Source organism: Anolis sagrei, chromosome 5, assembly GCF_037176765.1.
Source record: "Anolis sagrei isolate rAnoSag1 chromosome 5, rAnoSag1.mat, whole genome shotgun sequence".
NCBI lineage: Eukaryota > Metazoa > Chordata > Lepidosauria > Squamata > Dactyloidae > Anolis > Anolis sagrei.
Window position 1 is genome coordinate 56,117,335 of NC_090025.1, and position 288,358 is coordinate 56,405,692.

General features: G+C 39.2%; 2 protein-coding genes across 4 annotated transcripts; one reads left to right on the top strand and one right to left on the bottom strand.

Moving 5' to 3' along the window:
• Positions 1-31,969: 31,969 nt before the first annotated feature.
• Positions 31,970-67,718, top strand: TMA16 (translation machinery associated 16 homolog). The gene is made up of 7 exons (XM_060778753.2): positions 31,970-32,076; positions 42,626-42,735; positions 50,944-50,981; positions 54,215-54,299; positions 56,689-56,837; positions 62,436-62,478; positions 66,094-67,718. The coding sequence occupies exons 1-7, from the start codon at positions 32,074-32,076 to the stop codon at positions 66,230-66,232; spliced, it is 567 nt and encodes a 188-aa protein (XP_060634736.2). The 5' UTR covers positions 31,970-32,073; the 3' UTR covers positions 66,233-67,718.
• A 2,735-nt stretch (positions 67,719-70,453) lies between these two features.
• MARCHF1 (membrane associated ring-CH-type finger 1) lies at positions 70,454-204,748 on the bottom strand. Of its 3 annotated transcripts, XM_060778750.2 has the most exons (8): positions 203,841-203,923; positions 158,338-158,477; positions 115,485-115,535; positions 102,985-103,064; positions 101,966-102,727; positions 93,039-93,219; positions 76,149-76,296; positions 70,454-73,691 (listed from the first exon to the last, which is right to left on the bottom strand). In XM_060778750.2, exons 2-8 carry the CDS (start codon positions 158,437-158,439, stop codon positions 73,390-73,392), a joined length of 1,626 nt encoding a protein of 541 aa, XP_060634733.2. In that variant the 5' UTR covers positions 158,440-158,477; positions 203,841-203,923; the 3' UTR covers positions 70,454-73,389. The 3 variants fall into 3 exon arrangements, with proteins under 3 accessions (XP_060634733.2, XP_060634734.2, XP_060634735.2); XM_060778751.2 differs by lacking the exon at positions 158,338-158,477 and having other exon boundaries at positions 203,841-204,748; XM_060778752.2 differs by lacking the exon at positions 101,966-102,727.
• Between the last annotated feature and the right edge of the window lie 83,610 nt (positions 204,749-288,358).

Sequence of the window (288,358 nt, forward strand, 5' to 3'; positions counted from 1 at the left end):
ATGTTTTACCATCCTTGTGGGGGGCTTCTCTCATGTCCCCGCATGGGGAGCTGGAGCTGACAGAGGGAGCTCAACCTGCTCTCCCACTGGCCTGCCAGTCAGCAGTCCCGCCAGCACAAAGGTTTAACCTATTGCTCCACTGGGGACTCCACAAGCAAGAAATAATCTGTGCAATGTTTTCAACATATAGTGGTAATGTACATATTAAAAATGGAACCTTTGTGGTCCAAGAGGTGCTTGGAAACATGTAGAGTGGAAGCATATGTTTCACAAAACTTTGGATTGATGTACAGGACAATGCATTGTTTGCTCATTATAATCTATAAGAAGTGGCTCCAAATCTCGAACTGATATTTTTTTTCAGTGTTCTAATCTGCTGCTGCTCTTTAGCAAAGCACACCTAATTTCATGCTTAAACATTTCCTTTGGAATTTATATAGAGGAATCGTTAGGAAAGATGGTGTTTACCCTCAATACTTTCTGTATGGCAAACATATGTATATACTCAGCAGAAACTGAATCACTTTCCCCCTTAGATTGGATCCAGAGAAGACAACCTGTTCTTATTTCTGTATGGACTTGTTCTTTATTCCTGCTGCTAATATAAACTTGCAACCAAAGAAGTAACAACTATGAGTGGAAGTGTATTTTTAGAGGCATTAAACTATTTCAGTTCTGAAGTGTTTTCATTTGTGCCTAGTAACCATTTCTTCTGAACATGCTTTGCATGCTAAGAGCTAGTAACTGCTATGTCCTGGAAATGCATTTGCAGTCAAAAATCTCAGTGTTACTTTGAAAGAAAGGAAGAAACAAAACATCGGGAATGTATTCTCGAAGGCTTTCATGGCTGGAATAACTGAGTTGTTGTTGGTTTTTCGGGCTATATGGCCATGTTCTAGAAGCATTATCTCCTGACATTTCGCCTGCATCTATGGCAAGCGTCCTCAGAGGTTGTGAGGTCCTCACAACCTCTGAGGATTCTTGGCATAGATGCAGGTGAAACGTCAGGACAGAATGCTTCTAGAACATGGCCATATAGCCCGAAAACATTGAGAATATTCTATATGAAAAATTCCATAGGGTTATAATATTAGAAAGAGATTGGAAAGCAACCCTTTTTGGACCACAGCTCCAGAATTTCCTAACCAACGAGGATAGTGTCAACAAATATTTTTAGTAAGTCAACTCCCTTAGGCAATTACCAAGTTGTCATGATGGCTACAGGATTCTGGGAGTTGTAGTCCAAAAAATATTTTTCCTGACATCTGCAATTAAGCTGCTTCTTTAGCTCCAGTCAACTATATGAGTATTTCTCTTAGAACTTCATCAAACAGAGAGAGGGAAAACTGGGGGAAAGCAGAAAGACCTATCTTAACCAATTCCCTCCTGTCCCCCGTCCCCCCCCCCCCCCATCTTCAAGGATGGCAAGCCATCCCACGTCCTTATCCATCTTTTTCTCATCTTTTCCTCACTTTCTCCCATATGGAATCTGGAATTGGGTAACGCCGTAGGATTCTCATGGTGTTTCATTTCCAAAGTGCATGGAAATGCAGGCTGAAACCCATGGGATGGAGTCCTGGATTGACATATAATCCAGTTCAAAGCAGATAATCTGGATGAGAAACTGGATTGTATGGCAGTGTCGATGGGGCCTTATAAAGAACATATTGATTCCATTGAAAAGATTCATACAAATAGCCCTGCTTATTCGGCTTGTGCATGGATTTGTTATGGACATTTGCCTTTGGCTTGTTCGGTTGATTTGGTTGGTATGGAAGCCCATAACGGCATGAGTTCCACTGCCATTTTTTTACGGGCCATAACAATATAGAAAACTGACTGCTTTTGGTTACACATGGAGTGAAGGGAGGGGGCAATCACTAGAAAGAAAAGTGCGAGGGGGGGAGAGGCACCACTCCAGCACCTCCAAATCAAGAGAGAAGAGAGCGTTTTTCTAAGGAAGCTCAGGGTAGGGTAACTCCAAGTTGATCCCTCTTCCTTCCCTGGGAAATGGAAAGCCTCCTTAAAATACCTTAGAAAATTGCCTGCTGCAGGGAGAGAATTTGTGCACCTGCAACTCCTGTCTCCTCTAGAGTAGAAACAGTTGTAATGAAGCATTAAATACGGCCTCCTCTACGGACAGAAGATCAAGGATCACAGAAAGAGTGGTCTCTTAGCTTTCATGCTTTTAATCCAGGTCTTAATGAAGGATATGAGGACAAACACAATGCCTAAAATGATGGGAAAGTGAGTCTGTGGGAAGTCACCAATGGGTCGGATAAAAAACGAATATTTTGTCATCCCGGATCAAAAATGATTTTCCGTTCTCCTGAATTCAGGAGGCTCCCAAAAACTGGATCAGGACCCCTCCATCAAAATCCGGGACACCAAAACGGATTGCGGTATACCCGGATTGCACAAGCCTACTGCCTATATGACTCGTAATGCAAATTTCAGCTGATTGCATGAAGTATTTCTTAGTTCAAGATGACAGGAATGGATCTAACATCTCATTTAGAGAAGCAAGACTCATTAATCTGGTTTCTTTCTTCATATCTTCCTGAATACGGTTTGTGTGTATATGTGTATCAGGTTGCTCTCCCCTCTTGCTTCCTCCAGGATTATCACAATTTAAATAATTAGGTCAATAAAGTGGCCTTTATTTGACCCAAAATGTTGTGTGGCCTCATTATTCCATGGTAGATCATCAAAACCATTACATCATCTGTCTGTTCCTGTGCATAATAAAGTTGAGTGGAGCAGCAAAAAATAATTCCAGGAAAAACAGAGTCTTGGGACTTCTTGGGGATGAGAAGAAAACATTTCAATTATGGCATAGCCTTTCATGGATAAAATGAATAACATCCGAGTGTGTATGATGTTATCACACCAGGACTTTAAAGTGGGCAGTCCTGCATTTCTGCCACTTGCAGAATTCTGGGAAAAGTAGTTTAGGGTGGGGCTTTTTTGAATTCTTGCCTTCCCAAACTACATTTCCCAGAATTCTGCATGCAGCAGAAATGCCGGGCCGCCCACTTTAAAGCCCTGGTGTGATAATGTGGCAAGGCTTTAAGTGGCCACAAGACTTCATTGTTTTTGACTGCCCATAACATGTTGTCTTTCTGATAACAATTGAGGACTAGACACCAATCTCCAAAAAGAAAAGAAAAACTTTAACAGAAGCTTTCTAGCCAATCAATATTGTTCAAAGGAAAACATTTCAAACCTGATCTTTATTTCCAACTTTGAAGACCCAGTATAAAAACTGCCCTTTTAGTTAAAATACAACATCATTTTTCTCTTGTATAATATTGCTCCCTACTATCAACACCACCCTGCAATTTTGCACAGGTATGTTTTGGAAGAAAATTATATATTCCCCACCCATTATTTCCATTGTATTTGTCACCTGGAGATATTTACCAATAAGCAATTCAAAAAAACCAAATCTTGCTTTTACAGAATCTTATTGTATTTGTTCCTCCATAACTTGTGTGTGTGTGTCCACTCACCAGCTATAATTTGCTAAGAAGCCCATGATAACAAAGCAATCTTATTGTTAAACTCCCAATATCTAATCTCAAACCTATAGCACTTTTCAACAGTGTCTTTCTGTTACATTAAGAGTACATTAAGATGATTTGCTACAAAAGTACTCTGGATATCTTGGCTGCTATTTAATCATCACCAGCGTAAATTCTGGAGAAAATGTTAAATGCTTTTAATGGGAGGGTTACGTATGCACTTGAATTGCTCTTCTGTCACAATTAGTAGAAATTAAAAGTGTTTAAGACTGGATTGTGCCCTGTATCTGCAATCAGCTCCTAAGAACTAAACATAACTGAATTGCCAGCACCTGCTGTGCCTTTATTATCAGGACAGTTCCAGCTAAAATTACACATACAATTCAACCATCTTCCTTATTCACTTGTGTTGAATGATGTTGCTACCACAACAGTCCTCGACATCCAGGTAAGTAAAAAAAAAAAAAAGAAACAAGAAAAAAAATAGGATTTACTAAACTGAGTCTGTGGCTAATCTTAACATTTTTCTCCATCCGAGCATCCTTTAAAGCAGCATTTCTCAACCTGGGGGTCAGGACCCCTGGGGAGATTGCAAGGAGGGTTTCAGAGGGTTCTCCACGACCATCAGAAAACACATATTCTGATGGTCTTAGGAACCTTTTTGGTAGAGAAGGCTGAAGATCTCTCCACCTATCTCTTCCCTTCCTTTTTTGGAAGCAGATGGCAAATCTTCCCACCCAAAGCCTTCCTCCTGCTGCAATTGGCCAACCTCTAAGCCAAGGGGAGGACTGTTTCCGAGACTCTGAGCAGTGAGGGGAAAGTAGGCATGCCAATTCATCTCAATCCCTCCAGTATTTTCTGTTGGTCATGGGGGTTCTGTGTGGGAAGTTTGGTCCAATTCCATCATTGTTGAAGTTCAGAATGCTCTTTGATTGTAGCTGAACTATAAATCCCAGCAACTATAACTCCAAAATGTCAAGGTCTATTTTCCCCAAATTCTACCAGTGTTCACATTTGGGCATATTGAGTATTCATGGCAAGTTGACCCAGATCCATCATTGTTTAAGTCGACAGTGCTCTATGTATGTAGGTGAACTACAACTCCAAAACTCAAGGTCAATGCCCATCAAACCCTCCCAGTATTTTCTGTTGCTTGTGGGAACTCTGTGTGTCAAGTCTGGTTCAATTCCATCATTGGTGGAGTTCAGATTGCTCTTTGATTGTAGATAAACTATAAATCCCAGCAACTACAACAATGACAAAAACAATCCTCCCAACCCCACCAGTATTCAAATTTGGGTGTATCCGGTATTTGTGCCAAATTTGGTCCAGTTAGTGAAAATTCATCCTGTATATCAGATATTTACATTACGATTCATAACAGTAACAAAATTACACTTATGAAGTAGCAAAAAAAAATTCTGGTGGGAATCACCATAACACGAGGAACTGTATTAAGAGGTTGCGACATTAGAAAGATTGAGAACCATTGCTTTAAAGAAATAGTGGGTTACTATGGACTTCCAGATATTGTTGGGCTGCAGTTCCCATCATTCTGAGCCTGCCCTGCTTATGCAAAAACAGTGGAGAAGGCATATGTTTCTCCATTGTATTTCATGATCTCAGATAAGACATTTATCAGAAACCATTCTTGTGAGCAGATGAAACTTTAAATTGCGGAGTCCCAGATGTTGTTGCACTCCAATTCCCATTAACTCACCTTAGTGTAGGCTGGCCAGGGCTGATGGGAGCTGCAATATCACACACTCTCCATATGGGCTCTAAACTGTTGTCCTCTCCCACTGCACCATTACGGTATTTTCCATTCATAAAGCTGCCTGGTATATGAGATTGGGGATTTCAGAGGAATTACAGTGATGTAAATCTGAGCATTTCAGAATGTCAGTTTTGTGGATCAAGCTGTTACACTTTAATACCAAAGTGGAGCTCAGTGATAACATAAGTCTTTTATGAAAGAATTAAGTTGTATTACCGATCTTTCTTCACTTAAACTGACTGCACAACCTGGCCATTTTTCCTGCTGACATCTTGATTTCATTATCAGCATATACTTGCACTGCAACAGTTGCTATAATCTTATGAGATTAAAGTTCTGTCTTATTGCTTATATTAAGCCTCTAGTACAGTTCTTTCCAAACTTTTGATGTTGGTGACACGTTTTTTAGATGTGCTTCCTTTTGCGACATGGTAATTCAGTTTTACTCACAAACCAGAGATCAAACCAACTCTTTATAAGAGTTACGGACACATACAGGAACTGTGGTAATGAAATGTATGGGACACAACGTATCCCATGTACATTTTTCATTTATCACTTTAAAATATATCTTATTTCTCATTTCACATAGACTCAGGGGTTTCTTGTTATGTTAATATGGCACACTACTGCCAAAACATAAATATGAGCCAACACAGAATTTGGAAAACTCTGATCTAGCTGCTATCCATCATTTTGAGTGCTGACTGAAAGATTGGCAGTTCAAATCCAGGGAGCAGCATGAGCTCCCACTGTTAAACCCATCTTCTGCCAAGCTAGGAGTTCACAATCATGGAAATGTGAATAGATCAATAGGTACTGCTTCTGCAGGAAGGTAATGGTGCTCCATGCAGTCATTCTGGCCACATGACCTTGGAGCTATCTACAGACAACACTGGCTCTTTGGTTTAGAAAAGGAGATGACCACCACCCTCCAGAGTTGGACATGACTAGACTTAATGCCATGGGAAACTTTTACCTTGACTTTATATTAGGTTATTGTAATGTCCTACAAATGGAGATGCCCTTCAAGGTTGCATTGAAATACCTGCCAATGTGGATCCCATTCACAGACATTTTGATGTGTAAGCTTCACCTCCACTGAGATATCTTCAATAGTTGATAATGTATTACTAGGCTCAATTCAGGGTGCTAACTTTGACCTACAGACTTTTGTCTTGTTTTATGTTGGGTTTCATCCCTGGTCTGCACAATGAGTAAGCTAGACTAGAGACAGGGGTAAGTTCAGGGATTCCTTTTCCCACATTCCTATTCATGTTTCCCAAAGGACTTTGTCTTTGCTTTGTCTTTACTACTAACCACTGTCTCCTCATCCTTTGATAACGTAGCAATGAGATTCTTTGAGGGAACTTCCTTTTAAGTTTGAACTGCCTTGGGAAGGCCATGCGGTTTTCACCATTCTTGTTCTACTTTTTTTTCCCCAGTGAGGAAGCATTTTGCCTCTCAATAGGCAAAATATAGCTGCATGGACTTTTTTTTTACCTTCTTTAGAAGATGAGACTTAGTAAGTTAGTTAGCTCCAAGACTTTTCTATCAGGAATGTATTTCTTTTTTACTTTAATAAATATTTTTAAACTCAAAGTTCTGACTCTGCAGTTCTAAGCCATCCTAAAAAATTGAAGGCTATCCCTTCTCACCACACGTACGGTTCTGCTAGTTATGGAGTTTACTCCTGATACTCTGCTATATTTGGGTGAAATTATCCTAACTGAGGGTTACATTTTATCCTAACAGCTCAGATTCCCTAACATTTTGAACTCTCAAGATGGAAAGTGAGGAAACCCCCTAGACTCCCAAGGAAGAGGCAACAAGGCCAAGCCCCCCTCTTCTCTCCCTTCTACTGCCGGGCTTGGTCTCCCATAGATCTGGGTCCCTTTTCAGCACAGAAGGTTACTCAAATGAGACTAATGTGATGGGGCTCTGGAAGGAGAGAGCAGCACAATGGCTAGCAGGATGGCGAGAGCCACCTACCTACACAGTAAGGCACAGCACAGCCACCCCAAGAAACAGGTCTTGCTTGAGGCAACAACCTGTGGACTACAGACAACTCAGTACTGTGTCGTAACACATAGTTTGGAAACCTCTGCTCTAATATGGCATTGTTGCATTTACATGCTAGTATAAGGTTGTATCAAAAATGTAAAAACGATATAGGACCTGATCCATAGCTCTTAGGATGCCATGCAGCCTGTTTGTGCATTTTCTGTAACAATTTGAATGAAGTGCAATATGAGCTTATTCATTGTACCCAGATTTATTAAACAAATGGTTGACATGTCCCAACATCTCATATTTCTTTGAAGTACAGATTGCAAAAAATAAAGATGATGTATTTTTAATACTATTTTCAAATAAATTCAAATATATATTTTGACATTTTATTAAAGTGCATTGCTTGAATAATACAGTATTCTAAAGGACTTAAACATCCTAAAGGCGCCAAGTTACATCTGATCTTGGATGTTAAGCAGGGTCAGCTCTGGTAGGTACTTAGATAGAAGACCACCAATAAATACCAGATGTTGTAAGCTATATTTCATAGGAAGAAACTGCCAAAATGATTTCTGAGTATTCCTTGACTCAAAAAAAATCTATGAAATTAATGGGGTTGGTGTAAGTTGTCATGTGACTTGGAGGCACAGTCTCTCACACACTTGTCTTTTAACAACATGTCCTTCCCTTATTTTCTTAGTTCTAAAGAGAGAGAAAACACTTAAACCTTTTGCCACACTAATTTTAGCACTTGTCCATTCATCTACTTCCATTATAGTTTAATGCTTCCTCTAAGATCTTTCAAATACCTCAAGTTTCACTATCCGTTCTTACAGTGTCACTTGACCTTCAGATTGAGGCACTTCTGTTTCATAGCTATGTGAATGATGCTCCCTTGTGTTAAACGATTCTCTGTCTGTAGGCAAGAGAATCATAACAGAATCCACCTTTTTCAGTTAAGTGTCCTTACTAAATAACTTTAATGAAACTTTTTATCTGTGGATAAGTAGCGCCGGAACTATTTCCATTTTCCTCTCCCACTTCATGACTGTATCATGAAAATGCTGTTACTATTCTTTACCACAGATAGGCTTTTCCATGTCACCAATAGCAGTAAATTATTGGTGACCTATCATGAGATCCATTCCTTAAATTTGCATATGCTGTATGCAATATGTTTTCCCTTCACATCAATGCCAAAAACAGAATCTGAAGACACTAGTTTTTGGTCTAGAAATCCCAGAATCTTTGAGCTTAAAGTGTCACCAGTTGGGTTGTATTCCAAAAGAATAAAAGGTTAAGGTAAAGGTTCCCCTTGATATTAAGTCTAGTCGTGTCCAACTCTGGTGGGTAGTGCTTATCTCCATTTCTAAGCTGAAGAGCCGGCATTTTCCGTAGACACCTCAAAGGTCATGTGGCTGGCATGACTGCATGGAATGCCATTAACTTCCAACTGAAGCAGTACCTATTGATCTATTCACATTTGCATGTTTAAGAAGTGCCAAGTTGGCAGAAGATGGGGCTAATTGCGGGAGCTCGCCCCATTCCATGGATTCGAACTGCTGACCTTTTGGTCAGCAAGTTAATCAGTTTAACCTGCTGCGCCACTGCAGAGTTTCTGAAAACTCTGGCTAGAAGTCCCAGATAAACAGTTCTGTCATCTACTCTGACTGCAATGTAGAGATTTCAATGAGGTTCCCAATCAGATTTTTGCAGTCCTTGTCTAGATGCAATATCTACCTAGTTAGCTAATATACAAAATGATCAATATAGCAGCCCGTTCAATGTCTGGTAGCAGCTATCTGTACGCATGCAATCTAATATGAAGTTAATCTCACCAATAAGAAATACCGACACAAAAATGCCAGTTGAGCCAAGATCTTATTAAAAAACCAAACTGACCTTTGAAAATGGAACAGCCAGACCTAGCAATAATAGGCAGAGTTAAAAATTCATTAAATTTAAGACATTTTTGTAAATCCTGACTCATAAAAAATCAATGAAGATTTCAGCTGAGTTTCCATTTCTTTTTTTTTTTTTTTAAATAGTGTTTATTCAGGATTTTTTTTTTTTTTGAAAACATATAGTTAAGACATACATTTATACCTTTACACAATTACACATTCACACAATTATACAATTATTCAGTTGTGGTCCGCTAGGCATTGAATAATGAGCGTTAGACATAACACATTCCACAATCAACCCTGGGGTTAGGGGTGGGTAGAGGGTGTAGGGAGGGAAGGTGGGGGCGGGAGGGGGGGGAGAGGTTAGTGAGGAGGGGGGTGCCTGGGTATTGGTGCTACCTAGCACCTACACACATAAATTACACACACAACTTGCAAAGATCTCATTCTATCGACAAATTACAATCAACAGGTGGACTTCCTCAGAGAATCAGCAGAGATATTCAAATAACAATAGCATATAGAGTCTCTTGGTCATCTACGCCGCTTCCCAAATCTCAAAAAATTATTCAATTATAAAGTTATACTCTTCTTTTCTTTCAAATATTGCCTGAATGGTAGCCAATCAATCGTACATCTCTCGCTAATATCATAAGCCATAGTCGCTAGAGTATCCATCTCCATTAAGTCTCTAATTTTTAGTAGCCAGGTATCAATATTTGGAGACTCCTTACTCTTCCACTTGCTGGCGAGCACAATTCTGGCGGCTGCTGAAAAATGAAACAACAACATATCTTTGTTAGGATCTAACTGAAAATCTAGCAGGTGCAAGAGAAAATATTCTGCTTTGAACTCCATTTTTATCTGCAAGATCTTCTGCACTTCCCTATGCACCTCCCGCCAGAAGCTTCTAACTTTTTTGCACTGCCACCATGCATGATAGTGGGTACCCAGCTCTCCCCCGCACTTCCAACAATCACTGTTCATTCCTTTATGGTATTTTGCCATCTTCTGAGGAGTTAGGTACCACCGGTGAAAAATTTTTTGCCAGTTTTCTAGTATATTGGTGGATTTTGCAAATTTCAGTTTTTTCCTCCATATTGTCTCCCACTCGCTGAGGAGAATAGAGTGCCCGAGGTCGGCTGCCCATCTGGTCATGTTCTCCTTTACAACCTCCAGTTCAGTTTCCCACTCCAGGAGTTTCCCGTATAAGGCTCTGACCACTTTTTTATCTTTTCCCATTATTTTGTCCCACAATGACTCTTGTGAGGAGAAGTCTTTCTTTTTATCTTCTTTGAAGCAGTCAGTAATCTGCATGTAATGGAACCAGGAAAGCTTCTCATCCGTTTCCCTCAAGGCTTCCAGGGATTTCAGTTTCCATAGACCCTCACTTCTCTCCAGGAGTGTTTTGTAGGTGTGCCATCTTTCGCTTGGTAATTCCCTTTTCTGTGTGGCTTCTAAGGGGGACAGCCAGAGAGGAGTTTTCCTGTATAGTTTTCCTTTGTGTTTCTCCCACACCTTTAGCAGAGCAGCCCTTATAAAATGGTTTGTAAAATTTTTTTCAATTTTGGCCTTGCCATGCCACAGATACCCGTGCCACCCTCTTCTAATGTCAAAGCCTTCAAGATTTAGGAGCTTCTTCTTCTTTAAGGTTGACCATTCCTTGACCCAGGATAGGGCACAGGCTTCATAGTAAGATTGCAGACTAGGCAGGCCAAAGCCCCCTCTTTCCCGAGCGTCTATCATTATCTTGTATTTGATTCTTGCCTTGCTTCCGCACCAGATGAATTTCATCATGTCTCTTTTCCATCTAATGAAAAGGTGGTTAGTTCTAATCACAGGGATCATCTGGAATAGGAACATCATTCTGGGAAGGAGGTTCATCTTGATAAGGGCAATTCTACCCAAGAGGCTTAGATTTAACTGCCTCCAGCCTTCCATCTTTCTACAAATTTCTCTCCACGTTGGCTCGAAGTTGTTCTTAATTAGTTGTGAATTACTGGAAGTTATGTAGATCCCCAAGTATCTTACCTTGTTCGTCACACTTAGATTTGTGGTGTTCTCTAATCTCAACTTCTTAGCAGTGTCCATGTTTTTAGTTAGGATTTTTGTCTTTGTCCTATTAATTTTGAGCCCCGATACCTTCCCGTATGTTTCTATCTTGCTCATCCATTTTTGAGTTGTTTCAATCGGATTTTCTATGATGCATACTATGTCATCGGCATAGGCTTTAATCTTGAACTCATCCTTCCTGACCTTAGTTCCTCTAAGGTCTTTGTCCCTCCTGATGTCATCTAGTAGGATCTCCAAAGTCATGATGAATAACAACGGTGACAGGGGGCAGCCCTGTCTGGTGCCTTTTTCTACTGTAATCTTCTCTGTTAGTGTGCCATTAATCCGTATCCTGGCACTCTGTTTTGAATAGATCGCTTTTAGTGTGTTGATGAACTGGAAGCCCATATCCTTCTCTCTTGCCAGATGTAACATAAAGTCCCAATTGACCCGATCGAACGCTTTTTCTGCGTCTAAGAACAGCAGTCCGAGCTCTTTTTGGGGGTTGGCCTCGTAGTACTCTATGATATTGAGTACCGTTCTGATGTTTTCACACATTTGTCTTCTAGGAAGGAATCCTGTTTGGTCTTCATGAATCGTATCATTGAGGTATATTTTTACCCTGTTGGCTATAATTCTTGTGAAGATTTTATAATCGTTATTTAGGAGGGAGATAGGCCTGTAATTTTTGACGTTGTCTTCCTCTGTGCCTTCTTTATGGATTAGAGTGATCGTTGCCTCCTGCCAGGACTCCGGCATCTTTGCATGTGTTAGAATGTTGTTATAAATTTCTTTAAGAGGAGATATTAGCAATTCTTGGAATCTTTTGTAATAAACGGCCGTTATCCCGTCCGGTCCCGGGGCTTTGTTGTTGGGTAGGTCTTGGATTGCCTTCCTGATCTCTGACTCCTCTATAGGCTTGTTGAGGTGTAGTCTCTGGTCATCCGATAGTTTCTCTGGTTTATGGGTTCCCAGGTAATCAGTTATCTCTTCTAGAGTGATATCGTCTTTTTTATACAGCTCTCTGTAGAACTCTCTGAATTGGGTTCTAATCTTTTCTTCTGTGTAATAGCTGATACCATCCTTTGTGATCTTGGCGACGTGTTGTTGTTGCTTTCTTCTCTGTAGTCTTCTGGCTAGCAATTTCCCAGGTTTGTTGGCAAATAGGTAGTATCTTGCCTTGATGTTTTTTAGATTTTTGGCTAGCAGCTCCAGTTGGGTCGTATTTAGCTGTTTTTTTAAGAATTCCAGCTCCAATCTGGCTTTCTTATTACTTGGTTTCTTCTTCAGCAGAGTTTCTTTTTCTGCTATTCTCTTTTGTAAAAGTAGCATTTCTTCATTTCTTCTTCTATTCCTGATTGCCCCTTGTTGTATGAACTGCCCACGCATGTAGGCTTTACTGGCATCCCACACCACCTCGGAGTTTGTTTCGCGGTTTGCATTTAGTTCAAAGAATTCTTGGAGTAATTTCTTGTTAGAGTCCAGGTCCTTTTCTGACTTTAGTAGGTAGTCGTTCAGCTTCCACGTTCTCTGATATCTCTCTCCAAAGAGTTCTATTACCAGAGGGCAATGGTCCGTGATAGATCTGGGCAGTATTTTGATTCTTTTGGTCTTGGTAGATATCGATTTTGTTGCCCAGCACATATCGATCCTGGACCAGGTGGTGTGTCGGTTGGAGTAGAATGTATAGTCCTTCCCGTTAGGGTTTCTTTCTCTCCAGATGTCCTGGAGGAAGAATTCTTTCTTCATCTGAAGAAAACTACTTGGAAGCCTACCCCCATTTATATCTCTTCTGTTTTTTCTTGATTTATCTAACCCGCAATCAATCACACCGTTAAAATCACCCACAATAATCAAGTTCCTGAAGGTCTGATCTGACACTTTACTCCTTAGAGTCCTAATAAATTTCGTTTTGGGTCCTGTGGGGGCGTAAATGTTACATATAAGGGTATCTTGGTCATTTATCTTTGTCTTAATTCCCACCATCCTACCCTCTTCATCCTTGAAGGCTAGTGACGTCTCCCTGGGGTCCCTAACATAGATTACCACCCCTCTTTTCTTTTGGGGCGCTAGGGAGCAGAATTCTTTGCCCAGATGCGGTTGTACTAAGAAGTTGCTGTGTTTAGCGATTATATGAACTTCTTGCAGGGCAATGAAATCATACTTCTCTTTTTTCAGTAAACTAAATATTAGGTTCCTCTTATTGGGAACATTCATACCGTTCACATTATTGGAGTAGATCTTCGTCTCCTTCATCTTTTGTATTCTGTGAATTCTGCTCAGAAGGTCCCACTCCTTTCTCTGCGTCTTCATCCTCTGTCGATTCCGGTCTAGGTCTTTTCTTTTCCTGTCTCCTCCATGTTTTCCCTTTCTGTTTCTCTTTTCCTGGGTTTTCAGCGGATGTGGTTGGTTGATCTGTGGTCCCGGCTTCAGAGGGCGTCGCCCGTTCTAGGTCTTTTAGGAATCTTTTATGGAATTCCTTCGCCTTTTCCTCCGTAGTCAGCCAATGTTTGGCATCTTTGTATGTAACTAGAATCCCCTCCATCCGTTCCCATCTGAATTTGATTTTGTGTTTCTTTAATTCGTCCGTTAGGAAATAATATTTTTTCCTCTTGTTTAGCGAAATTGTTGAGAACTCCTTGAGAATTATAACCTTCTGACCGTTGTAAGTTGTTAATTCTCTGTGTTTGGCTTTTAGCACCTCATCCCGGACGCTCTTCCTTGTGAATTTGGCCACAATGTCTCTAGGGGTATTGTTCTTCCTTGCGAAGCTCGAGTTAATCCTATGGATGGTGTCAATTTCTTTACTCACTTCGTTAGAGGGGACTTTCAGGATTCCGGCAAATATCTCACTTGCGATTAATCTTAGATTTTCTTCCTCTTTTTCTTCGATATTTCTTAGTCTAAGTTGAGTGTCCGTTTCTTTACTGGCCCATATTTCGTTTTGTCTCAACAGTCTTTCATTTACTTCTTCCATTTTCTTCAATCTGGCTTCTACTCTCCCTTGTGTCTTTTTTGTGCTTGCGCTTTCCTTCTTTAGTGCTTTTATCTCTTCTTTGGTCTCATCCACCTCTTTCTTGATATTCTCAACATCATCTTTCATTTCTTGTCTTAATTTCCCCAACTCTTTCTGGAATAGCCTTTCGATATTTTTCTGCGTCTTCTCTTGATTGTCTTCTATTTTCTTTTCTATTTTTTCTTGTATTTTAAGCATTTCTGCCATTATATCTTTTAAGGAGATTTCTCCATGCGTGGAGAGTCTTCTGGCTGGGATGGGGGTTGTCACTGTCGTTGTTAGGGCTGTTGTCGTTGTTGTCGTCGCCATAGAGATCTTACCCTGCTTCAAATTCTGTTTTTCCATTCCTGTGTCCGCCTTCTTGCCTCGCCTGCTCCTCTTTTATTCTGTTCCGCGTTGTTATTTCTCTCTGCAGCCACTGCTGCTCCTACTTTCCCTGAAGAAGATTTCTTCGTTCCTTCGTTCCTTCAGCTTTGACTTTCTGTCTGTCCTCTCTCTTGTTTAACTAGCTGTTCCTGAGTTCCTCCTCACTCCCTCCTTGTGGCCCACTTTTCCTTCTGAGTCTCTCCCTTGTAAGTGTCTCTTGTTTTGGTGTCTATGTTTGTATATATATTTGTTTTTAGTTCTTTTAGGTTTTTGTGGCTGTTTTTGCTTCCCCCTTTCCACTCACCCCTTCCTTGCTGTTTCGTCCTCGGCTTTTCCTCTCCTTTCTGCCCTCCTCGTCCTTGTCCTCTGCCTCCCGCCGCCGCTTCTGGACGCCGCCACCTGGCTGCTGCAATATATTTGCGGCCTTGTGGCTTTGGAGGGGGCTTGGGGCTTCTGCTTCCCTGCCAGCCGCCCCGGCTCACTGGCGTTTGCAGGGCTTGAGGCTTGAGAGGCCCTTCCGGGTTTGCGCGCTCTCGCGCAGGTTGGAGACGCCTCTCGCGAGCTTTCTATCTTCGCGTTTTTTCGGGGCTCACTTCCTTGTAGACGCCGCACGGTCCAATGTTCTGTGCGGTATGTTCCGCGCCTCCGCGCCGTGCCTCGTTCCCACTTGCTGAGAGAGGGGAGACGCTCCTTATTTTTAAAGGTAACGCTCCCTTTTTGGTTGAGGGTGAGGGGGGGAGGGAGGGAGAGTGGTAGAGTGGTAGCGTCTGTAGGGAGGGAATGGGAGTATGAGAGAGCGGAAATGTGTGAGAGAGTGAAGGAGCAGGAGGGACAGGGGGGAGAGGGACTTGGTTACCCTCTCAAAGCCTTCTCTTCGATTCCCCTCCTGGGGGCTTACCGTGTTATTCCGAGTTGGCTGGTTGGCTAGTCTTAGAAATTAGATGTTAGGCCCATTCTGGCTCTCTTCCAGCTTTGTATCTTCGACCTCTTATTTCCTTCTGGTGGTTCAGGGAGGTTGCGCTAGTTCCCCTGCTGCCTCTTTGTTCTCTTTAGTCCTTTTTTTTTTTCCTCTTTTGGGTTTTATTCTCGTAGTGCGAAGTGGAGGCCGACGGCCTCTACGGCTCTTCCAAGCCGTGCTTTCCCCCCGGGCGCCAGCCCTCGAACCCGCCAGGTGGGGTTTGCAGTCGTCCTTGAGGGACAACTGCTCTTGCCCACCCCCGCGGGACCTCCAACGGGCTTCGCTAAGGAGGCTGACCTCTATTCCATCAGCCTATGGGGCTTCTCTGCCCCTTGCCCTTCTGGGGGATGCACAGGCCCTAGAAGCTGCATGAGCTTCGCCGACCTGCTGCAGCCGCCATCACGCCTCCACCGGAAGCTGAGTTTCCATTTCAACACACTATTTTCTGAAAACATTTAGATGATAATAAGACTCACTTTCTCTGCATTCACATTTTAGGGAGTGTCCTTGTGTGTGCTTAAAACAGTAAAAGTTTTATGCATACAGTAAAAAAAAATATCTCATGCCTATGTTAGAAATTCTGTTTGCAATACTAACAATACTGCTGTAGGACTAACAATTTGGAGTTGTTTTGTGCCTTCAAGTTGTTTTAGACTTATGTTGAAACTATTTCAGGGGGTTTCTGAGGCTACACCCAGTGGACTAGGGACCACTTGACCAGGGACCACTTGACCAGGGACCACTTTGACCAAGGACCACTTGACCAGGGACCACTTGACGAAGGACAACTTGGCAACAGTACATGTTTTCTGAAGTTCACCTAGTTGCTTTTTTAGACATTTACACAAATCTGTTGTGTAGTGTTTACAGAAGACCCTGCAGTAGATGTTTCAGTTGTACTTCATAAAAAAAGAAAACCAGTCTGTTTAGCAAGTCTTGTGAATGCTGATTTGTTATCAGTAAATATTTAGGTTTTATTCCTCTTTTATATACCTACCTATATACCTGGGCCATATAAAAATTTCTCATGCTAAAAGGGTCCTGAGTGGAAAAGTTTAAGAAGCCCTGCCTACAGTTATAGTCCAAAGCTCCAACCATTACTTTTCAGAAATACTGACAATGCATTTTTTGCACAGTTCCACTTGATTAAATACTTATTAAAGGATTAACATTTTAGTCATTCGTTTTAGATATCTGCTAATAAAAATCAAAACTATTCCGCAAGAAACAAGGTACTGATCAATACATCTTTTCTGTGGTAGTCCTCATGAGGTGTACAGTTACTCATCCATGAATGTGTGATAAGTGTCTTGGACCTCCTGAAACATGTCAAGAAAGTGACAGATGAGTGAGCGCAGCTGGAATGTCCTTTTGCTTTCTAGAATCAAAGAACTAAAAAGCAGCAAGAGAAATGCAGCAGGAGTTTGTTCTTAAGCCTTGCCCAGCCCACCAGACTGGTGAATGATAAATAAAATATTGTCTTTTTTATTCTCACTTGGTTGGTTTTCCCATGAAAGCTGTGAAATAATATCCATGCAACAAAAAGGACTCCGTATAATAAACATTTTATACACAATCATATGTATGGTAAGTAACTATCATAACATGATATGCTTATGATGTGATAAAAAGCATACTCTTCGGCAACCTTCCCCATGCTTCTAAATACTGCACTTTAATCAGCCTGCTTTCTCTTCATCCATCTCAGCGGTAGATTATTGAGCAGCAAGATCCTGTCTCGACTAGGATTTTCCCCACTGTGCATAATGCTGCTCCATCTCACTATGGGTTTATCTGAAGCAGGACAGAACTAGACCACTCAGTGGGAACACTACATATGAATTACATAAACAGATACATTCACTGTGTGAGTTCAAATGCAACAGGAAATAGAAATGAGAAAGACAAGAAAGCAGTAATAATAGGATCACTTCCATGGGATTCCAGTGGGTTTCCTCTTTCAGCTGTTTCTCATCTTTTCTATCCCAAATTGTTGAGATGTGAAATGAAGAAATAATAGCTAGCTTAACAACAAAAACATACTTTGCTGTAATTGCATTGACGTGTTACATTTACACACAAAGGTTATGTATCCCCCAATGTTTACTTTAAATAGCAAATAAGGGAGATTTGGGATCATAAATCAATCGTGTAGGTTAGAGGACAACTTTTATTTCCACTGTAATATTTCATGTTTTCCTACAGCATGATTAATTTTTGATATGTCTATTGGCATTTCCAGGCAAAAGGAAGAGGTGGCAAATTTATTCAGACAAACTTTCCTTTGAAACTCAATAAAATATAAAACCAATGTGAGGCAAAGGGATATTGCAAATACTATTTACTTGGAACTGAGGCTGATTATGTCACTGAAGTTAGAATATATCACACAGAATTTAATGAAAACAGCATGGAGGGTATAAACATTTATTCTTCCTTATTTGTCAAGGAGATTGGGTCATTAGCTTGAAGCCTCAGGTGAGAGCCCATCCAGACAGGTCCAAAATGCGGGACCTTTCTCGGTTTTTACTGGAAGCGTCCAAACAAATTAATTCGGAATCTGAATTAATTAAATTAAATACCTCATTAGATTTGGGCCTTCCTGAAAAGCCCGGGTCTAATGAGGTATTGGGTCTGTGGAGACTGACTTCCAGGGTCGCTTTCCACAACACCAGGGGTGAGTCCCCACAGCCATCCCATTCCTGGATCCAACGGGTGATGGGGGATGCTACAGTTGTATATTCCTGCACCACAGGAGGTTTGACTGAATAGCCTTTGCAGCCCCTTCCAATGATAAGATTCTATCATTATTGAAACACCAGGACCCCAAACAGACCCTAAAACCTGTGACTCTGAGGATGCCCAGGATTGAAAACCACAAAGGAGTCCCCCCCCCCCCCCCCCCCCATTTTCAGGTGACTTCCAAATTAATTCACCAAAGTTGCACAAGTACTTATACATACCCCCGGGAAAATCTCATCAGGAAGAAACACAATCACTTCGCAAATCCCCAGGAATGCCACAATGGTCTTAAGAAGAGCCACAGATAACATCAAGCCTTAACCCTGGGAATGCTTTCCGATCTCAATCACCCAATCAGACCCCCTCCCTGGGAATTCATAGAGGTTGTGGCAACAGCCTGGTCATCCATTGTTTGGCCAGCCGAAACCAATTTTCCAATTCCAGGTAGATAAGAACAGAGCCATCAGTCCCATTAACACAGACTCTGCCTGCATTCCTTTCCTCCTGCCCGCCTCCATGAGCAGAACAAGAAAATAGCCACAAGACTTCGAATTGAGCAACGACAGTTTATTAAATTTCCCACCAGATCTGCAAGCAAATCAACAGCAGCAACAGATGGCACATCTCGGCCTGTTAACAAGTAGATCCTAGCTGGCCTCACTCTGGACCAATCAGCATCTAGGGGACAATCCTTTGTTTTGAACTGTTGTCAAACTGCTATAACTAAATCTTTATGTTCACAATTACGCTAGTGTCAGTCTTTGGTGCCCAGACTCTGCCTGACATCAGCTTTTTTGGTGAATAAATCCCTCCTATCTTTGCCTTCAAGCCATACGTGCCTTATTTAGTCTTTGGAGCTTGGTATGCTAGGCCCTGAACCCACAGTTGCAGATGCTTGAATCACTTAACATTAAGATTCTCTGGACCTTTTCACACTCAAAGTGGGATACGGCTTCTCATAGGCAATCAGTAGCTTTTGAGGACTGAATACATATTGAATACAGATGAATCAGATTACATTCCTTCTTGCAGAAATTAAAATAATGTGCTTTGACTATTGGCACAGCAGGTGGATCACTCCTCCCAATTTGTACGATGGGCACCTCTATCACTGCCTTCCCATCGCCTGCTTTTTTTTCCTAATCTTGTGGAACTCCATAGCTTCTGAGTCAAATTTAAACACTCACCATAGGTGCGAGCACTAAAATGGCACAGTTCCAGTTTCCCCCTCATTCAGCTTCCCCCATGCGATATTTCATCTCCCCACCATCAACTCTCAACCAGCTTCCTCCTACCACACAATCTCCTCTATCCAGATTGATGCTAATATAATGAACACACACACACACACACACAAAGTGTAATGTGTGGATACCGGTGAAATGTTACCTCCACAGCATGTTTAACCTTTTTTTATTCTTAAGGAGCTGCCTGAGTAAATTCTGATGAGGATTTTGATTTTTTTTTTTCTGAAAGAGGCAATTCTGAGGGAGAATGAAAGATCTTTGAGAGAGGAAAGAGGAAGAGTGAGTCAATAAAGAGCAACAAGTAGAGAAGACAATGAAGGACAAGAATGTAATAGCATCTATAAGTCAATCATCCAGCAACAGCTTGGAGACCTGAGCTTGAACGATGGCATTCTGTCTGCACTCCAACTCAAGGCTACATAGCAGCAGACAGTCCTGAGATACAACATGGATATTTGATTTATTGGACTCCATTTTGTCCTATTTATTATCATAATTGCTGCTGCTAAGAAAATTAAATTGCAAAATCATCTGAATTGTTACTGTGGCTTTCCCTTCATATTTCCTCCTTTTTATCAAATGTCTTCTGGACAGCAAATAAATACATTTGACTTTCATTAGCATTTGTTTTCTATTTTCCACATTTCATGATAATATGTTGGTGAGATGATTTTTTAAAAAAGTTTTCAAAATTGAACAACTTATTATGGTTTATGTAGAATTGCAAGCTCATCACATTATCAAAATTCCCCATCATAGGACACTTCCTTGATGCAGCCGGCACAGAGCCCGACAGATCTCATCCTATGACGTACAATTACTTCTAGTAGGGCTCTGTGCCGGCTGCGTCAAGGAAGCATGGTAGGAGGAAAAAACCTGAACATGGGAAAGTCCCCATGTTCAGGCTAGGAATCGGGAGGGTAATGTGGGTGCATGCCAAAAAGGCATGATTCCTATTGTGTGATGGGCAAGTGGGTGGTGCAGGCAATACAGGGTGCTGGGCAACAGACTCACCCTGCTGTCCTATGATTTTCCCCACTGTGCCCCCACATCGAGGACCTCAATTTGATGATATTCTTAGTAACTTTTCCATGTAGCCATATTGAATCCCATCCCAGAAGAAAGGTGGGTTATAGATAAAACAAAATAAAAAGGCTGCCTGCTGAACAGATTAAGATTTATTTCTGGGGAGGACTGTACTTTTATAGTAATCATTTTTTAAAAATCATAATGTACACAATACCCCCTAAAACTCCCTATTTTTAGTACAATAAAACTCGATTAGCCAGCAGAACTCCCTTCCCCCATTCTTGGAAGTGTTTCTGAGCCTCTGTAGGTCTTCCAGTGGGATTCTATGGTATGCTTCCAGTCCAAGTATAGTCTAAAATATAGGGGGCACTGTGATCCATAGTTTCATTCATCTGCAAATAATCTTGGAACATATTCCCATGGATGCAGGAGTTGTACTGTTTTTGTTACTCAAGAAGCTTGAATACGGGATCAACAGTATCAATGCAGAAGTCTCTGTATAGATCTGTGTTGAATGTTACATGTGAAAAAACATTATCACTGTTCAGATTTACAATCTGAGAATATATGTATTTAAGTAGTAAAAGTCTTCTCAGCTATATCCCACCCACAAATACTTTTTATCTCAGACTGTAATGCTAATTATGTGATTTAGCAATGCACTGGGAATATAAGCAAAAAATTTAACTTTGCTTGGTCTACTATTCATCAGAGGTATGTGACTAGTAAGTAAAGGTAAAGGTTTTCCCCTGACATTAAGTCCAGTCGTGTCCGACTCCGGGGGTTGGTGCTCATCTCCATTTCTAAGCGAAAGATCCAGCGTTGTCCGTAGACACCTCCAAAGTCATATGGCCGGTACCTATTGATCTACTCAAATTTGCATGTTTTTGAACTGCTAGGTTGACAAAAGCTGGGGCTGACAGCGGAAGCTCACGCCGCTCCCCAGATTCGAACCTGTGACTTTTCGGTCAACAAGCTCAGCAGCTCAGCGCTTTAACCCACTGCGCCACCGGGAGCTCCTTATGTGACTAGTAGCAATGTATAAATAAATTATAATCTGCTGAACATTTCATCAAGGAAGCTTCTATTACTTATTTCATTACCCACAGAGTGATGCTTTGTGTGCCACCATACACACTAGCAGATCTAGGACCGAAAAGACATATTTTTCTACAAGGCATACTATTACAAGACCAATTAGATGCATCTTTTATATGTGAAAATGCTCTTCTCCCTCCCTTTCTTTGTACCTTTCCCATCACCATCTGTCACTTTCTGATGTACTACAATATTTTCCATAAACATATCTATAAATATGTCTATTAATTTCACAAGTGGTGGATCTGGTCACAGCTTCTCCTGAGACAAGACAGTCCAGCACAATATAGGTGCCATCCCTTTAAAAGGATAGGAGATCCTATGGCCAAGAAGCTTATTGCTAATGACGTATCAGTTGGGAGTTGGTGAGGGCAATAGTCTTTCTAACTTGACTTCATAGCAGATAGCTACCTCTAAAACAGTGGTTCCCAACCTTTCTTTCTTTCTTTCTTTCTTTCTTTCTTTTTTTACCAGGAGCCACTAGCCCAGGGACCACTCTCCAACTTTAGTACCAAAAACATTATGAAGCAGTTTTTGGTCAAATTTAGGTTTGGTTTGATATTTGGGGTGCTGATTCAGAAAACTGCACTGGATAGACCACCTCAGCTTTAATTTCTGATACAGAACATATGGCATCCAGTAGTCGCCATCTGCTCGCCCACAGAAAACCATATTTAATAATCTAGAGCTGATATGGTAGTAGTAATCTTTCGTAGGTAGTCAGCCTGCCCCATACTGACATCCCAATTGCTTTGCCACTATAAGAGGGTTTTGTGAGACCAGTTGCTCTTGTTGATGCGTAGTTTCGAGGCAACTGTGTAGTAATGGTGAGACCGCATACCATATTTTTTATTTTTGTGGACCACTGGTGGTCCACAGACCACAGGTTGAGAACCATTGCTTTAAAAGTATGCAGAGGTTTATTTTAAACCTCATATCCTGGGCCTCTTCAACTAGCCTCCTACATCAGTTGCAGTGAAGGGCACTGCTCTCTCATCAGAACTGAAATAAGATTCAATTATCCACCAAGTCAGCTTCTTTGTTGAGTTAAGAAAGGGATGCATTCTTATATTTTACCTAAGGCAGCAAAATGTCCTGGGTCACAGCAACCCTTGGGCTCACAATTATCCTGTGATATCTAATGAGAGACAACAACTTTTCTAAAGCAATTCAGTGAGCTTTCTAGCTGAGGCAGAAATTGCAGTATCTGCTGTGGTTTGGCTCTAGGACCTACCTGTGGATACTAAAGACCGTGGATGACCAACCTCCATTATATACAATGGCATAGTAAAATGGTGTCCCTTATATAAAATGGCAATAGTTGAAAAGAGCCTGAGATCTGTGAAATGCTCACCCATCAGCATGCTGCTCAGCACATGGAAAAATTGAGGTTTAGTTTTTGAATGTTTTTTTTTTCCTGACATTTTTGAGCTGTGGTTGATTGAAGCTGTGGATGCAGCACCTGTGGATATGGATGACAGGCTGTAGACATAATTGGGAGATGTGTAGATCATGCCAATCTGTTTCTCTTTGTCATTTCAAAAAAGTGATGTGATATAATCATATTGACTCTTGGACCAACCATATTTTGGTTAGCTGGCTGCTGCTTTAGGAGGAAGGGAGGGAAATGCTGACACCATAATCTTCTCACAAACAAACTAGTTAAATGTGCGCTAGGCAAAACTACAGTTGGTGGATCTGTAATTGGTTAAGTGAATGAACCCAAAGGGCGCCCACCAATGTTTCCTCTTCATCCTGGAAAGAAGTGACGACTGGATGCTGTAGGGTTCCGTATTGGCCTGGTCCTGTTCAACAGCTTTATTAATGGCTTAGATGAAGGGTTAGAAGGCATGATCATCAAGTTTGGAGATGGCACCAAATTGGGAGGGATAGCTAATATTCTAGAAGAAAGGAGCAGAATTCAAAATGATCTTAACAGATTAGAGAGATGAGCCAAAATTAACAAAATGAAATGCAAAGATACAGAATGTGTGACGCCTGGCTCAACAGGAGTATGTGTGAAAAAGAGATTGGAGTCGTCATGGACTAGGATGTGGAACAATGGCTTCAAACTACAAGAAAGGAGATTCCATCTGAACATTAGGAAGAACTTCCTGACTATGAGAGCTGTTCAGCAGTGGATTTCTCTGCCCTGGAGTGTGGTGGAGGCTCCTTCTTTGCAAGTTTTTAAGCAGAGGCTGGGTGACCATCTGTTGGGGGTGCTTTGAATGCGATTTTCTTGCTTCTGGGCAGGGGGTTGGACTGGATGGCCCACAAGGTCTCTTCCAACTCTATGATTTTATGATTCTATGTTTCTATAATGCTCTATGTCATGTTTTTGCTTTCACACATATGATACATTATTGGAAAATGTTAGGTTAATGTCTCTTGTGCATATCTTTTTAACAGGACTGAACCCGAATTTCCCATCTTAAAATCCAGCAATCCAAACATTTTGTAAGACTGGTACATAATATCCCTTGTTTCAGCACCAGTTTCAAAAAAAGAAGGGGGGGGTACCAATCACATCTGTGTCCATATCAAGCAAAGCATTCTATAAAGTGACTACTAGGCATTTGCCCAAAGAGAAAAATTGCATTTGGCAGAATGTCATGTCTGGCATCAGCAGTTACTGTAATCATGAGTAAATCAAAAGCAATCTCCCCTAGAAGCTGTAACACCTTATTCATTATTCTCATCTTGATGGTGCCACTTAGAGAAAAAAATGCAGCTTCTCAAAAACCTTGACACTGGAGAAAGTATTATATAATGCAGCTAATACTTATCCTCACACAAATCCGGCTGCTCAACATTTTGTAGCTAGAGAACAAGAGGCGTAGTAATCACTTGGTAATCAGAGGCGTTGAGAAGAATATGAGACTGGAAAAGGCAAGATTAGGCACCTTTGACTCATTATTACTACCACCCACTAGACTAAAAGCTGGAGAACACTCATATCTGTACATACCTTTAAAAGTGTAATCTATGCCTATTCAGAAAGGAGCCCTACTGAGTTCAATGGGATTGACTCTCAGGTGAGGAGGCACAGAACAGCAGCTTTAATCTCCATTTGGTGCAGGAGATAAGGCAGTTAAAACCAGCTCATTTCTTCCCTGGCCTACCACAGAACTGACCCCAGCATTAAGAATGAATTGGATATCTGGAGTGACATGAAAGGGCAGCAAATCATTAGTCATTTAATGTAATTTGATATTATATTTTAACTGACAGGGAGGGAAAAAATGTTTGTGGGATTTCATGCCTCAGGTGCCATAATAACTTGGCTGACTGAGAATTTTGAAATGACTTAGAGTCGTTTAGGAAAGTTAGCTCTTCATTAAATGCCCCACATGTCTCCTGGGATATGGCCCAAAACAGCTCATGTCAAGTTAAAAACAAATTACATAAAAAACCTATCCCATAGAAAACTTTAAAAAATGAAATAGATAATTCTGTTAAAAACACTTTGTTACAACCATTAACATACAGCAAAAATTAAATAAAGGCACATTACTGCCTCAGAGGTTCTGGGGGTCATCATCGGGGGAAAATAACTTAGTATTTTCAACCTTTAGTTAACTCAATAACTGTGGACCCTTCCACACAGCCACATATCAAGTCAGAATAACCCACAATATTTGTTTTGAACTGGTTTATCTGAGTCCACACTGCCATATATCCCAGTTCAAAGCAGAAAATGTGGGATTTTATTCAGCTGTGTGGAAGATGCCTCATGCTGTGCCTCATGCAGCCAAATATCATCAGCCGGTCTTGTTCGTCATCATGATGTATTCAAATGAGCAAGTTGAGGATCACAGGCTGTATTTAAAAACAGAAGAGATCTGATTACAAGGCCTCTATGGAGAGTAGGAGTTGGAGAGAACAGATGTGTTTTTTGAACTCAGTTTTTCTCTGTGTGGGCATGACAGACATGACAGAAATGCACACCAAAGTGGGTTTTTCTGTTCCCAGAACTCCCCCAAAATAATGGGAGGGCATAGGGCCACAAGCCTCCTAAAAGAAAGCCCTTAAAAGAAAAATAAAACTTGCTGGGTGCCATGAAGCTTCTCCAGCAGGCCTCCTGGCACATAGAAATGAGGTGTCAAGAGGTGTGTGTGTGGGGGGGGGGGGGGGTATGAGCAATTTTTCTCCCCCCACCTCCTGGCACATCATTTCTATGTGCTAGGAGACCTGACAGAGAGGAGGCATGGCAGGCCAATAAATTTTTGTTTTCTTTTAAGGGCTCGGTGATGGAAGGGGGCTCACCTTCCTTGCTTCTCCGGCCTTTTGGAAGCCTGAAGAAGTGAGATGGGTATAGGCACTGACCCCCGGGACTACCTGGGAGTTAGTCCCCACAGGGCCTATACCCATTTACACCTGAGCCTTTCAGTGTTTTCCTGCTTTGTCACGAATTAATCCTCTTTTACCCAAGACATCGTTTGAACATCACAGGTAAAAATCCGACAGGTCCTGCATTTTGGGCCCTGTCTAAAAGAGCCCTGGGCTAACTTTTGAATATTGATTCTGTGACTTATATTTAATTTTAAAAAAATCAATATGTGTGTAGGATATCATAATACATTACCGAAAAGTCAGAAGAAATAAACAGGCAATAATTTTCTCGTTCATTTTGGTATATAATATTCCCTTTACCTTTCAGTTTCCATACATATCTTATCTACTACTTATATCTATTAGTTTTACCCCTTCCCTCCCTCCTTCGCTCACCCCCACCCTCTGGGAACAGTTGTATCTCTATTTCTAATATTATTTTCATTGATTGATCATGAAGATAGTCTGTTGTAGTTCCTTATAGTTTCTTTTTCCTTTGACTCTGGCTATCATAGTTTTCCATTTCAAATGCCGGTTCTCATTGAGATGACTATTTGTGTATTTGTTTCTCCTTTTAGAAATATTGTTCTGAAGCATATAATCCACTAAGTATTCTACCATTTTTAATTTCCCATTTTCTTTGGCCTTTTCAGCCCAGGGTCTGGTTGATACTGACACGATAAATATAAATAAGCCCAGGGTGACTGTTGCCTGGCCAGCTTCTATAGATTTATTTTCCCATGTATTTGCATAACTAAAGGGTGGTAATAAAAATGAAGCATTCCAATATGAATGCATTTATTGACGTAAGAGTGCTTGTTTCTTTTCCTTCTACCACAATTTGCAAAATCTTTGAAACATGTCAACAGTGTTTGGAAGTAACAAGATACAATTAACAATGTGACACATTATTTTTCAGGGCAGCCATGGAGACAAACAGCGCTATTTGTCAAAAATAGTGTAATAACTGAGAATACGAAAATTTAAAATGTAGCAAATAATGTTTACTCATTGCTTTCAAACTCTGACCTTTAGTAAGAAGCCATTGGAGGCGCATGGGATCATTTTTTGAAATTGCTAAATGTCCTAATACAGCACTCTTCAGACAAAAAAAGTTTTTTTAAAAAAAATAAGTAAAGAATTACATTTTAAAATATGCTTGAAGCTTTGCACTTTCGCAAAGTGGTATTACCTATTGATGGCCTGTGTGAGATAATCTAACCAAAAATCAGCCTGTGTTTAGATTACAGAAAGCATTTGATTGTGTAGAGCATAAAAAACTTGCTCATAAAAATGGGTGCGTCACAACATTAGATTGTCTTCATGCATTACTTATACTCAGGATAAGAGGCTATCATAAGGACAGAATACAGAGAAACTAAATGGTTTTTAGTTGGCAAGGGATCAGGCAAGTCTGCATTTTATCACTCTATGTGTTTGACTTGTACGCTGAACATGTCACATAAAGCAGGATTAGACTAAGAGGAAAAAGGTGTAAAAATAGGAAGAAGGATCATCAAGAATATAAAATATGCAGATAGCGTCATACCACCAGCTGAAAATAGCAAAGCCTTGGAATAAATACTGAAGAAAGTCGTGGATGAAAAGTGGGTGTATAGTTAAGAAAATAAAAATAATGACCACAGATGGTTAACATTAGGTCAAAGCAGACAATGAAGATATTGAAATAGGTTAAGATTTTCCATACTTTGTCTCAGTCATTCATCAGAAGGGAGACTGCAGTCAAGAAACCAGAAGAAGACTAGGTTATGGAAGGACAGCTATGATAGAACTAGACATGGTTCTGAAGTGAAAAGACACATAACTGAATACCAAATGTAGGGTGATCTATGCCATTGTATTCCCAATTTAGATATATGCATGTGAAAGTGATAGGGAAAAAAAATAAACTCATATCAAATGTGATGCTGATGAAGAGTTCTACAAATACTGTGACTTTCTAAAAAGACAAATCAGGTCCAAATTCTCCCTGGATGATAACTATACTGAGGCTGTGGTACTTTGGAGAAGGCATTAGACAAGGTAGAAGTAAAGTTAAAGGCAATAGGAAAAAAGGAAGACCATGTTACAGATGAATAGACTCATATAAGGAAGCCATGGCCCTGAGTCTGTAAGACATGAGCAAGATTGTTGATGATAGGCTGGAGGTTTCTCATTCATGGAGTTATGATAAGTTGAAGTCAACTTGTCAAATGATAGGGGCGGACCTGGACAAATCCATGAAAGATGCAGTTTGTATGTATTCTTGCCTTCATTGCGCTGACAGTAATAGTTAAAAGATGACATGAGTTTATACTTTTATTAGAAAAGATACACCCAGTTTATGCTGAAATGGGCATAACTAGATCAGGAGTCTGATAGATTGTTGCCAATATCATACTGCTCTTACACAAATTCAGGTTTGTAATCACATATGGGATATTATAAGCAGTTCTGGTCACTGCCTGTCATGTAACTGGGCTAAGCCTCACCGCACCTAGGTGCACCTACACTGCAGAATTATGTTCCATTGAACTAATGCAATTTGACACCATGTTACCTAATGCCATGGTATCTGGGAGTTGTATTCTGTAGCCTTTTCTATCAAACAATGTGGGTGTCTCATCTATCTATAGCTCTCATGATTCCACAGCACTGGGCCATGGCAGTTAAAGCAGTATCAAACTCATTAATTCTACAGTGCAGATGCACCCCCTAACCATGTGGGAACCCTTTATTCCTGGGTCCATCACAACACAATTCTAATAAAGATGCCTAGAACTGGGATGTCTGCTGTATATCTGCATCATAGATAGAGTGAAGTCAAAAATCATATGAACTTTAGTTAAGAAATGGCAACACAAATGCAAAGAATCCAAACCAAATGCAGCCAGAGATTTGTTAACACCCATCGACTTCGTTCTTATTCCTTATTATAGTTTGTTGTCTTCAAAAATAGTGGTTCAAAGGGCCCTTCCATACAGGGCCCTTTCACACAGCCATATAACCCAGAATATCAAGGCAGATAATCCACAATATCTGCTTTGAACCGGATTATCTGAGTCCACACTCCAATATGATCCAATGTGGATGTTATACAGCTGTGTGGAAGGGACATTAGTGATGCTGTGATGGGGGAAATCAATGAACTGTGAAATTTTACGAACTTCTTTTTAAAAGCCTTTGAAGCTCAACTAGTTATTTCGACTTTTTAAAAAAAGTAAATTACTGGGCTTTTTGTAGGGTTGGTCTAATTGTTGCTTGAGGCATATAAAGTACCATTATTTGGTGCAATGTTAACAAAAAATTTCTATTCTTTTTTTAAATGATTATATCATTTGATTATTTCTCAAAACAAGTACTATAGTCTGCCTCCTTTCAAAAGTTTGTACTCTTTTAGTCGTCTGCAATACTCTAAAGCAGTGTTTCTCAAACTGTGGTCTTTCAGGTGTTTTGGACTTCAGCTTCCAGAAATCCAAGCCATCTTACCAGCTGTTAAGAACTGTGGGAGCTGAAGTCCAACATATCTGAAGGAGCTTTGTTTGAGAAACTCTGCTTTAAACCATAACTGAAAACTTGGGCCCCATCTATACTGCTGTATAATCAACTTTCTGAATCCAAATTAGCTCCTTGTGGAGAGAAAAAGCAGGGTAAACATAATCATAATCATCATCATCATCATCATCTGCCTCAAAGTGGATTATATGACAGTGCAGTCCAGGCATGTCAGGAATTGTGGAAGTTGAAGTCCAAAACACTTGGAGAGCTGAAGTTTGCCCAGGCCTGGTATAAACTCATATACTCCATTTCACAGCAGATAATCTGGATAAAGGAAGTGGATTATATGGAAGAACAGATCCAGCCTCCCTGAGCAGAAACTTCCAACTTGGGGAACATCTGCTCTGTAGAATTACTGACATGGCTCAAGGTCTTTATTTATTTATTTAAAACATTTATATTCTGCCCTTCTCACTCCAGAGGGGACTCAGGACGGAGCACAGCATATAAACGGCAAACATTCAATGCCGGACATAAATAGACTTTGTACATACATAAACATTCATCTTCCTCAGCCAAGGAATACTGGTGTCTCAACAAACAATAACATTTAGGAAATGTTATGTGAATACCAAGCACAAAGTAGCTGCATGCAATAATGTCTTGTAGAAGCTTACTAATAGAACACGGGGTGCATATCCAAAATTAACAAGAACATCAGCCCTGGTCTTGTCTTACTCAACCACTGAGTATGCCTATCCCATCTGGCATAAATCTGCCCACTCGAAGCAGGTGAGTATAACACTGAATGAAAAATGTAGAATTATCACAGGATGTTTTAAACCTACATCTGCTGATAGACTTTATAAGCTGGCTTTGTCATCATCCCCCCCCCCCCTCCCGGATGTGCGATGGGAATTTGCTATCAATTACGAGAGAAATAAGGTTGAACACTCTGAAAGCCACCCTCTGTATGGCTATCAGTCTCCTCTGAGTAGACTCAAATCAATGAAAAGTTTCATGAGAACTATTGCTCTTTTTCATGTTCCTTCTGCAACAGCAAGAATATTTCTCTGCGCAAAAAAATCAGGTAATTCCATCTGAATGGCCCCCTACGAAGGTCTATCTCCAAGAATGGGCAACTTGGAAGTCCCTAAACAGACAACCTGGCAAAATGGCACTACCTAGAAGACTCCTCCACCTTGTGTGACTGTGGAGCAGAGCAAACAACTCCACATCTGTATGCTTGTCCACAATGCCCTGCCTCATGCACAGAGGAAGAATTGCTTAAAGCTACAGACAATGCGGTCGCTATTGCCCATTTCTGGTATAAAATCATTTAGCTGCTCGTGCTCCCTATATTAGTTTTATACTTATTTATTTATGCAATGCTTTTGATACGAATTAAATTAATGAACAAACAGTACATCTCAGGATCCCACAGTATTGAGCCATGGCAGTTCAAGTAGTGTCGAGCTACATTCATTTTATAGCAGTGGTTCTCAACCTGTGGGTCCCCAGGTGTTTTGGCTTACAACTCCCAGAAATCCCAGCCAGCTTGCCAGCCATTAGGATTTCTGGGAGATGAAGGCCAAAACACCTGGGGACCCACAGGTTGAGAACCATTGTTCTACAGTGTAGGACAGGCATGGGCAAACATTGGCCCTCCAGGTGTTTTGGACTTCAACTCCTACAATTCCTAACAGCCTGTAGAAGTTGAAGTCCAAAACACCTGGAGGGCCAATGTTTGCCCACGCCTGTTCTACAGTGTAGAATCATAGAATCAAAGAGTTGGAAGAGACCTCATGGGCCATCCAGTCCAACCCCCTGCCAAGAAACAGGAAAATTGCATTCAAAGCACCTCCGACAGATGGCCATCCAGCCTCTGTTTAAAAGCTTCCAAAGAAGGAGCCTCCACCACACTCCAGGGCAGAGAGTTCCACTGCTGAATGGCTCTCACAGTCAGGAAGTTCTTCCTCATGTTCAGATGGAATCTCCTCCCTTGTAGTTTGAAGCCATTGTTTCGCGTCCTAGTCTTCAGGGAAGCAGAAAACAAGCTTGCTCCCTCCTCCCTGTGGCTTCCTCTCACATATTTATACATGGCTATCATATCTCCTCTCAGCCTTCTTTTCTTCAGGCTAAACATGCCCAGCTCCTTAAGCCACTCCTCATAGGGCTTGTTCTCCAGACCTTTTATCATTTTAGTCGCCCTCCTCTGGACACAGTCCAGCTTGTCAATATCTCTCTTGAATTGTGGTGCCCAGAATTGTACACAATATTCCAGGTGCGTAGTTGCACTCTGAATCTTCGTAAATAATTGAGTGCTATACACACAGAAAAATCAAACAGCCATTAAGAGAAAAACAGGGTGGAACTGAGTGCTCGCGAGTCGTGTTGCCGACCGAGCCGATTTAGGGGACGGACGTGGTCCGGCCTTGAATATGGTCCGACAGAGAAATTTGCCAAACCTCGTGTTAGACAGCCGGTTTAGCGCTTCCCAACAACACAAGGAATATGGTGAGTTCAGGGGCGTGAAATCAACGGTGAATAAGATGGGCAGACCTCATAGGGATTACTCAGGGGTAGTTTTATCTGTTCCTTTCTCTGAAATACAGCTTATTGTACCCTTTGATTCTTTTGTGGTCTCCCATACAAGCACTGGCCAGGGCTGATCGTTTCCTAGATCTGGACCTTCTAGCGCTTTTAGGCTTTAGCTCTGTGTAATACATAATATTTTTGTTATTCCTTATTTTGTTGTTCAGCTTGAGACTGGGCACAACATAGTTAAAACACCTCACAATAAATATAAAATACATACCATAAGATACATGTATTAGAACAACCAACCTTTAAACCAGGGGTCCTCAAACTTTTTAAACAGAGGGCCAGGTCACAGTCCCTCAAACTGTTGGAGGGCTGGATTATAATTTGAAAAAAGCATGAATGAATCCTATGCACACTGCACATATCTTATTTGTAGTTTTTTTTTTCTCGTGTCAGGAGCTCCTTGAGAAACTGCAAGTCGCTTCTGGTGTGAGAGAATTGGCCGCCTGCAAGGACGTTGCCCAGGGGACGCCCGGATGAATTGATGTTTTTATCATCCTTGTGGGAGGCTTCTCTCATGTCCCCGCATGAGGAGCTGGAGCTGATAGAGGGAGCTCATCCGCTTCTCCCCGGATTATTTTTAAAAACACTTAAAAACAATACAATAATGAAGAACAACTTTAACAAATATAAATTGATTAGTATTTCAATGGGAAGTGTGGGCCTGATTTTGGTTGATGAAATAGGATTGTTGTTGTTGTTGTTGTTGTTGTGTGCTTTCAGATCATTTCAGAGTTAGGTTGACCCTGAGCAAGGGCCACATAAATGACCTTGGGGGGCCGTATTTGGCCCTTGGGCCTTAGTTTGAGGACCCCTGCTTTAAACAAACCAGACTTCTATATGGAGCAGAATTGGGCGCACTTCCACATAGCCATATAAGCCAGAATAACAAGGCAGAAAATCCAACAATATCTGCTTTGAACTGGGTTGTCGGAGCCACACTGTCATATATTCCGGTTCAATGCAGATAATGTGGGATTTCATTCATCTGTGTGGAAGGGGCCTGTAATGCAAGGAATACTCAGATATGTTGTTGTTGTTATTATTATATTTATTTATATCCTGCTGTATCTTTCCTGCAGGAGTCTCAGAGTGACTTACCATAAAAACATCTGCATACAATTTAAAATATACAAATATTAAAACAGCATCAAACATTATTAGTGTTAAAACAATTCAGATTGAATCCATAAAAAAATATAAAAAAACACAGCATCCCTAGACATTTATTTATTTATTTAAAACATTTATATTCCACCCATCTCATCCCGAAGGGGACTCAGAGCAGAGCACAGCAAATATACGGCAAACATTCAATGCCGGGACACAAATTCTTATATACATACATAAACATTAAAAACATTTACCAAAATATTAAAATACACCATTTAAAACCATCCTAGTCATCCACATCAAATCTAATTGGCCTGGTAATCTTTCCTATTGCTGCTTTATTGGCCTGTCCTGAAAGCTTGGTTCCACAGCCAAGTTTTTACCATCTTTCTAAAGGACAGGAGAGAGGGGGCCGACCTGATCTCACCAGGAAGGGAGTTCCATAGCCGGGGAGCAATCACCGAGGAAGTATCTCATCCCCACCAATCATGCCTGTGACAATGGCAGGACGGAAAGCAGGGCCTCCCTGGAGGATCTTAATCTCCGTGATGGTTCATAGGGAGAGATGCATAATTTGGGCCAGGGCCATTTAGGGCTTTATAGGCCAAAGCCAGCACTTTGAATAGTGCCCGGTAGCAAACTGGCAGCCAGTGGAGCTGGGAGTTGTATGCTCCCTGTATGCCGCCCCAATTATTAACCTTTGCTGCCTCTCGTTGGACTATTTGAGGCTTCCGAGCAGTCTTCAAAGGCAACCCCACATAGAGTGCGTTGCAGTAGTCTATTCTAGATGTAATGAGAGAGAGAGATGTAAAGAGACACGATCTTTAAAATCTAGCACAGACATTATGGAATGGAAATGGCTTTGTTGGCTTTTAAATTGTATACCTTTATTAGTCTTAATGCTAACTTTTGTCCCCTTAATGTTTAGATGTGTTATGTTATTTGTGGTGATGCTTTTATTATCACTTTGATGTGGATGTTGGATATTTTAAAAATGTTTTTTTAATTGGTTTGGCATTGGTTGTTTCAGTTTTGTTATCACCTTACGACATTGAAAGTTTGTCACTGCTTGTAAACCGCCCTGAATCCCCACGGGGAGATAGGGTGGGATATAAATAAAGATTATTATTATTATTATTTTACTGACACGAAAACACAGTATGTTACAGCAAACGAGATCTATATGCTAGATTTCCTATCACAAAGTCACAAGTTGAACACTTCCCAAGCATCTAGGATTGTGTGATGTATTTTTGAATGATGCGCACAGATCCAAGTTAGGTGGCCTTTTGCAGTTGACAGGTCGTGATTTTGTCAATGTTTATTGTTTCCAAATGCCAGCTGTATTATTATTATTATTTGACCCCTTCCACACAGCGGAATAAAATCCCACATTTTCCGCTTTGAATTGGAATATATGGCAGTGTGGACTCAGGACCCTGTCACACAGTCATATAACCCAGAATATCAAGGCAAAATAACCCACAATCTCTGCTTGGAACTGGGTTATCTGAGTCCACACTGCCATATATTTCAGTTCAAAGCAAATTATGTGGGATTTTATTCAGCTGGGTGGAAGGAGCCTCAAATAACCCAGTTCAAATCAGATATTGTGGGATTTTCTGCCTTGATTATCTGGTTTATATGGCTGTGTAGGCCCTTCAATACAGCCCTATACCCCAGAATATCAAGGCAGAAAATCCCACAATATCTGCTTTTAACTGGGTTATCTGAGACCACACTCAGATAATGTGGGATTTTCTGCCTTGATATTCTGGGATATAGGGCTGTGTGGAAGGGCCCTCAGTCCTGCCACCCCTTTGTTGTTTCCCAAAGGGATGAGTTCATTCAGGCCTCCTCCCTCCTTCAAGGCTCCCTCTATTTTTTCCTCCTAGATTAAAGTGGAACACTCATTAAGATCTAGGGTTCATCTATCCTAGTATTAATGCACGTGTTTTTGAAGGTTTTCATTGCCAGAATCACTGGGTTGCTGTGAATTTTCTGGTCTGTATGGCCATGCTTCTGGAACATGGCCATACAGCCTGGAAAACTCACAACAACCCTGCATTTACATTTTTTATTGAGAGTTGTAACTATCTGAAGTAATCTGAGAGGCCTATTAATGGTTGCCCGCTCCCTTTAAAAGATATATGAAATACTATGAAAGACAAAAACCACAACATTTTTTGACAGTAATAACAATAATTATGTGCTTCTGGTAGTCAGACACACTCACATGTCTCTGCACCATGTCCCATCCAACTCTTGAATGTGTGTGAGTACAGTTGGAAGCTTGTGTGGCTCAAAAAGCTGTCTGAAACAAGGACAGCTGCCTATGATGTCCCCAGTACTACAGGTTAGAGAGACTAAAATAAGCTACATCAACTCCTCCTGATTTCAGAGGAAAGATAGCAGTCAGGTTATCCAAAAGAAATCCAGTTGATGTTAGATTATATAGAAACTGTGCTACATGTTTGAAAGAAAAATCCTCGTGGAGTTGTAACTATTTGCAAATAACGAATTGCTTGTGTGCTGTTCTTGTTCCCCTGGTATCAAAGATCTAACTACGCCACCTTGCAATTGTTTCTTGCTGCACGATAAAATTAGGTGTTTATGGTATTTTCAGTTACTTTTATAATTGCAACAGAATGACCTTAGTAAATCATAGAGAAATATTTTAATTTGTCAACATACTATATTGAAGACATTTAAAATATTATCACCAATACAAGATATCTTAAGAACAGAAATGGATCTTAAAATATTTTAAGTGTAGCTCACATGAGTGAATAAAAATGTAGTGATAGGGAGCAAGGAATAGGACAGATTTAGCAAATGCATGAAAGGCTACGTTGATGCCCTGTGAAGCCAGACTCTCTCACACAGTTAATTGTTGTTGTTGTTCATTCGTTCAGTCACCTAAACATTTTTTTCAGGAATTAGCAGCCTCTGTTTTTGTGTGCCTGCAAGTTGATTCCAACCCATGACAACCTTAAGACAAGCCTATCATGGGGTTTTCTTGGGTGAAAGAGTGTGACTGACCCAATGTCACCCAGTGGGTTTCCATGGCTGAGTTCAAAGCTTGTTCTCCAGAGTCCAATGCTCAAATCACCAAACTGCTCACTTTACTTGCAAAAATTGAATAACGTAGTACTTTGTTCCTTGTAATAAGGGACTTGATTTTTCATTCATTTTCCTGTGACTTTTTTCTTTAGTGTGAGTGCTAAATACTGTTTTTCAATGTCAGAGCAAAGATGATATTTAAGGACTTGGGCAGATTCTCCTACGCTGTAACTCTTCATATAGATAATTTTATCTTGGTGCTGGAACACTCAGAAATCTGACCTTTTCAACTACCAACTCCATTTGTTCAAAATGGAGACAGATGAAAGGCTTCCAGAGTTTGCTTTTATAGGAAATGGGATGTTTTTCACACATTTTGCCCTTGCCAGATACTTAAAAGTGTTACAGCTGTTGATGAAAGAGGAGCTGCTGTATCAATTTGCGCTCCTATATCAGATTAATATTTTTTTAAGATCCAGTTCTTAAGAAGTAGAGTTACTTCACTGAAAAATGATGCTATAGTGTTAAGTTTGAATATTTCTAAAACCTAGTGCTCTGGAGCTGGTGCTGACCACTCCCAAATGCAGACTTTTGTAGTCTATCCTCACCTGTTTCATTTTTTTTTCTAAATCAAAAGTTATATATCTTATGTATTTGAATACACATTGCCTGTTTATACTGTTGTAGCATAAGCAAGAGAAGATTGTAGCATCCCTTTGACCATACCTTGAAAATGGTGGTGTAGCCTTTCATTTCATAAGTGTGCAAAACCTCATATTTCTGATCTGAAAACTAGCTTAGGAATCAACTTTGCTTTGAAAACTTGTAGGATTAGACATATTGTCTGGCCAACTAAGATTTATTCAAAGCTCGTGTACAAGTAAGTAATTTTAGTTACTAAATACTAAATACTAAAAGAGAAGGGAGTTTATGATGAATGGGAGTTTCTTAAAAGTGAGATACTGAAGACACAATTGCAAACAGTGCCATCAAGGAGAACAAATAGGAGAAATGTAAATGGATGTCCAAAGAATTTTTAATTGACCTAAGATTTAAAAGAGACATGCACAAGAAATGGGAAAAGGGGGAAATCACCAAAGAGGAATTCCAACAAAAAACCAACATATGTAGGGAAAAGGTTTGTAAAGTTAAGGCACAAAATGAACTCGGGTTTGTCAGAGAGATTAAACCAATAAAAAGGGGTTCTTTGGTTATGTCAGTAGAAAAAGGAAGAAAAAGGAAATGGTAGGGCGAGGAGAAGGTGGTGAAATGCTAACAGGAGATAGGGAAAAGGCAGAGCTGCTCAACCCTTTCTTTGTCTCAGTCTTCTTCAAAAAGGAGATTGGAGTTCAACCTGAGTAATACAGAGCAGACGAGGTAATGGACGAAATGCAATCCAAAATAAATAAGAAAGTAGTCAAGGAATACCTGACAATTCAAGTCTCCAGGGCCAGGTGAACTACCTCCAAGAGTATTAAAGGAACTAGCAGAAGTCATTTCAGAACCACTGGCAATAACCTTTGAGAATTCTTGGAGAACAGGATAAGTCTCGGCATACTGGAGAAGGCCAAATGTTGTCCCTCTCTTCAAAAAGAGAAAAAAGATAACCCACACAATTACTGCCCAGTCAGCTTGACACCAGTACTAGAAAAGATTCTGCAGCAATTCATTAAGGGGGCAGTTAGCAATCACTTAGAAAGAAATGCTGTAATTACTAAAAGTCAACATGGATTTCTCAAAAACAAGTCATTCCAGACTAGTCTTATTTCTTTTTTTGATAGAGTTGTAAGCTTGATAGATGCAGGGAATGCTGTGGATGTAGCATATCTTTATTTCAGTAAGACCTTTGACAAAGTCCCCCATGAACTTCTTATAAGCAAACTAGTCAAATGTGGGCTAGGCAATACTACTATTAGATGGAGCTGTAATTGTTAAGCAACTGAACCCAAAGGGTGTTCACAAATGTTTCCACTTCATCCTGGAAAGAAGTGATTAGTGGAGTGCTGCTGAGTTCGATCCTGGGCCCAGTTCTATTTAACATCATTATTAATGACTTGGATGAAGGTTTAGAGGGCGTGCTTATGAGGTTTGCAGATGACACCAAATTAGGAGGGATAGCTAATACCCCAGAAGGCAGAAGCAGAATTCAAAATGACCTTAAAAGATTAGAGAGCTGGGCCAAAAACTAACAAAATGAATTTCAACAAGAACAAATGTAAGATACTAGACTTAAGAAAAAAATAATAATAATGAAATACAAAGATACAAAATGGGTGATGCTTGGCTCGGAACAGTCCATGTGAGAAAGATTTTGGAGTCTTTGTGGACAACAAGTTGACATGAGCCAACAGTGTGATGCAGCAGCTAAAAAAGCCAATGGGAGTGTAGTGTCTAGATTGAGGGAAGTCTTTGTATTCTGCTTTGGTTACACCTCACCTGGAATTCTGTGTCCAATTCTGGGCACCACAATTCAAAACAGTTATTGACAACCTGAAATGTGTGCAGAGGAAGGTGACAAAAATGATCAAGGATCTGGAGACCAAGCCTTATGAGGAGCATCTGAAAGAATTGGGTATGTTTAGCCTGCAGAAAAGAAGGTTGATAGACATGATAGCCATGTATAAATATTTGAAAGGGTGTCATATGAAAGAGGGAGCAGACTTGTTTTCTGTTGCCCTTGAAACTAGGACTAGGGGCAATGGGTTCAAATTACATGAAAGGAGATTCCATCTGAACATTAGGAAGAACTTCCTGATTGTGCTTTTCCTGCATGGCTGGGGGTTGGACTAGATGGCCCATGTGGCCTCTTACAATTCTATGATTCTATGATTTCATTTTTCTTTATTTGTGGAGCCCAGGAATAAAAACTGCTCCAACCATATTTTGTTTTGCTAAAAAACTAATGTGCTCTTAATAACCATTTTTGTTCAAATAGTACTAAATTACTTTAGTAATCTCATGCCCAGTTGAGATGTTGAAAATGAAGTAGTATCTTCAAGAAGTGTATATTTACAAACCTTTGCCCCATTTTGGGCATTTGAGTCAACACAGTGATGCAGTGGCCAAAAAAGCCAATGTAATTCTGGTGCAGACTGAGGGGTGTAGTAGCGCCACTCTGTTCTACTTTGGTTAGCCCTCACCTGGAATATTGTGTCCACTTCTGATTACTGCAGTTCAACAATGGCATTGACAAACTAGAACATTTCAAGAAAAGGGTCAGCAATATGATTAGAGGTCTAGAAACCAGGCCTTATGAGAGAGCTGGGTATATTTAGCTTGCAGAGGAGAAGTGATGTGACAGCTGTCTTTAAATATCTGAAGAAATGTCATGTAGAAGATAAATCAAGTTGTTTTCTGCTGCTCCAGAGGCTGAACATGAACCAATAGATTCAAATTATAAGAAAGGGGATTCCACGTAAACATTAAGAAGAATTTATTTATTGTTAGGAGCTGTTTGACAGTGGAATAAATTGCAAATAGATGTTGGGATCTCCTTCTTGGAGGTCTTTAACCAGAAATTGGATGGGCATCTTTCAGGAGTTGTGCATTGCTGTATGGCAGGAGATTGATTAGATGTCTCTTGTCCCATCCAACTCTTAAGATTCTGTTTGAAAACTTTGTCCATTCAGGATGAATTCATATATCTAAAAATTAAAGTGGTGAGAGCTGAAATAAAGTCACATTGATTTTCTTTTTATGTAGCCGCCATCATTTTGAAGTGCAAGCTTATGTTCTGCCTTGTGCTGTGTATACTCCGTTGGAAGGAAATCAACCTGCAAAAAGGAATGTCATATGTCAAGAGCAAGATGTTGCTACAGGCATTTTTGTCTGTTTTGAATCTGCTCCCAATCGATTTCATTGATTGGCTCCAAAGTTCTAGCAGAGAGGGAGAAACCTATTGTCTATGCCATTCTTATTCATCAGCTATAAGCCTGTGTAGTGCATCTCATTTTCTCTCACTGACCTCTAAACTAAAAAAAAAAAATCAAATACTATGGGCCTTCTTTGTGTTGAAGGCACTCAGATCCCTTTGTTGCCCTTGTCTGTGCCTCTTCGATTTTCTTCTTGAGATGGGTGTCATAGACACATCAGGCTCTCTGTGGAGGTTGTTGACTAAAGCCACAAATGTATCTCATTACTATCTTCAGTCTTGACAGCTAGAGGAGCTGAAGTCTAGAAGGCTGATGTTATCTTACCTGTGCTGAGAATGAGAGAAGGAGAGCAGCATAAAAGTAGCCCATGGAAATTGGAAATAATCTTCAGTGTTTAAATAACAATACTGATTATCTTTTATCTGAAATGATTGGGACCAGAAATGATTTCAGATTTTTTAATTAATATTTTGGCATCCTTATATTTGCATATTGAGATACCTTGGGGATAGGATCCAAGTCTAAACATAAAATTCATTTCTGGTTCATGTGCACCTTATATACCTAGCCTGAACATCATGACTTACACATTTAAAATATTTTGGGGCATCAAACCCAAGTTCTAAAGCATCAGAAAGCAAAGGTGTCACTATCACCACAACATGTGGATTTTTTTTCAAATTTTGAAATATTCTGGATTTTTAAATTCTGGATAAGGGTTGATCAGCTTGTACTGAATGTTCTCAAACTTTTGTACATAGATCATTTAAATAATTTTAGCTTTCTGGTTCTGAGTTTTCATGTACTATTTTTGTTGCACATATCATTATAAAGTACCCTGGGGATTTTGAAGTGAAATATTACAAATGGTTTAATATTCACATTCAAGTTGTTTTTTTAAAGGAGTCACTCAAAATATTAATTGCTATCTGTCATGTTTTCAAGAATTATTAGGCATGTGCAAAAAATTAGGAAGTTTCGGAAATCATAGGAAAATCAAAAGTTTTGTAAGTCGGAGCTGTATTCAAAGTGTTTACATGGCTCATACCAAGTATTTTAGAATCCAAACTTACCCCATGCATTTTCATTTTGGTTTGATAAATTTCGGAAGGCTCCCAAAGTCAGTTTCATATGCAAGACAAGGATGCAAAGCCAAAGGCTGCCTTAGTGCCTTGTCATTCTTCTATTAAATCAATGCAGTCTAGGCATTAGCAGCAGGCAAAAGAGGGAGTAGTGCATTTTGGGGACAGCACAGAACTCTGGGATCTGTAGTTTGGGAAGGGAGGAGCCCTATACCAGAGAATACAAAAGGTCTTGCCCTAAACTACATTTTTCAGACTGCATCAGCATCAGAAAGCACCAGTCAGTTTTTACTTTGAACTACTTTCAGAATAAAGACCACACAATTAAACAGGAAATTACACTTTCAAAGTGGGAACATATTTCCTTTATTATTAAAAATGTTTTTTTTAAAAAAAATACTTTGAAAATCTGCCAAAATCTGTGGATAAGTGAAACGATCTAAAATTTGGTGGGCTAGCAGTGGTCAATGTGTTCTACCATTGTAGAAAGTTTCACCCCAATAGCTTCAAAAGTGAGGGAGATGGGAGCCCCTGAAGTTTCCCCAGTTATAGTCATTTAATTATGCACATTGTCGTAACAAAATAGTAATGAAATTTCTTGAATTTCGTTATAATAATGAAATTTTCACTAAGTATACTTTAGAAACACTTTCGAAATTAAGCATCAGCTCCCCTATTTTGCAATGACTTTTGAACCATTTTTATGGATTGCACATCCCTAGTAATTATGTTTATTATCATACTTAGGCCAAAGAGTGTTGGAGATAATTAAAATATGGGTTTTTTCTGAAATACCCACTCAATCTCACCCCACCCCCTTTAAAGAGAAAGACAAGGTTCAAATTTAATTAACAGAAAGGCACTCTCTTGTACGTCTTTTGGAAGCATTTCACAGCTGTATTTCAGTCACAGAATATTTATTGAGGAGCAACCTGTTAGCTTCCAAGCTGTGTTGTACAAACAGAAATTAATATTAGTTTGAAAATGTTAGACCAATTTGTTTATATAACTGTGCTGATGTGGCTACATGTAAGTTGTCAGTTGGATCCAGTTCAACAATTCAGGAAGCCTTGAATACCCAGAGCTATTTTAATCTCTCATTTTGAGCTTTAAGATTAGTGACAGCAATGCTATTCCTATTATCTCAGTTCCATAATATCATGGAGGCTTTTTGAAGGCTTGCTAACCTATTATTTCTCCCCTCTGTGTCTTTCAGCAGGGGCTCCTACTTGCTTCTTCGGAGCTGGCTGAGTCTTTCGCCTTATAGGAAGACTTTGAAGGAAAGTGCTCTAAAATGTCTTACTGTGTCTTTCTTCTGACTCATTGTTTCAGCCCAAAGCAGTGAAGAGCAAAGGAGGGCAGGAGAAGAAAGTCATCCATCCTTACAGTAGGAAAGCTGCCCAACTTACAAAAGAAGCAAACAAACAAGAGAAAAAAGAAAAGTGAGTCCTTTCATGCTTCTTTTTGTCAATGGTAGAGAAGAGGAAATACATATCTGCTCCATGCTTATGGGAATTGTCTGAAAAAATTTAATTGGCATATTCTGAATTAGATAACTTTGAGGGTACATGTCTAAATGACAACCATTTCCTGTTAAATTCCTAAACTTGTGCAACTGTGATCTGACAGTTGCTAACCTACAAAAGGTCATGCTGTAAAATATGAAACTAATGGAAGGTGTTCCTTCACACCTATTTTTATTTGACAGTTTAATGGCTGCCTATATTCTACACCTACATTAGTGGAAGCTACTTTGAGGAGATACTTATATTTTATGTTATTTTTCACATATTGGGTAGCCCCCACCCTGATTTGTCTGGTAATACAAAGATATTTTATCAATGACTTGCATTTCTATTATTTTGTGATAAATGTCTGTTACGTGACCTTGATGATCTTTATGCAGTGTGCTACAGAATGATTGTGCTGTAATATGAGCCCTTGGTTGGCATTCATTTGCTAACAAATAGGATTAAAGTGAGACAGATGTAAATCCTGCTTTCATGCACCCAGTTGGATTTTAGAATCAGGTCTTGCAGACTCAGAATCAGGTCTTGCAGACACACTCCCTTGACTGAGTCTGTCCATCTCTAATTGCAGTCTTCCTCTTTTCATCATTGTTTTTTCTTGCAAGTCATATCTTCTCATGGTGCAAACACCAAGCACAAAGCATCTGCACACAATAACATCCTGTGGAAACTTACTAATAGTGCATGGGGTGCAGACCCAAAATGGATAAGAACATCAGCTTTGTCCTTGTCTTACGCAGTTGCTGAATATGCCTGCCCCATTTATATAAATAAAAATATAATGTTCGTTTGTGGGGTTAACAGAACACAAAAACCACTGGATGAATTGACACCAATTTTGGCAGCAAAACACATTCTAATCCGATCTGTGTCTTTCAAAAAAAAAAACCCGTAAAAAATGAAGAGGAAACAACTTAAAACTTCCCATAAAGAAAAATGCCTTACAGAGCATGCACAAAAGCCCCTCTCCCCATTGCGCAAGAAGAATGAAGCACCAGCCATTGTGAGGGAAGAGAAGCCTCACCATGGAGTCCCTTTCCATACAGGAAGGCAGAGTCCTTTTTCTTTTGGGGAGGGGAGGGATTGAGGAAAGGAAAGAGGAAAGTAAGGAGAAGGCCTGCCCAACGAAGGGGTGGGAGCTTGACGAGGCAAGCCTTAGCAGCAGCTGGAGCCACCGCAGTGGCTCCATGAGGCCCACGTGGCTACCAGGCAACTCTTCCCAAGACCGGAGGATTGCAAGGCAAGCCTGACTGCAGGAGCGGCTGCACACTGCCCCCCCCCCACTCCCCGTTGGGTGAAGGGAGGATGCGAACCATGAGAAGGCCAGCAACACTCCCACTTGGGCTCCACATCCCCCCTTTCATCCCCCCCCCCCAAAAAAAAAGGAAGAGAAGAGGCGGGGAAGGAAAACCCTTACGAACTGTCCCGGAGGAAGGAGGGGAAAGAAAGGGAAAGGAGAGAAGAAAGGAAGAAAAGGATTGGTGAAGAGAAGATTATGAATGGAAGGGAAGGTAGAAGGAAAGAAAGAGGAAGGAAGGAAGGAAGGAAGGAAGGAAGGAAGGAAGGAAGGAAGGAAGGAAGGAAGGAAGGAAGGAAGGAAGGGAGGAAGGAAGGAAGGAAGGGAAAGGAGGCAGGTATGGGAGAGGAAAGGAAGGGAAGAGGCAGGGAAGGAACAAAGAAAGAAAGGGGGAAACTGGTGAATGGAAGAGAAGAATATAGAATCGGAGAGTCCTAGAGTTGGGAGACACCTGGTGGGCCATCCAGGCCAACCCCATTCTGTGAAGAAGAAGGAAAATCACATTCAAAGCACCCCCAACAGATGGCTACTCAGCCTCTGTTTCAAAGAGGCTTTTTTGAGTGTTTTGAGTGAATATAACTGAAAAGCCTTGCAGCTTCAGTGGCTGCTTCTCATTACTTTATTTTCCATACCACCTTGCACCTTAACAGCCTGGCTTCTACTAGCCAGCAGGAAACCTTTGGTGGGAGGAGTTCCCTAGTCCAGATTGCAATGCGTGGCTGGGTACACTGTGAAAGCCACACACTATATGGCTATCAGCCTTCTCCCAGTAGAATTAAATCAAGAAAAAGTTTAATAAGAACCATCACTCCTCTAAATGTTCATCCACCATTAGCAGGAATATTACTGTGAGCAGAAAAATCAGGCAATTCCAACCGGATGACCCCCCACGAGAGTCTTCGTCCAGGGGCAAATCAAGAATGGGCAAGTTGGAAGAACAGACTCAGAAGTGGAGTGGGCAGATCAAGAGACAACCTGACAAAATGGCACTACCTAGAAGTATCTTCCACCTTGTGTGACTGTGGAGCAGAACAAACAACTCCGCATCTGTATGCTTGTCCACAATGCCCTGCCTCATGCACAGAGGAAGAATTGTTTAAAGCTACAGATAATGCAGTCACTGTTGCCCGTTTTTGGTCTAAAGCTATCTAGCAGCTTGTGATCCCTTTGTCTTATTGGTTTTAGATAAACTATGTCATTCAATGCTTTTTACACGAAATGAAAAAAAATGACATGTCCAAACTATGACAGTATTTAGTTATCTCTGCTTCTGGGAAGATTTCCGACTTCTGTTTGCTTTTGAACCTATTTACTTGTCTTTTTGGTAGTCCAGGGATATTTGGAATTTTGTCTAGTTCTTTCATTGTTGCCCTCCCAAGACTAGTCTTCTGATTTCTTGCCTGTACAAATGCACCACTAGAGACAAAGTTGAAGTACTTTGGCCACATCATGAGGAGACAAGAAAGCCTAGAGAAGACAATTATGCTGGGGAAAGTGGAAGGCAAAAGGAAAAGGGGCCGACCAAGGGCAAGATGGATGGATGGCATCCTTGAAGTGACTGGACTGACCTTGAGGGAGCTGGGGGTGGTAACGGCCGACAGGGAGCTCTGGCGTGGGCTGGTCCATGAGGTCACGAAGAGTCGGAGACGACTGAACGAATGAACAACAACAACACAAATGCACCATGATTAATTATAGCAGGAGTATTCAGTCTTGATTTTTCAACACTTTTTTTGTTACAATTCAGAATTGGAATGGATATAATTGACACTGTTACTACTTAAACCCATATAAAAGATACTCAACACTGAAGGTGCAAAATATTTTTATTGTGGTATCAAAGACAAACAAACAATTTGACACTGGTTGGGTGCATAATTATCTATTTCCTTTGCTGCACCTGAATGTGCTTTGATGCAGCCCACTCTTCTTGAAGTAGCTGAATGGTATGCATCTGAAACAGCAATAATTAAATCAAATTCAGTTCCCAACAGCACAGCAAAAACAACGAAAACATATGGGTGTGTGTGTGTGTTTGAATAGTTCCACAATACAGTTTACATATATCAAAAGGTAGGTGGGAGTGTAGTCACATACAGAGAGGTCGGTCAGAAAGCAGTGTAGATGGAGAGAGAAGACAGAAGTTTGAGAAGCAGGAGGAAGGAACACATATCTGTGTTTGGTCTCCTTTTGAATACTAAAGTTTATGTAAAAGATTTTGACCTTGAAACCAGTGTCATTCCATTAAATCATGTTAATTTATAGGCTGGCTCTTAAAGTACTATCTTTATTGCCAGTGAATCACTTGTATTGTACATACTCCAAGGAGCTAGAACATTGTTGTAATTCATAAGCATCAGTGTGATAATTGAACTCCCAACTAGATTGATACCCTAGAAATGTGTGCCTTTGTTTTCACTCATATAGGAAGTTGTTCTAAAGCTTACATCTTCTTATTCTAAGTAATTACATTTCTGCTTCTGTGTGCTAGTATGCAAATAAATATCCATGGCATTTCTAAGTTAATAATGCTGTTTCTATCACACAACTTCCTGCTCTAAGTTTGTTGTATTTGTCATCTTCCTATAGTTATTTCTTTTCTTTAGAAGTTTCATAAACTCCAGAAGTTCCTTTCTGACTGAATATATAGTGGGTTGCTGTGAGTTTTCCGGGCTGCATGGCATTCTCTCCTGACGTTTCGCCCACATCTATGGCAGGCATCCTTAGGTTGTGAGGTCTGTTGGAAATTAGGCAAGCGAGGTTTATATATCTGTGGAATGCCCAGTGTGGAAGAAAGAACTCTTGTCTGAGGCAAGTTGAATGTTGCAAATGGCCACCTTGATTAGCATATATTTACCTTGCAGCTTGGCTGTTTGCTGTCTGAGGGATCCTTTGTTCGGAGGTGTCAGCTGACCCTGATTTATTCTTGTCTGGAATTTCCCTGCTTTTTTAATGTTGTTCTTTATTTATTGTCCTGATGTTGAGTTTTTTTTAATATTGGTAGCCAGATTTTGTTCATTTCATTGTTTCCTCCTTTCTGTTGAAATTGTCCACATGCTTGTGTATTTCAATGGCTTCTCTGTGTAGCCTGATATGGTAGTTGTGAGAGTGGTCCAGCATTTCTGTGTTCTCAAATAATATGCTGTGCCCAGGTTGGTTCAAGTGCTCTGCTATAGCTGACTTCTCTTGTTGAAGTAGTCTGCAGTGCCTTTCATGTTCCTTGATTCGTGTTTGGGCTGTGTTTGGTGGTCCCTATGTAGACTGGTCCATAGTTGCATGGTATCCAGTAGACTCCTGCAGAGGTGAAATGATCCCTCTTGTCCTTTGCTGAATGTAGCATTTGTTGGATTTTCTTATGTCAGGAGAGAATGCATCTGGAACATGGCCATACAACTCACAGAAACAGAAAACTCACAGCATCCCAGTGATTCCAGCCATGAAAGCCGTCAACAACACTCTAAATATATCGTTTTCTCATTATTAGTTTATACAAGCAAAATACTGCGATAACTTGATCAAAGTGCGGGTGACTAGAGTATTCTTTCTTTTTTTAAAGAATAATGTGGTTTTATGAGAGGAAAATACATAACACCATGGTAACTCTTTGAAATCTGTTTTATTGTATTGTTTTAAATAGACGCAGTGAAATTAAAGGGGGTGGGCTTGTTGTTAGATCTTGAAAGCAGTGAGAAAAATGCTTTGTTCAGCATCTGCATGGGAGTAAAATAATTGGGATGAACCCTAGGGGAGAAGCAGAAAGTTGCTGGGAACTTTCTGCTAGGAGGGAACAAGTCACTTAATTAGATTTCCTTTCTTGCATGTGGTGAATTCATCAAGGGAAGAGAGGAAGGCAGACAGCTAGGCCCCTTCCACACGTTTTTATTCACCTTCAGATAATGTGAATAAAATCCTACATTGTCTGCTTTGAACTGGAATATATGGCAGTGTGGACTCAGAAAACCCAGTTCAAAGCAGATATTGTGAGATTTCCTGACTTGATATTCTGGGTTATGTGGTTGTGTGGAAGGGTCCATAGATGGTGTAGCTGACCATAAAGGGCAGTCAGTTGCTGAAGGCTTGCCAGGAAAGCAAACTCTTTGCCTATTGATAGAAGGACAAGAGGAAGGGAGTATCCTAATCTGAAAGTGGGCCCTGAGAAGACTCTCTTGGATGTCTGCACCAGACACACCTCTGAAGGTGGTGGGACTGAGATAAGGACCTCTTCTGTCAAGTCACTTAATTGCAGATGAGCTTTTATGGGAGAATATGGTTTTCTCAGTAAGCTTGAACCCAAATGGTATAGGGTTTTTATAGATCACTGCTTCTTAAACTGTAGGCCCTTACTCCAGCCTTGGATATTTATTCAAAATTACAATATAAAATATTTATGCTTTCTGATTTTTTATTTATATGATATAAATGCTTCATCAATTTAAGAAGAAGCCTGTAAATCAACATTCTCCTTCTAAGAGTCAATTTTGCCTATAGTGCATTTTCTGTGTTTGCCCTTTCACTCTCTGGGATGGCTTTGTGTTCCATTTTAATTTCAGGGTTTTTTTTTCTGATGACTGTTCCATGAATGACAGGGGAACTCTCTTCGAGTCAGTTTATATTCCAAAGAAATTAGGATAGGTTGATAGAGTATTGGGGGGTGGGGGCAAGGGGGCTTTGGACACTATTTATTTATTGTGTCAGAAGCAAATTGGGTACAGTTACAATGTACAGAGGATGTCAATGCCTTGGTCCTTTCATTACAGGCTGCTACTTCCTGATGGATGTTAGGTGGTGCAGTACTGGCTTTGGTTACTTCCAATAACTGCTGTTCTCTTTTAAGATACGTTTAACTGCTAATTATTGCTGTGTTTCCTACAGGAGGTCAGTTTGTGTTTTATAACATAGCTGTTGTCCCAGTCATGTGGCTTTTAGTGTATTCTAGTTTATGGTGATCCTATCATGGGGTTTTCTTGGCAGGATTTAGCCTCTCTCTGGGAGAGTATGACTTGCCAATGCCACCCTGTAGGTTTCCATTGCTTCTTAAACCTTTCCAATTGGGATCCCTTTTGGCTCGAGAAATTTTTACGTGTGTCCGGGTATATGTGTATATAAAATAGGTGTAAAACTCAGACATTTATTGATAACAAATCAGCATTTGAAAGGCTTCCTAAACTGGCCGAGTTTCCTTTTTATGAAATACAGCAGCAGCATCTTCTGCAGAGTCCACTAGAACAGGCACTAGGTGATGTTCAGAAAACTTTCAGTGTTGCCATTTTTTGGAACCTCAACATTTATTGATTTATTTACTGTAGTTTTACCCTGCTCTATGTCAATCCTTGATAAAACAGTGAAGAGTAGAGACATCACACTGGCAATGAAGATCTGCATAGTCAAAGCAATGGTATTCCCCATAGTAACCTACGGATGTGAGAGCTGGACCATAAGGAAGACTGAGCGAAAGAAGATAGATGCTTTTGAACTGTGGTGTTGGAGGAAAATTCTGAGAGTGCCCTGGACTGCAAGAAGATCTAACCAGTCCATACGCCAGGAAATAAAGCCCGACTGCTTATTGAAGGGAAGGATATTAGAGGCAAAGATGAAGTACTTTGGCCACATCATGAGAAGAGAGGAAAGCTTGGAGAAGACAATGATGTTGGGGAAAATGGAAAGAAAAAGGAAGAGGGGCCGACCAAGGGCAAGATGGGTGGATGGGATTCTTGAAGTGACTGGCTTGACTCTGAAGGAGCTGGGGGTGGTGACGGCCGGCAGGGAGCTCTGGTGTGGGATGGTCCATGAGGTCACGAAGAGTCGGAAGCGACTGAACGAATAAACAACAACAATGTCAACCCTGAAGGGGACTCAGAGCAGCTTCCAAATTGGCAACATTCAGTGCCACACTAAACATAAACATACAATACAGTATACATTATACATTAAAATCAATAAAAATCATAAAATTGTAACATATCAAAACATTAAAATAGAGTATTAAAACAACATAAGACTCAAAATCATGATCCAGGAGCCATTCCAATTGCGGTATAATCACTTAATAGCTGCCTACTGCGCTGTGGTACTCTCCAAACACTTGCTTCCGCAGCCAGATTTTTAGTTTCTTTCAGGAGAGAAGGAGCTGATCTAATTTCACTGGGAAGGGAGTTCCATAGCCGAGAGGCCACTATTGAGAAGGCCCTGTCCCTCGTTCCTACCAACTGCACCTGCAAAGGAGGTGGGACTGAGAGCAGGACCTCCACAGAAGATTTTAATGTCCAGGGAGGTTCATAGGGGAATAAATGTTTGGACAAGTATGCTGGCCCAGAACTGTTTAGGGCTTTATAGGCTAAAGGCATCACTTTGAATTGTGCTCGGTAGCAGATTGGCAGCAAGTGGAGCTGACGCAGTGGGGGTGGGATGGGGGGGGGGGTCGTATGCTCCAGTGAGCTAAGGGGACCTCATCTTGGTTCAGGGCACACAGTTTAAGAAGCAGTGACCGGAGTATGTTGGAGGTTGGCAAGAAATGTGAACATGAGCATTCCGATTTAAGAGGCAATTTTGGCTGCTAGTTCTACCTTTTAGCTGTACAATTTGTGCTGACTGTAGAGCAAGTACCACAATAAATGTATGTTGTACTAACTTTGCTGTTAAAAGCACTATTTCCTTTTAAGCACTTACTTTTTTGCTTCTTTTTTATGTAACTGGTTAATAAACAACTTGAGATTCTAGAAAAGGTGTTTATGTGTCCATCACCGTGAACATTTTCATTTTAGCTTTATGTTTGTTTTTTGCCTTTAATCTCAGAAATTAAAACTGTTTTTTTTTCTTTTTGGCAGGCTGAAAAATGAAAAGGCTGTTCGTCTCAGCGTTGTAGGTAAGGGTGAAAAATTACTTCCAAGCTTTGCAGAATGAACTTTTCATAACAAATCGGAGCTCTTTTAAGTTTCTGGGAGATGGTGGCCTATATAATGTAACATCAGCCTGACTTTATGAATGGTACTGAATTCAGTGCTACTGCTATCTTCTAGTCCCTTTTGATGTCTGTCCTTTGAAATACTTGACGACATCTGCGTGTCTGCAGTACCATGGGCAACTTGTTGTAATTTCTCATACAAAGAGTATTCAGTCACACTTGGATAGTTAAAGATATTAGGTTTTCAACATCAAATCTAATGCATATATAGTGGAAATGTGATAGAGAGAGAGAAAGATGAAAGAAGGGGGAGATAAAAAGGGAGCGGGGATTTGAGGACAAAGAGACAGAAGTTTTAAGAAGCATAAGCATTCAATGCTTATAAAGATCTGGCCTAGCAATTTCCACATCATACATCATCATATGATTCTGGATTCATTTCATAGAGAACTGAGCTACTTTTATTATTTGCAGTCCATTCTGTGGTTCGCAACTAACAAATATGGGGAGCTAGAGCTGACAGATGGGAGCTCACCCCGCTCCCTGGATTTGAACCTCTTACCTTTCGGTCAGCACTCCTGCCAGCAAAAGGGTTTAACCCATCGTGCCACTGGGGGCTCCTTCACTCTTGGTAGTAAATCCCACTGAATTCAACAAGATTTATTTCTCAATAAGCATGAACAGCATACAGTCCTCTCTTTGCTTCCAGCCAATAGCATCTTGGCTCCGAGTTGAAATCCTATGAGTATATGCCTGGAAGCTATACACACTGAACTTGATCGAATTTACTCCCAAGTAGACATGTATAGGAAAGAGAGTAATTATGCAGAGTGTCCTGCTGTGTTGATACATCAGGAAAGCAGCCATACTGCCTTAGGGGGATGGTATGAGCATATGACTTAGAAGGTTACATCAAAGGACCAGAACCAGCTGCTTAAAACACCATTTCTGCTTAAGAATTTCAAACAAGCATCTACTGGAGAAAGATCATTTTGATACTCAGATCTTTTCCCCCAATTATGCAAAAAACTTCGGATGTAAATAAAATTACACATAGTTAGGAGAGGGGAAAATCCAACATTTTCCTTCACTATTATATTGCATTGTCTTTTAGTGAGTTGGGATATGTGAAGGCATAATTTTGTTTGAGAAGCCTGCCACACACAGCTGAATTGAGGTAGCCACAGATGTTCTTGTAAAATATATGCATTTATGAAAAAAAAACTGAGTGAACTCAGAGAAAATAACAGAAAGCTGTTGTTTTGTATTACTTCAAACCTTTTCAGACCATGCCATAATTCAGAAATTGGCTGCCTAGCAAATCAAGCTATTATTGTTGCTTCCAATTGTTCTTTTCTAGCTGGAGTTACTATCCCCCTCCTCCTCCTCCTCCTCCACCACCACCACCACCACCACCAGTACAACCAGCAGTTGCTCCAAGTGGACTGGCTGTTGTGGAACTGAGCCTCATCTTTCCATAGAAAACAAGAAAATGTACGAGCGAGGAGGAATAAATTGGTGTAAATTGGTTCTTTCTAAAATCAAATTAAATTTGACTATAACTTGAAAAGCACACTGCTATCAGAAAACAAAGGTTAACTATTTTTCAGGCAATCCAAGAAAAACATTTCTGAGGAATCAAAAAAACTATTTTCTACGGTCACGAAACAGAATGGATGATTGCAACGTTTTGTCAATTGCTTCATTATCCATCAAGAAAAAGCCTTCAATACAAAGCAGCACGAAGCTATTTAGAACAAATCTCCAAATGAGGCACATGCATCTTAGATCACAGGAAAAGAGACAGGTGAATTATTGGTTTGCAAATCCGTTCTGTTGGATAATTTAAAGCTTTCAGAACCAGACCCAAGGAGATTTTATGACACTTTTAAGCAAGATATTTTGATTCTGTATTTTTCCAAAGTGGGAGTATCAACAGTCACTATTCTCCATGACAATATTTTTAATGCTCAGTCGTAAGGGAAAGGAAGCACTAGCGTAGTGGAGCCTCTGGTGGTGCGATGGGTTAAACCCTGACAGGTTGGAGATTTGAATCTGGGAGCAGGATGAGCTCCCACCTCAGCTCTAGCTTCCCATGTGGAGACATTAGAGAAATCTCCCACAGGATGGTAAAACATCAAACATCCAGATGTCCCCTGGACAGCGTCTTTGCAGATGGCCAATTCTCTCATTCCAGAAGTGACTTGCAGTTTCTCAAGTGGTTCCTCTTGACACGAAAAAAAAAATTCCCAATAAAAGCTAAATAACAGTGTGCTCTTAATCTCACTTCATAGAATTCATTTCACAAACGTATCGACCTTGGTAATGAATTCTAGCATCTGTGACCAGTATAGCAGCATATTGAAATGTGTGTTCTGTGATGTTGAGCAGATGAAACATTTAGCTGTTACCTGTCTATCATGCATATATTATCAAGTTTGTAATAGTATGGTGATGATCGCTGGTCTTTCAGAATTATACAATAAGCAAAGCTTCTATCCTTGATTCATCAATGCTGTCTGTACAAACAAAACCCATTCTAGATTCTGTTGTTTGTCTTGAAAAAGGATGAAGAAAACAGTATCTTTGCTGCATTTCTTTCGTTCCAAATATCAGGAATTTGTTTACATTTAAGGTCCAGGTTACATTTTCTAAGAGATTTTAGAAAATCTTGTTGATTTTCATTAGCACAGTCACACCAAGTTTCCTAGACCAAGAATCCCCTGTTTGTTTTGCTGAGCAAAATCAAAAGTGGCTGTATGGTTTGGTTTCCAAGGTCTAGTCCAAGAATTAAACTTCATTCTGACATTCAAGATGTTTCTGGACCATTTCTCATGTGTTAAACTGTTCTTTCCCCCAAATAATTCTATGTACTGTGCAGCTGAAATAATGGACACAACTTTACATTCACCTGTGTGACATTTCAGATTTATTAAGCATCTGGGGCTTAAATTAGGAATGCGCAGATGTTCATAGCTGCCTTAGCCAACAGAATCAATAATGAGGAATGCTGGGAGGTGTAATTTAACACTGTCTGTTGGGTCCCACAATTTCTGTCCTTGACCTATATTGCCAAATGTGGACTTATACAGGCCCTGATTAAAATTGGTCAATTCTATTTGAGACTAGCAATTGGGTTTCGCTTCAGGCAAGTTCTGTGGCTTTTATATGCCTGTTTATGTTCACTTTTGTAGGTGAGAAATTGCTTTGGTTTCAAAGTCACCTTGATCCCAACAGAATGGAATATACTAAACAAGACGCCTGTGAACTATTAGAAAGGTAAGTTTGCTACAGATGGGTAAATTGGAAGTAAGAACAATTGACTAATATTCTCTCTTGAAAATGTTGTGGTTGGGATGCCTTAAGTGTACACATGTTTATGTGTTTTGTGTACAAAAACTGTATTTTTATATTGTTGTGGTGTTTATTGACTTAGCTGTATTTTAAAATCCCATGGCTGCAATCAGGGCTGTAGCCAAGTGGGGAGGGGTTAGGGGTTCAACCCCCCCCCCCTCCCAAATTTTTCAGCTTCAAAAAAAATCTGGTTTACTCATGAATTTGAACTGGTTAACCAAATCCCCATGCTAAGTCTATGAGAAGCAAAAATTAAACGAGTCCCTCCAGAACTGCAAGCACTATCTCAAGCAAACTTTTGACAATTTGTTCACATTGTTATGACTTGCAACAATAGCCAAGATAGTGGAAGCAACTAAGTTGGCCCACCCATAACTGGCAGGTAAAGCCTAAGGCATGTGGGGGGATTTGCAGGCCCTCATGAAGGAGACCAGATTTGGTGGGGGCGGTTGACAGGGGCGGAGTTGGAGGCTATTTAAGGCTGATCTACCCCTCTACTGTGCTCTTTGCTTCAGCATGAGGTAGGAGGAACGTTTTTAATGGGGAATTAGGCCTTTCCCTCCTTGCTCCCCCCAACTTTTCCAGATAGTAGGGTTCCCATTGCTATGCCCATATAAGAAACACAATGGGTCAAGAAAGATTGACTGAATTTGCACTCTCGAGTATTCACTGAAGTTTATCAGTGGAGCCTGGTTTCTGTCAAAGTGTATTGACACAGTTTTCAAGTGTTTCCAACAGACGTTGTGGTACTCAATAACAACAACAACAATCATCATCTTTATTTATAACCACCAAAGGGGACTCGGGGCCAAGGCCAGAATTACAATACAGCAAAATAAAACACAACAAAGCAAAAATAACATCAAAATAAGATACATAAAATAGCAAAATAAAATAAACAGTTACAAAATAACGAGATAAGAAATTGAACACGATGGGCGTGCCAAATGCACAGGATAAAAATTGATAAAACCCTACATGAGATAGTAGTGGGAGAATATCTTTCTGAGGGAGGAGCTCAAAAGAGGTGAACAGTGGTGTTAGGCCTTCATTAAGGACGGGGGAAAGTGCATCATGAGGACAGAACTGTAGTTGGAACAGACAAGATATGGGATATATGTTCACTCGCCAATTATCAGTCATTTTAAGTTATTTTAAGACTTGAAACTTTGTAACTAAAACAGAAAATTTTAGAACGGTCTTTTATATGTATTTTATAACTTATTTATTATGTATGTTGTTTTTAAAATGTTATTTATTGTGTAGCATTGACTTTTTGCTGTTGTTAGCCGTTCTGAGTCCCTCCACGGAGGTAGAGAAGAATGTGGAAGTTCCAAATAAATAAATAAATAAATAAAATTGATTTAATTAAGTCAATATAAAAATATAGATTGAATGATACTGTTTAAATTATTTTGTGTTATGGAAATACTCTTCATGATTTGCTAAAAAAAATTCCACCCCCTCCATCCCCATTTTTTTCTGGCTATGGCCCTGGTTGCAATACTACATAGTGCAGAAGTACCACACTCAAAAGTTTGCTACTCCCGATCTGTCTTAGAGCAGCTCAAGCTTCCCCCATTTGTATCTGGAGGAAATTGGTGTTTGTGTGAGCGTCTATGTAGCCAGATGAAAAGCATTTAGGAGATGAAGTCCTAGTAATCATTTTGTATTCTACAATAGGGGTATAGCAAGATGCCTATGTGATACACCCCACTGCCTTTTAGTGACAAATGGCTGTGGTTGTGGGACTTCAGGTTGTCTATGATAGGTGGAGGAGGGAACTTCATAGCTGTGAAGGGAGAAATACCAACCAAAAATAGATGTGTACAGGTATAGGGTTAAAATAATAATAATAATAATAATAATAATAATAATAATAATATACTTTATTTATATAGTTAGCTTTGACCTGCTTATTCCACTTATATATGGTTAATTTCATAATGCATTAGCTAAGTGTTACATTAAAGGCATAAGGCAACAAAATAAGTAAAGCACATTTATATATTATTTTTTCACTAACAACTCTAATTAGAAAATGTTTGGAGGCGCATCACATTTTCCTGTAATTAGTTTGTATATGAGTTTCTTAGCATATGATCTGTAGAAATTAAAAGGATTAATGTTGCTACGATGCCATTATGCTGTACTCAGCCTCTCCAAATAGACCTCAGCTTTGGAGATAATTGTTATTAGCATCTACTGTTAGGGATGTTTCTATGTTGACTCCAGAGGCTGTGTAAAAGAAAACGCAAGGCTGTAAAATTTGAACAAATCAGTTTCCAGCAATGCAGTTTTATTTGTGTTTCAGTTATTTGCAACGATTCTGTGATGAACTGGAACAGATTGAACTGCGGAATAGCATTAAAGGAAGGAAAGCAAGACAACACAGTGCTAGAGAAACATTCATCAGACAGACTATGGAACGTGAAAGGCAGCTATACGAAGGATACGGACTAGGTATGACTATTACTTGCTCACCGTACTAAATAAGAATATCTCTACATCCGTTAGGAATAATTTCTTGTTGGTAAATCAGACCTCTGTACCGGACAACTGGGAATTGGTTTTCTGCTTTAAGAGCTTATTTTTCAGTCTATAATAGTTTTTCTTGCTTTCATTTCTCCTTTCCTAAGGGCTTCTTTTTTCCTACAGATGTTCATTACATGAGTATGACCTTTGCATGGATCAGAGATTGGAAAATTGTGTGTGTGTGTGAGTGTGTATATATATTGCAGTTACAACTCCTAGAAAACTCTCGGCCATATGGTCAATGGCTATTCTGACTTACTGTATATAGAGTATAAGCTGACCATAATATAAGCCGAAGCACTTAATTTTACCACAAAAAACAGAAAACATATCGACTCGTGTATAAGCTGAGGGTGGGAAATGCAGCAGCTACTGGCAAATTTCAAAATAGAAGGAAAAATTACATTAATTGAGGCATCAGTAGGTTAAATGTTTTTGAATTTAAGATAAGACTGTCCAACTCTGATTAAACCGTTATTCTAACTTACTTCAATGTAAATGTGTTTACATATCATTCCAATAATAATGAGAGTAAAATAATAAATGTAATAATAATAATAATAAAATAAAATAATGGAAATGTAATAATAACAGTAATAATAAATAATAAATGTAACAATAATAGAAAAATAATGTAATAATAACATTGAGAAAAATAATAAATGTAATAGTAATAAAGTAAAATAATATAAATGTAATAATAATAATAATAATAATAATAATACAACAGTGTAAAATAATAAATAACATTGACTTGAGTATAAGTCGGGGGGGGGGGGGGATTTTTCAGGCTAAAAAAGGGCTGAAAAACTTGGCTTATACTTGAGTGTATACGGTATACATATATCCCCACCTTTTTGCAAGTATGATATCCAAGGCAGCTAGGACCTTCTTGGGAGCTACGTAGAAAAATAACTATTCTAAGCTAATACTACTTCCACTAACCATGCCATAAAAATGGTTTTGAGGTTTTGTTGGAGGAACCCGGTGAATAAAAATTGAGCTATATAGACTCCTTTAATTTTTTGACAACTGTGGTATAGCAGAAGTTGTCCCAACCTGATGCCTTCCATATAACTTTGAAGGTGCATGTTGAACTTTCTTTATTAACAGTTTTAGGGTTAGCTTTCCCATGCAGTCTAGGCCTTTAATGGACATAATTGCAGATAGAATCATAGAGTTGGAAGAAACCACATGTGCCATCTAATCCAATCCCTGATATCCAGGAAAAGTGCAATAAAAGCACCTCCGACAGATGACCAACTTCTGTTGCAAAGCCTCCAAAGAAGGAGCTTCCACAACACTCTGAGGCAGAGAGTTCCATTGCTGAACAGTTTATATGGTCAGGAAGTTATTCATAATGTTGAGGTGGAATTTCCTTTTCTGTAATTTGAACCAATTGCTTCAAGTCCTATTCTCCAGGGCAGCAGAAAACAAGCCTGCTCATTCTACCTTATGACAGCTCTTCAAATATTTAAATATGGTGATCATGTCTCCTCTTAACCTTCTCTTCTGCAGGCTAAACAGACCCAGCTCTAGCTGCTCCCTGTTTGCAAAAAGAATTTGTATGTGAGATTACCCTCAAATTGGTTGTTGACAGTGCCTGTGTTTTCCCATTAAGCTATGGGTTCTTGAACCTGAATCTCCCAAGTCCAGTCCAACACATGAGGAAACACTGACCTCACTGGCTCTCTGGTCATTGCTTGAAATGGCATGTTTAAAAGTCAACAATACATTACCATATTAGAGGGCCCTGTTGTGTTTCTGTTATATTTTTGTGTTACTTACTTCCAGCCTCTATATTTTTTATTGTGAAAGGTTCCAGCACAAAAATCAGGGATTTCAGCAAAACAAAATCAAAACTTGCCTTGATGTTTACAAAGTTGAATTTTGTATAGAAAACCTTGCTTGGCTTCCCTTTGTTGAAAGGTGACCTAATCATTCATGCCTTGTTAGAGCCACTGCTATGGATGCATGTAGAATCTGTAAACTAAGATTTCAATTGCAGTGAGATGCTGTAATTAGGGATGTCGATTTAAGACCCGCTAGTCCCCTGGAATGTGTATCTAATAGCATTCAAAGCCCTCTGTGGCACTAGGAAGCACTTCTCCCTTTTCCTTAATGAAAGACAATCTCTGTAGACTTGATTTAACTAGGCTTTTTCTTGGTGATGGTAAAGTTTTGCTTCTGTTTTGTAAGGGGGAAAACAGACTATGTGGATTTGTAAAAGCAAGGAAGTAGTTGAGCTTGTGTGTGTTGTTGAGCAGTGAGCAGAGCATCACTATAGGAACCATTCACTCAGTTCTGTTTGTTCATAAATGAAGTTCAGCTTAAATAGAGTAACCAAGTCAATTAGTAAGCGGTAAAAACAGTATCTTTAAGATCAGAAAGGCGACAGGGGCTTGAAGCTTGTTAAAAAGTAATGAAGTTTCTTTTCAAGTTTTTCAAAAGGGAATAGAGTTAATGCTTCCCTGGGTTTCTCTGTTTGTTCTGTGATGCAGCTATACAACATTTGTCCTGTTTTTGGCAATGGTGGCAGCTTTTTGCTATCCATACTAACCTTCACTTGAGGTTTCTTTTACTTCAGTTTGTTCATGACAAAAATGGATAGAATCATAGAAGAAAGTAGAAAGTTAAAAAATGGTATGGTTACCTAGCAGATTTTATGCTTCAGGACATCTCTGAAAGAAGAGCCAAATATACATCATGCCAAATCAAGAAGACCTGGCTTCAGAAATTGGGAAAATTGATAGAAATAGTCAAAGGAAAAGAAAGATATAAAGAACTGAACCATTCTCTTTCCATGATTGCTCAATTAAAATAATATTTGAATGAAGATGAGTACTGTTCCCAGAGGGTGGGGTGAGGGGAGGGGAGGGGAAGAGGGGTGTAAAATTGATAGACACAAGTCGGAGATAAAGGTGGAATAGATAAGAACACGGTGAAAACAATATTTGATATGTATTTGAAAATGTTGATGGATTGTGATGTCATTCTACCTGTGTCTGCAATAAAAACATATATGAAAAAATAATAGAATCATAGAGTTGGAAGAGACCTTGTGGGCCCTCCAGTCCAACCTCCTGCCAAGAAGCAGGAAAATTGCATTCAAAGCCCTCCTGACAGATGGCCATCCAGCCTCTGCTTAAAAGCTAAACATGCCCAACTCTTTAAGCCATTCCTCATAGGGCTTTTTCTCCAGACCCTTGATCGTTTTAGAAGTCCTCCTCTGGACACATTACAGCTTGTCAACATCTCCCTTCAATTGCGGTGCCCAGAACTGGACACAGAATTCCAGGTGAGGTGTAACCAAAGCAGAATACAAAGACTTCCCTCAATCTAGAGACTATACTCCTTTTGATGTAGCCCAAAATCCCATTGGCTTTTTTAGCTGCTGCATCACACTGTTGGCTCATGTTTAACTTGTTGTCCACAAGGATTCCAAGGACTTTTTCACATGTACTGCTCTCGAGCCAGGCATCTCCCATTCTGTATCTTTGCATTTCATTTTTTTCTGCTTAAGTAGAGTATCTTGCATTTGTCCCCACTGAACTTCATTTTGTTAGTTTTGGCCCATCTCTTTAATCTAATTTTCACCCAACTCTCTAATTAAGATTGTTTTGAATTCTGCTCCTGTTTTCTGGGGTATTGGCTATCCCTCCCAATTTCGTTTCTGCAAACTTGATGATCATGCCTTCTAACCCTTCATCTAAGTCTTTAATAAAGATGTTGAACATGACCGGGCCCAGAATGGAACCCTGTGGCACTCCACTCATCACTTCTTTCCAGGATAAAGAGGAAGAATTGGTGAGCACCCTCTTGGTTCATTCGCTTAACCAATTACAGATCTACCTAACTCTAGTTTTGCCTAGCCCACAATTCACTAGTTTGTTTGCCAGAAGGTCATGGGGGACTTTGTCAAAGGCCTTACTGAAATCCAGATACACTACATCAACGGCATTCCCTGCATCTGCCTAATGTGTAACTCTCTCTCAATAAGAGATCAGATTAGCCTGGCATGATTTGTTTTTGATAAATCTGTGTTGACTATTAGCAATGACCGCATTCATTTCTAAGTGTTTGCAGACCACTTCCTTAATGATCTTTTCCAGAACTTGCTGGGTATCAACGTGAGGTAATTGTTTGGGTTGTCCTTTTTTCCCTACTTGAAGATAGGGACCACATTTGCCGCCCTCCAATCTGCTGGGACTTGCCCCGTTCTCCAAGAACTCTCAAGCTTCCACTAGTGTAGACTTTCATATTGCTCTCTTGGTAAAATATAGCCCTCCTCCAGCAAATGTGACACATCAGACCCAGAACTATTCCAGTTGAGCTTACTTGGTTCAGATACTCTGATCCCAACTATTGCTATTCTCAGTTTTCTTTGAATGTTGAAAGTGTTCCCCATCTTGCTTCACTACAGATTTCCCGGCTTCCCTTAAACTAAAACTAAAACCAGATCTAAATATAAGGCATTATATTTATGGGGTGTTGTGTGATTTCCAGGCCGTTTGGCTATGTCCTGGTAGCATCTTTTCCTGATATTTTGCCTGCATCTGTGGCTGGCATCTTCAGATGCAGGTGAAACTTCAGGAGAAAATGCTGCTAGAGCACAGCCATACAGCTGGGGAAACCACACAACACCCCAGTGATTCTGGCCGTGAAAGCCTTCAACATGATACTTATATTTATCGTCAAATTAACGTTCTGCATATTGTTATAACATCCTACCGATGTTCAAAAATGAAGGTCAAAGAGAGTATTCTTTTTCCAGTGTTGCTTTATTTCCACATTTTTAGCTCAAGAACAGTACATGAGCTATTTCAGGGCCAATTTTCTCTTCAAAGAAGTAGTAAATTAGATTTAATGGTGCTATAAGTGGTATTGAAAGTTGCTGAATTTTTAAATTGTGAGCCTGCAGCCAAAGACAATCTAGTTATTACTAATCCTATGGAAGTAGTTTTGGATGGGAAGTTTGTTATGATTTATTTAAGTAGACAAGGTCAAAAAACGGGAACATATGAAAAATGTTGTCTGTAACACCATGACATCTGTAACATCTGTAAAAAATAGGAAATTGGCAATAATATCATCACTGCTAGAAATGATTAGACATGGAAGCTGTAGGATATACCATCGTTTTTATTGCTACACACCTGTTTGAAGATGTGATAGACATATAGAGAAATAAAGAATTAAGCCAGTTGTATGAAGTTTTAAAAGCTCTCAAAATGCCAGTCCTCACCTAGCAGCATATATTCATTTTCTAATTTATAGATTCTGGTGTTTCCTTAGTAATTTTCATATGTTCACAAAGTGCAGATAATTTTTCCTTTTAGAATTCCTTCCTCCAGAAAAGTAACATCCAAAGATCTGTACATTCTTCACGGAAACCATTTGGGTTGTGCTTTCTTCTAGGCCACAAACGTTTGGAGTGTATGGTTCATTCTTGTTTATACTGTTGACGCCAGAAGCCACTAACCTCTAAGTGTCTAATCTAACACCTAGGATTTTTGTTTCCAACAGAGATTCCTGACATTGTGAACTGCAAGCACCTTAAGATGTTCAGGTGAGTTATTACCTCATCCTTCATCCAGCAACTATTTTAATAACAATCAGCTACATAGTATTTTTCTAAGATATGTCTGAAAAAAGAAATCAAGTAGGACTTGATTTCTTTTTTCAAAGATCAGTTTAGAAGTGCTAAACTGTATTTTGGAATTGGAAATTGTTGTTATTTGGGGTATTTTGCGATGTGCTTGGTCATGTGTAGCACCACAATAGCCTTCATCCATGTCCTTTAGATGTGTTGTGTTATGAGAACTGGACCTATGGTCGTCCTAGCTCAGCCTTTCTCACCCTGAGGGTCGGGACTCGCAAGGGGGTTTCAGAGGGGTTGCCAAAGACTATATTTTTGATGGTCTTAGGGAACCCCTTTTGTAGAGAAGGCTGAAGATCTCTCCGCCTGTCCGTCTCGGCCTCCTCCTGGTGTGATTGGCTGGCCTCTCAGCCAATGGGAGGGCTGTTTCTGAGATTCCAAGCAGGGAGGGGAGAGCAGGCGTGCTTGGCACATGGCAGCATGGTGTGCATGTGCGGGCAAAGTAGACCTTGCAGGGCTACAGGGAGATTCACACCTGTGAGTTCCTTCAATGCATGGGGGTTCTGTGTGGGAAGTTTGGCCTAATATAACTTAGTTCTGTTGACACTTTTGTGTTTTTTCCTCCTCCCTCCCTCCCAAACCCATGCCACAATTTCCATTAGAACTCCATCCATGAGCTCAACTTTTCCCATCTATGTACAATATTTACATTGGCTTCACCTCTTTTTATCAATTCCAAATGTATCGACCATTTCTCTTTAATTTTCCTCATATTATCTTCCTTCTTATACTCGCAGGTTACACTGCTCATTTTGCTTTAGTAGAATTATAGTATTTAAAACAGTTTTCTTGGATACTTTTTATCATGGGCAAATTTCTCTTTAACACTATTTTTGTGTTTTGTTTACAACTGACAGATTCCCATAGGAATTTGATTGCATGCCAAAGCTTTAAATAAATCTTTCTCCATCCAGGCACCCCCCCCCCCCCCCACACACACACCCCCCCCACACTTTTCGAAGACTTGCTTTGAACATGTAGCTGTTTGGGCAGATCTAAATTGTAGCCATGTTCTGCATTTTCAACATATAGTCAGCTTTTTCAACTGCTCCTGCTGCTTTTTGTGGCACAGTATTCTTAGTTGTCTTGCACCATCTAGTGTTTAGTCTTGCATTTGCAAGTTCAAAAACTCTGGCTTCCACTTTTTAGCTGATTCCATTTTTGGGCAGTCCTTAATCTGTTGCGGCTTCCTCGCAGTGGTTCTCATCCTGTGGGTCGCCAGATGTTTACGCTTCAGCTCCAACCTATCTTCGAGACCGCATCTTTTTCTATGAACCAGCGCAGGCTCTGAAATCAACACAGGAGGCACCTTTCTCGGTCCCACCACCGTCTCAAGCACAATTAGAGGGGATGAGAGAGAGGGCCTTCTCTGTGGTGGCTCCCCGGCTCTGGAATACCCTCCCAAAAGAGATTAGATTAGCCCCCACCCTTCAAACCTTCCATTTCAACCTGAAAACATGGATGTTCAGGCATGCCTTTGACCTTGAGTAGGCTGCATGGACCCATATGAAGCTGACACTTGGCACCTTGTGAATTGACAGCAGTTAGTTTACCTATCATTGTTTTAAAATTGTATTATTTTGATTATATGCTACATGTGTTACAGGGGTTGTTACAATTTTATATGACTTGTTTTATACTTTTGTACTGTTTTTACCTGTGGTATGTTATATATGCACCTTGGAGTGCCTTGTAAACCGCCCCGAGTCCCTTCAGGGAGATGGTGGTGCAATATAAATAGAGTTTATTTATTCTTATTATTCAACTCCCAGAAATCCTAACAGCTGGTAAGCTGACTGGAATTTTTGGGAGTTGTAGGCCAAAACATCTGGGAACCCGCAGTTTGAGAACCACTGCTCTAAAGTCACTTCCCATACCTTACAAACAAAGCTGTTCCAAGACAGCTTTCCTTCAAACTTAATAGGCCATTTCAGAAAAAAGGGGGTTTTGAACCTGTTTTGCAGGTACCCGTGATAGAAAATTACAAATTAGAATCAAAGTAGATGGATAGAGCCCAAAACAAGGATTGTATTACAAACTTTCCCCCCTTAAGGCCCTTGCTGTACGACTTCTGCTGTCATGTCATACTGCTAAATTTGCCAGAGGGAAAATTGGCATCAAGTAGTCTGAGCTTCACTGTGAACCTTCTACACCTTTGTGCACTACCATTTAAACTCAAGCTCGTGTCCTTTTAGGAGAAACTGATCCTGTTTCAAAGTTTGTAATCAAGTAATAAGATTCCTCATTTGTTGCCTTGCCTGTAGGTAGGCGAAAAAAGTTGAGCATTGCCTTCAAGAATGTCTAGATTGGCAGAATGCCTAGAAAAGTTTTCTAGTAGCAAGTTATTTTTGCATTTTTATTTTACACATCAGAATACAGAGCAATGTTGGTTTGTCTTCAGGTAAGAGTTCAGTCAGTGGAAGACCTTCCCAATCTATACATATGCTGTCGCACCCAAGTTGCTTTAAATGTCTTTAGCATTAACATATCCTAACTTTCTATCAGCTTGGGGGATGCTGGATTACCTTCCTGTTTGAGCAAGGAACCGCACAGAATCAATGCCCATGCTATTGCTTTCAAGTAATGTTAATAGTTTATTGATTGATCTTGGGTCTGTCTCCACTCAGGCCCTAACTTGATCGCCCTACAACAAAGTCCATACTTAAAATTTGAAGGTAACTGGTTGTTCCTGAAGCTGCTAGTCATGGTGATTCCTGAGAAGAATAGATGAAAGTTTTCCTTGCTCCCTTTCTCTGGTGTAGGGGTCCCAGGGGTGCCCAATGCACAAGGTGTTAATTATTGGTTAATTGATTATTGGTTAATGGATTGGTTAATTGACTTGAAATGGCTTGTCCTAGGTCCCCCTGGTGGTGCAGCAGGTTAAAGCACTGAGCTGCTGAACTTCCTGACCGAAAGGTCGGCAGTTCGAATATGGGGAACGGGGTGATCTCCCACCGTTAGGCCCAGCTTCTGCCAAGCTAGCAGTTCGAAAACATGCAAATGGGAGATCAGTAGGTACCGCTCCGGCAGGAAGGTAATGGCACTCCATGCAGTCATGCCCAGCCATATGACCTTGAAGGGGTCTATGGATAACGCTAGTTCATCGGCTTAGAAACGGAGATGAGCACCACCTCCCAGAGTTGGACATGGCTAAACTTAATGTTAGGGGAAAACCTTTACCTTTATCTTGTCCATCCTTGGATCTCACTGTGACCAACTGCAGACACGTCTTGCTTCCAAGATTCACTGGTGGTAATAACTCTAATCTAAAATGCCTCCCTTTTCACAGGCCAAAAGGTGGGCAAACTTACTGATAGAAACCAGGAAGGGTTTTCTTAAACTCCACCCTCATAAAACTATAAGAAAAGTGACAACTCTGAAACTGTTGGTGAGGCAGCCTGACAAAAGGAGCTCGGACTTATACAGTTCCAGCACAATGCATATTTAGTAATGAATATTAATAAAAATCATTGTTAAAAAAAGACATTGTCTAAATCACTTGTCATTTTATTCCTTCCTTCAAAGAGACTGGGATGGTGACCTAAAGAAACTGCCAAATATTAAAATGAGAAAGATTACAAATCAAGATGCCTTATGCAGTACGATGGAGAAGACAAGCGAGGAAGCTGAAATAGACCTGAATGCAACCAAAACCACAGACTGAGGCATTCGCCTATACTCTAGATAAATGCCAGCTTCATCAAATTGCAAATATGCTTTTTAATATATGGAAATGAGGTCAAACCTCGTGGTAAGACATGACAAGTCTCATCATGTCCAAAGTGAAGCCCAGCACTGCACTTTGGTATTCAGGTAATGAATGATGTGAGATTCTGGACATGGTATACTATATTGTATTTTGAAGCATAATGTAAAGTTTATAAAGGTAAAAGAAATACTATTAAAATTCAAATTTGATGTTCCAGTGGCATAACCCTCCTCGGATTTTGGTCAAGTCATTTACAATCAGTGAAGGAAACAATGCAAATTGACCAGAGAAGAGACCTGAACTCCATAAGCAGGAACAGAAAACTTTGCTACTCTTTCATGTTTTGTAGTGTTCTGTCAAAGACTATTTTAATATTTCTTCAAGGAAATTAATTAAAATCAGAAGCACTGTGAAAATATATGCTTCACATTTAATTATGCCACAGTTCATTTTGTTCTTGAGAGGAATAAATTGATAATAATAATAAAAAAAACAAGAATGCCTTAATTCATACGGTTATTTTCTGCAAATACATGGGTCCTTGAGTGGTCTTGGGACTCACAAGTTGATTTACTTGTTGGCAACCTTCTGTGAAGTACAATCCCAGGATGTATCACTTCAGCCGCATGATTCTACCCATCTGTTTTAAATGAAGGCTTGTGCTGCCAAGCTTTTCTTGTTATTTTAATTAATCTTTCTTATTAGGCAGTGTATTCAACTTACAGTAGAGTCTCGCTTATCCAACCTTCATCCAGCATTCTGTATTATCCAATGCAGTCTGCCTTCTGCCTGGATGCACAGCTGTTTCAATACATTGCAATGTTTTGGTGCTAAATTCGTAAATACAGCAATTACTACATGTATTGAACTGCTTTTTCTGTTGATTTGTTGTAAAACATATTTTGGTGCTTAATTTGTAAAATCATAACGTAATTTGATGTTTAATTGGTTTTTCCTTAATCCCTCCTTATTTATTATCCAACATTTTCGCTTACCCAACGTTCTGCCAGCCCGTTTATGTTAGATAAGTGAGATTCTACTGTACTTCTATTTGCGGGAAGTGACTGAAGGGCAGCTGTCAGTCAAGTCCCTTCTAGAGAAAATCAAGTGATGCTACTTTTAACTTCAAATAGGGAATACAGATTCCTCCTGGCTTCTGCATATCTTTCACTACCAATGTTTAACATTTCTTGTAATGAAAGAAACATGTATATGTGCAATCTAGCTTCAGAGAATACATCAGTTGGCCATAGATTTCTGGTTTAAAAATAATATTTAAGTTGGGAATAAATGTTGGACCTGTATGTTTGCTCCTCCCTTCATGCACAAGCATCAGTACTTTGTTACTGTCTTCATTATGTCCCAAACTTTGGCTTTCTGTCAGTTCCACAAGGATGGGTTAAAAAATTTGTTGCAAGAATAAAGCCATTGCCAAAATCTCTATCACTGGTTTGTAGTTTGCAAAAAAGCATGTGGGAGACAGCAAAAATCTAGTTGAGGCCGAGCTTCACTTTTCATCAGTAGAGACCTTAAACTCACAACCAAAGTAACAACGGTGTAGTTTAAAAAGAAAAACCTGAATGTTTTAGGATAGCCCCATTAATCCGATTGATAATCTGTGGCAAGACTTGAACTTTACTGTTCCCAAGCGGTACCTATCCACTCTGACTGATCTGGAGCACTTTTGCCATTACAAATGGGCAAAAATTGCAGGATCCAAATGTGAAAACGGATAAGAGACTTTTACCCAGGAATACGCACAACTATAATTGCTGCTGAAGGTGCTTCTACCAATTATTGCCCACTTATATGCCAGTTTGTGTTTCCTTAACTATGCCACAGTAAAAGTAATTCACACTTTCACAGTGTTGAGTATACATCAAGGGGTAGCAATGCCACTTACTGTAAATCCATTTCAATTCAAGGCTGCAATATAACAGCATTGTAAAAAAAAAAAGCGTATATATGTGTCTGAAGGCACTGTTTATATGTGGATAAACAGTAGATATGAGTAGATAAATAGATATCGCTTCTGTGGGAAGTTAACGGCACTCCATTCACTGTCCACATGACCTTGGAGGTGTCTATTAGGCCTGTCGGTTTCGTTTCGTTAATTCGTTAATTCGTATTAAAATCGTTATTTTTTGCATATCCGAAGCGATATCAAAACATATTTTTAAACCCGGAAGGGTTTAAAAATATCGAAGCAGCAGCCCCATGTATTTTACGAGCTGAAGCTCCGCTCGTTAATTGCATGGAGGCTGCTGCTGAGCGCGCCATCCGGCTCTGGCTCCTCCTCTTCCTCCGGAGCCCATTGGATGGCGCGCGCGCGCTCACAAGCGGCCTCCGCGCGCCATCCGGCTCTGGCTCCTGCGCCCCCCCCTCCTCCTCCTCCTCCTCCTCTTCCTCCCAGCTGGGAGGAAGAGGAGGAGGAGGAGGAGGGGGGCGCTGGAGCCCATTGGATGGCGCGCGCGGGCTCACAAGCGGCCTCCGCGCGCCATCCGGCTCTGGCTCCTGCGCCCCCCTCCTCCTCCTCCTCCTCCTCCTCTTCCTCCCAGCTGGGAGGAAGAGGAGGAGGAGGAGGAGGAGGAGGGGGGCGCCGGAGCCCATTGGATGGCGCGCGCGGGCTCACAAGCGGCCTCCGCGCGCCATCCGGCTCTGGCTCCTGCGCCCCCCCCTCCTCCTCCTCCTCCTCCTCTTCCTCCCAGCTGGGAGGAAGAGGAGGAGGAGGAGGAGGAGGAGGGGGGCGCCGGAGCCCATTGGATGGCGCGCGCGGGCTCACAAGCGGCCTCCGCGCGCCATCCGGCTCTGGCTCCTGCGCCCCCCTCCTCCTCCTCCTCCTCCTCCTCTTCCTCCCAGCTGGGAGGAAGAGGAGGAGGAGGAGGAGGAGGAGGGGGGCGCCGGAGCCCATTGGATGGCGCGCGCGGGCTCACAAGCGGCCTCCGCGCGCCATCCGGCTCTGGCTCCTGCGCCCCCCCCTCCTCCTCCTCCTCCTCCTCTTCCTCCCAGCTGGGAGGAAGAGGAGGAGGAGGAGGAGGAGGAGGGGGGCGCCGGAGCCCATTGGATGGCGCGCGCGGGCTCACAAGCGGCCTCCGCGCGCCATCCGGCTCTGGCTCCTGCGCCCCCCCCTCCTCCTCCTCCTCCTCCTCTTCCTCCCAGCTGGGAGGAAGAGGAGGAGGAGGAGGAGGAGGAGGGGGGCGCCGGAGCCCATTGGATGGCGCGCGCGGGCTCACAAGCGGCCTCCGCGCGCCATCCGGCTCTGGCTCCTGCGCCCCCCCCCTCCTCCTCCTCCTCCTCCTCTTCCTCCCAGCTGGGAGGAAGAGGAGGAGGAGGAGGAGGAGGAGGGGGGCGCCGGAGCCCATTGGATGGCGCGCGCGGGCTCACAAGCGGCCTCCGCGCGCCATCCGGCTCTGGCTCCTGCGCCCCCCTCCTCCTCCTCCTCCTCCTCCTCTTCCTCCCAGCTGGGAGGAAGAGGAGGAGGAGGAGGAGGAGGGGGGGGGCGCCGGAGCCCATTGGATGGCGCGCGCGGGCTCACAAGCGGCCTCCGCGCGCCATCCGGCTTGTGTGACTTTTCAGGGCTGTATGACCATGTTCCAGAAGCATTCTCTCCTGACATTTTGCCCACATCTATGGCAGGCATCCTCAGAGGTCTGTTGGAAACTAGGCAAATGGTGAGTTATATCATCTAATATTATCTATGGAATGTCCAGGGTGGGAGAAAGCCATTCAATGCTAATCAAGGTGACCATTACTGCAACATTCACACTTAGCCTGTTTGATCAAGAAAAATTTTTTTTCAAAAATGTTTTGTAAATAATAACGAAAATTCGTAAATAACAAAACATTTTTTTTGAAAGTTTTGTAAATATTTTTAATATCGAAACAAAAAAACACCCCAATTAAGAATCGAATTTAGAAACAAATTTTTTCTTGATCAAACAGGCCTAGTGTCTATGGACAATGCTGGCTCTTCGGCTTAGAAATGGAGATGAGCACCACCCCCCAGAGTCGGACACAAGTAGACTTAATGTCAGGGGAAACCTTTACCTTTATATACACATAGTTAAGACAAAATTCTTCTGCAGCAGGGTCTCCATGTACTGATGGCATGTAACTTCCCAAAGGAAATCTAAATACAAGATGATTCCTCTTTGAAAAGAAATAATTAGAGCTACCTTTGAGGCATCTGTTTAATACAAATACAAATTTGTTTCACAACAGTTAGCAATTATATTAAGTTTTCCCCCTTTCCCAAATACCTTTTTTAATACACAAGTCATCCACAAAAGCATCTAAGGTCTGTTGCAAAAGAGAATTGGGTCAAACAAGTAAGAAACCTGTCGGTCCAACAATTGTACAGAAAGAAAATATTTGCATCATCAATTGCATTGCAGTGCAAGATTCAGAATGTGACAGCTAATTTTGTAATGGATGTGTGTACCGATGTACACGTTTCAGAGCCATAGATAGTATCAATTGCTTTCCAACTGTAGCAATAGCACCAATAGACTGCTTAGGTATCCTCAGAAAGCTAACAGAATAATCCAGAGGGGATCGTCTCTGAGAGCCCCACAGTTATTGAAGAAAATTGTTTTGGCATTCAACAAACTTCATCATATTTGTAGGAATCTTAGTTCACTATATAAAACACTTTCCTTTGATGTATCTTCTGATTTCACTGTCAGGTGAAACTAAAAAAAATAACACTGCAATATCTGTGCGACAAGTGCCATTTTAATGGCGTTTTCTTTAAAAACGGATAATGATTCCTACAATGGCTGCTTTTCAACTATGTGCATTGAGATTCAGAAGAAGAATATCAGATACTTTTTTCCTTTCTTAGCTTTTCAGTAATAAAGTCACTATCACCATTTGTCTTGAAAATGTGGGCTGGCATACATTTATTCTATAAGCTCCCTTTACCTCTTAAACTGTAAGGTCATTTCCTTCAATGCGTATAGTCATGCCCAAATTTCTATGTATTCGGACCATTACTGGCTTTGGGCTAAGTAACTGGACCTTTTCATATGCATAGGAATCTGCAGGTCAAAACATACTTATACAATGGAGTTTGCTTTGGACTGCACTGTATAGACACTTCAAAATTATAATTTGGAAAACTAGTTGTCTGACTTCAATATTAGGCAATTTATATGTTATTAGTTTTTCCTCATGCAACTTGTTGCCTTTTATACTTTCTGCCTTCTGTGTCATTTTTTTAATGCAAAGCACTGCATTATGCTAAAAGTCTATAGCTGGGCAGAAAGAAGAAAAACAATATTTTACCCCAAACTATTATTGTACTGTTTCCACATCTGAGCAGGAAAACCATCCAGTTTGAAATTTATTTTCAAACTGTGACCTTACTGTGACCCATCAACTCAGTCAACATGCATCATAATCTAAATCTCACAAAAAGTTGTGGAAGGAATTTCAACCAAATATTTAAATGTTAAAATGGCCACTTTTCTCTTTTGTTTGAAACATGACAGGTTAGTTGAGTTATACCTCTTGTATTTAAGATGTTTTGGTAATATATCACCTTATAGAAATATTATTTGCTTTGTTAGTATATGTTTAACCAGGCCCTGGTTCCAGTATGATAATAAATGATGCTACTTAAACTGATACTAATAGGCAATCTCCTTTTCTGCAGTTACCTGGATCAACTTTTCATCCTCTGCAATTTTCTTAAAAGTCTGAGATGTGAAATGTAGTCTTTTTTTAAAATGACAAACCACTGTGGTTTGCCCTCCAAGTCTCCCTTATTACTAATAACACTGTTCTTGTATAATTCACATTACTTGGGCACAACTCACAATACATTCAACAAGTGTAACAGTGGCATAAGACAGTGGAATCAAGTTTCTCTTGTATCAGATTGTTTGCCTTTTGAAATGGGATGCTAACATCCTTTTGTCCTATACATGTTATCGCTGCCGACTACACCATTATACTGATGTGTATCTCCAGTGTTTATTTAATCACACTTCAGTTTTACATCACTATGCTAGAACTGCAGTATTAACAACTGAACTATTGAACCTTTAATCATTGTCTTTTCCATGTGTACATGAGAGAGATACTGGCATCATGCCCATAAAGACTATCCTAGCAGCTTCAGAGTTATTCCTATCCTGATCTCTTAAAATAAATGAATAATTTCCATTTTCCTTCCCTTTTTTTTTGCATATTTCACACACTAATAAAATAAGTACTGAAAGTGTTTCAAAGTCATCTGCTTTAAGCTAATGCACTTCTCTGGACTACAGCACTTTTGTTCGTTGAACATGTTACCCTTTAAACAGAATCATTTTAGAGGTGGCAGGAATATTCTTCCCATCATTGTACTTAACTTTATCCTGCTTTTAAAAACAAGCAGTACACTTAGTAAGTTGTTTCTCCAGGTAATACAATTTGGAAAACAACCTTGGATGTGATTACCATCTACTGGGGACCATGGAAAATATTTACCTAATTAACAGTCACTCGATTTAAACTTAAATGTTTACTGTTTTGAGAAAGTTTTCTTTTACATAGCTTCTAAATCCTAGATGCTATACAGATTCAGGAAGCCACCTTAGTGTTTAAATTCTCGCATTATAAAATTTAGATAATTTGTGCTTTGATGTATGTCTATTATATGGTTTTAAAGGTTAATATGAATCTTTAAAAATTTGCTTTAAAGTATTTTCCCCTCAAAGATTACAATTATTAGCAAAAAGACCAGAGTAGCAAATACATGTAAGGGTCCCCAACCTCCCCCCACCCGCTCCTGCCCCGCCTTGTAAACAGAACATCAGTAGTACAACTGTAAGTGCAGGGCTTTTCCGCTATTGAAAGTGGTGTTGCTATGTTTGTTTGCCCCTTAGAAGCTGTCTCTGCGGTCTCTTCTTTTTTGCCACTTTTGACTACACTTATCAAGAAAGGTGAAAAGCGGCGTCGCAATTACATTCCAGTGGTAATGTGCACCTTCACTTGATCAGCTTTCCTGTTTGTTCTCCTGTTGCTCTTCGATCAAAAATATGTAGCATTTCTGCCATTTTACTGTGGCGGAACAGTAGAAAGCACATTACTTTACTCTCCAGTGAAGAAGAACAGATGCCGCTTCATCAAACTGGCATGCCGTCAGAAGCCGTTTCTTCTCCTGATGGTTGAGAGTTTGTACTTGTTTGTGATACTGGCACCACTACAGTGTCTTTGATTTCAGTGTTCTGAATGGAGGAAGAAATTTTCTCCTCTAGTTTTTTGGCCGTATCTGGGCAGTTCTGAACAAATATCACTCGGTTGTAAGCCTTCAGTCTTCGCCACAATTGAATGTAGACTTTACATTGTACGTACATAAAGACGAGACCACCGGTGAATCCAATGGCTACTACAACCAACTTTGTCCAAAATGGCCACTCCAGGACTCCTTTTGGAAAGATTAAAAAATAATTAAAAGGTAGAGTTAGTATCAGTGCACCCTGAACCATTGCTCTTTCTTCAAAATGTTTAGGGGTAGATTACAATGATTAAAATGACATTCACAGCTTAATCTATTAGCTTGCTGCTACCTTGGTGTGAAGCTAGCAGTTACCATGTAGTAGAGCAGTCATTTCCAACCTTTTTTTTTTTTTTGACCAGGGACCACATGACCAGGGACCACTCTCCAACATTAGTTCCAAAACGGTTATGAATCCATTTTTGGTCAACTTTAGATTCAGTTCGGTTAATTGGGGTGCTGGTTCAGAAAACGACATTGGATAGGCCACATCAGTTCTAGTTTTTGATACAAAACGTATGCCATCCAGAAGTCGCCATCTGCTCACCCACAAAAAACTATATTTAATAATCTAGAGCTGATGTGGTCTATCCAATGTAATTTTCTGAATCAGTGCCCCAAATAACCCCAGGAACAGGACTAAAAATGAAGATACCAAGATTTTTTTTTTTTTGGCTAACGCTCAGCACTATAAGAGGGTTTTTGTAAGACCAGTCACTCTCTTTGCAACGGTGAGGCCGTGGACCATATTTTAGTTCTTGCAGACCACTGGTGATCCATGGACCACAAGTTGGGAACCACTGTAGTAGAGCTATGAGCAAAATCAGGTTGGCACAGCAGACTTTGGTAGAACCAAATGCTGAGTATTATTATTTTATTTATACCTTATTTTTTTCTCCACAAGGAGACTGCTTAAGGAGCCCTCCAAATAAACAATACTGCACTGATTAGAGGCAAGGGGGCTGTTAAAAATGGTTAGCACTCTGGTTCTCACAGTTGGGAAGAAGCTGCATGCATCATCCTTCAATGCCCCGTACACCAGTGCTACAAAATCCAATCTCCTAGTGTGAATAGCTGGATTTTAAAGCCCCTTTTTACAAAGTTTGTTTGTGCTCCCCATCTATCCTTTTCCTCCTTGTTCTCTCTCAAAAGAGATTTTAGCAACAGCAACATTGGGGCAATAGTGAAGGAGGATTGGAGAAAAATTTGTTGTTGGCTTGCAGAGTATGTCTTCAGTAAATGTTGCAATAAAACAAAATGGAAAAAAACAGAATTCTACTCTAGCTGATCTTACCTGGGATCTGATCATGGGATATAGGGCCTATCTGAAACGGCTCTCCGGCTACCCGATATACAGGATTACCACTTTCCCCCCACTAATTGGATACTACATTTTTCTTTCATGGAAAATATCCAAAAACTGGCCAACATTTCACAGGCTGTCACCAATTCTGGGGCCTCACTTTGAAAAGTGCTATCCCTTGTTTGGATATAATCCAGCATGCCAATGCCTTAAATCAAGAAATAGTTTTCTAAGATCTACAGAGATACTTGCAGGAACACCTCAGCAAACAAGAGTCCAAAAGTGGCAGGCTAAAACTCGGCATCTCAATCCATGGCTGATACCAAATGAGAGACTCCCTCCTGGGCACACAGAAGACTGGGCAATTTGGAAAGTGCTGAACAGGCTGCGCTCCGGCACCACGAGATGCAGAGCCAACCTTAATGGGGCCACAAAGTGAAGTCCATGACTTGTGAGCGTGGAGAAGAGCAAACCACATACCACCTATTACAATGCAGCCTGAGCCCTGCCACATGCACAATGGAGGACCTCTTTATAGCAACACCAGAGGCACTCCAAGTGGCCAGCTACTGGTCAAAGGACATTTAATATAATGCCAAGTTTTAAAACTTGGTGTTTTCTCAAATACATCTCAACTGTACCCTTGGTTCGCTCCTGACACGATAAATAAATAACTATGAAAAATGCAGGCAATGTTGACTGTCTTTTAAATGTTAAGAGAAACACAGATGCTAACTTTCTCTGGGCACATAATGCAATCAAATTCTGAGAGAGTCTAGATTGTATGAATTGCACATATTAATGAAGTGAAGTGTCCCTTATTTGACATGATCATCTCCCGTCCCATCCCGTCCCGTCGTCGTCCCCCCCCCCCCCCCCCAGTTCTGGAGAGCAAAATATGAGTAATCAAACCCTATCCTCTGAAAAGCCCACTTTCTGTACCTTCTGCATTGTCAGTAGTCATTGCTCATGTTGGATTGGGGATTCAATCCAAAAGTTTGGATTCTATAGAAAGACTGTGTCATTTTTACATAGCACAAATGTGGACATCCTGCATCACATATCTCACTGACATACTGGAGGTGTATGTGCATATCTCAATTGCTCAGAATTATTATATTGTTATCAAAGAATAGGTACTATCTTTATGATTTAAAGAAATCAAGATGAAGCCTCCCACTTAAATATGTGTAAAATACTTAGTACTTGCTATCTCCTTTCCTCTGGTGGTACAAAGCTTGCTTTAGATCAGTTTCTAAAGATGTATCATAACAGTAAAGAAGAAAATGAAAAAAGGCACTCACCATTGTCATTGCCTTGCTTAATTTCCTCAGCAGTCCGATCTATTAATACATATAATGACCAAACTACGCAGGTAATAGCAATAATGTGGAATGTGACTGAGCAGATTATCTTTCTCCTTTCGCTTGTCGTCATCTGTAGTTTTTCCCACTGCAAATGGGAAGAAAACAATTGAGTTCGCAAGCCTTCAATAACAGCATTTACACACACAGCATTTGGTGAGGCATACATTTCCCACCTTTGTTTTCAGTCACTGATTTCTGTCGGGAACCTTTTGAGTCCTCAGTTTAGATCCATTGTGGGACATTCTGGAATGGGCATAATGCCAACCAATGCTTTCCAAGTCTTTTTTTCCTGACAAAAAGGATAATTCATCAGCTTCCACAGCTGAATTGCACATCAAATTGGAAAGTTGTTTTCACTAAATAATTAAACACAGCCCTGCTGTATTTTAAAAATAAGTCCTTCTTAATCTCTGGGCCAAAGAGGCCATTAAAATGCAGATACAACAATATAACAAGAGTCACGTGCTTGCTCTCTAGAGGAAGCACAACCCTCCCACTCTCATTGGATTATGTCCATTACACCTGCACTTTACAATCCCTTCTCCCCTCCTGCTACCTTCTGTCATTATTAAATAACAGAAGTGAGAGGAAAGTTGGACTATGTATTAAGACCATGAGGGCTGCACTTTAACCTGTTCTTGCCACAGCTTCTGTGTGGTCTTCCTGCTACTTGCAGAGGTTAGTTAATAGTGAAAAAATAAGTATGCAAAAGTAGTCATATTATTATTATTATCATATCTAGTTTAGCCCATAGTGTCATATTAGGGGCGCTGAATTCATCCAGCATTTGACCAGAATAATAGAAAAGCCTTCCTTCTGTAGATCAGATCAGATCAGATCAGATGAATAATTTTATCCTTATGTAATCATATTTCTGTCTTTTTCTGTAAGCAGATTAAAAAGCTGAGCTGTTGAAAACCCTGAAGTTTTGAATATTAGTTTTGTGTCTCATTAAAAAAGCTGAGCTGTTGAAAAAAGTAATGCCACACTGCCACCTTTCAGATATTTTTTGAAGTGCATGGCAAAAATGACAGTTTTCAAGCAACACTGAATTTGTGCCATTTCTTCTTATGTAATATCAAAAAGATGATGATACCATGTCAAAAACATCAGGTTGTAGGTATAATATAACAAGTATGGAATAAGATGAATATATAAGTTTTGTTTTGCATTCCAATGAAACTGCTTGGTAAGACATTTCTACAAAATTGGCATAAGCCTATTCATCTTTATTTTTTCAAAGATAGTGTTGTGAAGTTTTTAATTTTAGTATGCTACACACATTGTAAAGACTATTTATGTTTTCTCTACCATATTGTGAGCACGCACATACATACACACATACATAGTGTTTTTCAACAGTGGCTAAAATAATGACTGAAACCCTAGACGGCAAGAACTGGGTTTGGGAATGCATCTACGCTGCTGAATTAATACAGCTTGATACTGCTATAACTGCCATGGCTCAATGTTATGAAACTGTGGAAGTTGTAGTTTTACAAGGTCTTTAGCCTTCTTAGCCAAATAGTACTGGTGCTCACCAAGCTACAATTCCCAGGATTCCATAGCCAGTTTGGCACCACTTACACCCAAACTGCATAAATTCTACAGTATAGACACATTCTAAGCGCCCCGTGTTTAGCTTCATATATATCCACCCTCCAAGGCAGCAGCCAAAGCTTACAAGGACACTCCTCTGACTATTCAGCTGCTGTGAAGGGTGAAGGAGGAAAGGAAACAACTGGGTATCTGTGACTGTTCCTTGTCCCCCTGCAATATGGACATGTGTGGGAGAGAGGATGGGTAATGATTACATTGATGTGCCTCTCTCCTGAAAGCTGCAAGAAGACAATAGGCCATCAGCTCTGCCAAGTCTATCCTCTCATAGTAACATCTTCATGGAGGATGTGGGGAGGAGGTTGACGGGATGGAAGAGGCTAGAAAATAGCTTCTTGATTCCATTCAGAAAAGCACACATCATTCAGTAATAGCATTGCTAGCCATTATTTAAAATGACACTGTCATTCAACATCCTTTTAAAAGAGGTAATCTGCTGCAACTTCAATAAAAGAACGAGGATGATAAGAGTTTTGGAGAAAAGAAGTATGAGGAAAGCTGGGCAAAGAGAAAAAGTGGTGACAAAGAATCAAAGTTTTGGAAGGGACCACAAGGGCCATCCAGTCCACACCCCCCCCCCCATGCCATACAGGAAAATATATTCGAAGCATTCTCAACAGATGGCCATCCAGTTTCTGTAGAAGTCAAGGGGGTATTGTACTCATTAAACATCACAAAGGCTACAATAGAGAGAAGGCTGTACTTTCCTGTCCCACAGAACCAAAATAATGGTTTTATGTTTTTGGAGGGTAGATTTTAATTAAATAGTAGAAGGGATTTCTTGAGAGAGAGGTTAGGGAATGGGATCAATTGCCTAGATAAGTGGTGGAATCTCCTCATCTGGATGTCTTTTTAAAAAAAGGCTGGACAACTACCTCCAGCTGGGATTATTTTTGATGGCGAACCTGCACTGATCAGGTGATTACATTTGATGGACCATGAAACCCTTTCCAATTCCAATAATTTTTCTAATTTTAACAAAGAATAGTACAGAAATGCTGATATTGAAAATACAGATATTAAACACTAGAGGGTAGTAGAGGACTACGTACCGAAGTCATTCTTAGATTTATTCCCAATACCCTGTGAGATTAAAAACAGAATCATTCATGCCTAGAATGACATTAAAGTGCATTTCTTAGTAGATCTGAATCTAGGCCATATGCCCCTCCAAAGGTTGTTGAACTGCTGCTCGAAGCACTCATCACCACTAGGAATGCTGGGACTTGTCCAGCAAAATCTGAGGTCTGTGTCATTTTTTAATCCTGACCAAGAACCTTCTGCTTTATTTAAATCAAAACAAGTTACTGAATATAAAATAAAGGATAATAATTCCAATACAGAATGACAACAAAAACAAATGAAATGAGACAAAGATTTCTCCCACAATCAAGTATAGAGTCATAATGTATACAGTAATAGGAATCTAATGTCTTCAAATGTCCATACATATCTGGCCAAAAATGACTTGCATACAAAACAGAAATATCAGCACCTGCCATTTGAGAAAGTATTATACAAGACATTCACAGAAGACTTTAAAAGGCCGGTTTTAGTCCAAGCAAGTTACTGAACATGTTCAATTGACTAAATCGGTACATGGAACTGGGAGAATCAGAAAGTAAAGCAGAAAGGAGGACCATGAAGGAGAATGTTGCTAACTTCCTGGAACACAGAATCATAGAGTTGGAAGAGGCCTTGTGGGCCATCCAGTCCAACCCCCTGCCAAGAAGGAAGAGGCCTTGTGGGCCATCCAGTCCAACCCCCCACATTCAAAGCACCCCTGGCAGATGGCCATCCAGCCTGTGCTTAAAAGCTTCCAAAGAAGGAGCCTCCACCACACTTCAGGAGAGAAAGTTCCAGGGAACAGCTCTCAGAGTCAGGAAGTTTTTCCTAATATTCAGGTGGAATTTCCTTTCCTGTACTTTGAAGCCATTGTTTCATGTCCTAGTCTCCAAGGAAGCAGAAAACAAGAGTTGTTCCCTCCTCCCTATGACTTCCCCTCCTATATATATATATATATATATATATATATATATATATACATACACACACACACACACACACACACACACACACACACATACACATGGCCATCATCATGTCTCCTCTCAGCCTTCTCTTCTGCAGGCTAAACATGTCCAGCTCTTTCAGCTTATTAACATGCACACTGCAAACTGCAATATTTTGACAAAGGTTCGACTTATCACAGCACAACTTTTAAGAATACTTAACAAGAATGAATATTTTTTTTCTCAAACTGGGATTTAATTTTTTCCAGAAATATCTCCAACAGTATATAATATTTGTGAAAGGTGGACAGTGATGAGGATTGAGAAAATGCCCTATAAAGTTAACCCAATATATTCCGAAAGAGAGATGTTTCTACTCCTTTCACACTCACATGCTCTCAAAAAAGGGACATAAGCTCATAACACTACAAAAGAAATTTTCATTTTTTGGCTGCAACATAAGCTTCTTCAGCATAAAACTAAGGTTTCCAACATATATTTTCTCCTTATCTATGAATTCACTTGGTTGGCCATAGATAAAATATTTTTGATTTCTGTTTAGGAATTCAGAATCCTAAAAACAAAGGTACAAGGAGGAGAAATGCACTGCATAACTTTCTGCACGAGATTGCCTCCTCTAGCCATTGTGGTTCTCTACAGATTTCCAAGCCCTGGAGTCCTTCCATATGAGAAGAGCTGCTTCTTTTGCTGTTGTATACGTTTTATTTCGATTGTAACAACCTGAATAGAGTTCCTATCTCTCAGTCATCATTTTCTAATAGCATGCAGATGACAGTACTAGCAAAAGTGTTGTGTAAGAATTAGAGACTGAGGATTTTAAGATGAGCACTAGAAAGGAGCTGTAGAATGTATCCTTTCATGGCAAATATTGAAGACACTTAATAAATACTGGCTAGTCAATACACTGTAATGTGTCATTAAGTAACCTGTAGAAAGATGGACTTTGCCTTATGTCAGGCAATCCTGTTTTATAAGTAGAAGGTGGGGGCAATTCTCCAAGGGCTTAGAGAAAGGTATTTCCCAGCATTGCAATCCAGAGCCTTTGATGACACGCCAGGGATCAAATCTATGACCCTCTGCATGGGGAGCATTTACTCAATAGTTAAGCTATCTAAAATAGCCAGATCTCAATGTCTCAAGCAAGTTTTCCGTGGAAAACAGAAGCATCCCTCATTCGAGATATGTTTTAAGTTAATGAAAGGATAGGAGAGTTTCAAAACCAGCATTTTTATACAGATGTTTTTCCCCTTGGCATTTCAAAGCTTTTGTTTAACTTACATTTTCCATCAAGGCCTCCCATAACCTCTAGCTAAACTAAAAGTTTTGTCTCAGTAATTTACTCCTATAATTTTGTATATAATTACAAGCCTCCAAACCATATGCTAGTTACATAGGCAATTTTATCACGGAAGAATTTCTGTGTATATGTTTGTGAGAGAGTGGGAGTGAGAGGAAGGAATGGGGAGTGTATATAACTGAGAGTACAAATTTAGAAGCTTTTTGGATCCATGTCCTGAAAAAAACTTGTATCAAGGGGAAACTCACTTTTATAGTTACCTTCAACAAGAATGAAGATGATAAAGATTAAAAGGCTCCTCAAAGTCCTAGAAATGCAGCAATCTGCTAGCAGAGGAGAAAATGGCAGCTAAAAGTCCAGGTCAGTTACTGGCATAGATGTTAGTCCCCTTTAGGCTCAATTGGTACCATTGGTTTCAAAAAGAATGTAACATGTACAGTAGAGTCTCGCTTATCCAACATAAATGGGCTGACAGAACATTGGATAAGCGAAAATGTTGGATAATAAGGAGGGATTAAGGAAAATCCTATTAAACGTCATGTTACATTATGATTTTACAAATTACGCACCAAAACATCATGTTTTACAACAAATCGACAGAAAAAGCAGATCAATACATTATGTAGTAATTACTTTATTTATGAATTTAGCACCAAAACATCGCAATATATTGAAACAGCTGTGGGTCCGAGTGGGAGGCAGACTGTGTTGGATAATACAGAATGTTGGATGAGCGAAGGTTGGATAAGCGAGACTCTACTGTAATTGCAGAGAAAGGGAAAAATTATGAAAATGGAACCTATTCCAATATTTTGAAATGCCACTGCATTCTATCACTCCTTCAAAAAGTGTTCATTAGGAAAGATCTAAGGGTGATCAGTTACCAAATGTTGCCTGCACCATAAAATAAATGGCATTAAAAGCTATTTGTCTCAATATATACTGTAAATAGTTAAACATGCGGAAGTAAATCAAGAGTATTTTTGTAACAAAGATGAACCTCTGCTGTGGAGATGAGGAGGATTCTTTCTTCAAAGATGTAATCATCTCTGAGAGCCATATGGTCAAAAATGCAGAAAGTGACACCTGAACGAACAGCTATAATAAGCCTCCAAGCCTCATACCTGCCAAGATTTTACATGAGAAAATAGGAGCATACTTCCATGTGAGTGGGATGGACTGCTATATGATGAGAGATGTGCATAATCCAGACTCAAAGGCACCCCAAGTATGGATGCTGGTGAATTTTGTTTAGTTTACATTTTAAAGCAAACCAATCTAATTTATACATTGTACATATTTTGGTACAGATCAGAGTGTAATAATTATATATTATTGTAGTGCTTTTTTTTTTTTTTTTTTTTTGCTCAAATGTATGTATTTGGGGGAAAGTAGATATACAATTAGCATTTTAGGGCAAACACATTCAAGGATGTATACTTTTTACACGGAATTTTCATGTGATTCAAGAAAAAAAAACGCAGATAGGGAACAGATTTATGATAGAACACATGCAAGACTGATAAAGACTGGGAACAGATGGCTAATTCAACCCAAGCCAAACATGGAACGTAGGATCAAAAAGAGCACATAGGATCAAAAAAGAGCATATGATTCTACTTTCCATGACAAGGAAAACCCCCACAAAATATAAATATAGGAAGTGCATTTCTACCATTTAGAGGATACCGGTCTCATTTTACAACTGAGGAACATTGAGGATTGACTTTTAAAATCTAGCTTAGGGTAGGATATTTGTAAGTAAAACACAAAAATTAAGTAGATTTTTCCACACTTAGTGAGCTTGTTATAGCATTTCCTCAAGCATTTTACAGATGAAAACTGTGATATGTGTGGCCAGGCAACATAAGAATAGATTCAAGATGGAAAAATGTATTAATGAGGAAGAACATACAAGAACAAACAAATTACAAGAAGCTGCAGCGGTTTACATTTCCCTTCTAGCCTATTAGGAAGCCTTGGATCCTATGGAGAAATTTGGCTGAGAATTCTAAATGCCTTCCCCTAAACTACCAAACCTAAGATTCCATAGAATGGAACCATGGTGGTTAAAGTGGAATAATAACGCTACAATTCTATAGTGTGGATGAGCCCCAACTACAATGATAGAGTTATATTAAATCTATAGATATTTAAGCTCAACTACCCAGTTATGGGAGTAGGGCTGAATGAATGGGATGGAGAACAACCTGTGAGCCTTGCCATAAATCTTCTGAACCAAGTAACATGATATAGATATTTCAGATAGCTGTCCTGTTAGTATTTATGTGTGAAAACAGTAATCCTTTTTGACAAAAGTGAGTTTCCTTGCAGACAAAATCTGCTCTGAGATTTCTTTTGCTATATATGAAGCTGTGAGGACATGTGTACTGTACCGATTATCTCTTTTCTTCTTCTTCATCATCATAATATAATATAATATTAACTCTCTGCTTATTACATGCTTCCACAAGACATTGCGACTGGGACTAATGTGATAAAATTAGTTTAACGCTGAAAGCTTTAATATAGACAATGTCCCCTGAGCACCAGACTGTCTCTGCAATGACATGATGGCCAATAAAGGCAGAAGAATAGCTCTGTGCCTTTGAGCATACTGGCAAAGTATTTGACCTTACATATTACTAAGGAATGACAGTGATTTAAGGTGGGCCAGGACTGAGGCGCACAGTTTACTATTGGAAAGACTATACTAAAGCTGGTTGCTGTGGCAACATGCCTTAGCAGCACTGAAAATTAAAGGGAACGCATGCCTTGGTGTCATGGCAAAGAATTGCAAAGCATCCACTAAGTCAGGTTAAAAGAAAACTAATCCTGTAGCAAATCAGTGTTACTTCTCCAAGACAATATTAGCTATTGCTTTTCTTTATTTATCACGGTCCTTGTTGAAATACAGAATGATTTTAAATATCTCAAAGTAAAATGCAGAACAATAGTCGCAGCAGCAAATTATGATAACGGTTGCTCAAAGGTTTGCCATTGCTCCCATAAAATCTGGCAGGTGGCTAGAGGTTTTGCAAGGAGCCTAACATACTAGGGGGAAAAGAATGGGTTGGAACAAATTTGATTTCTCAGCAGCAGTTCTCCCTGCAGGGAATACTGCTGTCAAGATTCACCATTGCGCAGCATGCTTTCAAATAATGAGAGTAAATAAGAATGATCAAAGTGAAGCTATGTTTCTAAACAAGACTTCAATACCATTCAAAAGGCTTGTTACTTAAGAGTTCCCAATAACCAAGGCCTAATTTCCTTCAAAAACACTCCATTCTGAACCTGAGCCATCAATAAATTCTTGCATTTCTTATTCATTTGCTGCATTACTGTTAGTAGCTTCAAGGAATCAACAGAACAACTTCAAATGTAGAATATTGATTTACGTTATCTTGGCATTCTGTTTGCAGCAATAAGGATAGTGGTGGTTGCTGCTACTGCACACCTTTCAACAAGAAAAACAAAAATCTGATTTATTTACAAAATTTAAACTTGCTTTGCTATGTAATAGACAGCAGCTTTTATATCAAAAATAGTTTCCACTTTGACACTAGGGGTCATTATAGACATAATGTTCTTCACCTAAAATATTAAAACCTTTCCTCCCAAAGAAGTAAGCAGAAAACAGTTGCGCAATGCACTCACTTCCCCAAAATACCATATCTTAGTGTACCTGTTTCTTACACACCAACACTGATCACAGCCATGGCTGGCAGCCTCCAACTAGCAAGTATTACTATGTCAACACAGCCTTGAATTTCATAGCTTTTTGGATATTTAAGAGTCATCCTATGTTATGCAGTAGGTGGGAAATGAAGAAAAGAACTGTATTATTGACGGACACTATAATAATGTCACTGTGGCACTTCCTTTCTATAGTGGTGGGGTTGTGTGCTCTTGTGAGGCCAAGGGGTATGATGCTAATTGTGTCTTCTATGTCACACAGGTTTTTGCTGAGGTGACAAACTATACTGAAAATTACGGCAGTGGCACTATAGTAGCAGTGGTAGAGGATGACATGGCAGAGGATCTTTCAGAGGCAACGGCAGTGGCACTATAATTAACATTTGTTAGTACTGCACAGAAGGAAGCATGGTAAACCCCTTTTGAATGTCTCTCTTCATGAAAATCCTATGTTGAGACAATCCAGCATGAAACAAGTGATAGTGCCAGATGATGACACTCCCAGGTCAGAAAGTGCTTAACAAGCTAGTGGGGTACAGCAAAGGACAACTACAAGTAGGGCTGTGACTAACGACATAACTGGACTCAAGCCAAAAGAACGTCAAGCTGTTAATGTGCTTAGAGTTGAAAGGAAAGACTGAAGCAGCACAACACATATTATAAGAATATAGAATCATGGGAAGTGAGACCTAGGACCTCATCACACTAGAGAATGAATCCACTTAAAATCCGATAGCTGCCTCTTGCAAAATTCTGGGGTTTGTAGTTTAGGGAGGGGCCTTTAACAGCCTCACTAAACTACAAACCCCAGAATTCTGCAGGAGGTAGAAACAGGATTTAAAGTGGATTCATTCTCTAGTGTGATGATGTTCATATATAGTAAAATAAGAAAGGGAACATTACAATACTTGGGGTGAATGAGCTAAAGTGGTAAAACATACTGTTTTATTCAGGAAATGACAAGCTAATTACAAAAGGGAGTGTAATTAATAATGAAGAGAGACGCAGCAAAAGTAGTCAAAGGATATAATGCAAAGTCTGACTGAATCTTATCAACAAGACTTCAAGGAAAATTCCTAAATATAACTATAATCCAAGTTTATGCTCCAACTACACTGACAGAAGAAGAAGCAGAAATGGAATGATTCTATGCTGGAGAAAATTGATAATACAGGCAGTCCTTGAGTTACAAACATCAGATTTACAAATGACTCATGGTTAAGAACAAAGGTTAGACAACACAAAGTGAGAAAAATCTACCGCTAGGAAGGGACATTCACTCCTGTAATATTTATCATGCAGAAAAGGGGTCTCCGCTGAAGTTATCAACAATCCTGATTTCCACAAGTCAGGTTTTTTAAAATCCAATTATCACAGGGACAGAAAGTGAGGTGAAATCTTCTGAACAAGAGCACAGACAGCAAAACAAATACCATAGAGTTGTTCACCCTTCCTCTATTTGATTATTTGATATTTGCAATATTATCTTTCTGGTCTTCTGGCACTTGCCTTTTTTATATTGTTGTTAACCCTACTGTACACCTATTCGCTAATTTATTTGTTGGGTGCAGTGTTCCCAAGGAACCAAAATCAAAATGCCCTACTGCTATATCTATCAACTTCAGCACAGAACCTGTGGCATGCTCTGATATTCACTTGGTGCTTCTGGACATGTTCCAATAAAATAAAGATATTGGAATATATTTTAGAGAGAAAACACAGAGCCAAATGTCTTTAAATAAGCATCACCAAAGAATTAAATATGAAAAGTGGTTTGAAAGCAGCCACAGCAAGAGGCTTTAGGGAAATCTTTGTTTGAAGATATCCTGTTGCATTTATGCACATTTTAATTCTTTCATCCATTCCATATGGATCACAGGAACGTGTTGATTGTCTGTGTTTCCACACTTCTTCATGCTTCAGATACTGGATTAAATATAAATGAAATGCAGCTTTTAAGAGTATCAAAATCCAGTCCTTTAAAGTGATAAAAGAAGAAAAAAGATTTCCCTCTGTGGTGTTAAGATATGCTGTGATGGATGGAGGTCAACAGGAAAACACTGAAAGAAGTTAATTGTACAATTTCAATTTTCTGCAGAGCATTGCAAAGGAATTTTCTAAGCAGTCAAATATTCTAACATGGAAAAAGAAAGCACATGAAAATATTATTGTAAAGCCTTTAATACGGATTGGAGAAGGGAAGATGATACAAAAAGAAAATTCCATTCTGCAAATAATCTTGCCCATCCACTGCTGTCATCTGTTCTGTTGCTGAAAGCATGAAAAAGCTCTATCTGAACCACATCTTCAAAAATCCTATATATTTTGAGAAATGGTCAAAAAGTATTTTTTTTCCAATTTCTACCACTTCTTTCTGGAACAGGATTGCCAGATTAAAATAGTCACGGGGTTCACAGCTGCTGAAATTATTTCTTCTGTGGAACTGTTAAAGGGACAGGCTTTAATTCACCTGGTATGGAGCATATGGTTGGCTGAACCATGGAGCTGGTCCCTTTCAGACTGTGGAGCACATTATCACTGAAGGCTCCAAGAGCAATTTTATTTTTTGTGGTATTTGGTATGTCTCAATATCTTTTTATTTTGTTGTATTTTTGGGATCATTTTTTTTCTCTATTCTATTATTATGGTTTCTGAATCTATATTTTTGCAGTGTTTTCACTGATTTTTATTTGTTTGTGTTGCTGTTTTCCCATATATTTTGTAAAGACACTGTAGGCCTCTTGAGGAATCAAATAAAATATGTTAATAAATAAGAAAGAAGGCCTTTTATCACATACAGTTCCTTAAAAAGAAACCCTTATTGGCATAACAGATTCAATATGATGCAATCAAGGTGAAAGGGCCCCACTTGGTGCAATGGGTTAAACTACTGTACTGCTGAATCTGGTGACCTGAAGGTTGGCAGTTCGAAGCCGTGGATCAGGATGAACTCCTGCGAATGTGATTAGATCAATAGGTACCTCTTTGACAGGAAGGTAATCAAGGCACCCATGCAGCCATACCGGCAACGTGAACAGAAGGTGTCTATGGACTCTACGGTGTGTTCTAACTCTATTATTCTATGATTCAATACATATTGATAGGTTCAGTATCTATTGTCCAAAATGCTTGGGGTTAGAAGCTTTTTGGAGTTTGGATTATTTTTGTATTGTGAAATACCTGTGATTGCATATACATACATTATGTGCGCATATGCACACATAATGCAAATCTTGAAGATGTGACCCAAGTCACATTATGTACAGTATGTGGCATAACGGGTTAAACCGTCGAATTGTTGAATCTGCTAACTTAAAAGTTAGCAGTTCGAAACCGCGGATCAGAGTGAGCGCCCGTGGTTAGCCCAAGCTCCTGCAACCTAGCAATTCGAAAACATGCAAATGTGAGTAGATTGATAGGTACCACTTCGACAGGAAGGTAATACAGCCATGTCGGCAAAATGATCAGAAGATGTCTATGGACAACAAGCTTCTTGACTTGGAAATGGAGTAAGAGCACCTCCTCATGGGCAAAGTTGAGCACCATCTCCAGAAAGCTGGAGATGAAAGGGGAAGCCTTTACCTTTTTTTTTTTTTTTTTTTTTTGGTATTTGTGTGTCATTGTTTTTCACTGTATTAAAGGCACTGAATGTTGCCTATCTGTGTATGTTGTAATCCACTCTGAGTCCCCTTGGGGAGATAGAGCGTAATATAATAATAATAATAATAATAATAATAATAATAATTGCAATTGTGCTGGATTTCATCATAGAATCAGTGATTGCAGAACACTTTATATACACACAGTGCAAAAGAAAACTGAACTGGCTCCCTCCCTTGCACTAACTCTAGAAAATTCTTTCTACTAGTACAACAAAACTTCTGCTTGTGCAATGAAATCAGTGCTTATAGAATATAGTGCATTTCATTCAATGGATGAAAGAGATGGGTTGGGTTGGCAAAGTTTTTTTAAAAAAAAAATAACAGCTGAACCGCTTCAAACTCTGACCTAGACACAACTCTTGCTTAACGGTTATTACAGTATGTAGAGATCTACCTGATAATGGCCTAATGTCCTCAGCTTTGTTGAAGCTAAATGAGATAGGCATGTGTTTCATGTCTGAGACATGACCACATTGAGACATTTTTTCATCCATCAATCATGTTAAAATAATTTCCTTTTAATGGAAAGCCTGTTTTCTGTGATAACTATGAAGGCAGACAGTTTGATAACAATCTGAGCTTAGGTTCAATGTAATTACTGGATAGAAGAGAGAAGCACTGGGAATGTTACGAAGATGTCATGATAAAGTCAATTACAGTATAAACAAACTTCAATCATCTGGCCTAGGTACTGCCTACCGCAGGCCACAGGCAAAAGCATATGCAGCATTTCCTCTTTCATACTCTACTGGAAAAACAGGGCTGGTGATTACCAGAATCTCTACTCTGTATTCCAGAAATGGGACTTCAATGAGAAATTTATCTTTTGGGAGATTTTAACAGATTGATAGGTCTCAGGTCTTTAAAACATTACATTGTTTAGCACCAGTGGAGTGTAACCCTTGCAAAGTTTTACTGAAATAAATAGCAACCATGCAGAATCCAGACCTAGGGGTTTATTGCATTCAGCAACCCTGAACCAACAACCCTAATCACAGAGTTCTTTGAGCTGTTAAAATCACTTGCAGGAATCCTATATGACCTTTCACTTAATGTGAATGTATGTACAGTTAACAAAGCAGAGGGACTAAGAAACCCTGTTAGTGAATTGCAAAGATGCAGAACAAGACATGATCAAGACACATTGGGCATCAATGCTCATTGATGCCTGATGTGATGAGCATTGATTCCCTTTCTCCCTCTGACAGCTCTTCTATACAGCTAGGTTACAGCAGCCTTCTATTAGACATGGACATTGTGCACTTTCACAATTCTAATTCCTCCAAACATAAGTTGACTTATGAAGATGCAACTCTCATACAGGATTCTGGCCATTACTGTGTACGTTGATTTCAACCAAATTAGGCCTAACTTATTTCAAAAGTCTCTGCTTCTGACCATTGCAGATCTTCCAGTAGGAAAGAAGCTTTTGTGGTACGCATTCCACTTTGACTATCATAGTTAAAGCACAGAGCACTTAATGCAAACCTGCAAAAAGCTATTTATTGTGCTTAAATGGCACTTTTAAGGCAAGAGAAGGTCCCAAAGGAGCTTAATTTTGAATTCCAAAGAGTACAATACAACTGGGGATGTGTTACTGTGCAAGTTTCAAGCTCTTCCCACCAAACGGGAAGGAAGAAAGAACCTACAGTCATTGGCTTATGTTTGTCTAGTGTCTCATTATAAAATGCACCCAATTGGGGGAAAAACAAGTGAAGCAATGCTGAATTATCTGGTCATTCTCCTCATGACAAATGATGCAGGGTTTTCACACTGTATGGTTTCACAATGGGGAGAGGGACAAGTAAAATATTTTTTCATACTCATCTTCCCATTCTTCTCAATTAAAAAACAATCACATGATCACTGTGCATCAGAGCAATAATAAAACAGCACTTTTGGACTGAAATGGTAATTCACTATTTCACTGATGCACTAAAATGAAAAGAAGAAAAAAAGAAACACTGCCAAAACAAAAGAAACTACATGAAACCTCAGGAAATCATGCCCTCAGTTTGTTTGGTTTTAAAAAAACAAACAAACAGTAAGGATTCAATAAACCAATGCATCCAACAACACAAACTGCCCAAAAGGTAACAGAAAAGAGACTACTGATGGAATAAGCAAACACAGAGGTGGCAACCAGAAATACCTGGCAAAAACAAAGGAACAATGCTCTTTACCGCTGACAGGTCTATAGTTCACTATCTGGCAAAGAGAGATGGCAGTTTCAGTGGAAACTGTTGTCAGTTGCATGAAGCGTTTCAGTGAGTGAATTACATAGCTGAACTGATCAGAATAGTAAGGAAAATGCTCCAAACAGAAATAGTACTCTGCTTGTGGTTTTATGAAGTAAACACAGAAGTTTCACATCTTATTTTAAAAAGTATACTAGGATCTTCCCTAGAAGATAGGTTCTTATAGGCTGCACTTGAAAGCAAAATCATTCCTAAATTAGCTTTGTGTAACTCTTTTGGTGTCAGTGACCTAAATCCAACTGCTACTCCTAACTGAAGAAGAGCCACTGAATCATGTGCCAAATGGTAAACTAACATTTATGTTACTAATTCAATCCATCTACTTGGGTAAAGACTAGCCATTCTATTTGGGCCAGCATAAACATTATTTGTGCCTATTTTAAAATGTTTTGGAAATGTTTGTGCTTATATACAATATGAGGGCATGCTAAAAAGGTGCAGGGCAGTTTATATATCTGATATGCTCAAAAGGCTGAGTGGGATTAGTGAACAGTTTAGAAAGATTACTGAGATAAATCGGGGACATCTGAAGTTCATGTAGGTTCAGATTTCAGCTTGTGTAACTGTCACAGTTATTAATTAATATGTAGTTATACATGCAAAATATGTTAATAGCTGATAAAAATATTAGTCCATCACATTCTGCTTTTACCAACCACTCTTTACAAAAAAAGCTTCCACAATTTTTATTATATGCTCTGTTGAGGGAAAAGAAATTTTATATAAGACAGACATTGGCATGAAGATATAATCAGAACTGATTGAACCCTGTAGCAATACATGGTCATTGGTCCTAATTTAACTGTGGTTTTAAATTATTTTTAGTTTGCTTTTTAATCTGTTTTACAAGATTTTAATTTGTGCATTTTAGAAAAAAAAATGCTTCTACACTGCCTGAAGGCTCAGGCATACTATGAGGCAAAACATAAATGCTTTAAATAAAGCATAAACAAGACCAGCAAGGGGGGTGGCTCAACTCCAGAGACAATTTGGAACAACCTCTAGTCCAGCTCCCACCAACTAGCAGTCAGACATTAAGGCCAATCTGGGTCCCCAGCATTTCCTGGGAGCCATGTGATCAATCAACTGACTAAAAGTCTCAGGATGGCACCCCCTGCTGCCATCCTCCCACAGCCTGCAAGATACAAACTAGGGAGATGAAATGGGGAGCCAGAGCTATTTTTTTAAAATAAGGCAATAATCTTAAGAAATAAGATTTGAATCTAATTCTTCCATTTGGCTAAAAGCACATTCAAAGAGGGGGTGCATTTCTACAGAATGGCATTCTAGACAGAACACATGGCACTCTAGACAGAACATTTGAAAAAGTATTATTCAAGTATATTTATACTTTGCAATGTGCACTCTGTTTTCCTTTCCCAAAAAATATTAAACAGAACAAATTATCTTGAACATGACATCTGTAAAACTTGAATGTGGGAGGACGGAGACTTGGTGATTATTCAGAAATTGCAGAAGAAACATTCATTCTGTTTCTTGAATGTTGTGGAAGTGTTCATGAAACAGAAAGTCATGTATATATTCTGAAAGTTAAGTTATCTCTTTGCTGTGACCTCTCTTACTAACAAGTGGACATGATAGCACAGCAATGGGCAATATTTGTATAATATTCAAATGATAAGGTAATACGTTCAAGAACTGTACTGTATGGTGTAAACAGCCGTATCTCATGTGGGACAAAACTCAAGGAGGCAAGTGGAAGTCGCAAAAGAATAAGGAAAAAGTCAGAAACTTAGAGAAAGGAAATAATCTGATTCAATGTGAAGGTGAGTCCAGGAAAACTTGATAAATGATGTGGCAAAGGAGAGTAGACAAAAAGCTTGTAAAAAGACCAAGGAATCTCAAAAACATTGCTTTGATGAGAGACATTAAGAGGAGGGTGACTTTCACATTCTGATTTTCAATTCAGCAATAAAAGCTTTGACTGTAATACATTTTTATCTGTCTATGATTACTTTACTCCATATGATTATTGATCTTAGGTAAAAAGCACACCACTATGAATACTATAATATTACACCTCATATTTTAAACATTGTGCAAACATACTCATGCCAATAATATTCCAGTTGAATATCCATGTGAAAAAAGATTGAACCATTCAAGTCATACAGATATAAACATACCAATTCAGAACTCCATATATGAAACAATAGTAATTCAAATAGGACAGATTGAAAACTTACACACATTTTCAGCTATGGTATCCCACAGCTGCATGGATTTAATCCCTAGCACCATACCTTTCGAAGAGGTTTGAGTTTGGTCTCCATTATAAAGTCATATTTGCAGAGTTCACAGCAACGTGTGTCTGAGCTCTTAATCCACTGATGCAGGCAGGCTTGATGAACAAAACGTAGGGTCCCGGTACAGCGACATGGTGTGATGAGGGGGTTTTCGTCATCTCCCTCACAGTGACAGATCCTGACAGGAAGGACAGCAACAGTGAGTGAGCAAAATGAAAGCTTATTTGCACTGCCTTTCCTGCTAAGAGTTGGCATTCAAAACATTCAGAATGCATAACCTTTGAGATTTGATCACAGGAATTCTTTCCCCAGTTCTCTGCTTCAGATAATCATGCATTCCATTTTTAGCATTACCCAGAGATGTTTCATCCAATAACACATTTCACTCACCTCAATAACCCTATCTAGGCACAAATATGATGAAACCAAACATGAAAAAGGTGGAAAGTACCTCTGTTCTTTCTCTCCTTCTATGACAGCAACATGGGTACCCTAGAGGCAACTTCCATTGTATGTTAAGGATTGCCATACAATGTTCATGAAACCATGCTTAGTTATTACAAAGTAGCCACCACCTAAACTCAATAATCTTCTTATGGTTTCTAATATGATTTATATATCCCTGCCAGATTAAGTAGCAATCTTTCTCTATCAAGGAAATAAGGGCTAGAATTTACTGATGTGTACATTTGCCAAACACTGCAGATACTGCACCACTCAGACAGGGATGGTGAATGTACAAGCCACCCACTACCCCCAGGCTGTCCAATCCTGGGGAAATTGTATGTCTATGTAAACAATGCTGGCTGGTTCTAAATTACAACTGGCCTAAATTTACATGTTGCCGGAGTGCAGGGAAGCTCTGGAGCTTTGGTGAACCTCTAGGGCAGACCTGTAAAATGTGGCAGTAGGCAAGGGCCAAAATAAAAATACATCAAACTTCTTTGGGGCACAGATAGGTTGTATAACACTGAGTCATGGCTGTTAAAAATTGTGCCAAACTGCATGAATACTATGGTGTAGATCAGTGGTTCCCAACCTTTCGCCTCTAGATGTTTTTGGATTTCCCACAGTTCCTAATAGCTGGGATTTCTGGGAGTTGAAGTCCAAAGACACCTAGAGGCCCAAGGTTGGGAACCACTGTTGTAGATGCACCCAATGTCTTTGAACTGTACTAAAAGGGTTAGCCTTCCAGGCGTCACAAGATTTATGGCAGATTAAACAGCAGATTTTTATTTTATTTTACACCCTCCACTTTCGTCCCCTCTTTCTCCTTGCTCTGACAGTGGATGTCTTCATGCTTCGCCTGAGTCTCTGCAACTTCCTGTGCCAAATATGCCTCTTGGAGCAGGAAGAGGAAGAAGCTGGTAGTGGCTCCACCTACTAGGCACCTTGCACCCCCCGTGGTTTGTCCTGGCAGGTGAATAAGGTGCCCAGGCCCATGGAGGCAGTGGGGTTGAGGCGGCCTTGGCTCAAGCTGAGCATGCTGGCTTGCCACTTCCTTGTTGCCACCAGTGCCCCCCTCTACAGAGCCTCCTGCTCCCCAAAGGGTACTCCAGTCTCTGCATGGACGTCTCCTGGGCCAAGAAAGGACGCCTACAGCCGGAGCAGCAACAGAAAGGAGAAAAGGTGTTGTGTGTGAGTAAGTCATGGTGGGTATATTTTGCAGTACAACCAGTGAGACCTGTAGCCAGGTCCCACAGATGACAGACAATAAAGCCAAAGGCGGCAGCCCCCTAAGTATGATGTGCCTATGTGCATGCAATCATACAGCTAGCGAGGAAAAGACTGAACTGTAGCTCTCAAACAATGAGCCTTCAACCTGCATAGTGACATAAAAAAGGGAAAAAACCCTCTGTATTCAAAGAAGAACAAAACATTTCAGAAACAGCCAAGGCTGGGTTTCAGGGCAGAATGAGTCCTAAATACTGAAATATTTGCTGTGATTGTGTTCCTGTGCACAGAATCAACTGAAATCTGTGGGATTTACAAGTAGCCATTAGCCAATCATTCTTTGTAACAACTCTACACTACATTAGATAGTGAAAAACAGCACTAATGGTGAAAAGAGATGACAATGCACAACTTCTTATAACACCCAAGAAAATTAGTCACAACATCCTTTTAAAAAAGTCAGTTCCCCTTGAGCACTTATGTCTTTTCCCACAGATCCACCCTTTAAGGGAAACATTATTCTTCATGGATTCCCTGCATGGAAATAGTTTCCTTCTATGAAGGAAACTGCATGAAAGCTATTTAAGATCACACATATTAATTTACATTTCCTTCTTACATAGAAAAGCAGGAACACTGTTAGCAAGTTGGTAATCCTTGTGAACACCCTTACATGTCTGGAGCTCCAACAGCACTTTTTAAGTCTTACCAATTTAGATAAAACTTTTTATCTCAGCATAAAGTGTCACATGAATAGACCAACATCATTTTCTTTTCAAATTAAACTCATTTCCCATAGGGCAATGCAGGGTTTTGTTCATGTTAATTCTAGCGATATATAATTTATTTGGAATACTTCTGTGTTTAAGCCATTTAGAATTTAGACAAATAAATTGGGTACCCAGGAGTCCTTTTCAGCCACTGTCAGAATTGGTTTAAATTAGTTTAAAAGCTAAAATATCATTCTAAAACTCCACTGGGATAACAAATAAAATGACAGAGCCACTCTGAGCGGAACACAAATGATTCTTCAGAAGAAACACTTAACCTAAAACACTGAATGAATTATAAATTAAAAACATATAATGAGAATACCGAATTCTGTGGCAATAGAAATAATGACTAGAGGAAATGATTATGGAAACAACTTGAAATGTATTAAATGCTCTTGTCGTCTGTTTATTTTTGCTCTGCTTGTAATTTATTTAACCATAAAAAGATTGGTTGATAATGATCATTTGCCTAAGGACATTGAGAATTAATGTGTGTATCCTTGGTGCACACAGGGAGTATGAAAGGGCAGAGCGTCAACTGTGTTGTGCTTTCATTACTTACTCCTTCCACACCTATTTTGAAAACTTGAGAAAATTTGAGCCGCAGAATCTCATAGTTTCTCCAATCATAAATGCCCCTTTCAATGTTTTCTATGCTGGCTGTAGTGCACAGCTGGAGAATCTACATAGCTTTTCAAAAGGCCGATTAAAGAGTGAGGAATGGGCCATGCCATGTAAAGCCTTGTGTGAACATCCACTTTACCCTGAAAACCTTGCTTAGGTACATGCCAATGGAAAGCAGGACAATATTTTTTATTAGAATATAAATACCTAATGACTCCTCTGCCATACTCCTCACCCCATAGCATGGGAGGGCAGCTAGAAGATTTAAAAAAATGAAAACAAAATGGAAATATATAATGGAGATTGACAAAATTCCCTTAACCACAAAAATGTTAGTAGGCTTTTTGAGGCACATAAAATGGGCAGGAAAACTAGTATGGCTATATCCCAGAACATAGCAGAAAAAAACATAAATAATATTTGTATCTATTCAAAAAGAAATTCTACTGAGTTTGACAATGTTTACTCATATATAGATAAGTACAGGATTGCAGTCTAAACTATCAATTTATAGTAAAGGTAAACGTTTACCCTTGACATTAAATTAGTCGAGTCTGACTCTGGGAGTTGACGTTCATCTTCATTTCTAAGCTGAAGAGACAGATTGTCTGTAGATGCCTCCTAGGTCATGTGGCCAGCATGACTGCATGGAGCACTGTTACCTTCCCACCAAAGCGGTGCCTACTGATCTACTTACATTTGTATGTTTTCAAACTGCTAGGTTGGCAGAAGCTGGGCCTAACAATGTGAGCTCACCCTGTTCTGCGCATTCAAACCACCGACCTTCTGGTCAGCAAGTTCTGAAGCTTAACGGTTTAACCTGCTGTGCCACTGCAACCCCTCTCAATCCTATAGGATGACATAAATAGAAAAGTGGAAATCATCTACATTCTCAATTTTGTGGTTGTTCATACCTGCTTTCAAATTAATTCTGACCTATGGTGATCCTAAGACAAACTGATGATGGTGTTTCCTTGGCAGAGTTTATACAGAAAAGTTTTGCTAGTGCCTTCCTCTTAAGCTAAGAGAGTAGTTCTTACTCCAGGTCACCTATTAAGTTTCCATGACTGAGCAGGATTCAAACTCTGCTCTACCAGAGTCCGAGTTAAAACCCAAACCATTATACTATGCTAGCTTCAGAACATTCTTTATTGCTAACCTGAATATAGTTCAATTCTGAACATCAAGAGAAGGCAGAAACTGAAATTACTTGCTACAACATTTTGTGCTTAATTTGAAGCTGGCACAATCTCATCGTCATACAGTAGTACTAAGGATAGAACTTGAGCTTCCGAAATCCTCACATTTATCTGGTGTGACTTCAACAATATTAAATGTATTGTATTAGTGAACACCCTTGAGACTTCATGGTTGACTGTTCATGTCCACTGAGGTCAACAAGGACATTGTTTTCAGAAGCTATTTGTTTGGGGGATGGGGAGGAGAACTAAGACAGTCATGTTATTTCTTTGCATTCCCAACCCGGTTAATTGGAATATCACTTAGGAAAGACAAATATTCTGGGTAGATGTTCTGAAATGTATGTATGTGTGTGTAATCTTCATTTTGCACAGCTTTTTGGGAAAAAAGAAAATTCAAATAAGATTCAAAAATATGACAGACTGTAGTCTCCCCCCATGTCATCACAACTGTCTGGAAATGACACAGCACTGAACACACACTAATGTATTACTGAAAGCTGATAACATTAAAATCTGAATCATCTGCAGTAACTTGACATTCACTTCCATTTAATTCAGCCACTTCCTTCTCAGCTGCAACAAAATTTGCATTCACAGAATATATTTTTCTGAATCTACTACATTAGTAAAACATACAAAGAAGATACCTGAGTAGAAGATACCTGTCTCTGATCTGGTGCCTAGATAACGGTGTTTGCATTATATCAGACAAACGGAGCAAATCCAGCCTTCATTCCATATTTAACTAGCCTCTGCTTTGCTTTGCTTTGCTTTGCTTTGCAAATATCTTGAAAGGTATGTTCACATTTATGGCTATCAGTCTGAAAACTGGAGGTGGCTTCTGTATCTTTAATTTTGCTTGTCATGCAACTAGATAACAGACAACACTCACTGAAATTTCCTCATCTACACAACCTATGGGATACTAGATCAGGGTTTCTCAAACTTAGCTCCTCCAGGTGTTTTGGACTTCAGCTCCCAGAAATCTCAGCCAGCTTCCTGCTGTTAAGAATTGTGGGAGCTGAAGTCCAAAACATCTGAAGGAGAAACTGTACTGGAGTAATCTCCAGTTTTCACTCTGGCAGCCAATGACACACAGGATGAATCATCTCAAGAAATCACAGCCTAAATTCTTCTCAAATCTAGTTCTGACACATCTAAATGAAAGTGGAATGCCCAAGTGGTCAATGGTCCTAAATTACCATACTCTGGCCTATAGAAGGAAGAGCTAAAATAGTACTGTGTGAAGGTAAATAGTTTGAAATGATGTTGCCCTTCCCCATAAAACCCTTACCAGCATGTTGCTAATAAAGTATAATAATTGTGTATTTTTTAAAAAAATCTGCATAAGTTACTTTAGGGATTCTACTGGAAGTTAGCAGCATCAGAAAGCAGATGCAATTGCAATGTTAATCACAACTCTGTTTTATCAATACTCATGCCTGAACTCTTGACTTCTTGCAGACTTTTAAAAAAGTATGTACTCTTTGTTGATTGGTATATAAGTTAAATCAGCTGGTGTTCAAATCAGGATAACAGTATACATTCCTGTCTCTTTTCCTAATAAATATTTTATTTCATTTTTTAATATTGAGGCGTCTTTTTTCATTTGATGCATGAACGTAGCTTTTGCTGCAGTGAAGCAGGTATGCCTTTTTTAGCTGTATCAGAATTACGGGATCATAAATCATTTTCTTATTTGTTCCACTGATGGCTTAGCAGGTAAGATAACTTGCTGGTGATAAAAATTAGCATGCAGCCAATTTAGAGTATTTCCTGATACATGCATTTATTGCCTAATGAGATAATCCATCTAAAAATAAATAAAGAAAAAAATACAATTGTCCTGGAAATTTCCGCTTGTGTGTTATCACTGAAAAAATATTACTTGAGGTTTTGGGCTTCATTTGGACTGAAGGGCTGATGTGCATCACTAATAGCCTTGTTTTCCAATGTCCACTAAGTTATACAGCTATGTCACTTAGTAGCTGAGAACAATGAAACAAAGGGTTAACTAAACAGATACGGAAACATCTATGATGGTGGCAAAATACTCTCCCAATATTATGTCTGTGGTGGAGGGAGAAAAATAATTAAAAGCCACCATGTTGTAGGCTCTTGAAGGCCTAATATGACTAATTTGCTAGACATTTTGTAGATAAAGTTGCTAATTTATCTATTAGTATTATTTTGGCAGTGTATGAGATGCAATGCATCATTTAATTATGCTGTTTTATTATGAATACTTTTTGGTTGGTGCAACTTGTGGATATGGATGATCAACATGGAGGATTGAGGCCTACCATGTCCTGATTAGATAACTTCCCATTATATCTTGTGAAAACTGACAGGAGTTGATGATGAACTTAGAGGACTCTGAGGGATGATAAGTCTCTACAGATTTAAAAGAACCAGATGTGAGGCCTCTATTAAAAATAATCCAATAGTTCAATTACTATCCAATGATTAATTTACTATCTTGAATAAAGCAAATGAAATGAGCATGTGGCCACTTCTTAATTCCAGCCCATTGTTTTCCAATGTCCACTAGTTAGGGATAGCTTTTTTTTGTTGTAGTTCCATGAACTAGTTTTCATGCTGCTGGATTTCTAGTGTGTCTGAATTCTTTCACCTCTTCATGAAACTTGTGGCTAACATGCAATGGGGATTACATTTATTTCTTGAAACATGAAAAAGAGTTGAGGAACATAAATTTTTAAAAGCTGCCAAATGCCAGCTGCAGAATTTGGAGAAAACTCAAACGAAATTCCTGGATGGTCTTATTTTATCTTTTCTGCCATACATCTGGGACCTTGGAAGACATAGTAACCTACGTAACCACTGCCAGGACACCAAACTTGGAGGACAATCTTACTCAGACAACGAAGGATCATCTAAGTAAGTAACATCTGGGACCAATAAACATAGCTGCATGTATATGGGGCCTAATGCACATGGCTAGAAGCTCGTGCTGGATTGTGGGCTTCGGTTGGTGCCCAGTGATGTCAACTCTTGGTATCAGCTCTTGCTTTAGTATTTAAATCCTATTAAAATTAATGTTTACACATAGTTTCCATCATCTCAACAATTGTTACTGATTTCATATTTTTATTTGTATGCACTGCTTCTACTCCACTCCATAGATTCACTATGTATGAAGACAACGCATATTATTTAGTTTGCTCTAGTTTTTGGAGGCGAAATTGATATATAATTAGAATTCGAAAGCAGCCAAACAAAGAAACCTGCCTAGAAATTTGATATTACCTTTGTAAGATCCTACATATGAGATAAGACTTTAAAACAGCACCACTTGAATATCCCAATAATTGATGGCCAAGAGGTAATATTACATTTATTCAACAAGCCAACTCCAGCCTTCCCCCAAATCACAAAACCCTATGCTGCTTAGAAAGCAGACTAATGTGTTTAAGTCATGTTCTACTTTGTAGAGTTTGTCCTTGTTTTCATCTTTGGCTGGGAGAATGCCAAAGACACCCAGTAGGTTTCTCCATGCAGAGTGGAGATTCTCGAAGTCCTAATCCAAAACTGAGACCATTATATCATATAAACAAATCTTGTAAATATTTAATTTATGTCACACATTTATATGCACTCAGTTTCAGAAAGAAACCAGAATTAAATATTAGAAAATAAATTAGCGCATATCTGTGACATACAGAAGTATACACTCAAATACAGAACACACGGCTGTCATTATTTTTAGGGATCTGAAACTACTTATTTCTCAATAGTTATTATTCCTGACTGACTGAATTAATTAATTAATTAATGCAAAGGAACAAGTGTGGGGCCTATTAGAAACTTATTTGACTCTCATTGGCTGTATGCTTATAGAAAGTGAAAATTATCTATTATAAATTTGCACAATTTATACTTCAGAAAGTGGAACAGATTACCACCTAAATGGGGCAGCCTAAATGCTCAAAAATGCTTCTCTTTTTTCTATTTTTGTTTGTAGTTCCAGTCCTTTTGCAAAACCAACTGTTCATTAGTTTCTTTCGTTTTTTCTTTCTTTTTGGCCTGAGCCACCAAGTTGTAGAGGCCTGATTTATTCCAAAAGAGCACAAATTTTAAAACATTCTTAACAAATGAGAGATCAAGTTATAGAGTCTATATTTTATCTTACAGAGTGAACTGTACAATAATACTTAGCAGAAAACATGACATACTGTACTTTGACAATTGTTATAGGGCAAAGAACACATTTATTAAAACATACTACAAAAATGTGAAATATTCTGCAAATTAAAAAGGAAGTCTTTACTTGAATTGTTAGAATTTTAAGTGGAAATTATTAATGAAAACACAGACTAATGGTGGAAGTGGGGTGGAGAGAGAAGAAGAGAGACAGACAGAGACAGAGACAGAGAATCTGAATTTCCCCATGGGGGATATCCTGTACATACTTATTTCAAGTTTATTATGTTAAAATAGTTCAGTACTTTGTCTCAGATACTTGTTCTGATTTTATGATTAAGGTCTGTACCAAATGAAGCTGTTGTTTAGTTGCCAAGCATGATCTAGACTCTAAATAGCAGCATGAATCAAGGAGGCAAGTGGGGACCCAAATAACCTCCTCTTTGTAATTCATGGCACTTAGCAATTATTTTTGTATTAGGAGACAAACCTGCACACTTCGAAATCATCAGACAAGTCATCATAAATCACAGGAGGTTTCTGAACTGCAGCTGTCACACCGGGCCCTGTCTCAGCAGGTGCTCCATTTTCTGGATGGGTCAAAATATCACTGCCTGAGCCTTTCTCTGAACCGCTTTCCTCTTTTCTTGCTTTGCCTCGCCTAAGGTAAGATGATGGCTTTGACTCCTTGTGGTTGCACTTGGTCTGGTGATTTTCCCATTGTCTCAAGGAATTTCTTGCCTCTAGAGAGGATAAAGAAGATAATGAGGGATGTGTTTCTTTACACTTTGAAGACTTTCTCCTACGGTGATTTAGAATTTGGCCTTTGGGATCCATCTCCTTTTCTAGATTCTTTTCTGCATTTGTCCCCATTGTGGCAAGTTCAATGGTATTTTTAATAGATTGCCCATCAGGCCGAGTGTTTGAAGTACTTCGTCTTCTCATTCTTCTAGGCATGTTGGCTCTTTCTTTCTTTCTAATCAGGGCCCAGTGATTTTCATCTGAAGATGTGGAATCAAATGATGCCTTGCGCAAATCATTCCATCTCGGATTTGAAACCTTGAGGTGTAATTTGCCATCCTTGTCTTTCCTTGGCTTTTCTGAATGTTCATCATGTTCCCCAGCCTCCTTCCTCCGCCTAACCCTTCGCTTCACTTGTTTCTTAACAGATTCTTTACTGGCAGGATTCAGCACCATGACAGGGGGTGATTTTTCAAACTTATCTTCTGATATATCATGCAAGGTGGGAGATCTAAACAAAGCAGTAAGTAAAGATGGATGGAAAATGAGAAAACAAACAGAGAGAGAGAGAGAAATAAAGCAATACAATGAATAAAGGGACACTGAAATGATATAAAACTATGACTAAAATAGGAAAAAATGGAAAGGACATAAACACAACAACAACACCGACAAACAAAAGCTACATCAGAGCATAACTCCACAAAGGAATTAGGCAAAAGGAAGACTATGCATTAATCAGACTAGAAACATTCATATAGCACATACCTACAGATGTCCTGAGTAGAAGGGCAGACAGATAACCGTGACTGGCTTCTGGGAGCTGTTCCTGTGGTAGGGCTGCTTGCCTGTTGAAAGAAGTTGGATAACTTGGAATCTTTATCCATGAAATAAAACATTGATATTTTATTGCTTTCCCACATGATTAAAACAAAAGTTAGCCTTTGCAGCTCTTCACGGAGCTTTCAGATAGGCACAATTTGTAATGCAGGAAGTTGCTGCAAAAACAAAACTCATTTGAGGAACTAAGTGTGCTTAAGGGCTATAGTTGCATGTCACACACACACATACATTGTTTTGAGGAACAAACTTTCAGAGGCAAAGTTTTTACACTGCGGAAGAGCTTAGCTGCACTGGGGAGTGAGAGTGAGGGAGAGGGAGAGAATAGGAAACAACAGCTGTTAAAAATAAAAAATAAGGTTTCTTATCAGAACAAACCGAAATGCACTGTTATTGGGTGGCTGTGTGTCAGATCTGGGGCAGAACTATTACAGTATCACTTTTCAGTGTAGGAGGGCAGAAGCTATGTGAATAGAAAAGCTTATTTTTAAATATACCAGCAAAGCAATCCAGTTCACTTACAGAAATTGGATGAATGTGAAACTGATGAGGCTAAGACAATCCTAGGTTTATAAAGAAAATCTACAACACATGAGTATATTAAACACCTGAAGCAAAATATTTTCACTATGTGAGTCCTACTAGGATTTCAGAGACATTTTCATGCTAGCTAAATGCAAAAGGTGCTTTAATGGAAAATAACATATTTACTCTATTAGAAGCCTTCTGACAATATAATTTTCAACACAAGCTATGTAGTTACCTGTTTTGTTATGGCCTGGGTGCCTATAGTATACATAAAATTAATCTGTCTCAAAACTCAAACTTTCAAAGTAATGAGTGTGAGGATTTCATATGTAACATTGAACATCATGGGCGACCTCCAATAACACACATCAGCTAGCCCCTGCTGTTTCTATCAGAAGAGTTGAACTTTCTCCTTATTACAGTCTCCTGTACATCCTAAATACCTGACCCGAAGTACTGGTAAAACTTCTTTTTAAGGGGCATAGTAGCAGTGAGAGAAGAGACAGAAAAGTCACAATTTATTTATATCTCATCTTCTTCCCAGCACAGCTGAGGTCTTGAGTTTGAAACCATTTAAACATGACCAGATTCTTTATCACGAATGTGTAGGAAATCATGTGTGTTGACTGGGACAACTATATACACATCTTTTTCACTGACACATATTACTAGAATCTATAAATGCTGCAAGCTATAGCAATGGATGCACTTTTTAGAATTCTGTCATCTTGAAAAAACCTTAAACAGAAAATAGTTGCATCTATAAATGATCTCAAAGACCACACTAGAAGTAGTCTATCACTCCTACCCCACTTTTACAACAATAGATTAGGAAAGATCTATTCCAATGAGATTTTAATTTTTAATAGAAAAAAGTGCATGTTTAAACCAAAATGGAGATTATTTCATCCAGATTCTGCATTATTACCTTTCCATGACATGTGGCCAAAGAAAAGAAATTTGTCTTGAAAACGAAGGAGGAAACACGCAAGATCTCTAGCTTCCTATGAAAACTCAATTTTTCATATTCGTAAAGATAATCCATTTGTTTTAGGAGAAAATACACTATGAACTCATTAAAAATAAAATGGAATTCTGGTGTCAGATTTGCACACCATATATAACTTTTAAGACAAGTGAATTCAACTATAATAAGTAAAACTGGAATAGCAAACTCTTAGTCATCGTTGGGCTGCAACCTCCCATCATTCCACTCCACAGCCTAAAATGGCTATAGCAGTTGGGATGTGCAATCCACCAGTATCCAGAGGGCTGTATGATTTTCATCCTGGAGCTGGGTGGATTGTTTTAGATATTGCTCATATAGGTCTAAATGCATACACATATACATCCATCTTTACAACACAATGATAACTTGGCTTTCACACATTAGCCATATGCAGCTTTTGAAATGTATAGAGATGCACTTCTACATCTGAGGATGCTGATACACACACACACACACACACATCTGTACTACAATCCTACTACATTCCTTGGAGGTAAGGAATGTTGTAGATACTGGGAACAGCTGTTGGGTACATGGTACAGAAACCATTATAATTTTTTTTCTCAGCATCTGTGATCAGTTTCAGTAATTCATGTGGGAGTTAGACATGTGTATCAGGAGACAAACATGGACCTTTTTATTTTGTATGAGTATTTCTACACTACAGGTCAAACTCTTCCATCTTGAAGGCATTCACTGTAAAGTTGGATTTTAAATGACCACTTCCTGAATGACTTCCCTGTGCCTTGTAAACTTTTCTTGAAGCTGACTGCAGAAAAAGTCCATACAAAAAAAGGTTCTGCAGTTTATTACTTGTTTTTTTTCTTTGAAAGGGCTACTGTTTCACTAAAAAGAGTATATGCATACTGTTTTAAGGACTAGTTACCATTTCATTTAAAGGAAATATAAGTTAAGAAATCACTTCTCAATCTAATAACAAAGAGGGTGTTAGACAATGCTTGGTGATGCAATTACAAGATATACATCCTTGTAAATAATGAAACCCGTTGCATGCTTTCACTATTCCTATGTTCGTTGGCATAGATACTTTAGAAAAGGGGTGTCAAACCCATTTTCCTTGAGGGCCTTAAGGTAGTCTTCAAAGGGCCATTGAATCCATGAGTGGAGAATCTGTGGATACAGGGGGTCTACTATACTTTTTGTACAGAGTAGTTGGTGCTTGTAATGAATCGCTTACCTTGGCAAGCTAGCTTAGGCCTAGGAGAGTGGGCCTGGCGAAGCCACGACATCCATTTTAGAGAAGGGAGACAGGGAGATGCCATCTTAGGTTAGGTTTGCCTTAAGGGGGCATGTTCTAGTCTTGGAGGGAAAGTTAGACCACTAGGATTGGTTAGAATGATGGGGGCGGAGCCTAAGTGATCTGAAGGAAAAAAGTGACTTTTAAACTGAGGCTTGAGTTCTCAGATTGCCAGTTTGGAGTTAAGAGTTGGAGCTTGGAAAGGGTGTTAGTGAGAGCAGTTTGGGGTTTTGAAGAAGGACTTTGGGTCAGTCTTTTGTTTAGTATTCAGGGCAGCTATAGAGAAATATAGCCAGAATACTGTGGGGAGCAGCACCTCGTTAGTGGTCTGTTCTTTTCCTTAAGGAAGGCTAGTTCAGGTTTTGGCTAGTTTCCTAAGGGGGATTTTTGTGGGAATTACTTTCAGAGATTCATTTCCTGAAGTAATTTTCTGTGTTGTAACTTTTAAGACTTGAAACCCAGAAGTTTTTAAGATCTCTTCTCAAACGTAAACACAAGCTTTGTATGCCAGATTTTTACTGAAACCATCAAGCATTTGTACCTGTAATATCCAAGTCTATTCAAATAAAGTTCTTGTTATTTTTACCAACTCATACCAGCCTCAGCGTGAATACCTTTGTTGTAAAAGTGTTATTCAAGTCAGCTTTTTACCAGCCTCTAAGAAAACTAGAGTAACATAGGGTGTGTTACTGAACAACCTCTCAATAATACCTCAGCCTGTTCAGTAGTAATATGGTGGCAGCGGAAATCTTTTAAAGAATCATTTTTAAGTCTCTCAGTTCCAGTGGTTCCCAGTTCCTAACTTCTAAATATACCGTTGGTTTCAACAATCATTACTCCCTCTTTACTTTGATGAGCTAATCTGGAGTGGTGTCATCATTATAATTTTAATGAAGCAGCGTTGGGACTTTTATTATCTAATAGAGTTCCCTACTTTTCCTCACAGATCGTTATAATTTGGTAGGCTGCTGTGTAATCATTATTTGGTGGTACAGTGGGTGCGATTTGTTATAGTGCTCTTTAGTTTTTATTCCATTTGGGTCCCTAGACGATATTTGAACAACATCAAATGATATGGCAACGAAACCCCCTTCACTCCCCCATTTTTCTTCCTCTCACTCCCTCAGACCTTCCTTATTCATCTACTCCCTCCCCATAAAAGCACAGTACCCAGTACCTAATAATTATCTATATCCCAATCTAATCTCTGTACCTAAGCCTTACCCTTTCTTGCCCTAAAACAGAAATGCATTTAATAAAAAAATATTTTAAAAAATGATATAGCAGGCTAGATATAGCCCACAGAACTGGGATTTGACACATCTGCTGTATAAAGTCAATAATTTAGTATCCCCAGTCTTCATTAAGCTGGGCCCTGAGTCTGCAGCTTATAGGTTGCAGGAATGGAAACCTATGCCACTATCCATGTGGAGGGGGGCATTGACGCAGCTAATTCTAGTGTTACTACTGGGGAAAATCTTTGCCAGTTGAGAGGCGTGGTGCTAGTTTTCAGAATGACAGATTTTAGTGACAAACCTGTAGCATACATCTTTAACTCAGGCTGCCTCCAGTTTCGTTTTAAGCCGAGGAGCACATTTGTTTTCCCTTCTGTGTAGCACTCGCAAAAGGCTGTTGGGAACTAAAGGGGGACAGGGTAGTATTTTCCCAGATAAAACATCAATGTAATCATGTATTTTATCACATTTTGAAAATCTAAGTCACTCTGGGCAAGCAAGTATGTAGCCCTTCCCACCCTGCTAATTGTTACACAATTTAATACACCCAATTCTAACTCAAATTGCTGTAAGTTATATTAAGTAAAAGAAAGAAAATTGAGAAAATGATGTTTTGGATTGCATTATTCTAATACAATTATATCATGAAAAATATATGGAAAACATGTGCAGCAAATACAGTAAACGACTGCAAGCTTATTAGAAAATATTTTGTCACAATCTCTCATTTAGTGCCTTCATGTTTTCTTGATTGGCTATATAAAAGAGTTCTGTTTCACAATGTAATGAACTTCAAATGGCACATTCCTTTATTTGTCAATTACTCAAAATATTTTAATTTTATGAAGTGCTGTTTTAATAAAAGAAAGTTACACCAGAGACCAGCTGCAGAAAATTAATCAAAGGAGATGATATCAGTGGAATAATTGAAGACACTAATACAAGACATGTTTTATGGCAACCCACTTATAAACAAGTCAGCTCACAGCTTTATGGGAGCAGTGCTCCACCTCAGGGATGTCAACGACTTCGAAAGGATTAGTTTTGGCATTTTGAAAGTTGCCAGAAATACTATTTTCCTTCTTTCTCTCACACTTTGTATATGCCATTGAATCCTTAGGTCTCCATACTTCATAGATTATATATAATATATAATACATATGGTCAAACCCTGAATGATTGTTTACAAACAAAATTTGAAATTAGATTGGTTCTACATGACAAATTGGAATGAAAGATGAGTCCCACCCCTATAAATGTTGAAAGCTACAACTTTTGATTATTAAAATCCTTAGAGTACAAGTACTTGGACTAACTTCTTGAAATCTTGCAAACCTTATAACAAAAAACAAACAAACAAAAAACTGAAATTTAATCCAATAATGTCATATTACAATATTGCAGAAAGACAGCAAAGGTTGTGAGAATATGGTTGCCTCAAAGAAAAGTCTATATTCAGCTCACTGACTTCTTCATTTGTTTGATTACAACCAAAATAGAAAGACAGCTTGAACAAATGAAGCCACTTTGTGCCATGTGTAAGCCACCATCTCTCTTTGGAGAGATGGTGGCAGGACACAAGAATAAAGTTGTTGTTGTTATTATTATGAAGTACATGCAAGATGGCTTACAGAGATGGTGGGTAAAAAAACCTGATAATAATTATCAGTAATTTACTCATGACTACTTATTATTCATAAGCCTGAATTGCATTGTGGGTCCAAATGAGAACAGACTTTAGCAATCATTAGTCAGGAGGACTTGGAAAGTTTACCCTAAAAGATTAGCCTCTTTAGAGCTGCACAGATTTCAAATGTGATGTGGAGAATATAGAGGCTTTAAAGTTTTTTTTGTTTCTGACAAGAGGTGTTTTGCAAGGATAGAATCAGTTTTGCATAATCCAGTCCTTACTTCTTCTCCCATGGTTAATTATTTTTGGATATATGGGCAAAAAATGCCATTGTCATCTTGGCTGGGGTTTTTGGGCATTGAAGTTTTTAAAAATTTGCGATTTATGGTCCATTTGCCTGCCCCCACACACATTTTTACTACTATTCAGATAAAAAGTGCATTTATGACACCAAGACACATTTTTCTGACAGCCTTCTCTGGCAGATTATTAACACACCATTGTCATATAGGTCATAAGTTCAAAAGTACATCACATATGAAGATATTCTGTCTGTTCAGTTATAGATATATATCTGTTTCAAAGGACACAGAAAATTAGGAAGGTGATTAATATGACTTGCAAGAATTAACACTGGATGATAAAAATAACTGAATAAATAAAGAAATTTATTTTCTGAGTTTAAAAGAAGAAAATGAAGAAATAGGTCTGTTTTAGTGTCACAAAACATCCCTCACCAAGCTGCTGAGCAAGATACAAGGATGCAAACACTACATCACAAGATGTTATTATAATAACTTATTTCACCTAGAGTCGTGACAGTTGACACGTGTTTATGAAAGCAGCAGCATTTTGAGTTAACTGTCAACATAGGGATGTAAATATAAATCTGTCTTTCTCACACACACATATGCACACACATATACCAAGTTTCCTGCTGTTCTATTACTCATTTATATTTAAATTTTATACAAAAGAAGCAAAACTCAAGAGAAAGCACAATCTTGTACTTCCCTTTTCACTAATGTTCCGGTGCTGTATTCACACACACACACAAAATCCACATCTTGCACTGTCAATCTGCAGGCCAAGTGACAGAAGATAGGGGAGATGTCCAATTGCTCTTCTTTATCATTTAAATTGCTCTTTGTTATTACAATACTTGGATCACTTTTTTCTCCCCCTCCTCCTTTGGTGGCTAAGAGAAGGGTAGGGAGGAGGATCGCAACTCTTTTATTCTGTGATCATATGTACACTGATCAATTCAGTCAGTTCCAAAGCAGTATTGAAGAAAGTGATTTCACTATGCACAAGATTACATAGGAAATCCTGGAACTGGTTTGAGGCCCATATGGTGATTACATAAATCACAGAGACTAGCCTTGAACTGGTTCCAGGAAATGCAATTTTCTACCATAACCTCTACCAGAATGCGCATGTGCACATCAGTGCAGCACTTTAGGTATTTGCTCAGAGATTTGCATTCTGCAGTGCCAACTTCACCCTGCAATGTGGTTTACATTGGAGTGTGATGTGCAGCAAAAAGAAATACATGTCTTTACATAGTAGCCATGTCCACAAGCAGAACTTGTGCTAAAATGTGCCTTTTCTAAACAAGAAAGAGAAAATATGGCAGCGTATTAAATTCTGACTGGAACTCTTGATTATGTGCGAACAACAAAAACACTTAAGGCTTAGCATGAAGCAAATATCTATGTATTTGTGAAGAATAAAACATTTTCTACTTTAATATGGAAGATACTACACGTAGTCCCCAGGTTATGATCGGGTTGGGTTGAATTTGTACTAAATTGGGATATATACACTTTTAAGTGTAACTCCAGCCAATTTTTTTAAGCTTTGGGTTACATCGGAAAGGATTAACACCTGTGTAATGTTTGTTTTGCTTCCTGTGCCCCCATCAGAGGATTTCACCCCACTTTCGGTCCCTGTGACAATTGGATTTTGAACATTTCGGATTGTCATGGAAGCAAAGCTTGGCAATGAAGCTTCAGTTGAGAGATCTTTTTCCAATGAGAACTCTTACAGGAGTGATTTTCGCTTCCTAGGAGTAGATTTCCTCTCATTTCCCATTATCTCAGGGACAGGAAGTGAGATTAAATCTTTCCAATGGGGATACAGACAGCAGTAAAAATCTCACAGTGGCTCTAGCTGAACAGACATACTTGCCAACACTAAAAAAAAATGCATGGAGTTCTACTTTAAATGCAACTTGGGCAGATGTTTGTCTTAATAAATCATTTTTACCTGTGCATGTAAATGCTTTAACATTTTCAAATACAGGAAAAGGCCCAATGCAATTTGGTAGGTGGTGTGTCTGCTCCCAGGTCCACCTAGCCCCACCACTCCTCATATTTGTAACTAGGAGTCATATGTTTGCCAGAGGTTTGGAACTCAGAGACCAACTATACTACACAAAAGCTGGATTTAAGAGCTCTGCTTTAACTGTCCAGATTATCCCCCCCCCCCCCCCCCTCAGCCAGGAAATCACTTCCCAGGCTGGAATCCTCTTACCTCAGAAGTGACAAAGTCACTGCAGTTTATAGCAAGTTAGCAGTGTTTTCAGTAGTTCACAACGTCACAGGTTAACTAAAACTAGAACAGAGCATGCACATTTGACTTGTTGAAAGAGATGCTCTGGTTAAATTTGTATGATTGTTCAGTAGAGTCTTAATAAAACAAAAGATATTGCAAATATTTTTCCTTCCATGTCCACTGGGAACTGATGCCCAGCTGTTTGCTATCTGGCATTTTAATCAGCAGAAGGATGTAGTTATTGAATTATTGTATTCCCGCATTCTTTTTAGTATTCATTCAAACTCCGGTGCCTTTCTACTTGAGTGCCCTGCATATTGATACTAATACATGGCCTCAACCCTTTTTGTTAGTTGTAACAAGAGTCTAAGGCAGTGGTTCTCAACCTGTGGGTCCCCAGGTGTTTTGGCCTACAACTCCCAGAAATCCCAGCCAATTTACCAGCTGTTAGGATTTCTGGGAGTTGAAGGCCAAAATATCTGGGGACCCACAGGTTGAGAACCATTGATCTAAGGGAAGCATTTTAGATATGAACTCAAACTGAGTGCAGGAGACAGGAGAACTACTATCCAAGGTTCTGTCCTACTCTATGTTAGCTCATCATGCAATGTACCATATATACTCAACTATAAGTCAATTTAGTTGATGAGTGAAAGGTAGGTTTTGAGCCATGTAATATGGAATTTACAATGACCCACGGATAGGTCACAAGGGTAAAATGTAATTGTAAGACAAAGCAAAGGAAAACAATGTCAATGAAATATAAAAATTCCATTAGAAGTAATTTTGTGTTCATGCTAAAAGCTGAATGGATGAGGAGGAAAATAAACTGTGGCTGTGTGGAAGGCTTGCTTTGGATTGCTGGCACGCATGTGCACACACTTCTTGCAAAACAAGATATAGTCCTGATCAAGCTACAAAGGGAGTGGGGGGGGGGGGGGTTCAAGTTATGCAAAACTGGCTCAAACGGCTCAGGAGAGAAGGAAGGTGGAAGCCAATGCTGCCAAAAATGTCCTGGAACCTGTGCTGGGCCTGTGCATAAGACTGTAGACAGGACATAAATTCTGTGTGCCCAACGGGACGCCGAGGCTGCCTCAGATTGAAGGCCCTTGGACCTCCCCACAACAAAGTTCTGTAGAGGCTTAAAGTAAGACCAACAAATTTCTTTATTGATGAAAACAAACAGGTACTTTAAAGCTTTCTTAACAGTCTATTGGCTCTTGCAATCTTGTTCACTGGGAACAGGCACTATCTTCATAACTGTATACTAACTAGTGGGGAAATCCTTAGCTTCTAATCTGGGCAGTCTGTACTTGCCTCTGTTGGCATGGAGCCTCTGCACCCAGTACCAACTGCGTCTGGCTTCCGTGAGCGACCCTTACCAAGCAGAGCTTTGTAGACTTCCAGGGAAAAGGGAGTTCAGGTTTCAGTGCTGGCTGGCTGAGGTCCCTCAGAAAGGAGCTGTAAGGCTGTAAAATCTTCAGCCAAGCTGTGGGGCCTTTTCTCCCCGGCCAAGCTGTAGGCTGTATATCTCCCCGGCCAAGCCGTAAAGCTGTATGTCTCCCGGCCAAGCCGTAGAAGACGAAGCTTTCTACAGGAGCTCTTCGTTTTATGTCCTGTGCGAAAGGCTTCTCAGTGAGAACTGACCCCAAAAGGCTCCTATTCCCTCCAAAACTCATAAAGGGGCGGGACCAGGGAACCTAACTATAATTGACAGGTGGCTTGCCCTATGATTGCAAACTATAACAGGAACCCTGCTGCAAAATCCCAAGCCTGGGATTGCAAACAAACATTTAATGCAAAGCAAACAAAATTGGAGCTCCTGGAACAGCTGTTCCAGAACAGAACCCTCTTCTGTGAGCCTCAAGTCAAAAAATTCACAGGGTTGTTTTTGATGATGTGTTCCCATGACAAATCTTCCTCCCGACTAGTATGCACTCCCAGAGATCCCTGAAAAACTATCCAGAATGATTGCTGTTAACTTTACTTTCATAGAAACCAGCACTAACCTGTGAATTAAACTTACTCAGGTTTTCAGGACAAAAGACTGTGTAAGCTTGTTTTCTGCTACTCTGTAACTGAAAATATGAATGAATTGATTCAAATTACAGGAAAAGAGATTCCATCTAAACACTAGAATGAACCTATTTAGAGAAAAGAATAGACAGGGAGGCTCTTCTTTGGAGATCTTTAAACAGAGATTGGATGGCCATATTTCAGAAATGCTTTAATTGTGCAGATCTGGGGGTTGGACTAGATAGCCCTTGTGGTCTCTGCCAACTCTAAGCGTCCGTGATTCTATTTCTTAATTTTGTCGATAATAAGTCTAATTTTTGTGCAAACACTCAAAACAAAGTAAAAAATGGAGTGATACTTTACACCAGCAGTCACAGAAGATAATACAATTTTCTTGCTGCATTAAATAACACTGCAGAGAGATAATCATATTAAAGTGTAGAAGTCAGCCCATTGCTACTGACATATTATAGTTTACATTCAATTGTGTGTCTCACAAAGGTGAATACAGTACTTTTACTGGAAAGACAGGTTACAGATTCAGTTAAATAAACTATAGCATACTGTCTGTATCACTTCCAGCAATGGCTTTGTTGCTCATAAAGGACGAAAGATGTGGATATCTACTAAAGATAATAAAAAGACCCCAAATTTGACAACAATTAGAAAGTAAACATTTTTTTAAAAAAATCTGATGAAACTCTGCTGATGATTTAACACTATTATTGTATTTACTCAAATATAATGCAGATCTTTTTTTACTAAATTATGTTGCTAAAATCAGCATGCGCATTACATAACATGGTAAAGCAAGGGCTAAGCTAGGAGAAGCTTGGGAGACAGGCAGAAAGCAAAGGGGTGAATGGAAGAGAGAAGCCAGGAGAGAGCTCAGGAGGGGAGAAAGCCGTGGGTTGCATGCGCTTGGGGAGAAGCCAGGAAGAAAGTTTGAAAGCAAAGAGGAAGCCAGATAGAAAATGCAAAAAAGAAAAGCCAGGAGAAGACTTGGGAGGTGGTCAGAAAGCCAAGGGATAAGAGAAAAACCAGTAGAGGACTTGTGACATGGAGAACAAGCCAAGGGGCAAGTGGGTAAGAAAGAAAAGTTGCAGCAGGTGCCAAGCCCAGTTTCACAAGGGTAGACAACACTTACATGGCTGCCTGCTTTTGGGCTGCCTCCACCTCAGGAAGGGAAAGCACAAGGCAGTAATTAATGGGCAACCCCCCCCCCCCAAATAAATGTACCACACACAACAACTGAGCTTTCAGACGGGTGTCCTATTAATCACCACGAAATGATCTTACAGGATTTCTTTTTGTTTGTGTCTTGTTGACCTATAATTTAGAATAAGCTTTTAAATAAGATGAACAAACTAAGGCACAGTGTTTTGGGATAAGTACAAAGTGCAGTAACTTTTTTTATTTGTATCTCTTTTATTTTAACAGTTCAAATTCTGGTTTTGACTTTTGTAGATTTCATTATAAATGGATTTGATTAAAATGTTCTCTTTATAATCAGTCAACCTGGAAATAAACTGATAGCTAGTGAAAATTTAGAGGAGTTCTCTCTATCTTGTAGCCAGCTATAGGCAGCTATCTGGTCATAGTACTTTGGCTTTACTAAATTTTCCTGTTTCCAAATGCAGAACTCATTACAGTAAATCAAACAAGATATGTGTTCCCATAACTAGTCTGACACCTCAAAGAATGAGTTGAACTGTGTAAATATGCTGCTGGCTACTGCCAAAAGCTGGGCTTCCAAGCTCAGGGTTGAATCCAAGCCATAGATCTGACATTCCACAAAGTCACAATTGGAATAGGAATCTCTATTAACTGATCTGTCTTTTCAGGGCTCAGAAGTACCTCTGTCTTGCCAGGATTAAAGTTTGATTTGTTTCTCTCATCCATTTCAAAAGTAATGGGACTTCAAAAGTAAATACTGATTAATTATCACATCCTAAAGACATAAATCTTGTTGAATCTGCACATTACCTGAGAATAATGTGCTCAACAAATAAAAAAAATATTGATATGTTTGTCATTAAGAGACAATCACAATAATGGCAAAATAAACAAGTGGCTTTGCCCTTCAGATATTTAAGCACATCCCATCATTTTTCGGCGGAATCACTGCAAAGGAAATGTGCCTCAAATTACAGTCAAAATAATCTGTCACAGTAGATTTTTCTGAGAGTAACTTACCTTTGAAATGTTACTTGATCGACTTGTAGAGCGGCCTGGAGATTTCTCATTCTGAAAAGATAATTGTAAAGATTGCTTAGATGGTGGCATACATATACATTTAACATACACAACCTTCATTTTTCACAGCTACAGAGGTTGTACAAATTAGGATTAGCAGCCAGAATCTTAAAAAAAATGCTTTAAACAAGCTCAAGAACTTCGATTAATCAAAAAATGTTTTTATTTTTGTGTTAAGCTTCTTGACATTGTCCCAAAAGTTCTTGTTTTTTAAATCCCTGCACTTTCAAAAGTGGCTTTAATTGATATGGATAATAGGAACATTGTCTGGGTATGTAAAATAGAGGTGTAATCGCCATGCATGATGACGATGACATGAGCCTTCAGGGACTCAATAAGGCATCCAATGTACAGTGACGGCATTGGCTGCCAGAACATCCAAAAGACACCCGGCATATGATACCTTTATATCGCAAGACCTCCTGTGGCATTATCCTTGACATTAGAGGAAAATCGTTGATGGACAACGTGGGAATGCTGGGAGGCAGCAGAACAAGAGGCTGCCAAGGATTGCTTCTGCTTATATTCTTGCTCTGGTTACGTTCTTGGCAGCCAGTGTACAATGATGTATGTATCTTCCAGATTACACATAATCATGCACCAGTTATCAGAAGATGGTCAAAATGATACTTCCTCACTACATGACTATGTTGGGGAATAACAATGAAAAGGTGATTTGAAGACTTGAGGAAGACAAAAAAGAGGAAACCTTTTTCATTGGATTTTCCCAACATGTGACAAGTTTCTTTTTTCATCCTCCCCACAAGTCTTTGAATATTCTTTTCATCCCTAATGTGGATATGATAATGCACATTTCTTTTTGTGAATCCCAGTCATTATCCCAAGTGTATTGTGTGAAATGTGTGCACATGTGTCCTGTGTATTGTCTGCTTCTCTGTAATAGACATCATCAATCAGGGCATCATGTTAGATACATTGAATGTTTTGATTCTCATTCAGGATGTAGTGCCAGTTTCAAGTTCAGGATGTCACATACAGGGAGGGGGGCTTTGTTCTAACAAGGAGAGCCAGTTTTGTATAGTATTTGAAGTACTGAACTAGGCACTGGGAGTCTAGGGTACAAATGACTGTTCAGCTACAGAAACCCACTGAGTGATCTTGGTCAGGACACACCCAGCTTAGAAGGTGACAGTGACAAATATCATCAGAATAAATCTGACCACGAAAACCCTAAGATAGGATCAAAATAAGTCAAAGCCAACTTGAACGCATATAAGGATAACAACAAAGTCTTTATATTTCAGGTAATCAGAGCAGATGCTTCCAAATATGAAAGTATTATTGTCATACCATGAGTAGGACCTAGTTTCAAGTCAAAAAGTTAATATTCCAAAGGGAGATTAATATTCCTAGAAGGAAGGATAGCTAACATAACCTCCCAGTTATTGGATGGTTGCTAACATAAATCCTTTTAACTGGGAATGCCATAGGTTGAAGCTTGCAATTTAGTTGGTCACTCACTGAATGATGACAACCAACCATCCTGCTATGCAAGGTGGTGGTCAAAAGTTGCCTGCACTGTTGATGCAAATTGTCAGCTATGCCAATTACAATACACCTGAAGCTGAAACTTGAACATACATTATTAGTAATAAATCCTACTGAACTCAATAATGCTTACTTCTGAGTTAACATATATAAATTCATATAGTTAATCACCAATTTGTTTGTATAGAAAGCAAAACAAAACAAATATTCTAAGCCCTGATAAGATGACAGTGATGCTACGATAATTGTGATAATCTCTTCAAACAGAATACGTTGCATGTTTCTCAAACAGATCCTTTCAAGTCCACCTGTAGAATTATGCTTTAATCTATTAAAATTAAATCAAGAGAATCTGATCTAATATAATCTTCATTTTAAAGCACTAATTAGATGTAAATAAGGTAAAAGAATCAATAGAGTACTGTCCATTGTGGTAAAAACAGCAGTGCTTTGTCTTCAATAAAGAGGACGATTTCCTTGTTTACAAAAAACACAGTTCTTATTTCTTAATTAAACTAAATAACAAGGTTATGAACTGCTTCAACACAGATTATAGCTAATTAAATTTAAAATGCACCTCAGTCAATTTCTTTACATAGTACAATCAAGATGGAAAACCCCACATGCTATACTTCTTTAATATGAATGCAGTCTGCAAACACACACGCAATAATAACATGATTCATTACTTATGTCACAGCTTTATACAAATCAGAAACAGAAATGCTATCTAAATGAAATGTTCTTTTTACAACTGGCAGGAAACCAGACAATGAAGACTATCGAAGTTATTACTTTAAAGATGTAGAAAGGAGCTACACATCTTTTTTCTCTTTTATTCTAAGGCAGTTTTGGGGTTCAGCCTGATCCTGATCTGTGTGAACAGGATTCTCTGATAGTTTTTCCAACTGAGCAAGCTCTCCCTGACTCTGACAGTGTGGAATCTGTTGTTGATACAGAGGTCAGTGGGGATGAAAACGAAACCCAACAGCTGGAAGAGAATGTTTTAGAAGTTGGCCGTGATATCTCTCTACCTGGGGTTTCTAATGAGGACAGAAGAGAACAGATAGTCAGAGATAGAAATGTTTCCCAGTCTCTACGAAGGTCACAGCGCTTACAGCAGAAAGAGGCCTAGACAGAAAAGTCAAGGGGTGTTTCTAAGAATAGCTTCTTTGGTTTAAGAGGGTTCCTGCCGGGTGCTTCTTTAGGTCAAGCAACGTTCGGGACTATGGCTGTGCCTTGGCAGAATTCCTGTGTTCCATGGCCAGTAATCCCAGAGGCTTCTAGTTTCCAAGTTCATGGTTAGTAAAAGGCTAACAGACTCCTGGTTATTGTTTTGTGGCTTTTGAAGTTTTGCTCACGTTCAGAGATCCTATTGACTACTGTGTTTTTCTGTGGCTTTTTGACTCTGCATTTACCTTTCTTTTGTAACCAATTTTTCATCAATAAACAAGGATTGCTTTTCCTACAGTCCAGAGTGGTGGATTTAATCTTATGGTCTTATTTCTTGAACTGGGATGCAACAGGCAGTGGTTCTCAACCTGTGGATCCCCAGACGTTTTGGCCTTCAACTCTCAGAAATCCTAACAGCTGGTAAACTGGCTGGGCTTTCTAGGAGTTGTAAGCCAAAACACCTGGGGACCCACTGTTCTAAGGGAAGTGCAGGAACCTTGTTATAGACTGGAATGCAAAATCAGGGTGATGGTGGTGGTTGGGTACTCGACTAGTAGTCTTGTGTATTTGTATAGAATCGCTATCCATTTTGGTTTGTTTCATTTATATGGCCCTGTTTTTGTTTTTGAGCACTGCTTCTGAAAATGGGGCCTTTCCAAATAAGCTGTTTTATTATTTCGCCCAAATGAAAAACATTTTTGGACCATTGGTCAACCTTCCCAAGCTCCCCTTCCCCTCAGTTTTAGGACTAGAGGGCTGAAAATTACTGCACACGGAGGGCACATTGACCACTTTTAGTCCACCAAGTTTTCTAACATTTGGGTCGTGGGGCCCTGAGGTTAAAGGCAGGTATTAAGACACTACTGATTCTGAGAGGTTTCCCTCTGGATATGCACAGGGGCCGTGAAGTTAAAGGCAGGGCTTAAGATCCCACTGATTCTGAGACGTTTTCCTCTGAAGCTGCAGAGGAGACCTATAGCTTGGCAACGGCACTGTTTTCTTGGGCGGCTCTGATTGGCCCAAACACCACCACCACCTCCTCCTCCTCCTCCTCCTCCTCCTCTAACACGTGTGGAAGAACTCTGTGGGTCATGTGAGGAAAGCCATGCGGGCTGAAAACCAAACAAAAAAACTGAAACTGTGTAACTTTCTCTTTCATTTCGCTTTTTGTTTCATCTGAAAACGGCTCTTTCATTTCACGCCATCTGAATGGATGGTACGAAATGAATACCTGAATGAAACAAATTGAACAAATACTGTGCCCACCTCTATCAACTAGGATCTTGATTTGAATTGGGTTCACTCTACCTGCAATCTATATACTGAGAAACAGTGATTTATTTTCTTTTTAAAAACCCAATATTTATTGTAGATTAAACAGAAAATGTAACTTTCAGCTAGTCTTTAAATTAAGATCTGCCATGACCCTCTGTGAGAAAAACATTAGAACTATATGGTATCATCTTTTGATATGATATTCATTCCTTTTGACATCTACTTCACCATGATTACTGAAAATAAGTCAACTTCAATCCACAGTTTTTAAAGCTTACCAGTTTCGACTAGAGATAATAAAAATTTACAACAATATAGTTGTTGGATATGCTAAACTGTAGTTATTCTAAATGAAAAGAAAAGTTGTCACTAAATTTGTGATCGTGAGAAAGGGCAATTGTTTGCATATCTACTTGTTCTTTCTCAAAACTTGCCATTATATCAGAACATAGATATTATGCAGACCTTGGAAAAGTTACTTTCTTTTTACTAAACTCCCAAAATCCCCAGCCAGCAAGCCCAGAGGAAATCCTGGTTATTCCAAAATAAAAATTATTTCCAAAGATTTGCTATTATGTTTGATATACGGAGAAATGCCTTATGAAGTGAGCTAGTGTTGAACTTATAAAAATTACTATTATGTGAAAGAACAAAAGGAAAAACAAAATAGACCCCCTGAAATGCATAATGTATGCATACATCTTTAGGGAAAGGAGTTATCTGAATATAGGGGATGAAGACAAATGAAGAAAATATTTATGAAGGAAAAAAAAGATTTCATTTGTTTTTATCATATATATTGCATATGTAAACGTAGCTATCAAATATCTACATCTTTATATATGTTAGCAAATAATGAACTTGAATGTCATATGCATTTTTCTATTATTATTACTAATATTTCTATTTTGATTAGTAATAGACATTTCTATTACTCTTATTTTTTTAATAAGTAGTAGTGATTGCATCAAAAGGTTTCAATTTATTTGGGTTGTATCTATGTGTGTCATGGTCACCCTCTGCTGCTTCTCTGCTAATGTCTAAATTACCAGGCAATTATAAATGACCTGCAAGACTGCACCCAATCCTTAATTTACATTTTATGCCATCCTAGGTAAGAGAGCTTGAATATTTGTATGCTGTTTATTTAAATATTTTGCATGAAATTACAATATAGTGTACCATATATTTTGACACCCTCCCAGCCTAGGGAGAGGAGCACAAAATAATTAATTTGCTTTAAAACACAGTAGACTATCAGTTTAAGTCATTTTTTCTAATAAAAATATTTTCATCATGCTGCTCTGTGCAATATAAAATCTATACACTGGAGCCACTGTACTTTATGACAGGAAATAAAATGTAAGAAGGTAGACTACACAAAAGAAAAAAAGAGAATATAAAAGATCTAGTTGTTTTGTTCGTAAGTCAATTTTGCTAGGTTTTTAACCCTTGTTCCTGACTGGACAGATATATTACACAGTTTATTTTAAGAACAGTGTTCTCAACCATGAAACCTTTACTCATCTTCTGTTTACTAGCAGCATTATACTGCAAACCTCTGTGTACACGCTTTTATTTTAAATGCTTAGCAGATAATGCCACAGTTGGCTAATGTAAACAAGCCTAAAGGCACCCGAGACTCATTGATGGGATATTGTGTTTCGATGAACCAAAACTCCTTCCCATTGGTAAACCTCTTTTCCATTGATAAATCCGCTTACTTGTGTTGGGAAACTCCTTGGCTTCCAATGATGAGATTGGAGTTGTTGGCTGATATGCACTGGCAGACCCCTGCTGCGGGCAAGACCAATCCATTATTCTATCAAGTAATCTCAATCACCCTTTTGTGTTCCAGACTACCTTTGTGATTACCTGGACTGGAAATTAAGTTCATCATGGGACTATTTGCATTTGACATCAACACATTCCTGGTTTCGTGCCCCTCACAGGGAGGACCTTTAAAAATACTTGGACTTTAAACTATCCAACTACAGCTGTTCCTTTTTCCTGCCACAAAGGGAACTCCTACAGCCAGTGATGTCAGGAGGAATCCCTAAGCAACAGGAGTCCAGATCCAAACCAAGTCAGCTTTTCAAGAGTGTGGGTGTTTTGAATGGTTATCAAAGTGGATAAAATGCTCTGTATCTCCATGCATGCTTTATGTCGGTTCTTTTTGCCTTCAAACCCAATTTGTGTCTTGATCTTGCCTTCAGAGTAATGAAGAATGGCAGGCACAGAATTCTCAGTTTAGCACTTAGCTGAAATCACTCGACATGTATATACAAAGCACCATTTGTACTAGGAATTTCAACTTTAAAAAGAAAAAAGAAAATACAAGAAATGTTAAACACAGAAAACCAGGTTTCCCAACCAAAGGAACAATTGGCAATTGTTTCCATCAAGATGATAAAGAACAGAAGGGAATTTTTGCCATTCTGAAATGTAGATAGACAAACTTCCACAAGCCCTCACTCTCTATGAAATTTAGTTATTGTAGTCCAAAATATGTGGAGGACAATATTTTGCTACTCCTTGATTATAGGGAATTAGAGAATGATATTTATCCCTGCAACCATCATCCTTTGTCCTCATCTTTCCCTCCAATTCCAAATCAATCTCTTACAAAAAAAGAAAAAGAAAACCAATAGACTTCTGTCATAGATATCCTGATCAAAATACATTTGGATGAAGAATGTACAAATATGACATATAAAGAAAAATAAAAGACATTTGCTCTCAAGTGTTCTTTATTTGGTATTCAGGACTACATCTAGCTCTTTTGTCTCTCTGGGACAGCTATTTATCCACTCTTTACAAAATATCAATGTTTAGATTCTTTAATATAGAAGACAAATTAAATTAGTTTGGGAGATAGAGTAACTTACACTGCAATCCATCAGGTCATACTAATTGGCAGACAGCAGTCCATTAACATCCAAGACGAAATACTGGCCAAGTATTTGACTAACAGCCAAAAGAAAATAATGGTAATTAAAAACAAGGAGTAGAAGACCCTAATTTAGTACAGAGCCAGAAAACAAACCTGTTTGATTATTTTATTTTCAGTACTTCTTTATCATCCTCTCTCATATACTAACCATAGCACGGAGAAGCAATAAGGTCATGGTACATTTGACAGATTTACAATATTCAAAAAGTGAAGCCTGGAGAGTGTGCACCTATTATGAATCAGAATATTGAAAACAAATGTTTTCTACTTCTCTGTCTTGTGTGGTTTGACAAGGCATAACATTTAAAATGTATGTAATAGGAAGATTTCTATGTAAGCTGCTTTCTCAATTTTTCAAATACGTTCCTTCACTGAACAAAGAACCAAAGAAAAAGGATTTCTACGTACAGTATCTAGGGATACTGATTGTTTTATTATGTCACTATGTTAATAAAGAAACACACACACACACAAGTCTTGATTAGCCATTCATCTGACTGGATGAAGGGGTAACATTAGGATCAGTGCAAGCAAGCTATGTCTCCATGTTCCTAAAACCACAGTAAACTGATTGAAATTACACCACACTATTTCATGTTCAATACACATGTGAACATGCTGGGTGCATGGGATTAATTTGGAGTGGGCTTTTACATACTTGTTCATATTTTAACCATCCATTAACCCTCAAGGCATTCAAGTGCCTGAATATGTACTGTTCCCTTACCCACTTTGCTTTCAGCTTCTGTGATACATAACCTGGTAAACATAATATATACATAACCAATTAAATAAATTTTTAATTTGCCTGGGATTTTATTTGTTTTGTTCTTTAGGTCTTGATATTAAATTGTCTATTTTCTTTGTTACAGTGATGGGAAGTATGAGGCCCTAAGAAACAAGACTAGCTTCAACTGAAAGCTCAAATCTAGTTACAAATATTACAGTAATTCAGAGGCCTCAACAAAGACTGGAATCTTCTTAGTGACTTACACTTGCATAACTGGTCTTATGCAAGCATAAAACCTTTTATGATGTTATACAAGGAGTATCTTGTAACTTTTTATGCAATAGTTTCTATCAAGCTGCACAAGAGCAGCTGGACAGCAGTCATGTTAACCAATTGGCAACAGAAAAGTTCCCTTAGAAAAGTTCCCATTCACAGTATGTTGGTGTAACTTTATGCTAGACCAGAGTCAAAGAATATCGTGAACAGACACATCGGTGCCTCAGGCAATGACAGTGAAATCTCTCTTATAGCCCTTCCAGACAGGCCCTATATCCCAGGATCTGATCCCAGATTATCTGGCAGTGGAGACTCACATAATCCAGTTTAAAGCAGGAAACCTGGGATCAGATCCTAGGATATAGGGTCTGTCTGGAATGGCCCTTAGTGAAGTAAACCATATACCGAATGAACTGACACTGAGTAAACTGGATCAGGGAATGGGGGAGATGGCATTCCATGTCTGAGGACTGATTTCCATTTCCATTAATAAACTCATCATAAAAAACAAACCACAACTCAGGTTCACGTATCCTGTGCTGGAAAGCACCACTCACTCCATAAAAGAGTTTCCTCACTTTTGCTACCTTCCTATTTCTTATCAATACTTGAAGATGACAGCAGAAGATGGAGAACCTACCACAGGTTGCATCTGCACCTTAGGTCTATGGCACATACTGATAAACTTTCACAAATTTTGGGGTCTCTTTACCCTGCTTGAAATAACGGCCCTAACCATAGGTCCAAAGAAATTTAAAAGGTTATTTTTTACCCAAATAACTAAAGAGTTGAAGTGCAGCTAGCTTTTCTGCTCATTCAATTCCCCTCTCTTGCTTTAATTGGTTAGCTCCTTAGTCTCTGTCTATCCAACCATTTTGTGCAATTGAATATTTTTATCCTACTAAATATGTCAAAAACTTCAGACAAAAGAAATCAAAAGTCACAACTGGAAGAACTCAAGTCAGGGTACATCAACACTGCAGAATTAATGCAGTTTGACATCACTCTAACCTGCCATGGCTCAATGCTATGGAATCCTGGGAGTTCTAGTTGGTGATGCAACAGCACTATTTGACAGGCAAGAGAAAAGATCTTATATAACTATAACTCCCAAGAGTTCATAACACTAAACCAAAGCAGTCAAAGTGATGTCAAACTACATCAATTATATGGTGTACATACATCCTAAGTCATTTCTCATTGTTTGTTTGATTGCATGCTTTTTCAGGTCTAGTGTGGCCCATTGAGGACCTGCTTGAAGCAATGTTTAAAGGCATTTCATAGTTTGCCACCCCACTAATTTTTTTTTGGCAGATGATTGAGTCCATTTGCATGGTAGGTTTTTTATAACACATTACTTGTCTTTAGGGACTCAAGAGCACAAAAAAGGGTGGATGTGAAGATTTAACCTTTATCCCTGGATTACTAGGCAATTTGAGAGAAAGTAAACTGTTGCAAAAAGAAGCTTGTTGATCAGTCAAACTACATGGAAATATTTTAAATCATTATCTATGGGATGAATTTCTCTCCACTGTTTCAGAAAGGCTTTTCATTGGCAACTGCTAGAACAGTGACATTTTCCCACTAGCAACTTCTCTAGCAAACAAACAAGCCATTACTGTCTTTTTATATACTAGAAACATGCTACTACAATAACCCAAACAGAATCATTTTCAAAACAGTAGTTCAAATGAATGAACATATGTGAATTAGCAAACAGTGCATCTCTGAACACAAATAATTCAGAGCAAGTAGCAGAATGCTTACACTGTTTTTCAGTTTCTGGGTTTTCCCCAAAGTATTATTCTTCAGAAACTTAATTTAGCTCAGGAAAACCTTTTTGTCATAACAACTGTAAGAAAATCGGAAATCAGAAACTCTTGCTAATCTTCTGCAATTCAATTATGAATCAAGTAAGTTCTCCTAATCCCTTATAATTCGAGATCTATAGCAGTTCTGTCCATTCCGGCCTGTACCAGTGTTTGGCAAACCCATCATAGAGGCTAGTTAGAGTAATTAGACAATTTTCTAACTCTTTTAAAATTCGGTCTATCAGAAAAGCCACAAATAACCACGATTTTCTAAAAATGTAGGGTATGGTGTTCAATCATCATGTCTCCTTTACACATACACATACATTCACATTTCTAAAGGGAATGCCTCAAGGGTAAATGCAAATAATAATCCTCAATTTCTGTCGCTATTTGTTATGATCAAAACACTGACCCGACTATTCATTAAGATGCTGTTTTAACAAAGTTATTGAAGTAAGGAAGTCACCTAAGTGAGCAGCATTCTGATTGCTATGGCAACAGGGTTACACTACCAAAAAAAGTAAAAGGTTTTTCTTCTGATTTCATCTTTCTGTGCAATTGGCATAAAGTAAAGAAAGATTTAAACTGTAGCGGCATGATCTTTTCCCAGGATCAATTTAGAGCACAATCAAGCTGGAAATGAAGAAACGGAGACCACAATTTGATTCCAGGCATATTTACTATCAAGTTGATAGGACACAAGTTGATAGGACGCTCAGAAGCAAGCTTCTGAAAGCGTGCTTTACAGTCAGTTTTGGTTCAATATTTATAGCAGATCCACTGATCTAGACATACGTACGACTTGTCCTTGACATTTACATAGATCTAATCAGTTACAGAGACATTACGCATGACCTTTTCCCATACATCACAATGACGCATTACAATGACGTTACAATAACGTATTCCCAATTGTTTCCAACCTTAATTATTCCCATATTCGAAATACCTTTTAGAATATATCTGAAGTTGCCTGCTATTTACCTCACTGACCCACCAGAGGCCGCTCTCTTCCTATCTGACTTTTTAGGTGTTCCACTTTGTTTACGCAAGTCTCCTTGACTGACTGCCAACAGCACTTGTCTTTCTGCCAACAAGACTTGTCTTTCTGCCAAGACTTGTCTTTGATGATGCTTATAACGTCAAACCCCATTGTTTCTCAAATGTCATGTTCCATTAATATTTAACTTTTCTTGAGCCTAACCTGTGAAGCTTGTTTTAAGTCAATCATTTACTTTCGTCCATGGAACGCTCTCTCTATTGAATTTCCTATGCTGCCGAATTCTCCCTTTTGAAGGTAAGTCTTCCTATATTCATTTTTAAAATATATTTTTCTTTTCCTCTGCTCGCTGCCACATTCCCCCCTTTTTGCGAACGGATGTTTACAGTAGTCTCGCAAAATCACGCAATTACATTTTTAGCAAAAATAACATTTAACACAATCATTTTTCACAGTTATTGAAGAATGTTCCTCACACGTTGGCATCTTCACAGTGCTCCTCAATCTTCTGTCTGATGTATTTAATCAGCTTTCGAATATGTGGTCAAAACCAGAGCCGTAATCCTCGTTCTGGATCTCATGGCACTGCTGGTTTGATGATACAAAGTCTCAAAGAATCCTTTTGGATTAAGAGTCGCAGTTCACTCAGGTGATGCTTTCTTCATTCCAGTATAATGTATCCAGTCTCTTATCTGCAAAGGGGCTATGACCAGCTCTTTTCCTCGTCCCTTTCGGGTCGCGGCCTTTGCTGTGGTGTCAGCATACCAGTTTCCATAGGTCACACGCTCCTCGTCACATTGATGTATTCTGCAGTGCATTATTGCTACTGATGCAGGAACCCAAACAGCATCTAACAATCTCAAAATGGTCTCACTATGTTATATTTATCTCCCAGCAGAATTTAGTAGTCTCTTTACCTTATATAATGCTCCATATGCATATTTAGAATCTGTATACATGTTGACTATATTTTTCCTCTGATAACTCCAGAGCTCCAATTAGTGCTATCAGTTCTGCCTTCTGAGCTGAGGTGTTTAAAAGAAGTGGTTCTGCTTCCCACACAGTAGTTGTACTTAGTATTGCATATCCAACATATCTTTTTCCCATTTTCCATCAAACTGCTTCCATCTGTAAAAAGAGTGTCATCTACCTCAGGCCATGGCTAATCTTTTATATCAAGTCTATTGGAATATATCTCATTCACAATTTCTAAACAATCATGTTAAAGCATTTCCCTTTCAACAGGCGGGAGTGAACCAGGATTTAACGCACTGCAACTCCGTAACTTGATTTAAGAGTTTTCACATAACAAAATCTGATATATTTTTACATACGGCTATTTATGAACCATTGATATCCTCTATAGTCCATGATAGCCATTACTGAATAAGGGGTTTTTTTAACTATCAACTCTTGTCCCAAAGTCAATTTATCAGCTTCCTGAGTCAGCAGGCCCCTAGTAGCTACAGCACATAGACAAGTTGGTCATCCTTTTGCTACAGGGTCAATTTTGCTTAGACAAGTAGGCTACTGGTCTCGGCCATGTTCCTAATAGCTGGGTAATTAGCTGGGTAAGCACCCCCACTGCTAATCCATCTCGTTCACCAACATAAAGTGTGAATGGCATCTTCAATTCAAACAAGCCCCAGGCTGATGCTTGCATCAAAGCTTGCTTTCTAACTATGCAAATGTTTGGGCACATTTGGAGTCCAATTAAATGGTTCCCTTTCACCCCCCTTTGTAACTTCATAAAGAGATCTTATCATTATAGTTGCAAAGTCCTTATTCCAGCCACAGTTTTTCAACCTTTCAACTTGAACTGAGAGTTTTTCTCCAAATCTGTCTTATATTCAAAGCTAAACCCATAGCAGGGAACAAAATGGCTCCCAACCTTTCTCCTTCACTTAAACAAGTTCTTTCTAGACCATATCCAACCTCTTCATCATAAACTCTTTCTAAACGCTGTTCTTTTTCCCAAGTCATCTAGGATGGTTGTTCTATACATATATTGTCACATCTGCTAACATGAGGGTACCTATCATACGTATTTCAACCCAAAAAGGCGGCAAAATCTTTCCTGCCCACTGCCCACAAATCCGTTACAGCCCAGGGTGGGTAACCTTCCCCTTTGTTACCAGAGACTTGTGGCACAGCCTGATGGGTTTCCACCTCCTTTACCATTCTGGCAGGATTTGGTTCCCCTCGACTCTGCTGTGATCTTTCATTTGGCGGTCTCTCAAAGGGGGTTCCCCTTGACCCTGCGGTACCTCCCAGCTGGGGGTCCTTTGGCTGGTCACGGTTTTTTTGCTGGCAGCTTTTGCTTGGGCCTGTTTAATGTGTGTACTCAGTTCCAATGAAACAACACCATCAAATCCCTTTTCATCCTTTTTAGAATGTTCCAACCGGGCTAGGAGGCTGATGTCCTCAGTAGCCTCTGTTCTAAATACATGGAGGAGATTGCAATTTTGATAATGACCAAGTTCTATTTGGTGAGTAGGGAGAGGGTTTCCCTGATCTTCGTGTCCCTCTTATTTCTTTCCTAGGTGATACATGCTGGGCCTCCAGTGAGATCCCTTCATGTGTCACTTTAGCTTTGTTCTGGATCAAGTAAGATTTCAATCACTTCATAATTTCTAGGTTGTAAAATGCTCCATCCTTTTTTAACTTAATAACGTTCCCACCATTTTTGGCCATCCCTCACGCTGGGAAGTAGGCTCATGACTACAAATCCAACACTCAAGTAACTTCTGTCTCTTTCGCTCTATCCTGACTCATCTGATGGAATATGTTTTGCTCCCATCCCCCTTGTACTACCTTCAGGATGAGTACACTCAACTTAATCAGGTATTAAATATACCACATGCCTGCGTGAATATGCTTTCCCCCCCAAAAAACATGTCTATAATTGTAACACAACCACACTAGTCCTAAAACAATAAGTAATCCCACAATAGCCCACTCCCAACTTTAAAAGGTCCATCCAATCTTCTTTCTTCTTTCTTCTTACAGCTTCCAGATGTTGGCTCTCTCTCTCATTCAGAGTAACTTTTATCCTCTTATATTTTTAAGTCTTTGAAATATCTTCTTATTGATGTACGATGCAATTAGCTCTTTTTACCATTGATCAACTCCTAAATTGTAGGTCAGGGTCAGTCACTGTATGATTTCCTTTTTAACAGGCTTAATTCATCCGTAATCTGGCACTTCCTCATAGCATTAGGACATTCATCAAGCAGTAGACCCTTTCCACCTTTTTCCACAAGAATCACATTTCCAAAAATTTTCCAAAATTTTTCCAGCCACTCTGGGTCTTCTAACAAAACAGAGGGTTCTATAACAGGCCAATGTAAAATCATTTAACATTTCCAAAATTTGTACTTCTTAATGCTCAATTCTCCTTTTTACTTCCACATCATATCGCTCTCATCTATCTTCATTCACTTATCAATTCAATTGCCGACATTTTGGACTTTTTAAGAAGGGGTGTACACATCAATTAATAAAATATATTAAACAAATATCTTCATAACATCCAATTTTTCCTTTTCACCGCTCTTCCCACAAAATCTTCTAAATGTAAATGTATCTCAAATTGTCACCACTTTTCTCCTGTATGGTACAGTTTCCAATTTTTCTTTCAAAAAGTTTCCAATTTTTCCCTAGTGAGGACATTCAAGTTGGCCATTCTTGAATATTCTCACCATATCATAATTCCAATTTTTCTCTCTTTTAACCCATCAAATGTTTAAGCATATAATAATTTAACATACATTTACTTATTCCAAACTGCAATATTGCCACACATTTATCTGAACTTTCAAAAAGGGAATCTATTCTTTCACATCTCAACATTTCAGGTTTCTATTATTAAGCAAATGCTAGATCTTTGCATTTCTCTTTCTATCATTTCATCACCACTTCCTCTATATTCTCTCTCTGCATTTCTCACTTCAATTCTACCCTGTTCTAGGCAATCACATATGGTTTTTCCCTTGTGATTGGCCCTATACTTTTACTTTTTCCTTTCTTCCCTACACATACTTTCTTCACATACCTTTTCTTCTTCTCAATTTTGCTTACCCACATGAAAACATATAAACTTGACATTTCCCATATCATGTGTATTTTTTCCCAGATTTTTCTCTGAATTATCCTCTTTTTCCTCTTATTGGAAACCTGTAAAGATTATTTCTTCTTTCCCAACACAAACAATTTCCACACATTCTTTTTCCTTTTTCTAGTCATCCACATACATTTATGTTATCCAGAAAATGTAAACGAACATTTTCTCCTTGTCCCAACAGACAGGCACCATTTCATCATATTGCACGTAGCATTTCCTTTTTCTTCTCCTTTTTCTCATTTTTCATTTTTCTTTTTCTTTTCCATTTTGGCTTTTTCCCGGAAGCCTGAAACCATTTGTCTTTTTTCATTATACACATTTCCACACAAAAAAAGACATTGATACACAAATGTGTACATGGGGTTGCAAAGCAGCAAGAAAGGGTAAAACATATGGACACAAACCAAGACAATCACATATGGACACATTAACCAAGACAATCACAAAAACACAAAACAGACTTATTACTTTCCCCCTGAAAGGGTATTCCTCTAACCTGTGAGTGTGATTTCTGTGGCGAAAACAATCACTCAAGGGGTTTTTCACTCGATTTCTGCAGTAATCCCACAGTGAAATATTCCCCAATGTACTTCCAAAGTACCCCTTTTTCTTTTTAGGCCTTTTCCCTTTACCTGTGCCATGGAATCAAAGCTCTCAATGTACCCCATGTCTGGAGGCAGGGAAGGCGAGGACCAGCCGGGTCATTTCTTTCAATGGGTACCCGTATTGCCCCTTCTGATCATCGTCTTACCCAACCCGCTGAGTGGGGGCCATCAAGCCCTCAAATGAGGCTTCATTTCTATTCCTCTCCTTATTGGCTCAAATCCCGGACGAGCCCCCATTTGTAGCGGCATGATCTTTTCCCAGGATCAATTTAGAGCACAATCAAGCTGGAAATGAAGAAACGGAGACCACAATTTGATTCCAGGCATATTTACTATCAAGTTGATAGGACACAAGTTGATAGGACGCTCAGAAGCAAGCTTCTGAAAGCGTGCTTTACAGTCAGTTTTGGTTCAATATTTATAGCAGATCCACTGATCTAGACATACGTACGACTTGTCCTTGACATTTACATAGATCTAATCAGTTACAGAGACATTACGCATGACCTTTTCCCATACATCACAATGACGCATTACAATGACGTTACAATAACGTATTCCCAATTGTTTCCAACCTTAATTATTCCCATATTCGAAATACCTTTTAGAATATATCTGAAGTTGCCTGCTATTTACCTCACTGACCCACCAGAGGCCGCTCTCTTCCTATCTGACTTTTTAGGTGTTCCACTTTGTTTACGCAAGTCTCCTTGACTGACTGCCAACAGCACTTGTCTTTCTGCCAACAAGACTTGTCTTTCTGCCAAGACTTGTCTTTGATGATGCTTATAACGTCAAACCCCATTGTTTCTCAAATGTCATGTTCCATTAATATTTAACTTTTCTTGAGCCTAACCTGTGAAGCTTGTTTTAAGTCAATCATTTACTTTCGTCCATGGAACGCTCTCTCTATTGAATTTCCTATGCTGCCGAATTCTCCCTTTTGAAGGTAAGTCTTCCTATATTCATTTTTAAAATATATTTTTCTTTTCCTCTGCTCGCTGCCACAAAACCTGCAATGATTGCCTTTTTCATTTTGTTATAGTCCCACTGACAAAATGTTTACAATCCCCAAAGCAATGAAATAAAACATGATTATGTTTTCTATTAATTTTTTATGTACAGTCAGCCCTCCACATTAGTTGGGGTTAAGGGCACACGTTTTCCTTGGAAGGGAAGAACTGTGAACAAAGAAATTACTATTTTTTACCTGAGAGAACACCTCTCTAAGAATTTCTTGCATCTTCCAGCATGACTCTATGGTCAGCTTCCACTGAAAGCTTAACACAGAATTGCACTGGACGATCTAGTGATTCCTAGATTAGTGTTCTTTCTAGAAATGCTTCCAACATAACTGGAGGAAGATGAATTTAGAATCATAATGTCAGACTTAAAGATTCCTAAAGATAACATTTTAAATCAAATTTTTGAATAATCAAATCGCAAAATTCAAACCCATAAGTATGGAGGGTTGACTGCAGTTAAATGAATTATTATGGTCTTTCTCTGTTCAGTTATGTGGATCCATTCTTTCACAAGAATCCACCACACTTACTTATTCAGTTGGTGGATCTGAAGCATTTTGGATTTTGATATCATCCATGGATAAGTCAAAGGAAAAACTTAAGAGGCAAATAACGAGGGATGTTAATGAAGCAAAAGATACTAAAGAACTGGCTGCCCCCACAATTTTCTCACTCAGGAATTCAGAAAGGCCAGAAGTGGTGCAAAGGAAAAGAGAGTAGAGGGGGTTAGTGCTTCTTTTAGGTTCTCCTGGGACAAAGTAGCCTCTCACAATTTGTCCCTCTACACCAGTGGTTGTCAACCTGTAGGTCCCCAGATGTTTTGGCCTTCAAATCCCAGAATTCCTAACAGCTGGTAAACTGGCCAAAACACCTGGGGACCTACAGGTTGGGAAACACTGCTCTACACTGAGGTGGGAAAGGGTTGGCTACTTTTTTGATGAATTAAGGTACAGTACTTACAGTAATTTGAGGATAACTCAACCCAGAGTTTTTTGGATTGATTTTTTAACCAAAAATTCTAGACTTATACATGAGTATATGCAGCAGGTAGTTCCCTGGCTAAAGAGATCTAGAAGATGCCTAGCTGGGAAATTAGCAAGAACTCTCTTCTACTGTGAAGAGAGACTTGTGGAGGTTAAGGGAGATCCAAAATACATGAAGCTGTTGAGAAAGGTCAATAGCAGTTCCTCTTATCCACATTGGGCTGTATGCAGTCCACAGTTCACGCTTTGCTTACTATGATGTGGAAACCTGAGGCATGATCAATCAGTCTACGGCAGGCATCCTCAAACGGTGGCCCTGTTTGGGCCTTCAATTCCCAGACTTCCTGACAATTGAACAAGCTCATTAGGGCTTCTGGGAGTTGAAGGCCCAAACAGCTGGAGGGACACAGTTTGAGGATGCCTGGTCTAGGGAATGCCACAAATGCATTTGTTGATTTTCTGTGCTCATCGAGAAATAATGTATTAGACAGATCATAAACTGAAGGCATAATGGCATATATATAATACATATGTGTTAAAGAATATTATCTATCGTTTCCCATTTTTTTTATTTAGAAGCAGGAGAGTTAATTTGTGAAGAGAAAAAGAGTTCTCTCCTATCTCTGCCCAATTACAGCAAGGAGAAACCTTGAAAGCATTTCTTCAGATTCATGGAAAACTAAGATTACTCTTTAAAAAACCGGACACATATTACACACAAAGACATAACTTTTGATTCCTGATGTCCATCAAAATGTGTGGCATTTCTACATATTAATTCACAGTGTCAGATATATTCATTTGTTCATTGAATAACCTGTGACAAAAGGACTTAAGTGTTGCTGAACTTACAGACAAATATTTCCAAGCTGGGGAAATGTTGCAGTTATGCATATATCTTTTCTGAATTAAGGGCATGGAGTTAAATTAAAAATTCTGGCTTTCAAACTTGTATTATATAGATGAATGCTATGTTTTGGGAAAACAAATATATATACTAGAGTAGGGATTCTCAAACTTTTTAGCTGTAGAGCCCTTTTTGAGGGAAAGATTTCTCGTGGAGTCCCAAGCAATGTTTATATATTACATTATATATATTACATTAGATATATATATATATATATATATATATATATATATACACATACACACACACACACACACACACACATATGTTTATGTGAACTAATTAAATGAACATATTCCTACACACACTGCACATATCTTGCTTGTAATACAAAAAACAAAAGGAAAGAAAGAATACAATATTTAAAATGAAGAACAATTTTAACCAGCATAAACTTAACAGTATTTCAGTGGAAGACCACAGGAGCCATCCCGTTCATCTCCCTTCTGCTATACAGAAAAAGTACAATCATAGTACCTGCAACAAATGACCACCCTGCCTTTGCAAGAAGGAGGAGGAGGAGGAGGAGGAGGAGGAGAACCACCACCACTACCACCCCAGGGGTCATCCAGTTCAACTCCCTTCTGCTATGCAGGAAAAGCACAAAGTACCTTCTGAAAAAAGGCTTTTGGCAGAAAGGTAGGCTGGGGAGGAGAAGGAAAGAGAAGAAAAAGCTTGGAAGGGGAGAGGACAGAGAGGAGGAGGGGGAACTGCAGGGCCCCTCAATATATTTCATTGATCCCCAAGGGCTCCCCTGAGCACACTTTAAGAATATTCTGTTTAACAACGGTTATGAGTGATGCTAAATTGTTGCTAACAAGGACACACTAACCAAATTATGCAAATTAGAAATTTTTCTAACTGAAATAAAGTTTAATTATTATATAATTATGTAAAGAAAAAAGACACAAAATTGTGTGTTACTGAAATGAAACAGCGCCTATGATATTGTCTTTTAGGAAGTCTGGATCTATACAGAGTCTGGTGTAGTAGTTTGAGTACATGAACTGGACTCTTGAAAGTCCAAGACTCAAACCTTCTTTTAAGCCATACAAACTCACTGCATGGCCCTGGGTAAGACACACTCTGTCAGCCTAAAAAGAAAGGAAATTCAAACCTTTTCCAAACAAATCTTTTCAAGAAAATTCTTAAATCCATGTTAGGGCTGTCATATATCAGAAATGATTTAAAACCATATAACAACAATGTAAAGAATGCAAGGAAGAATAATAAGCAGTAAAATGTCAAATTTAAGACCTAAGTAGAATTTTATTGTCATTCAAATGACGTTTTCCCATTTATTCTAGGTCTACACACACAAAAGCTTTTAGAAAGCTATTATCTGAGTTGTCTTTGCCATTAATCATGTAATACATGGATCTGAACAGACAATATTTATCTTTTGCCACTTGAGTACTTTTCAAAGTGCCTGATTACAAAATTAACTGCAGTTACTAAACTAACAGGAAATCATAACCACACTCAATTTGTACAATTAAATATTTGTATAACTATTTATTACTTATATTGCTGTAATACATAGATCAACTTAAATAATTATCACGCCACATGTACTTGTTTCTTCTAATTTACAATGCTTGGAAGCAGAAAGGGATGTGCAGCTTTCAAACTTGCAGTATTTGGAGGTGGGGGGTGGAGGGGAATATTGGAAGACTGATGCCTCCCAGTCTTAGGGAGACACAAAATCAGTTTTAGGATTCAAAGTCAATTGTCTACTGTGCCCTATGAACTAAATACTGGAATAATATAAATCTAAATGTGAGTTAGCAGAGAGCAGAAATTCTAAAACTGTCTAGGAGGCCTGATTTAAAAAAAAAACCTATTAACACCCCTGTTTTAAAAATGAGTACTAGTAAAGTTGTGGAACACACTATCAGCAGAAGGACAGACATAAACCAGCACTTTTGTTTGCCTCTCTCATTACAAGACCTCTGCATCTCTCATTGCCACCTCATCAAGAATTTCAGTATTGTGTATTCAAGACTTCAATTTGAGAGAAATTTTTGCTGAAAGATCTGAGAGCAGAAAAAGATCAAGTAAAGAATAGGGAGTGCCTAAATATTCTTTGGGGAATGAGACCAGATGCTGAATAGTATTATAGGAATATAATTTTGCAGACTGCTACCACAGAAGCAAATTAAAGATGTGATTTATTCAGTATACGTGCAGACACTGTGCACTATGATTTCTGAGAATAATTACTCTCTATGCTCCAAAGGGCAAACTACTGCTTTAAAAAGGTCATTGGGCAATATTAGAACTTTATGATAAAACTTTGAAAGAACAAGAAAAAGAATGCAAAGTAAACTGCAAAATGATGTGTTACAATATTTTGTGCTGCATTATACAAGCAACATTCCTGAACATTAGTGATAGTATGTCTGAGTCTTGTTTGGTACCATCAGGTCAGCTTTGATTTATGGTGACCTCATGACCTCCAAGAGTCATCAGGAGCCTTGCACATCTTGCAATTCAAGGCTCTGGCTTCATTTACTCAATCTGTTATGTGGGCTTGGATTGACATCAAACCACTAGCTGCGGTAGCAGCCAGATTGAATCCAACAAAGTACAACAAGCATGACATGCTATCTACATACTTCTTGGCACAAAAGCATTCATTTTGAGTGCTTGATACTTATCAAGGCATTCTTACAATCAAACTAGGCAAGATCATAAACTCATTCTTGCTCTCACATTTTTATAAAGATGCATAATAGTCTTAGAAAATCTGAAACGGCTTGAAAACTTTTGCTGTAAAAGTCACCAATGTCACTGTTAGCAAGAATGTCATGGAATTCATCAGAAGATATAAAGTCACCATTTATGATACTGATGTGAACTGAGATGAACAAAAGTGATAATGGGAGTAAAATATTTCATTTTGCTACATAATAGTATCCTGAATAAGGTTAAATACTAAATACATAATGGTGACTCACTCATGATTATTCAGAAATAGGAAATATTGATCATGGGGAAAATTCCTCAGATAACATTTTTATTATTACAGGGAATAGAAAAAAGCAGTTATTTGCACTGTTGTAATGGGACGGAGAAAAAAAGCTATTTGTTGATTCAACATATGGTACTGCTGTCAGTGAGAAGACTATAGTACTACTCAGCTCTGAAAACAGAAGTTATTTTTCATTTCTAGAAATGTGTGTAACTATTCTCTGGACTACTTTAAGAAAACATCATGAATAAATAATTTGGTACAATAATGCAGAAACCTGCACTACTGCGACTCCAGCCAAGAAACTTCCCAGATATTTGATGCTATAAACAATACTCAATATACTGTACAATACAGGGCACACTGCATAAGCTATTTATAAGAAAGCAAGTACAAACAAATCTCTGTGTGAGTAATTTATTTTGTACATAGAAATTTTAATCTGATTTAGGATTATTTAATCTGGTGAATATTTTGGGAAATAAGTGAGAGCAAGAAAATGGTGCAATTTAGGGGGATCTTTGAGAAATCAGTAATACTGGCTGAAATATTATTAGAAAAGAATGTTTTTGCAAAGCCAAATTCTTGTTAACTCGGGAAGCAGATCTGACTAAAAACATGGGTAACTACAAAGTGTGGTTTGGCAAAAAAGACAGACATTAAGTTCCACTATTTCTCTGCAAAGAAGAAGGTATCTGCTTTGTAGATATGTAGGCAGATATGTAGACAGATATAGCTATTATGATGACAATAATTATTTTATTGCTGTGGTTATACACTTTCAAGTTGTTTCTGATTCATCAAGACCTTAAGGTGATCTATCATAGGGTTCTCTTGGCCTTCCTCTGAGGTTGGGGGTATATGACTTCCCCTAACTCACCCAGTGAGTTTCCACAACTGAGTAGAAATTAAAACCCTGGTCTCTAGGATTCCACTCCAACACTATACCATGTTGGCTTTTTCTAAGTTTTCCCCAAAACTGGCAGTGAAAGTAACATGCAATGTACAATTTTTAAAATATGCGCCAAAAGAATGAAAACAGTTCAGTAAAAATAACACAGTAGCCTCTAAATAGTTAAATAAAAACAACAAAGCCTGAAGCAGCTTGGGTGAATGTTAGCTGAAAAATACTATTTCCTATATGAGTCTACCTATCGAGTTTCCAGTGTTCGTCATCCACAAAGCTGACCAAGGCCTTCTCTGTTCACTAATCATGTCAACATAAACTATTTGCTCAAGAAATCCTTGGGTCTGGGGGGAGGGGGCACCACACACTCTAATACCTTCCTCCAAAATGGAAAGTTGGACACTGGTCAACTGTTATCCATTACAGAGGGATTCAGGGAAGGCTTTTTCTTCAGAAACCTTATAACTTCTTCCTTTTGGCAGTTTGGAACTCCACCTTGTAAGGAGGATTGCCTCCGTTAACCAGTCAATCCTGTTTAATGCTCCAGGAAAGGCAAAAACTAGCATATAGGCGGTGTCTCTCACATCTTCAAGGATCTTACTCACATCCTCATGCTGTACAAATGGAAAAAAATCCATTATTATTGGAGAATCAGGGATAAAAATAACTTTGGAAGTGTATCAACAGTAGCATCCAAATCAAAATAGATCTCAGCGATTTCATATGCAAAGTGCTGTGCAATTCTTCACAGCAGGAAGAATTAGTCTACATTTAATTCTTGTGGGCCAGAATGTAATATCCTGGATCATCCCAAACTGCCCTCTTTTAAACTCTTAACCCCCCCCCTCCCCCCGGTTTTACCTCCAGCTCACCTTAAAGAGCTGACGTCCCATTTGTCAAAAACAGCATATAATTTTATCTCTAATTATCCCTTTCATACCTTTCTCCACTTTCTAATTTAAACAAGAAAAAAAAAACACAAACACTTTAGCTATAATCCAATCTCCTTCTAAAACTTAATGAAAAGTTAATTACTATTCAAAACCTGATGATATCAGTTCCCCTTCTCTTAGTATCAAATAAGTGGGTTCCAGTCTTGTGAAATTGTTTGTTGGATTTATTCTTCGAGATTACTATGAAGAATTGTAGATGATGCTACGTGTCTGTATGCAGCAGCATTCAATTATGTCAGTCTACCAGGTGTCTGAAATGGTTCAGATCAGACAAAAGTTTACTGCCTCAATAGGAGTTTTGCTGAAACTCTGCAGAGAATTTTGCCACTCCATAAGATATGTTTATGGGACAGCTATCTCATGACAAAACAAAATTTATTAGCTCAAATGGCCTTTTAGTTATGGATGGAGTTCAAGTATGATGCTTAACAAAGTTTAGTCTAATATCAATATAGCTGTAGGCATATGTCTCAGTCTCCATTATTTCTGAATGTCTACCCTTGAGCAATGAGACATACTGTTTTTATCTTTGCTTCCTAGCTGAAGTGCAACTATCTAGTGAAGCAACTCTTGTTCAAGTTTAGTGTCCTATATGCTAATAGTGAATTAACTTCCTCAGTGTATCTTCACATAACCAAAACATCAATATCGATGCATCACAGGGAGGTAAGATTGTGCCCATGGCCACAGATGCTTATTTAGTTTTTTATACGAGTTCTCTCCAGTATAATACTGCTTTTAAAATCAAAAGAGCCAATCTGTAGAGAGATAGCACACGTTATTTGATTAATACTTAACAAGTAGCTCAGGAAGCTGGACTTTGAAGAATATCATGTTTTGAGGAGTTTGTGTCTACATTCCCCCATGCAGACTTCACTACTTATGCTGATTCTACATTTCTCCAGGTTTCCCATCTTGGTTACTACATCAGCATACTTTGTGCACAGGTACTGCATAGTTTGACTGAATAAGCAGCACTAAACCTTTCAGAGCTTTGAAATAAGTCTTCTGCAGACATGTGCTGAAAGTACTCCCCTGTTCCCTCTTACTGTGATGTATGGCAATGAGAAAGATGACAATAAAGTATTTAGAACTGCAGAGTAGGTTTTTCAGAAAGTAATGAATAACCTTGTGTTGCAGAGAGGTATAAGAATGTTCATTTTTGCTGTTCATAGATTATTCTATAGCCAGGCCACAATTAAATGTGTAATTGTTTGTATGGGATACAACCAATTATTGAGAAGAAATATCATATGAGTTGGACAACCCAAAAGGCCCATCCAGTCCAACCCCTACCATGCATAAACACTCAATCAAAGCACTCCCAACAGATAACCACCTAGACTGCGGAGCCCCCGGTGGCGCAGTGGGTTAAAGCACTGTGCCGGCAGGACTGAAGACTGACAGGTCGCAGGTTCGAATCCAGGGAGAGGCGGATGAGCTCCCTCTATTAGCTCCAGCTCCTCATGCGGGGACATGAGAGAGAGAAGCCTCCCACAAGGATGATAAAACATCAAAAAATCACCCTGGGCAACGACCTTGCAGACGGCCAATTCTCTCACAACAGGAGCAGTTGCTCCTGACACAATAAAAAACAAAACAAAAAAACAAACAACCACCTAGACTTTGTTCAAAAACCTTTAGAGATGGAAACTCCACTGCACTCCTAGACAGCATATTCCACTGATTATCAGGAATTTCTTCCTAATATTTAGGTGGAATCTCTTTTACTGCAATTTGAATCCACTGCTGTGTCCTAGTCTCTAGAGCAGCATAAAACAAACTTATTCCCTCCTTAGTGTGACATCCTTTCGAAATTTCAACATAGTCATCATGTCCCCTTTCAAACTTCTCTTCTGCAAGCAAAATATACCCAGTTTCCTAAGATGCTTCTCATAGGTCTTTGCTTCTAGACCTTTGCCATTTTGGGCATCCTTCTCTGGACACATTCCAACTTGTCAAAATTCTTCTTGAACTGTGGTGCCCACAACTAGACACAGATCAGGTGAGGACTTCGTTCTTTGTCACTTCACACATTTTCTAAATGACAATCAGGCCTAAAGAAATTGTCCACAGATGATACAGGGTGACAGCCATGTTACGTTTCTTTAATCAACAAAAAGGACGTGGGAAGAGAACGACCACTAAAATACATAATCAACAACCTACAATCAAAAGAATACTGCCCTCTCACAAGCTCTGGGCAGCAAGCCTTTAATTGCCTATGAACACACTCCTAATCTTAAATATTTCAATTACAACAAGAGATATAAAATGGATGAAAATATAAGCACAAGACAGTGCCACAAATCCAACTCTGTTCCCACAGCAAAATTTATTTATTTACCATTTATTTATTTACTATGTTTATACCCCACCCTCTCTCACCTCGAAGGGGACTCAGAATGGCTTCAAAATTGGCAACAATTCAATGCCACACAAACAAACATATAAATAAAATAAACATATACTTAAGAACCATAAAAGTCATATTCAAGTCCTAATACCATGACAAACCATATTACAGGTGCTTTTACTTGCTCATCCTCCAATGTGATTATATACCAATTCCTCTCTGCACTGAACAAACAGACTCTATGTATGATAAGATCTTTTGGGGAGGCCCAGCTCTCATTCCCACCTCCTTTGCAAGTGTGATTGGTGGGGACGAGACAGGGCCTTCTTAATGGTGACTCCTTGGCTGGAACTCTCTTCCCAGCGTGATTAGATCAGTGTACTTCCTCTTGGCCTTCAGAAAGAAAACAAAGACATGGTTGTAGGACCAAACCTTTGGCCAGTAAAGTAATGCAGTGTAAGGAATAAATAGGGGATATGTGTAATTGGCAATTGGAATGGCCTTGGTTTACAATTTTGGATCATATGATTTTAATGTTTATACTAGGATGTTTTAATGCTATGTCTTAATGTTTAAGTGTTGCTTATGTCTTTGTTTAATGGTTTTAATGATTTTAATTCATAGTTGTATGTGATTGTTTAGATATTATGATCTGGTTTTTACATGTATGTTTTGGCATTGAATTTTGCCATTAGTATGTTGTAAACCACTTTGAGTCCCCCCAGTGGTGAGATAAGCAGTGTATAAATACAGTAAATAAATAATAAATATAAAGTAGGGCTTGATTGAGGGAGGACATAACAGCCACTAGCTCTGTATAGCTGTACCCTCAGTCCTTGGACTTCAGTGGACAAGAGCTCAGCTAACATCTATGAACCTGCTTAAATACTTGTAAGAGTAATATTACACTCCATCTGAAGAAATGGATTGAAATCCATTAAGGTCATGGCCATATAAACCACATACTCTCAAAGGTACTGCCAGATTTCTTCTCCTCCGCCTTTTTATGTTTAGCCAGATATAAATGTGTTACAGAAAAAATATAAGTGTATTCATTTTTATTGCTGTTATTCTTAGTTCACTCTATAGCCAGGCTACAATTAAATGTGCAAAAATGTGTATGAGATGCAACCTATCATTCAGAAGATAACATAGAAACTGATTCTGCTTCTTTAATCAATATCCCCTCACAGATTTTCTAAATGGAAACCAAGAGTTAAGACATTGTCTACATGTGAATAGAGATGCCAGACATACACGATACTGGTGAGATTTCCTTTGTTTCATTGCTAAAATTATTTTTTCTTCATCAGTCCAAAACTAAATTGCACAGTACAAACACCTACTTACAACACAATATAACAAGCAGGTTAAAAACCCATAGCAAAAATATTTTTAAAGATTGAACAAATGACAATTTGGCAGATCTGAATGTCAATACTTCATCCTACTAAGCAACTGAAAGACAAACCCTCACAGATTTGCCAGGTTCATACTCATTGATTACAACAGTATGTGGATGAACTGATGTCATGATTTCTATCTATATCTTATTTAGTCAATTATATTCCAGTGATTAAAAGACAAAAATAATAGCAAATTGTATTGAATTTTCTCATGTATAAAAACTGTTTAGCTTTTATCTCATTAGACTATTGAATAGGCATGGGCAATCCATGGTCCTAAATGGTTCTAAAGTACTTACAAAACTAGAGGGCGCAGGTGCTTTGCTTCTAAAGTGTTGCTAAAGTTCTGGTGGTGAAAATTTCAGAGCTCTAACAAAACTTTCAAAGTTTCGTTATAAATGGCAGCTCCTAATTGGTTCTGTCATAAAAATCGCCAATAACAAAATAATAATGAAATTTTGAAAGATTTGTTAGAGTTCTGAAATTTTCACCACCCAAACTTTAGCAACACTTTAGAAGCAAAGCATCAGCGCCCTCTAGTTTTGTAAGTACTTTAGAACCATTTAGGACCATGGATTGCCCATGCCCAGTTGAATAGTTGAAACCAACTGACAGAACTAATTGTAAACCATCAACATTAAGAGCTTATAAGCAACAGGTTTCCAAAGAAAGCCCCAGGAGGACCAACAGGACAAGTTATCTCTGGAGATGTGAACCATTTAAGGAATGGTTCCAAATCTAGTAAATCCTATAAATGTCTTTGTAACCAACCAAATGGGCCAAATTACTACCCAATCAGCAATATCTGAAGAAATTAACCCCGTGTAATCTAGGGAAAAAACTAACACTTTCCTCTGTAGCTTTAAAAAAATAACAAAATGAGAAACTGTGGTTTCAAAAGATTAAAGAATCATATAGTTGGAAAAGACCACATGGGCCATCTAGTCCAACCCTCTGCCATGTAGGAAAAGTACAGTCAAAGCACCCCTGACAAATGGCCATCCACACTCCAAGGAGAAAGTTCCACTGCTGAGCAGTTTTTAAGAGTCAGGAAAGTCTTCCTAATGTTCAGATGGAATCTCCTCTCCTGTAATTTGAATCCATTACTCCGAGTTCTAGTTTCCAGGGCAGCAAATAATAATAATAATAATAATAATAATAATAATAATAATAATAATAAACTTTATTTGTATTCCACCCCATCTCCCTGAGAGGCCTTACAGAGGCTCACAACAATGTAATTATACAAATCATCTTGACAACAACACACATAAATATATCCAATTTAAATTAAATCAACAGTTAATAACAAGGCAAACAACATAAAAATAAAGCAGCATTTTAAAATTACATAAAACATCATTCATTAAAAATCCCAGCCACAGTTCAAGTGAACAACCCTACTCCCTCTTCCTTATGACATCCTTTGACATATTTATACATGGCTATCATGTCTCCTCTTAACCTTCTTTTCTGCAAACTAAACATACCCAGTTCTTTAAGATGCTCCTCATAGGGTATGATCTCCAGACCTTTGATCATGGTGATAAAGAAATGAGAAACTGCTGTATTTATACTATGTGTAGGCACATTAAGATCTCAATTTAAGTACACACACACATCACCATAGGATAAGTCTTTGATTTCAGCAGGAAATCCTACAGCCCTGGAAACAGAACCTGTGTAGCCACTACTTCCCAGTGGAAAAGTTGATACTGTCACACAATCTATTTAGCCTCTTTCAAATTTGAACAGGCCCTGATAGAAAACCATAATGCATTCTGAAATATGACTGGCAAAGAGCTAGGGAAAGCTGTTCTTTGCATTCCAGTCTACTTGTCTACTGGATGACTAGAAATCTGATAGAAAAGACAATTTCTGTGTTAATGTTGTGAACTTGTATCTTTTTATTTATATTTATAAACCCATTATTAAATGGGCAAGTGATTTCAAGGATTCTTCTCATTGAAACTCTGGAAAATTGGAGCAGATGTTTGCTATCAATATTTGCAGTTCCAAAATCATTTTAATTCAACTTAAGGATGCCACTGGGATAACTATCCTGTTTCTCAGAGTCAATTAATCTACATCATCATTTTGAAGCAAAATTTGAGTGCTCTGCCTGAATATTTACACTTCCCAGTATGCCTCCTCAATTTCTCATTACTACGGTATTTCTTATAATTTTCTGGCTACTCTGTCAATATAGTTTGCATAAATATTTATCTCGCATAAATATTTATCTCCTCTGAAATTGTAAGACATATCAATGGTGAATTCATGGTGGAACTACTCACATGCTGAATATTGGGGGGGGGGGGGCACATGTGCTATATTGCATTAGTAAAGCTATTAAGGATACATAAAATAGCATTTATTTGCACTCTGTGTGTGAACTAATTTTCTTTGTTTTTCATAGAATTATTTCACCCACAGAGAGCAAATAAATAAATAAACATCACTAAGAAGTAATGAATAGCAACAACCTCATAAAATTGTAGAATTGCAACCCTTACATTGGTGAAAAAAATCCAGGGCAACAGTGTTGCCAAAGTATGATTTTCAGCCTCTGATAAACAGCCTTTACTGAAACAGAGCTAACCATGCTTCTAGGTAATTACTGACCTGCTGTTATCATTTAAAAATCTCTTTATACATAACTTCCATTAGACTTAGTTCTGTCTCCTGGGCAGCAAAGAATACTAGACTCAGTTCTGTCTTCAGGGCACCAAATAATTTATTGATGTCCCAGTCTATCTTACAATTCAAAGGATATTGTTGTATTTGTCTCTCCCCCATCAGTAGTTTCTTTTTGAAGACCTAAACATATCCCAGTCATTTACACTTTCCACGTAAGGATTTGTTTTCCATACTAAAAATCAATTTCATCATTAGACACTGAACTTCTGTCCTTCTGAAAATGGAGCATCCAAAATAGTATTTCAGAGATGGGTTGGTTATAATGCCATGTTAGTCTGCTGAACCAAAACAAAGAGTTCCATGGCATCTTCAAGACTACCAAGTTTAAGTCAGCATAATTAAATATTCATGCTATTATGCAAGTATTTAAGATTTCACAGGGCTCTTTCACCATTTTGGACTATCATTTCAACCTCTAAAGGACATTTTAAGCACTGAGATTTGAACACAGCCTCAAGTAGACCGATGACTATCTTTAAATCTACCACCTAAAACAAATCTAGGTCCCTTAATATTTTCTTCCTCAAATGTATGTACTTTCTACATTCCACAAGCATGATTCTCAGAAAGCCGTGATGACAGCTATGATTTTCCTGCTTCTTGGCAGGGGGTTGGACTGAGTGGCCCATGAGTTCTCTTCCAACTCTATGATTCTAGGATTCTTTGATTCTACCATACTGCAATCCTTGAGAAACATGATGCTGATTAAAGGAATCAGATGAATATTTGAAAAGGCGATTATTTCTTTTACAATATGTATTTTGAAAGAAATATGCAGGCAGCATCTTTTTCAAAAGACTTTTCCTTTGTCCCCAGAAGTTTTAATGTAAGTTCTCCCCAAATCCCCAAATAATTATGAAGTTGTGACAATATCCTCACAATGCTCATTTTGCCTGCAGGCTGTTGGCAGGTACCTTTTGTTCTCAGGTAGGAAACTGTGTTCAGGTTTGTCTCATCACTGCTAAGTGAGCAATAAAAGTCAAGTTCTAAACAAAATGTCTGGAACTTGAGTGATAACCATGTAAATTATTATTCCCTGCCTAAGAAACCTTTGTGGGTTTAATGTGGGAAAAAGGAAGTGTGCACATGTTTCCCCTAGAATATTCCATAGTTGGGAATCACTTTTAAAAATCAGTCAATGACATTAATATATGGGCAGGTTCAAAGGACAGGAGGTGCTTCTTAAAGTACCAGATGTATTCATGTATAAGTCGATTTAACTAAAATTTCTAGACTTTTACATGAATGTATAGCAGTGGTTCTCAACCTGTGGGTCCCCAGACTTTTTGGCCTTCAACTCCCAGAAATCCTAACAGCTGGTAAACTGGCTGGGATTTCTGGGAGTTGTAGGCCAAAACACCTGGGACCCACAGGTTGAGAACCACTGATATATAGAGTACTTAGATTTTCATTTATTCATGACTTTGACATATCTGCTCTTTGAACTGGATTTTGGAGGAGGGCAAAAAAAGGATCTGAAAATTAACACTTATAATGAATAGCTGATAGCAGTGGGCTTGTTTAATTGCAAACCGAGAAGACGGAATAATAAGGAGAGTCATTTTAAATATCTAACTAGCTATCATATAGAAGACAAAGATAGTATATTTCTGTTGCTTCAGTGGAGAGGAACAAATCAATACATTGAAATCACAAGAAAGGGGATCAGGAACTACAAATATTTTTTAAATGTCCTCACAGAAATAACTCACTGTCATGCGGTCCTGGGAAGAACAGTTTAGGGAGGGATATTTAAAATTGTCATCCACAGGTTTAGTGCCTCATGAAATGAATAAACTATAAGACTCCACAGGATGAAGCTATGGCAGTAAAAGTGTAGTGGTAGTGCTGTGATTGTACAGTGTAAAAAAGCTTCTGTTTAACAATGGAACAGACTGGGCAAGAGCATCATGTATTCTCTTCTTTGCAGATTTTTCAAATATAAGTTGAATGACCATGCCTCAAGGACATCTAACTGTGGGTATTTGCACTGGCAAGGGATCGGACTAGATGACCTTTGGGTCATGTTCTAATTCTATGATTTTATGACAACTGGGCAGACAGAGGAACATCACAGTAGATTTAAATGACAATTGTTCAAGTATAAAATTAAAACTGTACTTCACTGTGGGAACAGATAACAGTGTAGTTGCTAAAATTAATTTCATGTACAAAGAGAAATAATGTACAGTGAGCAAGGATATGAATAACCCTGTTCACCTTTTCTAACAGGCAGGTTAATTGCTTGGTCCTGTCTGACTTACCAATTTTCTAGAACAGATTCTTGCAAATAAAAGAAGATTGTGATCTCTTACCCTTCTACACAGAAACATTCAGATATGATTGGTTCACTCCCTCCATACCAATCCATCGATTATTTTACCAGCACATTAAATGAAACTATTATGAAAAACTAATGCACATCAACCTGCACACACCCACAGAAATCTGGCAGTGTCTCAATGCACATAGACCACTTTTATGTATGGATATCTGCTGAAATGATTCCTCCAAAACTAACTATCGTTCTATCTGTCAATCAAAGTCCACACCTCCTACACATTCTGGGATCTGAGTATAAAACATAGATATTACCTGAGTATGGAGGGCAGAAAAAGCTGAACACTAACAGATTTTTTTCTCTCTCCCAGATACATGTGCATGTCAGATAATGTTTATGTTACTGTACTTGTAGGACTGTCTGACCACTTTACTAAAGTAAAGTAAAGCACACTGTGACCACTGCATCAATACAGTCAATTTGTTCAGTTTATTTCTTTATTTATTCCACCCTTCTCATTATGAGGTGGACTCAGGGCAGATCACAGAACACATATACACAGCAAACATTCAATTCTGTTAAACAGACAGGATAGACAACAGATAGAGGTATTATGTCGGCATTTCCCCCAACTTCAGTGTCCTGGAGGTTTTGCTCAATTCCAGCCACAGGGGGTTGCTGTCACTCCATCCTCTATGATGAAGAGCCTGACTTCCTCCTTTCTATGATCACCGGCATTTTCTGGTATTTCTTTTATGATTCCATAAACTACCTTCCTGCTTATGTGGTACCTAATTTCTCTACTCACAGCTCACTGCTTAGGTGGAAAGTAAGCTTGGGTGAAGGTCAGGTGTTCACTCCAATCCAGGCTTGGAACTGCCAATATTTTGACTGGTAAGATGTATTGCTTCTGGTGATTAACCAGCTGTGCTAAAGCCCAAAGATCCTAGTTGTTAGGATCTTATGGGCAGGATCAAGATACTTACTACTTTTCCTCCCCAATGGTCATAATAAAAAATCTACCTGGCCACACACACAGAGCCACCATTAGTTTCAGAAGAGAAGTTTCACTGGCAGTAATAGCCTTTAGTATGTACAGTAAGATCAGAATTCAAGAGGATCTTTAAACTTTTCATACTAACAGAAAGAACTTGGTAGCATAAGCTTTCATAGACTTAAGTCTTTTCCATCAGATGCAATCAATAGTACAACAAATCATACTTAAGAAGGAAACATGCCTCTCAGGAGGAATCAACAAAAAATACTTAAAAAGGAAACATACTGAAGGAAACATGCCTCTCAGAAATGTGTAAGCTACAGAGTACAGCCAGTTTTGGTCACAAAGCACTGAAACAAATAAACCATTGATGTCTAGAATTAAAGGATCGGTAAGCAGCATTATGCTCCCAGTGACATGTCACTCATTCAATTCTAAGTACAATTAAAATCTGCTGAAAGTAAATCAAGGCTGCAGTGCTACACTTACCGCCCAATGAGCATGCCCCATGTAATTCAGTGAGGTAGAATTGCCAGCTTGGATACAGCCCTATTCTGAAGAGGTGTGTTAAATTGCATGTAAAGTAATGTACACGTACATGTAAAACTATATGCAAGGAAAGTCTCTGCAGCAACATAGGGAGAACAGATCCCTTTCATCTTAACGAATCATTTATTTTTGCAGGAGCCTATATATCTGGTATACTAGAGACATGACAGAATGAAAGGCATAAATGTGTCCTGACAGATACTGCTAATCATGGTTTTTTAAAACTGTAATGCCACCAAGTTGCTGTCTTAAAATAATGTGATTCCCAAGGCAACCGAATGCATTTTTATATTCCTAACTACAGATGCATGCAGTTTTTTAAAAAGGGCAAATAGTGTACCATTTTATTATGATTATTAAATAGCAATGTTTAGATGTTGCCAAATAACATCCATTCCGGAACACAAAACATGCATAGTCCTATTTTCCTATCTAACATAACTGGGGAAACATGATTCAGAAAGAATGGCAAGCTGTAAATGCCTAAGCTAAGGTTAAAAGAAACATTTAACCTATTTTTCTTCAGAGATTACTTACTTGTTAAATGTAGCTGCATAAATATATAGCTAAGTACCAACATAATTGTGGAAAAAATTGAAAAAAGGTGTCAAGAGATTTTGTATACATTAATTATGCAGGTCTTCACTAGTGGTGGAGCTTAGTAGGTTATGCCTGCAGAAGAATAGCAAGGAGTTTAGCTCCTGAGCTCCTCATTCACTATACATTGTTTTTATAGATAGTCATACTTAGGTGTTTTAGCCGACAGTGTTGCCAACTACTGTACCTTGTTTGACCTCTGTATCATTCCTTGAGATGCAAAAGTGCTAGTTTAAGGCAATGCCAGCATCAATGTTTATAAAAACACTGTCTCCAAAGTAGGAATCACTTCCCTCTCACAGATCTAAAAGAGGAAGAGGAGAATACACCATCTTCTCTCCTGCATATGCCATCAGCTGGAGACCGCTCCCCCCAGCACCAACTGTCGCTCTGGGCCAGAGCGAAGAGAGGGGAGGCCAGGGGACAGCACCATCTTCTCTCCTGCATATGCCATCAGCTGGAGACCCCTCCCCCCAGCACCAACTGCCGCTCTGGGCTGGAGTGAAGAGAGCGGGGGCCACGGGACAGTTCCACCTTGTCTCCTGTGCTATTCTAATAATTTAATATAATATAATATAATTGTATTATATTAACAGGAGCAGGGCGCAGGGAGCATACAACTCCTCTGCTGTACCAGCTCCACTGGCTACCGATTAGCTACCGAGCCCAATTCAAAGTGCTGGCTTTGACCTTTAAAGCCCTAAACGGTTCTGGCCCTACATACCTATCCGAACGTATCTCGGCCTATCAGCCCACCAGGACCCTAAGATCTTCAGGAGAAGCCCTTCTCTCCATCCCGCCTGCTTCACAAGTGCGGCTTGCGGGAACAAGAGATAGGGCCTTTTCTGTGGTGGCCCCCCGGCTTTGGAATGCCCTCCCTACTGAAATAAGATCAGCCACCTCGCTAATGGCATTTCGGAAAAAACTGAAAACTTGGATGTTCGAGCAAGTTTTCAACTAATTCCGATGTGATGATGTTTTGATCATGGACTAGCAATCAAGGATAACGAATTGGATTACGACTTTAACTATGAGATGTTCCGGTTCTGTATTGGTGGCCCAATACTATGTATGTATATGTATGTATTTTTATATTTTATTTTATATTTTTTAAGTGAATATTGTATTTTTAAATATATTGTAAACCGCAATGAGTCGCCGCACAGGCTGAGATATTAGCGGTATACAAGTGTACTAAATAAAAAATAAATAAAATAAATATTGTATAAACATATAATATTTATAATATTATAATGCAATGTAATATAATACTAATAATAACATGATATTATAATTATATATTTATATTACATGTAATATTACTAATAATATTACAATATAATTGGTATAATACAATATAGCAATATTTAAAACTTATATTGTACTATGCTAATAATATAATATATTGTATGTATATATACCTTGTAAGCCGCTCTGAGTCCTTGTAAGCCGCTCTGGGGTGAGAAGGGCGGCATATAAATGTCGTAAATAAAATAAATAAATAAATAAATTCTCCTAACCTGCAAATGTCACAATTTGGGGGAGGGGCATTTTGTTGCCCCTATTATAGAAAAGGGAACACTAGCATCTTGTCTGAACCTGAAAGCCTTACTAGAGCTAACTGGAACATACTTACAATGATCGACCTGCATTTGATGCTATGTCAGCAATTGGTTGACGGCTTTTATTTCTGTTACTGTCACTTATTTGGAACAAATAAATCAATAAGTCCTATGAATAGCAAATTTGTTAAACTTCAGTGTATTTTTGGAAGTGAATCTGTGTGGTCCAGGCATATACCACAGGGCCTCTATACTTTCTGAATAGTCTACAGGGCAACGGTAGGAAAAAACATATAACCAAATAACACATGCTTAATTCACTTCTCATGTATCCCTTTTTACCAGTCTCCCTAATTTTCAGACAGCTTGGAATTCACAAATGAAAGAGAATAGCATATACACAAAAATCAACTGTCTGGGGAAAGCATGCTTGAGATGGAGGCAAGAAGGTAAGACGATTAAGTGACCTTCATCATTTACCTTCCTTCCATCCTCACAAATCCTTCTCATTTTTCCAGCCCAGTGTATGTTTTCTTAACAGCTTCCAAGATGTTTAAAGGCTAGGAATATATGCATTTAAGCAGATGCTGGGCATCACACATTTTTTCCTAATATTTCTACTCCTGTGTATGGGCAAAGAGTATAAATATTGGATGGGAAACTTCTAACAGTCTTTTTCTGCAAAAGGAGGACTTGCTTAAACATCCTTTTCAAAACACTTGATGGCAAAATTATTAGTTGAACAGGGATGTAGCAAACCTCCTGATAGAGTTTGCCTCTTGCCTCTTCAATATTTTGCCCAGAGTGTCACACGATTACCTCCCTCGATGAAAGGAATCTTATGTTAAACAATTATTCACTGTTTGATATCAAGGCCATGCCTGAAACACTGAAGGGCTGTTCCTTTTTTCCTATTCCTTTTTCCAATGTTTCTTCTAGACAGCTCTTTAGTAATGCTTGACTTGAAATGCCTGCCTCATGTAAAACATTGCAAATGTTAAAACATTCCTGAAGGTAAAGAAAAGTGAAGTGTGAAAACTGAACCGTTTGTTTTGACTGAAGGAGTAATTCTCTACCAGCAGTTTAATATAGAGCTTGGGTAGGCATTTCATTTAGAATAAATGTCTCTCTTCACAAAATGTCCTAGATAAAAATACTGGGAAAATTGCTAAATAAATATGTATATATGTATATACACTCAAGTATCATGTACCTCAGGCACATATTATATGATAAAGAAATACAGAACAGCCCACCTGTTAAATCCTTTAAAATGTTCATTATAATATAATATTTTGATACAGTAAATAAGTCTAGGATATATTACATATATGTATATCATAATATATTTATTCGTGGCTTTGTGCATGAATCTTTAGAATGAAAAAACGATTTGCTATAAATGGTCTTTTGCCATTTATCTCTAAGATTTAGTCATCTGTTCTGGTATTAATGCAGGTGATCAATGTTTTCAAGGATCTGGAATCATAGAGATGGAAGAGACAACAAGGAACAACCTCCTGTGGTGCAAGAACACAATCAAAGCATCCCCTACAGAGAGACATCCTGCCTCTGCTTAAACACCTCAAGAAAAGGAGACTCCACAGCATATTCCACTGCTGAACAGTTATCACCATCAGAAAGTTCTTCATAATGTTTAAGTGGAATCTTTTCCTACAATTTCAATCCATTATTCTGTGACTTAGGGCACTTCCACACAGCCATATAACCCAGAAGATCAAGGCTGATAATCCACAATATTTGATTTGAACTGGATTATCTGGGTCCACACTGCCATATAATCGAGTGAAATGTGGATTTTATACAGCTGTGTAGACGCGTCCTTAGTCTCCAGAGCAAACTTACCCCCTCCTCAATTTGACATTCTTTCAAGTATTTAAACATGGCTATCAGGTTCCCTCTCAGCCTTTTTTTCTCCAAGCTAAATATGCTGAGCTCTCTAAAACACTCCTCACCAGGCTTGGTTTCCAGACCTTTGATCATTTTCGTCATCCTTCAGCTTGGCCCTTCCACACAGCCATATAACCTATAATATAAAGGCAGAAAATTTCACAAGATGTGCATTGTACTGGGTTACCTGAGTCCACACTGTCATATGTGGCAGTTCAAAGCAGAAAATATGGGATTTTACTCAGCTGTGTGGAAGGGGCCTTAGACTCCTAGATCCCTTTCACATGTACTGTTTTCAAGCCAGGTGCCATCTATCCTATATGAGCACACTTTATTTCTATTGCAAAATGAGGTACTGTATATTTCTCCATGTTGAAATTCATTTTGTTAGTTTTGGCCCAGTTGTATAATCTGATAATATTATCTATTTAGGAGTATTAATTCCCAGGAATATTTCTTGTATAAATAAAAATTGATCGCTGAGACATTTATGCATTTGGCCACAGGCATCTTTACTTTTGACCGTTTGGGTAAAATTAATACCCGAGATAATATATGTTTTGTAAGTGAATCATATCCATACACCGTCTCCATTTTTTTTTAATTTTAAAAAATGCTTAATTTGAAAATCCATGTCAGGTTCCTCACCATCACAGATTTCCATAAGGAGAAGTGGGGAGGAAAAAAATCATTTAAGAAATGTGGATTTGCTATTCCAGTTCTATAACATTAAGATTATTTGCTGATATGCAGATGTAAAAGATATATTTATGCCGAAATGTTCACCTTGGGAAGAGCTGACATTTTGTTTTCCGATTCCTTTTTCTAAGATATTAACTTCAGGTTCTATCTATATTAGAAAAGGTGTTACTCCCAAAGGTTTTTTAACATAGGGAAAGATGGCATATGATATAAAATTGTATTTTGATCCCTTTCACAATGTATAAGTAAAATTATGGAGTATTCTAATCTTGAAAATTGGGAAGAAACATTCACACAGGAGCTTATACAGCAATTCTTGCCTTGAATCAACTGAATGGTTTTAATGACAAGCCTCTTCCATTTTCTAAACCGAAGGTTAGATGTCAACCTGTTACTGCTAAATGGAAACATTTTCAGTAGCAGCATTTCTTGGTATCTAGAAATAGCTGTAAAGAAGACTGGAATGCTTCGCTGTCTTCTCCGCTGTTGAAAATGCAACCTCAACCTCAAAACCTATCCCTTTATAAACATGTATTGTCATGTAGCAAAAATGTTATGCATACAGGAATAAATGCATAACGTATGCATTCATTCCTCTATGCGTAACAGGAATGAATATAGTACAGAAATACATTTACCGAACTAATGGGTAATGGCTTTGGCCTCCATTCTTGTTTTATCTTTTAACTTTAAACTATGCCCTCTGCAGTTTAACAAAACAAAGCAAAGCAAAATAAAACACCTTGTTTAATAATATCTATCTATCTATCTATCCATCCATCCATCTATCTAATATTCCCCCCAATGGCTGCCACCTTGTCATAGTGGGGGGCTTAACTGCTCCAAGGATGCTGAGAGCTGTGCTAGCAGTAGTGTAACTACCAGCAGGTACAAACAAGTCAGAGAGGTCTCAGCTGAGAAGGGGAACTAAGAGCACCTAACCCATTAGCACTATGGAGAAACAAACCAAAACTAAGTCTATACTGGCTCAGTCAATGCCCAGAATAAAAAGGACTGCAGTGGATGCTGCTAATTCTGGACGTCCATCGACAAGTGGGCTACAGAATCAAAATACAAATGAACAATCACAGAAGCTGCAGAAATATACAATGCCAGAAGACCGCACAATAATAATAATAATAATAATAATAATAATAATAATAATTGCAAATCTATTCAGTACAATGCTTTTCTAATGCTTTCAACCTTGAGATCAGTAGAGTCTGGTAGATTTTGTTTACACAGTGCCTTAGAGCCAAACCATAGCTTCAATGCTTTCTTCAAAAGACTTTTCAAATATAGGATCAATGAAGGTGATCTTGCACTTAGCAACATCTTCATGGCCTAAAGAAACAGAGATTCTAGGATTTTTAGCGTATTTTTTTTCTGGACAACCTCAGTCGCCTGAGGCCCAGGAAATTTTAGTGGTACATGTTGTATTTATTAAGCTTGTCGTATATGGTTTATGTAACGTGGTATTTGTTTATATAGTTTTTTGTTTTGGGTTTTTTTTTTTTTTTTTGCTTTCATGTCATGTAATTTCTGCTGTTTTAGCCATTGTTCACCGCTTTGAATCCCCTCATGGAAGAAAAGCGGGATAAAAATAAATGAATAAATAAATAATCTGGAACAAGACTGGATTCTTTCTATGTCAGGGAAAGGAAAGTGAAATATCCAATGAATTGCTACAATTGTATACATGAATATACAACATAACCTTTGCCTCTGTACTAACATGGCTGCCTTTTGAGAAGCAGTCTGGTAAACCAAGAAATTTCATCTGCAATTGCATACACATATATCTCAGACTAAGCCCCACTGAATTCATTAGGATATTCTTCTCAGTAGATCTTAATATATCAAAGATACCAGAACTTATCAAATCTTGGAAGCCAAACTGGTTAGTATTTGAAGCGGAGATTACCAAGGAATACCAACTGTTGCAGGAAAGTGATGATGAATTCTTCTGAGTATTCCTTGCCTAACAAACATCAAGAAATTCATATGGTCACCATGAATTGACACGCAAGTTGAAAGCACACACATATACACACACATACAGAATATGCCAGGAAGTATCCAGGTGTTTTGGAGAAGTACAGATCTTTAAATAAGAGTGTGACCTTCTGTGAAATCTTTGGCTTCCTAGTAATACGATAGATAGATAGATAGATAGATAGATAGATAGATAAAGTAAAGGTTTCCCCTGACATTAAGTCTAGTCATGTCTGACTTTGGGAGGTGTTAATTATCTCCATTTATAAGCCGAAGGGCCAGCATTGTCCATAGACACCTCCTAGGCCATGTGGCCAGCATCACTGCATGCCGTTACCTTCCCGCAGAAGCAACACCTATTGATCTACTCACATTTGCATGTTTTCGAACTGCTAAGTTGGTAGAAGCTGGGTCTAACAGCAGGAGTCACCCCACTCCCCGGATTTGAACCACCAACCTTCTGGCCAGCAAGTTCAGCAGCTCAACGGTTTAACCCCTGCACCACCAGGAAGCCGTGTGTGTGTGTGTGTGTGTGTGTGTGTTGTATGAACTTCAATGGAATTCAGGATTTGAAACTAGCATGAAGTAGAATGATCTCACAGTATATTTCATTAAAAAAAACAGGCCTACCTTTCGTTCTTAATCCTAGCTAGAGTAGATCCAGTGAATCACACACAAAGCCTTTATCGTCATGCAACAACAACATTGGCATGCAACAGAGATATATACAACAAGAGGAAATCACAGATAAAAAGAAAGCATACTTGGAAGTTACTAATCTGAAGGATAACATTTACAACAGTCTTACCAAAGAATGGACTTTTATAATGCCCTTGTCATTAAGAACACTGTGAAAAAACAGAATTCCTGTATTTCATCCATATATAATCATATTTGGGGCAAACAAACAAAGAATGATGAAGTATTTCAACAGAGACCAAGTCACAAGAACCCTTTTGGAACATATCTTCCATCTAAAAAAGCTGATGGCAACATATTACATCTTGCAGTCGCCACTGAGTCAATGATAGCTGCTAAAGGAACTCCTATAAATTCCACTTATTCAATGAGTCTACAGTAGTTGAGCATGAGCATGTATAAAAGGAGCAAGAACTCTACGCTAATGTGTAAAAAACTATCAGTAAAGGATATCTGACTTTGATAATGAATGCTCTGACAGCAGCAGAGAATGAGTATTTAAAAGAAATATTCTCTAAAAATATTAATGTCTATTGACAGCCTGGAAATATCAATATTTTTTCAGGTAAAAAGGAAATCAGAGAGATAACATTTTAGGAGGGGGAACCTGCACTCAGAATAGTAAAATAAAAGACAGTCTATTATGTTCCACATGTATTAGTATGTTTTCTTAACAAGTTAACACTGTTTTGAAATTTTGGAGTGTTGTGTGGTTTCAGGGCTGTATGGTCGTGTTCTAACAAGATTTTCTCCTGACATTTCACTTGCATTTATAGCTGGAATCTTCAGAGGATCCGCTGGTGGTAAAGCAAGTGGATAACCGAGAAGATTGCATAGTCAATAGTGAGGACACCCAAAGGATATCTCCAGGCAATAAACACTCCCAGGGAACAAAGGCCTGGCTACTTCCAGGCAGATGTCCTCACTATTGACTATGCAATCTTCTCAGTTACTCACATGCTAATGGATGGATCTCACTCAAACACTTGCAAACCATGCTTACTAAATTACACACTTCACATTTGGTTAATAGACATTGGCTCTTTATCCCACACTACACATTCCACAGGTATATATACTCCACTTGCTTTACCACCATTAGATCCTCTGAAGATGCCAGCCACAAATGCAGGTGAAATGTGAGGAGAAAATGCTGCTAGAACACAGCCATACAGTCCAGAAACCACACAACACCCCAGTGATTTCAGCGGTGAAAGCCTTTGACAATAAATTAAGCATATTTTGGTTTCACCAATAACAGGAATGGAAGATAACTTACCCCATATATAATTAAGTTTGCAAATCCAGCTATCATGCACCATATGGAAGATGTAAAAAAAGCATATTTCCAGAATGTTCCCCCCCCCCTTTTTTTTGTTGTTGTTGATATCATAAAAACATTTCAAAATCAAGTAAAATAAGATTTCGGAATAGAGCTCTGCTGTTCTTGTAATGCATGAAGTGTTAGTAAAAGTGTTCCCAACATTCCATATGCTTTCAAGGGATAACATTTGTACCTTAACAATATTCCTGAAACTATTGAAAAAGAAATTCTCCATGCAGCATTTTTTCCTTCATAAAATAGGAAAAAATCTAACAGCCATCTCATGCAGTATGTGGGGGAAAGTGGATGCAACAAAGGCGAAAAAACTGGAAAACGTGAAGACAGTACAGTAGTGGAGCATACAAAGAATCACAGAAAGCCAAAGATGTGAGATAAAGTAAAAGGCGCAAGCACTGCTAGGGGTAGATTGATTTTAGCAACTTTCAACATGTGTTGGTTTTGGTTTGGTTTACATGCCATCATCATGAAGCGTAACTTCCAACTCACCAAAGCAGAGATCTGTGTTGCATCACTTGTGACTTCAGGGGTCCTTGTGCTGTTTGGGAGTCTGTGAGGATTGCGAGCTATCGCTTGGCACCAGCCCAACATTTTCTCCTTCCACTTATCCCTTTTCAATTTCTGAAATTCTGAAAATAATTTACATTCCCTGAAACAATGGTATTTGTAATTTCTTGAATGGGCATGTGAACAGTGAAACTGTATTCATGGAGTGGTGACATGAATTCATGCACATTAGTCTTAAATACATTACTATCCAGAAACAAATAAATTAGGTGGGCTTCTCAGCATTATTTTAACTTTAAGATAACTGAACTGTATTCTAACTATAAAAATATGCACTGAAACCTTAATTGAAATACATTAAAAGTGCACAGAATTCATTAAGTGAGAGAGTTTGGTTTAAAAGATCACAACAAATCCTTTTGATGGCTTACAGGCCAAGGGCCAGCAGAGCAAAGAATCTACAATAGATTTTAGATGAAAGGAGGTGACTAAGGTATTGAAACCATGTTGAACATAAAGTTCAACACCTTGGACAATGGAGCCCCCGGTGGCGCAGTGGGTTAAAGCCCCGTGCCAACAGGACTGAAGACCGACAGGTCGCAGGTTCGAATCCGGAGAGAGGCGGATGAGCTCCATCTATCAGCTCCAGCTCCTCATGCGGGGACATGAGAGAAGCCTCCCACAAGAATGATAAAACATCAAAAAATCATCTGGGTGTCCCCTGGGCAACGTCCTTCCAGACGGCCAATTCTCTCACAACAGGAGCGGTCGCTCCTGACACGACAAAAAAAAAACAAAAACCTTGGACAATACCTTTAACTACAATATTCTCCTTGGAGTCACAAGTAACCACTGACATATACACTAATAATACATAAATGCAAGCTTTTCTTCAAATTTAAAATGTTATATACAAACATGTAACTAATGGATCAAAATCTAGCTTTATTTATATTCACCATAACTGTTAAGCGTATTATATTTCACAATCTGACAGTACTATCTATCAGACATTCCACTGGGTTCAGTGGAACTTGTTCCCAAGAAAGTCAGTCCAAGACTGCAGTCTAATTTTAATGTCTTTGGATTCCAAAGAGACAAAACATGTCCTCGTAGTTTTATGTATTATTCTGGAATAATTCTGATCCTGATGAACCAACTTCAGGATCTTAACTTATTTTTAAAACACCAGGAAGAAAAAAGTATAACTTCGATCCTAAATGTTCGGAACTGAAAGCAAGCTCTCCTGAAAAACTTAATCTTACTTCCAGATTAGAGTAGGTACAAATAAATCCTGAACAATTTCAGATGGTTTCCTTAGTTGTATTCTCATACTACATTCACCTTGTTCTCAGCTTTTCTTTTGACATAAAATAACGTAATTTATATTGATATTTAGCCATCCACCCAGGAACATCCCAGTGTTAAACCATAAGATCTGCCACCAGTTTGAATTGACAAGCTTTCAACTAGAGTTAAAACAGGCATTTGTCTAATATGGAAAGTAGAGTTCTTGTTCATGTTATCATATATCACAATTCTTACTTAAGCTTTCAGGAGGCCATACAGCAAGATGTAAATAGTTAAGGAAGCTTGGAACCAATACATTTTGAGTTACAAATCCCAAACAGAATGGCGAATAGCCATGCTGGTTGCAAAATTCAGTGAGCTGTTGCTGAACTTCATTCACCATAGGGTAAATCCCAGACGTGTTGTCAATTCTGAAACATCTTTCTAGCCACAATTAAATATGAGTAATAAAAATACCGACAATGACTAGAACAAAGGTTTTGATCCAGTCAGCTCCAATAAAGAGACAGCAGTGATGTGACTGAGAAGAAAATCAATGAGAGCAGAGCCAGAGACTATTACAGGTCTATTTGTTCAGAATTGGACTTCTAATGTGTGTGTGTGTGTGTGTGTGTGTGTGTGACTGTACACCAGAATTCTATGAATCATGTACAGAATGTACAAAATATAAAGCAAGCATAATAATAAGTTCCCTTTTGGTATATCTATATAATATTTATATGTGTACACTGCTAAGAATGTTTAAGTGTCATGCAACATATTCTTATGAGTAGCCTCCTGTGAAATGAGTACAATGTCACTCTAAGTAAGCTGTAATATTCACATTCTCATAGTTTTCTGAAACTGTTTTGATAACTGTGTATTACTACACTAATTCAACAAGTCCAATGGATATTTTTTTTAGTGTCAGGCAGAATCCTTAATTATTATAGAGTTACAAGCTTCTGGATGGTGGCTCATGCCCCAGTTATGATGATAGATGGATGCAAAGAAGGGGAGAAGTCTATTTCTGAAGTAGTAAACTAGATGTTACATATTAGGCTTTTCAAAGACAAACAATGATATATATAATATTAATGCTCCAGTTTTAAACATGTATTTTTGGAAAACAAGGTCTACTGATTTTAAGAAATGTGGGTAACACAAATAATTATCTAGCAAACATCAACTAAATTCAAATTATAGTAAAGAAAATATTTAAAGGATTTTCAAAGTATAGAATAACCAGTAATGTCTTTGACTGAAAAGTTTTTGGGCTTTTAAAAAGAATAAGCACCACTGAAGTCAATAAGATATGTTGTGAAATAAACCCAGATATTTACAATATGTTACAAGTAAAAGTAAGATGATGGTAGCTACCGAATGAGGTAGGGGAGCTGTAAACACAATGGAGAGGAAACAATGAAGGCTTTCATCTTAGTCAATGAAAGATGAAACCCCATTCACATTTACCTGAGAGTGAGAAATGACCATTAAACAAGTGTGGACAGCTGGATGTGGGTGAATTGTCAGCTAACTTCCAGTTCAAATGATCTCATTCCCAGCCCAAATATATCTTGGATAAAAGAAAATGACCTCAAAGTAGATAGGTAGGTAGGTAGACAGAAACAGAAAAGTACTTGGGAGAGGCTTTCCTAATTACAGAAGAAAAAAAGGGAAACGGACTACCGACTTCTTTTATGGAAGGGTGTTTATATCCTCCCGTACCAGCTCCATACGCTTGACAGCAACTTTTGTGGACAGGGCTATAATACAAATCTTTTGTCCTCTAGTAGCTCCTTTGAACCGTGGTGAGCCATACATATTTGGTCTCTGGAAAATGAAGTTGATTTCAAACTAATATTTTATATAACTTAAGGGATATGACACATGGGTTTTTAAACAATTAATTAGAGTCTGAAAAACCAAAACCAAACCTGTCTTCATCTAGACAAGAAAACCCACTTGTAAGTGTAGAGAATAAAATATGTGAAAAAAATATTCACATATTTTATTCAGCAACCTTGACAATCCAAGTCAAGGCTGCAGCTTCCTCATTTCTACTCAGAAACAACTGAATACAATGGGTCTTACTCTCAGGTAAACTGAATTTCTCCTTGGCAAAACACCATCAAACACAAAGTGAAGAAATATTTTACATCATGTACACACTATGAAAGAAATTAGCCAATGTTTAAAAAGACCATAAAGGACCTCTCATGCTGGAAAAATACCAGAGTGGTGGTGGCAGATCTGAGTGCCTATGTGCTAATAACATACACTTTTTTGGCACAAAATCCCAAGCATGCTATAATAATTTTTTTATTGTGGCTTTTACATCTCACTTTTAAGGAACTCCCACCCACATTAATCTCACTTCTCCCTGGATATTACTATCCATGGGGCTATATCCAGTATCTCCTTCAAGCTACTAAAGGCAGATGCCTTTGGAAGTTAAAGTACTGTATGTATATCTGTCACATGCAGTTTCCTTCAAAATGGCATAATTTCTTCTACCTGTGGCTTTCATCATTTTCACCTTATCAGCTAGATCTTCCCTATTGGTAAGGATCAGATCTAGAATGCCGCATCTCTAGGTCTCATCTCTTATTTTTGGAAAAATAGAACTCAGCAAGGCAGGAATTGATGAGACCTTTCATTCTCTGAAGAGTGCAAAGGTTAATTGAAGTGTCCCATTTCAACCATGTCCCTCTCCTTTGAAAATCAGCAATGTGTTCTAGTTTTCTGCCTAGCTTGGTGGTCTCTAGCAGACTCTCACAAAGATAATATTATTTCTTTTTCCTTCTACTTTTAATCTTAACGTTCTCAGACAACCTTCCATATTCTCATGTATTACAATTAGTTACTAGGGTTGTGCAATTCGGGTAAACTGAGATACGTTTCAGTGTCCCAGATTCAGTGGGGGCCCTGATCTGATTTTCAAGAGACTCCTGAATCCGGAAAGACAAAAACCCATTTTCAATCTGGGAAGACAGAAAGATTTGTTTTCAATCCGGCCCATTGTCAGCAATTGAGGGGGAGGCACTTCCTGTCATTTTAGGCATTGTTTGTCCTTATATCCTACATTAGGACCTGACCAGTTGACCGGCTGTGCAACTTGTCAGTTGCTGCTACCTCTGCTCTTGCAGGTGATGGCGAAGGGGGCGCGCGGGAGTGGGGAATGCAGACCTCTGTCCTGAGCACTCCTCAGCAACACGTAGCTCAGCAGGGAGGCTGCCCAGTCCTGTGGAAGGTGAAGCGGAGGAGGGCCAAGGTGGGGAGGGGGCACTTCTGGGTTCATAATCAGCAAGAGGGGAATCAGTCCTATCTCCCTCCTGGCTCCTTTTCACGGGAATGACAAGAGGTATCTCTTGTCCTGAGAAGTGATGAGAGCCTCACTCAGTAGAGATGGTTTCTCCCACTGCCTGTTGTGCACATTCACAGCAGATCGTTTGTCCTTCATTAAGAATTGTATTAAAAGCACCAGAGTTAATATACCACTCTTTCTGTGACCCTTTACCTTCGGTCTTTTAAAGAGGCCTGGATTTAAGGCAAGGGCTTAAGAAACGTCCCTTCCTGGAAATCTCTCCCTTCTAGAAGCTGCCTCCCTTCCTGTATTCCACATGTATTTGAAAGAAACCAAAAGCAGCCATTTTTCAGCAGCCACTGTTCTGTTACGGCCGGGAAAAAAATGGCAGTGTCCAAAAATGGGTGTCCAAACTCCCTTGACCAGCCAAAGATCTTTTTTGAAAATGAAGCCGTGCACAATCCTATTAGCTACATCTCATTTTAACTTTTCTGTAAACTAGCTTCAACCACAGACAGGCAAGATATGGACCCAATAAAAAAATCAGATTGCTTTCTTTCTCTCCTAACTACACTGATTTAAAAACCACCACCTGCTTTATTGCACATTAGTGAGTGTACGAACCATTATCCCACTTCCATGTCAATTCTATTATTTGGAATCTAAAATTTCATCATCCATCCACATGGGATTTATTTTTAAAACCTCATGATCAGGCTTTGAAGGGTCCTGCCAAATACATCTTTATAGATGACATGTAATCCAGCTATGACCAGAGGCCCATATTAAGAATGCAAGGGTGATTGTCTGAGAATCCAAAACTTTCCAGTTAAAACTTTCTGAAAATCTACTTATTTTACTCATAATATTCTTCTCTTCTCATCCTTCCCAACCCATGACTTTCAACAGGAAGAAATGATGGAACATACCATCTTCCGCAGTCCTTTACCTGTCCAGAAACTTTACTCACTTAGAATACATTCATCTGAGAAAAATATTTTCCTAAATGGATGAGGAGTCGATCTTATACAGTAGGCTTGATTAATCTTGTGAAGCTTTCCATCACAATCAGGCAGGCATGTAGCCGGGGGGGGGGGGGGGGGGCTTGGGGGGCTTGAGCCCCCCCCCCCCCAAATTCTCATGATGGTCCACAAGAAGGCCTTACTGGTACATTATTTAAACTGTTATATTTATTCATATCATGATCTGATCACCATGCTCAATATATCCTATATGCATGGGGGTACTGGGGTAATGATACAAAAGGTTTGCTAGGGTAGACCCTCTTTCACTCAGACTCAGTCCCCCCCCCCCCGAACCAAACTCAGCCCCCCCTCCCCCCAAAACAAAATCCTGACTACGGGCCTGCAATCAGGATAACTGCACATGACAGACTAACCAACTCACATGGAAACTTGACTCTTCCCTTCTCAACAGGGAATCGTCATCTTCTACCATGTGTTCCCTCTCCCCATATTCTTTCTTCTTCTCCTCAAGGCAACATCAGGATATCTTCCATCTACTTTGAGTTATCTTTACAGTTGTGGAAGTTGTACCTTTCACAACTGTACAAAACTGCAGATCATGAAACTTGTTGAATAATTTGAGTTGTTTGTACTGATTTCCATAAAACTTACCATGCTTTTCAACATGGAACTACACCCATAAACACTATTAGATGTTTAGATCTTAATTCCCACTATATTTACTTCATGAGAAAATTATACCATTGGTTCCCTTTTCTCTGTTGCAGTTGATTTAATACAATACAGCATACATTTATTCAATGATCCTAAGTTTAGAGAATTACTAACAAATGAAAAAAAATAGAACCAAGTATTAGTGCAACCTTTATTTCAGACAGCTTGACAGAATTCCTAATCCTTTGAGTTGTAGGAGTCCTAAATAACTGGATTTTGTCAGAATAATTCCATTTGTTATTGAAACTTGTCATTAATGAATTTAAATGAGAAAGAACACTAATTTTAGGGAAACTTTTTCAAAGAAATAGGCCAATGACTTGGAGAACTAAATGGCTATCCCTCGTTTGCTTACTGCTAAACAGAATTAGAATAAAGACTCCAAATAAAAAACAAAAAACTATGATTAGCACATTATTAACTTTAGTTAAAATTAGAGGTTTAGGTGAAAATATGTAAAAGCAAGTCAAAAAATCTCAATGGAAAATACTGATGCAATGATGCTATCTTTCAATATTACAATAATAATGTTTAAACTGATATATCAATGGAATCAAATTTTGTGTAAACTGTGTGAACCACAAAGTCTTGTATGATTAGTGCAAAATTATTTAACGTTGCTAGAAGGAAACAGTGAAAATGATCCCAAACCTGATTCCTATATGTTAGGTTTGTTTTTTGCTGGTAATCATTTTTGTTTTGTGGGGTTTTTCCCATTTGGTTTGTTTTTCATTTGGTCTTTGGTTTTTTCAGCAACTTCCACAAAATGGATAAACCCTAAGATACCATTCACTTACAGCTGACACAGATTTGCATTCAATTATCGCAGCTGAATTATTCATAGGTCTCAAATTATACTGACTTTTAAAAAAGATAAATTAGGAAAAACAAGTAGTGCTATGAAATAGTAAATATCAGAAGAAGAAAATCTATAAGTTTTATAACTAATGCTTCAAAAGACATTTTATTATGATATATATATGGTTCATTAATTCATCAATTTCTTAATGGTTACAAGTAGCCACTTATCTTTTCCAGCTACCAGATTTATTTTCTGTCTACATTTTGTTTATTTTCCTAAGGATATAAACATATTATACTTTTTAAAACTCTTGTTAAATTGAGCATTTAGCATCAATAATTTCCACCTGGTAAAGCCTGACACATGAAAGTTCAAGGGGACTTACTGCCAGGTATTTTCATATGGGATTTTAGTTTATATTTTCTTTTCAAATTTCAGTGTTTCATATATGTTATTATCAAAGAAAAGGATGATGCTGAAATTTCACTCATGAGTGGTATACCTTTTGAAATTATACCTGAACCTGAAATTGATCAGCAGAGGAGTTGTGGTTTTCATGCATGCTTGGCTTGCTCATTCATGGCCTGGTTCTTCTGTGTTTTTTCCTCAGTACATTTTAAATAGCAGCGAAAGTCACAATACTATAATTATGTTCAAACTGCCCTTACTATTTCTCTCTATAATTAAAGACCATTTTAAAATAATTTGAAAACCTCTTCTATTATAATCTCATTAAGCTCTTTCTTCTGCTATTTCATGAGGGGGTATTTTCTCCTCTAATAATCCTGTTTCCTTGCAGATGTTGTTAAAATTCATTTTCAACTACTTTGTGCTGATAACAGACACACAATTTTTTAATAATAATAATAATAATAATAATAATAATGAGACTATTGTCACACAAAAATATATAGTTTACTTACATAATCCTTTCAAGTTTTTACACCATCACAGATAATTACTTCCCTACTGCCCTACCATAATAATCACTCATAAAAGCTTATTTTTAACAAAAAAAAATCTGTTTATCCTGAAAAATTCAGAATCCACCATCTGCTGGGATAATATGTGAGCAGTGATGGGATTTTGAGTAGGCAACTTTTCTTTTCATATGGCATTATATATAATATGAATCTAAATATAAAGGAAGATTCAAATAAGGTGTCAAAATCTGAATGTAAATAAAATAAGTTCCTTCATTTCAGTCATTTTACTTTAAGGACGACAAAAACTAGATCCAATTTACTATTTACACTATTTATTGAATAGTATTTGCTTTAAGATTAGGAAAATATATTTCAGTAGATAAAACATATATATGGAAATGTAGTGGTATAATAAAATAATTAAAGAATATTTTTACATTACTTTATTTGGTTTCATAGAACTGCACTGGAAGATCTACAAGTATCTAGAGCCGTGTTCCCTCAGGTAAAAATAATAATAATGTTTTTCCACTTTCACAGAGGTCCTGCACAGCTATCCCCACAAATATGGAGAGCCAAATGTACTTACAAATGTGGCAGAATAGTAACCTTAAAGTAGCAAACACTTTATCAAAAGATTCTGCCAAGAAAATCCAATGAGAGGCTCACCTCAGGGTTGGCATATGTCCAAAATGAATTGAAGGAACACAACAACTAGAAATGTCTTTTTGCAAACTCAGGCGCAAGCTATGACTTAGCAGTTCCTGCCAACACATACCATCCACTTCAACTGTAATAGTTGATGGAACTAGCACAGGCATGGACAACCTTTTTTGCCCTGGGGCCACCTTGTGCACTCAGCAACCCGCTGTGAACAATTTGAACAGCACTTTGCAGACAAAACTGTTTGAATCCCTTCACACTCAGATGCTATAAGTAATAGAGATCCACTGGATGTAATCTTGGTAACTTTAAGGTTGGACTTCTGTAGTGCACTGGATGTTGGGCTACCTTTGTGCCAAGTTTGAAAACTCCAATTAGATCAAAATATGGCAGCCAAATTGATTACAGGTACATCCAGAAATGAGCAAGCAATGCCTGTATTACAATCATTCCATTGTTTCTGGGCAAACTGAAAAGCACAGGTTATTACCTTTAGAACCCTGTATGGTTTGAGTCCATACCTAAAGTATCACGTACTCCATACTACCCATCCCAAACACTCAAGTCTTCAAGGGGGCATTTACTTAACTTAAGGGCTTGTTTCCCTTAAGGCAGTGGTTCTCAACCTGTGGGTCCCCAGGTGTTTTGGCCTACAACTCCAAGAAATCCCAGCCAGGTTTACCAGCTGCTGGGATTTATGGGAATTGAAAACCAAAACATCTGCTGACCTACAGGTTGAGAACCACTACCTTAAGCAATTAGCCATTCCAAGCCTCAAAGAGACCCACTGTCTTAAGCAATTGTCAGGTGTGGATCTCTTTGAGTGATTATAAAACTGTAGTTTTTCTTTAGCCACTCACTACTGTAACTTTCTCTACTGTTTTCTACTTTTATTGCTCCACGAGTTTGATTTGATGAGCTGAGTGAACTGATTTTGTCTCGTCTTGAACTGAGGGCACTTCCATACAGGAATTAAACCCACACTGAATCCTTACAAGCCACACAAAAAACGGGCTTTCCCAGAGGGGGTAGCTACATGCCATCCTGATAACCATCGGGATGGCATACAGCCACCCCAAATCTCCCCCCCCCCAAAAAAAATAACCCCTTAAAAGTAAAAACAACTTACCAGGTCAACATCATGTTCCTCCTCATGCTCTCCTGGCACGAGGAAATGATGCACCAGAAGAACGGGGATAGGGGCAAGGAGGAAAATCCCTCCTCAACCCCCCCCCCCCCCATTTCCTGGCACATTATTTCATCATGGCAGGAGAGCATGGGAAGGAATATAGTGGTGACCAGATAAAGTTTTTTAAACTGTTAAGGAGTTTGGGGGAGGGGTGGGTGCCCTCTTGGTTGTTTGGACTCTTGCAGCCTCCCAAAACTGAAATGACTATGTGGATTGGGCCTAGGGATCATGTGATGCCCACACATTTAGAAAGCTTTAAAAATCTTGCTTTGTACCGAATTACTTCAGTTTTACCAGAAGCATCGTTTGGATGCCTCCAGTAAAACCGAGTCAGGTCTTGCTTTTAAGGCCTGTCTGGATGGGCCCTGAAAAGTAATTAAAGTTTTGCCTCTTTGACTCTGTGCCATGTCTCCTGTCACAACCTCTGTTTAGTAATGTTTTTGCATGCCCTCCAAATGTGGGGATTTTGCAGGAACACTACTGATTAATCTACACCCCACTTTTTAAGCTACTTTAACAAAAATAATCTTCTGGCATCCCATCCCCCCCCCCCCCCTTTATCGGCTTACTTCACTGGCTCCAAACTGAGCTTAATTAACTCAGCAGTGGGAAGAAACAGAGGAGGAACAGAATCTTGCCCTTCTCAGTAGGCTCAGGGAAAAAGCAAGCTGCTGCAGCCTCTCCTAGCTTATCTCTTCTTCCTTAAGTTTTATCATCCTGACCACACTTTAATGTTGCTTGGTCTCACGTCCCAGTTTTCATCTGAAAAATGAAGGATATTTGTTTGGTACGTACACTTTAGTTTTTGCCTCTTTTAAAATTATTATTATCATTATTATTATTATTATTGGTATTATTGCTCACTGCCTTTCTTTCTGTCTTCTGGAAACCCTCTCTCATTTCTTTCTCTTTCATTTTGATCTCAACTTAGGCTAATCTTTTTTTCTTTTTCTTTGGACACCAGTTAGTCCAAGTGCAAGAGGACATATAAAACTGTAGAAAGCTCACAACACATGCCCTACACATCTGTACTCAGAATTAAGACCTACTATATTAAACTGGGAATACTTTCAGACTAATATGGAAGTAATTGCATCCTATGTTAGTTAGACTGCAGCTCTAAGCACACCTACTTTGAAGTAAGTCCCAATGAACTAACTACTTCATATGTGTGCCTAGAATTGCACTGCACAGTTCCTAAATAAAATAATATTCTTCAAGGTGTCCTTGTAGAATGATCAACAAACAACAGAGCAATGTAAGCAGTCTGCTGAGGTAGCAGCTCGCAGAAATTCCATTTGGAGAATGGATGTGAAGGAAAGTTGTAGTTAAGAGTGCAAACATAGGGAGTTAGTTTGCATTAGGCTTTGAAAAGCATGTAAAGCATGATCTGTGCTTCCCATTTCCCCCTTCAAAGTGTGGACCAGGAGGATACATAGTTTCTTTTGATCTTGCACTGTAAGTCTTAGAGAAGTTCTAAACTTCACAGGGAAATTATATTTGCAGTACATATGCTGGTATTTCATGCTCCATATCTGACAAAGCCGAGGAAGGAAAGAGGAATGAAAGCATAACCTATCAAACCATTAAGTGATGTTGATCTGGTGGATAAGAACAAAATACTACCACACATTGTGTTTTGCAGTTTGGCTTCATAGATTCTTTCAGGAAAGCCATAAAATATTGATTTCTCATAAAAACTCTTATTCCAGATCATACTCCATCTGAAAATCAAGGCTTTATGTAACACTCTTAACTAATAATTATGATGTAGCAGTAGCTGTAAGGGCATTCTGCCCCAATAATTCAATATAGTGAAGCCAATATATTTTAGTATTAAAAGAAATGGGGAAGCTCTTCTGTACAAACTAAAACAAATACCTTCAACATTTCTGCCATTTGTGCGGCCTCTCTGAAAGATGTCAGTCAATATTCTGTTGGGCATTATGAACGCATAACCTAGAGTCATGCATTTGTGACTGCCTCAGATTCATGATACCTACATAGCCACTAGTTCAGGGGATACATAGAGAGCTGGCTTAAGGTCCTACCAACCCTCTCTCGAATCTGATCTCTGAAACAAGGAGGAAATGCTTCTACTTATTGCATGGGAGATGGTGGGAATGTCAACCAGCTGCTTGGGTGACACATGAACAGATCCCTTTCAATTACAATGGCTGCTGCCAAATTCTTCCTCTGAAATATAGCGTACAGCACCTGATATTTGTTGGTGATCTCTACATACTAACCAGGTCTCGCACTACCTCCCAAGTTCAGACAAGATATGTTGCGTGACACCTGCCATTTAGAAAATGTAGAAGTTTTGCATACAAGAACTGGTCATTTTTTAGTCTGAAAGCTATGTGAATACTTTGGATTGCCTTATGACTTTAAAAGTTTATAAACTAGTGTCTTTGCCATTTCAGGCACATTTTACAATTATCCCAAAATCTCCCAGAGATAATTGAAAACATCTGCTTCTAGGATTAAAAAGTGGTTCAACAGAGTTTAGTAAGAACCTCCGAGTTTAAGCAGGAAGAAGATTCAATCAGTAGACCTTCATCCCCTCTCTTCCTTCTTTAACATTTGAGAATTTTCTTTAGAATTTTAACTTCAGGACTTATTTTTGCAGGTTGACTAAAGAAAATGCTATTTAAAATGACCATCTGTTTTATGCATCTGTCCATTACTGTGTTTACCATGGATAACCTTCCTTCCACATGCCTTCAGATAATTGACATGTTTGGAATAAATAACGTCTTCTCAGTTGTGACATCTAAATTATGGGACACTGACTTTTTCTCCCCTTCCCTCTCTTTCACACACCTCTCCCTTTGTCTTTCATTCCTGTTTTGTGGGACATGTGGGTCATTTGAGTTATTTTCCTAGGGTTGCACTGTTTTGGCTTGTTATGCTCTGCATTTCTTTTACCCCTATTAAACATGGACTTTAATAATCAGTTTTATTTCAAATTGTCTTTTAGAACAGTTGAAAGCGGATTATGGAGAGAGAAAGAGAGAGAGAAAGAAGAAAAAATAGGAGAGAAAGGATAAATGCTGAGAAGACAACAAATTATGTGAAAGCTAGTATTTTCAGTTATGTCTACTAGGCATACATGGGCAAATGCCATTGACCATAAATCATCTAAAAGACTTTCCTTTTAACTAAGTTCTTGAAGAATAAAAAATGTACCTGGGAATGCCAACATTTATATGTGAATATCAATATTAAATAGAGACCCATGGAGACACACGTACATATAAACTCAAATGAACACAAAGATAATAAGAAGGCAAGAGAAATATTATGCAAAGGAACAATAAGGGAAAGAAATAGAAAAGAACAAATCGTTTTAACCTAAATGTACAAGTGTGGATCTGGCCACACCCATGAAGTGAAGCAAATATCTACTTTGTGGATTTAGTTAATATGAGTTAATTCAAGTTAGACTTGTGTTACATTTTAGGCATTCTTTTTCTACATGGTACTTCAAAAGGAGTCATTCCATTGGTCCATTAAAAAAACTTCCAAAATCATAACTTATTTGAACCCAAATGAAATATTTCTAGAATCTATTTCCAGGCTAGATATTTTGTTAAGGAGAGTGTGGGGAAAAGTGCTACTTGAGGAGCTATTGTTGAGTCCTCCCCATATTGGAATTATTAAAAAATGCAGATTTCACTGCAAAAATTCATGGGGGGAAATTTGGAAGGGAGGCAATTTCAAGCCCCAAGAGAATTCATTACCTAATCAGGAAGAAAACCTGAAATGAACTTCCATTCTTAGTGAATCTTTATTTTGTTTCACAAATAAATGGGAAAAATTGGAAATACACCAGCAAGTATGTCCACCACCACTGCTAGGAGTTAACATGCTAATCTACATAGAGGTATTGCATCAGAATGCATTTTGGAGCCCTTAATTTATATTTCCTTTGTTAATGAATTATGTAAATTTAGCATGTAAAGGAAGAGATTATTTAAACAGCAACCATGATACTATATGCTCACAGAAACTAATGGTCAGAGATTCTGTAGCTGTGAAAATAATATGCTCTCTGATATGAATTTCTTTTTACTCTTCAGGCAGTAAAGAGAGTGGAAATAACTTCATAAGCAGCAGATCTTTATCACAATATATGGAAAACAGTGCACATTTATTCTGTAGCTGTAGCAAGGAGCTTTTAGAAGACTGCTCTGAAATTTATTTATGTAAGCAGTTTAATCTTGTCCTAGTATGGCACAGGCTCCTTTGAAGTAATTTAATCTGAAAGTGCGCAAACATAATTTTACATTTTTAAAAGAAGGCTTTAATTCTTTTAGCATCATTCATATGTCTATGATCTAATGAATTATATAATAGACAGGTCAACCTAACTATTCATTGACACATACTTTTCTCAAATCATCAGTGGAAAAAAAATTAAAGATGGAATGTGACCAAAAGAAGTATTCCTAGTAAAATATTTCTGTTTTATAAAGTTTAAAGGGAGACCAAGGATGGTTTCCTTATAGCTCCCCATAAAACCCATCACCACTGCCACGCCCCACACCCTTAATGTTGTGTTAGGGCAATTTCTGATAATTTTTGGTCATCTTTGTGCCAATTTAGGGGCAGGTTAGAGGTTTTTTCTCAATGGCAAGTGGCCAAGATCTCAATTTTTTAGCCATTTCCTGTTATGGAAAAAGGCTATGCTACTCATAAAACAAGAGTCCTGAAATCCCAATCCCCCAAGGAATACTGGAGCAAAATATGGTTGGTTGTGATCATAAATCATTTGTGGGGATTACATGAATCCCATGAGCTGCAATTTCTTCATGCCTACAGTACAACATTGCTGAAGGAATGAAATTGTGAAGGAATGTGAATCGCTGGTAGGTATCATTAATTATATAAGAATAAATGTATATATTTTATTATCATTCAAAATTAGAAACAGACAGAATAATCCAATGAAAATTATATGCGTTCCTTGAACTGTTTTTGGCAGGAGGGCAGCATGCTTCTCCAATCCATTTATATTTTTGTTTTTTATTTAAATGCATTTAAAACAAGATATACTAACAACACTCATTTTAGCGAAGAGTAGGCAAGTAAGTCTTTCAAAAATGTGCAGAAAATTTAAACAGTAGACTCAGTTTTGTCAAACAACTAACAAAACACTTTGAGAAAATAATACTTTAATTTTTTTTAAGAACAAAGCTGTTTATATAATTCAGTAAAACTATTACATTAAGTTAAGTTTCTCTTTATTTGCCTTAATATACTATGGTATGAGGCCTATTTTTAATACTAAATCTGATGTAACCAGAAACTACATTTATCCAGCTTCTACCAATTCTCATGGGTGCCGGTTTACTGAGGGTCTACTGCATAATATTCTAGAGCAGGCATGGGCAAACTGTGGCCCTCCAGGTGTTTTGGACTTCAACTCCTACAATTGCTAACAGCCTACCGAAGTCCAAAACACCTGGAGGGCTGAAGTTTTCTCATGCCTGTTCTAAAGCTGGAATTCCCACCAAAAAAAGTAATTTGTCCCAGATGGAGGAGATCTGCTAATCAATGACTTTAATAAGTCAGTACTTACGTGAGGTCCAATGATTCAATTGATCCATACTATTTAAGGCTGTAAAGTGGATTTAGTGTGTTCTTATAAAATATGGTTCTGAAAGTTTTTAATGAGTAATACACCTACTTGGAAGCAAGTTCTATATAGATGTATTTAATACTGGCATATAAAACTTCTTTCTGTTCTTTTATCTCTCAAAAAATTCATCTATTTTTCAATATTTGTGACTGTTTTATTTCTTTAATGAAAAACCATATGCTCAGATCAAAATGGAAGTCTTCATAGAAGGAAGCTGCTTTTGGGAGCTTTCAAGAATTTGTAATAAATAAATCTGAGAATGCTCTCTCATTTCCAGCTATATCAGCCTTTTATTTCTGATCAACAAAGGAAAACTTCAATATGTATTCATGCATTTTTTTAAAAAAAAATCAAAATATACTTCTCTGTACTGTTTAAAAGTACCCAGTGAAGAAAAGAATGAAACCTATTGGAAAATATTATAAAGAATATAGGCTTATGGTTTAAAAATAGTTTGTTAAAGCCATGAAAAGAAAATACAATTGCTTAATGCCTCAAATAAAATTGTGACTGGCCAAATTCCAAGAAAATTGGAGCCTAAGGAAGCTTTAGATACTCTTTTCTCAAGTAGTACTCCTCCCTTTTATATGGCAATTTACTTTTAAAACTACGGGAATCTTTTTTTTTTTAAGTGGCATTCTGTTCAAAGTTATAACTATATTCCTGAGCTACTGACTATATTTTAAAGCACTGAAATAACAAAGATAATAATCAACAGATTTGATATTTGGCCTTTGGACATCCTCTGGTGGCACAACGATGCTGAAGCTAAAGGTCTGAACAGACCTGGATGGGAGACTTTCTAGAAACCTCATATAGGACACCTTGAGCAACATTATTGAAGAAAGGTGGGATATAAAAGTTTAAAATACTTATTGATCTTCATAGTCAAATGAAGGTTTGACTCTACTTTTCAATAGTCCCAGTGCAACAATTCTGTGTAAAAAGCAGAAGCCTTTCCCTGTTGTTAAATATTTGTGCTGCTAATCAGTAATACCTCTAGTTGTTAACAGAAAACCAGCTAGAGAAATGTTTCTCCAGTGTGATATCATTCTTATGACAGGTTACTATAACGGAAGTGCAATAATTTAGTGTGAACTACCCCCACCTCCAGTTTTGTTGTGTCACTAATATTCATTAATGAACATCTCCTCTCAAAAAAGCAGAATCACATTTTCCAGATTCCAGGAATGTAGTGCTACTTTAAAACAAGAGGCATCTTGCTGTGTACCTTATTTTCAAAGGATAAATGGGAGGGGGGGGGGTGTTACTACCAGACTAAAAAAGTGGGTTAGATGGCAGCATATGTTTATGGGTGGGGCAGTAGGATTCATAAAAAATGGGTAAGAGACAGATATCCACTCTACTGCTATCCCTAATCTATTTCACTGCTATAAACATCTGACCATTAACATATATCATTCTTTGAATCACTTAAAACATTATTACCTTCAGTTAAAAAAGCTATCCAGAGCACATTCTATTTTAGAATTTGTGAGCAAATGAAAAAAATTACATCTGAATAAGTGTGTTGAATAAATTCAGCACAATTTATGATGGAGGAACTAAGTTCAGAATTGGGTTACTAAATTTACGACGAGCAGCATTGTAACTGGAAGGAAGTCTTTTATCTCACCAGATGACTGAAGAGATCATGAAAAAATAGTCTAGGAGGATAGATAGCAGAGCCAATAATACAACACTTGACTTATGTTACTGGCAATTTGAGTTGATAGTTTAACCGATCTTGGTTCGACAAGGATAGATGTTGTGAAGTGTTACTGCATTTTTCTATTGGTCTTTTAAAATCCTCCTTAGGTCAATTAACTTAGTTACATCTGAACAGCAATTGGTGTACAGATCTTGGAATAAAAAGACATAAAACATCATTTTCCACCCCAAGCTGTATAAGCATTGAAAGAAAAATAATGTTCATTGTTCATATTGCTTCTGAGCTTTACAAATGACACAATTTGTATTCCAAGTCAGGTAATTACACATTTTAGTGACATCACTACAATGTTTTTGAAAACGGGATAATCAGACTGCATTTCATCATATATGTCTCATGAAATGAGATCATTTTCAGCAGAGAACTGTAGCATGCTATTGTAGTGGCAATATACAGAATGTTATAAACATTCATAAATTTTAAAGCAAGCTATTATCAGAAAGAGGGCAAGGGTTCCAAAGCTCTTTGTTGGAATTACAATAAATATACGGAGCTATGCAGAAAATGGTAAACCTAAGTTCAAAATGTTTCCAAAATGGTGATAAAAACGATGTAAAAATTTGTGTCAAAATAATGGTAGTAATATTTGATCTTTCATTTAAAAAATTAAAGGATTAAAAACTCACAAGCAAATTGTTAAAGCAAATGTGTTTGAATGCTTTTATGTGAATCACAAAACCAGGAATACCAATGGTTTTACATTGAAGCTGCCACTATTGAGGATTTCACTCCCTAGCGACTACTAAACTTGCTCAAGGGTGTGTGTGGACATTTACTACATTTTAGCCTCTCAAAGAAATTTTATACCCAGAAGAGGCGTTTTTTTTTTACTCACTTCCAATTCATTTCCAGTTCACTTACAGATTTTGAAAAATGTCATGCCTAGACTAAAATGATGGGTGTGTGTATGTGCGGCAGAAATGCTCCCCATGGTCATCAGAGTGCATTTTATCTGAGAAACAAATGAATTTGGGGGATGGGGAAACATAATGTTGGGAGATGGCATTCATCTGGAAGGCAGCACTTCGGCAATCCTTGCTTAATATGTCCAGGGATATACCCAAAATGCTTGTGCTAATACTAATGATAATTAGAATGAAACAAAACTAGTAGAACTAAACTGTCTTTGCATATGTTTCACCTGAGTTTCTGTGCAAAATACACCTCAACCAGTCATTTTCTGACAAACACACACACACACAAAGTTTTCCAGTGAGTTAGAAACTGACATAAGAATATTTGGGATGTGTACCTAAGTGTAAATATCACATTTGGTTCAAATTAGATTATCAATGTGCATTCGGGGGGGGGGGGGGGGGGTAAAGAAATCCAGAAACATGAAGTACCCAAAGTAGTGGATAGATATCTGGGACATACTACAGAATTATAGCATTATTATTCCACTTTACTGGAATGGCTCCAACCTATTGATCATTGGATTTGAGTTTGGGGTGAAGAATTTACAATTGCCATAGAGGAGGGGTTGGTTGTGGAACCAGATGAGGGGTTGGCTGTGGAACTAGAGCCTAGCCAAGGACAGCAACTCCCTCAGCCACATCCAGATGCAACAATTACTCAGCCTGATGGTCAGACACAAGAGGGTTTGGCAGAGCTGGCTGAGGAAGGAGTAATGGTGCCTTCTTTTCTGGAACTGAGAGGGTCTCTCAACTTACTACAGTATTCATTTTAGTGCCACCCAATAATATTTGACTCATGATTATAATATTATTTGTTACAATGCTCAGTATTCTGGCCTGCTTTATAGTGATTTCTGTTGACCTTCTTCCTACCACCATAAATAGGAGCAAAAAGTTGCTCAGGGTTTGGGAATTTTGCATTATCCTATGCCAAGGTCTGTGGAATTTGTTAATAAAACTAATAAAAGTTGTAATCTTTTTGTAGTCCACTTCATCCTAAGCATGAATTATTACTGCATTGTTCTCCTCCACTCCTTGGTATTGGCACAGATGACATGAACTCCATGCCTGTTATCACGGTAAGCCACATCTCTCAAGGGCATTTTAGCTGGCAAAATGAAGAAGCAATACCAGGTGTCTCAAAGGATGAGAAAAAGTCCTACTGTGAGATGATATTAAAATGTGCATTATATAAGTATACTAATGGGGATAAAGAGTTGCTTCACCTCCCAGGATAATTATATGTAATCTAATTTCCTGGAAACAGGTTACTGCAAACCAATTATAATAGCTGCTTCTTCTTAACAATGCCTTGTTCCCTAAACACACTGCAAAATACATTTACACATTAGTTTGCTTACCGGGGAAAGGAGGATTGAGTAATGTTCTTTTTAATGTGTCTTGCTGTGATGAACATGCCAGTATTAAAATAGCCTTCTGAAATTAGCATCAGATGTATGTGTTATTACAGTCCTCCTTTTCTAATTAATTCCAAAGAATTGTTCCTCACTTCAACATTTTGCTTCCTCATAATCAAAGCAGGGCTGAAATCTAATCTGCATTTTATCTGAGAAACCCTATTGCTACACAACTAATGACAGCACTACTGGGCTGAAATGCTCATAAAGTAACAATGAAAGTTGCTAGATGAAGCACTATCATAAATTCATGCATTTCTTCTGGCACTCAAACTGGCCAGCATTTAAATCTCAAGATTTAGACATGGGTGAGTATGATAGAATATAGTTAACATTATCCAGGTTTAAAATAAATGAATGTTGCCTTTGTGTTTAATGGAAATGCTCCCACAAACTGAAATACTGCATAACCTTTTTCAAAGTAACCTGATGGCAAAATGAGAAATCACTTCATTTTGTGAGGGGTTCAGAACCTACAACACACTCCCAATAAATTATTGCCTACCCTCTTGTGCCATTTCTCACAATCAAATTGCAATAATATTATCTTGATAAACTTTCCCTATAGCATGTTTCCGTATGCACCTCTGGCAGTACACCTGACACTGGATAAATCAACTCCAAGGAAGAAAAATATACACATTACTGTGGAAAGTGAATAATGCCTATTTAAAACAGAAATATAAATATATCTCTTCAAATTCTTGGCCATCTAAATTAAAAATGCTTTATATTTTAAATTGGATATCAATAAAAATAATCATCAAATCAAAGAAAACATAGAGCTGGTGTATAATTTGGTCATGGTTAGGTGTGATCACAGAAAGAGTGCAACATCTACCTGCTCACAATGTTAAGTCCAACTGAATTCAAGAGAACTGACTTCCATGTAAATTATAGTAAAATCACAGGTTTAAACAAATAAAGAACTATCTTTGCCATCACTGTGCCGGTGAAACAATTTTTACTAGAACTGAATTCACATATCTTGAAATAATCCTGAAATAAACATAAAATAAGATATTTCGTTATTAAGTTGCTGTAACCAAAGCAACATATGTGAATAGTATGAAATTCAGAAAGATACACAATTTCTCTTACATTGCAATGAACTCAGTACTTAGTGCCCTTTGATCTGCATTGTTTACTGCTAAAATGTCTCCCCTTGTTTCTCCGGAAACATATTGTCTTAAAGGTATTTCAGCCTAATAAGTAACTTATTTAAGAAATGTATTTCTGAAAAACCACACATTTGGTAGTATGTCTATATCCCATTGCCTGAGAAGGCTCAGAGATTACAGTTCCCAATTTAGTCAAACAAAACTCATAAAAATAACACAATAAACTACAACTCAGTGGGCATTTTTTCCACCTGCATGGAGATGCAATGATCAGAAATACTTCATCTGCTGGATTTCCAACTTTCATGAAGTTTAATTTACACAAATCCTGCTGTGAAAAGAGCTAGAAAATCTAAAGCCATAGATACATGAGAATTCGCCTAGAAACAGAAATCCTATTGTACAAGCAAAGATTAAAATTAATAGGTCTGATTTTTTAGAAGTATACTAAATGGATAGGGGAGAATCAGGGCCCTCCTAGACATGGCAGAAACCCAAGCAGAGGTGGCAGTTTTCTGTCCTCACCCCCAACCCAAATCCTAAGCTTTCCCTTGAGGGGTGGCTAGATGCCATCCAGCCCCTCTCCAGCCCCCCCTTTCCCTCAAAAAAACTTACTGGAGGGGTTTGCCAGCAGTGCAGGCCCCTCTACACAGTACTCCTGACACACAAACATAATGTCAAGAGGTGGAGAGGAGAGGTAGGAAATCCCTCCTCCCCCCATCTCCTGATGCCATTTTCACACATCAAGAGTAATGTGCCTAGGGGTCTGCACTGTGGCAGTTTTGGGAGGGAAATGGGGGGCTGGAGGGGAGGGGTGGGTGTCCTCCCTCTCCTTCAGGCTCCAGGAGCCCAAAAAACCAGGATGGCTGTGGGGATTGACCCCCGGGATTGTGAAAGAAGTCCTAGAAGTCAATCCCCACAGGCCCAGCACCTGGAAAAATCTGGATCTTTCCAGGTATCAAATTAATGTGGAGCAAACTGGGAAAACCCAGGTTTCTCCACATTAATTCACTTTTACCTGAGACATCATTTGGATACCTCAGGTAAAAGCAAAACAGGTCCTGCATATTGGGCCTGTCTGGAGGGGCCCTCCGATTAGAGGATCCAGATTCAACACATCACGGGCCAAAAGCCCCTCCCTTAAAAATTAAGAAAAGGAGTACACATTATCTGATTGTGGATAAAAGCAAGGATTCATTTCCACTCGTAGATTTCCTAGGAACCCAATAAGAACATTAAAAACTCATAGTAACTCTTCATGTGCAGAGGAACAAAGTGTCAGACCCATGTACACAACAGAATTACTGTTGAACTATACAATTATAGAATCCTGGAATCAACTGTTTAGAAAAATAAATTTAGAATTCTCAGTCAGAAAGCTCCAATACCTCATAAGACTATAAACCAACGAATACCACAAGATGGGAAACTGTGGCAGTTGAAGTGGACTAACAATGGTACAATTTTGTACTACGAATGGACTCTTGATTACCACTTGAAGAGCTGGAGCAGAAAGCTTTATCCACTGCTTCACTCAGAAACCTAATGTTGCTTATATCTCTGACATGTTTGGAACACAGAGGGCTGGAGAGAAAAATGTACCCTTCGTAATGAGTGGCACCCAGTTCATGAAGATTTATTATTCAATGAAAATATGTGTATTACTTAATAAAAGTCCTTATTTTCTAATAGCATTAGAATCACAGTAGTGAACTTATTTTGTGTCACTCACACAAACACACAAACAAAGCCATGGAGGGATCACACAGCTTTATAGAGGTATTACCTCAGACCTTTATTCAATATACATGAGTAAAGCAGAGGAATGCTAAACCACTAAATGTGTTTTCCTATTTTCTGCAAGAGTAGCTAGATATTTTGTTCAGCTTGTTCATTCACTTTTTATTCCCTCCAAGGCTAAAGCATTCAAAGTGAATTTCAAATTTAGTGAATCACTCAAACTGTGATACTGTGTGCTTGGATTCCCCCTCCTACCTTTTCATTAAAAAAAATCTATTTCAAAAATTGCAATGGCATGCAAAATGCTCATTTCTTTGATCGCTGGAATTTTAGTATTCTGTTGTTTTTCCCATTATGTGGTGTTTATTCAATCTGAACAATTTACAACTGTGTAATCCTGTAACACGAATAGCACATTGTCAATCCTCTTTTATATGAATGAATGATTAAATGATATGATAATTCAACAGGAGAATAGAAACTAATAAAGTAAGACACTGAAGTTCATAAATTTATAAAGGGTACACATGAAAAATAAAATATTAATTTGCCTAAGTGACTAACTAAAAATAAAGTCAGTTAAATATGTAAGTCATTTTATTTAAATTTCACCAAACCCTGTGGTTCTCAACCACTGGCACTCAAGATGTTTGGGATTTCAACTTCTGAAGCCCCAGCCAGTTGTCAGGAATTCTGGAAATCCAAAACATTTGGAGAACCAAAGGTTGGGAAATGTTGCTTTAGAGTACAATTTCCAAAGTATCCTGATTTAATCACTATTCAAAACATATGACTTCAAAAAAATCAGCCGCCTTCATGATCTATTTCATTATTTAACTTTAAAAAGGAAAGTCTCTCTTTCTCTGATGCCTACACATTACTCAGGATAGTAAACAATGATTAAAATCAACGACAAAATATATTAATATTACAAATGAGAATGCAGATAGTTTCAGCAGATAAAATAGATACAGGCAGTCCCCTAGTTACGAACAAAATAGGTTCTGTAGGTTTGTTCTTAAGTTGAATTTGTGTGTAAGGCACATTTTAAGGGCAACTCCAGCCATCCACCTATCTATCTATCTATCTATCTATCTATCTATCTATCTATCTACACACACACACATTATCTTCAGATGGCATGGGGAAGGGTTAATACCCCTGTGGTGTTTGTTTTGCTGTCTGTTCCCCAGTTCAGAAGATTTCATCTTATTTTCTGTCCTTGTGATGCTGTGGAAATAAGAATTGATGATAAAAGCTTCAGTTGATACACCTTTTCCCTATAATAACTCTTTCAGGAGTGAATTTCTCTTCTGAGGGGTAGATTTCTCTCACTCCCTGTTGTCTCACACCCATTTGTAACTATGGGTCATTCGTAAGTTGGATGTTTGTAACTTGGGACTGCCTATATTGGATCAAGTGTCTCTACATAATATGGCATACCATCTGTCTTAATTGTATTTCAGTTCTTCCATTAAATAGTATAGGTATTTTCTTTCTAATATATAATAATTTTTTTAAAGGTAACTATGGGTTCACCTCTTCAAGTAGCCTGTGATCCCATCTACACTGCCAGTTGCATAATACAATTAACTACATTGATCTGGGTTATACAAGTCTACACTGCCATATAATCTAGTTCAATGCAGTTAATCTGCATTCTGAAACTTCATTATATGGTCAGTGTAGATGGAACCCAAGATACCCCAAAGCCAAGATATATACATAACAAAAGTATGTGCAAAAGTATGTGGAAAACTTCTGAGATCTTGCCTATAAAGTAGACATTTAGTGCAAATCTGCCATATTTATAAATAAACAATCTAGTTCTGGCGGCCACTGGACAAAAATCTTGTTAAGAATACAACAGAGTTAATTCTGTGGCTCATTTACTTATGAAAGATATGTTAGAAGTTTGTAACATTAACTTTTTCTGCCTAGTTAGTCAGTGTTGGTTTCCACTGTCAGAGAGGCTGCACTTTTACATGTCTTTTAGATGACAGTATAACTAGATTCATGATTCAACTTTGCAGGTTGAAAGCATTTCAATTTTAAGCAGACCACAGAGAATATAAATCCCTATGAATTAATGGCAAGAGCTGTTATTCTCACTGGAATCAAGGCAGCATCAGTTTTAGATGAGTGTTTTTGGCTTCCTATAAACAAGCAAGTAGGTGGCATATTAAATGACCACAGGAAATCCCAATATACCAAGCAGGTACTACACAGGACTACAACTGCCATAACACAGTTATGATCATATACTCTGCCACCAGCAGAGTCAGCAGCATAACAGTAACGGTAGTAGGAAAACCTAAATTGGTAATATCGACAGACATTCTCACAATATTCATCAAATGCATTACCCATGCAAAAAATGAATAACAATGTTTTACATAGCCCCAGTCTCCCTGCTGGTAGGAAACTAACATGGAGATTATGGAGATTACACCAGCAAGCAGACAATATGTACCACTATGAACTGTTCAAGGAGAAAGGACAATGCAAAGGAAAAACAACATTTCTGCTCAAAAGAGATGCTGAAACCATATTCATAAAACAGAGTGTACCTTTTAAAGAGATTCCTTTTCCAAAAGAAAAAAAAATCTGGTAAACAAGTTCAGAACCCAGACCTTGTCTTTCATTCAGAGGAAAAATTCAGCCATATATGTAAAGACAATGGGATATCTTGAGCCTTCCAGTGTTCAAGATCATAATATGCTCCCACCCATATCAAGTGATCTGAACTAAGAGATCACACAGTATAATAGTATAAACTAAGCATACATTAAACTCTGGATATATTTTTTGCATATGGTACTAGAAGGCAGGCAGAAAGAAAACATGGAGGACACTGAGCTGGCATTACTTTTCCATGTTAATGGGACTGTATGCTCTTGCTGGGCAAGAGGCTATGCTGATGGCACAGTGCTGCTGGTAGGGTCTCCCATTTCAGGCAAGGGAGTCATGCATGCACCAAACAGCTACTGGGCAGCAAGCAATATGAGGAGTAGGGTACAGTACAGAAGGAGGCATGATAAAACCCTCTTTGGATGTATTTCCCCATTAAAACACTATGATGACACAAGAGTTCATGCCAGAAGATTAAACTCCCAGGTCTGAAGGCACTCAATGAGTTACTGGGGCATAGAACAGAACAACTATGAGTAGCACTGCAGCACATGGTAAAATGGAATGCAAGCTGAAACTCCAGAGTATCCCCTGACTTTTTTAAAGTAGAGTTAAACTGAATTAAACCAGTTTACTCCACAATGCCTACTACAAGTGAAGGAATGTCATGAAGATATCTAGGATTAACCTCACAATGAGTACTGCTTGTTATGCCTGTGTAGAACAGCCCTATTCTCCCTACTTTTTTTGTAATCTTTTAGCATGCTTTTCCCCCCGGGAATGGCAGAATAGTGAAATATGATCACAGGACATGCCGTTATAGACATATTTCAGGTAGAACATGTTATACTAGAATCATATTTACCTTTTCTAGCATAGCACTCAATAAAAAAGTGTAGTTTTTCATAAATATTTTTGGGGAATGATCCTTTATCTTCCTTTGTACCATTACACTTTAAGTATACTGCAAAATATCTGAACTTACTGCTTCAGGCTGTCAACCCTAACATTGCTAACTAAAGATAAGAAACTAGGAACCAAACTAAGCATGAAACAATCTCTACATCTCTAAACTTTCTGCAAAACATCCAGGATCATACTGCAGGAGGTACTTCTTACTTCATGCTATTCTTAAAATTCAAACTGCCTCAATTGTGTAGGGAATTGTCTAATGGGAGGAGGGATATTAGGAGACATGAACACTGAGAGAGGCAACCCATTTATAGAAGAACTGTGATGAAGAGTTTAGGATAAGGGACAATTTGAAGGAACAGTTCGTAGCATTACACAAGGCAATACTGATATTGCCATGCATATTGCTAACCCATTGTAATAAAAATCTAAACTACGGCAATTCCTCAAATCTAAAGCATTACAATTAAAATTTATGGTAGTTTCTAAATGGTTAATCACAAATTATACAACTGTGACAGAATTCTTAATTTATAAATACACAGTGTGACTCTTACACTTTATGAGGGAGCTATAATTTGGAAGGTCTCAGTTTGCATGCTATGCATAATTTTACATCATTGCAGCTGATTAACATTTTAGTGTAATCATCTGTCTTGTTTTTAACTTTAAGCCACATGAAACATAAACTGAAAGAATGTACTTTTAGCTGAGTATATATGCTAAACTGTGGGTATAAATATATACTAACTAAACCTGTTAGAATCATAGAGCGGCAAGGAGCCCGAAGAACCATTTACTTCAAACTTTGCTATATAAAACGCACAGCTAAAGTACTCCTGGGAGATTGCCATTCAACATTTGTTTAAAGACATCCAATGAAGGAAGTTCCATCACACTCCAAAGGAATCAATTCCACTGCCAAAGAAGCTCTTTGTCAAGACATTCCTCCTAATGTTATGGCAGAATCTTCTTTCATGCAATTTGCACCTACTAGTTTATGTCCTATTTTCTAGAGAAGTGGAGCTTGTTCTATCTTCTCCATGACATCCTTTCAACTATTTAAAAATGTTTGTCATGTCGCCTCTCAATTTACCATTCTCAAAGCTAAATCTAGCTAGCTCTCTAGGTTGCTTTTCTCAGGGCATCATTTCCAGACATTTGGCATCTCAATCAGTCCCCTCTGGACATAGTCAAACTTGACCATAATGTTCCTAGACTCTTGTGCTCAGAACAGGTCACAACATTCAGGTAAGAACTGACCAAAGCAAAACAGAGTGTAGTAAAACCTCCTTCAATCTGGACCCTATATTTCTACTGATGCAGGCTAAAAGTACATTTTTGGCTGTTGACTTGCAAGATTCATCAGATGGAATTGATGATCTAGAACGGTGGTACTCAATCTGTGGGTCCCCAGATGTTTTGGCCTTCAACTCCCAGAAATCCTAACAGCTGGTAAACTGGCTGGGATTTCTGGAAGTTGTAGGCCAAAACACCTGGGGACCCACAGGTTGAGAACCACTGATCTAGAACCATCGGAAATAGCATGTATCCAACTACAAACTACCTTAGGCAAGTTATGAGTATCTATTATAACTGAGATATCTACTGAGAAAAAATAGGCTGAAATCCCCTGAACAACTGCCCATAGCTTCCAACTTCTCAACCTTTGCTTGAAATAAAAAAAAACTCATTAAGAGAATCTGCATCACTTAAGACACTTAGGTGGATAATGTAAAATATTTTGTTACAAAATTGAACATACTTTATACGCTTTTACATATAAAGATCAAACAAACATGTACTGTGCTAACTGATCTTGAAGTATTTGGTACATGGATAGCACTTAAATGATCCAGCAAAACTGGACAAACAGAAGGTCCAGCTTGGACACTCCTTGAAAGATTACCACCTCCTAGTAGTACAGTGGAACCTCAACTTGAGTGTATTCTAACTTAAGAGTATTTTGAATTAAGAGAGGTCTCTCGGCCCGAGTTCCATTTTGATATAAGAGTAGCTTTTTGAGTTAAGAGCTAGCGCCAGAGGGGCCGCTAGCACCAGAGTACAGGGCTTTCTTTAGGGATTCAAGTGAGTAGCATCCATGCCTCATGCCTCCATGCCCCGTGCTCTTGCCCGCTTTGGGAGATTGCTCATTGCTTTGCTCTTGTCTGTTTTGAGAAAAATTGAGTTACTTGATTTTGTGTGGTTTTTATTTCTGATATGTTTGGCTTCAAGAAGAGGGAGAGGGGGAGAGAGCAAAAGAAGGAGGCAGGATGGAATAAGTACAATATGAAGAGAATGATGTTTCTGCCACTTTACTTGGTGCTTTGTGCTTCCTTGCCACAACTTTGTGCTTCTAACATTGTGTCAAAACTTTGCAGTTCTACCTTTTTTAAGTCGATCTTTCTTTTTGTATTGTTCCATGTGAATATGCATGTTCTTATTTAAAAACAAGTAATAAAAAATGGCTGGAGGTTCAGGAGGGTGGAATGGATTAATAGCATTTCAACTGGAAAATTTCCTTTGAGATAAGACCTTGAATACATCACAAATTAAACTCTTAAGTCAAGGTATCATCGCATAGACTATTTTATTTATTCATTCCTCATTCACTCATTCATTCAATTTGGATGCACTATTGCTATCCGGCCCTCTCCCCCTCCCCGATGTCAACATTGCCCACTTTGGCAACTCATTTTAAAATACAAAACACAGTAGAATTTACAAAAAAAATTAGCACATTTTAAAATTTACAGTCAGGTTGGAAAAATTGTTTACCAGGTCAGTAGTTAAATGTATGTAGCCACCATTCAAATGTTGCTAATTTGTGTAGTTTTCACACCGAAACCCATACTGTGTGGTAAAACTCTGAAAACATGATAAAAGATTGTTTTTCTCTGAAAATACCATTAGACCTGCTATTATGATATCCAACTAAGCTATTTCAACACTTCCTTGTCTTGCTATGGAAGTTTACAATATAATACAAAATTTTATAACAGTCACTGACCAGCACCTATGGAAGTTTACTATTGTATAAAACCTGCTGTCACTGTTCCCAAATTCTTAAATTAATCCATTTGTTAATCCACTTGTGAGATGGAGAAAATGTGACTTTAAACAACATTTGACATGTATTCTCTTGTATATCTGATCAAAAAAAATGGGGGGGGGGGGGCGTTCTCAGCAAAAGAACCTGGAGAAATAGCATCTCCATTTCACAATCTTCCTAGATATTTATGCAAAATCTTTCTCACTTTAGACTATCAAAGACACGTTACCTCACAGCAACATTTTGCACTTCTATTTGAGAATTTCAAAGTAATTTTTAAAGACCTGTGACTGCTATTTTAAAATGGACTCTCAGGGAAAGAGATATTTTCTAATTCCTACTAAATTCAGAATACTCAGATAAGGAAGTGTTAAAGCTAAGTGCTCTACTAGTTATCTACATGAAACCTTAAAAGTAGACCTAAATCATTCTGCCATTATTTTTCTTTACCATTCCCTTACTATGTCTAAGTTCAGCATCTCTCATATACAGAGTTCTTACTACCAGAACCAATAACCTGACAGAACTGGAATATTTGTTACAAAGAAGATTGCAAGCAATAGCAAATATTTTGTTAAGATCACATTTAAAATTTATGTAAATAAATTGATTTTCTAAATAATGCTACACCATCAACTTGCCACAGTACGGAGTATTATACATTCTCTTGCTCTGTAGTGAGGACTCACTGCCAAGTAACTGAACATACGTAATCAGAAAAAGTAATGGCGTGATATTTAGACATTATAATAATTCATTTTTGCTTTTATCTATACCCTATCAAGTGAAACTAAGGAATGATTTACGCTGGTAAGAAGATTTAGCTATTCTTGCATTTTGAGGTGGTATGAGCAGTTGAGTTGGTTCCTATTCAGATCAGCCCAGCTGTTCATATGGACCAATGCTGCCATCCCTCTTTCTGTGAACTCCACAGCCTGGGGAAAATAAGATGGCACTTATTTCTGCAATGTTTTTGTCACTGTATTGGCAGCAACAGACCTCCCAACAAGGTCATGGTCACCATTGGGTGCCTTTGCCAATGTCATCAAAAGCATCAGCACAACATGGAGAGGGGGGAGAAATTGCTTCCTTTCTCCCTCCCATCTCCAAGGCATGGATTTGGTTCCGCTGGATGGTCTGGACTCCATCCTGCCACCGCAGTAGGACAGAGTCCAGTAATGTAGCTGGCCCTGTATTGAGAGGCTATGTAGATGGGCCCAAATACAAATGTTTCTCTTTAATAATTTTCTCTTCCTTTCCATTGAAAACTAAAATTGAATGGCTAGTCTTCATACAAACCACAGAAAACCAACTCACCAAACAAACATGTTGAGCCATTTCATATCTACAAATGAAATATAAAGCTCATTACATTGCTTATTCCCCTCCTCTCTCCATGTTGTGTGGATGCTTTTGAGCTTTCCCAAGGCTGACTCTTACTACTGCTTAGATATTGCTGCACAAATTAACAAAGTACAAAATGAAGTATATTTAAGGTGTCCACAGAAAAACAATTTACACTAAAAACTGTAATTCTGAAATCTGTCCAACTTATATCTGGCAACTTATAAATTATTGTAATGGATGCAAGATCAGAAAGTGAAGGATTGTAGGGCAAGGATAAGAACAGGTTGCGTACCTGTAACTGTGTTTTTTCGAGTGGTCCGTGAAGTGCTGTTGCTTATATATATTTAATATATAAGCAACAAGGTGATTGTGTTTCATTAGCAGACAACATTTGTTTTATCTCTAATATATTTATGTTGCTGTAGAATAAGAAATGTTTTTTTCAATCGATCAGCATGAGACAGCTTCAGTATAAGTAGTTTCTTTATTGATGGTTTCTGAAGTGCAATCTCTAAAAATCTAAACTCTGATCAACAAAAAGCATCACTGAAAGGATTTCAACAATTCTTAGATATACCAGTTATACTGATATTATTCAACAGAATTTTATATAGCTTGCATTGATCACATTCACTAAAACTTCCGTTCTTCCTTTCTTGTCTTCATTTTTTGTTCCCAGTGGACTAGTCTAAACATGATTTAAAAGGCCCAATCTAGTCCTCTACATAAACATTGTCATGCCAAATGTAAGCTACAAATGTAAAATCAGAAATATGAAATTATGTATATCGCCCAAAATCATCTAGTTACAGCATTTGGACAGATAGCTTTCCCATCAATACCATGAATGTGTCTAATCTTCTGCCCTCTACAGCAGCAGCTTTTGATGCCACTTACCGTAGTATGCTTCTGAGCCACCTCTATAGTGGGATGAAACTTGGGGGCACCACTGGTTCAGTCCTTCTTGAAAGGGCAAACTAAGAAAGTGGAATTCCTATTGGATCCAATGGCCATTGGCTTAGTTTTGTTTCTCATGCAACTTAACATCTACATGAAACCACTAAGAGAGGTTATCTGGATTTTGGAGGCTAGATAATGATGGTACTCTATCACACCTTTCCATGCAATTTTAAGGGAGTTGCCTGTGTACTAAACCAGCATCTGTTCTTGGATCCCAAGCTGGATATAAATGAAAGGTAGGATATAAATGAAATTAATAAATCTACATGTAGGTCCTTTTCTCACATAGAGCCACATCAGCTCTTTTAAACATCCAGTTAAATGTAGTTTCAATTAACTGTGTTGAGAATGGTAATCTAAAGCAAAAATGCTAAATACATTTGTGTCAAGGACCCATACTGTCACATTATTTTTATCACCATGACAAAGGAAAATCTACTACTAGGATAATGCGTCCTGCAGTCATTATTAATCTAGTTTTTTCTGATGTTCTACCTGTCTTTATTATCTTATTACAGACTGCTCTGCTGACATTCTTTCAAACTATTCTATACTACTGCAGAATTGTAAGCAGCTACAATATACCTGTCCATGTATATCAGAATACTTCTTTGTAATACAATGACATATAACAATACACAGTCTTTGTAGCTGGGCTACAGACTGCACTTCTTATGAACTGCTACAACTTGGTTAAAACTAGCATTGCAGCTTCAAAAAAAAAAAACAAACCCTTGTTCGGCTTTTTTCTCATGGGAAGTTATTCTTTAGGCTCCACTCAACTTGGATTTTCACTTTCTAACATGCTGGGGGTGGAGGAGATAAGGTTAGGACAACAGACTAAAAACCCAATTTCTCCAGAGACTGTATTTCCCAGGACATCATATCATTAAAAAGTTTAGGTTATAATCTGTCACAGTTAACATATTGTTCATTCATTAAATCTTTACCAACTTTCATAAGATTTTTCTTTGTAATATATGGATGACTAGCAGCAGCATCAAGACTGCACAAAAAGGTGAAATGATTTCATGCACTAATAGACTCAAGCATGAGAATCAACTATAAACATGTCAAAACTGACACTACTGCTATTAGAGGCAAAAAAAACACGGGATCTCAGAAAAGTTAATTTAACTAATAGCAGCTAATTGTTTACATGCTATTTCACCCTTCGGGTTGCTGTGATCTTTGTATAATTTATTCACAAAAGATGTTTGTGAATAAATTAATAAATGAAATTAGGAACAAAGATATCACAATACGTACAAACAAGAATGTTTCTCAAAAGGGGAGACTAGAGCAGGCATGGGCAAACTTTGGCCCTCCAAGTGTCTTGGACTCCAATTCCCACAATTCCTATCAGCCTTCCTGCTGTTAGGAATTGTGGGAGTTGAAGGTCAAAACACCTGGAGAGTCGAAATTTGCCTATGCCTGCTCTAGACTGACAGAAGGGACACATTATCAACAAAACAACTAAAGATCAAGCTCACAAAATACTTTTTAACATTTTCTGAAGTCTTTTTAGCCTCTTAGAGGGACAAAAATGGGAATATGCCTTCTAGGATGCTGTCTGCCATTACTGGGGGCTTAATGTAGTTCTGAAGGAGATTGCCACATTCTATACAATTATTTTAAAAACTCTAAATAGCTTCTGACAAATTTGATGGAGAGCAGGGCAGCACTGAACTAGTCAGTGGCTTTCCTTTTTCACTTGCCTACCTCAAGTCTCCTAATTTTACTCTGTGAAAAAGATTTTGATGAACCACTCTATGTACATTTCAATTACCACTTTAAAGTGTCATTCACTTCTCTACTTCCAACATTTTTTCTTCATAAAGAGAAGAAAAATACAAATGCTTGAGTACTCTGAAGTTTGAAATATTAAATATTAATTGCAAAAATACAATAGTACAGTAGAGAAATGAACTGTGATTGCTGTCCAATGTGCTGAAATTATTCATGTTGTAGTAAAAGCTTCAGAATCAATGTATTCCCAAATAACTGTTCAGAGAGCAGTTTTTAATGGTACAGTAAACAATCCTGTGCATACAAATAATGCAAATTCTAAAGCTAAGTGGATGTATGGTATACCAGCTAGACTTACTGGTGCTGGTATTAATCAATTTTGTTTAAAATCCTACCATATAGTACCTCCAACAAAACAATGAAGAAATGGGACAACTCAATACAAACTTGGATAGCAGGAGCAAACAAAAATAGAATCACCAACATAATAGTTTACTCCCCGAAAGGAAATTGAGGATAGGGGCCACAATATTACAGCATTATTTTGACGCCTGTCAATTAATAAGACTGTTAGAATTAGACTTCAATGATTCATGAAGATGGGCCAGAATTGAAAAAACAGTAAATGGATAGAATTGTTGACTATTTTGAAAAGGATGGATCGACAATAAAGCATTAAAAGAGATTAGAGGCAGCCCAATGTTCTCATCTATGGGGTGTTGAAAAAAATGACAAGGCAAATTTTCAATAAATAAAATAGATATACTCCCAATAGGTTTCTTAGACAATAAAAAGGAACAAATATTTAGCAAAGTGGTAACAAATTTTAAACAAAATGAAGTGAAACTGATAAGAGACCTCCTAAACCCAGACAGGACAATCAAGAGTGGGAGATGATAAAGGTTAATCGTGGTCAAGGTAAATGGCTTTTACGAAATGGATTGAAACAAAGGACTGGAGAAAAAAGGAAGGTCCAGAAACAGATTTTGATCAATTTTTAAAGCAGAAATTAGAACAGGAGAAAAGCCTGATGGGTTTCATATATTTATTTAGAAAACAATATAAATTGAAACAAACATAGGCCAAGTTATGGAAAGAGGCCCTGAACAGTAATGAGTTAGACATTGAACATTGGATCAATTCAATCAAAAATATTAAATACATAAGGACCACAGAAACACAAAGGAAAATATTAACCAAATGGTATAGGAACTCAATTAAATTAGCTCACATAACTAAATTAACTACTAAATTTTGCTGGAACAGTTGTGGAGAAATTGGCTCCTGTATGCATATGTGGTGGGAATGTGACAAACTACAAAAAATTTATAATAAGGTAAAAAAGGAAATGTAAGAATCCATACAGCATAAACTGGAGTTGAATAAAAAAGAATTCTTCATTCAGATAGGAATGAAAACAATAAAGATTGGGCAGGAATTATAAAATATATGACAGTCACTACCCAAGCAACTGTAGAATTGGGCTGGAAAGAGCATAGAAGTGGGATATTTTAAAATGGTTTGAATATTTAGCGGATTTTGTGCTCCAGGACTACATCCTCGAAAGAAGAACCAAATACACAACAGGCGGAATCAAGAAGAAGTGGAATCTGAAATGGGGAAGATTAATAGAATAAAAGGAAAAGGAGACTACAAAGAATTGAACCGCATTCCCTCCACAACCTATCTATTAAAATAATATTGGAATGAAGGAAAGTACTGCTCCAGAAGGGTGAGGGAAAGGGGGAAGGGAGCAGAGAAACATTGATGGACACAGGTGGGAGATAAATGTGGACTCGAAATTGTTAAGAAAATTAAGAGAATAGCATTCTGTTTGTATTATGAAATGATTACTGAATTTGACATTATTTTACCCGTGCTCACAATAAAAAATAAGACAAAAAAATAATGAAAAGCTGAATCTTAAACCGAGGCTGCAGACACATTATAGAATTAATGCAAATTGACATCACTTTAACTGCCATGGCTCAATGCTATGAAATCACAAAAGTTTTTAAAGGCCTTTATATTTTTCTGTCAAAGAGTGCTGATATCTCACCAAGTTCAACTCCAATAATTCCATAGTACTGGGCCACTGCAATTAAAGTAGAATCAAACTGCATCAGTTCTACAGTGTAAATCAGTGGTTCCCAACCTGTGCTCCCTGGACCACCAGTGGTCTGCAAGAACCAAAATATGGCCCGCAGCCTCACTGTTGCTATGCCTTTGTGAGAGCAACTGGTCTTGCAAAACCCTCTTATAGTGCTGAGGCTTTTTAAATATGGATTTCTGTGGGCTACCAGATGGCGAGTACTGGCTGGCATATGTTCTGTATCAGAAAATAGAGCTGATGTGGTCTATCCAATGCAATTTTCTTAATCAGCACCCCAAATAACCAAACCAAATCTAAAGTTGACCAAAAACTGATTCGCAACCCTTTTGGTACTAATGTTGGAGAGTGGTCCCTAGTCAAAGTGGTCCCTGGTTGAAACAAAAGTGGGGAACCACTGGTGTAAATGCACCCTAAATTACAAGAAGTAGCTTTAGAAAATGGGAGTAATTTGGTGTACTCCCATCAAGAGGATCCAAAAACAGAATATCTTATCACCTTTCTCGATGGCAGCAAACAATTATTGAGATATATGCTTCTCTCCAAATCTTGAGAAATAATTGACCTTCAATTCAATATTGAAACCTCAAAATCAGTAACATTAACATTTAGGCAAATACTTTTCCGTAATCTATCATTAATACACTATTAGTCCTGTGCAATAAAAACTTCAGCAGAGATAGTGCTTCTGCACTGTTGGGATTCCACAACACATGTATCATTTAAGTCAACTCAAAATCATATCAGATGTCATGTCATACTTCCATTATTATGTTGTATGGATTCTTTCAGTTATTGTTTCTATCCCGTGTGGGGTGGAGTGGGGGGTGTTATGTGGCCCTACAGATGCTGGACTGATGGTTTCAGCAATTATTTCCACTGGTTGTGTTGGCTAGAAGAATCAGATGTTACAGTCCTACTGGTAGTGCTAACCAGAAGAGACCAAGGGAATCATAAGTTTTTGAGTCACCATTACATTTTGAGTCATCATTCAAAAAGGGTGGCAATAGGTATACTCTAGATAGGATTCAGGACCTAGAGAAATACAAGATTCTCAACCTTATTAGTAGAATAGGGAGGAATTCTGTTGGTTGAATTTGTATTTATTATCTTCTGCAGTGTTCCAGAAAAAAATCTTTATGCCAAGAAACCACTCAGAGTAGCCAATTTCCAGAGAGTTATACCCATTGGATTACCTATTACAGGAGACCTAAGTTCACATTCAGCCATAGACTTTCATCAGATGACGTCAAATAAGGCAATGGCAAACATCCTCTGAAGAAATCTTGCCAAGAAAACCAATGGTAAATTTCCCCTCATTGGAGTAAACTTGAAGGCACAACTGTAAAAGAGTTTCTATACATAGTCTCTCTCTTAAGTCAAAATGCAGACTGTCGTCAACAAATCTAAAAAATGGAATGTCAGCCAGGAAGTTAGTCAATAAAAACCCCAAATGTAGCAATACAATGTTGAATACCAGGTCCAGGATCATCCATACCACACTAGTTCTGATTTCTATATAGGTGTAATGACATGACAGAGAAGAAATTTGACAAGGGAAAAAAGATCAACTCATAGGAAATGTGAAGAATTTCACAGATTCCATAGACTTCCAAAAACACAAATAAATGGTTCAAGGGTAGATCAAGTCTAAACTCTCACTAAAAGTTGAAATGTCTACATTTATGCTATCATGAAATAACATGATTCATGGGGGGGGGGGGGGGGGTATAACAGTTGATAAAGTGAGAGGCAGTAGCAAAAGTGGAAGAGCACATTATTGAGGGTTTGACTCAATAAAGGAAGCAATGGCCCTGAGTTTCCATATCCTTAGTAGGACTATTAATAACACCGTGTCTTGGAAAGAAGGTTCATAACAAGAAAATTAAAAAGACAATAATAAGAGCTGAAGCTTAGCCCGGGACCAATAAAGCCTAAACACAACCAGTAATCCCAATATAATTGTACCATAGCCTGCAGATGACACCTTTCATCTTTCCCAAACTATGTAAATATAAAATAGGAAGATTAGAATAAACAGCATCATAGGTGGCACCTTGGCATCATGCTAGAAAACTAGCACATGACCCATCAGTGAACAGTTGAATAATATAACATATCTGAGTACAATGTGCAAAAAAAAAGAAAAAAAAAAAAGACCATAGTCAGGTATCATCTATGTGTTCCGTGGTCAGGTAACCACTAACACAATCTTTTCTACCATGGATCTTCTAATGCCAAACAAGCTGACCACTTTAAAATCATAGAATTATAGAGCTGGAAGAGACCACATGGGCCATCAAGTTCCTATCATGCAGGAAAAGCACAATCAAAGCCCCTCTGACAGATGGCCATTCTGTCTCTGTTTAACAGCCTCCAAAGAAAGAGCCTCCACCACACTTTGAGGCAGTGAGTTCCACCGTTGAATGGTTCTTACAGTCAGGAAGTTTTTTGTAATGTTCAGGTGAAATCTCCTTTCTGTAATTAGAATCCATTGCCCCAAGTCCCAGTCTTCAGAGCAGCAGAAAACAAGCCTGCTTGCTCCCACATGAAGTGGCTTGCTGCTGCATACCAGCAAGCCACTTCATGATGGCAATTATACATTCTTCCAGAAGGAGTAGTATAATCAAGTCTCTTCCATCTGTGGATAAAGCATTCCTACTACAGTTGCTCCTCCACATTTGCGGGTTTAACTTTTGCAGATTTGATTATTTGTGGATTTGATTAGTACGTTCTCTCTAGCAATCCCTACGTCCTCCAGCAAAACTCTATGGTACACTTCTGGAGGGGTTGCGGCATGGTCTCGTTAGGCCACGCCTCCTCCTCCTGCAGGCCCCATGCGTCCTCAACGGCGCGCCAAACAGATACCGAGGCCTTCGCAGAAGCTACTGGAAGAGTGTGTGTAAGAGAGAGAGGCAGGGAAGGAAAGGAAAGAGAGGAGAGAAAGAGCCTGGCTGTGTGCCTCCTTGCACCTGGAAGGCTTCCCTCTCACCTAATGAGCAGGGCTTGCACTTCTCCATTAGCGGGCTGTGCCTCCGCCTCCCTCCCTTCTCTCTGGCCCTCCGTCCTTGTCTCTTTCTCCTGCACGTGTGGCGAGGCCTCCTGGCTCCATGAGGCTGCCTTCCCTTTCTGGCTGGAGGGCCCAAGAAGAGCAAGTGGGAGAAGAGGCCCTGGGAGCACACACCCTGGGGCCGATGGAGCACGGTCCCTGGATAGGTGCTCCCAGGTCCTCTTCCCCGCGGGCTTGGCAACACACGGGGGAAGAGGCCTCGTGCAGGGAGCATGCACCCAGGGGCCGGTGGAAGGAACACAGCCCCTGCGTGCATGCTCTTTCTCTCTTTCCTTTCCTTCTCTGCCTCTCTCTCTTACACTCACATTCCCAGTCTCCCTACTCTGGAAGAGCACAGGGCCTCTTCTCCCAGGCCTGGACTCCTCTCAGGGCGGCAAGGAGGCCTCTTCAAAAACGGAAGGGATTGAAGGTACTGCAAATCTAATCAATTGTACATGCCTCCCCCAAACCCCTCCAGTATTTTCTGTGGGTCATAGAACTCCTGTATGCCAAGTTTGGTTCAATTCTATTGTTGGTGGAGCTCAGAATGTTCTTTGGTGCCTGGTGAACTATATATCCACACAACTGCAATTCCCAAATGTCAGGGTCTATTTTTCCCAAACTCCTCCAGTATTTTCTGTTGGTCATGGAAGTCCTGTATGCCAAGTTTGGTCCTATTCTATTGTTGGTGGTGCTCAGAATGCTCTTTGGTGCATGGTGAACTATAAATCCATGCAACTGCATCCCCAAATTTCAGTGTCCCCCATAATCCCCCAAACATATTGTTTTTATCATTAATCACTATGCTTTAATGATGTTCAATTTGTAACTATGGAAATACATCCTGCATATCAGATATTTACATTATAATTCATAACAGTACAGTTATGATGTAGCAAGAAAAATATGGTTGGGGTCACCACAACATGAGGAACTGTATTTAGGGGTCACGGCATTAGAAAGGTTGAGAACCACTGCCCTAGAGATTCCTAGAGAGCTATTCTCCTAAGTTTTTTTTTTTAAAGAATTGTTTTTCCATAGGGGCCCTGGGCCCCTAACCCCAGTGAATGTAGAGGAACCTATTCTTTTTCAAAAGAGATTCACTTTTATTTCAAAATCTGTCAGCTACTTATTAGGCTCCACTGTTATATTATTAAAGCACTTCTGATTAACTACATTTTAAAAAGACTGATTTGATGAACATTGACTTAGAAATGTTGAGTCTGGATGTGATATGGGAGCATGGAAGGAGGAAAGATACTAGGATGAAAGAGGAAAGAAGTGAAGAGTATGAAGGAGTATCGATATCATGAAAAAGGGAAGGCCCAATAGGGTAAAATACAACAACCAAACTAACCAAGTGGGAAAGGAACACCCATGTGGCTCTTGGTTACTGAGAAAAATAGTCACAATAATCAACAGGAAGATTAGGGTATTTCAGGAATGGCTGGATACAGGGATGGCAACTTCCATAATAACATGCAGGAATACTGGAATGAAAATGACTAAGATTTTCCCAACACCATCCAGTTTTCCTCGAAGAAGGTTTAAAAACCACTATGAGGCAGAAACCAAGAATTCAAATTTTACTGCTGTGAACATGAACACAGTAATTCCTTTCCCTCTAATAATTCTAATAAAAGTGCTGAAGAAGATAATCTCAATAAGTAATTATGAGATCTTTTCTATTGCTTCAAGATTGTCCACACTGGTGAAGTTGAAGTCCTTCAATGTGTAACATCTGAACAGAATAGAGGACCTGGAATCTAGAGAATATGGTGTATATACTCTGCAAAGAATTTAGTTGAAGAATTGGGACAAGTTAATGTCTCTCAGACTACAAAAGCAAAACTGACATGCAGGACACTCCCAAAATATATCAGTACATAGTATTTATATTCCACAAAACAAATTTAAAACTGTTTTAGCAGAAGAAATAGCTTTAGGACACTGGTCTATGCTACTGATAAGATCTGTCCAAATTGACTCTGAAGCTGGAAAGCGTAAATGACAGGTGTCCCAGTTTAGCATGTTTGATGCACACATTCCTTAAAAATAGCAACAGGGCCACTAATGTAAACAAGCACCAGAGGGAAAGAGACAAGTTTGTCTATTCTCAGAACAAAAGACTAAAATGTATTAGAAACCTTAAACATAACTGTACAAAACTGTATCTCTTCCTCATATTTACATTCCAGTCAGAACTCACTAAAGTTCTTTGCTAGCCTATGCTGTAAGTCCACAGAAAGAGACTGAGCTGTATACTGTAAAGATTTCTAAAGACAGTAGAAATCCTCCATGGAGCTGCCACATTATATTTATCCATATGTATTAATGCCAATGGGGAGAAATATTTTCTTTGAAGAGAAGTGAAATGAGTGAACAGAAGCAGAAGATTCTACAAAGCAGACAACAGACGTGCAACTGTCTAAGAATCAATACCTTGTTTTTTCTCTCTCAAAGAAAGAACTAATTAACTATATGTTTACAGTGTTTGGTGAATCTTTTTGAATACTCTTTTGATTGGATTCATCATGACATCCTGGACTATCATGCATCCCAAACAAGAACTTAAGGCTTTTTGAATTAAATCCAATTTATCACTCCATATAGAGAAAAAGTATCCCACTGAATAAAAGTTTTCAATGAGAGGGTGTTTACATAATAATTTCAAAACAAGAACTAGTTTCTTTATCCTAATTACAGAACTTGAGGATATCACATTTTGCTTATACAAGTAAGAATTAAGCTGATACCTCATTGCACTGTCATTACCATTTTACCTTTTTCATACCCCACATCTTTCTTTGAACCACTTTCACTTGAAGTTGATATCCAACAAGCCAAACTCTAACCTGATACTTCACTGTCTCCAACAATATGTTTCAAATTATTAATTAAATCAAGACCATTTTGGGAAAATGCAATTCTATTGCTTGAAAAAAATGACATCAGAAAACATTATTCATGAAAATATGGGAGTAATAATCACTGTGTTTAGTTCAAAAACTATCAGGCTACATAAAGATCTCTCATCACCTGTTAATTAAATCTACTGGTATGTTATACTACTGTGCTACATAACTTGCAGTGCATACACTGTTGATACATGAAATCAAAAGATCAAATAACTATGAATACATCATAGAAAAACACAAGGGAAATACAGTGAAATTTACTCAGTCAAACATTTAAATATTCTAATTTGTTTTCTGCCCAGTCACAATCATTTCAATGCAAAACTTGTATCCTTAATGTAAACAAAGAAGGTAAAAGACCTCAGTAGTCACACCTTCATTTCCCATAAGCCCAAAGTCTTTATGGAGGGGGAAAAGTAATCTGCCCAAATCTACTTCTCTTGGATAGCCTGCTGCAAATCATTTTTTAGAGACTTGCGAGCAATGATGTACTTTAAAATTAAAATGATGTAGGATAACTACTTAGGCTTGCATATTTATGTTTCCAGAATTTCCTGCTTAGCATTCCTAATTGTTTTACTAATAAACCTCCCTGCCGCCACCAAAATGACAGAGAACAATGGAATGAGTACAACAGCGATGGAGAACAGTGTGTGTCTGAAAGATGCTACACCCACATTTTACAGGCATCTGGTATTGCTATTTGATTGCATTTCTGTACAATGTATTTCTATCTTTTGCAATAGCCGCTTTTCCTGGAAGAAGATGCTGCCTTGCCTTTTAGCATCTCATCCCAAAGTGAAAGAACAATGCTCATTGTCTGCAGAGGACTTGGACAACACGCCTCCCCCCACACATAAACGAATATCCAGTTTAAATGCCTGAGAGTTGTCAACGAGAACAAGATGTCATATTTGCTTTGTCCCTGTACAATATTTGCCGCTCTATCACATACTGCCCAACATGCTTTTCACAGAAATGATTCATATGGCAATTATGAACTGATTGGTTGCCATTAGGCAAGTAGTCAGGGAATCCTATCTCAATTGTGTTACAAGTCACAGAGCACATTAGCTTTTGTGAGGCAGGAATGTCTTGAATACATGCACCTCTGAACCGTCTGGTTGTCATTAAGCAAGTAGTCAAGGCATCCTATTTCAACTGTGTTATAAGTAAGAGCACAACATTAGCTTTTGTGAGGCAGGAATATCCTGAGTAGATGTGTACCTCTGAATTGCCATTAGGCAAGTAGCTGAGGGCATCCTCTTTCAATGGTATTATCAGACCCAAAACACAGCATGACCTTTGGTGAGGCAGAAATATCTGGAGTGTGTGTGTGTGTGTGTGTGTGTACACATACACAGAGAGAGAGGGTGTCCCAAAAGTTGTCATACATAAGGAAAATGAGAAGCTGTTGCTAAATGTACCTTTATTTACAAAAACATCAATTGCAAAATATTTACTATATATGTGTGTGTGCGTGCGTGTGTGTGTGTGTGTTGGCCACCCCTCTTCTATACACAAAAAGTCAAAATATTCAAAAATATAAAGTGTAATATAAAATATGAGTTTGTGCATTTTCCCCCTATGTATGGAGACTTTTGGGACAGCCTGTATGTATTTGTGTGTGTGTGTGTGTGTGTGTTTATATATATGTGTGTGTGTGTATATGTGTGTGTGTGTGTATATATATATATATATATAGGGGGTGCTGTGGTGTTTAGTTTGAATATGTGTGTTTTATGGATTTTAACTAATTTTTTTAAAAAAATACCAATTCTGTTTTAATGTTTGTATATTTGTAGGTTTTAAATTGCATTGAAAAGGTTTTTAATGTAAGCCACTTTGTGTCTCCTTGTGAAGAGAAAAAGTGGATTATAGATAAACATAACAATAATGTGAGTGTGTGTGTGTGTGTGTGTGTGTACAGTTTTGAAAGTGCATCAAATATCATTGAATGCTTTTAACTGTGAATCTTTTAATACTGTTGATATTTCATTCTGTTTAACTATTTGTATAGTTTAAAGGCTGTGCTGATGTTTTTATGTTAAGCTGCTTTGCATCCACTTCAGGAGAGATAAAGTGGGGTATAAATAAATATATTAATAATAGCAATATGTGTGTGTGTGTGTGTGTGTGTGTATATATATATAGTATATATATATATATAAGTAAAGGTTTCCCCTTGACATTAAGTCTAGCCGTGTCCGACTCTTAGTGGTGATGCTCATCTCCATTTCTAAGCTGAAGAGTCGGAGGTGTCCATAGACACCTCCAAGGTCATGTGGCCAGCATGACTGGATGGAGGGCTGTTACCTTCCTGCCAGAGGGGTGTCTATTGATCTATGCACATGTGCATGTTTTTAACTGCTAGATTGGCAGAAGCTGGGGCTAACTGCAGGAGCTCACCTGACTCCCCAGATTCGAACCACTGAACTTTTGGTCAACAGGTTCAGCAGCTCAGAGGTTTAACCTGCTGTGCCACCAGGGCTCCTTTAAACACACTCAAGAATGCATCTCATCCCAAGTGCAGGACGAATAATGCCCCCCTCTCTCCCTAGATAGATAGATAGAGATATGTATCCCACCTCTATCTGTGCGTGTGTACTTACATATGTGGCTGTTTTGTTTTGTAATTCTACCTGACTAATGTGTAATTTTGTTGCTTGATGTGCAATACAATAAAGTTATCCTATGTGTTTATATTCAAGCAAAAAACCCTATACAGAGATAGGTAGGTAGATAGATAGATAGATAGGGGGCCTTTCCACACAGCCAAAATATCAGGGCAGAATAATAATAATAATGGATTGTTGTGAGTTTTCTGGGCTGTATGGCCATGTTCCAGAAGCATTCTCTCCTGACATTTCACCTGCATCTATGGCAGGCATCCTCAGATTTCCAGTTATTCTGGCCATGAAAGCATTTGATAATACAATAATAATAATAATAATAATAATAATAATAATAAATATTTATTTATATCCCGCTTTTCTCCCTCAGGGGATCCAAAGCGGTTTACAACACATTAAAATAATGTAAACAGCAATTCAAATACATCAAGGATAAGTACATAATGTCATAAAATAGACAGTTTAAAATAATAATAATAATAATAATAATAATAATAATATACATTTATTTCTTTGTGGCACAATTATCTGCTTTGAACTGGAATATCTGAGTGGATCATCCACAACATTTGCTTTGAACTGGAATATCTGAGTGGATAATCCACAATATTTGCTTTGAACTGGAATATCTGAATTGATAATCTACAATATTTGCTTTGAACTGGAATATCTGAGTGGGTAATCCACAAATATTTGCTTTGAACTGGTATATCTTAGTGGATCATCTACAATTATCTGCTTTAAACTGGAATATGTGAGTTGATAACCCACAATATTTGCTTTTGAACTGGAATATCTGAGTGGATAATCCACAATATTTGCTGTGAACTGGAATATCTGAGTTGATAACCCACAATTATCTGTTTTGAACTGGAATATCTGAGTGGGTAGTTCACAATATTTGCTGTGAACTGGAATATCTGACTGGATAACCCACAATATTTGCTGTGAACTGGAATATCTGAGTGGATAACCCACAATTATCTGCTTTCAACTGGAATATCTGAGTGGATAAATCCACAACAACTGGAATATTTGAGTGAGTAAGCCACAATATTTGCTTTGAACTGGAATATCTGAGCAGATCATCCACAATTATCTGCTTTGAACTGGAATATCTGAGTGGATAAATCCACAATGTATCTGAGTGGATAAATCCACAACAACTGGAATATCTGAGTGGGTAATCCACAATATTTGCTTTGAACTGGAATATCTGAGATCACCCACAATTATCTGCTTTGAACTGGAATATCTGAGTGGATCACCCACAATTATCTGATTTCAAATGGGATATCTGAGTCCACACTGCCATAGATCCCAGTTCCATGCAGACAATGTGGGGGTTTTTAGTCAGCTGTGTGGAAAGAAGGGGCTATAGATCCACACACACACACCTCCTCCTCCCCTCCCCTCATCTCCCTCCCTTGTCTGCAGCCTGACAGAAAGGCAAATGCCTTTGACAAGCTTGCATTTCATTCACAAGGGGGGAAATGAAGGGCTTTCCTCACGATTCCAAGTGAGGGAAAGGGAGGGTGGCTGCTTCTGTTTCTTTCTTTCCCTCCCTATAAGCACATCCTCCCCCCCCCCCCTACACACACACAAACACACCCCTACACAGAGAGAGAGAGAGAGTTCAATGTCCTCCTCCTCCTCCCTCTCTTCTTCTTACCTCGACTTCCTTGCTCTTCTCTTTGTTCCTTCCCTGGGAACTTCTCCTCCCATTGCCGGCCGGGACGACCGAGATCCGTTGGAGGGGCATCTCGGAGACGGAGGCAGGTTGGCGGCCCCTGATTGGACGCCGGAGAGGTGACAACGACGACGACGAGGTCTGTTTTTTCCCCCTTCAGGAGCCCACCTGAGCCAGGGACATTTGGCGCGCCTTGGCTTCCCCTTCTCTCTCCCTCTCTCTGCAAGAGGCTGAGGGAGGGTCTTCTTCCAAGCAGCGCCCTCCTCCTCCTCCTCCTCCTCCTCCTCTTTCCCTTCACAATTCTTCACATCCAGTACAATAATCACAACACAGGAAAATAGAGTCCCAACTCTTGTCACAGCCTCTTCCTTTCTGCCTTGAGCATTGTGGGAGACAACAACAAACTCAAATTACCTCATGAACTGTCATGGAAACCGAAAGACAGGCCTTGGGTTTTCCTTTCAGGGCTCTTCCATGCCTGCGCCTCTTCCTCCTCCTCCTCCTCCTCCTCTGTCTGTCCCCTCAGCCCAAACCCCGGCTCCCAAAAGGCGCGCAAAGGCGGCTTAGCGGCGTCCTATTTCGGAGCCAAATCTCCTTCCTCCTCCTCCTCCTCCTCCTCCTGGGCCAACTCCGCTCGCCAACGCCGGTGCCCTTCAGGCGCTTCCCGGCTTAATCTGCTTAGGTTCCGAAGGGAGGCAGCTGCTTTCTTCAGCGAGAAGGAAGAATCATATTTTTAAAAAGGCCAGCGGTGGAGGGAGGGTGGGGAAGCAAGGAAAACCAAGGCAATGGCGGCAAAGCGGGACCCAACCGGGCAAAATTATTGTTAGTATTAGTATTTTAACTCCTCCTTGGCCTCTTCAGCATCGTGTTTGGGAAGCGCGCGCGCTCGTCACGCACGGGCGCCCCCTGGAGGTGCTTTCGCAGTGGGCAAAGTGGAGCCTGGGCGGGCAGCTCGTCTTCCTCCCTCACACTAGAGAGATAAAGATCCACTTAAAAACCTGTTTCTGTCTCCTGCAGAATTCTGGAGTTTGTAGTTTAGTGTGGCTGTTAAAGGTTCCTTTCTAAACTACAAACCCCAGAATTCTACAGGAGGCAGAAACAGAATTTTGAGTGGATTTTTTTTCTCTAGTGTGATGAGGGCAAGAGGCGGCCCTAGGTAATTTTCAACTGTAAGCGAACAGTATTTGGACGCTCCCCCACTCCCAACCCAATAACTGATATATATTTTTTGTTTGTCGTGGGAGTTTTGTGTGCCATATTTGGTTCAATTCCATCATTGGTGGAGTTCAGAATGCTCTTTGATTGTTGGTGAACTATACATCCCAGTAACTACAACTCGCATATGTCAAGGTCTATTTCCCCCCAAGAGCGCCTCAAGAGCGCCCCTGGGCAAAATCAACTATACTGCAAATGCTTACTTTTCGTAATGGGTTGAGCTGCCCCTACGGCGACAATAGAATTGAACCAAACTTGGCACACAGAACCCTATGACCAACAGAAAATACTGGGTTTGGTGGGCATTGGCCTTGAGTTTTGGACTTGTAGTTCACCTATATCCAGAGAGCATTGTGGACTCAAACAATAATAGATCTGGACCAAACTTGACTTGGATACTCAATATGCTCAAATGTGGATACTGGTGGAGTTCAGGGGAAATAGACCTTGACATTTGGGAGCTGTAGTTGCTGGGATTTATAGTTCATCTACAATAAAAAGAGCATTCTGTACCCCAACAATGATAGAATTGGGCCAAACCTCCCACACAGAAACCCCCTTGAGAGCCACAGCAACGCATGGCAGGGGATAGCTAGTAATAAATAAGTCTTACCTATATAAATAAAAATGTAATGTTCGTTTGTGGGATTAACATAACTCAAAAACCACTGGATGAATTGACACCAAATTTGGACACAAGACACCTAACAACCCAATGTATGTCCTTCACTCAAAAAATTGATTTTGTCATTTGGGAGTTGTAGTTGCTGGGATTTATAGTTCACCAACAATCAAAGAGCACTCTGAACCCCACCAATGATGGAATGGAACCAAACTTGGCACACAGTTCTCCCATGACCAACAGAAAATACTGGAAAGGTTTGGTGGGCAGTATCCTTTGGTTTTGGAGTTGTAGTTCACCTATATCCAGAGATCACTGTGGACTCAAACAATGATGGATCTGGACCAAACTCTACACAAATACTCAATATACCAAATGTGAACACTGGTGGAGCATAGGGAAAATAGAATCTTGACATTTGGGAGTTGTAGTTGCTGCGATTTATAGTTCACCTACAATCACAGAGCATTCTGTACCCCACCAACAGTAGAATTGGGCCAAACTTCCCACACAGAACCCCCATGACCAACAGAAAATACTGTCTTTTCTGATGGTCTTTGGTGACCCCTCTGACACCCCATCGGGATCCCCCAAGGGATCCTGACCCCCAGGTTGAGAAACACTGCACTTAAAATCCTGTTTCTGCCTCCAGCAGAATTCTGGGGTTTGTGGTTTTACTGTGGCTGTTAAAGGCTCCTTCCTAAACTACAAACCCCAGAATTATGCAGGAGGCAGAAACAGGATTTTAAGTGGATTTTTTTCTCTATAGTATGATAAAGGTAAGCATAATAATAATAATAGTAATAGTAATAATAATAATAATAATAATAATAATAGGTAGGTAGGTAAAAGTTTTGGTAATAGTATGTGTGTTTGGCATCTAATTGTTGCTAATCTGTACACTGCCCTAAGTCGCCTTCGGGCTGAAAAGGACGGGATAAAAGTGTGGTAAATAAATCTATCTCTCTATTTAAATGCTCTGTGCATAATGAGTACCTTAAAAACAAAAGAACCAATGAACGAATCACACCAAATTTGGCAACAAAACGTCTCACAACACAAGGAGTGACCATCACTCAAAAAATTGTGATTTTGTCATTTTGGAGTTGTAGTTGCTGGAATTTATAGTTCACCTACAATCAAAAAGCATTCTGAACCCCACCAACAATAGAATTGGGCCAAACCTCTCACACTGTACCCCATGACCAACAGAAAATACTGGAAGGGTTTGGTGGGCAGTGTCCTTTGGTTTTGGAGTTGTAGTTCACCTACATCCAAAGATCACTGTGGACTCAAGGATGGATCTGGACCAAACTCAACACGAATACTCAATATGTCCAAATGTGAACACTGGTAGAGTTTGGGGAAAATAGAATCTTGACATTCAGGAGTTGTAGTTGCTGGGGTTTATAGTTCACCTACTCTCAAAGAGCATTCTGAATCCCACCAATGATAGAATTGGGGCGAACCTCCCACACAGAAACCCCCTTGAGGGCCACAGCAACACGTGGCAGGGGATGGCTAGTAATAAATAAGTCTTTGGTGGGATTAACAGAACTCAAAAACCACTGGACAAATTGACACCAATGTATGTCCTTCACTCAAAAAAATTGATTTTGTCATTTGGGAGTTGTCGTTGCTGGGATTTATAGTTCACCTACAATCAAAGAGCATTCTGAACCCCAGCAATGATGGAATTGAACCAAACTTGGCACACAGATCTCCCATGACCAATAGAAAATACTGGAAGGGTTTGGTGGGCAGTGTCCTTTGGTTTTGAAGTTGTAGTTCACCTACATCCAGAGATCACTGTGGATTCAAACAATGGTGGATCTGGACCAAACGTGGCATGAATACTCAATCTGCCCAAATGTGAACACTGGTGGAGTTTGGGGAAAACAGAATCTTGACATTTCGGAGTTGCAGTAGCTGGGATTTATAGTTCAACTACAATCTAAGAATATTCCAAATTCCCCCAGTGATTGAACTGAACCAAACTTGGCACACAGAACTCCAATGACCAATAGAAAATCCTGGAAGGGTTTGGTGGGCATTGACTTTGGGTGTTGGAGTTGCAGTTCACCTACATCCAGAGAGCACTGTGGACTCAAACAACGATGAATCTGGACCAAACTTGGCACGAATCCTCAATATGCCCAAATCTGAACACTGGTGGAGTTCAGGGAAAATAGACCTTGACATTTGGGAGTTGTGGTTGCTGGGATTTATAGTTTACCTATAATCAAAGAGCATTCTGAACCGCATCAACGATAGAATTGGGCCAAACTTCCCACACAGAACCCCCATGACCAACAGAAAATACTGTGTTTTCCTGATGGTCTTTGGTGACCCCTTTGACACCCCCTTGTGACACCCCCAGGGATCCCGATCCATAGGTTGAGAAACACTGCGCTAGAGAGATTAATCCACTTAAAATCTGGTTTCTGCCTCCCTGTGTTTGAGTTTTGTTCTTTATTTACTGCTATAATTTTAGAGTTCTTATAATTTATAATCACTAACCAAAAAGTAACAAAAGATTAAAAGACTTAAATAAAGAAACTATATCACATAACACACATTTGCCACATAATAAATAATAATAAATAATACCACATAATAAATAATGAGTCCACATAATAAATAATAATAAATAATACTACATAATAAATAATGAGTCCCCTTCGGTGTGAGAAGGGCAGCATATAAATGTCGTAAATAAATAAATAATGTCAAGACAGCTAAAATACTGTAAAAGTATGGAATAGTTTAAGGTGACCAATAGCTCTGAGGTAAGTTTCCAAACTGAAATAAGAGAATGCGCAAAAAAGTATAGACTTACTACAAAAGAGACAAAACTTCAATTCCTGAGTATACTAAAGCTATGAAATAATAGAAGAATTAGGGAAGACAGCTTCCATGATTTCATAGCATTGAGCCATGGCAGTTAAAGTGGAGTCATATTGCATACGATCTACAGAGTCAAGGTACTCTAGGAATCTCTAGGTCCCCCAATGCAATACTACCTTCAACTTTCAGCAGAAGTTTACTATAGAGTCATGCTGGATAACCTAGAAATTGCAAGGTTAAAAAAACCCAGCAATTTATTTGCAGTATTTCATTTCCATAGGCTTGCCCCCCTAACCCCAGCGAATGTGGAGGGCTGGCTGTAATTTGAAAGTAAATACACTGTCTTCACTTAGGAAGTTATAAATAACCTTCAGTATCCATCAGGGATCCCAAGCAGGTTAAGCACTAATCAACTTAATCCACCTATGTCTCCCTTAGTGAGGAAGGGGGAGAAGGAGCTTAAAAGGTGAGAGGCACACAAAACCCAGCTTGCTTCCTTCCACTGGACTAGGTCAGCTGTTTATTTAGGTTAGCGGAACTTGGTACGCTTTACTATTATCTCCCTGAGGCAATCGCCCTGTGCACGCTTATTTGTAAATCCCATTAGATTCAGTGAACTGTACTTCTGAGTAAAGATGCATGGGACAATGCTATAAATAAAAGGCACCATTTCTAAAGAAGCAAAGCTTTTGTACTCTATTCTTACACAAAGAAAATCAAACTGGGGTTCATCTACACCATCGTTTCTCAACCTTGGGGGTTGTGAGGGGGTATCAGAGGGGTTGCCAAAGACCATCAGAAAACACCGTATTTTCTGTTGGTCATGGGGGTTCTTTGATTGTAGGTAAACTATAAATCCCAGCAACAAAATCCCCCAAAATGTCAAGCTCCACCAGTGTTCATATGTGGGCAAATTGAGTATTTGTGCCAAGTTTGGTCCAGATCCATCAATGCTTGAGTCCACAATGTTCTCTGGATGTAGGTGAACTACAACTCCAAAACCCATTAAACCCTTCCTGTATTTTCTGTTGGTCATGGGAATTCTGTGTCAAGTTGGTTCAATTCTATCATTGGTAGAGTTCAGAATGCTCTTTTATTGTAGGTAAACTATCAATCCAAGCAAGTACAATTCTCAAATTACAAAATAAATCCCACCCCAACTCCACCAGTATTGAAATTTTGGTGTTTGGGGTATTTCTGCCAAATTTGGTCCAGTGAATGAAAATACATCCTGCATATCAGATATGTACATCACGATTCATAACAGCAGCAAAACTACAGTTATGAAGTTGCAATGAAAATGGTTTTATGGTTGGGGGTCACCACAACATGAAGATCTGTATTAAGGGGTTGCGGCATTAGGAAGGCTGAAAACCACTGATCTACACTATAGAATTAATTTGACACTGATTTAACTACCATGATTTAACTACCATTAATTTGACACAGATTTAACTACCATAGTACAAATGCTATGGATTCCTGAGATGTGTAGTTTTGTAAGGCACCAGCATTCTTTGGCAGAGAAGGATAAAGACCTTGCAAAACTACAGCCCCCAAAATTTCCCAGCCTTGAACCATGTCAATCAAAGTAGTATCATACTGCATTAATTCCACAGTGTAAATACACCCCATATCTGCTTGCTCTCTCCCATAAGCAGTGATCGGTTTTGGAAAGACAGCAGTCCTGTTTGGAGTAGGAACCACATTTTTGCTGTTAGACTGGTTTCTGAAAGAATCCCAGAGCAAGTAGCAAACACGAATCTTCTCAAAATCGGAAATGATGCCTATCCTTCTTTCTATTCTGCCTTACATATAGCCATGTCGTCTTTGGTTGTAAGGCTTGTTCTCTCTTTTTTAAATATAATCAATTTATAGGGACGGGTTCTATGCGAGGGGCTTTATAATTAATATGCATTTTTTCAGTTATATAGCATTCCTCTTCCTTGCAGTGTCTATGTGTGTGCCTTTAAGCCACCTATCCACTTACACTGACCCCATAAATTTCGTAGGGATTTCTTAGGCAACAAATACTTAAAATAACTTAGCTAGTCAGGTTATTCTGATATAAGAAGCAGAAACTCCTGCAGGTCTAACTCCCTGACGGAAGAACAGCTAAACTCAAAGAAGTAAGAACTTGTTAGGTTTTCCTTCTTCTTACAACCCTGATTCTTCTACCTTGAGACAGTTCCTCAGATCTCAGCCTATCTAGTGACAGGATCAGCCCTGTTTTCAGCCTTTTATGAAGACATATCTCTTTGATGAGGCATTTCCCAGTGCTTGCAGTTAAGCCCTGCACATATTGTTTGTTAATGTGTTTCACTGATTTTTTCTTATTGTTTTGTCTTTATTCTGTTTGCTGCTTAGATGTCTTAATAACAAGCACTTTAGACATATGTACAGGTAAATAATAGTATTACAATAGTTTTAAACTAAGTAAATAATGGAAATTAAATGTCTCTCTAAGCACCTACAGTTGTCCATTCTCATTTCATTGAAGGCCACATCAGCCTTATGATTGCCTTCAAAGGGCTGTTGAATCCATGGATACGGAGGGGTAACTATTTACATAGTGGTCAGTGCTCTTTAGTTTTTATCCAGATTTGGCCCTCAGCTATTCTCGAATGACAACTCCCATCATTTTTGTTTGTATGTGAACTGGGGATAATGAGAATCGAAACCTAATAGTACATGTGGCTCTGAGGTGGCTCTGAGGTTGGGGAAAGATTAAAGGACATCAGTAATAATAATAATAATAATAATAATAACAACAACAACAACAACAATAACAACAATAATAATACACTTTATTTATATTTTGTTCTATCTCCATGAGGGGACCTTTAATACTTTTAATACAGTGGAATAACAATGACACACAAATAGGACAAAGGTAAAGGCTTTCATTTCTGGCTTCTGGAGGCGGTGCTCAACTCCCGCCATGGGGAGGTGCTCTTTCTCCATTTCCAAGCCGAGGAGCCTGTTGTCGATAGACACCTCCTAGGTCATATTTCCAGCATGGCTGCATGGGCACAATTTGAAAGACAGATATCATATCTAGAAGTGTTGTATCCAAACTTCACTATCTATCACCCACCCTGTGTAGAAGGGTCCTTAATCACTATTGGTTATTTATGTCAAAGAAAGAACACTTTATAGTAGTTAAGAGTTAAAAAAAAAAAGAGAATCCATTGCACCTGTCTGTAGTTTGGGGCTGTTTTTACCATTTTGATACAGAATATTATTCTCCAATCATGATCAGGCTAAAAACAATGGGGAGGAGCTACCTGGGAAATGCAATTCAGGGCCCTTCCACACAGCCCTATATTCCAGAATATCAAGGCAGAAAATCTCACAATATCTGTTTTGAACTGGATTATCTGAGTCCACACATTTTCTGCTTTGATATTCTAGGGCTGTGTGGAAGGGCCCTCAGTGAACACATACAGCCCATGCATTCTCTACCTTGCACCTAAAGAAATAAAATGTTATGCCTTACCCTGGTTATGTAAACCACCGTCATATTTTGATGTGTCCAAGTAGTAGATTCATGGAGAGGGGTTCAAATGTTTCAAATAATGCTTTAAATAATACAGAAAGATACATATATCACAGGATTCTTGAGAAGGAATGCTGCCATTCCAGTGGAACTATCAATATTTTAAAATTAATACTTCCCCAATTTATTTGAAAGCAATATTTTCAATACATTTATACTAAGAGGGCAACACATAACTATGTCATTATTCAATATAAATACTGAAAACGCACAATCCTTTCTTCAGTTCAACTAATATTTGATGGAGTTGGTATGCAAATGACAAACAGAGCCAGAACTGCATCGCACATAAGCAGTAGGTGTTTAAATTGGCTGGCTGCCTGCCTGCCAGGTTTTAAAAGCAGTAAGATCAAAACATTTAGCAAAAAAAGTTAACACCTTTCAGATTCACTGATGAACATTTACTCTTCCAAATGATGATCGACATATGAACATCGGGAAAAGCACTAAATACAATCTCTATGCTGAACCTCTTCCCTACCTGCTGTAGAGTTCAATGTGGGAAATATCAGCTAAATACCAGGGATATATTTATACTCTCACTATTTATATATATAATTTTCTGCATTTTAAACAGTGCTATAGCTGTAGAAGCTAAGATCATTGTTTTCTTTTAATTTCTGCTCTATTACATATGTTGCAAATGTAGAAAATTATATATATATATACACACACACACACACACACACTAGCGTTCCCCTGCCACGCGTTGCTGTGGCCCAGTCTGTGTATATGTGTTTTGTGTGTGTATATGTATGTTTACGTGTTTTATTTTTGGCTTTTTAAGTCTCTTCTGCTGTGTTTTTCAGTGTTTTTATGTTATGAGTGATGGCCATTCATTGGCCTAATAGGTATATTGTGTCCAAATTTGGTGTCAATTCGCTCAGTGGTTTTTGAGTTATGTTAATCCCACAAACGAACATTACATTTTTATTTATATCGATATATATATATACACACACACATACATTTGTCTAAAGCAGGCATGGGCAAACTTCAGCCCTCCAAGTGTTGCCTACCCTAACAGGTTACAAGGTTGTGGAATTTCTGGGAGTTAAAGTCGAAAACACCTTGAGGACTGCGGTGGTGCAATGTGTTAAACCCTTGTGCTGTTGAATTGCTAACCTGAAGGTTGGCAGTTTGAATCCGTGAGCCAGGGTGAGCTCCTGTCTGTCAGCTCCAGCTCCTGCCAACCTAGCAGCTCAAAAACATGCAAATGTGAGTAGGTAAATAGTTACTGCTTCAGTGGGAAAAGGCAAAATGATGCTCCAAACAATCTTGTCGTCCACACAACCAGGAGGGCACAACACAAGCTCCTCCACTTGAAAATGGAGAAAAGCACCTCCCCAGAGCCAGAGAGAGCATCACCTCCAGAAGCCAGAAATGAAAGAAGTCTCTGCCTTTGTTTGTGTATTTCATTGTATATGATTGTAAAGGCATTGAATGTTTGCCTGAGTATGTAAATACTGTAATATGCTCCCCTAGGGGAGAAGGGCAGAATATAAATAAAGTGTATCATTATTATTATATTCTTTTTTTCTATTTTTTTCCTTTCTAGGCATGGTCTATAAAAGGTTAACCATTAGAAAATTATTTCTGAGATAAATATTGAGTTCACTAACACTTCATTAAACTGTGTAATCCTTTTTCCCGTACTAACTTTCCAAGTTTATAGATTTAATTTTTATGAACAACGTCAGATAAAAATAAGCTTTAGAAAAATACACCCAGGGAAATGTAGTAAGTTAAATAATATATGTGAATATGTTCAAAGATTTGCTTTTCCATTTAGCTCTAGCTATATATTTTCTCTTTTTTTTTTCAAAAAAAGTTTCAAAATTTTATTATGTAAAGGTGGTATACAGAATGTAAAAGAAAATAGAAAAAATACAATAAATACGCATAATACAAATACATCTGTCTACCACACTAACCCCTCCCCCACCCATGAACCACCACCCATGACTTCTGACACCACTCAATGTGAAACTAATATCTCATTAAAATCTACCCTTATCTTTATATTAATAACTTCCCCTTGCTGCTATTTTGAAGGCTCCCTTTGTCGTCATTTCTAAATATTCAAATACAAACATTCATTTTCTAACAAAGTCTTCATTTTTTTCTTCTTCTAATGCCATTGGACAGCTTGGCCATTTGGACATAGTCTAATGATTTTCCTCTCCAGCCCTTTATAAATAGTTATATATTTTCAATCCTGCTTGGAAGATGGTGGTGACTGTTTCAATAGTGATAACATCCAATGTACAGAAATGAGCATTTCGGGAAATCTATGTATTCTTGATGGAAAACCACAAAATTGTTGCCAAATGAAGAGAAATCTAAGAATAATGAGTATTATAGAACTTCAATATGCTGATGATAATGTAGTCTGTGCGCATTCAGAAGACCTACAAGCCACTCTAAACATCATTTCAGAAGCATACAAGAAGTTCGGCCTTTCATTGAACATCAAGAAAACCAAAGTGCTTTTCCAGCAGTAACCAGCCAGTCCCTCTGCAATGCCAGAAATACAGCTTAATGGTGTCACATTAGAAAGTATTGACCATTTCTGCTACCTTTGCAGCCACCTCTCCACAAAAGTCAACATTGACACTGAAATACAACGCCGCTTGTGCAGAATTTTTTCAAATGAAGCAGAGAGTGTTTGAAGATCGGGACATCCGTAGAGATACCAAGGTGCATCAAGCCAAGATGAAGGCACATCAAGCCAACCCTGACCGGGACCACCTTCCAACTGGAAAACAATGTCATCACTGCAGAAGAACATGAGTTTCAAGAATAGGTCTCCACAGCCACCGATATATCCGCCGCCCATGACACTACACTTGGAGGACCATCATTCTCAGGCTACAAGGGATCACTTAAGTTCAAGTCCCTGCATGGCAGAAAGGGGTTGGACTGGATGGCCCTTGTGGTATCTTCCAACTTTATCATTCTAAGATTCTATTCAAAAGGTGTCATGAGAATGAGGGGTAATGCCATCTCACAAAAGGCATTTGTGTGGTTTCAATAGTGGTTTTCCCTGACAAGCTCAAACTTAACTACTGAAAAAGTTCTCTTTCTTCCCCAACCAAATACATCTTATCCTTGAACATTTCACAAGTGAAAACTCAGATGCGATTTCAGAGTGTGCAAGGTGGTAAAAGTTATAATAAGGAGGATCTAGAGGCTGTTGTAGGAGTTTGGCCCTTCTTCTTCTAACCCTCCTGCTGAGTTAATTGGGTGAAATCTACTTTTGTTCAGTTTGCAATGAGAGAAGTCAACCTAGGACAAAGAGGGGAAAGTGGGAGGAAAGAAAGGAAACTGGGTCATTTTAAAAGTAGCTGGAAAAAAATGGGAGGACAAAGAACATTTTCCAAGCTCTGTTTAGGACTGAAGTATTGCAGATACTTTCTGGCTTTCAATAGTGAGGTTAAAACAATCAGAAAACTTGATGTTTTCAGATGCTGAGCACACATTGCCTATCTTTACTTCAGCTTTTCTTCGGTGACCAATCAAATCAACAGAGAAAGGAAAGGCAAGTAAATGCAAAGCCAATATGACGAAAAAAAATGGCTACGTACTAAGGTGTTCAGAAAAAAAGATAACTGAGGTGTTAAAATGCATATTGCTGAGTTGTTAGATGTGGTTATAATGCTCAAGATGACAGAGAGAAAGCTTTCAGTGATTCAGTTGTTGTGGGCAGTGTTCGTTTTAGCTTGATTATTCATAAGAGCCCAATTTTTGTCCAAATACATAATAGAAAAAAGTACTACTCACTGACAAGTTGTTTATTTCTTTTTTTATTTATTTCATACACTTGTACCCTGCTCTACTCACCCCTGAGGGGGAACTCAGGGCGGCCTCACAGCAAGCACCATTCGGTGCCATCAAAATTATAAGAGCATTCAAAAAATTCTTGAAAACAAACATTAAATAAACAGTTGTTAAAACACGCAGGTTAAAAAACAAAGTCTGGGTCAGTTCATTGTCCAAATTGCTTATGTCTTCTCACTTATTGCTATTCAATGATCAAACGCTTGGTCCCACAACCAAGTCTTGAGTTTCCTTCTAAAGGAGAGGAGGGAGGTAGCTAATGTGATGTCCCTGGGGACAGCAGTGCCCCCCCCCAGGCGGGGGGCCACTCCTGAAAAGGACCTGTCCCTCATCCCCACCAATCGCATTTGTGATGACGGTGGGATTGAGAGCAGGGCATCTCCAGATGATCTTAAACTTTGTGATGGTTCGTAACAGGAGATATGTTTGGACAGGTAGTCTGGGCCAGAACCATTAAGGGCTTTAAAGGTTAAAACCAGCACTTTGAATTGTTCTCGGTAGCAGATCGGCAGCCAGTGGAGCTAGCGTAACAGAGGAGTTGTATGCTCCCTGTATGCCGCTCTGGTGAGCAACCTGGTTGTCGACTGTTGGACTAATAGAAGTTTCCAGGCAGTCTTCAAAGGCAGCCCCACATTGCAGTAGTCTATTTGAGATGTAACAAGTTGTTAAACATAGCAGGCATATTGCAGTGCTATCTAAGATGAAAGGCAAATTAAATAGTCTATAGATTCGAGCAGATCAGTTTAATCTAGCAGTGTTGTATTTTCAAAGTACTCCTAGCAACTAACATCAGAATTAGGATTTTTGAAGCAACAGAATATTCTTTAGGTGGACAACCCCCTCCCCTTAAACTGCTGTGTAAGATGACACCATGTAAATGTTTTTGAGATTGCATTTATTTCTTTTTATGCAAAAACACTGTTGATGTATAATGTATGCATACGTACCTTCAAATCACCTATTGACTTATAGTGATGTCATGAATTTCATAAGGTTTTTTTGGACAAAGAATTCTTAGTTTCTGACAGTTCTATTATCTGAAATGTAGCCTATAGCACCTAGTATTCATTGTCAATTTCCCATCCAAGTATTTACCAAGGATGCCTTTGCTCTGCTACGAAGATCAAATGGGACTGGTACCTTTGGGGTATTTAGGGCCTTTTTTGATATATAGTTCAAAGCTCAAAAGAAAATTGTCTACAGTTCCAAAACTGCATACTAATGTATTTGTCAGATTCTACAGTGTCCAGAGGCAGAACAGAATGGTTGCTGGGCAGAATGGCTACATATTACTGTTCCTATCAAACCACCAGTCTCTGTATATCGGTTCCTGGGAAATGGAAGAAAAAAATTGCAAACAACTGGTTGGTCACAATATTCATATTGAACCAGATAGTCTTTTGTCTGACCACATCTTTATACTCACATTTTAATAAGAAACATAACTATACAGAGAGTGAGATCATTGGTTTGTCTTACGCAGGCAATGCTGTCTACAGTTACAGGAAGCAACTCTCCAGAATTACAGGCATGAGTCATTCCCAGGGCTATTTGGGACTGAGTCTATTGCATATAACTGCCACTTAATGTATGGTCTATATAGTGTTCTCTCGCCACTTCGCAGTTCACTTACTGCGGACTCGCTGTTTCGTGGTTTTCCCTGCGCGGCCCCTGAGCTGAGCCTGACGCCCCCACATCCATCCTCCTTCTCCTCGCCTCCTACTTCTCGCCTTCCCTCCCTCCCTGCCTTCCTTTCACTGCCATGGTACCAGAGGGGGCTTCTTCTTCCCATCATACCCCTTGGCGGTGGGAGAAGTTCCTACCAGTGGGGTGGCCAGCCAAGGGAAGGCGGACCTCAATTGGCTGGACTGGCCACCCTTGGGAGCTGCGGGCAGCCTTCAAAAGGGCTGCAGAAGGCCATGCCAGGCAGCGTGCTTTCCCTGTGTCCGGCGAGTGTTTCTGTGGCAAACTTGGCGACGGCAGCAGCAAGGACGCGGTAGCACTGGTTTCTCCAGTGGTGGCTGGAAGAGGGTTTGCTTTGAGCCTATTTTTGGCTGTATACATTTCTTGGCTGTATAAATATTACAATTAATATAGCTCCCCTACTTCACGGATTTTCACTTATCGCAGGTGATTCTGGAGCGGAACACCCACGATAAGTGAGGGAACACTACTTTAATCCAGTGGCATCGTTCCATTGGCACAAAGCTAGCATCACTTACAGAAATCCCACTGCCACCATTGGAGAAGAGACAAAGCCACTATTTTCAACCCCATAATCATGGGATCAGTTTCCATGGTTTTGTGTTTCCATAGCCAACAAAATGTGCCCTTTCCAGGCATTTGTTAAATTCTCCAGCATGACTCTGTGATATGCTTGAGCCCAAAGTTTTTCAATTCAATAGAGTTTGCTACTATTCAGTTTTGCATATCTATGCAAAGTCCTGGAATGTACCAATGTGGATATGGGGATCAAACTTGAAGAAGCCACTTCATAAGTGCTTCTGCGGTTCATGAAAGTTTCATTATTTTAGGTATTGCTTTGGCTAATTATTATGCTAGGACTTAAATGACTGCTAAGGAAGTGCTGAAGTAATGAATTGGATTTAAATACCTTTTTTTCTCTAGGCCAGGCATGGGAAAACTTTCTAGCTTGGGGGCCGCATGGCAGGCGGGATGGGCAAGCTGGGAGGGAGGGGATTGATGGTGGACAGGAGGGAAAAAGTGTATCCATGAGACCCCCATATTGCCTACTCTTGATATAGAATCCTAGAGCTATAAGAGATCTCCAAGGGCCATCCAGTCCAATCCCCTGCCATGCAGGAAGACACAATCAAAGCACTCCTGATAGACAGCCTCTGCAGAAAAGCCTCCAGAGAAGGAGACTGCATCACACTCTGAGGCCACCTATGCCATTATCCAGGAAGTTTTTCCTAATCTTTTCAGTTGAATCGCTTTCCGTACCATTTGAAACCATTGCTTCCCTGTGCCCTTGTCTCTAGAGGAACAGAAAGACAGTTTTTCTCCCTCCTCCTCAATGGGACATCCCTTTAAATCTTGAAACATGGTTCTCAAGTTCCCTCTTGACCTTCTCATGTTCCTTCCCTACCCAGCTAACATCCCCCAGGAGGATAGGGAAGAAAGGGATGAAGGGAGTGGAGGGAGAGAGGGAGGTAGGGAGAGAGGAAAGAGATAAGGAAGGAAAGACAAAGGGAAGGAGGGAAGAAAGGAGGGAAGGAAGGAAGGAAGGAAGGAAGGAAGGAAGGAAGGAAGGAAGGAAGGAAGGAGAAAGAGAGAGAGGGAAGGAGGGAGGGAGGAAAGAGGGAGGGAAGGAAAGATGAAAGGGTGGAAGGGACGGAAGGAGGAAGGAAAGAAAGGAAGGATAGGATGGTGAGAGAGAGGAGGGCCTGAGAAAAGAGCCTAAGGGGCCGCATCCAGCCCCCGGGCCTGGGTTTGCCCATACCTGCCTTAGGCCCAGATGGAAACACTGAGGGCCCCCTTAATGCTATAAAACATGTTTTGATGTATTGGTTCTAAGACTTTTAGGTTTGCACTAAAAGATTTTTGAGCCGGAGTCATTTCCAAACATATGTTACAAAACAATTTCTGCAATTTCTGTTGCCAGATAGGCTTGCCATACAATTTCCTGACAATTACAATTACACCTATATAATTTGACTAAATCAACTCTATGGGATAATCCTAAATTAATATTCATGAATGGGTTGACTGGGATTTATGCTGTTACTTAATGGCAACACTTCTGATGTCTACATATGGACCTTCAGCTTTGAATGCTTCTGACACTTCTCTATGTGAGGAATTAATTATATTCTCAACAAAATGGAAACCAAAACAATTAGTTTGTAAATGTTTGTTCGAAAGTACTAAATTTGATGCTTCTATATATGCAGAACGTGTTAACTAGGGGGTGCATCTACACTGTGGAATGCAGTTTGACACCACTTTAACTGCCATGAAATTATGCTACGGAGACATGGGAGTAGCTGTTTTAACGAGGTTCCAGCACTCTTTGGCAGAAAAGGCTAAAGACCTAGCAAAACCACAACTTTATAACCCTGAAACCTAGCAGTTAAAGTAGTGTGCCTGTCCGAACGTATCTCCTTCTACGTCCCACCTAGGAATTTAAGATCTTCTGGAGAGGCCTTACTCTTGGACTTGCCTTTGTCACAAACACGCTTGGCGGGGACGAAGGACAGGGGCTTCTCAGTGGTGGCCCCCCACCTGTGGAATTCTCTCCCTGGAGAAATTAGGTCATCTTCATCCCGCCACTTCTTTAGAAAGAAATTAAAAACCTGGATGTGGGACCAGGCCTTTGGGTAAGCTATGCAGACTGACTATGACAATGAAGACAATTGCTATGGAAACGGATTATGGGCAAACTTGATGGAGTCTCCAATCTACAGAATTCGGCGAGACAACAGCCACTAGACTGGTTTATTCTTGTAGATTTTATTGTATTAACTTAATGTTTTAACTATTGTTATAATTATTGGCTTTGATATGTATTTTATTGCGCTATTGTAGGCATCAACTGGAAGCCGCCCTGAGTCCCCCCCCCCCCCAGGTGGTTGAGAAGGGCAGGGTACAAATATCCAAAATACATAAATAAATAAATAAATAAATAAATTTTGAACTCCATTGATTCTACAGTGTAGAATTAGGTAGTGAGTAGAACGGAAAGCATTGGGAACCGTTCACATCAGTATGCTATCATCATCCCCTGAATTCATTCCTAGCATTGTCTTGATTTATAGTACTGCTGTTAACTTTCATTGCTGTTCATTGCTTGCATTGTTAGAATCTTCCTTGTTCTGAGATTCCTCCCTTGTTGAAGAAACTGTTTGCTGCTTCTGAGCAGGGGGCTTTTCAAGTAAGAGGTGCCCATTTATGGAATGCTCTTCCAGCATTCTCTTTCTTATAGTTTTCAATGCCAACCAAATGACACTTTTGTTCTCAGTGGCCTTTTCATCCTTTATAAATTTCTACGAGTGTGTTGTGTTTCATCTTTGTTATATTTTGACATTTTCTTCTGGCTGTGATGCCCGTAGTGTTAGCCTCCTCTACCTCTGATTGCTGTTTTTGTTTGCTTTACTTGCTGCTTCTAATTGGATGCATATGGATTTGATTTGTTTTTATTGTATGCTGCCTTGAGAGCTATTTGCTATTGGCAAATTAAAGCAATTACGGATAAATAAATATTATAAAACTCATTAGTTGAACAACACCATCATTTGTACTTTCTCTACCAGCAGTTTATTAAGTAGAAATCCATATAAGGTCAGGCTTGCCAGTGGCAATTGAAATCCTTTCATTTTAATTTGAAAAACTTTTACACAAAGAAACTAAATCAACCCCCCACTAACCAGTCAACTCGTTCAGTCACATCTTGGCACAGAGCACTAAAAGAAGACCTTTGCATCAAAAAGAACCTCTGGTGGCTCATTAGCTCCAAAATAATATAAAAATATTGACATGTTTGTTTTGTAATTAAGCATAAAAGAAACAGATAATGAAATGCATTTAATAAGAACAGATCTTCACTGGGAATGTATCACCATATTTAAATCTAAAACGGCCTTTGGTGCAATCTAGGCTGCATCAATGCTTTACAACTAATGCAGTTGGGCACTACTTTAAAAGCTGTGATTCAATGCTATAGGATTGTGGGAGCTCTAGTTTTACAAGGTTTTTAGTGTTTTTCACCAAGAGTACTGGTGCTTCACCAAACTACAATTCCCAGGATTCCATATTATTGAGACATGACAGCTAAAGTGGTGTCAAACTGCCTTAATTCTACAATGTAGATGCACCTCTAGAGCAGTGGTTCTCAACCTGTGGGTCCCCAGATGTTTTGACCTTCAACTCCCAGAAATCCTATCCACTGGTAAACTAGCTGGGATTTCTGTGAGTTGTAGTCCAAAACAGCTGGGGACCCACTGGTTGAGAACCACTGTTCTAGAGGAAGAAAAATTCCCAAGTTGTTGGCTGGGAGGCGTCCAAGGACACATCTACACTAACAATTTAGGTCAGATGGCCTCTGGATGAGCTCCATGGCAACCGAACTTTACATGGAACTTATCTGGGGTAATACAAGGTAAGGCAACCTTAACATCACCTTGACCCAGAATTTGGACTATATCTCAATTTTGGGCCCAACTAAACAGTTGAATTTTTATGGACACAACTGTTCTCACTGCCATCCCATATTTCTTGCAGAGTCTTGGGCAGCCTAGAGACTTGGGGTGGCACTTAGCTTTCCTTCTATGTCACAGCAGTCTTTGGCCATGGCATGGCTCCTATCGGTCCAATGTCACCTACAGTGATGGTGGCGGGGCAATCAAGGAAGGGAATGGGGAGAGGAGGGGGGGATCATCTCATATCCTGTGCCTTTTCCCTTTTAGCCCTGTCACCTTGGTAGATGTCACTGTAGGTGACCTGTAAGACCCTTGTCACAGCCAGAGGTTGCTACGACCAGAAAGATGGAAAAGAATCGTAAGGTGGCTATCCAGCAATGCTGAATTACCACACTGGATCAGACCTGGTAAGTGCATCAGTGTCGGTCTGCCTCAAGTACAGTACCAGAAATATCATGAACCAAGAACCAAGGAAATGGGGAAATATTCAAATATATAATCATAAAAGTGTCAATATAACAATAAATAGTATAATGATAAATATAAAGGACACAGTCTATCAGAAGGGTAGAATTACTGCAATGCAGTATACTTTTTTTTAAAAAAGCACAATATAAATGTATATAAGAAAATGTGAAAAAGGGCAGCTTGAGTGTTGATAAATAGCTCAAAACCAAGTGTGGAATGCCACAATGAACTCAAATAATTGCATTTCTTAAGCTTCTTTAGGAAACCAGTTTTTCAGCAGGATTGATTTAATTAATCCCACATAAAATTAACCTGTCACTTGGACATCAACAAAGGTACTTTCCTTGACATCCTGGTTTATATTCATAAGTCCAGGATTTTTGTTTGTAACTACCATAAACCTATTGAGAGAAATTCCATTTCATACTATTTTAGTTGTCATCATTTGAAGAAGAAGAAAAAAGACTTATCCTCAATATTTATGTCTTAAAGGAAAATGTGCAATACAAGGCTAAAGCTAACCCATTCCCACAAGAACTGGCAGAGAGACGTTTGTCTAATCATATTATTTATACATCTAGATATAGGGCTGCTAAAGTAAAGAGATACTTCTTCCTACAAACCTGTACAGAAACTGTCCGTGACGAAATCATTTGGTCTATTTTGTTTAATCATGTTGCTCATAAGATAAAAATATTTTAAAACATTGTCATTAGATTTATAATATTTCTAGTTATGATAGAATATCCCCCCCACACACACACACCACCACCACCACCACCTTATTATTAATTTTCATAAGACTTTAAACTCACAGGAAATAATAGTACACACTGATTTTATTTAAGTTACAGTACATCATTGAGAGTGTTGACATTATTCATGTTGTCAGCAATGTCAACTAACTAATTAAGGCAGTGGTTCTTAACCTTTAAATATCTTTTGTTGTCATGAACTACCATGTGTGTGCGCATACATATCTCCCAAACTGATCTAACTAAATTTCTTCTCTTCACTTTCTTATTCTCACCATGCTTTTTGGTCTTCAAAGATCTCTCTGATGTATCTTCACCACAGGGAGCTCTGTGGCCAGCAGTGAGTAGCACTGAAGACATGACGACAAGGCAATGGCCTTGCGTGATCATTGTAGTATTAGCCTGGCTGGATGCCAAGATGGTGCTCCAGTGTGTTTGGGAAGCCTGAATTAAGAGCTCAATGTAGATGTTACCTAAATTTCAAATTAAGATTACCCTTTGAAAAATGCATAATTTTCAAAGACTTTCTTCCAGCAGGAAGAAAATAGCAGAAATTTCTGTTTGCTGTCTTCCAGAAGAAACTCATGACCTCATCACATGGCTGCCGGAATCACTACACATTGTGGCGAATCCAGCAAATCTTGTCAGTGGCCATGGGGAACCTGCCCCATGCCCTGTATCACCGAGCTCCTCAATTAGCTGATCCCATGGGGGTAAGCGTAGATCGGTATTGTTTCTTATGGCAACACAGCAATTAACAGCTTAAGAACTAGAGATGTATGAATTCTTGACTAACCACCTCATCATACAGAGCTTAAACCGGTGACATGCGCTAACTTTGCCCTACATCACCCACGGAGCCCCACCTGCGTTGTTGGATGGGGGCTGGGTGGCTCTGTGGATGACCTAGGTCTTAATCAGCATATGCCACCAGTGTAAGCTCTGTATGATGAGTTAGTTAAGAATATGTACATTACTAGTTCTTGAGATGTTAATTGCAATTTTGTTTCCTATTGATTTTTTTTTTTACTATCTGGGAGTCTTTTTTCTCCTTCAGGTTCTTGGTTGGTTTTGTTTGTTTGTTTGTGGGTTTGTTTGTTTTGGTTCCTGTTGTTTGATCCTGAGACAAAACCTCATGCAGAATGCTTATGCTTGGCAGACCTGGGCCAAAGCAAGTACCACATTATTTTAGTGATTAATAACATGCAGACTAAAACCATCAATCTGTTATAGTTGTTAAAATGATGGATTGGAATGTGTGGATCCAAGTTCTAGTCCCCATTAAACCATAAAAATCAGTGAGTGACTTCAGGCTACTCCCTCTTTCTCAGAGTTGCATACATCATAAGGCTGCTATCAGCACAGAAGATGGATGCCAGAGAACTAGCTTGAATTTGTTGGAAGAAAGGTATGACAAAATAATAACAAATAAATGCATGCATTTGTTGCAACTTCTTTTCCAGATGTGTAAAATTATCATTAGGTATGGGCAGTAAATTATCATATACTGCTTTTTTCGTGCCAGGAGCAACGTGAGAATCTGCAAGTTGCTTCTGGTGTGAGAGAATTTGCCATCTGCAAGGACGTTGCCCCTGGGACACCCAGATGTTTTACCATTATGAGAGATGCAACTCTCATGTTCCTGACTGACAGGAGCTCACCCCAGTCTCTGGATTTGAACCGCCGACCTTTCGGTTTAACCCATTGCATCACTGGGGGCTCCCCATATACTAATATATGCATAATAAACAAAATAAGCAGCAGGAATCTACTAACAGAGATCTGAAGTTTTTTATTATTTAATATCTGTACAGAAGATAGAAATTAGGCTATCACGTACATCAAGTAATAATATATTGTTTATGGACAAAGAAGGTCAATGAAAATCATTTGCTTTAGTGAAAGATTAAGGGACTAGGTTTGAATCCTGTCTGTTTCCACCTTCAGATAATCTTCCCTTGGGAAAAAAACTTAAGGAAGTTCGAATAAAAGATGTGAATTACAATTTAGATTACATTACTCCAGTTGAATAACTAGGCCCATTCCACACTGCCCCTATATCCCAGGATCTGATACCAGATTATCTTCTTATCCCAAGACTCAGGGCCTTTCCACACAGTCATATAACCCAGAATATCAAGGCAGAAAATTCCACAATATCTGTTTTGATCTGGGTTATCTGAGTCCAAACTGCTATATATTCCAGTTCAAAGAAGATAATATGGGATTTTATTCAGCTGTGTGGAAGGAGCCTCTTGTAATCCAGTTTAAAGCAGATAATCTGGGGTCAGATCCTGGAATATAGGGCAGTGTAGAAGGGCCTGTGTTAAAATGCAGTCTTCCCATGTATTGTCAAGCTTCCATGTTAATTCCTAGGTTAGTCTAGATATAGTTACAGTATGTAGCTTTTTCCCATTAAACAAGGTTGATGCGTGTAGTTCAATTCCTATTTTATTGTGCAAACAAAGAGAGCAAATAGGTTAATAGTTAATATTTCAGACAAAATCTTTTACAGGAGAAAGAACACCAAAGATATATGATAGCATAAACTATTCCTACAGAATGGTCCTATTTCACAAGTTAATACTTAAGAATTGCTGAGAAGACTATATTACAGTTTGCGAGAAGGATTTCTTCTAAACTTCCATTTGACTTTTCATTTCATTGAGAGTAGCTACCAAATCAAGAAAACGATGTATGCAGTTTCTTTAGTGTTATGCCAAAAGTAGGACTTGACCTCTCTAATAAAAAAGGAAATAGAAGCTTCAGGCTGAAATTCCAAATTATTAGGGAAAATAAAAGTTAACGTGTAGGAGGAGCCAGAAAGAACTTGCACACTACTTTTTAACAATAAGCATGTTATAATTACTGCATTTACTAAAATCTAATGCTCACTTTTTTTGGCTAAATTACCTTCCCAAAATGAGGTTGCACATTCGATTCGCATAATATGGTAATCTTAGTCATGTGTCTGTAGAACTTTACAAAATAGAACATGGAACTAAACTCTGTTGTGGTAAGTCATAGCAGGACCGTGTGTGTGTGTTGAAGAAAAACCTTGTGGTGTTAATTATTATATGCCACTGGTAATGTAGGTCAACCAGCAAACTTGGGCCACACCTTATAGGGTATAATTTATGAGTTTTTAGAATTCGGTGTGGGTGGTGGAGAGCTTTTTCTTTGAAGAGATCTATGCTCAAAGGCTTTGCTTTGGGAAGCATTATGGAGAAGCTACTCTGAAGGAGGCTATAGTGGAATAGCTATTTACTCAAGGTTTATGTTTTGCTCTCTTATTTGATTTAAGACGAAGATGTCTTATTTTGTGTTACAACGACTATGTAAGTTTCTTGCACTGTTTGATTTTTATATGCAACATTGCAAGTTTGTGTTTCATCTCTGCTATTAAGAGTAAAGATTTTTCTGTTCATTTTTACTCTTATCTGTATAGCATTTGGACTTGGGGTGCTGGGTAAAATCTGCTACTGAGCAACAAACTCCACTGATAATTTCCCTATGGAATTAATTTTGGAAATTGTGATTAGCTAGTCTTTCCTGATATTACAACCACATATCCACAAAACAATTGATGTTATTACTTACATATGGTTTCTTTCACTTCTCCCTGAATCTCTCATTGTGCTCTGTTTGCTCTGCTATATTTTACTTTTACTCATAAGCTTGTATAGAGGAGTCAGCAGGCGGCTTGGTGCCCTCCAGATGGTTTGGAATTTCCAAAAGCTCTGGCCAGCAAGACCAATGGTTAAAGATTGTGGTAGTTGTTATCCAAAAAATCTGGAAGGCACTAAATTGCTGTCTTGAGTTCCTATATCGAGATTAAAGCTGGATAAAAAATAAAGTAAATAAATGAATAAAATTTCCAAAATTTTTGTAATGACAACAACATTGGAAATGCAAAAGAGCACTTAAAAATCTTTTGTAAGCCTTAAAAATGTACTCTGCACAACCCAAGGTCAAGGTTATGAAGTAGCAACAAAAATAATTTTATGGTTGAGGGTCACCACAACATGAGGAATTGTACTAATGGAAGGTTGAGAAACACTGGACTAAATCATGAGGTTTCGTCAAGCTAAAAACCTGTGGAATGAAATCTTAAGTAATATGAATTCTGTTTCATTTTCATCCAAGTACCACACAATCAAATACAGCAGAGAAGTAAAACAGTGCAACTTTTGCTTTGTGCTATAATTCCAATTTAGCCACTTTTTGAGGTGTTTACGACCTGGTTGTCTTCAAAATCATTGCCAAAAAGGTTATGCTGACAAACACAACACTAGGCGAGACTCGAGAGCGAGGAGTTTCATTATGGTTGTGATGAGGAAGCAGGATTTTTGCTACCTTCTTCCTCTCAATCCAATTAGTAGTTAAGATCAGAGTTTGCTATAAATCTGTCTTCCAGCTGCCTTAGAGGTCCCTTGTTCCAGTAACGCCTTTTGCTGGTGCTGTTTGCTTTACAGAATAAACTTCAATTCCATCCTTACCTGACACTGTACTCCTTCCATGGGACAGAACTCCTAAAATAAATGAGCACTGCTGAGAATTACTGTCCCTTAAAGTAAAACCATTATATACCCAGTTCAGTCTGCAGTATGCCTATTCAGTTAGGCAAGTTAGCTTGAGCTACTGGTAAACTGGTGAGAGGTGCTATTAAAATTGTCAACTGTATAGGACAGCCCTGCTGAAATAGAATCAACTTGGCTTCTCCAAAGGCAAGTTTCTTTTCACTAACTTTTGAAAGCATCGATAATCACACGGAAAAGAGTAGCCTGGTACACCATGTTTACTTTGTCTTCCAAAAGGCTTTTGTTGGTTTCCTACCACAAACACTAAGCAAATTTCAGATTGTTCTCATGTATCAACTGCTGGTTCAGGAAGCAGAGAACAGGAATAATGTTTTGTTTTCAATTGGATCCTGTGTGGGATTTAATTCATAGTAGAAGACTTAAATATACTAAAGGCAATAGATACCATTTGATATTGGAAGCTATGCAGGATCTGCCTTGGTTAGTACTTGGATGGGAGATCTCCAATGAATACCAGGTACTATAAGATATATTACAGAGGAATGAACTGGCAAAACCACCTCTGAGTATTCCTTGCCTATGGAAACCTTATGAAATTAATCAGCTTGTTATAAATCAACAGGTAATTTGAAAAATAATAAAATACACAGAAAGGAGAGAGGTGGCCAGTCCTCTTGGGGAGATATGGTGTGATAAAATTGCTATTATTATTTGATACACAACAAGATTAGTACACAGCAAACAAGATCACTATGCTGGCTTTTGTATTTGATCACACGTCGGACACTTCTCAAGTATCTAGGACTGTGTGATGTATCGGCAAATAATGTGCACAGATCCAAGTAGGGTGGCCTTTTGCAGCTGATAGAGGGTAATTTTGTCAGTGCTGTTTGTTTTTAAGTGCAGGCCAAGGTCTTTAGGCACTGCAGCCAGTGTGCCAATCACCACTGGGACCACCTTTACTGGCTTTTACCAGTGTCTTTGCAGTTCTATCTTTAAATCCTCATATAGTGTAAGCTTTTCCAGTTGCTTCTCATCAATTTTGCTGTCACCTGGGATTGCAACATCGACGATCCATATTTGTTGTTTTTTTCCCCACGATCATGAGGTCAGAAGTATTGTGCTCCAAAACTCTATCATTCTGAATTCGGAAGTTCCAGAGTAGTTTGACGTGTTCATTTTGGGTAACTTTTTTAGGCTTGTAATCCCAGGCCGATAGTATTTGTGGCACAAGTTCCAGTGGATCATCTGAGCAACAGATTCTTGTGCTGCAAGAATCAGGCCCTCTGTCTCCTTTTTCAAAGTTTCATTTGTGAGCCACATCCATGTTTTTTCCTTGTTATTTTTGCTCTCTCTCTCCCCCCACCCCCAAAACTGTCCATGGAAAGCCTTCTTTTACCAGTATTCTCTTCTGTCTTTTGCACTTTAAGCAGTTTTCTGCTATTATTTTCTATTATTATTATTATTATTATTATTATTATTATTATTATTATTTGATGACACTAAATTATAAGGTTTACATAGATTTCTGAAAGATTTTATAAAGACTGGGAAAATACATATCACAACTGTAAATAAGATTCAATTTGAGCAAATGTAAAGTAATGCACACTGGGACATATACAAAATATATGCTGGTGAGATTTAAGCAGGCTTTGGGTGACCAAGAAAGAAATACTGGAGTTTCTGATAAACAGCTTGATGAAAAACTGGAGAGAGTTTTTTTAATTAGCCATATCAGCCAGTAATTCTAGAGTCTTATCAAGACATTGTCCCAAGAAAAGAGGGTGCACGTAGGGCACAAAAACAGGATTGTGGAGCAAGCAGCTTGTGAGATGATCCTGCATCACATATCATTTGATTCCTTAATATTGGTTATGCTGTCTAGGGCTGATGAGAGTTCAAAATCTGGAGGGCCATAAATTCCCTAACTATGTGCAACATTCCTCCCCATCGTATTAAAGGATTGTTGGTGCTTTGTTGAGGCAATAATAAGAAAGTAAGGAATAAAGCATTATGACTTACGTTGAAGTCTGGAGATTTCCATTCACTTCTTCAGTGCTACTTTTCAGATATTTTAAACTTAGCTTCATTGAAACATTTTTCAGGAAACATTCATTTTCATGTACCTTTGATAGCTTGGCATGAATTTGCTCCAGAAACTTATCCTTGAAATACTTTTACGTATGTTAATGCTAAACGTTTCCAGCTGTTTCCTGAACAGCCAGATATTCTTTTGACTATTTCATGTGTTTCAGACACAATTACGTTTTATTCCAGTGTTTCATGTCTGACAGCTGAAATGAGCTCGTTTTTGATACTTGACAGTATTGTGAACCAATATACCTGAAAGCTAGTTTTCAGACGTCAGTAGCATTTCCAACTCAGTTTGTCTGCCATAGAAACTCTGCATGTTACAGTGGATTCTGGAACATATTCAAGGGTGAAAAAAAGAACAAAAGGAAGAATGGATCAAACTCAGAGAGAAAGGAGAGGGAAATTCAAGGTGTACAAACAGTGCTCATTTGTACAGTCCAATGCTAATCCTACTTCGAGAAGTCCCTCTGAAATAAATGGGATTTTTATTTATATCTGCATTAATTGGTTTCAGTAGGTACATTCTGTATAAGACTAGCATGGGATCAAAGTGTTTTAAACAAAAACTTCTGCAAGGCAATGTGACACATACACAATCATGCATGCACACACACACAATATTTGAACACCTGCATCTATCAATATATAGATATTGCTACTTTCCAAGTATGTAAGCATACCTGAATTCTACAATTTATTCATAAGTATTTCACAAGAGCCCACACAGTATTTCTTTGTAGCTGCATTGCACAGAAAGATTAAAGCAAGTTGTACTTATCTGCTATTATTGATCGTTTCTGTGAGGAAGTTTTGATAAGCATTCAAAGAACCCAAGTTTTCATAATTTGAAAAACACTGGTATATCATATTTCAGAACTGCGGTGCAAAAATGCATGTGGTGTGACAGGATCAACTGGAGTGCATCCATCCAGAAACAGCTAGAGTTCTCTGCAAGAGAGCGCTACTCTACCTTGAACTATAGCACCAGAGCTCTCAAGTGGAGAATTCTAAGTACATCACCAAACCACAAATTCTAGGATTTCAACAGATGGAACCATGGTTGCTCCTGTGATATCAAAATGCTACAACTGTACAATACATATATACCTCAGGTTAACACAGAATGCCATTCTTCATCTCTGAGGTTATGATAGATCAATGGAGTTGTGATTAATAGTTGAGAATGTAAACAGCTTCTAATTTGAAGCTAAAGGAAACTACTTGGAGCTGTCCAGTCCTGTAAATTAGTCCAAACAATTAGGCCTGGGTAACAACGCAAAAATTTGTTTCTAAAATCGATTTGTATTTGGGGGGTTTTTTTGTTTCGATATTTAAAATAATTACAAAATTTTCCTTTTAAAAAGTTCGATATTTACGAAATTTCGTAAATGGTAAAAAATTAACGAATCGATTTCCGAAACAATAACGAATCGATTCGTTAATGGCGGACGCGACCGCGAAATATGCTAAAAAACCTCCAAAAACTTCTGAAGCTTCCCTCTCCCTCTGTTCTTGACTGTTGGTGTGATATTATAATTTTTTTTCACTAATTAAACCATAAAACTGGCCCAGACATGCGGAAATAATAACAAAACGACCTCAGAACAATAACGAAAAGAATACAATAACGAAATACGAAGCATTTACAAAACATGTTTAAAAATTCGTTTTTTTTAATGATTGCTCCAGAATGGTTCGTTATTGTTTTGTAATTGGAAAAATTAACGAATTATTAACAAATTACGAATTAACGAATTGAAACCGCCCAGGCCTACAAACAATATGCCAGAATGCTAAGTGTGTTTACTCTGATGAAAACCACATTGAACTCCATTTTATACCAGGGAAGATATTGTTGAACTCCAATTCCCACCAGCCCCTACTAGACACTGTACATGGCCAGTGGTAAAGAAGGAGAAGTGTAGTTCATCAACATTTGTAAGACCACATGCTTGCTGATTAATAGCATTACTGAATGGAATTTAGAGCCATGTGTATTCATGATTCTGAATTTAAAAATTTTCATCCAAAATGTCCATTGTGAATATTAACATGTATCTTATAAATCTGCAGATTTATTTTAGTTCTATTACATTATTCTTTTTTTAAAAAAAAAGTTCTCTTGACTGACAATTTCATCATTCCATGCACTTCCTTCGAAGACCTGTGCTGAATTCCTCTCTGTGATTTGTTTCAGTTGGTTTCAGCCTTAAAAAGGTATAGATCTGTAGGGGTTAAAAAAAAACCATATGATCCATTAAACTGTCAAAAGAAACCTGTTTTCATATTCTTCAGACATCTGTCCTTTCTATTAAATGTACTGATCTAGGATCATTGTACTTCACTAACGTCATTGTGGAATTTTAGGCAATGTTGTGTCATCTATATCAAGGCCATTAGATTTAGAATAAGTACATCCATAATTTATGCCAGGGTGGGCAACCGGGGCAAGGGTGGGAGCTGTATTCCGGCACCTTAAACTACTCAATAGTGTCACTTAAATCCAGCCATTTCTAAAGTAATTAATTAAAAACCAGGACTGGAACAAGGAGAATGGAAGAAAGTGGTAGGACATTTGCAAGTCAGGGATGAGATTCTATTTTTTTCATTATTTTTGTTAAGTAATGGTGCCAATGGGGAAAATTCAGGGGCTCCTTTCTCCTTCATTGTTAGAGCTATCAGCATGAAACTTGCTACAATTGTAGAACACATTTATTGATGTTATCCCTCCCCACCCCCAATCCAGTTTGAGAATGTTTCACTCATCTACTGGTTTTGGGGGATATTTTTTATACGTTTTGCTTTCTACACAGCTATCATTTTGGGGGATTATTAAAAGTTTTTACAAACAACATTTAAAAAAAATCACAAGAGCTATCTGCTTGATTTTGTACACAATGACACAAAATAACAAGGACATAATTCCGCCCAAGTTTCAGAAAGATTTACACATCTACCCATTTTTGGAAAAAAATTAAAATTATGACAAAAACCTTTTAAAAGAAAAGCCACAACAGCTATCTCCTTGAATCTCAATCTCTCTCTCTTTCTCTCTCTCTGACACACAGCATATACCATAGAACTTTAACTTAGGGATTTTCTTACAAATATACTTACTCAGTCCTCTTTGCAGATTCAATAATTTATTGGAAGTCTGCTGCTGCTACAGACGGACATTGGGAATGCAAGCAGAATTTTGGAAAATGTAGTTTAGGGCAGGGCCTTTTGAGTTCTTTACTCCAGGGGTCCATAATTTCCCAAACTACATTTCCCAGAATTCTCAGTCTCTCTCTCAGATGCCTTGCCCTCCCAATTGTGACAGGCAACTTAATTTAAAAAGGAATGGCCTCTTTGGCTGTGTACCAACTGACTTTGGGAAACTTATGAGGTTTATTGAACTCTAATGAAAAGCCATAGGTGAGTGTTTTGGTTTTTAAGGTTTTTGCATTGCCTGGTATGTATGAATCTTATGAAATTATATGATGTATGAGGCAGAAATGACTATTTTGCAAAGCCCTAATAGATAATATATAGTATCAGCCAGATTTCTCTCTTCCCCAGCACCTCTTCCTGATTGTTATTTGGAATCGGTCCCATTTCTAATTGTTATTGCTGTGCAGCACCCCAATTAATTGCCTTGGATAATATAAGGTTAGGAAGGAGAAAACAGAAGGAAACATTTGTGTAAGTTATGGATGTAAATCCTTCACTATTTTGTTCTTACATATTGCATGTATAAATTGTGGATGTCTGTGTACACCTTCCACACTGTTTTTGGTGTTCTTATCTTCCTGAAACAGTGCAGAAATATGATGGCTGTCAACTTGAGGCAATGCATTGCATGCAAGATAAGTAGGACCCACAACAAGTGTGGTAGCTTATGGTTTTCAAGTCAGTAGGGTGGTACTTCCTCTTGAGGTTTTAGTTTGTACTTTAAAGATGTTATCTTAGGTAGTCAATATATTTTTATATAGGCTCAACAGCTTGAATAGCAAACAGCTTCTTAAACTTTTAGACTCAGGACCCTTTTTGGCCTGAGAAATTTTTTACATGACCTCAGGTATATAGGTATATATAATAAGCATAAAAACCAAACATTTACTGTTAACAATTCATCATTTGTAAGGCTTGCTAAACTGACTTATTTCCTTTTTATGGAGTACAGCTGAAGCATCTTCTGCAGAGTTCATTGTAAACTCTGCACAACAGACTCATTTAAATGTGTAAAACATTTAGTAGGTGACCTTCAGAAAACCTTTACTCTTGCCAAATTTTGGGGACCCCAACATTGAGCTGAAAGAACCTTATCTGCGGTTGGAATCCACAGTTTAAGAAGCAATGGAATAGCTGTATTAAAAGTTTGAACAAAGATCTGGTCAGATTCTACTGACATGGAAGCAATCAACTTCCTCTTCATGCAGTGCTGTTTGTCAGAAGTCATATCTTCTTCAATATGCTCCATTCTATCCATTCCACCTTCCTCCTGTTTGTCTAATGTCCTGCCCGCCCACTAGGCAGTACTCTGAGTCCACTATCCTCACTGGATTGTTTTGCTTCTTCCCTACTCCAAAAATTTTCACATTGCTACAAATCTTGTGCTTGGATCACACCTATTAATTCCTTTTTGCTGTGCAACCAAGCATCTTACGGTCCAAGTCAGGGGCATGGAGATCTGTTCTACAGAAGCTTGGCCTGAGTGCCTGCAGAGTTAGTGGATAATGCCATTCTGACTACACAAGGATTACTTCTCAGATTAGGCTTTTGCAGGAACAAAGGAACTTTGGCCCTAGATCACAAACAATTATCAGGCTGCTAGATGCTATATCTATCCAGCCTCATGGATGATAAATGATAAATAAACTGAACTGTTTAGATCTACAAGCAACCATTTATTAATTTCAAAGAAGTGCTTTTTTATCTTTCATGTACCGTACTGCGCCAACATTCAAGAGATATATAGACAACAGAAAATAATCACATGTGTATTTGAAATATGGCATTTCTACATGTACTGCTATACATTAGACTTGTGCACAGATACATTTTAGCTGTTTTCCTTCTACTTCTTCACTTTATTTGGTTTCTCTGGACGGCCGCAACGGCTGCTGAGCATGGCTTCTTCCCTTCTATTCAGGAGCATATGGCACATGCTTCCTTAGCCCTGCCTTGAAAGGAAGAAAGAAAAGTAGCCAAGGAAGGGTGCTTCCTTAACCCTGTTGCTCAAACCCAGACTCCCTTGAAAGGAAGAAAGGAGAGGCTTACAGGAAGGCTGTATCCTTAACCTCATTACTCAAACCCAGGGACCAATGAAAGGAAGAAAGGAAAGTATCCCAGGAAGGGTGCTTCCTTAGCCCCATTGTTCAAACCCAGGATCCCTTTAAAGGAGGAAAGGAAAGGGTCCCAGAAAAGGCGATTCCTTAACCCTGTTCCTCAAACCCAGGCTCCATTGAAAAGAAGAAAGGAAAGTGTCCCAGGAAGGGTGACTCCTTAACCCTGTTCCTCAAAACTAGACTTTCTTGAAAGGAAGAAAGAAAAGGAAGCTCAGGAAGGGTGCTTCCTTAACCCCATTCCTTAACCCCAGGCCCCCTTGAAAGGAAGAAAGGAAAGGATCCCAGGGACGGAAAAGGGAGCTTCATAAGTTTCCCATTGCCTAGCCAAAAACAGATTTTTCCATTAGCCAATTTTCGGGAGGCTCCTGAAAATAGATCTGGGTACCCAATAAAATTTGGTTACCAAAACCAGATCATCCTCGAGATTAATTGCAGTAGTGTACTATACATCTTAAATTTATGTGGGAAGAGCAGGACTGCTTAACATTATTGCAACTTGACCTCTCTGTCTTACCTGAAATCTGAAATGTGTCTCCTTCTGAGGATGATTGCAGTTGTAATCCAGCTCATCTGGAAGACAAAGAACTTCAAAATGCAGCAAAAGTTATTTTGAAATTGAAATATAAAGCAAGTATTATAATTGGATAGGAAACAAAGTTCCAATATGAGAAAGGTTTCTACATTCTCATCAATAAAGTACATTTCCAGTTAAGATTAAATCTTTTGGAAGTACACAAGCTTAGCTTTTCTCCATTGGACTCTGCACAATTATTTCACCTTGATGATGTTGTAGTTTCCTCTCTTACTTAAGAAGCATGAAATCATGTTTGAATAAAGTAAATTATCCCTAGGAACACTGATGACAGCTGTTGCATTTCCTAGTGTCATTGGTTTAAATATATCAATTTATATTTTCTGTTATGCCTCATATAAAAATCTACATAATACATAATGATGCAATAGATGGAAGACCTTTACAATAATTCTTTTTTTTTCTTGATCTGCTAGACAGCTTTATAGTAGCTTTCAGTGAAAAAGATGCTTGCTGCATGCAGAAAAGGACAAAATTAAAATTTGATTCTCTTTGAATAAAGCCCCATTTCTTCTGATCTGAATAACAAGTTTCTGAGCAAACTATTGTTTGCATCTGCACTGAATGTCATGGGAGCGTGTGTGTTGGGGTGGAACCTACTTGTTCAGGATCTGAGACAAGTCTCAAGTTGACTCAAGCATGACAGATCCAGGAAATGGGAAGGTATATGTGATGCTTGAGCAAAAATTCCCATATGGATTTTTTTATATAGATCAGACAAGTCACATAAGGCTTACTGATGATGTACTTTCCAGGTACCCATACTTAGGTAAAAGTAAAGATTTCCCATTAAGTCCAGTTGTATCCGACTCTGGTGGTTGGTGCTCATCTCCATTTCTAAGCCAAAGAGCCAGTGTTGTCCATAAACACCTCCAAGGTCATGTGGCCGGCATGACTGCATGGAGCGCCGTTACCTTCCCACTGGAGTGGTACCTATTGATCTACTCACATTTGAATGTTTTGAATTGCTAAGTTGGCAGAAGCTGGGCATAACAGTGGAAGCTCACCCCACTCCCCAGATTCAAACCTGCGACCTTTTGGCCAGCAAGTTCAGCAGCTCAGCAGTTTAACTCACTGCACCATCATGCTTAGCTTGGGTCTTTGAAATAAAAAACAGGTGAGAGGATGGAACTCCCAGGTCCAGCAATAATATCCTATGTTGTTCTAGTTCTGTATTGCCTTGTGAAACATCTGAGCTTTCCAATGTTTCTAGAAGCCTGGTTATTACTTATATCAGTAGCTGGCAGGCTGGGTTTGACAATGGAAGAAGATAAGGGCTTCCTTTAATGCAGATGTGATGGGTGGCAGGCCCGTAGCCAGGATTTCGTTTCGGGGGGGGGGGGGGGCTAAAAAAATTTCAGGGGGGGTTTCGGGGGGGGCTGAGTTTCAGGGGGGGGGGGGGCTGAGTCTGAGTGAAAGAGGGTCTAGCCTAGCAAACCTTTTGTATCATTACCCCAATACCCCCATGCATATGGGATATATTGAGTATGGTGATCAGATCATGATATGAATAAACATAACAGTTTAAATAATGCACCAGTAAGGCCTTTTCGCGAACCACCATGAGAATTTCGGGGGGGGGGGGCTGAAGCCCCCTGAGCCCCCCCCCCCCCCCCCCCCCCCCCGGCTACATGCCTGATGGGTGGCACTATTGCTTGGGACTTAAAGGTTGTGAAAAATCAGAATTCTGAAATACTGGTGAGCATTTATGTGGAAATAGGATACTTTGAACACAATTTTCCCTTCTGAGTAGATAGCAACGAACATGCTCATCATCCTTCCACTCCATGCACAGAACTTACATACCACTGAATAAAGCTACATTTCCACCATGATGAATGAGTATGAAACGTGTGAAAAATGTTTACTGTTTCTGCCTACTGCCATGTAACAGTGATCTTTCTTTAGTGGTGTGCCAGAAGGCACTTTGCGAAGAGCATCCTTAAATCCTACTCTCCTAGGCAATGGTTCAATGCTCTGGAATCACGGGAGTTGTAGTTTTACAAAATCTGTAGCCTTCTCTGCCACATAGATCTGGTACCTCAACTTCCATGATTCCATAGCATTGAGCCATGGCAATTGAAGTAGTATCAATTCCATTGTGTAGATATAGTCTTAGTTTAGATTTATGAGTTACTTTACCCCCCCCCCCAAAATGAAATCAGGTAAATTTAAAATAACTATATAACAACTCTGAGGTGTGAAGTAAGATCATCTGGACACCATAAAAATACTGTTTGCTTCTTTTTGCCTAATGTGAAAGGCTGTTTCTGTGCATCAAATGTCAGAAAGGATGCTTTAGTTATGGAAGCAAGGTCACAACAATTGCTCTGTAATTCAACCCAATTTAAACTGCTGAAGGGAAACCTCATTGAACTGTTTCCTCTCTCAGATTCATTCTACTTTTATGAATCACGGAGGTGCTATCAGTATCCCCTACATGAAAGGATAATAGATACAAAAGGCATTCATAATGGAGCAATTATCACCTTGATCTAAAAGTGCAGCAATTATATTTAAATACTTTGCCGTATAAGAGGGATGCAGTCAACATATATTTTCTTTAATCCCATTGATCAACATCATTGGAATACAAAGCAAGACAAAGGCAGAGGATAACGCCATTCTAAGTCAGATGGTAGCTGGAATCTTGTATTAGGATGTGTAGTGTGTATTTATGTCACTATAACTATATCTCCTAGTTCTATTCTGCAACTCCTCTTTTAAGTGATGCAGTCTCTCTGCTCCCCAAAAATCCATTTCTGTGTTATTGAAAAATAGATTGGGATGGGATTGTTCAGCAGCTTTGTTGTTGTGTGCCTTCAAATTGTTTCTGATGTATGGCAAACTCAACGTGAGTTTTCTTGTTCAGTTTTTTTCCAAAGAAGAATTGCCCTTGCCTTTCACTGATGATAAAATAATGTAACTTGTTCAAGGTCACCCAGTGACTTTCCAAGGCTGAATGGGGATTCAAACCCTGATTTCCAGAATCATAATGCAATGCTCAAACCACTACATCATGCTGTCTCTATTGTATACAATTATTTTCTTTGGCTGGGCAGTCTGAAACAGCTACCTATTGCACAACTGAGTGAACATTCAAACCTTCACAATAACACAAAAAAGTGAGTTATCTATAGTATATGTTGGACTTAACACTATTGCAGTTTTCTAACAGGATACAAGTCAATATGTCATTTAAGGCAATTCTATGTTGAGTGAGAAAAAAGATAAACTATAGAAAATTCCATTTAAGACAATTTGATGTTGAGTGAGCAAAAGGATAAACTGTAGAAAATGACGTCAAAATAGATTATGTTGTAACAATTGTTATGTTGAACCTTTGTGTCTTCACAAGTTACTACAATGATTTAAGTGTAATTCGTGAATATTTGAAAAGTTCTGGAGCTTATTTTCTGTGAAGATATAGAACAAAAAAAAATTTAACCTCATTTTGCTAAGGTAAACAATGGACAATATTTTGGCGAATCAAACAAAACAAAATGGTTAAGGGAATTTACTATTTTCCAGAATATTGTGCAAGTCTTGTTAGAACTATAAAGGTCAGCCAAGTGAAATATTCTTTTTCCGTACCTAAATCCTAGTGGAATTAATATTTTTATCCTACATTTTTCCCCCAAAATTCTACACCCAAATCCACTAATGCTAGTGGAGTTAAAAATTGTGCCACCAATATTGTGCTGGATGAAGAAGCAGTTGAGAAGGTTGATGCAACTAGCCATAGTATAATTTATTGTACAACTTGTTATGTGTGAAATTGTACAACTACTTGCAAGGCTACCATTCTTCCCTGAGAATGTTCAAATGCTACTACATGGATCTTTGTTAGGTCTATATATCCAGAAATATCATTGTACTATGTATTACCATGTGATCACACTCAATTTCTGGAACAATTCCATTAGTGTTACCTCCAAAAAATCCTGTAAATCTCTTCGGAAGACAAGTGGACAAATGTCAGCATCCTGGAAAAAGCAAAGACCACCACCATTGAAGCGATGCTCCTGTGCCCTCAACTCTGCTGGATTGGCCATGTTGTCAAAATGCCCAATCACCGTCTCCCAAAGCAGTTACTATAATCCCAACTCAAGAATGGGAAATGTAATGTTGGTGGACAGGAAAAGAGATTTAAAGATGGGCTTAAAGCCAACCTCAAAAACTGTGGCATAGATACTGAGAACTGGGAAGCCCTGGCCCTTGAGCGATCTAACTGGAGTTCAGCTGTGACCAGCAGTGCTGCAGAATTCGAAGAGGCAAGGATGGAGAGCAAAAGGGAGAAAAGTGCCAATAGCAAGGCGCATCAAGCCAACCCTGACTGTGACTGCCTTCCACCTGGAAACTGATGCCCTCACTGTGGAAGAATGTGTGGGTCAAGAATAGGGCTCTACAGTCACCTATGGATCTACCACCAAGACAGAACACTTGAAGGGTCATCATACTTGGACAAATGAGGAATTGTCTAAATCAGTAAGGAAGTTGTGGGAAATAATAATGTAAGTTTGCAGATAATTCTCCTTCATTCATGGGGAGAGTTGACCAATGTGCGATTTAGAGCACAAACCTAAGTGCCCAAATGGCAGTCCTAAGAATCAATTCTAAGTGGAAAAGATGGCAGTACATTTTAGGGTGCATCAACACTGTAGGATTAATGCATTTGATGCCACTTTAACTGTATTGAGAAAAGGAAATGACAGTACATTATTGCATTATTGAATACTTTTAGAGAACAATGCACATAGTGTATATGTGTGACTGAGAGAAAGAACAGTCAGATTTTTGTCCACTAACTCAATATTCCTTTTGAATCAGCTCCACGTAAAACCATGTATGGGTCAAAACCAAAAATACAATATAAAGGTGTCCACTGAATGTTCAAAGAATTGCTATAGATAAATAATGTGGACACTTCAAAAACAAGTCTAAAGGTTCATTGCAATTTTTTTCAAAGCATGAACAAACAAAACGAATCCTCACATCTTTCTCTTTTTAAAAAAATGAAGATCACCTCATGGCATTCTTATTGCAGTTTCATAGTATATTTTCAAAAGGAAAATTGCACTGAGGTAGAAAACCTATTACAAAAGAAAGGAGAAGCTATGATGGTAATTGAGTACCACTTTGGCTTCTGGTGGTCTTTGTATTTCATAGAAGTGCCCAATAGTTTTTCTGGAACTAAAATAGTTCTGTTTGTCTCTTGAGCAGGAATCGTTGTCAAGGTTCTTACGGAGATTTTCACTAAAAGTCAAACACACAGAGAGGGAAGTTGTTTTCACAGGGGAGAAATCAACTGGTTAACAGAAGGTAACCATGTATTTGTTGAAAATAACAGGCGCCTTTTAAATTTGAGATTTAAAATGTACATTTTAAATCTCAAATTTAAACATTCCATGGAGCCCTAAGCTGAGAAAATATATATATATATATATATATATATATATATATATATATAAGTCATGGGCAAACCTTTAGACACAGGGACTGCATTGCATTTTAAAATTTGACAGAGGGGCTGGGCCAGTAGTAGATGGATGGAAAATATTTGTGTGAACTAATTAAAAAATGAACAAATTCATATGCCTCTAGTAGCAGCTGGAAGTGGTGCTTCTGCCCTGGTTCTGAAAAGGGGCTCCCGGGGCCTCCTTGGGCAGTTGGTGGCATAGGTGAGGAGGGAGGCACAGACTCAGTTTGACCCGGTCCTGGTGCCTCATTGGGGGCCAAAGTTTTGGCAGGGGCTTCTTCCAGGGCAGGTGGGTGGAGGGCTACAGCAGGCATGGGACTAGAAGTCTACACCACCCTCTGACTGTTCTGATGGCAGTGTTCCTTCATTCTTTCCTTTCTTTCCTCCCCCTCCATTTTCCTTTTCTTCCTTCCTTTCCTTAGTTCCTTTCCCTCTTTTTTCTTTCCTTCCTTCCTTCATTCATTCTTACTTTCCTTCTTTCTTTAATTTCTTTCCTTCCTTCCCTTAGTTCCTTTTCCCTTTCCTTCCTTCCTTCCTTCTCGTCTTCCCTCACTTTTCCTCCCTTCCTTCCTGACTCATTCATGTACTCATTGCATTTGCCACCTGTGCCTTGAACATACTGCCTCCCTCCCCCCCCCCCCCACACACACACTTGGTCAGGAGCTGTTTGGATCCATCTCGGGCCCCTCCTGTGGCTGAGGCTGCTTGGGCCTCAGCAAAGACAGTAACAGGTACTGCTCTGTTGGGACCAGTGCCAGCCAAGCTGCCATTGCTGACACAATCCACAAAAGCATCAAAGGCACTGGTGGTGCAGCTGCAGCAGGAAGACTTGGCCAGTAGCACCCAGAATCAACAGCAGGTGCCATCTTCCCAATATATTTCTTTTCACCTTTTGGGGTCTGCTCTCCCTGCACCCTCTGTGTCCCAGTAGAGGGTGGAGAGCTGCATTGCTTTCCAGAAAATGTAGTTCTAATGCCAGACGTGTTTCCAAGCCACTTGTGAGTTATGGGACTACAAATACCAAGATGCTCCGTGGCTTTTCCTTGATTCCCTCCCCATCTCTGGTTGAGGAACCCAGAAGAGAGAGGAGAAGAAGCACCATTTCCTTGGTAACACAAATGGGCTGCCAGCAGCTGCACATTGCTGCATTTGCTTGGAGTGGGAGGAGGAGGAGACAGCTTGAAGCCCACCCAGTATACTTCTAAGATCCCCAAGGGCTCTGTGGAGCACACTTTGAGAACCACTGGAATAGACTAAGGACCTCATGCATGGAGAAATTTCCCCATCATAGGACACTTCAGTTGTTTTTCAAGCAAAGAGAGGCACAGAGTCCATCACATGACATTTATGCACTTCCATCTGTCATGTGTAGCCCTCGCTCCTTGAAATGCAGCTGAAGTGTCCTGTGATTAGGGAGCTTTGAACATGGGCAAGCAATTGTGTTCTGAGCTCTTAGCAAGTGTCAAATCAGTACATCTAGCTGGAAAACATGTGGGATGTGAAGCATCTAACTTCCCCATCCTGTTTTGTCATTGTGTGGTTGTGTTTTGAGTCACTATTGCAAAGGGGAAAAAATCCATGTGCCATATATTCTTCATAGTATTACTTTCTTCTTCTGAAGGAAGACATCGGCACTTTCTACACTGCCATACAAAATCCAGATTATCTGATTTGAAATGAATTATATGGCAGTGTAGACTCATAGAATCCTGGTCAAAGCAAATAATGTGGATTATCTGATTTGATAATCTGAATTATATGACAGTGTAGAAGGGACCCAAGGCAATAAAAAGCATTTTGCTGTACTAGTCAATGCAAAGCTGTGCTAGTTTTTCATTTGGAATCAGATAGTTTTACATAGTATTATTATATGCAGTTTTATGCCCAAAATATAAACTTGGTTTTAAATGGCTTTAACTTGTTTTTTTTATTCATGTGTTTTAGACTGTTTAACTTGTTTTTTATTAATTTGAATTTGAAATTACTTAAATCGATTTAATGCAGTTTGACACTACTTTAACTGCTATGGAATTCTGGAATATGCTATATTCTGTGCTGAAATTTTTTGATATATAACAGGCTAGAAATATTTAAATGGATAAATAATAGTTTGAAATGAGTTTTGCCCAGAATGTTACTTTAATGGTCTGATAAAACACTGATAGGATTAAGATACAATGCTATTGATTTCACACAGCACTCCAAAATTCTTATTTTCAATCAGTCCCACCAAATATAAAAAAGGGTTTCGTAATAACTACTTCTTCATCTCTTGAGTATTTTAATGGATTTTATTTAACATATGTAGAGAAAGATACAAATAGCAATATATTTTATAGCAATATAGCAAGATCACTGTGTTACAACACAAGGGGATACAGCTGTTCCATTTGTAGAGAATTTAAGCCACGTCAGCTCTAAAATGGGAAATCTCCATGAACATTTCAGGTTATTACCGGATGCATCTGTTAAGTCTGAGGTGACATATTTCAAGGCAAAAAACCAAGGTTTCTTCTGATGTCAGCAAATTTAAAAACTGGAGAACCAATGAGTGCTTAGATTGTTGACTTGGGTCTCAAGCCCTGAAACATTGGAGTTCCAGGTTCAGGTTTTACTTTAGCCACAAAATGTGCTGGAAGACCTTGGCCACTTACTCTCTCAAACAGAGTTGTTCTTGTTGTGTGCAAGAGGAGGGCCATGTGCACTGCCTTGCGTTCACTGTAGTCAAGGCAAGATACCACTAAATGCTACCGCTGATGGTATTACTATTTATACTACTGGAGGGGACTATAAGAACTATCTGATCCAACCTCCTGCCATGTACTTCAAACATGAAATATGAAATTCAGATATGCCTGTCACCCTCAGAGGTAGCTATTAGGGCTGGGTAACAATGGAAAAATTTGTTTCTAAACTCGTTTCGTTTTTAGGGGGTCCATTGCATTTCGTTTTTTAAAAGAATTCCGAATTTTTCTTTAAAAAATTTTCGTTATTTACGAAATTTCATAAATTTCGAATTGATTCGTTAATGGCGGACGCGTTTGCGCAATACGCTAAAATAACCTCCAAATGGGACAGGGGGAACTTCTGAAGCTTCCCTCTCCCTCTGTTGTTGACTGTTGGTGTGATAATTTCTTTTTTTATCACTGATAAAACAAACAACTATAAAACTTGCACCAGACATACGGAAATAATAACGAAACAATTTCGAAACGATTTCGAAACGATTACGAAACAATTACGAAACAATTACGAAATAAATTGAAAAATTCGTTTCGATTTTTAGTTGCTCCTGCATGGCTCAATATCGGATCGTAAGCTAATTTAAATACGAATCAATAACGAATTACGAAATTAACGAACGAAACCGCCCAGCCCTAGTAGCTATCCCTCTGTCAGGGAGCTCTCACAGTAAAAAAAAATATGTTTAGGTGGAATCTCTTTTTTTCAAATATATCTTTATTGGTTTTATTTTGCAAGTTAAAATTAAATAGAAAGGGGAGGAAAGAGAAAAAGAGAGAGAGAAAGGAGAGAGAAAATTAAAGCAAAAAAGGGAGGAGGGATAGTGGGATATTTACAAATCTTCCTAACTCTTGACCATGAGTCTAGATTTTTAGGGTTCTTGGTTGCCAGTTCTTGCTTATATTGAGTGTCTGCTTCAACTGGTTGAACTATTCTTTCTTCTTCTATTCATAGCATAATCTTCATCTTCTCCCGTTTCAGAAAGTTGATTAGTTGTGACCAGTCCGTCTCTTTTGTAGTTCTGTTTTGGTTGTGAGCAAGTTATTGAGTTAGTAAACCATTTGCATAATCTCTATCATTTTTGTCAGCCATTCTTGTCTCATTGGGATTTTTCTGTCTTCCAATGCCTTGCATATACTATTCTTGCAGCAGTTGTTTAATAGGTGCAGAGGATGTCTTTGTTCTTTTCCAATTTTTTATCCATGATTCCTAGTAGGAAGAGTTCTGAGTTGAAGTTTATTTGTTCTTGGATTATTTTCGGGTAGCATCATGGATTCTTTGGAGGAATCTCTTTTATTGCCTTTTTTTTATCCATTGTTTTATGTTCCAGTTTCTACAGAAGCAGAAAAGTACATAGCTCCATCTTCAAAATCAGCATTTCTCAACCTGGGGATCGGGACCCCAGGGGGAGGGTCGCAAGGGGGTTTCAGACAAGTCAACAAAGACCATCAGAAAACACATATTTCTTATGATCTTAGGAACCCCTTTGGCAGAGAAAGCCAAAGATCTCTCTGCTTGTCCTTCTCTCCTTGTTTGGAAACAAACAGCAAATCCTCCCAGCAAAAGTCCTTCTCCTGCTGTGATTGGCTGGCCTCTCAACTGGTCCCTCAGACAAGTGGGGGGGGGGGTGTTTCTGGGACTCCAAGCAGGGAGGGGAGAGCAGGCATGCTCAAGGCATGGCAGCATGGTGCGCATTCGTGGGCAAGGGAGAGGGTGCAAAGCTGAAAAGAGGCTCATGCCAGAGAGTCCTTTTAAGGCAGGGGAAAAAATGCCCACACAACATGGGAATGAAAATACCTCCTGCATATCAGATATTTACATTAAAATTCATAACAGTAGAAAAATTACAGTTAAGAAGTAGCAATGAAAATATTATGGTTGGGGGTCACCACAACATGAGGAACTGTATTAAGGGTTCATGGCATTTGGAAGGTTGAGAAATTCTGTTCTACATGATATCCTTTCAGAAATTTGAAGTTGCTTATACTGTCATCTCTGTGTCTATATATCTGATTCAAGCATCTATGTATCTAATGTATGAAACCTTGTTTCATCTTTGGCACCAAACTTATTGTTTGATAAAACAACGAAGACAATTTGAAAACATCTAAATGTGTTATCTTATACAGGTTGATAGAGAAACTAAGCTGTTTCTGTTATCTCCCTTGTCCATGATTAATGAGTATTCAGTACACAACAAATTGTAAACAAAGGGAGCATAGCAATCAATGGCTCTTAACATTTTATTTCTGGCTGTTTGAATTTTAATGTGTTAATGTTTTGACTATATTTATGACTGATTTACTCGTTCTTAATGTAAATGTTGTAGGTTCATTCTCTGTTTATTTGGAGAAGGTTGACATTATACCTGTAAACGACCCCATGAGCCAGATGTCTAGGGCATAAATATTTTAAATAATAAATATGGAAGCCAAAATGGCACAAGAAGTAATGAGATGTGTGTTTTTCCTTCTGTTCATAGGACTGGGGTTATGTATCCCTCCCATTCTGGCTTGAGAACAATATCAACTGCATCAAGAAGATGTAAACATCTTTGTCAAGAAGAAATTGACACTTCAAAGTATTCAAGGTAAGGGAATAACAGATGGCATTTGTACTTGCAGAAGATGTGTGCTCTTTGCTCAAAGGTGCTATGGTGAGACCTTTTTTGCACCAGGCCTCTGTGAATTTTAATTCATGCTGCAAAGCATTGTGACCATTCCATTAGAAAACTATGATAATTGACATTCAAACTGTTCTGCAACTGCTTTTCCCTCTTCCTGTCACTCTTTTCTCCCTTTTGCTTGCTTACCCTTCAGTTCAAGTATACTCAAATGTTTTACCGCTTTAGTTAGTGACATTTCATCTGGGCATAATAAAGATAAGAGGCTTGTGCATTTCAGCTGAACTTTGATCTGTTTCTACTGGCCAAAATCCAGGAGACCCCCGGATCCATTTTCGCGCACCTCCCAAAAACAGGTTAGTAGTTGGAAAGCCATTTTAGGTCTGCAGCCAAAAATGCAGCTAGATCTGGCCTATTGGCAGCAATGGGGAGGAGCTTCCTGGGCTCCCCTTCCCATCATTTTTAGGGCTATTAAGATAGAAATGACCACTTGGAGGACACATCAACTACTGTTAGCCCACTAAGTTTCATACTATTTGGATCATCCACTGATTTTTAAGAATTTCTTTTCTTTTTAGAAATAAAATCTCCTTAAAAAATTCCCCAAAAGGTATCCCTTCTGGTCTCTCCAGGAGCAGTAGCAAGGCACCATTACTTCCTGCCAAATGTCAGAGATGCACATCACACAGCCCAGTGCCCCACTATTACACTTTCTTCTTTACTAATAAAAAAAACAGCAAGCAACTTCTTCCAAAGCTTTTGCACTTCTTGTTTACACTTTCCCAACTCCCAGTCCCACTAAATAAAAAGAATCAAGAAAATAAAGGAAAATCAAAAAGATTCAATGCTAGAGAGGCCAAGCCAAGCCAAAAATAAAGCTTAGAGTGAGTGGCAAGGCAATCAGACTGAAGCACCTCTCTAGATCCAGGATGCAACTGAGAGCAATGGAGGAGCTTGCCGACACAGCTTGTGTAAGACATGTCATGGTGTTTTTCTATTCTGATTGGCCCAACAGGCAGGCTCACAGGGAAACCCCATGTGAGCAGCATGTGGCAGCCTCTCCGTGCGTCACATGCTGCCCAATGGGGGGGAGGAGCCACGATCAGCTGCCACATGGCCCCATTACAGACAAAAAACAGCCCTTATTGTTGTAGTCATCCAACCAAGCCGAACAAGCTGAATTGACCAAAGGGAACCAACTAAGCCAAATCTGTGCAAAAGTCTAAAAGATAAGTCATTTTCCCAATGCTGAATAGAAAAGCAAATGTCCTGAATATTCTATTCAAACTCAGTATAAAGTGCTTTATATGGCTTAATAATAATAATAATAATAATAATAATAATAATAATAACTTTAATTTTGTATCCCGCCTTCTTTTCCCCAACGGGACTCAGGGCGACTTACATGAGGACAAGCCCGATCAACATAGTTAAAATATAACACACTAGAATTGATAAACAACATCATAAAACAATATAAAACAAACAACATTGTAACAAAGTATAAAAACAACAATCAAGCAACCAACCAAAGGCCTGAAATAGTAAACAGTTTCTGGGCAACGGGGGGGGGGGGGGGGGCAGACTGCTGGAAGATAGCATTGTCCCATATTAATATGTATAAAGAACAGCTTTAAATCCCACAATTTTCACAAACATGTCTAGTACAAGTGTGAGACCACCAACCTGATGTCTGCTTTTTGCAAGTCCTCTCCTTGCTACCATTTCATGAGCAGCCTTTAAAATAAATCTGACAGGTTTGGAGGAAATGAACATTTTAAAAGAAATTGCTTTAATATAGTGTTTTTTAAATGGTTCCTTTTAAGCATTTTCAGTCCCTGTTTTAAATAGTGTTTAATGTTACTGATAATTAATGTCATTAAAACAGATACAGTATAAATAAAGAAACCCACAACTATCATTAAAACAAATGTTCATTTTTTGTATGCTTTCAGTCTGTACTATATCTGTCTCAAATTGTGTAAATTATCTTGGTTCTGGAAGAAAATGCAAAATCATCGCAATACTGTATTAGAAGATAGATTGTTGATGTGAGCCTTCAAGTAGCTTCCAACTTATGATGACCTTAAAGCTAATTTATAACACAGTTTTTTGGATCTCAGAGTGTGTGACTTGCCTAAAGTCAGCCAATGGGATTTTCGTGACTGAAAAGGGAATTGAACCTTGGTTCTCAGAGTTGTAGACTAACACTCAAACTACTATAGCACTCTGGCTCTTATATACACACACACTAGCCCTTATAAGGAGCCCCCAGTGGCACAGTGGGTAAACCGCTGAGCTGCTGAACTTGTTTACCGAAAGGTCGAAGGTTCAAATTCAGGGAGAGGTGTGAGCTCCTGCTGTTAGCCCCAACTTCTGCCAACCTAACATTTCAAAAACATGCAAATGTGAGTAGATCAATAGCTACCGCTCTGGCGGGAAGGTAACAGTGCTCCATGCAGTCATGCCAGCCACATGACCTTGGAGGTGTTTATGGACAATGCTGGCTCGGCTTAGAAAGGAGATGAGCACCAACCCCCAGAGTTGAACATGACTGGACTTAATGTCAGGGGAAAACCTTTACCTTAGCCCTTATCTGAATCCAAATGGTTAGTTCCAGCTGGAGAGCAATTAAATCATTTGTTGAATAGCACATCAACACATATATAAATGCATTGATTCAATGGGTTTACTCTAGTTGGGACTGACAATAGGATCAAAGTCTTTGTTCTTATATAGATTCTTAGGAAATGAATGTGTCTATTAACACAATTATTAAAATAATTTTACAGTTGGAAACATCTTAATTGAAGGAGTGTGGCAGACACATACGATTACACCTTACGTTCTGAAAATCAAAATTAAACTTATATCTTGGAAACCTGAGAATGATAACGTACCTCCAGAAGTCAAGCCGTTTTATCTCTGAGGTTTACCAAATTGCTAGTTCACATGCCAAAGGGAAGTTTTAAACAATTTAACAAAACGATGGTAATTATGATCAGAGAAGCAAATGTCATCCTAGTAATTTGCAGGAACCTTTGACTGCTTTCTGTGAAATGAGTAAAAATTCATGGCAAGGATTATCATAATATGAAAATTCCACAAAGTAGCTGGCACTGCTGAATGGGTCTCAGATGTGTTTTAGAGTTTGCCCTTAACCACGTGTCTCTTAACACACTAATCTTCACAAGTGATAGCTGCTGCCATAGCCATTTGAAAACTGTAGATATTTTAATAACCTTAAAAATAATCAAGTAACTACAGCAGCCTTATATTTGTTTGTCAATGTAAAAATGCTACATTAATCACAGTCATTTTCAAAGGTAGTTTAATTCTTGCCTGAGCCATAAACTCTTTAGTCGGTCATAGACAATGTTGTCCACTTCAGCTGCTGGTTAGTTAAAGGTACTTTTTGAATGAGTGGCAGTCTGTTCATACTGACTGCTACTGCCCTGATGTTGTGGTTCAGCCAGATGACAATGAGGGGATTGGGGTTTTGGGGCCTGTTGGTTCTGTAGGTGAAGAAACAGAGGGGGTTTTAGTGCAAGATGTTGCTTCGGATACGGAGTGTGAAAGTGGAACTGTTTTGGAATCCAACAAGCAGGGAGAGGAGGATAACATTAGCTCATCTGAGGGAGCAGCTGGCTTAGACAAAGAGACCAGGCTGCTTCTGAGGGGGCAAGGATTCAGGTACAGAAAGTCAGAAAGAATCGGTGTGAAAGAGAGACTGAAGCAGGCCCCTCAAGATCAAAGAAGTGTGTTCATGTCTTGCAGTCCTGAAATTTGAGAGAGCTCTGTTGAGAGTTTAGATCAAGCAACGTTACTATTCATGGAAGGATCTCCAATCTCGTTCCTAGCTCAGGCCTTAATTCAAGACCCAAGATTTATGCTCATGCTTTGCTCCTTGTTAACTTTGGATTTTTGCTCATGTTTTGTTCCTTGTTTACTGGATTGATCATGTTTTAATCCTTGCTTCCCAGATTTATTCTCATGTTTGGACTTTGGTGATTCCTTCTATCTGAAGCAGCTTTGGATTATTGCCTTTGGGACTTACTACCTTTATTAATCCTTGGATTTTTACCTTTCCTTTTGCTTATGGTGTTTTCCCCTTTTAAAATGTGTTTCTATCAATAGACAGTTTATTATCACATGTGGTTTCCTGGTGAGTGCTGTGAGCAAGGTGAACACCTGCTGAGGTGCATCACCTGATCTCTTACAGATATTTGGCATTCTAGCCATGCTCTATTTTTATCCTGTACATATTTCATTGTACTATATCTTGTTTTTTTAACCTCCTACATGTGTGTTTGCAGATGCTTTCAAAAGCTATAACTGCAAAATGAATTTTGTAAATCAGAGACTTTGGTAGCATTTAACATTCTTCTTTGTAAAACATTCTATGGTGATGATAGGAAGGAGTTTTGCTTTTCTTTAAAAAAATATTAAAATAAAACCTTTTCAAGGAGAGTTCTCTCCTGAAATTTGACTCAATGGAGCATAGTGCTACACAATTCCAAATATTGCTTCCTCAAACATGGCTCAGTATTGAGGAGGAAATAGAAACTCCAGTGGCGGGTATCATTATAGCTCACAAGGATTTCTTGTTTGATTATGTATCATAAAAGACTTGTGCAGGAATGGAGGCTTAAATATGTCTCACATTTTTTCCAGCAATTTTTGCAACATCACCAGTTTTTACAGGATCAAATACATCTCCTTTTGCAGGTTACAAGGATTCTGGCAGTGTTCAGGCACACAATCAAAGTGTGGAAAGTTACATCTAAGAAGTGATGATTAGTTATACCTCGAAGTTATTCCGCCCAAGTAGATGTTTCCCTGAAGTGATTAAATTGTTACTTTTGCATTGCTTTAAAAATCTGAGTGCTACAAGCCATTGGCCTGATATGTGAGTGCTTGCAGCATGCAATATTTCACCTTCACCATTTAATCAGGTCACATTTTATACCTACAAAAAAGAAAGTTATATTTTTACTGTACCACAAAGAGAACTTCTTAAGATACAGCCATAATGCAATGTGGTTATACCTTAGTTACTAAGAGAAGAAACTAGTTACAAATAAAATGTTTGTAAAACAAAGCCAAAACCAATGTCAGGGCAAAGTGCAAGTCCTTCCAGTTGTTACTGGACTGATGTTCTCAACAGTTTTAGTCATCACAGCCAATGTTAAGGACTGCATGGTATAGAAAATTAGCCTAAAGAAATAAAAAAGATGAGTAATCATCACTATAATGGAGACACCACAACAGAGTAGTACCTGCTAAGCTTGAGCCTGGATCCCCCTTTCCTTCCTCTCCTTCAGATACTTCCAAAAGATAATAATAATAATAATAATAATAATAATAATAATAATAAATCCTAGCAAACAAAATGGAAACCCTCATTCTCTGAAAACTACTACCACCTAGTTACCTCTCCTCTTGAGCAGAAAGTAAAAACAGTTTAAGGAAGCATTAAACCTGGAGATTGAAGCATACCCACTCCAGACAGGAGTTGTAGTAGAAAAAAAAGAGGTTTTTTAAAAGGAAGCTTCAGGTTGATCTTTCTTCCCTGGGAAGTGGGAGGTCTCCTTAAATGTCTTGAAAAACTGTATGCAGGGAGACAGCGTGAACGCCTGCAACCTGTCTCCTCTAGAGAAGAAAGAAACAGCTTTAATGAAGCATTAAACTCAGTCTCCTTCACAGACAGAACAGAAAGGATCTCAAAAAGAGTGTTATCTTAACTCTAATTCTTTTAATCTAGGTCTTAATGAAATATATGGAAAGGGAGCCTGTCAGAAGCCCCCCCCCCCCCCCCCACACACACACACACATAATGGGCTGGATAGGAAGCTTTCTTAACCCGATTGCTGACACCTAGGCTCCCTTGAAGAAAAAAATTAAAGACTCCCAGGAACAGAAAGGGAAGCCTCATAAGTTCCCCATTGCTACCAATGGGCCAGATCTAGACACATTTTTCAGCTATGGACCAAAAACGGCTATCTGGCTACCCACCTGTTTTGGGGGGTCATGCAAAAATGGATATCGGGGTCTACTGGTATCTGGCCAGCAGAAATGGATCAAGGCTTAGCTGAAATGCACAAGCCTAGCACCTGCATACCTCAACAATTTCATAATACAAAAGTCTTAGAAATTTAATTTTACATTTCCCGATAACTTATGTGCATTTTGGTGTGGTGTATATAGTATTAAATTGTGTTAATTTATTAGTTAATGCAATGCGCAGCAACTTTATGATACAGAGAATTGCACAGTATCCCTTAATCACAAGCTTAGTGTCAATAAACCCATCTGTGTTTATGCTGGGTTAGCCAACAAACTTGATATATTGCCTCTTCATTATTCCAAGTGCTTCCTGATGTTCAATTGAATATTGCTTCAATTAAATCTCCATACAGAATAACCAAAATGTAATCTGTTCAATAAACAGAATGGAAATACATCTGGATATAATACAAAAAAGATAATGGTGACATCTATAAAGATCTGTTGCCAGGCTTATTTTGGTACAATCTACTGGATATTTTACAAAACCTAAAGAGGTCACTTTTTAAAATGCATCTTCCTAAATAGCTAACATGTCCCTATCCATGGGAATTCTAGGAGCTATAATCCAGAAAGAGGTTTCAAACTCTAGGAATTTTTCCTGCATATTTATTAATACAATAAATGAGAATTATACAATAACCTTCTACAGCCCTTTGACATTTCCAAAGAAGGAGCCTCCACCACATACCAGAGAGTTCCACTGCTGAACAGCTTTCACAGTTAGGAAGTTCTTCCTAATGTTCAGGTGGAATCTCCTTTCATGTAATTTGAAGCCATTGTTCCGCATTCTAGTCTCCAGGGTAGTAGAAAACAAGTTTACTTCTTCCTCCCTATGACTTCCCCTCACATATTTATACATGGCTATCATGTCTCCTCTCAGCCTTCTCTTCTTCAGACTAAATATGTCCAGCTCTTTAAGCCACTCCTCATAGGGCTTGTTCTCCAGACCCTTGATAATTTTAGTCTCCTCCTCTGGACACATTCCAGCTTGTCAATACCTCCTTTCAATTGCGGTGCCCAGAATTGGACACAGCGTGATTCAAGGTGTGGTCTGACCAAGGCAGAATAGAGGGGGAACATGACTTCCTTGGATCTAGACAGACACCATAATCCTGTTTTTGCAGTCTAAATCCCACTGGCTTTTTTTCCCGCCACATGACATTGTTGGTTCATGTTTAACTTGTTGTCCATGAGGATTCCAAGATCTTTTTCACACGTATTGCTCATGAGCCACATGTCCCCCATTTGTATTTCATTTTTTTCTGACTAAGTGGAGTATCTTGCATTTGTCTCTGTTGAACTTCATTTTGTTGGTTTTGGCCTATCTACCTAATCTGTTAAGGTCGTTTTGAATTCTGCTCCTGTCTTCTGGAGTATTAGCTATCCCTCCCAATTTGGTGTCATCTGCAAACTTGATGATCATGCCTTCTAAACCTCCATCTAAGTCATGAATAAAGATGTTGAACAGGACCAGGCCCAGGATGGAACCCTGTGGCACTCCACTCGTCACTTCTTTCCAGGGTGAAGAGGAAGCATTGGTGAGCAGCCTTTGGGTTTGTTTGCTTAACCAATTACACATCCACCTAACTGCATTTTTGCCTAGCCCACATTTGACTAGTTTGATTGCCAGAAGGTCATGGGGGACCTTGTCGAAGGCCTTACAGAAATCCAGGTATGCTACATCCACGGCATTCCCTGCATCTACCCAGCTGGTAACTCTATTGAAAAATGCAGATCAAGACCATTTGCACAACAAATTCTATTCACAGAGGCATCGCTTATTTCCTGGCATGTAAGCATGGTTCCTGGCTTGATTTCCTAACAAGAACTGTTCACAGAATTCAGAAAGTGGGAAAAGGGGTGTTTAATTCATCTGGCGTTTGGACAATTGGACAGAATCCGAAATTTGTACAAGACTTTGGCCACTACACAGCAGGTAGATGATTCCATTAAAAAGAAGCACATAGCTTGCTTGAAGCAAAATGGGTTAATCTGAACTGCAGAATTGGGCTTTAAAACAACAAGACTTTTTTTTTATTTTATGCTGTTTGGCTGTGTTCTTGTGTTCTATGGTTTTGAACTTTGTTTTGTGAACCACCCAGACAGCTTCAGCTGTTGGCAGTCTAAGAAAGAAAGAAAGAAAGAAAGAAAGAAAGAAAGAAAGAAAGAAAGAAAGAAAGAAAGAAAGAAAGAAAGAGTTCAGGGGACAGCTGCTGTTGAATCACTGCAAAGCAGATTAAAATGCTGTGTTTCTATCAAAGCAATATCTTAAAACCAAACTATATAGTATAACACTGATGCATACATGCACCTCCACATCTTTCCAACTTTTATGAATGACCACTGTGGTAGAAAGGGACAAGTGACACTTGCAGTGTGAAAACTAATGGCAAACTAGACCTGAACTGCCGAGTCATGCCCTCCTAAGTAATACAATGAGGCAGAGTTGAAGAAACTTTTTTATTACATTTTCCAGAATTTCCCAGCTACTGGTCATGATGGCTGAGGGATTGCAGAAGCTGTGGTCCAAAACAATGACATTTCCAAGATCTGGGCTGAGAATGGAATTAACTCTTGAGCTTATCTTTTCAGAGACTGAAGAGTATTAGGGTGCATCTACAATTTGCAAATAGATGCCACTTTGACTGCCAGGCTCAATGCTACAGAAGCTGCATTGAACCTAAACTGGGAGGGAGATTTGGGTGGTGGGGAGGTGCTTCATTTTAAATGTATTTTAAAATATATTTTAATGGTATTTTAACCTTTGCACTCATTATGCAAACATTCAATTTGTAAAATGTTTATATTCATATGTTAATGTATTTGCCTTGTTTTTAAATGTCATGTGGAACTCCCTTCCAAGAGATATTAGATCGGCCCCCTCCCTCCTGACCTTTCGGAAAAGAGCGAAAACCTGGCTCTTCAAGTAAGTGTTTGGAGCTTCAGCGTGACCAGATAAACAAAAAATTGTAATACGAACACAAAATGGCTAAGACGATGAGGAATTGAACTGGATAACATTGGGTTTTTTTAAATAGATTTTTATAGTTTTTGTAGCTTTTATGGCTTCTATATGTATTGATGATGTGATTTAATTGTTTTAACTGATATATGTATATTTATAAGGCATCTAATTGTCTGTAGGCCACTCCGAGTCGCCTTCAGGCTGAAATGGGAGGGATAAAAATGATGTAAATAAATAAATAATGTCATTGTTAGCTGCCTTGAGTCCGTATGGGAAAAAGGCAGGATAAAAATAAATAATAATGATCCTGGGAGTTATCATTTGGTGAGATATCAGCACTATTTGCCAAAGACTGCTAAAGATGTTTGGAAATCACAACTCCTGTGATTTTATAGCATTGGCAGTTAAAGTTGTGTCAAACTGCATTAATTCTAAAGTATAGATACCATTGCCAACAACATCATCAACTTTTGAAATGGTTTGTATTTATGGTGAAGCTTAATGTGCCCTGTATAATGCCCTCAGTTCTAACTGTTAAGTGATAAAATGGCCAAGAGAAGCTAAGTCAGGGCACTTCTAGACAGGCCCATATCCCGGGACTTGTCACGGTTTTACTAGAGGCATCCAAATGAAACCTCTGATAAAACCGAATTTATTCGGAAAAACAGGGTTTGTTCCAAATTAATTAAACACCTGGTAAGATCTGGATCTTATGGTAAGATCTGGGTCTTACCAGATGTGGGCCATGTGTGGATTGGGCCCAAGGACTATGTCATGTGATCCCTGGGCCCAATCTACACAGCCATCTCCATTTTTTAGGCTCCCGAAAAACTGAGAGGGCTCCCACACCCTCCCCCCAAACCACAAATTTAGGCCCTAAAAGTTACTTGAAAGTGGCTGACAGGCACAGAGGCTGCTTGTAAAGTTCTTCTTTCATGCTAAAATGGTGCGTGATGAGAAGGGGAGGGATTTCTTTCATCCCCTTCCCCATCTCCTCACATTCCTTTTTAGCCTGCCAGGAAGACTTTACAAGCAGGCTCCGTGTCTGGCAGTCACTTTCACGTAACTTTTAGGCCCTAAATTTGAGGTTTGGGGTGGCTGACTGCTATCCTGGTTACAATCGGGATAGCATCTAGCCACCTGAGAGGGAAAGTCTGGGATTTGGGGTGGGGACTCCAATGCAGGCAAAACCAGGTTGTTATAACCCATTTTGCCCGCATTTTCCTGCTGTCTACAAGCACCCTCAGCTGCAGTTGGGCTTAACATAAACATCCAGTTTAGAAATGTTGGAAATCACCTAGGATTACTCTCATGTTTTCATTCTTGCATTCTGGCCATGTCCTGTTTTTAGGGTGGGGCTTGGGTTTGTCTTAACTCAGGCCCCATCTACACAACCACATAATGTGGGATAGGATTAGCCTCAGGTGTCCAGATGACGTTTCTGGCTAATACGTTTCAACCTGATTATCCATGTTTATTTCAAATTTAAAAGATACTTGCAATGGTCAGAATCTTACTGAAAAATTTGCAGTTATGGAGGCAGTGGTGATTGTCTATGGGAATCTCCATTCAGGCAGCCTGGAGAGGAGGAATGGCGATGCCACCCCCTTCCTTGCCTCCTGTTTAGCCCTTAAAAATGAAGGAAAGCCTTCGAAAGAGCAAGAGGCTTTCCTTACCTTCCTGGAGACTGGAAAGTTCTTTATTTTCATTTTCCCGTCTCTAGGAAGGTAAGGCTAGCTTCATGGCTCCTATAGAGCCTTTTGCTTTGTTTTTAAGTGAGAGGTGGAGAGGGGTGGGCAAAAATCCCCATGCCCACTCTGGCCGACTTAGAATTGGCAGTGGTGGGTGATCTGGCCATCTCCTCAGGTAAAAAGGTAGGGTTTTGGCCCCCTCTGTGTTCAAGAAATGTGAAAAAAGAAACACCAGAATTTTAAATGCCGGTTTTCTTCGCATTTGGGCCAGTGTAGAAGGACCCTCGATTTGACTCTCATCCCAGTTTTTTTTCTATGCCAATATTAGGAGCTGCTGACAGCAATTTTAGCTGGCAGAGCCAAAAGTTTGCTCTTTCATCAAATCTGTAAGATCAGCTGATTGGAGTGGAATGAGAAAGAGATTTCTTCTGGTGGAAGATGTTTGTTCCTAGTGACAACTCCAATGTCACTATGTATGTTTGAGTTAAGATTGTGGTGTCCATCAAATTGCTTCTTGGTTTCAGAATCCACTATTATGATCAGAGTGGTGGGCACAAAACGTCTTAATTTTTGAATTTTACAAACTTTTAAAAAAAACCTCAGTGATTATAAGCATGCATGACTATAGTACAGGGATAACTCACAGAGCGTGAGCTTCATGATAAATGCCTTTTGCACAATTGTGCTATGAGCCCCAGTGACCTTTGCTCCATGGTATCACGAGTCTCTCTTTTTTGAAGAAAGTTAGGCAATTTTTTACGTGGGACCTGTAGCTGTTTATTTAGCTCTACTCCATCTGTTCCACAAATGTTCTTGTCAAGCTGTCTTCCGAGTCCCATGGCAACACCAAATAGCATCATGATCTCTGCTTAAAAATATGCTGTAATGCTTTTGCTTTAGTTGTTCTAAGCTATCCTATTTACAGAGGATAGTGAGATGAAAATGTCATCATCCATTTATTTTTTTATTACAAAAAATGTATGTCAGATACTTCATTTTATTTTTAAAATATCTTACTTGGGTGACAATAATACAATTTTTAAAAATGAAGCTTCAAAAATAAATCCAAACATAAGCTTATAGATATATATTACTTATGAAAGCTTCAGTGATTTCCAAAAGACAATAATGCTTTCACCAAGTAGGTTTCCTTCGGAAGTGCAGTCTGCAAATGAATGCTACTATCAATTTAAAAAATGTTGTTGTTGTTATAGTTGTACTGTATTTATTATCTTTTACCAAGAAATATTAAAACAGATGGAGTTAAAAATATACATCACACAAAGCTGAAATGTGATTAAACTATAAATAAAATAAAAGCAGTTAAAGGTATAACTATTAAAGAGAAATATAAACAACAGAGGCATGAAAGGTTCTTTATTTCTAAGCAGTCAGCCCTTAGAGGCAGTCTTCATCTGCCCGTGAAATGATAGCAAAGAGGGTGCCAATTTAGGAAGGCTGGTCCAGAGCTTGGAGATGTTAACAAGAAAACCTTCTGCAAGATGCCACCAAACATAAATGTGAAGATGGTGGGACAGAGAAAAGCCCCACCCTGCAATCTCAAGCCATAGGCAGGATCATATTGGTACTGTATATACACATGTATTGGGGCCAAAATTATGGATTTAGATATGATCCATGGATAAATCAAAAGCCATTCTGCAGATAGGGGAAAGCACCGAAGCCACTTTGTGGGGTCAGCCACTCATAGCTGCTGCTTCCCCCACTTCCATACTCTGGAGGAATTCAAAAAGGTAAGAAGTGGCAACACAGCAGGAACAGTGCTTCTTTTAGGTTCTCCCATAATGCACTACTTGCCTTTTGCCCCTTCACTAAGAGAAGGGGGTGGTTCCTTGTTTCAAAAGAAATAAGGTACCGTATGCACATTGACTCACATTAGATAAGTCAATCTAGGATTTTTGGGGTTGATTTTATGACTAAAATTTCTAGACTTACTACGTTCCACCTCGTAGTTTAAGATCGTCCGGGGAGGCCCTGCTCTCAGTCCTGCCAGCTTTGCAAATGCGTTTGGCGGGGACGAGGGACAGGGCCTTCTCGGTGATGACCCCCCCCCCCCCCCCCGCCTGTGGAACTAGCTTCTCAGTGAGATAAGGTAGGCTTCATCCCTCCTTTCTTTTAGGAAGAAACTGAAATCATGGTTCTGGGGCCAGGCTTTTGGACAGCAAGCATGACAGCACTTTGGATGTTGAATTGGACTGGAATTGGCTATATGGTTTGATAATAATGTTGTAAATTGTTTGTAACTTATTGTTTTATTTATCATTTTAAATTGCTGTTATATTCGTTTGTACGTTGCAGCATCGAATTGTTGCTGGTGTAAGCCACCCTGAGCCCCCCCTCAGGGGTTGAGAAGGGCAGGGTAGACTGTTGGAAATAAATAAATAAATAAATAGACTTATGCATGAGCATAAAGGGTACCTGCTAGGCCTGTGCAATCAATTAAAAAAATCCAATACTCATTACTAAATTGGATGCGGGGGGGGGGGGGGGGGGCATAGAGTCAAATCATTTCTAAAGCATTTCTAAAATATCGTTATTGTAACTTTAATGACATAATGAAATTTGTATTATTACTTTTTCTTTAAGTAATTGTCTGGGGGAAGCTTCTGGATCTCCTTTCTTCCTCTTTTTAGATCTATCAGGATGAAACTTGCTACAATGGTAGAATACATTTACCACCACCATCCCAAAGTTACAGAATGTTTCACTCATCCACTGATTTTTGAAATTTTAATTTTTATGAAGAATTTTTTTAAAAAAATTACAAGAGCTATCTCCTTGAATTTTTATTTTCAATGAAATAGCATAACCAGGGCATCATTCTCCCCAAGTTTCAGAAAGATTTGCACATCTACTGATTTTTAGGGAATTTTAACCAACATATACTTAACAGTACTATTTCACTGGAAGACTCCATGGGGCATCCAGTCCAACTCCTTCTGCCAGACAGAAAAAACACAGTCAAAGCAACCCAACAGTAGTAATAACAGTAATAATAGGAAACCTACTAGAAAAAATTGCCTACCTCACTGGGTTGATTCAACTCCCAACAATCCCTGTTTCTCTCAAAATCTCTTTAGAGAATGAACATGGGTTTTCCCTCACCAAAACTTTCAGAGAGGAGGAGGAGGTGACACAAGGCGCTAAGCAGAATTCTGGGAAATGTAGTTTGGGAAGGAGAGGACCCTTATGGCAGAGAATTCAAAAGGTCCTGCCCTAAATTACATTTCCCAGAATTCTGCTCACTTCCCACATCAAAGCCTCAATGAGTGTGGTTTCTGCCTCTCTCTTTCTAAGATGGCCATGTGCAAGGCATCCCCCCCTTCCCCCGAGCCTTGCTATCCTCTTCGGGGCTGTTTGGGGGAACCAAACCCAGCCCTTTTGGGGTAGAAGTGGTACCCAGTGGAAGGATGTTCATCTTAATGACCGCAATTCTTGGAAATTGAAATATATACAGAAAAAAGATATAGAAAACTGGACATATTAGAACTTATCACTATCTCCAGTTTTCTAAATCTTTTTTTTATCTCTTTCCATTTAATTTCATAATTGTTTTTCAATAATTCGGATTTTTTTGCTGTCAAAATGATTCCAAGATATTTAACTGTTTTGTCGTTGTTTCTATTCCAGTTCTTTCTAGTTCAGTTAGATGTTCTTAATCCCATTACCCGCATACTTTGTATGCCACCATGAAATAAGAGTCTTTGGACCATAACAAAATGTTTAAAAAATATTTATTTCTTTAGTTCTTTAGGTGGTGGTCGTGGCCATTGGCGGCTACTGCCTTGATCTATCGGAGGGAGTTTGAGGGAGGCCTTCGGAGCAGCAGAGATTAAATAGTAGGGCTGGCGGCTTTGTGGCGGATTCTCCGGGCTCTTGTTGAGCAGGAAGGGATCCCCCTCCTCACAGGGTGTTCGTACCCAATCGGACCCCGTAAACAGCATCCGAATCCCTTCCCGCTCAAGATTTTCTGCGGCCGCCAGCTCCTTCTCTCTTATTCTTCTCCTCCGCTGCTCCTCGGTCTCCTTGTTTTCTAGCTTTTTCCTTTGCCAGTAATCCAAAAGGTGGAGCTCTTTCCATTTTTGTTTAGCTTGGGCTTTCTCTCGGGCTTCTCTTGCCCGTTTCTCTTTCTCTTCAGTTTGGCGGGCTAGGATTTGCGCCCGAAGCATTTTGGCTTCTTCTTCCTTTTTCTCTGTCAGTTGCCACACAGGACGCCTCAGCTTCTTGGAAGGCCCCGTCAGGTCTTCCACCGTAGTCGTAATGGATGGCCTTCCCTGTGGGACCTGAATGACCTCTGAGACCTTGTCAGGGCCCAAGAGGGAAGGTATTGAGGGTAATCTCAATGGGTCTTCTGCCCAGACCCAGGAGTCTCTGGGTCTAGGTGTCTTCTTGGTCTTTGTCGTCTTCTTCATCGTCGTCTCTCTCAAGGATGTCGTAGGAGCAGCAAAGATCTGTACGTCGTGGGAGCAGCGAAGAAATGTCTGCAACGAAGCCAGGGCTGGCCAGGGTTTAAATACATTCAGGGGGTATTGGGGGTATTGTGATGCGTACAATGGGCCTGAGTGGGACTATCAGGAGATTTACATACCTCTCACCTTAAAAGGTATGCAATTCATCACATGACCTTTACGGGCACCATGTCATCAATTGCATACCTTTTAAGGTCAAAGTAAGCTTGAGAGGTAGGCCTTTGACCTTTATGGGCACCATGTGATCAATTGCATACCTTTTAAGGTCAAAGTAGGCCCATTATGAGATGGTGCACCTACTCACCCAAGAGGCATTTTTAATATAAATTTGATTCACATATATTAACAGCTTACAATGTCAACAGAACACAAAACAATGAACACCAAGGAGTAGATGGAAGTCAAAGACATAACTGTTGTCATTTTTTATTATTCCATGCTGGGTTTTTTTCTCTCCCCCTTTTTAACTTCTTTTTTCTTTCTCTCTTTTTTCATCTTTACTTTTATGTTTATTGAATTTTTATCAAAATGTTAAATTAATCTTGCTGTCCTCAATAAAAATTATTTAAAAATATTAAAAAAAAATACTGGCCAACAAAGTTGTATTTTTTTTCCTTTTCACTCTCTAATACATCTATATCTAAAAAATCTCTATCTATCTATCTATCTATCTATCTATCTGTCTGTATTCTATATATCTATACATCTATACATCTATACATCTATATATTCAGTGTTTGAATTTATTGTGTTTGTATGTATGTCATTGGTTTTTGATTGGCTCCCACTTCCACAGGCCACAAATATCAAACCTGGATCAAACTTGGCACATATAACCGCAAGGATGCACTTTATATCCTGGTGTTGGTTAGGGAAGGATGGACCACGGATGATAGGATTTGCAGTACTTTCCCTCACCTCCCCCCCCCCCCCACACACAAATGATGGATTAGGACCAAACATGCCACACCGCCCCCCCCCCCCATGACCCATTTTACGACTTGGGGTGGTATGCACCCTGATAGGATTTGCAGTACCTTCACTCACTCCCAGAGAGCTTAAAAAGTTACAGAAAATGAAAACATCAAACTACTCTGGGACTTCCGAGTTCAGACTGAGAGAGTTTTGGAGCACAATACTCCTGACAGCATGATTGTGGGGAAAAAACAAGTATGAATCATATATGATGCAATCCCAGGTGACAGCAGGATTGACAAGAAGCAACTGGAAAATCTTACATGATATGAGGATTTAAAGATAGAACTGCAAAGACACTGGCATAATCCAGTAAAGGTGGTCCCAGTGGTAATTGGCATATTGGGTGCAGTGCCTAAAGAGCTTGGCCTGTATTTAAAAACAATCCGCACGGACAAAAATTACCATCTGTCAGCTGCAAAAGGCCATCCTACTGGGATCTGAAAGCATTATTCACCAATGCATCACACAGTCGTAGACACTTGGGAAGTGTCCGCCATGTGATCAAATACAAAAGACAGCATAGTGACCTTGTTTGCTATATACTAATCTTGTTATGTATCAAATAATAATAATAATAATAATAATAATACAAGGGTTATCCAGAAAGTAAGGTTATAAGACTTTTATAAAAAGACAAAGAATGAACATATTTTAATAAAACTTACATGGGTTGTTGCATAGGTATTGCATATTTTTTCCACATAATCACCATTCAGTTTAATACATTTTGTCATCCATGGCGCATGTTTTTGATGCAAGTTTCCCTCCACTTTTTTCAGCCAGTTTGTCACTTTGATTTTCACTTTGTCACCATTGGAATAGTATTTTCCACCAAGGTGTTCCTTCAGTTTAGTGAACAGATGATAGTTACTGGGTGCGAGATCGGGGCTGTGAGTGGGATGGCTTAAAACATCCCAACCAAATGAAGTCGACGTCTCTTGTGTTGCATGAGTGGTGTACGGATGCGCATTGTCATGAATGAGACAGACTCCCACTGTCAGCATCCCACGACGTTTGCTTTGGATGGCTCTGCAAAGTTTTTTCATGGTCTCACAATATATTCCGTACCCATTTCGTCACATGCTGTCTTGACATTGCATCCTCTCCATAGACTGAAATGATTTCACGATGAAGTGCAGCGGTGTTCATGCCCTTAGCATTTAGGTAGCACTACAAAAGTTGTGAAGTGAACATTTAATCTAAACACCTTCCTGCTCCAATATAGCAATGATGACTGAAATATTAAAGGCAAATGTGTAGTGGAGCTAAGGAGCAACTCATCAAAGAACGGGGACATTTTGGCAAGTATCCACCATTCCACTCAGAATCCTTCCACAGAGCCATATAACCCAAAATATCAAGGCAGATAATCCACAATATCTGCTTTGAACTGGATTATCTGAGTCCACACTACCATAAAATCCAGTTCAATGTGGATTTTATACAGCTGTGTGGAAGAGGTCTTGGGCTTTCATTTTCCCTCTAAGGCAGGAGTAGAGATAATGAGGCTCACCTGATGTTGTTGAACTGCAGCTGTCATCCTCTCTGGAAAAAAAGGGCAAAAAAATCTTGTTAGATTTGCCTTAGGGTCACCATGCCTTGGAAATGACTTAGAGCTCTTCCACGCAGCCCTATATCCCAGAATATCAAATCAGAAAATCCCCCAATGTCTGCTTTGAACTGGGTTATATGAGTCCACACTCAGATAATGTTGGATTTTCTGCCTTGATATTCTGGGATATAGGGGTGTGTGGAAGGGCCCTTGAAGCTAAGCAAAAGCAATAACCTGCACTGAGAGAGCATTTTGTTTTGATTTTCAACTGTGTGAAAACAATGGTGCCATTTTATAGACAGACTAGACATTCCCTGCCACGCATTGCTATGGCCCACTCGGCGTATATGAGTTTTGTGTGTGTATATATATGTTTAACTGTGTGTGTATTTGTGTATACATGTATATGTGTGTTTGCATGTATATATATGTGTGTGTATATACATGTGTATATACTTGTGTATTTCTATGTGTATATGTATATTTTGTATATGTGTGTGCATGTATATGAGTGTATGTGTCTATGTAAATATGGTTTATTTGGGGGGGTTTAAATTCTGTTCTGCCGGTTTGGGTGTGTGAGTTTAGAGGTGATGGACGCTCGTTGGACTGTTAGGTGTATTGTGTCAATATTTTGTGTCAATTCATCTAGTGGTTTCTCAGTTATGTTTCTCCCACAAACAAACATTACATTTTTATATATATAGACTAGCTGTCCCCTGCCATGCGTTGCTGCGGTCCAGTCTGTGTATATGTGTTTTGTGTGTGTATATGTGTGTATATATATTGGTTTTGCACATGCGTTTTTTGGCTTTTTAAGTCTCTTCTGTGTTTTTAAATGTTTTTATGAATGATGGTCACTTATTGGCCTGATAGGTGTATTGTGTCCAAATTTGGTGTGAATTCGTCCAGTAGTTTTGAGTTATGTTAATCCCACCAACGGACATTACATTTATATATATAAAGATTGGTATTGTAGGTTTCAAATTGAAGTGATATTATAAGTTTTCTTTTTCCCATTGTTGTCTCTTTTAACTGGACAACAACCAATGACAGTTGGTTATCCTAGGAACACCCCAGTGTGTTCTTAGATTCATATGAAAAGAATGCTCATCTCCCTCAGAGACTGCGTCACACTGTTAATAACAGGACAGCATTGCAGAACTGCTTCTCTTTTACAGTGAGTAATTTAGACTTAAGAAGGAAAGAATCCCTGCGTTCACACCAGGTGCCACTTTTCCTATCAAATTCTTTACAGAATCATAGAGTTGGAGGAGACCACAAGGACTTTCCAGTCCAAACCCCTGCGAAACATCTTTGATAGATGGCCATCTAGACTCTTCCTAAAAGCCTCAGAGAAGATGATTTCACTACACTCCAGTATGTTGTCAAGGAAATTCATTGTCATGTTTAGGTGATATCTTTTCCTTGAGTTTGAATCCATTGCTTCATGTCATAGTGTCTAGGGGCCCTTCCCCACAGCCCTATATCCCAGAATATCAAGGCAGAAAATCCCACGATATCTGAGTGTGGACTCAGATAACCCAGTTCAAAGCAGATATTGTGTGATTTTCTGCCTTGAGATCCTGGGATATAGGGCTGTGTGGAAGGGCCCAGGAGCAACAGAAAACAAGCTCCTTCTTCAACGTGACATCCATTCAGATAATTAAACATGGACATCATGTCCCCTCTCAACCTTGTCTTCTTCAAGCAAAGAAAGAAAAACCAGCTTCGTAAGCTGCTCCCCATAGGACTTGGCTTCTAGACCTTTGATCATTTTGGTTGCTCTTCTCTGGCTTGTCAATATTCTTCTTGACAGCTGAAGTCCAAAACACCTGCAGGACTTTGACCTGGGTATTGTAGGCTTCATATTGAAGTGATATTATAAGTTTTCTTTTTCCCATTGTTGTCTCTTTTAACTGGACAGCAACCAATGACAGTTGGTTATCCTAGGAACACCCCAGTGTGTTCTTAGATTCATATGAAAGGAATGCTCATCTCCCTCAGAGACTGTAGGTTTCAAAGTTTACCCTTGCTTGGTGTAGACCATGTAAAGGCAAACACAGGCCCTGGGCTGGGGAGCTGGGGGGCGGATGCGGCCCCTTGGGCTAATTTCTAAGGCCCCCCTCTCTCTCACTATCCTATCCTTCCTTCTCTCTTTCCTTTCCCTTTCCCTTTCCCCTTCCCCTCCACCCTTTCATCCTTCCTTCGTTTTTCTCTTTCCTTCCTCCCTTCCTCATTTCTTCACCTTTCTCTTTCTTCTACCTTTCTTCCTTCCCTTTTGTCTTTCCTTCCTTCTCTCTTCCCTCTCTCCCTTCCCTCCCTCGTACTCCTTCCATCATTCCCTTCCATCCTTTCATCTCTCCTTCCTTCCATCTCTTCCTCTTTCTCCTTCCTTCCTTCCTTCCTTCCTTCCTCCCTCTCTCCCTCTCTCCCTTTTTCTCCTTCCTTCCTTCCTTCCTTCCTTCCTTGCTTCCTTTCCTTTTGTCTTTCCTTCCTTCTCTTTTTCCTTTATCCTTCCTTCCCTTTCTTCCTTCCATCCAGCTTTCTCTTCCAACCTTTCGTCCGTCCGTCCGTCCTTCCCTCTTTCCTTCTTCTATTTTTCTCCATCATTCCCTGTTGTCTTTCCTTCCTTCCCTCTTTCCTTCATCCTTCCCTTCCTTCCTTCCTTCCTTCCTTCTATCCATCCAGCCTTTCCTTCCACCTTTTAGTCGAGCTGCTATACTAAGGTTTTGCTTCACCAAAGGAGGACAACACGTCCCCTCAGCATTAAAAATTTCTAAAGCCAAAATTGCTTCAAAATTTTTCTTCAGTGCAGCCATTTGGTGGGAAAACATGTTTGTATACTTAGAGTCCAAGCAAGGTATATAAGAGACCTGTTAAACGTGTCATACTGTGTTCCTAATGTGGTCCTGTTGCTAGAAACGTGTTTAATGCTCATCAAGCACAAGAGCCTGGATTCTGAAAATGAATCCTTGGCTGAAAACAATTGTATTCAAATTGAGAACGGGCCTACCACAATATACCCCATCCAAAGCCACTCACCCCCTTTGGGCAAGGGGGGGGGGCTGCCCGTAAAGTGACATCAATTGGTCTATCAGCGTCCCTTTTGCTGTATCTAGGTTTCAAAATGGCACAGGAATCACCAAAGCCACGAATGAGGGACATTGACCTGGGAGAGCTCAAAGCCTACTCAAATTCATCATGTTCCCTTAGATCCTTGAACACTGAACCATTCAAGTTATGCAAATATCTTAGTGACTTCACAGTATCTAATTACCATAGAGCAGTGGTTCTCAACCTTCCTAATGCTGCGACCCCTTAATACAGTTCCTCACGTTGTGGTGACCCCAAACCATAACATTTTCATTGCTACTTCGCAACTGTAATTTTGCTACTGTTATGAATTGTAATGGAAACATCTGATATGCAGGATGAATTTTTAAATCCCAAATACCCAATATGCCCAAATTTGAATACTGGTGGGGGGGGGGATTGATTTTGTCATTTCGGGGCTGTAGAGACTTGGATTGGTGAACACCACCAATGATGAAATTGAACCAAACTTGGCACACAGAACTCCCATGGCCAAGAGAAAATACTGGGAGGATCTGGTGGACATTGACCTTGAACTTTTGGAGTTGTACTTCGCCTACATCCAGAGAGCACTGTGGACTCAAACATTGAGGATCTGGACCAAACTTGGCACGAATACTCAAAATGCTGACATGTGAACACTGCAAGAGTTTGAGAAAAATAGACCTTAACATTTGGGAGTTGTAGTTGCTGGGATTTATAGTTCACCTACAATGAAATAACATTCTGAACCCCACCAACGATAGAATTGAACCAAACTTCCCACACAGAACCCATGACCAACAGAAAATACTATGTTTTCTGATGGTCTTTGGTGACCCCTCTGACACTCCCTCGTGACCCCCACAGGGGTCCCGACCCCCAGGTTGAGAAACACTGCCATAGAGTCTTCACAAAAGCAAGACTAAATGCATTTCCATCAGAGCTGCTAAATGGCAGACTATCTGGCATCTCCTACTGCCAAAGATTATGCCCGTGCAGCGGTAATGAAATAGAATCATTAGAACACACCTTGTTGCAGTGTTGCTATTACTCAACTCAATGAGGCCAACTCCTACACCCTCCTCCTCCTCCTCCTCCTCCTCCTCCTCCTCCTCCTCCTCCTTCTCCTTCGGTGATCCCTCATTGATCGAGTAAGATTGTCTTCCACGTTCGTTGTACTGGCGGTGGGCACGTAGGTGACTGTGGAGCCCTATTCTTGACCTACATGTTATCCTGCAGTGAGGGCATCGGTTTCCAGGTGGGAGGTGGTTCCGGTCAGGGTTGGCTTGACGTGCCTTCTACTTGGCACGTTTCTCTCTTTCACCCTCCATTTGTGCCTCTTCAAATTCTACACCACTGCTGGTCACAGCTGACCTCCATCTAGAGCGCTCAAGGGCCAGGGCTTTCCAACTCTCTGTGTCTATGCCAGAGTTTTTAGGGTTGGCTTTGAGCCCATCTTTAAACCTCTTTTCCTGTTCTCCAACATTCCGTTTTCTGTTCTTGAGTTCAAAGTAGAGCAATTGCTTTGGGAGATGGTGGTCGGGCATTCGGACAACGTGGCCGGTCCAGCGGAGCTGATGGCAGAGGACCATCACTTCACTGCTGGTGGTCTTTGCTTCTTTCAGCACTCTGACGTTTGTCCGCCTCTCTTCCCAGAAGATTTGCAGGATTTTTCAGAGGCAACGCTGATGGAATCGTTCCAGGAGTTGCATGTGACGTCTGTAGATAGTCCACGTTTCACAGGCATATAGCAGGGCTGGAAGGACAACAGCTTTATAAACAAGCACCTTGGTATCCCTACAGATGTCCTGATCCTCAAACACTCTGTGCTTCATTCGGAAAAATGCTGCACTCGCAGAGCTCAGGTGGTGTTGTATTTCAGTGCCAATGTTGACTTTTGTGGAGAGGTGGCTGCCAAGGTAGCGGAAATGGTCAACATTTTCTAATGTTACACCATTAAGCTGTATTTCTGGCATTGGAAAGCAATTGGCTGGTGACTGCTGGAAAAGCACTTTGGTTTTCTCGATGTTCAGTGTCAAGCCAAGCTTCTCATTTGCTTCCGCAAAGGTGTTTAGAGTGGCTTGTAAGTCTTCTTCTAAATGCCCACATACTACATTGTCATCAGCATACTGACACATCCTACACCCAATCCTGACCCGATTGTCTAACCATTCCCCGCAAGGGAAGGTCAGGTATCTTTTGGAGGACAAGCACCACAGGGTGACCGTCACGGTGGCAAAGTTCCTCATAGTGGCAGCAAGGCTGCGAAAGAGCTGAGTCTCTGACCAGGGTATTAACTGACACTGTATAGTATATTTCCCCAGATATGAGTGATCTGTTAACTCCTTTATGTAATGTATTTAACAGATGCGGGTCCATGGATCCATGTTTTAATTTCTGTGTTCAGTATCTTGTCCCAAAAAGATTCTTTGTCCTTAAAGCCATTTTTTTGTCCTTTGTATAATATTCTCTAATTTGTCTATATTGAAACCATGAGACTCCTTTATCCAATATGTATAGTTCTTCCTGTGATTTTAATATATACTCCTTATCTTGTTTTTTTTGAAAATGTATTTATATGTAAACCAGCTGTCTTGTGCTGTTTCTCTTCTCTGATCTGCTTCTTGTGGGGAAATCCACATTGGAGTTTTAGTATAGAATTTTTCCCATATTTTTATAAGAGCTAATAGATGAAACTCTCTGTCCCTTCTGGCAGTGGCTGGTCATTTGTGTAGATGTTGAACACGGATGGAGAGAGCATGCTCCCCTGAGGCAGGCCGTTCTACTGTTTTCTGCCATCTACTTCTTTGACCCTGGAACTCAATGAAAAATCTCCTGTTTTGTAGCAGGTTTCCTAAGAAGCGAGTAAGGTGGTAATCCTTTGTGATATTATACATTTTTCTCAGGAGGAGGCAGTGATTTACAGTATCATAAGCCGCTGACAGGTCTATGAAGACAGCTCCTGTGATCTGCTGCCTTTCAAAGCCATCTTCTATGTGCTGAGTCAGGTTCAGCACTTGCGATGTGCAGCTTTTGCCTTTCCTGGAATTTTGTCACATGCTGCCTTGACATTGCGTCCTCTCCATAAACTGAAATTATTTCACGATGAAGCGCAGCGGCGTCCATACCCTTAGCATTTAGGTAGCACTACAAAAGCTGTGAACATTTAATCTAAACACCTTCCCGCCCCAATATAGTTTGTGAGAGGTCATTGCTCAACCGTCTTAGCAGCCTCCAAGCCTTCTGGCTGCTCCTGCCCATGTTGACCTCTGTGATAACAGTGTTATCCACTGTTCTTTCTTGGCTTCAGAGTTGGAGGACGCAACGCTCTGTGCTGCATGAAGGGTTTGCTCACTAAATGGGTCTTCGTTGTGGAGCCTGTAATAGTTTTCCAACAAGGCAGCTGTTTCAGGAGTAATGCCCCGAAGGTAGTTGGTTCTGCAGGTTTTCACTATTTTAATAAAGTGCTCGTATTTCTCAGGTTTTGGCACGACCGATATGATCATGTCATCTAACATGTCTGAGAATTTAGTCCAATCTGCCTTTCTGAAGTTGAATCTTTGTTTAAATCGAACTTATAGTCGGGAACAGTTTTATCTATGCTGTTGATTGTGCCATTACTGCTCAAGCAGGGAGCTTTGAGATGGTTGAACACAAGCTCTCTGAAGCTCTAGGTGCCTTTACTGCCTACCACAAGGAAAACCATCTGATCCCTAATCCATCTAAAACACAGGCATGTGCCTTTCGCCTTAAGAACAGACAAGCATCCCGAGCTCTGAGGATTACCTGGGAAGGAATCCCACTGGAGCATTGCAGCGCACCCAAATACCTGGGAATCACCCTGGACCGTGCCCTGACCTACAAGAAGCACTGCCTGAATATCAAGCAAAAAGTGGGTGCTAGAAACAATATCATACGAAAGCTGACTGGCACAACCTGGGGATCACAACCAGACACAGTGAAGACATCTGCCCTTGCGCTGTGCTACTCTGTTGCTGAGTATGCATGCCCAGTGTGGAACACATCTCACCACGTTAAAGCAGTAGATGTGGCTCTTAATGAGACATGCCGCATTATCACGGGGTGTCTGTGCACTGGAGAAATTACACTGTTTAGCTGGTATTGCACCACCTGACATCCGCCGGGAAGAAGCAGCCAATAGTGAAAGGACCAAGGCAGTGACATCTCCAGCTCATCCCTTGTTTGGGTATCAGCCAGCACGTCAACAACTTAAATCAAGAAATAGTTTTCTAAGATCTACAGAGACACTCACTGGAACACCTCAGCAAGCGAGAGTCCAAAAGCGGCAGGCTCAAACCCAGAACCTCAACCAATGGCTGATACCAAATGAGAGACTCCCCGCTGGACACACAGTAGACTGGGCGACGTGGAAGGCGCTGAACCGACTGCGCTCTGGCACCACGAGATGCAGAGCCAATCTTAAGAAATGGGGCTACAAAGTGGAATCCACGACATGCGAGTGTGGAGAAGAGCAAACCACTGACCACCTGCTGCATTGCAACCTGGGCCCTGCTACATGCACATTGGAGGACCTTCTTGCAGCAACGCCAGACGCACTCCAAGTGGCCAGATACAGGTCAAAGGACATTTAATCAACTACCGAGCTTGCAAATTTGGTGTTTTGTCTGTTTGTTTCCTTTTGTTCTGTTAGAAATGTAATACAATTATCTGGTTGCCCCTGACACGCTAAATAAAATAAGAGCTGATCTGATAAAGTGGTTTCCAAAGTTTTCATCTGTCTTTTTCTTTTGGTACTGTAAATATGAGTGCCATCCTGCTCTTAAGTCAAAGCCTTTTAAATTAATTATTTTGGTGGGTGTTTGTAGGTTTTTTCGGGCTATATGGACATTTTCTAGAGGCATTCTCTCCTGATGTTTCGCCTACATCTATTGCAAACATCCTCAGAGGTTGTGAGGTCTGTTGGAACTAGGAAAAAGGGTTTATATATCCGTGGAATGACCAGGATATTATTTTGGTATTCTTCAGATTGGCCCAGTCTTTTATCCATGTCAAGCCCCCTGCTTCATAATATATACATTTTGTGAAGTCTTTATTTCAAGTTTTGAAAATGTTGTAGTTTCTAATTATCAGCAGATTTTGGAATAAGTACAACATTTCAGGAACGATGTTCATCTTAATTGCCGCAATTCTTGGAAATGGAAATAGATATTTAAAAAAACCATATAGAAAACTGGACATATTTGAACTTATCACTATCTCCAGTTTTCTAAATCTTTTTTTATCTCTTTCCATTCAATTTCATAATTGTTTTTCAATAATTGGGAATTTTTTGCTGTCAAAACGATTCCAAGATGTTTAACTTTTTTGTTGTTGTTTGTATTCCAGTTCTTTCTTGCAGTTCAGTTGGATGTTCTTAATCCCATTACCCGCATATTTTGTACGCCTACAATGAAATAAGAGTCTTTGGACCATAACAAAATGTTTTAAAAAAATATTTATTTCTTTAGTTCTTTAGGTGGTGGTCGTGGCCATTGGCGGCTACTGCCTTGATCTATCGGAGGGAGTTTGAGGGAGGCCTTCGGAGCAGCAGAGATTAAATAGTAGGGCTGGCGGCTTTGTGGCGGATTCTCCAGGCTCTTGTTGAGCAGGAAGGGATCCCCCTCCTCACAGGGTGTTCGTACCCAATCGGACCCCGTAAACAGCATCCGAATCCCTTCCCGCTCCAGATTTTCTGCGGCCGCCAGCTCCTTCTCTCTTATTCTTCTCCTCCGCTGCTCCTCGGTCTCCTTGTTTTCTAGCTTTTTCCTTTGCCAGTAATCCAAAAGGTGGAGCTCTTTCCATTTTTGTTTAGCTTGGGCTTTCTCTCGGGCTTCTCTTGCCCGTTTCTCTTTCTCTTCAGTTTGGCGGGCTAGGATTTGCGCCCGAAGCATTTTGGCTTCTTCTTCCTTTTTCTCTGTCAGTTGCCACACAGGACGCCTCAGCTTCTTGGAAGGCCCCGTCAGGTCTTCCACCGTAGTCGTAATGGATGGCCTTCTCTGTGGGACCTGAATGACCTCTGAGACCTTGTCAGGGCCCAAGAGGGAAGGTATTGAGGGTAATCTCAATGGGTCTTCTGCCCAGACCCAGGAGTCTCTGGGTCTAGGTGTCTTCTTGGTCTTCGTCGTCTTCTTCATCGTCGTCTCTCTCAAGGATGTCGTAGGAGCAGCAAAGATCTGTACGTCGTGGGAGCAGCGAAGAAATGTCTGCAACGAAGCCAGGGCTGGCCAGGGTTTAAATACATTCAGGGGGTACTGGGGGTATTGTGATGCGTACAATGGGCCTGAGAGGGACTATCAGGAGATTTGCATACCTCTCACCTTAAAAGGTATGCAATTCATCACATGACCTTTACGGGCACCATGTCATCAATTGCATACCTTTTAAGGTCAAAGTAGGCCCAGGAAGTTCAGCAGCCATTATGAGATGGTGCACCTACTCACCCAAGAGGCATTTTTAATATAAATTTGATTCACATATATTAACAGCTTACAATGTCAACAAAACACAAAACAATGAACACCAAGAAGTAGATGGAAGTGAAAGACATAACTCTGTTGTCATTTTTTATTATTCCACGCTGGGTTGTTTTCTCTCCCCCCTTTTAACTTCTTTTTCCTTTTTCTCTTTTTTCATCTTTACTTTTATGTTTAGTGAATTTTTATCAAAATGTTAAATTAATCTTGCTGTCCTCAATAAAAAGCCAGCACAGTGACCTTGTTTGCTCTATACTAATCTTGTTATGTATCAAATAATAATAATAATAATAATAATAATAATAATAATAGGGTCATCCAGAAAGCAAGGTTACAATTTTTTATGTAAAAGACAAAAAATGAACATATTTTAATAAAACTTACATGAGTTGTTGCATAGGTATTGCATAATTTTTCCACATAATCACCATTCAGTTCAATACATTTTGTCATCCATGGGGCGAGTTTTTGATGCCTGTGTCATAGAAGTTTCCCTCCACTTTTTTCAGCCAGTTCGTCACTTTGATTTTCACCTTGTCACCATTAGAATAGTATTTTCCACCAAGGTGTTCCTTCAGTTTAGTGAACAGATGATAGTCACTGGGTGCAAGATCGGGGCTGTGAGAGGGGTGGCTTAAAACATCCCAACCAAATGAAGTCAAAACCTCTTGTGTTGCATGAGTGGTGTACGGATGCGCATTGTCATGAATGAGACAGACTCCCACTGTCAGCATCCCACGACGTTTGCTTTGGATGGCTCTGCAAAGTTTCTTCATGGTCTCACAACATATTCCGTACCCGTTTTGTCACATGCTGTCTTGACATTGCGTCCTCTCCATAGACTGAAACGATTTCACGATGAAGCGCAGCGGCGTTCATGCCCTTAGCATTTAGGTAGCACTACAAAAGTTGTGAAGTGAACATTTAATCTAAACACCTTCCTGCTCCAATATAGCAATGATGACTGAAATGTTAAAGGCAAATGTGTAGTGGAGCTAAGGAACAACTCATCAAAGAACTGGGACATTTTGGCAAGTATCCACCATTCCACTCAGGACCCTTCCACAGAGCCATATAACCCAGAATATTAAGGCAGATAATCCACAATATCTGCTTTGAACTGGATTATCTGAGTCCACACTACCATATAATCCAGTTCAATGTGGATTTTATACAGCTGTGTGGAAGAGGTCTCGAGCTTTCATATAATAATAATAACAACAACAACAACTTTATTTATACCCCGCCACCATCTCCCCAAGGAATTGGGAGCGTCTTACATGAGGCCAAGCCCAACAACACATCACAACAAAAAAGCAATAACAGCAATACAAAGCAATACAAAATAATATAAACCAACGCCATACATACAAACACAATACATTCAAACACTGAATATATAGCTGTATAGATATATAGATATATAGAATACAGATAGATAGATTGATAGGGAGGTAGGGAGGTAGGGAGGTAGGTAGAGACATATATAGAGATATTTTTTCGATATAAATGTATTAGAGAGTGAAAAGGAAAACAATAAAACTTAGTTGGCCAGGATTTTCTTTTTAAATCCACATTGGAGTTTTAGTATAGAATCTTCCTCTGTATTTTCCCCATATTTTTATAAGAGCTGATCGATGAAACTCTCTGTCCCTTCTGGCAGTGGCTGGTCATTTGTGTAGATGTTGAACATGGATTGAGCAAGCCTGCTCCCCTGAGGCAGGCCGTTCGTCTGTTTCCGCCATCTGCTTCTCTGGCCCTGGAACTCAATAAAAAATCTCCTGTTTTGTAGCAGGTTGCCTATGAGGCGGGTGAGGTGGTAATCCTTTGTGATATTATACATTTTTCTCAGGAGGAGGCGGTGGTTTACAGTATCATAAGCCGCTGACAGGTCTATGAAGACAGCTCCTGTGATCTGCTGCCTTTCAAAGCCATCTTCTATGTGCTGAGTCAGGTTCAGCACTTGCGATGTGCAGCTTTTGCCTTTCCTGAAGCCAGCTTGCTGTGGAATCAGACATGGGTCTATTTTTTCCATAATTCTATGCAAAATAGGTCTCTCCAGAACTTTGTAGAGGTGGCACAACAAGGAGATTGATCTATAGCTTTTTGGATCATTACGGTCTTTGCTTGGCTTCAAGGTGGCGATTACTCTTGCTTTCCTCCAGATTTCGGGGATCAGACAGGATACAATGCAGTTGTTCATCAGCTCCAGCAGCCAGCACCTTGCTTTTTGACCAAAGTACTTGATTTGTTCCATCCGTAGATCATCCAGGCCAGCTGCTTTGCCATTTTTACATTTATTGAGAGCCATGTCCAATTCAGTAGATGTAAAGGGTTCATGAAGGTTGTTCTCAGTCTCTGGTTGTCTGGCTATTGGTTTCTTTCCTAGTTTGGTGGCAAGATTGGGTTTCCCATGCTTCAAGAGTTGGTGTGCTATCTGATCTGCCTTTATGTTGGCATGGGTATTAGTTTGTGAGAGGTCATTGCTCAACCGTCTTAGCAGCCTCCAAGCCTTCTGGCTGCTCCTGCCCATGTTGACCTCTGTGATAACAGTGTTATCCACTGTTCTTTCTTCGCTTCAGAGTTGGAGGACGCAACGCTCTGTGCTGCATGAAGGGTTTGCTCACTAAATGGGTCTTCGTTGTGGAGCCTGTAATAGTTTTCCAACAAGGCAGCTGTTTCAGGAGTAATGCCCCGAAGGTAGTTGGTTCTGCAGGTTTTCACTATTTTAATAAAGTGCTCGTATTTCTCGGGTGTTGGCACGACCGATATGATCATGTCATCTAACATGTCTGAGAATTTAGTCCAATCTGCCTTTCTGAAGTTGAATCTTTGTTTAAATCGAACTTATAGTCGGGAACAGTTTTATCTATGCTGTTGATTGTGCCATTACTGCTCAAGCAGGGAGCTTTGAGATGGTTGAACACAAGCTCTCTGAAGCTCTAGGTGCCTTTACTGCCTACCACAAGGAAAACCATCTGATCCCTAATCCATCTAAAACACAGGCATGTGCCTTTCGCCTTAAGAACAGACAAGCATCCCGAGCTCTGAGGATTACCTGGGAAGGAATCCCACTGGAGCACTGCAGCGCACCCAAATACCTGGGAGTCACCCTGGACCGTGCCCTGACCTACAAGAAGCACTGCCTGAATATCAAGCAAAAAGTGGGTGCTAGAAACAATATCATACGAAAGCTGACTGGCACAACCTGGGGATCACAACCAGACACAGTGAAGACATCTGCCCTTGCGCTGTGCTACTCTGTTGCTGAGTATGCATGCCCAGTGTGGAACACATCTCACCACGTTAAAGCAGTAGATGTGGCTCTTAATGAGACATGCCGCATTATCACGGGGTGTCTGTGCACTGGAGAAATTACACTGTTTAGCTGGTATTGCACCACCTGACATCCGCCGGGAAGAAGCAGCCAATAGTGAAAGGACCAAGGCAGTGACATCTCCAGCTCATCCCTTGTTTGGGTATCAGCCAGCACGTCAACAACTTAAATCAAGAAATAGTTTTCTAAGATCTACAGAGACACTCACTGGAACACCTCAGCAAGCGAGAGTCCAAAAGCGGCAGGCTCAAACCCAGAACCTCAACCAATGGCTGATACCAAATGAGAGACTCCCCGCTGGACACACAGTAGACTGGGCGACGTGGAAGGCGCTGAACAGACTGCGCTCTGGCACCACGAGATGCAGAGCCAATCTTAAGAAATGGGGCTACAAAGTGGAATCCACGACATGCGAGTGTGGAGAAGAGCAAACCACTGACCACCTGCTGCATTGCAACTTGGGCCCTGCTACATGCACAATGGAGGACCTTCTTGCAGCAACGCCAGACGCACTCCAAGTGGCCAGATACAGGTCAAAGGACATTTAATCAACTACCGAGCTTGCAAATTTTGTGTTTTGTCTGTTTGTTTCCTTTTGTTCTGTTAGAAATGTAATACAATTATCTGGTTGCCCCTGACACGCTAAATAAAATAAGTGCTGATCTGATAAAGTGGTTTCCAAAGTTTTCATCTGTCTTTTTCTTTTGGTACTGTAAATATGAGTGCCATCCTGCTCTTAAGTCAAAGCCTTTTAAATTAATTATTTTGGTGGGTGTTTGTAGGTTTTTTCGGGCTATATGGACATTTTCTAGAGGCATTCTCTCCTGACGTTTCGCCTACATCTATTGCAAACATCCTCAGAGGTTGTGAGGTCTGTTGGAACTAGGAAAAAGGGTTTATATATCCGTGGAATGACCAGGATATTATTTTGGTATTCTTCAGATTGGCCCAGTCTTTTATCCATGTCAAGCTCCCTGCTTCATAATATATACATTTTGTGAAGTCTTTATTCCAAGTTTTGAAAATGTTGTAGTTTCTAATTATCAGCAGATTTTGGAATAAGTACAACATTTTAGGAAGGATGTTCATCTTAATTGCCGCAATTCTTGGAAATGGAAATAGATATTTTAAAAAACCATATAGAAAACTGGACATATTTGAACTTATCACTATCTCCAGTTTTCTAAATCTTTTTTTATCTCTTTCCATTCAATTTCATAATTGTTTTTCAATAATTGGGAATTTTTTGCTGTCAAAACAATTCCAAGATATTTAACTTTTTTGTTGTTTTTTGTATTCCAGTTCTTTCTTGCAGTTCAGTTGGATGTTCTTAATCCCATTACCCGCATATTTTGTACGCCTACAATGAAATAAGAGTCTTTGGACCATAACAAAATGTTTTAAAAAAATATTTATTTCTTTAGTTCTTTAGGTGGTGGTCGTGGCCATTGGCGGCTACTGCCTTGATCTATCGGAGGGAGTTTGAGGGAGGCCTTCGGAGCAGCAGAGATTAAATAGTAGGGCTGGCGGCTTTGTGGCGGATTCTCCGGGCTCTTGTTGAGCAGGAAGGGATCCCCCTCCTCACAGGGTGTTCGTACCCAATCGGACCCCGTAAACAGCATCCGAATCCCTTCCCGCTCCAGATTTTCTGCGGCCGCCAGCTCCTTCTCTCTTATTCTTCTCCTCCGCTGCTCCTCGGTCTCCTTGTTTTCTAGCTTTTTCCTTTGCCAGTAATCCAAAAGGTGGAGCTCTTTCCATTTTTGTTTAGCTTGGGCTTTCTCTCGGGCTTCTCTTGCCCGTTTCTCTTTCTCTTCAGTTTGGCGGGCTAGGATTTGCGCCCGAAGCATTTTGGCTTCTTCTTCCTTTTTCTCTGTCAGTTGCCACACAGGACGCCTCAGCTTTTTGGAAGGACTGGTCAGGTCTTCCACCGTAGTGGTATTGGATGGCCTTCCCTGTGGGACCTGAATGACCTCTGAGACCTTGTCAGGGCCCAAGAGGGAAGGTATTGAGGGTAATCTCAATGGGTCTTCTGCCCAGACCCAGGAGTCTCTGGGTCTAGGTGTCTTCTTGGTCTTCGTCGTCTTCTTCATCGTCGTCTCTCTCAAGGATGTCGTAGGAGCAGCAAAGATCTGTACGTCGTGGGAGCAGCGAAGAAATGTCTGCAACGAAGCCAGGGCTGGCCAGGGTTTAAATACATTCAGGGGGTACTGGGGGTATTGTGATGCGTACAATGGGCCTGAGTGGGACTATCAGGAGATTTGCATACCTCTCACCTTAAAAGGTATGCAATTCATCACATGACCTTTACGGGCACCATGTCATCAATTGCATACCTTATAAGGTCAAAGTAGGCCCAGGAAGTTCAGCAGCCATTATGAGATGGTGCACCTACTCACCCAAGAGGCATTTTTAATATAAATTTGATTCACATATATTAACAGCTTACAATGTCAACAAAACACAAAACAATGAACACCAAGGAGTAGATGGAAGTGAAAGACATAACTCTGTTGTCATTTTTTAATATTCCACGCTGGGTTTTTTCTCTCCCCCTTTTTAACTTCTTTTTCCTTTTTCTCTTTTTTCATCTTTACTTTTATGTTTAGTGAATTTTTATCAAAATGTTAAATTAATCTTGCTGTCCTCAATAAAAAGCCAGCACAGTGACCTTGTTTGCTCTATACTAATCTTGTTATGTATCAAATAATAATAATAATAATAATAATAATAATAATAATAGGGTCATCCAGAAAGCAAGGTTACAATTTTTTATGTAAAAGACAAAAAATGAACATATTTTAATAAAACTTACATGAGTTGTTGCATAGGTATTGCATAATTTTTCCACATAATCACCATTCAGTTCAATACATTTTGTCATCCATGGGGCGAGTTTTTGATGCCTGTGTCATAGAAGTTTCCCTCCACTTTTTTCAGCCAGTTCGTCACTTTGATTTTCACCTTGTCACCATTAGAATAGTATTTTCCACCAAGGTGTTCCTTCAGTTTAGTGAACAGATGATAGTCACTGGGTGCAAGATCGGGGCTGTGAGAGGGGTGGCTTAAAACATCCCAACCAAATGAAGTCAAAACCTCTTGTGTTGCATGAGTGGTGTACGGATGCGCATTGTCATGAATGAGACAGACTCCCACTGTCAGCATCCCATGACGTTTGCTTTGGATGGCTCTGCAAAGTTTCTTCATGGTCTCACAATATATTCCGTACCCGTTTTGTCACATGCTGTCTTGACATTGCGTCCTCTCCATAGACTGAAACGATTTCACGATGAAGCGCAGCGGCGTTCATGCCCTTAGCATTTAGGTAGCACTACAAAAGTTGTGAAGTGAACATTTAATCTAAACACCTTCCTGCTCCAATATAGCAATGATGACTGAAATGTTAAAGGCAAATGTGTAGTGGAGCTAAGGAACAACTCATCAAAGAACTGGGACATTTTGGCAAGTATCCACCATTCCACTCAGGACCCTTCCACAGAGCCATATAACCCAGAATATTAAGGCAGATAATCCACAATATCTGCTTTGAACTGGATTATCTGAGTCCACACTACCATATAATCCAGTTCAATGTGGATTTTATACAGCTGTGTGGAAGAGGTCTCGAGCTTTCATATAATAATAATAACAACAACAACAACTTTATTTATACCCCGCCACCATCTCCCCAAGGAATTGGGAGCGTCTTACATGAGGCCAAGCCCAACAACACATCACAACAAAAAAGCAATAACAGCAATACAAAGCAATACAAAATAATATAAACCAACGCCATACATACAAACACAATACATTCAAACACTGAATATATAGCTGTATAGATATATAGATATATAGAATACAGATAGATAGATTGATAGGGAGGTAGGGAGGTAGGGAGGTAGGTAGAGACATATATAGAGATATTTTTTCGATATAAATGTATTAGAGAGTGAAAAGGAAAACAATAAAACTTAGTTGGCCAGGATTTTCTTTTTAAATCCACATTGGAGTTTTAGTATAGAATCTTCCTCTGTATTTTCCCCATATTTTTATAAGAGCTGATCGATGAAACTCTCTGTCCCTTCTGGCAGTGGCTGGTCATTTGTGTAGATGTTGAACATGGATTGAGCAAGCCTGCTCCCCTGAGGCAGGCCGTTCGTCTGTTTCCGCCATCTGCTTCTCTGGCCCTGGAACTCAATAAAAAATCTCCTGTTTTGTAGCAGGTTGCCTATGAGGCGGGTGAGGTGGTAATCCTTTGTGATATTATACATTTTTCTCAGGAGGAGGCGGTGGTTTACAGTATCATAAGCCGCTGACAGGTCTATGAAGACAGCTCCTGTGATCTGCTGCCTTTCAAAGCCATCTTCTATGTGCTGAGTCAGGTTCAGCACTTGCGATGTGCAGCTTTTGCCTTTCCTGAAGCCAGCTTGCTGTGGAATCAGACATGGGTCTATTTTTTCCATAATTCTATGCAAAATAGGTCTCTCCAGAACTTTGTAGAGGTGGCACAACAAGGAGATTGATCTATAGCTTTTTGGATCATTACGGTCTTTGCTTGGCTTCAAGGTGGCGATTACTCTTGCTTTCCTCCAGATTTCGGGGATCAGACAGGATACAATGCAGTTGTTCATCAGCTCCAGCAGCCAGCACCTTGCTTTTTGACCAAAGTACTTGATTTGTTCCATCCGTAGATCATCCAGGCCAGCTGCTTTGCCATTTTTACATTTATTGAGAGCCATGTCAAATTCAGTAGATGTAAAGGGTTCATGAAGGTTGTTCTCAGTCTCTGGTTGTCTGGCTATTGGTTTCTTTCCTAGTTTGGTGGCAAGATTGGGTTTCCCATGCTTCAAGAGTTGGTGTGCTATCTGATCTGCCTTTATGTTGGCATGGGTATTAGTTTGTGAGAGGTCATTGCTCAACCGTCTTAGCAGCCTCCAAGCCTTCTGGCTGCTCCTGCCCATGTTGACCTCTGTGATAACAGTGTTATCCACTGTTCTTTCTTCGCTTCAGAGTTGGAGGACGCAACGCTCTGTGCTGCATGAAGGGTTTGCTCACTAAATGGGTCTTCGTTGTGGAGCCTGTAATAGTTTTCCAACAAGGCAGCTGTTTCAGGAGTAATGCCCCGAAGGTAGTTGGTTCTGCAGGTTTTCACTATTTTAATAAAGTGCTCGTATTTCTCGGGTGTTGGCACGACCGATATGATCATGTCATCTAACATGTCTGAGAATTTAGTCCAATCTGCCTTTCTGAAGTTGAATCTTTGTTTAAATCGAACTTATAGTCGGGAACAGTTTTATCTATGCTGTTGATTGTGCCATTACTGCTCAAGCAGGGAGCTTTGAGATGGTTGAACACAAGCTCTCTGAAGCTCTAGGTGCCTTTACTGCCTACCACAAGGAAAACCATCTGATCCCTAATCCATCTAAAACACAGGCATGTGCCTTTCGCCTTAAGAACAGACAAGCATCCCGAGCTCTGAGGATTACCTGGGAAGGAATCCCACTGGAGCATTGCAGCGCACCCAAATACCTGGGAGTCACCCTGGACCGTGCCCTGACCTACAAGAAGCACTGCCTGAATATCAAGCAAAAAGTGGGTGCTAGAAACAATATCATACGAAAGCTGACTGGCACAACCTGGGGATCACAACCAGACACAGTGAAGACATCTGCCCTTGCGCTGTGCTACTCTGTTGCTGAGTATGCATGCCCAGTGTGGAACACATCTCACCACGTTAAAGCAGTAGATGTGGCTCTTAATGAGACATGCCGCATTATCACGGGGTGTCTGTGCACTGGAGAAATTACACTGTTTAGCTGGTATTGCACCACCTGACATCCGCCGGGAAGAAGCAGCCAATAGTGAAAGGACCAAGGCAGTGACATCTCCAGCTCATCCCTTGTTTGGGTATCAGCCAGCACGTCAACAACTTAAATCAAGAAATAGTTTTCTAAGATCTACAGAGACACTCACTGGAACACCTCAGCAAGCGAGAGTCCAAAAGCGGCAGGCTCAAACCCAGAACCTCAACCAATGGCTGATACCAAATGAGAGACTCCCCGCTGGACACAAAGTAGACTGGGCGACGTGGAAGGCGCTGAACAGACTGCGCTCTGGCACCACGAGATGCAGAGCCAATCTTAAGAAATGGGGCTACAAAGTGGAATCCACGACATGCGAGTGTGGAGAAGAGCAAACCACTGACCACCTGCTGCATTGCAACCTGGGCCCTGCTACATGCACAATGGAGGACCTTCTTGCAGCAACGCCAGACGCACTCCAAGTGGCCAGATACAGGTCAAAGGACATTTAATCAACTACCGAGCTTGCAAATTTTGTGTTTTGTCTGTTTGTTTCCTTTTGTTCTGTTAGAAATGTAATACAATTATCTGGTTGCCCCTGACACGCTAAATAAAATAAGAGCTGATCTGATAAAGTGGTTTCCAAAGTTTTCATCTGTCTTTTTCTTTTGGTACTGTAAATATGAGTGCCATCCTGCTCTTAAGTCAAAGCCTTTTAAATTAATTATTTTGGTGGGTGTTTGTAGGTTTTTTCGGGCTATATGGACATTTTCTAGAGGCATTCTCTCCTGACGTTTCGCCTACATCTATTGCAAACATCCTCAGAGGTTGTGAGGTCTGTTGGAACTAGGAAAAAGGGTTTATATATCCGTGGAATGACCAGGATATTATTTTGGTATTCTTCAGATTGGCCCAGTCTTTTATCCATGTCAAGCCCCCTGCTTCATAATATATACATTTTGTGAAGTCTTTATTCCAAGTTTTGAAAATGTTGTAGTTTCTAATTATCAGCAGATTTTGGAATAAGTACAACATTTTAGGAAGGATGTTCATCTTAATTGCCGCAATTCTTGGAAATGGAAATAGATATTTAAAAAAACCATATAGAAAACTGGACATATTTGAACTTATCACTATCTCCAGTTTTCTAAATCTTTTTTTATCTCTTTCCATTCAATTTCATAATTGTTTTTCAATAATTGGGAATTTTTTGATGTCAAAACGATTCCAAGATATTTAACTTTTTTGTTGTTGTTTGTATTCCAGTTCTTTCTTGCAGTTCAGTTGGATGTTCTTAATCCCATTACCCGCATATTTTGTACGCCTACAATGAAATAAGAGTCTTTGGACCATAACAAAATGTTTTAAAAAAATATTTATTTCTTTAGTTCTTTAGGTGGTGGTCGTGGCCATTGGCGGCTACTGCCTTGATCTATCGGAGGGAGTTTGAGGGAGGCCTTCGGAGCAGCAGAGATTAAATAGTAGGGCTGGCGGCTTTGTGGCGGATTCTCCGGGCTCTTGTTGAGCAGGAAGGGATCCCCCTCCTCACAGGGTGTTCGTACCCAATCGGACCCCGTAAACAGCATCCGAATCCCTTCCCGCTCCAGATTTTCTGCGGCCGCCAGCTCCTTCTCTCTTATTCTTCTCCTCCGCTGCTCCTCGGTCTCCTTGTTTTCTAGCTTTTTCCTTTGCCAATAATCCAAAAGGTGGAGCTCTTTCCATTTTTGTTTAGCTTGGGCTTTCTCTCGGGCTTCTCTTGCCCGTTTCTCTTTCTCTTCAGTTTGGCGGGCTAGGATTTGCGCCCGAAGCATTTTGGCTTCTTCTTCCTTTTTCTCTGTCAGTTGCCACACAGGACGCCTCAGCTTCTTGGAAGGCCCCGTCAGGTCTTCCACCGTAGTCGTAATGGATGGCCTTCCCTGTGGGACCTGAATGACCTCTGAGACCTTGTCAGGGCCCAAGAGGGAAGGTATTGAGGGTAATCTCAATGGGTCTTCTGCCCAGACCCAGGAGTCTCTGGGTCTAGGTGTCTTCTTGGTCTTCGTCGTCTTCTTCATCGTCGTCTCTCTCAAGGATGTCGTAGGAGCAGCAAAGATCTGTACGTTGTGGGAGCAGCGAAGAAATGTCTGCAACGAAGCCAGGGCTGGCCAGGGTTTAAATACATTCAGGGGGTACTGGGGGTATTGTGATGCGTACAATGGGCCTGAGTGGGACTATCAGGAGATTTGCATACCTCTCACCTTAAAAGGTATGCAATTCATCACATGACCTTTACGGGCACCATGTCATCAATTGCATACCTTTTAAGGTCAAAGTAGGCCCAGGAAGTTCAGCAGCCATTATGAGATGGTGCACCTACTCACCCAAGAGGCATTTTTAATATAAATTTGATTCACATATATTAACAGCTTACAATGTCAACAGAACACAAAACAATGAACACCAAGGAGTAAATGGAAGTGAAAGACACAACTCTGTTGTCATTTCTTATTATTCCACGCTGGGTTTTTTTCTCTCCCCCTTTTTAACTTCTTTTTCCTTTTTCTCTTTTTTCATCTTTACTTTTATGTTTATTGAATTTTTATCAAAATGTCAAATTAAGTTTGCTGTCCTCAATAAAAATTATTTAATTTTTTTTTTAAAAAATCCTGGCCAACAAAGTTGTATTGTTTTCCTTTTCACTCTCTAATATATCTATATCTAAAAAATCTCTATCTACATATGTCTCTACCTACCTACCTATCTATCTATCTGTATTCTATATATCTATATCTATATATCTATACAGCTATATATTCAGGGTTTGAATGTATTGCGTTTGTATGTATGCCGTTGGTTTATATTATTTTGTATTGCTTTGTATTGTTGTTATTGCTTCTTTGTTGTGATGTGTTGTTGGGCTTGGCCTCATGTAGGACGCTCCCAATTCCTTGGGGAGATAGTGGCGGTGTATAAATAAAGCATTATTATTATTATTATTATTATTGTTACATGATAGCCCGAGACCTCTTCCACACAGCTGTATAAAATCCACATTGAACTGTATAAAATCCACATAATCTAGTTCAAAGCAGATATTGTGGAGTATCTGCCTTGATATTCTGGGTTATATGGCTCTGTGGAAGGGTCCTGAGTGGAATGGTGGATACTTGCCAAAATGTCCCAGTTCACTGATGAGTTTCTTCTTAGCTCCACTACACATTTGCCTTTAATATTTCAGTCATCATTGCTATATTGGGGCAGGAAGGTGTTTAGATCAAATGTTCATTCACAACTTTTGTAGTGCTACCTAAATGCTAAGGGCATGAACGCCGCTGCACTTCATCATGAAATCGATTCAGTTTATGGAGAGGAAATCCCCGATCTCGCACCCAGTGACCTCAGGCATCAAAAATTCGCCCCATGGTTGACAAAATGTATTGAACTGAATGGTGATTATGTGGAAAAAATATGCAATACCTATGCAACAACCCATGTAAGTTTTATTAACATATGTTCATTCTTTGTCTTTTTATAAAAATCTTATAACCTTACTTTCTGGATAACCCTTGTATTATTATTATTATTTGATACATAACAAGATTAGTATATAGCAAACAAGGTCACTATGCTGTCTTTTGTATTTGATCACATGTCGGACACTTCCCAAGTGTCTACGACTGTGTGATGTATTGGTGAATAATGCTTTCAGATCCCAGTAGGATGGCCTTTTGCAGCTGGCAGATGGTAATTTTTGTCCGTGCGGATTGTTTTTAAATACAGGCCAAGCTCTTTAGGCACTGCACCCAATATGGCAATTACCACTGGGACCACCTTTACTGGATTATGCCAGTGTCTTTGCAGCTCTATCTTTAAATCCTCATATCGTGTAAGATTTTCCAGTTGCTTCTTGTCAATCCTGCTGTCACCTGGGATTGCATCATCTATGATTCATACTTGTTTTTTCCCCACAATCATGCTGTCAGGAGTATTGTGCTCCAAAACTCTCTCAGTCTGAACTCGGAAGTCCCAGGGTAGTTTGATGTTTTCATTTTCTGTAACTTTTTAAGCTCTCTGGGAGTGAGTGAAGGTACTGCAAATCCCATCATCCAGGGCGCATACCACCCCAAGTCGTAAAATGGGTCATGGGGGGGGGGGCAGTGTGGCATGTTTGGTCCTAATCCATCATTGGGGGGGGGGGCAAAGCGAGGGAAAGTACTGCAAATCCTATCGTCCGTGGTCCATCCTTCCCTAACCAACACCAGGATATAAAGTGCATCTTTGCGGTTATGTGTGCCAAGTTTGATCCAGGTTTGATATTTGTGGCCTGTAGAAGTGGGAGCCAATCAAAAACCAATGACATACATACAAACACAATACATTCAAACACTGAATATATAGATGTATAGATATAGATATATAGAATACAGATAGATAGACAGATAGAATCATAGAATCAAAGAGTTGGAAGAGACCTCATGGGCCATCCAGTCCAACCCTCTGCCAAGAAGCAGGAATATTGCATTCAAATCACCCCTGACAGATGGCCATCCAGCCTCTGTTTAAAAGCTTCCAAAGAAGGAGCCTCCACCAACTCCGGGGCAGAGAGTTCCACTGCTGAACGGCTCTCACAGTCAGGAAGTTCTTCCTCATGTTCAGATGGAATCTCCTCTCTTGTAGTTTGAAGCCATTGTTCCGCGTCCTAGTCTCCAGGGAAGCAGAAAACAAGCTTGCTCACTCCTCCCTGTGGCTTCCTCTCACATATTTATATATGGCTATCATATCCCCTCTCAGCCTTCTCTTCTTCAGGCTAAACATGCCCAGCTCCTTAAGCCGCTCCTCATAGGGCTTGTTCTCCAGACCCTTTATCATTTTAGTTGCTCTCCTCTGGACACATTCCAGCTTGTCAATATCTCTCTTGAATTGTGGTGCCCAGAATTGGACACAATATTCCAGGTGTGGTCTAACCAAAGCAGAATAGAGGGGTAGCATGACTTCCCTAGATCTAGACACTATGCTCCTATTGATGCAGGCCAAAATCCCATTGGCTTTTTTTGCCGCCACATCACATTGTTGGCTCATGTTTAACTTGTTGTCCACGAGGACTCCAAGATTTTTTTCCCACGTACTGCTCTCAAGCCAGGCATTGTCCCCCATTCTGTATCTTTGCATTTTGATTTCCTGCCAAAGTGGAGTATCTT

Coding starts and splice junctions, on each gene's coding strand:
- TMA16 (XM_060778753.2), top strand. Junction 56,838..62,435: donor ATACGAAGGATACGGACTAG/GTATGACTATTA, acceptor TGTTTCCAACAG/AGATTCCTGACATTGTGAAC. Junction 62,479..66,093: donor AAGCACCTTAAGATGTTCAG/GTGAGTTATTAC, acceptor CTTCCTTCAAAG/AGACTGGGATGGTGACCTAA.
- MARCHF1 (XM_060778750.2), bottom strand. CDS start 158,439: ATGTTGGGCTGGTGCCAAGCGATAGCTCGCAATCCTCACAGACTCCCA. Junction 102,728..102,984: donor TCTACTCAGGACATCTGTAG/GTATGTGCTATA, acceptor TGCTTTGTTTAG/ATCTCCCACCTTGCATGATA. Junction 73,692..76,148: donor TAAGCAAGGCAATGACAATG/GTGAGTGCCTTT, acceptor TCTTTCCAAAAG/GAGTCCTGGAGTGGCCATTT.